General features: G+C 39.9%; 5 protein-coding genes across 23 annotated transcripts; 2 read left to right on the top strand and 3 right to left on the bottom strand.

The window, feature by feature from the left end:
- Positions 1 to 2903: 2903 nt before the first annotated feature.
- LOC104359535 (zona pellucida binding protein) lies at positions 2904 to 35313 on the bottom strand. The gene is given in 8 exon segments (XM_042797873.1): positions 2904 to 2995; positions 9252 to 9431; positions 11352 to 11492; positions 11495 to 11566; positions 13389 to 13534; positions 25299 to 25416; positions 34451 to 34656; positions 35303 to 35313. Coding segments are annotated over 8 exon segments (966 nt in total).
- Positions 35314 to 36781: 1468 nt separating this feature from the next.
- SPATA48 (spermatogenesis associated 48) lies at positions 36782 to 65262 on the top strand. The gene is given in 10 exon segments (XM_032999343.2): positions 36782 to 37295; positions 44081 to 44169; positions 45103 to 45175; positions 45827 to 45963; positions 46421 to 46488; positions 47574 to 47624; positions 48161 to 48232; positions 48234 to 48266; positions 61465 to 61572; positions 65139 to 65262. Coding segments are annotated over 10 exon segments (1269 nt in total).
- A 53940-nt stretch (positions 65263 to 119202) lies between these two features.
- IKZF1 (IKAROS family zinc finger 1) lies at positions 119203 to 188294 on the top strand. Of its 15 annotated transcripts, none has more exons than XM_042797969.1 (10): positions 119205 to 119297; positions 123839 to 123973; positions 132640 to 132693; positions 139948 to 140067; positions 167378 to 167437; positions 169546 to 169806; positions 175540 to 175707; positions 177693 to 177818; positions 182205 to 182339; positions 186579 to 188294. In XM_042797969.1, the coding sequence occupies exons 2-10, from the start codon at positions 123910 to 123912 to the stop codon at positions 187283 to 187285; spliced, it is 1695 nt and encodes a 564-aa protein (XP_042653903.1). In that variant the 5' UTR covers positions 119205 to 119297; positions 123839 to 123909; the 3' UTR covers positions 187286 to 188294. The 15 variants fall into 15 exon arrangements, with proteins under 15 accessions (XP_032855240.1, XP_042653903.1, XP_042653909.1 ...); XM_042797971.1 differs by lacking the exon at positions 119205 to 119297 and adding an exon at positions 119620 to 119636; XM_042797968.1 differs by lacking the exon at positions 119205 to 119297 and adding an exon at positions 119825 to 119978.
- An 18526-nt stretch (positions 188295 to 206820) lies between these two features.
- On the bottom strand, positions 206821 to 212175 carry FIGNL1 (fidgetin like 1). 3 transcript variants are annotated; one of them, XM_032999365.2, is made up of 2 exons: positions 212138 to 212175; positions 206821 to 209532 (listed from the first exon to the last, which is right to left on the bottom strand). In XM_032999365.2, the coding sequence occupies exon 2, from the start codon at positions 209522 to 209524 to the stop codon at positions 207455 to 207457; it is 2070 nt and encodes a 689-aa protein (XP_032855256.1). In that variant the 5' UTR covers positions 209525 to 209532; positions 212138 to 212175; the 3' UTR covers positions 206821 to 207454. The 3 variants fall into 3 exon arrangements, with proteins under 3 accessions (XP_032855256.1, XP_042654175.1, XP_032855257.1); XM_042798241.1 differs by having other exon boundaries at positions 212134 to 212165; XM_032999366.2 differs by lacking the exon at positions 212138 to 212175 and adding an exon at positions 211321 to 211758.
- A 1757-nt stretch (positions 212176 to 213932) lies between these two features.
- DDC (dopa decarboxylase) lies at positions 213933 to 275632 on the bottom strand. 3 transcript variants are annotated; one of them, XM_032999356.2, is made up of 15 exons: positions 275462 to 275632; positions 269350 to 269586; positions 261145 to 261258; positions 260355 to 260474; positions 255363 to 255497; positions 251818 to 251961; positions 243624 to 243690; positions 241435 to 241529; positions 239515 to 239582; positions 234773 to 234849; positions 231029 to 231048; positions 229551 to 229649; positions 222455 to 222556; positions 218019 to 218261; positions 213933 to 216965 (listed from the first exon to the last, which is right to left on the bottom strand). In XM_032999356.2, exons 2-14 carry the CDS (start codon positions 269548 to 269550, stop codon positions 218046 to 218048), a joined length of 1458 nt encoding a protein of 485 aa, XP_032855247.1. In that variant the 5' UTR covers positions 269551 to 269586; positions 275462 to 275632; the 3' UTR covers positions 213933 to 216965; positions 218019 to 218045. The 3 variants fall into 3 exon arrangements, with proteins under 3 accessions (XP_032855247.1, XP_032855245.1, XP_032855248.1); XM_032999354.2 differs by having other exon boundaries at positions 213933 to 218261; XM_032999357.2 differs by lacking the exon at positions 218019 to 218261 and having other exon boundaries at positions 275462 to 275631.
- Between the last annotated feature and the right edge of the window lie 12726 nt (positions 275633 to 288358).

Raw genomic sequence — 288358 nt, 5'->3', positions numbered from 1 at the left:
TGCTGAATATGTATAATATATCAATCATAAATGTTGAGTTTGCCACTTACATTCATCAGTAATCTTGTCAGTTCAATAGAACTCAAGAAGTTAGCCTGCTTCATGTTTATTTGGCAAAAAGGGAAAAATACCACATAAAACAGTAAGCATTCCAGTTCCAGAAGGATATAGAGCATCGCTGCAGATTTTGAACAAACTGCAGGACCATCTGCAAAAGTGGGAGTATGCTGAGTCTTTCTGTGTGCACAGATTTTGCCTCATGGCAAAGAGGTGAATTATGAAAAATGGTGAAAATAGGAATGCAAACACCAGTTCACATGCACTGTGGAAAAACAGCAAACACATAGCAGATGTAACATGAGAAAATGAAAGCAAGTTTAACGTAATTATTTGGGGAATAGATAAACAAGGAAAATATTTTGCCATGGTTTTAAATGCAAGGAAATTAAATTCTTCTGGCTCCAACCATACAAGAGAGTAAACCTAAAATATTTTAGCAGCAAGAGATGTATATTTGTCTATATACAGCAGGTTTACACTGACAAATGAGAATTCTTTTCTTGGTTAAGCCAGCATAAACCAAGAGTAATTTAGAAGCCCAGGTTAATGCTGTTAACTGAGATCAGGATTTCTTCCACAGATTGCACCTGTAATAATACATCTGTACTTGACTGCAATCAGTAATGAGAGAGAACATTCACACATACTCATGTAAAGTGCTTTTGTTCATAGTAGGCAGAATTAAAACCAAACTTTTATAACCACTTACTCTACTTTTTCCAGTAAGCCTTAAAGGGTTTGCAAACTTTGTGAATTAAAGTGAATTTCACCTATCAGGAGGACCAAAAAACATTGCTCCTAAACTTTGCTAAAATCCATAAATGTATGCATGGAGAAGAACGTCAATATTCTAGTGTTTTATTCTATTATTTTTTATTCTGATATTCTTCCTCAAAGTACGGATACAATTCTATAAATGCCTTTAATTGATGAAATGGTCTGCCAATCAGAGCTTTCCGTTTCTGATATGCAACAGAAAGGTAAATACAAAAAAATGTCAAAATGCTGCTTAATCTATATTGCTCTTGCCATAAAAAGCTGCCTTCACCTTAGAGGGCAATTCTCAAATTAATTTGCTATCCATACTGTAGGAATTTACATGTGCTGATATTACTTGGTATAGTGTTTTTTTAACAAAGTGTATTTTCACAAAGACAGTATTGCATATTACATTCTCTCTTTAGCCATTAATAATTCAAACTAATGCTAACTAATTTAGTGCTGTTGTGAGTTGGAAATTATGGAGATAACATATGGATGTGCAGTGCTTCAGCCTATTGTAATGACCCAGAGGTCTGTTCATTTCTAATTGCCACACAAAAATAAGGAATATGTAGCCTTTAGTCATTCCATGTATTACAGTTAAATAATTTAATTTCTTAACTGCTAAACATTTTTTAACATGCTCTTTCCCAGCCACGTATTTTCAAATAGTGTTTGATAAAAAGACCTATTTTATATATTCTGCTAGTTACACTGTTTATACTGGTATTTGAGAAAGAGTGTCACTCCATAGAATCCTGATAATGCTTGTTTTCCATTTTTTTCAAAGGCCTTAGTTGCATATGTTTTATATAAAAGTTACTTTAGTTCCTTCAAACCACAAAGGCAAATCATACAGTCTTACTAGTTACTTTCAGATGTATTGTTTTCATTTTGTGTCCTTCACATCAAAATATATTATATTTGAAGCTTTAGGCTCTGTCACGTAAATAGTATCTTAGTGGGATGGTTACAGTATAATATCTTAAGATGATATATCATATTGAAAAATTACTTCTTAGATATAGCACAGTATTTCTTTTTACTCCTTTTTTCAGAGTGCAGTTCCTGAAGACTTACATACTTAAACCTACGGTCCCTATTTGTGCTTGAAAAAACAAACACCTGCAAACCCCATTTTCCAGATACAACAAAGAACTTAAAATGCCTTCACATCTAGCTCATTTTTATACATGAACTAGGTAGGGAAAAGAACTAAGCGGAAAAGAATATAAACTCTGTAGTATTAATTTAAAACTATTCAATTTGCATGGGGTATGATCTGCAAATACAAAACAAATAGGATTTTAAACAGGATTCTGTTACTGAATACCAACTTAAATAAGGCTGTTAATGAATGACAATGACAAGGAATTAATTGAGCCAACCACTCAGTAACTCTCAACAGTCTTACAAAAGTAAAGAAGATGAGTGTCCTAAAACGTACCATGGTATTTTATATTACTGTTTATTTTCTTCAGGTAAGAGCAAAAGTGTTATGCTCAACATGGTATCTTTAAAGGTGGAACAGATGACTGACCCAAGTGGAATTTTACATTCTTTGAGAAGAAGTTACCAACCAGTCAGTAGTGATACTATAATTCATCTTAAAAGAAAGTTTTTAGGATGTTTTTGCATTTGAGGCTACATTGCAACATTCATGACCTTCAGCACTGGACATACACCATGAGCTGTTCACTGTAATTCTCTTAACTGAATGGACAGGTAGATGAAAACTACAGTATAGACTCCTCAACACAGATGGGTGTAAGAGGAGCTGAGGTCTATTAGGAAAGGATTAAGTATGCAAACTACCTCTACTTTTGTATTCTTGTGATTTAAACAGTTAGTTGTGTCTATTGGTATTAACCTATCAGATACTCTAAAGACCTTAAAAATTAAGTAGCCCTAAGTGGTATGACCTAAAGCATTTCACCAACATGCTGATAAATCATTATTTCTTAAAAACAAGTGTATTCTATTGACGTAACCAAAACAAACAACACATTTTAAAAACATTTATTCATATTACTACATTAAAATACATAAGAACTATTGCAAGAGTGCAAATCCCTCAGCTATTAGCATTTTGTAGCTCCATATACCAAACTGCTATTGCACCAAAGGGAGTGAATTCCATTACTAGGTTTATACGATCCTGGGCTGCATACAACTATGGACAAAAAGAACAAGTAAGAAATGTGGAATGTAAGTGATATTAATTTTTTAAAATTGCATTTTAGATGTTTAAAATGCATCTTTATCTATTTGAAAAAAAAGATCAGTTTTTTCCCACCATTCTGCTAGTTGATGGTGAAAAAATTTGATGTATTTTATACATCATCTTTTACACTATATTTTTCTCTTCATTACTTTTCACTTATGTCCATCAATTACATTTTAATAGGGCTTATGTCCAATAAAGTTTTAAATAAACTGCTATAGCTGCTTGTATAAGTAATACAAGACAAAGCTGAAATCTAAGCTCTGATAATTATTAAGAATTAATGCAAAACTGATACATCAAACCAGAATTCAGTGTATGATGCAGAACAAGTGTTCTGGATGAAACACTTTTCCTGTCGGATCATGTTACGCTATTTGATGAAGTCTGTACTGTCATCTGCAGAATGACTTCATCACAAAAGACTAAGCATTATGCTCTTGGCAGAAAAAAAGCAGAATTTGAGCTATTTGGTTATGCTATCCTGAATCGGACTTCAGTTTGGCAACGGAAGCCTTTCTTTAGGATAGATCTTTAATTAACATCATTAGCATTCGGTATGCAAGAGTAATTAAGACCTTTCCTTTTGCAGAGTCGGTGCCTACCTAGTTACTGGGGTTTGCCTACCTTAATAATGACTTCTTAGTCACTACTGCAGAAACCTTCAGCAGGATTTTCTATGTTTGGTTTTGTTTATCTTCATTTGTTCAGGATCTTCAACAAATCTTCATTTGGCTGGCAGGATTCACTTGATCCCTCATGGTTGTTACTACCTGGCCTAGCATTTTTTGCCACTGCTGTTGACCGAAGAGGGTTTTAGAGGTCTTACGAAATGTAGGAGGGAAGGAGTCCTCTGCAGATGATGTCAAACCCTTGCCTTTTTTATACATTAGTATAGGCAGACCAAGGTGGCTTTATGGGAAAGAAAAAGCTTTACAAAAACCTGTAACTAAAGGCATTTTCCAACCTTTCTGTCTGGAAAATCAATCATCTTATGTACCAGAGGAATAATTCTACTCTTTTTATTGAAATTATAGGCACGCTTCTAGTAAACCTTTCAGAATTTTTATCATATTTAATCAGAGCAAGGTAGATTTCTCTTACAATGGGATAAAATGTTTATTCCTCAGAAGCATCATCTGTTTGCTATGTAGCAGAAGGCATGAAAAAAAAGAATGTAATCAAAAGTAGGGACCTGTAGCTTATTTAGCCAGCTGACGGAAAGTTTCTTTAACTGGTAAAACTTAACTTGTTTCAATCTTTTCACTAATGAAAAACTCTTATTGCTTTACCTTCACTTTCAAAGTATAAACATCTTGGCAAAATGTTCTATCTTTACAGGGTATTTTATGTAGTTACCACTTCACACCTCGCATACTGAAATGCACACGACGATTAATTTGTTCTTGTATCCTGTAAGCTAACCAGTATTTTGCACTATCTTCTGATGTTTAGGGCTATTTCAATATTCTCTTGAATAATGTATTTCTATTTGAACTTTCAAGTTACTATGTGTCAGTAATATAAATAATCACCACACTGTGAGAAAGAACTGAAGAAAACCAAATTAGAACTGAACGTTCAGTCTCTAATCTACTAAAAATACCACAGAAATCAAGCTCTGCAGAATAGTAATAGAGGACAAAAAATTATTTCATAAAGCTAGTACAGGGTATAATATCAAATTGTCTCTCCAGAGAAGACCTGAGAAACATAGGACATTCTGTACTGTATTAATCTCACAGCTGCATCTGATGATTAAAAAAAAAAAAAAATCTAAAAAATCTTTTAAATATTATAAAGCAGAAAAATTATATTTAGAAATTTTGATGATGTGAAACTCAGTTGCCCATGTTAAGTAAAATTTAATGCTGGATCATATCTCATGTAGCTGTTACCAAAATATTTAATTAACTTATCCTGGAATAATGTGCTTTATTTAACATAAAACAGAGCTTTAAAAGCAGAAAAACATTCAAATTAAGATAAAATCATATGAGTAGATTTCTAGTATGTTTGTTCTCATCAATTCTGTTTATTCAAGACTGCTTTACAGAGGCAGAAGACAAATTGGAATTATTAATCAGCAGTAACTCCATGTCTTTAAGTCATTACCTCTCAGTAAAGGGTTCTGCCTAAGGCATATCTGGTACCTGAAGAACAAAATTTCGGTATGTTTTACCACCAGTGTTTTCTGCCAAGAAGTTTTCTCTAAAGATAGATACATCACACCGTAACTGATCAGGTTAACATGTTCAACTCACTAATTCAGAAGGAGATTTAGACCAGAGAATGGGAGTGGAAGGTGAGACAATAGCTCAATATTTAATACCATTTTAATATAAAAGCAGAGGGGGAAAAAACAAATGAGGATATACTATGATACAAAAGAACATGATACTGAAGCATGGGGAAGAAAATTAATGCATGTTGTAATACAGGAGATTTAGATTGGTAGATGATGCAGTAAGTGAAAGAGTTACGCTTAGTGCACAGATTGTGTAATGGCAGTGTGAAATAAATTATGCATTGTTCACAGAGCACTGCACAGCAGCATGGAGGAGCCAGAGCTACTAGAACACTACATGAATCTAGATATTCTAAATGTAATAGAAGAAACAGAACAGGTGTAACTGAACATGCAGCTATTTTGATGTATGAGAAGTAAAAATAGAGTGGGTTTGTTTATGAAACCTGCAGAGGATGTGCATAGGTGTTTTTATTTCTCCACATTCTTGGGCCTACTCCATAACTTCTTCCATTCTGCCATATCCTTGCCAAGACCCAGAGACTAGAAACAGTCACACTATTCAAAGTTTAACGTACTTAAATTAGAACATCTGAGTAACATCTGTTTCCATGTTCCAAAATAGAACTGGCCCATGAAAGGGTAACACAGATGATAATCTGAGGTTTGCAGTGTATCTGCGGCGATACTCAGTGACTAGTGCTAACCTATGATGGGTAAAAAAAGTATTATAATTTTTTCAGAAAAGGAAAAAATAATCCAAACCACAGAACAGCTGATCAGACTTCTATACTGTGTAGATTTCATGAATGAACTCTGAAACACATGCAGGTAAGAGGAAAGCAATACAATTTGATGTTGTCTTCCAATAAAGATAAACACATAATTAATTTGAAAGCACGTGATATGGCAACACATAGAAATGTAATAAACTACAGAAAGCTATGACTAGAATGAAATTTAAAAGTGAATATTGAATGATGCTTAAAAGGGAAATAAGAGTTGGAGAGAAATTGCGAAAGGGATTACTCGTGATCTTGCTCTTAGACAGTCTTTACTAAGTATTTCCACTAACAAGATTATCAGAAGTCCCAGTGAACTATGCTGACAACAAAACTGGGAGAAGCTGTGACTAAGGACAAGATTTAAATAGACAGGAAGAAATAAAAGAATGCAAAGGGCCTGTATATTTTTTTGATTAAAGAGGACTGTGAGTACAGTCAGTCACAGTGAAAAGGTGAAGCATGGTACTGTTGTATCATTTGAGAGGTTCTTAGGACCAGAAGAAAAGCACTAATGATGTAAAAGGCACTGGTAAGAGCTCATCTGAAATACCATGCTAGTTTAGTCTTGCTGTGCAAGAATATTAAACTCAAAATAGGGCACATGAGATACAGGTTTGCCAAATGCAAACTCTTACAAAAGCAGATAGATAGTACTTGACCTGTTCTGATTATAAAATAGGCGACAAAAAAAAAAAAATCTATTTAAGCTAAAGGGCATTGACCCCATCAGGGCATATGAGAATGAACTTTCCATGAATTAACCATAAAACAAGAGTAGCAAAAGAGTCCAAAGCTCCCAAATAATGCTAGAATGGACCCTGAAACTGTTTTAACTGGATTACAGGACCTGGTTCCTTCAGCTGCAGGGGAAACTTGGATAACCCAAGAAGTTGAACTCTGCTGTACTTCCTTGGAAAAGTGTTTATCAAAATGTTTCCACGAATAAGTGCTTGATTCAGAAGAATCTCCCCCACTAACAAAGATATTGGGAGAATATTTTATTTTCTACTAATTCTCCCATGCTGAGAACTACTGATGAAGTTTGAGGCATTGAAAACAAATGTAGGGAACTGATAGTGGAGAGTAATCAGGCTGAACAGAGGTCTATCAGACATGACCAAAAAGACTGAACTTGTGGTGGTTTAGGTCAATTAAGACAATATAACAAAAAGAAAATGGTCGGTCTTCTAAGATATACAAAAGCTATTTCAAAGATAAAGTTAACAGAATAATTTCCAGATTTACTGTGACAGAACAAGTAACAGATACAAACTACTTCAAGTGCAATTACATAAATATCTTAGAAAAATTTTTCCAGTGGTGAGGATGTGCAGTACTGAGTTATATTTCCTTGAGAGTCTATGTAGTCTTCTGAGGTTTTAAAGATTATGAGCATACATGTCAGGAATAACAGAAGCTTGTATCTTGTGCCTTGAGGTAGAACAATAAACAGAAGGACCCTTTCAGTTTTACTGCTTATGATATGGTGTTTTGGATTCTGGGAAAGGAAATCACTGACGCTGGGTTGATGCTGGTGTAGGGCTATGTAGTGATTCTGTCTAGTGCAGGAGGTAAAGGAGCATGGCAGCTAAGAAAATTATTAATTTTACTACTTACGTTAAGCAGCCACCAGAGCTAAGATGAAAGTTGTGTTTTGTAGAAAAAGGGAATACAGATTAGTTTAGGATGGAGTAAGACATTCTGGGGGAAAGCCCAAAACAAAACTGCAGTCTGTACAAAACAAATCATCCTAAAGAAGACACGTTCTTCTAAACTTGATTTTAATATACCTTTCCCTGAAATCACGTGCAACAATATTCTGTATTATAATAAATGTAATATATTTTATATGTATCCCTTCCAGATACTTGTCACTTTTTGCTGGAAGACATGAACCAAAAAGTTTAGATTCCTCCTGATGAAAACAACAAACTGGAAAAAACAATCACATATGGAAACATTCACATGTCCTGCAATTTTAGAGTTGTCTCTATTTTCTTCCATATTCTTATTTCTTTTCAAAATGTATTCTATTCTGTAAACTGTCATTCAATATGTAATCCAGTGTTTTCTTTCACCATTTCTAGGTCTCTAGGGAATCATCTGTCAGAAGCTTGACTACAGATTACTCTCTCTATGTCTTGTCTTCCATCGTTCCCTTGAGACTTCAGGCTCAATATTTGGGAATCATACGAATAACCTTTTCTTGGGTGAAATGCAATCTGGCAAAGCCACTCTTTAAAACACCAATTCACTCCTTAGCATTTAAGGAGGGTAATACACAACCATAGAATCACAGAATGGTTTGGGTTGGAAGGGACCTTAAAGATCATCCAGTGCCACCCCCCCTGCCCCGGGCAGGGCCCCCTTCCCCCAGCCCAGGGGGCTCCCAGCCCCGTCCAACCTGGCCTTGAGCCCTTCCAGGGAGGGGGCACCCACAGCTGCTCTGGGCACCCTGGGCCAGCGCCTCACCACCCTCACAGTAAATAATTTCTTCATTATATCTAATCTAAATCCACACTCTTTTAGTTTAAAACCATTATCCCTCATCCTATCACTATACTCCCCGCTAAAAAGTATCACTTGTTTTAATATGAGGACCAACAAAATAAAAATCATCAGAATATCACAGATATTTACAAATATAACTTTATTTTGTGAAGCTATACAGAGTGACTGTTTTAACTATTCTTACTTTACTCAGATCTCTAATGTAGCATTTAAATTTGGAATAAAAGCAGTCCATTATTATGCCCCCTTTTTTAAATTTAAGAACAAAAATAATTATCTTCTTTGTCTCACTTTGAAATAGCACTTGAAACATCCTTGTCTGCTTAAAGATTTCCTATTCCAATTCCAGAAAAACCCATTGCTCTCTAGAGGTCTGAACTTAATCTGCTTGATTTACATTTAAATCAGTCCATAGAAATTGTGGGTCTGATTTAAAATCTAAATCAACAGGGTCTTACAAAACTTCTAGCCAAGTACTGAACTGATCTAGTACTGGTTACCTCGATAGACTTGACAGGATCACAGCCCAAAAGAGTATGGCATAACAATTTTATAAAGTTGCTTCACTTTTATCTATTTAGGAAAGTACTGAGTTTAATCAAAGCAAAAAACATTGTAACAGTATTTAATACTTTGTACAATAAACGAATTTTTCACTTACCACAACACTCTGGACAGTCTGGATGTATTAGAGCATTCATTCCATACCCTAGATAGCAGCAATCAACCCATACCATTTACAGAGTCCCCTCAATGTAGTATATTTCAGGCAATGGTTTAGAACTTTTCCTGTTAACTTCCATTTGTTGATTAAAAAAAATATCTCTATAAGGTGTTTTTCCTAAATTGAAACAAATAATATTTTTTCAGATTCTTTGATGGAAAGAGGTCAGAATACAAGAGAAGACAAACGAATGGATGAGCTAGGATTAAGATTTGAAGGATGTACCACTAAATCTTTTGATTGTAGCTGAATGGAAACAGGAAGACAATCTGATATTCTTGGATATGTTGGTTTTAATTTAGATAAACCTTGATCAATTAATAGAATGTCTTTGCAAGTGTTCAGGATTATACAAATAGAACTTTAAAAGCAATGGCAATTCTGTCTACAGTAGACATCTGTAGCCTAACATCAGTAGACTTGCAGCTTTTCCATCTACATAGGTACTATTATTTAGGTCCACTTATATTTCAGACATACTTTCCATTTTTATTAGTTATTTCTGTCCAGTAAAATGAAAATACCAAAGAACTCCTGAAACGAAGTTAAATAGGGGGATTATTATTGTATCAATCAAATATAATCACAGGAGACTTAATTCCCTTACTCAAATATATTTGCACAAATACAATCCTAGATAGGAAAAACATTAATTTCAATCAGGCAGAACCAGCAGCACAGAATCACAGAAATGTAGGATACAAGGCAGCTCCATTCCATCTGATCTGCTCCATCTCTAGACAAATGCAAGCTTTATTTTTAAAAATCCCTTCTTTTCTCTGGAATTTTGGACCATTTTTTATGAAGTGTCTTCCACTGGAATATTAAATATTTTAAGTCATAGTAGTTAAAATTAAAAATATGACTCCTAACTGGCTAAAATATATCAAATATATAACAAAAAATAGACCCATTAAGAATCTGACAAAGTCTAACAGTAAAAATTGTCAATGCTTCATATCCAGACAGTGCTTCATTTGTATCAGGATTTAATTATATATAAAAAAAAGCTAAAAAGAAAAAAAAAAAAAAAAAACAAAAAACCAACTTTTAATAGGCTTGCAAAGTTCAGTATACACACAAATTGGCAAAAACAAATTTATTCATTCTGTCATAATTTGATCCTCTTTTCTGTTCAGAAAAGATGAACTTTGATCATGAGCTTTCCCCACAAATTTAGAGGTTTTTTCAGTGTACAGGATGGAAGCTGCTTAATGAGTACAATGTTATTTTAGACTCCCTCACCCCCCCACTGGAATCTCAAAGCATGAGTTGCATACCTGCAATTTCTTGTTATTTTTCCTGTACTTTCCTTATCCTTTTCCCTTTAAGAACCTCTGAAATTATATAAAATATGCACTTTTGAGTAGATCAACTGTGTTTTTGCTATTGGCATGAATATCACATGCAATGCTTTGTCATGGTTTGAGCCTACTCAGCAGCTAAATGCCACGTGGTCGCTCACCCACCCTCCCCCCACTTGGGAATGGGGAGGGAATCGGAGGGGCAAAGGGAGACTCGCGGGTTGAGATAAAAACAGTTTAATAACAGTAACCGAATAATACACTGACAGCAGTGCCAACAGGTAACATACCATACAGCTGCTCACCACCCACCGACCAACACCAGCCTGCTCCCAGCTGGCGATCCCCAACACAAAGGCCCCACAGCCACACTCCCAGAAGTGAGAGCCCATCCCGGCCCTCTCCTGCCTTTATATAGTGAGTGCAATGTCACATGACATGGAATATCGGCCAATCGGGGCCCAGCCCTCCAGCTGTGCTCCCCCCACCCCCGCACACAGGTGAGGGCACTGGGCCCTGGGGAGCCCCTGGGGTCTCAGGGTGCTGCAGCTCCTCCCGCTGCTGAACCAACAGGAACTCTATGCCAGCCCCAACCAGGACATGCTTTAAAGCATTTTCACAATCAAGAAACTTTATTATTAAATTCTTATAATATTTTCTGCATATAAGCAGTAAATACATTCCATTTACTATAAAAATTCTAACCATTCTTTACAAGCAGACAGATTTTTACCTGAAAATGTAAAAAAGATTTCATTCTGTGGACCTCCTCTCTACATTTTTACATGATGGCATTCTGACTTAATTAATATAACCTCACAAGAAAGTTCAGCAACAAGTTTGCTTAGTATCTGAAGCAATGCTTTCTCAAAGTGTTATGAGAACTGTTGCAGGGGGCTGCATGATATCGGGCTGTGAACTCACAGTAATTTTTATGATCAAATTAAGCTGCAGGAAAAAAAGTGCAAGATGATGAGGAACATATGTGAAGTAAAAAGAAGAAAATTAGTTTGTGTATTTGAAAATAAAATTGCCAATTTAAATCCTTAATTTATAACCAAAATATATTTTGCACCCCCACAGAATTTTTAGTGATAAAATGGTGTATGCAGGGCCAGCAAGAAAGACTTAGAGATTTTTATGACCCAAAATTCTTATTTATATACGCAGGTAAGCCTTACTTTTTATTACTGTATTTTTTCTTTTAATTTTTAAATCAACAAGAGATTACAGTAAAGGGATCAGGAATATGAATGCTAATGTTAAGCATACAAAATACCCTTTAGTATGTGGCACCCTATTTCACTGCACACATTATGGCCAGCTATAGTAGTATGTTATATATTTTTTAGTCAACTATCACAAAAGTATTTTAAAGGGCTTAAAAACTGAATCCTATTCCCCAGAGATCAATAGAAGATGAACTAATAACATGAACAGGAACTCCTTCTCTGTGAGCAGAAATAACTGCAAGAGCTTCCATATAGGTATGAAATTTACTTTTATGGATGGATCAACTATTTCACGTTTACTGTGAAGCTAAATGCACACCTGGGCATCCTTTACAAATAAGCCAATGTACCACAAAAAGCATGTTTCTACTTATTTCATGATAAGCACTCTACTTGCCCAAAGTTGAAGATCAGCAGAGCACAATAATAAACAGGAGTAAAAGAATGAAGAACAGGGATCATGTTGTGGGTATAATCACAGAAATGAGAAGGGGGCAGCGGGGAAGAAAGAACAAAGGAATAGGAACCAAACCAGCTGGAAGAAACAGGACATCCGGAATATGGTACCAAATTAAGATGGCTCATTAGATCCTCTATCTTGCTTTTGTCTCCACCATTTCCCTTGCTGCTTCACATTCCAGATTTTTTTGTGTATGTCTGAAACTTGAATTTTGTGTGCTAACATTCAGATTTGATCCTCACTGAAGGATGTGAGTCTGCATTGCTGAAAACTGTAACGTTTTCCATCGAGACTGTTTCAAATAAACTTTTTCCTTTCCAGTTATGTCAAGCAAGCTAGCTTCTAAAATCATGGTTATTCTGTATGAAGGCTACTGTTCCAAAGTGAAATTAATTTACATCAGAGGTTAATTTAAGTTATTGTGCTCTACCATGTTTCTAAATGAGCACTGGTACGCATTTTAAATTCAAGATCAAAGTTTCTGCTGAAGGGAACAGGAGCTATTGCCTACTTCTCCACAAGAACAAAATATCCTTTAAAGAAGAAAAGGAGTGCTAGTAATGAATAAATGATCTTTCACTTTACCAAAGACTTTTTACCTGCTGACAGAAGGAAAGGTAATCAGAACAGGAAAAAATAAGCTACAAATATTACATCATTAAATGATATGTACTTTAAAAACACAATCAGGTCATAATTAAGGCATTAACATGTGAAATAAATCCATATGGCTGTGCTGAAATTCATCTAATAAAAAATAACTCAGTTTAACATTATGCTATTTTCATGTTATTAAGGACTACTGCCTATTCAATTTGTTACATTTCATTATGTTTTATGTTTCTTTTTTAAAACGAATTGTATTCGTAAGTTTCTCAGTCAGCCATCGAACTTCATTTAAGGCTCTGTAAATGACATTAAATGAACTGCCTAATATCAAAACCAATTTCCCAGAGAAACGGAATGTCTTTATCACTGCAAATTAAATTCTAAATAAGCCTACTTATTTAAAAATAGCAACACATTTTGAAAATTTAAATTTTTTCAAGGCAACAACACACCTGGATTGATAACTTGCCACAAATAAGGTATTTTATTATGAGTTTTTTATCAAGTTGCATTTCTGTTAGCTTATAAACAATGGAACAAGTATAAATTCCACTCAAGTTGAAGTGTCTCAGTATTAAAGTTCCTGTTGGTTATATGTGCACACTGCTATTTTCTAGTAAACACAATGATGAAATAAATTTAGTTGTCACCATGAGAAAATGCAGAAAGTAAGGGTCCAAATGGTTATTTGCTGTTAAGATGTGCACAGAATAATAATATTATGGATTCAGCTTAAGGCACAAGACTCAGAAACTGAAGCTGATTGGGTGTCACTCAGTTCAGCCTTAAACAAATATGCGTTATTGCTGCTGTGTTTTTAAGTATTGGTTGACAAAGCAGTCCTAGAAACCTGTGCTTATTTGGTCTCAGGCATCTATTGTTCTCTCCAATAACAACCTCCAAGAGCAAAAAACTCCCAGAAAAAAAGGACACAGTGGACAAATAATCTCTTTTTATACCTTTATCTAGTCAAACTGACTACTAACCTTCCAGTCTTCAGGAACTGCCTCATGAATTAGCTGCTGGTGGTGTTTAACATTCAGTAAACTTCAGAGTAGGCAAGACAGGAAGTTCAAGTTAAGCAAGTACTGTATAATAGACCTTCCAAAGAATTATATGCACATACCAAATGAGAATCATATATGTTTGAGATTGTAAAATAACCCTTCTGCATGTAAAGATACACAATGTTACAGTAGCCAAAGTCTTAACTCCTTAGTTCAAAGCAGACAGGAAGTATGAGCCTCCTTCAAAGGACAAATCATGAGCGTGGCTCTTTAACTAGGTTTTTAAAGGGAAAGGAAAGAACTATTTAAGGTCAGATTTGAGGACTGCTAATGAGCTGCATGTGGGTTACAAGATGACAGTTGATGAGTCATTTCCTGACTTGAAAGTCCTCAGGCAGTAACAATATAGATACGGGTTTCACAAACAGTAGCATGCAACCCACCCTGCTGTCAAAGAAAACGTTGGGAACCACTAGATTAGAGACGATTAGAGTAGATTTCAAGGCAAAATACTCACTTTGATAAAGTATTTTGACAGTGGATTTTTGTTTCCATTTTCAGATGCCAAAAAAAAAACCCACATCTTTTTAACGTCCCAAATAATTTAGACCTTTTAGGTAGACAATGGAAACTTAAGACAATTAGTGTGGTGTGAAAGTACCATATTTTTAGACTGAAAAAAATCAGTGCTAAGGACATGAGATCTATACTACACACATTTTAGGGCTTTTACTTCAGACCAGTCCTAATCTGGTTTTAGAGATTGAGCATGCTATTTCTCAAAGCAAACTTTTCCCATTAACTTCATCCAAGATGAATCCAGCTTGTGCACTCAAAGACCAGACCATGATTTAAATAAAATGTGGCAAGTGGATACAATCAAACAATTCACGTCAAAGCCCCACTTCCATTCAAACTAAAATGTTTATGTAGATGCATGCTGTTCTTCTTGGTATGAGATTTTAAAAAAGAAACTGGGAAAAGATAGCCTGACTGAAATGCATCTTTTTACATATTTGGCAGGATGGTGTAGGACAACTTTGTTTCTCAATAAACCATTTAAGCTTTTAATTAGCTTAAGTTTGTCATATATACCACTGTGTTTAAAAAACAACATAAACAAACAAAAAACCAATTCAAGCACTAGTAAAAGAGTACTATCAAAAAGACTGAAAGTGCAAATTCTGTGACACGAATGGTTTGGGATTCTGTATCAGCCTAAATTCTCAGATTAATGGCACAATGTCTTTCATTTTTTGAATGATGAAGAGGTTTTTAATCTTATAAGGAACTACTCAGGATGCTAAATCTACAAACTAGGATGTGATTTGCTACTATATCCTGGAATAGCTATCGTATTCATATTGTCAGAAAAACAGCATAGATTTAAGAACTACAGTTCTGATCTTTGACATACACAACTGCCCTGCGTGGGCCATAAGCAACAACACCATCAGTTGACTGGATAGCTGGAGCATCTTTAAGATATATAACAGACACCTTTGAAATACTTATAAAATGCATTACTGAACTGCAAAGATGACCAGAAGTCTGAAAAAGACAAAGCTTGGAAATCCAGTGAAGAGATCTGGCACAAACATTTTTTGGAAGCACATGAGCAGAAATGGAAAAGTAAAGTGTTGTTCTGATGGATTGACTCACTGACTTTGTTCAAGGTAGGATAAAATTCTATAATAATAAGTGCTTCACATACCAGAAAAGAACAGATTTTTTACATAGCAACCATTAATTATATTAATGGTATGTCTGTGTGTAAAGAAGCTCCTTTTGGATCCTTTTGGGGTTTTTCTCCCCTAGTGTTATAAAATAAAACACACTTAAAATGCCTTGCTCTGTGGGATTATTTGGATATTGCCTCGGCGATACTTAAGGCCAGCTGGATGGCTTTCACCTCTGCAAATTGACTGGATTCACCCTCTTCTTCAACAGCTTCTGCGACCTGACATGTGGGGCTCCACACAGCAGCCTTCCACTTCCGATGTTTCCCTACAATGCGGCAGGACCCATGGGTAAATAAGACATATCGCTTCTCATTATCTGGTAGTTCATTATATGGTGGTGCCTCTTCAGCTCGGGTCACCTCTTCCTCTGGTGACATTCCAAAGTATTTGTTTTGTGGCCAATTTGTGATTACTTCTAGTATTCCTGGGTGGTTGGCGTTTCCTATTCGAGCCCGCTGTGTGATGAGCGCGACCCACTTACTCCACGTACCATCAGTTGCATGGTGTGTTGAGGGGACCCTCCCTTTGAACATCCAGCCCAGTACCGGCAGTCGGGGTGCCAAGAGGAGCTGTGCTTCTGTACCAATCACTTCTGAAGCAGCTCGGACCCCTTCATATGCTGCCAGTATCTCTTTTTCAGTTGGAGTATAACGGGCTTCAGATCCTCTATACCCTCGACTCCAGAATCCCAGGGGTCGATCCCAGGTCTCCCCTGGTGCCTTCTGCCAAAGACTCCAGGTAGGGCCATTCTCCCCGGCTGCAGTGTAGAGCACATTTCTAACATCATGTCCTGCCCGAACTGGCCCAAGGGCTACAGCATGAATGATTTCTTGTTTAATTTGTTCAAAAGCTTGCTTTTGCTCAGGGCCCCATAAAAAGTCATTTTTCTTCCAGGTCACTTGATAAAGAGGGCTGACGATCTGACTGTAATTTGGAATATGCATTCTCCAGAAGCCTATCACACCTAAGAAAGCTTGTACTTCCTTTCTGCTGGTTGGTGGAGACATAGCTGTTATTTTATTAATCACATCCATTGGAATTTGATGACATCCATCTTGCCATTTGATTCCTAAAAACTGAATCTCCTGTGCAGGGCCCTTGACTTTACCCCGTTTTATGGCGAAGCCAGCTCTCAAAAGAATTTTAACTATTTTTATTCCCTTCTCAAAAACTTCTTCTGCTGTATTCCCCCATATAATGATGTCATCAATGTATGGTAAGTGTTCTGGAGCTTCACCCTGTTCCAGTGCAGTGTGGATCAGTCTGTGGCAAATAGTGGGACTGTGTTTCCACCCCTGGGGCAGTCTGTTCCAGGTGTATTGGACACCCCTCCAGGTGAAAGCAAACTGTGGCCTGCACTCTGCTGCCAGAGGGGTGGAGGAAAAGGCATTGGTGATATCAATTGTGGCGTACCACTTGGCTGCCTTTGACTCCAATTCATGATGAAGCTGCAGCATGTCTGGCACAGCAGCACTTAGCGGTGGTGTGACTTCATTCAGGCCCTGACAGTCCACTGTCAGTCTCCACTCTCCATTAGACTTACAGACTGGCCATATGGGGCTGTTAAAGGGTGAGCGAGTCTTGCTGATCACCCCTTGGCTCTCAAGCTGACGAATTGGTGGATGGGAACTACTGAGTCTCTGTTGTTGTGATACTGCCGTCGGTGCACAGTCGTGGTAGCGATCGGCACCTGTTGCTCTTCAACCTTCAGCAGTCCCACAGCAGAAGGATCCTCTGAGAGCCCTGGCAGAGTGGACAGCTGTTTGATTTCTTCTGTCTCCAAGGCAGCTATACCGAAAGCCCACTGGTACCCTTTTGGGTCCTTAAAATACCCTCTCCGGAGATAATCTATTCCAATAATACAGGGAGCTTCCGGGCCAGTCACAAAAGGGTGCTTTTGCCACTCATTTCCAGTTAGGCTCACCTCAGCCTCCAACACAGTCAGCTGTTGAGACCCCCCTGTCACTCCTGAGATACAAATAGCCTCTGTTCCTTGGAAATTCGATGGCATCAGGGTGCACTGGGCACCAGTGTCCACCAGAGCCTTATACTCCTGGGGATCCGATGTGCCAGGCCATCGAATCCACACAGTCCAGTAAACACGATTGTCCCTCTCCTCCACCTGGCTGGAGGCAGGGCCTTCTAATGCTGCTCATAGTATCCATTGTCGATGAAGGGGTTAGTGTGGCCTGTGCGAATCTCGGTCTCATCCTGGCTACTCACTTCTTGTAAATACGACTCGGAAGTTCTCCTCATAGGATCAGAAGCAAAGTCAACTCTTCTACGTGGTTTGGATAACTGATCAGTGGAGACTGGCGCAGCACTTCTGGAAGAACCTTGATTTGTAGCCATTCTTCCTTCCAACTCTCGAACCCACTCTCTTAGAACGTAGGTGGGTTTCCCATCCCATTTCCTCATGTCTTCTCCATGGTCACGCAGGTAATACCAGAGGTTCCCCCATGGTGTATACCGTCTCGCTTGAGTAGGGAGCCGTTTGCTCCTGATAGCCGAGACCTTAGCCTGTGGAGGTGGAGAGTAGGACATGTCCTCTCTGAGTTGTCGGACTTCTTGTGACAGTTTCTTCACAGCTGCAACGATGGAAGAAGAGAGACTTTCTTCGTAGTGCTGGAGTCAGCGAGCCAAGTCATCCATAGTTGGTCCCTCTTCGTCTCTCCAGTCAAATACTGCTAGTGCATTCGAATGTGAAGATGGAGCACTCCGTATAAACTTCCGCCACATGGGCCGGCTGCATTGGACTTCATCTGGGTCTGTGGGTAGCCACGCATCGTCTGGATCATAATAAACCATCTCCCGCACAGCCAGTTCCCTCAGGTATTGGATACCTCTCTCCATGGCAGTCCACTTACTTGGATGACACGTAAGATCTTCCTTGAAGGGATATCTGTCCCTCACGCCTGACAGTAGTCGTCTCCAAAGGCTGAGCGTTTGTGTCTTTCTTCCAATAATCTTGTCAATGCCTGTGTCCCTGGACAGGGATCCCAGTTGCCTGGTTTCTCTACCTTCTAATTCCACACTGTTGGCCCCGCTATCCCAGCATCGGAGCAGCCAGGTAAGGAGGTGATCACCTGGATGGCGGCTGAAATCCTTTCGCATGTCTCGTAGTTCACTCAGGGATAGGGATCGGGTGATTACCACTGGCTCTGCCTCCTCCTCCTGTTCTTGTGACGGCCCTGGTTCACCATCATCTTTTACAATGCGAGGGAATTTTTTAGTGGATTTCTTCTTCAGTATGGGAGCAACTGACACCGTCATGGATTGATGCTCCAGTTCACCCGCAGTACTTATCGTAGGGGTCGGATTGGCTGCAGTGTCTGTCGCCTGAGTTGGAGTGGCTGCAGTGCCAGTTGTTTTGCTCTCAGATGCAGAGACGTCTTCCTTTTGAGGATGCTGCATAGTGACGAGCAGGGTTCGGTAGGCATGGGCCAGGCCCCAGCATGTTGCAATGATCTGCGTCTCTCTTGAGGTGTCAGGATGACAGCACACCTTTTCTAAATATTTTACTAATTTCCCAGGATCCTGCACTTGTTCAGGGGTGAAGTTCCAAAACATTGGAGGTCCCCACTGTCCTAGGTACTTGCCCATGCTACCCCACGCTCCCAGCCACTCATAGCTCTGCAACCCTGGGGTAGACCTCTGGGTGGTATTCAAAACAGTTGCTTAACCCAAAACAGAACCTGAACCACATTCAGGAACACTACAGCTTCCAGAAACAAGACAACAATGTTAATATGAGCATTCCATGGATATTCAGAGTTCTCAGCATTCTCAAGTATACTTGAAAGTAGCTTGGAGAAGGGGAAGATAGAAAAAGGTATCTCCCCTTTGGGTGGGCTCTCCGAGGAGAAAAGGTGGAGGGTGTAGTTACTAACCCATTCCAGTAGGTGCCCCCCAGTGTACGCAGACGATGACCACGCTGAGTACAAATGCCCCACTACTCCCAGGACTGACGATTTTATCATGCCATAGATTAGTGTTACATAATACAGCAAGGCAAAAATCTTAATCCAATTCCCACGGGTAATAAGCAGCAGCATGGGGACTACGTACGGTAAGTCATGTGATGTATAACACAAGTGCAGCACCAAAACCCACGATTTTAGGAGCCAAGCAAATGACATTAGAACAAGATGGGCAATCGTCATTATAATAAACTTGATAGCACACACAGATCAAATCTGTTATTATCTCAACCCTTTGTGCCCCACATTGGGTGCCAAAAAGGACTGTTGTGGCTTGAGCCTACTCAGCAGCTGAACGTCATGCAGTTGCTCACCCACCCACGGACCAACACCCGCCTGCTCCCAGCCAGCAATCCCAAACACAAAGGCCCCACAACCACACTCCCAGAAGTGAGAGCCCCTCCCGGCCCTCTCCTGCCTTTATATAGTGAGTGCAATGTCACATGACATGGACTATCGGCCAATCGGGGTGCAGCCCTCCAGCTGTGCTCCCCCCACCCCCGCACACAGGTGAGGGCACTGGGGCCTGGGGAGCCCCTGGGGTCTCAGGGGGCTGCAGCTCCTCCCGCTGCCAAACCAACAGGAACTCTATGCCAGCCCCAACCAGGACACCTTCCAATTCTTTCAGAGCAAAAAAATTAAGTTATTCCCCTTCCTTCCACCCCATCTCTTATCCAGACCAGTTTTACAGTAGACCAATTTCTGTATTTTAAAATTATATATTAAGAACAAAATTAAAGGACAGCAGAATTATGCCAGTCAGCTTTTCAGAAACAGGATTTTTCAGACATTTAGAAACAGCTATCAATCCAGAACTCAAATTCTAATCTTCAGATTAAACTACCGAGCATGTTCAAATATAAATATGAGATATCTAAAGATATCCAAATAAGTAAATTCAGTGAATAATTAGACACGTACAGAAACAAAAGCTAACACGTTATATAATAAACATGAGTTCACCTGAAAAGCTTCTTAGGAATTAAAGATACTCTCTTATGTAGTCTAGACAGGACTCTGACAGTCTCACAGGAAACACATAAATTATGGATCAGTTATAAGGATAGCATGAGTATACAGATATACCCGTCTACTAAAAGCAGCTTCGTATTTCTTCTGATTCTCTTTCCTTCCCTCTCCATAGAGTTGTTTGGTATACCAATAGTAGGCTTTAGAATATCTGGGGTTTAACTTGTAGTTGAGAGGTTGAGTGCAGGTATTTAATGTCAGTTGCTTTGTTTTACAAAACTATAGTGCGTACTTTTTTCAGTCCTATGAAAGGATAGTTACAATCTTCCAACACAAATATTTTTTCCATGCATATGTTAGGTGGCAGTGTGCATGAAAAGCAGTAACTTTCCTGTAAATTCAAATTCCAAGGTTCATTTTCAGCAAACTAGAACAGGCTTATTTCAATGTTTGCATTTGGAAATAAAGATTGAAATGCTCTTTTCTGTTCTATTTAGCTGTTCAGAACACTATCAAAAATGCTGTGTTATGCAGTAAAACTTTAAGATCCAGAACATAAGAAGCAATTATTTTGAAGTTTTTTTCCTCCACTTAAAAGTATATTTTGAAAACCTCTTATTCTCAACCAGCACAACAGCTGTTTAAAAACTTCAAAGTACAAATTCCAGATCTTAGTATAAAAGAGCCACTATGCTAAGTGAAGAAAAATTACTTGCTAATTTTGAAGTTGTAATGATTTTAAATTACATTTTGTGCAGTATTTAATTTTTCATTACTCTTTCAGCTGCACATAAGTGGACTGGAACTATCTGTGAACAAAGCTGCTTCTTCAAAAAACAACTGCTTTTAATGGCTACAGAAACAAGTGTTTACTGCTGTTTGTGAGCTTTTACTGTAGTCATGATGTTTGATGTGCATAGCTAGACAGACTTTTGGGGCACAAACCACCTTCTTAGGGTGTGTATCAAGGGCTGGTGTGTCTTCAAGAGAATATGGTTTTTCTATGACAGAGAGTACAATGGAAGATAGGCTCTTCTCCTACAGATGCTTAAATACTTACATTTATTTTGAAGCATTCCAAGAAGCAGTATTTTGTTAGTCTTTCCTAAAACTCAATTCACAATTCTTCATTTCCACTGAAAGGATTTTATTTCCTAGAACCACACTGAAAGAGTATAAAATAATGTATCAGGCAAGGTTCATGAATCCTAATTTCCCACTCTTACGGAGATTCGCTATGATAGATATTAGAGACTAACCAGTCAGGTAATTTTTACCATTTAGGATTATATACATTCTAAAAGGAGGCCAAGTGATCAATTTCTTTTACATAGCAAACATTTCATGAGATACAAACTTAAATAGCTTTCTGTCTGTTTATACTTTCTTTGAGTCAAAAAAAAAAAAAAAAAAAAAAAAAGTGAAAACAGCACTAGGAAACTAAGGAGTATCTTTGTGGTATTTACCCAAAATTGTGGTGGCTGAAGATGAAGTCCTCTCATTACCACTTTTTAAAAATAATTTTTCTAAAACCTCTCTCATCTCTATAAAAAGTTATGTCAGGAAGGCAAGTTTTCTTCTCTTACTGAAATGTTTTTTGCCTGACCACTGATGATTCTAATATACCTGAACTTGCCACAAAGCCAAGAACCCCTGCCACCATAGCATTTTTGATAGTGAACCAAGGTTGGCATAGCAACTTGGGATACTACTGAAGCAATCTGCCTGAAGAGATTTACACTTATCAACTGGAAGAAGTCTTGAGGTCTCCAACATTTTCTGTGGTACAATGTTGAAACTTCAGTTTGAGTAAACAGAAGCCAGAGGAGTCAAAGGAGCAGTTTTTGTTAATTGTGAACCACGAGGTTGTCTTCCATCTGATCAGATTAAGCTCAGTGCTTAAACACATGACAATATACCTGATACTGTGTCTGTCATGTATCACAGACTGGGCATCAAAATATCAAATATATCAAAATACAATGCAAGACACTCAGATAACCATATATATCCATCCCAAAGGAGACTAGCTGTTTCATGTAAAATGACCCAGCCCACATGCTTAAGTACAAACAAAACCACCTATACCGTTTTGAGGCAAATGCTAAAAATTCTGAGGGCAAAGTCTGTTATCAGATTCAGAGCAAAAACACAGGGTAGTGTTAGATATCATATAAATGTGAAATGCTCTACTATGAAGGTTGGCATATAGAGAATTAAGAATGAAGAATCACTATGGTGTAAAAGGTATTTCAGATTGTGCAACAGGAAAATATAAGATCAAGGATGGAGTTTTGATAGATACTAGTATAGCCTAAGAGGAAAGCCAATAGGAATTGGAAACATTACCATTGTAAAAAGATGAATGGCTCATAACCTACATCGTAAACTAAAATAAGAGATTAAACAATTTTATAAATCATCACAATGCTTACTGTTCTTCTTGAAAATGAAATTACACTAAAGGGTAAATGAGACATACATGAAAGGAAACAGAAAATATAACTCAAGTTCACTGCTCAGACTTGGAAAGATACTGGTGATGAGCCAGTCGTGATCTTTAAGCAATGTAAGAAAAATAACCTATGTACAAGTAGCACAACATACTCCGTGCAGAAACAATGATGTGGGGTTTTCATGCCATAACAGCAGATTAGGACAATTATTTCACTAGAGGCATATTTCTGAAAAAAAAAAGAATGTTTAAATTCTCCATGAGCAGAATAACCAGAAGTTGAAAATGGCAAAGGATGTGAAGAGCCAACAGAAATATACAATTGAGGAAGGGCAATAAAAATGTTGGCCCCAGGCTGAATGACCTAGTGACAAATGAGATGGAAAACACTGAGGTATGCAATGCCACCTTTGTTTCACTCATTCCTACTAAGGGCTGCTTTCCAGCCCTGCCCCAAGCTCTACTAGTGTTTAGAGGAGATGCTACAGGGAGAGAGAGGTGTGGTGTTAGACCCTTACTTAAGTGAGCTGGACATGTACAGGTTTACAGACCAGAATGAGATATATCTGAGGATGCTGAGTGAGCTAATTAATGACTGTTGTCTATTTTCATGGTAATGAGGTTCCCAATGACCAGTCCAAAAAAATACTTCCATCATAAAAGTAGGCAAGGAAGAAGACAAAACAGCTGGAAGTAATTTTCAAATGCCTGAATGACAAGACAGTGATTGAGAACAGGCAGCATTAATTTGCCATCGGCAAATCATGGCTGACCAGCCTTAGTGTCTTCTGGAACTAAATGACATCCTCTGAGGATGAAGGGAAAGCAACAGATGTCATATACACTGAAAGCCTTTAGAAAGGATTTCAATATAGTCCTTCATCACATCCTTATAGCCCAACTATGGACATACGGACTAGATGAGTGGATGAAAGGTGGATGAAAAACTGTCTGCATCATCATTTTGAAGATTGTTCTACCTAGCAGCCAGTTAGGAAAGGCTTTCCTCAGGACTGATAAAAGCATCAGAACTGCTTAACATCTTTACCAGTGACCTATACCACAGGCCTTCTTGTTCAGTATGCAAAAGACATCAAATTGGCAGGGGGGCTGATACGCTACAGGACATTGCTGCCATTAAGTGCGACCTTGAATGGCTAGAGAGACAGTCTGCCAGAAGCCTCATGAAGTTCAACAGTGCCAAATGCAAAGTCCTGCACCTGGGACAGAGTAAGAGCAACAATGTATGCTGCTGGGCACCAGATGACTTGGAAGCAACCCTGCAGAAAAAATCCCTGGGAGTCCTGGTGGACTTTCAACCGAATATAGGTCAGAAGCACACTTTTACAGCAGTGAAGTTTAACTGTATCCGGGGCTGCATTAGCAACAGTATACCCATCAGGTCAAATGAAGTGATTATTCTCGCCCTACTCGGCACTCATTTGGGCACTCTGGAACACTGTGCCCAGTTTTGACTCCCCGGTACAAGACACATACTAACAAACTGGAGCAAGTCAACAAGAAGGTTTCTGAGATGATTAGGGTGTTGGAGCATAGGGCAAAAGGCAAAGAAAGCTGGGATTTTTATGCTAGACAAGTCTAAGGAGGAAACTGCAGTCCTTCACTATCCAAGGCAAGATACAGGGAAGAATAACACATACTTTTTAAGAGGTGCACCACAAAGGACAAGCAACAATGATGACAAGCTGCAACAAGGGAAATTATGACTGAAAATAAGAAAACTGTAGGAATGGGTTGCACAGAAAAGATAGAAAATGTTCAAGGATAGAGATTCCCTAAACTCAGGTGGTCAAGGCCCTGAGCAACTTCGTATCTGAAAGTGGCCTGTCACTGAGCAGGCAGTTGGGCTAGATCACACTGCTCATCATCCTATTATCTCTTTGCAGACTGTTCTCAGCTGTCTCTCAGAGCTGCAAAGAATGTCATCCTCAGCCTGTGTTGCATCCAACATGCCCTGCGCCATCTAGCATTCTTTAGAGATGGCACCATTCTCTACAGAGACCTGCAGATGTGTTTCAGTTTGGTTGTCCCACCCCTTTCTTTCTGAACAGTTTAAGTTAATTTATATGATACACCTAGAAATACTCACAATGTGTCCTGTGTTACATCTCCATTTACATTCTCACCTTTAGAACTCTTCAAGCTTCTTTGAGGGGAGAAGGGGAGAGGGTTCAGAGCAACATGGAAGAAATTAATTTCTTATCTGAAGAAAGACCACCACGTGGCTCATTCCACTAGAATACTGGATCAATCAGTTCTAAGTTTCACAGATGATTTCTCAGACATAAAATATGTGGACTGTTCTGATTCAGATTGACATAAACTTAGAATACCATTGATAAATACTTGATGCTAACAGTGAGCTATATAAATTTCAAGACAGTGGTTCAACAATAATCTTGAATGGAGTTCTAGTTTGGGAGCTGATTCTGTTATCTATGCCATCAAAATTAAATACTAAATAGACAGCGGGTTTTTTTTCTCCAGAAAATAAAATTAAGATAATTCTTTCTAGTTCTAGACTTATCTGGTTGTGTAAACAAGAACCACAGCGCACTGTAGCATCCTCCTGAATGGATTATGTCACTTAGTAGGTTTTCACAAGCACAGGCTTCTGAAGTGTTCTGTCTCGGTGTCCAACACACACTTTGAGAGAATGAAGTTGCAGTATATTGGTCAAGGATACTCAAGACTTGAAAGCTTGCTGTTTCCATTCTATTACTAATTGCATTTTACCCGTGCACAATGTATTTGCTTAAAAAAGCTTTAGTGTTGTAGCTCACTAAATGGCAAGCTGTTTATTGTTTAATTTGGAGATAATGAGATAGGAAACAAACTAAAGTAAGGATTTACTTAGTCTTCTCCCACAGTAAAGCAGGCATGCATGTCTTGTACAGTATTTATAGCATACAGGTGCTTCTAGATTTTAAACTGTTTCTAAAAACTACAATTGGTGTAGTGATAATCACTTCCATAATACGCAGGATTTCAGTGTGTACAATTTGTTTTATTTTCCATCCCACTGACATTCTTTAAAGCATGTGTCCTCTTCAGAAGTACGGGATGCTAGATACTTATGTTCTAGCAAGGTTTAAACTTGAATATACCATGCTCTGTATCAGGCTACCCTAGTGCCACTGAAAAGCTACAACTAGTATAAAACATTACAGCTACTACAACATTTGTGATTTGGAGAATGTGACTAATAATTAAAAATTAATCAAGTAAGCCAATTACCACAACATTATCTTACCATTGACTATGTCAGATTCCTTGCAAGTGGAAAGTTTAAGTATTCATTGCAGGAAATGATTAATGCTGAGAAAAGGTTTTCACTTTTCCATTACGGCAACTGGCAGTAAAGCCACCAGTTTTCTCTCCTCTCCAAGTATGGTTGTTTGCTTTCATTAAAAAAATGAAAAGCAACTTCCATTCACATTACAGTATTAAGTTGTTTAAACAAAATAAAGATAGAACATTTAATACTTAAAAATAACTTCAGATTTTTTATAGTCTTAAGATCAGTAAGTATGTCCATCCCAGCTAATAATAATTTTTTTTCAGTAGCTTATACTGCAAAAAACAACAAAGCATTTATTTTCAAAAGTACAACAGTATATCATGGAAATAAATGTCATTTACAAGTGGTGTTTCAGTTTTTAACCCTGAAGCATGAAAATTAATATGAAATCCACATGTTATTGGCAATTGCCAATATGATTAGTCTTTTCTATTGCAGATCCTTAATACTTTTTATCAAAATTTACTAACCAACTGGCTTTGCTACTACTCTATTGGGGCAAAATTTTATACATTATATATCTCTCCAACTTCACATTTTGTTTTTTATTTCCTCAAGGTCTCTTTGTTTTATGGTATAGCAATATGGAAAAAAAATACATATCCATAATAAAAAGTAACAAAATTATGGTGTCATTATTATCATAACCTGCCAAGATGGTAAATTCTGTCCCATCACTGTAAATTTTCATGACAGTTTTGTAAGCATGTATCAGAGGATACAGAAGGGCATCTGATAGAAAATAATGGCTGAAAAAATATCTGCCAGGTATAACCTTATTCTTCTTGGTTTCAAAATAAAATCTTACTCTTTTAAAAAAAGTACTTTGCTATTTTTCTTATCTGTTCACATTCTCTCCATTATAAAAATATTTACCTTAAATGTTCATTTTTGGATCACTATCTATGTCAGGTATTTTAAAACTGCGGGATTTTAAAAGTGCAGGATTATATTTAACCAAATGTTGGTGAAAAAAAGCCAACCTCAAAATAGAGATGTTGCCCAGCATCTCAAAAGAACATTGGAGCCAAATCTAGTTTACTCACAATGGTCTGTCCCAGAGAAGATAGAAACATTCTTTATTAATACTAATTTGTTTATAAACAGAATTGTGATAAAACATTTTAATCTTGCCTTCTAACTTTCAGATTACCCTGTGCCATTCAAGCAGTAGCCATATTTACAGACATGAGTCAGAATCAGGAGGGAGGAAAAGTACACTAATAAGATGAACCCTTAGACCACTCAGAGTCATTATTTAACATTAAATAATATTATAAGATAAACTACTAGGAGAAACCTTTAAAAACAAATTATTTCCCAGAATTGCTTAATTTTTGGACAAAAATTGGTATGTCAAAGAATTTGTACCAAAAAATGTCACAAAATGTTGTCTTCTAGCTTTCCCCCAAACAACAGAAGCATCACTTCTAGATATGCTACTAATAAAGCTGTTACTGGAAAACACACATGGAGAAAACTATGGGGAAGAATACTACCAAAACCAAACCAGCAATGTGTATTTAGAGAAAAAGCAACATTAATAAATATATGGCAATGAGAACAGCCTGGTCTTTAATTTTCAGATTTTCCAATAATAGTTTTCTTCATTGAGAAAAGGAAATGTTAACATTATATTCTAGAGTTAGACTGATTTAGCTTAGGAATAAATTAATTCTTAACTCTTAATTTTTGTTGTAGAAAATTACATAATCTTCAAGCTTCAGGTTCTGTGTAAATAACAAGATGAAGTCGGAATACCTACAGTGGAAGAAAGCAATATTTCAGAGCAAGAGTCCTACAGCTAGGTAGAAGAATACACAGAACATTGCTATTGTTATAACAATTACAGAAAATAATTATCTCTGTTTCATAAAAATTATAAGTGAGAGTAAAAAAGATAACTATAAAAAAGAAATTCTGATGACAAAAATACATTCTGTGGGATGGCCTATTAAGTATACATAAGCCAGTACAGAATTGTAATTAATTAAACCACTTAAAACCATTTAAAATAATTCAACAAGGGATATGATAAAGAAGGGCCTTTTATTGGTAAAAACAATATTTTCACTAAAATTTTTTATTTAATGTTTAAAGAAAAATACCTGCAAATGAGACAGATCCCACTGTTTTTAAGCAATTGTATCTTTGCCCTGTACTACTTAAAAATCTCTTTGAGGGTTAAACTGTTAAAAGATAAAACAAATACATTAAAACAACTATTTAATTTATCTGAAAAATCAAGCAGTACACTTTAGGTTAAGCTACGTCCCTTATTAGACTTGTTCTTCAATGGATATTAAGTTAATATATGCATAATGTCTTATACAATGAATGACTGTCATTAGGGCAACAAAAACAATGTCAAAGGCCTAATACCAGAAAAAGCATCCTTATTCTAAACTGGACTTAAGTTTAGATTTAGTTTTAAATATATTCACATTTTACAAAAGAACTGTCACATTTTAAATTAAGTTTGTCCATAATGGGGAAAATGGGGATAGGCGCTGTCCAAAACGAGGGTAAAATTTAGCTGCCTCATTATGATACCCTCAGTCCAGATGTCAATGGGCATATTGACAAGTAATGTAGTAGTGAACTGGGGTTCTGTCATGATTGTGATTTTCTTAATTTCCCCGTGGAATGAAATACAAGGTATTTTATGGCTGTTTTAAATTACATTTCTTCTATTGTAAACAGAAATTAAAAACATGTTCATAAAGACTGCAAAGCTTTGCAAGACATACAAGGCTTCTGAAAGAAAACTGATGTATCTTTCAGGTGGGCATTCTAGTACAAGTCAGATCTCAGTTTCTTTTACAGAGTTTCCAGAGATACAGAACTGAAGCCAGCAGAAAGATAACAATGGCTATTAGACCCCTCAGCATTTTGTGTGCTTTGTCTCCACCTCCTGCTTGGAAAGAACTTGGGTTACTGGGAGTTAAGGTATGCTTGTGATTTCTAATATTTTGGGGAATCTGGGAAAGAAAGTAAATAAAAGAACAGAAAGTGTTGAATACAAAAGACAGCAGTAAAATACTGAACACACCATCAGTAGCAATCAATTTAGGGAGATGGGCTAAATAATTATGTGCCACCAGATCAGGGCATGTTGCTAATTTAGGTTAAATATTCAAAAACTAAAAGCAACAATAAATACTCTGGTAAACTGGTTATCAATTAAGGCATTTGTTTGGGTCAATGAGAGAGATGTGGTGGAGTCCCAGCTTTGTTTTGACTTATCTTGATTTAAGGAATAATGGGAAATCAATGGTTTACCCCACCTATTATACAAATGGTAATCATATTTCTCTACAGTGTTGTTATGAAAAAGGCAGATTCTCCAGCTATCAGGACAAGTAAATCAAGGTAAATTAAAAGAACTGCCTGTACTTATCATTTCAGAATGTAAGCAGAGTATGCCGTTGTAAATACTCAGAAAGTAAGAAGAAATAAAACCTTGCTTGAGAAAAATAAAATAAACCAAGAGAAGATAATCATACAAGTAGGCTCATGTATGATGGATTTCTGTGATAAAGAGTTTAATTTACTTCGCAGTATTTCTTCACTATGTACCTCTTCCATGACTTTGAGGAGCAAAATTTTTCAAATAACTTAATTTCCCCCAAAGATCTCCTAAAAGGATTGGAGGAGTTATATTGAAAAACAAAATGGATTAAAATTTTCTCACTGGAATATTTATGTTAAGTCTTTTAGAATTCTGCTGCATTGGCAGAAACAAAACTCATTTTTCACTAAAATTCAGCTCCCAAAATAACATGATCAGATTCTCCATTGACAAAAAAACAGCATATGCTTTGATTTTAATAAAAGCATACTGATTTATAGCAAATTATAAATCCTACCTGAAGAACAGCCTGTTTTAAAATTCCTTCTGCCACTATTATCTGTCCATATGGTCCATAAATATTTAATAAACTGTCAAGTTGATTTATGTATCATAATAGGAAAGGAAAAACATAATCCACCAAAAGCAAATAAATTAATGAGAGAAAATCTGAAAACAACTTATATACAAAGTATTTAAAGTTTATCAAAAGACAACTGAAGAACTGCATCTAGAAAAGTTAAACATTGCAAACTGACAAAGTATGAGCAGATATACATAACTTTATGGGACGTTTAGGCACTTTTATTTTACATTGATTAATAATATTTTTTTACAATAATAACTTAAGCCCGAAGATGGAGCTGTTGAACTGTTTATTTAAAAATAAATAGAAAAAGTGGAAGCAATATAATTACTGAAGGAAGATAATGTAAAACTTCTGGAATTGTTTTTTTGTATCTTCAATGACATTGCACGCTAAATTTTGAGAAAGTCAGTTTAAATGCTCTTTCATGTGTACACACATTTCACTTGCATAGCAGTCATTTCAGTCAGTAAATGTTCCTGTCTGCATAGGAATTCCACCTCTTATACACTCTTTCTCTCACTTTCTACACTGCCTTTTAAATTTTTTTCAAGTCTTTTATCAGGTTTCCTGCTTGAATTTCTTTGCCCCTTAACATCCTCCTAATCACCTGGAATTTAAATGGCATTTCCTGCAGCAGTCTTTAGTACAAACGATCTTCTCATTCTCACTCTCTATTTTAAAACTACATATGGTCAGGTTAAAAAGATGTTTTTCATAGGGGAAAAAAAAAAAAAAAAAAAAAAAAAACAGGAAAAAAAGAAAAAGAAAGTATCAAGAGATTATTAAGTCCCTCAGAAAGAGCAGCAAAAAACAATAAAGGACAAGGAAACTGCTTAAACTGCATTTAAATATATTACTTCATCCCTTCAACCTGAACCAGCACTTAACAAGCAGTGGGAAAACCTGTTTCACTCATTTCTGAGAAAAAATAAATAAGATTTCTGAATTAATGCCCCAAATTAAGCCTTTTAAGCAGCACAATGCACTAGAAATATACAGGGTCTGATTCCTCATTGTCTTGTACTTCTTCTTACAGGTATAATAGAAGGTGTGAGCAACAGTTCCTTTTGCAGAAGACCACAGATGAAGAAAAATAGTTTTACATCACTATCAGACACATAGAAATCTGGGATAATTCATCCCCAAGTCCAGAGTGAGTCAAAGATTCCAGCTGCCTGAAGAGCCATTCCCAAAGACTGCAATTCAAGGGTACACTTGCCATATAAAGTATTTATGTTCCTTGAGGATTCATCAGGTGACTTTAAAATCTGATGGAGTTAAATTCAAAAGCTTTACTAATTTATGCCACCAGAACAGGCCAAAGATACTGCAGTGAGTTAAATTTAAGTGTAAAATGCTAACACCCTGTTTGACGCATTTAAAATCTACTTGCCAGATGTATAAATTCTACCCAAACACAGAGAAATTGAGCTCATGTATTTCTAAGGGGTTTTGCCTATAAGGGGAAGAGTCTCCATTCAAGATCAAAAGTAGCAGGTGGATTGTACCTGCACAGACAAACAACCCCTCCTGCTCCTCCCTGGTTGGAGGGAGATACAACAGTGCCAGGTAAAGAGGGGTCCCTTCCAACTTCTTGCCCAAAGGAGGGATTGGGGCAAGTTAATACTGACCAAATGAGCATTCCTTCCTATGTCCACTGAGTGGAAAGGGAATGCCATTCACCCACTTAAAGTTTCATATCAAGTATATTCTACTGTTTCATAAAATATTTTATTCTTAATCTTTTAGCATTAAAATGAGCATTACCATTACAAAATTAATCATCTTCACGGTAATAAATCAGAAAATTAAATTTGGCCTGAAAATTACAGTGACAGGGAACAGTTTAAAATGAGCCTTAAATAATTAAACAACCAATTTGTTAATTAATAAACCACTGTATTACTAGAATATTCAATTGGCATAGTTTCAATTTATTTCTTTAGAAATGAAAATTCCATGAAGCGATCAGAAAAGATTTAAGTTATGGTAATTTCTAAAAGTTTTTTCAAAGTAATTATGTTTTGAGATAATTTTTGTAAAGAGATTTCTGTGCCAAAAGAGTATATAAATAGCAACGTTACTTAAGTTATTTTTGCTCAATCATGTTAATAGTCAAGTGTTTTTCTATATCCAAGCATTTTAATTACAGCTGGCATTTCTAAACTGCCTATTGATGGTAAGTGCTGTGCAGAAATATTACCATTTCTATTACTAGTCATATGCAAGTCATATGTCACTCAGTTAAGTTTAACCCTTTTGACAAAAAGCCTGAAAGATATGAACTATATTGTTTTTCAAGTAAGCCTTCCTACCTCCTTTCTGACAAGGACATTACTAACCCATCTTGTAAGTTAAAAAGGAGACCTTTTTGCCTTACCATATAGTTTAAAAAGCTAAAGTTAAAAACTGTTGTATCTTTTCAGTAAGATGGAAACTTCCTTCAGGTGGGTCAGAAAAGTCAAATATAATTAAGACGTCTTAAGAAACATGCTCCATATTGTCCTCAAAAGTTTAATTATTCACTTAAAGAAAAACACATAAGCCAAAACTGTTAGCATCAGTAAACAGACAACAAAATGAAGAATCCTTAAAAAGTTTCATATTCTTTGCATCAGTCTGAACTTAGACTATATTAATAACACCCCAGTGCAGTAAAATTGAAGTGTCTCTTTTGGAATTGACAGCATCTATTATGCTTACTAAAGCCAAAGACAGAAGAAATACTATGATGTTTCAGTGAATATATGCTGAAATGCTGCACATAGCTTTGCCTTTTGTTTTGTCAAAGTGGAAGAATTTTGAACGTCACTTCTGATCTTGCTTCTGGAAAAGACCTTGACTTTCTCAAGCAATTGGTGAAACTCAGTCATAACCAGATCATGGAATAAAAAGGTCCAGCACCTATGCACACCAGTGTACAAATTAATCTAATTTAATACTATCAGAAAGCCTAAGTGATTTACTACGTTCAAGTTTCAAAGCCCCACTAGGAAGCAAAGACAGTCATTTCAGCCATCTCCAGTCTTAAGAGTTGAGAGGCTGTACAGCTGAAATTCCCAGTCAGTGGCAGCTGCAATTATGCACACAGTGGATACAAGATCAGCACCAGTACAGCAGAAATGTGACGTCTTGGTATCCGACCACGTAACTATTTCTGTACCTCAGAACCTTCAACAAAGGGATGCAGCTCTTTCAGCCGAGTACCAACGTTACCAGCTACTCGCCCACGGTGTTACACCCCCTCAGGCATGCAGCTTCTTGGGTACTCATGAAGGAGAGACACCCCTCTGCCCAGCACTCACTGTTCATTGTTGAGGAAAAAAAGATAACTCAGAAAATCCTTTAGTTTTCCTGCATGCATCTCCAATAATCCTTTAGTTTTCCTGCATGCGTCTCCACCTCCAGAAGTTTAATCCCACTGGTGGACATGGTGGGTGCACGTGGGAAAAGCACTGGCAGGTGTAAAACAAAACACACAGGGAAAAGCTGGATGTTAAAAGGGCACAGCTCCCATCTTACTGAACAGCACGCCCCAGTCAGCAACACGCACTTAAAACTACCAGGCTTCAAAGAGCATCATGCATGTAGCGACACACGTACCTGCTTTTGTAGGACAGTGCAAGTAAACGTGTGAGGACAAGGACAAAGGCACATGCAGGGAGCGAACCCAGAAAACCCTGCAAAATTCACACTCGATGCTCCAGGCAGGGCAGGGCTGGGAGATGGTGAGGTTTCAGAGCTGCCACCACCGCCTTCCCCAAGCTGCCTGCCCAAGGGGAAGGAGAGCTGCGGGGAAGGGGCAGCCGGTGGCTCGACCCCGCCGACCCGCACCTGCCCGAGGCCGTGGGCATTGCAGCCTTGCACCCCAGAGGAGGAAGAGGAGGAAGAGGAGGAAGAAGAGGAGGCAGCAGCCGTTGCCCTCTCCTGACCGCGTGGCAGCCATTAGCCGCCTCCAACGGCCACAGGGCACGCTGAGGCAAGGCCCGCTGAGGGCGAGCCCCTGAGGCCGACGCTTCGCCTCTGGCCTTCTCTGCCGTGACCCGCCTGGGGAAGTCAGCGGCGGGACTTTCCCAGCCCTGGGTGGGGGGGGGAAGGCTTTCACATCCTCAAACCCCAGGTAAACATCTGCTGCTGCAGCAGCTCCATCCCGAATTGTCCCACCGCCGCCGGGTGATACACAATGAATCCCAATCCATTCGCGCACCAGCAGGCCCGCACCTGCGCGCCAGGGGCATCGCCTTTGGAGCAGCCGGGCCTGCGGTGGTGCAGGCTGCGCCTGCGGGTGGCTGAAGGTGCTTCATGCTCAGCGCTGCTGTTCCTGAAAAAAAAAAAAAGGAGGAAGGAAGTTTCTATTGCAAAGCCCAAGAACTGCTGATCTAGACACTGCCATGAGCATTTACAAGCAGTGCTGTTAAGTCTTTATTGCGCTGCTACAGAAAGGCAATTAAGAAAGTGTCTGGAATCCCAGGACGTTTGCATGTTACTGTGGCATAAGAGTATTTCATTTGCAGTAGGGTAGAGAAAGGGCTTTTTGAAAGAAGGGGAGCGGGGATGAGTTATCTGGAAGCAAATGAAGTCTGGCAGGAAGATTTCACTGCATTGGAAGATTTGGTATCTTGTTACAGTGCCAGAGAAGAAAAAATAGCTGTTTATATCAAAAAAAAAACCAAAAAGACTGTTCCACAGGAATCCTGAAACAAAGTAAAAGGCAGACATCTAGTATAGAGGAGTAGTTTAGATATATGACCAGAGCTCATCCATGTGCTTCTTTAAAACACGGGTCACTTCTGAAAATTGACAGAAGAAATAATTTAACCTTACTTGGCAAATTTACTTCCCAGGATAATCTGGATGGAATCCCTGTCAACAAAATCCAAGATAAAGCTTTAATTGCATTTCACTCTGCTAAATGAATTCAACAAAACATGAGCAATCCTTGTAATGTCTTCCATCCTATGCCTTACCTGGATCCCATGTCTTTGCATCTCCTGCCATCTCTTTCTAAAGCTTTCCAGGAGAAGGTAAGCAGAGGGGGAAAGGGTCAGTCTGCAACACTAGATGTTATTTTTAGTGTAAAACTGTTTATATTTAGTATGGAGGTTGCTGAGTGTCACTAAATATAGACACCAGTATGGAATTTTAAAGGCTTGTTACTGGTGGAAGTAAAACTTTTGAAGTATCTTTTCACTAACTTGAATGTATAAGCTTGATAGAAAGTGGACACAAGATGTGTCAGACAAAGAATTCTGTGTTTTCATAGTGTTGGCTTAGCCTTAGAATGCTGGTTCTGCAAATACAAAGTTCTTAGCTGTCACTTTTTACCTATTTTAGTTCTTGTGACTTTGGCTTAATAAAGAGGGAAGATTTAGTTAGTTAGTTAATTATCTATTTTTCTGCTTCATCAGCAAAATGCTCCAAGAAAACCCCAACATGATTCTGCATTATGGAACACATTAGGCCCATTTCTCATTTCAAGAACAAGTTAGGAATTCAGGGAAGATACATCTGTGTGAGACTAACATAAATGAAAGAATGATTGGATGCTGTGCCCTAATTTTTCCTGACAAAGCCACAAAATAAAAGCCCCCATAGTGTGAATTGAGCTGTCCAAATAAATGTAGTTTAATTTTTCCAAACTACCGGATCGTTGCAGAGGAAACTGAATTCATGCAGACAGGACCTCTGTAAATCAGACTGCTTTTGTTTAAATTGCTAAATGAATACCACTGAGTTTGGGATTAGGAAATGAGTGCTGCATATTCTGAGCTGAAACATTAATGGATTTGCCAGCCTGGTAGAAGAAATGGCAAAATTCTGGAGGTAATTCAGCTGCATGGAAAACTGATGTCAATGTGATTTACATATTCCAAGAAGTAATTATAAGTTTTCTGAATTTGCATTTATCTGTGGTTGTGTTTGATATATGTTGTTTGCATTAAATCTGTGTTTCAAATTAATTCATATTTGTGATCTAGATACCAACAGAATATCTTATTTTAAAACACTTAAATGAAAACACCATATAATTCTTAATAAGACTGAAAACTTTTCAATTTTGTCTCTACTAGATGAATAAATACTTTGTAGTGCCATTTCAAGTTACTATGTGTATCCCCCCTGAAGGGCTGGATTACTGTGTTACGCATGAACCACATTTCAGACCAGGAGACTTTTCATTGTGAGGTGGTTTCCATCATTACCACGCAACAAAAAACCTCATTCAATCGCTCTGTTCTTTTTGTACCATACTTGATAAATCTCTTTTCAGGAAAGAATTCACTACTTAAACCACAGCCTTGCTCTTCATGGTTTCTATGCACTGATCTTCTGGAGGATGACCTCTAGTTTTACTGTGGTTTGTTGGCTAGGACTTCGGAAACTTGGAGAAAAGGGAGCAAGTGGAGTCTTTTAAGTTTACTGCCACATAAGGATGACAGAAGAGAATGACTGTGGTTTCCCATGGAGCTGAAAAGCAGGCAAGTGCTTTTGAAATTTCTGCCTTGCCAGTTGAACCAGTTCACAAGATGGATCACCAACAGTATCAAAGTCTGTTAAAAAAGATGTGCATGCCTGTTGTGAGAGGTCCTGAGAACAGACATGTCTTTGCCAGCTTTGAAGAGAAAACCAGTAATTATTTCCTTAAATTAAATCCATTCACCTCTCCAGTAGGGCCAAATTACCCTTTATTCCCACACTGGGATGTTGTGCCTTTAGTAGATCCCTGCTCAGGTTTTGTGAGTCCAGGAGCAGATGCTGACCTGCAGCCCAATGTTGGAAGAACTATGGAATCCCCAGTAGACTACAGTGATGTGAAACCTCACCAGCAGGTCCATATCACAGGAAAGAGAGGCCAGCCTGCCCACAGGAGGCAGATGATCCTCCTGGAGAAAACCAACCAGGACACAAGGTGGAACTCTGGGGCTGTGTAAGCTGCTCCTGTCAGGACACAATTCAGAGGTAAAGCAAACTACTATTTTTATTCTTAATCACCAAAGAAATTGGTGATACTTAACAAATAAAATTAGTTTCAGAACTCTATCCCCCCCAAGATGAAAGAACAAGCTTATAAAATACATTTGCCTTGGATATTTGAACTGAATATAACAACTGCAGTAGAACATTTGTATGAGTCATTGTCCCTGCTCTAGCAAAGACATACCAGTCAGAAAATTCTAATGAGCCTTCTAATGAAAAAAAAAAAAATTCTTTGAAGGTAAATAATGTTTTTAAAAAATCTGTTTATATAAATTGTGAAGTTATATACAAAAGTTCTAATGAGAACTTCTTTTAATGTAAACCAAAATAAAAAATCACTCCAGAGTCAGGAAATCCCCTGGATATTTCTCTGTCTTTTAGTATTTCCAGACAAGCTGCAGTGCAGTGCATTTAAAGACCTATTGCAGTGTCTAGTTGATAGGAGAACAGCAGTTCTTTAAGACTACCATCACGTGTTGATCAAAGTATATATTACCGTCTTATTTTATATCAACCACATAAAGTTGGGTCTGATCATTTTGTATTGATTACAGCTTCAAAATGGAAATTCATTCTTTTTAACATGAAGCAAAATTGGGTTACTGGTTACTATTCAGAATTTTGTAATGAAAACTCTGGAAAGCAGAAATATCTGCCCAGGACTTCTAAAGGCAGATATATTTAGCAATAAGCAATATGGTTGAATTTTTATAAAGATTAAGCTAATTCCAACAATTTTCATAGATAAATCTTCATTACAGCTAGAACAAAATTTTATGGGTACTCAGGCAACATGCGTGTAGATGAAGGGAGGCATTTTTTAGAACATGGTAAAGAAATGTAAATAAACTCCTTGTTCCATTTTAATATACAGAGATCATATTCTCACTTCACAATTAGCTGTACTTTATCCATGTTACTGTCACCATAAAGTCTCTACATCCTATAATTTCAGGCAGTGTTTTTGGTTCCTTGTTTCTGGCTTTGAACTTTGCATTTTTAATCACTTTAAGCTTACTGCAGTCATATAACAACCCTAAAGAACCCAAGAAACCACAAGGGATAAAAAAATGGACTACATAATTTTCCTTTTTTTTTTTTCTGATAACATTTTTCATATAACTCTCACTCTTATTTCTCAGTTACTGTGTTCTGCATTTACATATGAAATTAGATCTCAGACATCAGTCAGAACTGATCAGCTTTTTTTTCTGAAAACCTCTGGAAAAGTGAAGGGGAAAGAGGATTTGAACATACAATTCTGACCATTAATTTTTCCAGTGCTGAGAAAAGCAGACAAAGGCAGAGATACAGATACTCTGGCAGATAGAGACACCTGAAATAAACACAAAATCTGAAACAATGTCATCAAGTCCAAAAAAGTGGTCTGAAATGGACAGTATCTCCAGAAAGCAGATAGAAACTGTCTTGGTGGCTTTTTGGTGCTTTTTCATTGGGTAAAGTTCACTATTAGAGTGAAATACTGACTCCACTGAATCTGTCAGAAAAAGTCAAGTTTAACTCAGGGACAAACCTTGGAACAGATATAGTCCAGCATGAATTTCTTAAGGAAGGCTGTGTAAATGTTCTTTCCAAACCTAGTCTTCATTCACAAGTTTTCCTGTGATACTGAGGTATTAACTACAAATGTGTAAATATAGATATCAAAAGTAGTTGAGTTTTAATCTACTATTTTTAATGAAACTGCATAAACAAATTCCAGATTTCAGCTATATGATTCAGAACCAACTGAATCATATACCAACTACCAACCCCCAGGCACATGATGTAATGAAAGTTGCTAAACTTTCTAGATATCAGTCCCAAGACATTCCACAGCTAAGTTCTAAGTTGTTTGGGGAAGTTGTGCTGAAAGAGATCAGTCAGACATTTTACAAGCAAATTCTACAGTCACTTTCTCCACTGTGTCAGGTATGAATGGGAAAGAAAAAAAAAAAAAAAAAAGGCAGAGACAGAAGCAGCCTTTGAGATGGATAAGCTGAGTTATATAAAACATCTGCAGTAGACAGGAGGTTCACTGTTGTAAGAAGATACAGTGCTGTGCCTTTGGCAGTCAACAGTATTATTTTGAACTTCCCCAGCAATCTTCTGCATCTACTGAGCAAAGCAAGTTTATTGAACTTCTGTGTTGAGAGGTTCTGTGACAGCAAAGGTGAGAAGCTGACGAAGAGGGTTGTTGTAAGACTGGAGAATCAGAGCCTGACAGAGAAGGGAGACAGCTGAAGAGCTATTCATCATGTATCCTTGCTTGATATAGGGAAGGTACTCAGTGCTAGCAGATGAGGTCTTTAGGAAGTTGATAGAGTCTATAGAGTTCCCTTCTCTCACTCACATGACAACAGAATTTTGTAAGCTTTTCTCTGTGGTCTCAAGTTTCTTTCAGTGTTTAGGAGGACCTCAGAATTTGACTGTGCAGGTATATTTGTACCTGGAAACCTGATGAAAAAGCCTTCATATCCAGCTTGTAATTATTACTGTATTTTGTGTGGCTTAACACAGAGATGAGCATGGGGATTGCAGAAGGAACAAGGGTATTTGATAAGTGTGATAAGGAGCAAAGATGACTTCTTGCCCCTACTAGAAGCTGACACATCTGTAGACACAGTTTACTTCAAAAACTGGGAAATGGGAAATACTATTGAGTTTACCTATAGACTTGATAGTAACCCTTTTCTATAAGAAATAAGCAGTTAACTCATGCTACTACTAGAGTGGCCATATTTGATTTTGTCCAAAAGTCCAAGTAGTCCAGTATTCCATCGAAGACTGTGGATAGTTAACAAAGAATGTCACCATACTTCCTCTGCATATTTTACTATCATGCAATGATTTGTTGACCAGGGTTTCATGACCAGGTGATGTTAATTTTGTAATTAGTAGTCATGGATTTGTAGATTTGCCTTCATGAATATATCCATTTGCTTTTTGAACCCATTACTTGACTTTCAACCCTCTATTTCCAGGTAACTTTTGAATATGTTAAGTAACAAAGTCCTAAACCCAAATGGGTTACCTCCAGGTCTCTCTACCAGTGATATCCATTCACCTGGAAAATTTATCATTTACCTGTTCCCTCCTTCTCTGACCTTCTAATCAATTATTTATCCATGTGAAGATATTATCTTTATTCCATTGTTACTTTCAGAGGCTCTGTTGAAGAATTTTATGCAGAACTTGTTAAAATAATTGTAGTTGCATTATACTAATTTCCCAATGGCCTTTGTATAGGAAGAGTTCTCTTCCTAGTGCTTCCCCTCCTGAAGCAAGAAGCATTTTCTCCAGAGTAATCATTACTCTGGAGAAGTAATTATCCAGGGGTAATCCAGGGTTAAGCAGCACATTGGGTATGAGACATATCAAGGTAGGATACCAGCCTCTCCTGCTGTTTGAATAATGATAGAAAATGACTGTAGGCAATGCTGGTGCAGTCCCAGTTTGTAACATAGGTACTTACTGAGATAAAACCTTTTACCTGCCTGCAGAAAGAGAAGAAAGGTTAGTCAGAGGAGACAATATGTAAAGCCAAGAGAAAAAAAAAAAAAAGTGTAACTTGAAAAACATCAAATTAACAATTCAAGGACACTCATAAATAACATGCATAGCTCATAGCTATTGTAGCATATACACAAAATCAACTAAGAATGAAAAATGGCCTACAGTAGGCTCAAGAATATCTGTGCTATTAAATAATTACCCATAACACAATGAATTGTGTAATAGCATGTTGCCTAATAAGCTAGCAGGTCATCTGGAAATAATGCATAAAAAGTCAGAATAATCTCTTGAGGGCTGAGTGCCATGGAATAAAACAACTGTGATTTCACTAAGGATTTGATTATTTATCTTCTCTACAAGTATTTCGCTGTGCATTTGTTTTTCACTTGCCCAAAAGCAGAGTGATGCTTTGTTTATTCAACAACCTTTTTCTTTCTCTATTACTTCTTTTGTCATGCATGACTTTCTAATATAAAATATTAAATAATTAATCAAATGCATGATTAAAACACGTAACTAAAATTATATTAGCTTCTAATATAAGCATTTATGCTTACTTATAATTAGTTTTCAGGGGATGATTTGTAGCCTTTTCTTTCAAAAGAGTAAAAGAGAGAGAAGTAATATTAATGGGTTATATTTATTTTCTATATATAAAGAGAAGTAGAATAAATAACCAAAGAACTAAGCAAAAGAATCTGGAAGAGTTACCTGTAAACTTTTGATTTGGCATTATTATCTCCTGCTGGGTCCACTGAAGTCAATATTCCTTCTGATTTTAACATATAAGAGGTCAAAAACAGTGCACAGTTTTTGAACGACAGTGAGGTGCAGTGAAGCTTGTGAGACTGCTGGTTTTGTGAAACCTCTCTGCATTTTTCTTTATGCGGTGACATAAGAATCTCACCTTTTCCTTGAAAAACAAAACAAAAAGGTGCTCTGGCTTTCATGGTTTCTGAGAAACAGCTTAGAAATACGAATGAGTACATCTTCAGTTTCTGACTCAGAATCCAAACCAGAAATTCCCTAAATTCATTATTTGTCACTGAATCCGGCTTTGTCAGATTAGGAGACTGGTTTAAATAATAAACTGAAACTGACAGTATCATTAAACTTGTCATTAGTTAAAACTGACAAAGCCAGGACACTGAGTTCCCAACTTGGACAAGAACAGATCATGGCATTTTCAATCCTGTAGATGGAGCAAATCAGTAGAGGCAATGAAACCTTCAGAAAGTTGACCCCAAAAAAAAAAAAAATGTTAGAAGATTGATCTTGCCAGCGGTAGGACAATAGTGTCTAGAAGGCAAGTTACGGTGTGTAGTGTAGGAGCAGAGGTCCCTAGAAATTCATATATACAACTATCAAAGCAAATGTAAAATGATATACATGTCCTCCTAAGGACATTGTAGCTGGCAGGAGTGTTTTACAAACACAACACAAGGAATAACAGTTGCAACCTGTAACTCTTTAATCAATGGACCAGAGGAAGACTATTTTTATGGAATTACTAAAACATGTGAATGGATATATTTGAGCCATCTACATTTTTATTGTAGAGGGCACTAGGACATGCATACCTATTAAGTAATTACAATATTTCAGACATAAAATTTAATGGAAACATTCCTGTGAGTACAAGTCGTGTATCTGCAGATAGTATTTAAAGTTTACACAAAGCTGCGGCAATGATGATGCAGCGACCATGTTTACTGCAAGCATGTTACCTGTCTAAGAGACACTTTCCAAAATAATTGTTTTAACTGGAGAGTGATTCCATTTGAAAACTCTTCACAGTGTGAAGATTCACAAATTCTGTCAAGATTTTCAAAAGCAGCAACTTAAAGTAATAACACACTGTGCAAAAAGCTCTTTTAAAAAACAGATCATATTATTTCAGTATCTGCATATAGCATCAGGATACTAAATTTGGGGTTTTTTACTGAAAGCTGTGATTGTCTTTTACACTTTGTCAGAGTGATTAGTTCTGCAAGAACTAATTTTGCATTTTGCACAGTGGTTTTCAGTTTCTAGTCTTCAAACTGTTTTCTCCAAAGTATACCTAAAATTTCTACAAATAACTAGGAAAAGTAACTCTATTATGAGTTAGCTTAAATTTGTTACATAAAGGTCTTTATATGCATTGGAGGTCTTTAGGGGTCTGGAAGTAAAAGGCAGATTGAAAACTACTTAAATAGTATATTCTTAATACTAAATAATGTTTTCCAGTGTTCATAGAGAGAATAGTGGGGGGGCTATATGGCTGCCTACCCCTTTTACTACAGTATAACAAAGTATATTTAGAAATACATCTTTCCCAAAGTCACCAAAAACATTATGCTAGTTAATGGCACAGCAGTTTGAATGATATTCTCGTACATATCCATTACCTTACTTACGGGATTATTTTGTGGGTTTTATCCTGATTCTCTAAAGAGACAGATTGTTTCCATTCGTCTTGTTTATTTATCTGTTGGTTCTCCTAATAACTTTTAAGCCCATTGGCCAATTTCTGCCAAATTTGATGGATATATAAACATCTCAAGGATAGTCTCATTCCTGAAAGATTTTTGAAGATTGAAGTCTGGGGAGAGGAAAGACATAAATGAGTGTTCCTCTCAAGGGAGCTGAAACTTGGGCATTATAACATCTTTCTATTTGGCAGCAGCTCACTTGGTTACCAACATGTGTGTACTAGCTCACCAGTCAGCACATATGTGACTCTACAGTAACTGCAGGATATAACCTCTTGGTGGGTAAGCATGATTTACAGGACCTGGTCAGAGAGAGCTCAAATTATTGGAATGTGAAGTTGGGAGAATGAGAGAGAAATATCTTTAAAATCAGCCACCTATTTCTTATGGAATAGATTATTTATTGCTTTCAGATTTGGCAAAAATTATGTAACTGTAGAAATGCAATATGTAGTTACTAGTTTGGGTTGCATTAGCAAGCTTTTATTATTCTATTTGATAATTTGGATACTTTCCTTTGTACAGTTAGTGCTGTATGTGACAAAATGTGAAGTAGGCCAAACCACACCAAGGTATGTTGTGATATTGTTTATCACTTACTTTCATCTTCCATGTAATTTAATGTATTTTTGTGGAAGTTTGTAATTCAGAGTGGTAACAGGTAGCTGAACACTGGTGCATCAATTTCAATGGGAAGCCATAAATTGTTTTCATCCAGTTTAAAACAATCAGGATTGCTACAAATTGATTAACACAATAGAAAGCTCTTTCTTTGAGGTTGGAGAACTGCAGTGAAAGTTGCTTCTGCTCTACCTGAGCAAAACCATATTTTGGCATTTTGTATGGGTCCTGATCCCAAGACAAGTGTCTGGTACTCTTCTTGTAATGACAGAAAACGTATTTAAATCATTTTGTTTCTAGTCTGCTTTCCATTCAGCATACTTTGGCAGTGATTACAGTAGTGTAGTGACTTTTTAATTTCTTTAATTATATTGAAATAAGTGCTGTATTTCTGGTAACTGTATGTTAGTATGACCAGATTTTAATGGTGTCTATTGCTTCAATAATTCTAATTTTTTGTACTGTTACTCTGATGAACACATTTAGACTGTAATGTGATACTGATATGTGTAACTGGAGATGGAGCTTGAGGAAAAATATCAGAATCTACAAAAGATACCAAACCTCATATGCAGTATGAATACTCATATATTTAGTACTTAGGTACTGCCTTATTTGGTGCAAGTCACCCAAATAAGTAAATTTAAAAAATCAATGATTCTGTAGCACAAGTCTAATTAAGTCTTTCCCATACAGAAAATGTGATGGTATCCTTCATCCTTCCACACTGATGGGACTATTCAAAGTCCTTAAAGTGTTGCACATACTTAAATAGTTCTTTAAGTTGGACACCTTTTGTAGCAGTGAGCATCATACAAATATGTCAGGCATATGTGAGGGACTGCAAAGTGTGTTTGCTTTGTCATATTATAAATAATATAACAAATGTAAAGCTACATTCCTGAGGAGTAGAGAGGCAAGGACATTCTATTATTTTTTAAACTTGCATTCACTATATTATGTTTTCTTTCCTAAGTAAAACTCTTGAAAAATAGATCCATTCTTGATCTCCAGTGCTGGCTGGTGAACTATGTGAAATTGCATGCTTCACATTCTGATGCAAAAGAAGATAGTAATTAGGAAAATTCAGATACATACACTTCACTCTTTAAACAAGCAATCATGGTATCATATATATCGATAGCATTGCTTTCTGCCAGGTAGTCTATTTCTCTTAGGAATCAAGTGATTCTTCTGCAAGGTGTATAGAAGAAAAAGCAAGGGATTATTTCTGCAAGTAAAATACTAAAAGTGAGACACTGTTTCTTTTAAAAATAGTTCTTGCTTGTGCTTTTCTTAATTTTTTCATCTTCTTTTTGCTACTATGCACCTTTAGGTAGCAGGACAGGCCAGACTACAAACAATTTTTCTATCACTCAGAACTCCTGTTTTTTTAACAGCATTTAGCATAGGACTCATCTCATGAACTTTAGCTATATGAAAGCTTGCATCCGGTCTGTGCCTTTCATCTCCACTTCCTCTATAGGCAGTGAAAAGAGTTTCCAAAAAGGCATTCTGTACATCTGTCTTCAATGCCTGTCACAGGCATGATATGACTGATGCGTAATCTCTATTTACGTCTTGTCTCACTTAACTGATTATTTGAATTTAGACAAAATAAATCCCATCATCACTGTAAGCTTATTGGAAGATAAGTTACCTCTTCCAATTAGTGACTGAGACAGTTTTAAAGAAGATAAGCCTGTGAAACTGTACCATAACTACTTGTTCTCCAACAATCAACATATAATTCCAGGCTTTTCATTTCCCTTTAAACTATACACCTTTGTTATTTACTACATCCTTCTTTGTCACGTAATTCTTTATTATCTATCTACTGATGTCATTCACTAATCATTATACAGGAACTTTTTTCTCTTCTTTTTTGTTGTCGATCCAGAGCTTATAAAGAAGTTCCTTGAGAAAATATGTTACCTTCCAAAATCCAGCCTCCAGAATCAACAGTGGAAGTGTTGGATGATCCTGCTTTCCAGTATTTCACAAAAAGGAGATACAATACTGAACCTGAAATAAGCCAAGTCAGTGAACAATTTCTTGCCAACTAGCTTTGTGTTTTGCTAATGAAATGTAGCTTAAAATTTGTGTAGGTCATACACATAAACCCACAGCAATGCTTTCAAATAAAAACAGTCCCAAGTGAACATGTAAGGTCATCAGCACACTCCAGTAATTGCCTCAAATTATTTCATAATTTTTCCCTCTCCCTCCCCTGTACATTGATAGAGGAAATATGCATGCACAGTACCAAAAGAGAGGATAAGGACACTGATGAAAAATTGGTTTATTGGAATGATATTGTACCATAACAAATCTCATGTTAAGTTAATACACTTGTGATTATTTACTGTAATAATTATTATTTTTACTAAACTAAAATTCAATCCTGCAGTTGGTTCTGACTGCCGTATGAAAATCTATTAAGCCGAAATAGTTAGGTAATGTTGCCTTACAAGAAGCATCTAATTATGGGATTAGGTTGTTGGAGGCTTCTGGGGCAGATTTCAAACAACATCTTTTACCTCTCTACAGAAATATGTTGATATGTAAATTTCATTTTTTTGTGAATATCAGGGTCATCTGAACACATCCTTTGTGACGTCTGCCTACAATTAATTATTTCAGAATACTAAATTCAGCAACATTCTATAACTAGAGAAGTTAAAATATTTAATCAATAACAATTTGAAAAGTGTACTCTAACATGCTTACCCTGTGAGAGAGTTAAATATAAAAAGCAGAAGAGATCTGTAAAGTGAATGATTGTCATGACTTCATATGTCTGATGTTTTAAGACATGACATGTATGAAAGCACCACAGTAATCATACACATGTCCAAACTTAAGATTTTATCTGCTCTCTGTAGAATCCAAAACAATCACTTGCGCATCAGTGTCTTTTCTTCACTCTGTATTTCATCTATTCTATCTCAGTGAAGCATTTTAGATAAGCCAAGTAAAGGGTGACATAAGGTTCAGAAGGGCTCAGATGAGAACTGAGTAGAAATGAGGAAGGAAAGGTTGGTCAAAACAAGATAGCAAAGCTAGAACTTGCCTCCTTTCCAGTCCATGATCCAGCAGGTTTTCTCAGGCAAACTCAATGGACAGGTGTGCTACTGGGCAGTCAGACACGCAGTGGGAGAGACAGGTACTTCTGCAGGATGGAGGGAGATGGAAAATGCTATCATGATGGTTTCTTGAATGTTGCTCTTTCAAAGGAATATAGATGTGGACAGTGAGAGCAGCTTGCAGGGACAGACCAAGAGAGAAATTGAGACATGTTACATTTTCCCATGTTCTCAAGAATTGAGTGAGAGAAATGTTACAAGAAGAGAAGTGATTAATTTTTAAAGAAAACTTGCTTATTCTATCCTAGGAAATTGACTGAAGTCCCAGTATCTGAGGATGAAGATTAAAAGACAGGATTCTGCCTGCTGAACTGGGTCATTTTTCATATATGCCAACCTAATCATCTACTACAGTCTTTCACCAAATTCAAATGAGCATTGCATCATTCCAAGAGCAAAACTTTGACTTGTCACCACCTCTCTTTTGGGACCTCATAAATATTCTATCAGAATATTCTGTGTGGTAAAAAAAAAAGGTGATTGATCTATTTTGTCTTTAACAGTGTATGCTGAAGCTCTCAAATCTGTCATATCCCTTTATATACATAAATACAGTGTCCCTGAGTTGTTTCTATTTTTGACATTTTTGATTAAGCCCAAGCAATCCATCTCTCATTTTATGAAATAAGAGTTGTAGATGGACTATATTATCTAATCTTAAGGTGTTTTCTGGTGCCAAGGGAGAGTGTGTGCTGAATATCCTCTGCTTGTGGGTGACTCCAGCCTTTTACCTGTAAACTAGAAATCAGGATCCATTATGTCCTATTTGGAAGAATATCCCAGTCTGGTCATGGGCATAGCCAAAAGGGCAAGAGATGACACATTTCTATTTTACTTCCATTCTTCCCAAGCCTCCTCTTTGCACATATGTGCTAGAGCTGTCATTTTTTATGTGCTGAAAGTTCAGTAGATGATTGTTTTCATCTTGGGACATGCCAAGCACACAGGGCAGTACATATCCATGTTTTTTCTCGTAGACCATTTTAATAAATAACTAGAATTTTGGAGCATGTGATATATGGTTCAGCTGCCTCCACCATCTGTCTTATGAATAATGTACATATCTTTGATTTCCTTTCTATACAAAAAGTGGCTGTGTTGCTGAAGTAAATTTTTAAGACGTTGACAATGCTAACATAGACTTAATCCTACTTAAACATGTAAACTTCAAAGCCTTGCTACACAAGCACTTCACAGTATGTTTCTCTTATTAGCATGATTTTGATACTGCCTCTTGAGTTCTTGTTACATGGGGAAAAAACAGTTAAAGATCTGGTCTTGGGCCAAAAGACTTTTAAAAAACTGGGAGGAACACTCCTTATTCTTTTTAATAACGAATGCGATATGTTAACACAATAAGCACAGTAGACCTTCAGATTCAAAGTTTCAATTAAATCCTTTTTAATAACTGAGTCAGTAGTAAATGGCCTACAGTGATAACTGCCTACAGTGGTCAGTGTAGGTCTGTATAAATCTAAGGGATCATTCAGCCTAGATACACAGAATTAGTCAAAGAAGCTGATTCAAAATTAGTAGAGATGTCTGCTGAAATGATGGTATAACAGATTTTATCCATCTACTTGTGTCATGGTAAGCTTAAATGCAACCTGTTTTGAGTAAGTATGAATTTGTCATAGGATATTAAGGCCTGATTCTTTATTGTGTCACACTGGTGTTACAGTTTCAGTGAAATTACACTTTTAACACCATGCATCACTCTTTTCAACCAGAAGTGTTGATTAGGGTTTTTTTCTGACCCTGACATTCATCTAATACAGAATGGTCATCAGGGACTGACAATAATTGACTGTCAGACCAAAAGCTACCCTTAGTGTGCCCATCCTGGGAAGTAAAAGCTGCCTGGGGTAACACCAGTACAATACACTGTCTTGGTATAACAAACTTTTCATGATTAGCAGGCTCTCACCTAGGCCAGGATTGAAATCAGAGTATACCCTCCCTCCTGCTGTTAACCTTGCTAGACTAATTGCACAACCAATTTTTAAGAACTCAGCAGGCACCTTTCCGTTTTTCTCAATTGAGAAAGGTTGCATGCAAAGCTAGTCTGAGCACATCTGCTAGATCATACCCTGAAACACCTGGCTTGTTACTCCTAATGATGCTGAGACTACCTGGCACAGGCATTCCTGTAAATTCTCAGCAGCAGAAAATAGATTTATGTTACATTTGAAGCTCAAGTGGGGAGGACACGGAAGAGAAAGTTTTGAATTTAACATGCATCAGGAATTTCTGCTGATGCCATTCTGAATAAAGTCCTTCCAAAGAAACTATGTTTATTTCCAAACTATGCCATACTTTCATACTTCAGACACTTCCTGTTCTTTAGTATTAATGAAAATGTCTGTTTGGTAGAAGTGCATGTGTCACTGTTTGATGCGTAGTATGAATTGAATATTGCCATGTTAAAAATGTGTGATTTTTAACTTTAGTCACTAGATGGCCTTTGAGTTTGCAAAAGCTCCCTCAATGCCATTAGGAACACCTTATTTTTAGCTAGATCACCAACTTTGAAATTCAAAGGTTTTCAGTTTAAGACTTTTCTAAAGTTGTCTTCAGTAGCTTGAGTTAATATTAAGCATTTATTCACAAACTTTTGAGAAAGTAAAAGGATAAAAGTAACAAATTAATGATAAGAACTAAAACTGCTAAAACAAAAGAGGATAGTGACTGCATACAACATAGTGCTGAACAGAGATTTCTGAGCCTGTAGGGATGTTAGCAGATCTATTAACCCTTAGTTCTGCCATGTCATACTGCTATTGCTGTAGAGTTTTAAAGAATAGAATCTGACATGTACACTGCGCTGCAAACAGGCTTCTTGTCTGGAACTATTTGCAACATATGGTATCATGGTGGATTTGTAAATTAGAGCAACAGATTCTGCATTACCTTCTCTGGTATTCTTCATTCTCCATGTCATTTTCCTATTTTTTAGTGAGTAAGGCTATGGATTTCATTGATTTCTGTCAACCAGGAGACCAAGATCTCTGAGACTTAAAAGACTCTGACATCACAAAGCAGTAAAAAGCTCAATTTCACCTGAAAAATTCCATTAATTTGTTCACATTAATTCTCTATGATTGTCAGACATCGATATTGCTATCTTGATGCAGAGAAAAGCAAAAGAAAGAAGAGATAAAAGTGATCCCTACATTTTTTTTTTTCACTTTGTGTGTTTGCTTGTAGTTCTGGAAAGATGTGTAAAGGTATTAAGGCTGCTAGACTCACACCAAAATCCTTGAGAAGTTAGATATATATGCTTGGGGTTTGAAAGCCTAAATATGCTTTGTAAGTCTGTAAAATATAAAAATCTCTTTGTAGATAGTCACTTTCACTCTTTCATGGACTAGCAGTTGCACTTCCTGCCTCTGGCACTTGGGCAACAGCATCAGTGCTCCGGCATTACTCCAGAGAGAGACAGTGTTCTTCCCCAGACCATGCAAGAAAGTGGTTGCCATTCAAATTATTAGCAAAGCTGAAACTAGCTAAGAGTCATCTGTCATGTAATTTTGCAGAGACAAACAGGAAGAGTGGTGAACCTGGCATGTTTTGTATGTTACCCATGTGCCCACCCTCTCTTCCTTTTGGCAGAACAGGAAACTCTTCTGTTTTTCTTCTTTTTTCTTAAGGAATTAGAAAAAAAGATAAAAGTAATGATTTATGTTGGAGCTGAGCATAAAGGCCCCTAGTATAAGATCAATTTTGCAAAAAGCTGCTGTGCATATACCCGGTATTCTAGATAATACTCTGAAGTTTTTACTGTGAAATTTCAAAGTTTTACAGATGGGAATCCAGATGCACTGTGATTAAGTGGTTTACCAAATCCCACTGGGAATCTGTAGCACAGGTAGGAATGAAACTCCATGTATCCTGAGCCTTGGCCTGTGCCTTTTTTATTACCAAATGATGAGTTATAAGCTATTGAAATGGTGCTTTGCTCAAAATTGGTCTTAAAAAATAATAATTAGCACAAGATGACAGCCATAGTTCTTTAAAAGTTAGGCTGAGACACAAGTGAAGACTTAGGGATTTAAGTAATTTTTTATCCGGTTTTTGTCTGCAGTTCAGACGTGGAATAGCTGTGGGAGCCTTCACCACACATAAAGAGCCATGTCATAAGTGTTGTGATTCATCTAGAAGTGCTAAATTTATAAACCTGAACTTACCAATCAAAACGGTGTTTGTGATCTGGTGGCAATCTAGGATAATCAGTGGACCTTTCCCTAAGGGAGCTGTGGAATTGCTTTTCTCAGGTCAGACTCTTAGTCTTCGTACTTGACCACAGATCCAGGATGGTAATTCAGTTCCTATCATTCTCTTCCAGGCTTTCATTCAAGCCTGTCTTGGGAGAAAGGGATAAATTTCATCATCTCTTGAGGTCTCTTCCAGCCCTGGCATGTAGTATCATTCTTAATATCCTTGGTTTGTGTATGCACTCACAGATTTGCTTTAGGATGAATTTGTTCCTCTCTTTCATCCTCAGTTATATTGCAATATATGCCTAAAAGTTTGAATCTTCTATAATTTCGTTGCAAGGGGCAACATAGAAATCTTTTTTAAAAAAGAGCCAGTCAAAAAGTTAGGAAGTTATTGTGAAAGAGCACTCTGAAAATCTCTTTCTAATGCAGTCTTCTTTCACCAGCAGATCTCCAAAAGTCTTTTATAAAACTTACGATCTTGATTCACAGCTCAGTGCTCCATCGAGTGGACTACATTGTTGGAACACAGGAGTTGTAGGCTCGAATCTCATCTTTTTATGCCACTAACTAGCAAGGTTCCAAACTGAATGCTGTGATGCTTTTTTGTATTTTCATTGTATGTTGCTTGTGTAATTTTTTTAGGTATACTGGACAATTGCCAGTGGCTCAAGTACCTTTTCTTGTATTTTTAAATGTATCAAATTTTTATGCGTATTTTCTTTTTCTTTTATTTTAAACTCTCTTCCTGTATTTGCTTTCTTTTCTTTCAAACCCATTAATTTTGAATTCCATTGGAATCAGGGACTTAAAGGTATCTGCTTAACAAGAATTACTGAACAGGGATAGAATTGAGTATCTGTTCGTGTATTTTGCAGAACTGAGACCTCTGTGATATGTTTTAGAAGACTTTGAACTCTGAATTTATTATGTCTGTTTCCCTTGGCTATTTTTTTGTTGTTTCTTACTGGTCTGATTATTAATTAATTGCTTGTGATATTTATTTATTTGTAGAAGATGAATACTGTATTTGGTTTTATATGTCACATAACTAACCATATACTAAGTAGGGAAGCAACTGAGAGCTAAAGAGTGTTTTGTGCAGCCAGCCAGGCTTTTAAAAATAGCTCAGCAACCACACATGAAAACCAGAATTCTGAAAGAGCTCATATTCTGGGTGCACGTTGATTGCTAAGCTCCTGTGAAAATCTGGCCACAAACACCACAGTGAAACTTTTAGGTGCTGAGCACCTTTAAAAATCTGATCCCCTGTGTTTAACTGCTGCTCCAATCCAAATGTGTATCAAAGAAGAGAAGGACGGTCCGTATTCTGAAGAAACACTGTATTTTCATGTCTCTTTGGCAAGTTACACAGGGAAATAAACTTTGCAGCACAGCTATAGTGACTTCTGGGAAGGTTCAGATTGCAAAATTCTCTGGGCTCTTTTGAGAGGTCCATGTTATTAATAAGTTAAAACAAGTAATGACCCAATTCATTCTTTCTTGTTATTAACAACTACTTCAAAAGAATCTCTTTTTTATTCAGAAGTGCATTTTCATAGGATCATAGACTCATAGGATGGTTTGAGCTGAAAAATACATTAAAGATCATCTCGTTCCAACCCCCCCTGTCATGGGCAGGGCCCCCTTCCCCCAGCCCAGGTTGCTCAAAGCCCCGTCCAAACTGGCCTTGAACCCTTCCAGGGAGGGGGCACCCACAGCTTCTCTGGGCAACTTGTGCCAGTGCCTCACCACCCTCACAGTAAATAATTTCTTCCTTACATTTAATCTAAGTCTACCCTCTTTCATTTTAAAACCATTACCCCTCATCCTATCACTACACTCCCTGACAAAGAGTCCCTCCCCAACTTTCCCGTATGCCCCCTTTAAGTACTGGAAGGCCACAATAAGGTGTCCCTGGAGCCTTCTCTTCTCCAGGCTAAACAATCCCAACTGTCTCATCCTGTCCTCATAAGGGAGGTGCTCCAGACCCCTGATCATTTCTGTGGCTCTCATCTGGACCCACTCAAGCAGTTCCATGTCCATCTTATATTGGGAGCCCCACAGCTAGACACAGCACTCCAGGTAGGGTTTTAATGAGAGCGGAGTAGAGGAGGAGAATCCCCTCTCTCGACCTGCTGGCCACACTTGTCTTGATGCAGACCAGGACTTTGGCTTTCTGGGCTGTGAGCATACACTGCTGGCTCATAGTTTTCCATCCACTAATACCCCAAGTCCTTCTCCATGGGGCTGCTCTCAACACCTTCATGGCCCAGCCTGTATTTGTGCTTGGGATTGCCCTGATCTATGTGCAGGACCTTGCACTTGGCCTTGTTCAACTTCATGAGTTTTGCAGGGGATCACCTCTCCAGCCTGTCCAGGTCCCTCTGGATGGCATCTCTTCCCTCCAGCGTGTCAACCTCACCACAGCTTGGTGTCACCAGCAAACTTGCTGAGGGTGCACCGAATCCCACTGTCCATGTTGCTAGCAAAGATGTTAAACAGTGCTGGTCCCAACACCAACCCCTGAGGAACGCCACTCATCGCTGCTGTCTACTTGGACATTGAGCTTTTGACCACAACTCTCTGAGTGTGACCATTGAGCCAACTCCTTTTTTCACTGAGTGGTCTACCCAACAAATCCATGTCTCTTCAATTTAGAGACAAAGATATCACACGGGACAGTGTCAAATGTTTGTACAAGTCCAGGTAGATGATGTCAGTTCCTCTTCCCTTATCCACCAATGCTGTAACCCTGTTGTAGAAGGCCATCAAATTTGTCAGGCACAGTTTGCCCTTAGTGAAGCCACGATGGCTGTCACCAATGACCTCCTTATTTTCTGGGTGCCTTAGCATGGTTTCTAGGAGGATCTGCTTCATGACCTTGCCAGGTGCAGAGGTGAGACTGACTGTCCTGTAGTTCCCCAGGTCTTATTTTTTTTTTTCCTTTTTAAAAATTAGGGTTATGTTCCCCCTTTTCCAGTCAGTGGGAACTTTACCAGACTGCCACAGCTTCTCAAATAGGATAGAGAGTGGCTTAGCCACTTCATCTGCCTGTTCCCTCAAGACCCACAGTTACATCTCCTCAGTTCCCACAGACTTGTGCACCATCTGGTTCCTTAAAGGGTCTCAAACCTGATCTTCTCCTACAGTGGGTGGTTCTTCATTCCCACAGTCCCTGCTTTCACCTTCTGCACCTTGGGTGGTGTGCCTGGAGCACTTTCCAGTGAAGACTGAGGCAAAAAAATCATTGAGTACCTCAGTCTTCTCCATATCCCAGGTAACTAGGTCTCCTGTTTCTTTCCAGAGAGGGCCCACATTTTCCCTAGTCTTCCTTTTATCATTGACATACATGTAGAAGCTTTTCTCGTTGCTCTTGATGTCCCTGGCCAGATTTAATTCTATCAGGGCTTTGGCTTTCCTAACCTGATCACTGGCTGCTTGGACAGTTTCTCTGTATTCCTCCCAGGTTATCTGTCCTTGTTTCCACCCCCTGTAGACTTCCTTTTTGTGTTTGAGCTTGTCCAGGAGCCTCCTGTTCATCCATGCAGGCCTCCTGGCATTCTTACCTGACCTCCTCTTTGTTGGGATGCATCGCTCCTGAGCTTGGAGAAGGGTGATCCTTGAATACTAACCAGCTTTCTTGGTCTCCTCTTCCCTCCAGGGCTGCTACTCTGCCAAGCAGATCACTGAAGAGGCCAAAGTCTTCCCACCTGAAGCCCAGGGTAGTGAGCTTGCTCTGGGCCCCACTCACTGCCCTAAGGATCTTGAACTCCACCATTTCATGGTCACTGCAGCCAAGGCTTCCCTTGAGCTTCACATTCCCCACCAGCCCCTAGCTGTTGGTGAGAACAAGATGTAGTATAGCATCTCTCCTTGTTGGCTACTCTGTCACTTGGAGAAGGAAGTTATCATCAGTGCATTTGAGGAACCTCATGGATTGTTTATACCCTGCTGTGTTGTCCCTCCAACAGATATCAGGGTGTCTGAAGTCGCCCATGAGGACCAGGGCTTGTGAACGTGTGACTGATGCTATCTGTCTATAGAGAGCCTCATCTGCTCAGTCTTCCTGATTGGGTGGCCTGTAGCAGACCTCCACTATAAGGTCACCTATCCCAGCCTTCCTTTCAGTCCTGACCCATAAGCTCTCAGTCAGCTCCTCATCCATCCCCAGCAGAGCTCCATGAACTTCATCTGGTTATTGACATAGAGGGCAACACCCCCCACCTCATCTCCTCTGCCTGTCTTTCCTGAAGAGCCTGTATCCTTCCATTCCAACACTCCAGTCATAGGAGCCATCCCACCACATCTCCGTGATGTCAGTAGGATCACAGCCCTGCAGGCATGTGCACATCTCTAGCTCCTCTTGTTTATTCCCTATGCTACTTTTGTTTGCATATAGGCATTTAAGTTGGGCCTCCAATGAAGCTGACTTACTGGCTGGAATTCCATTGTGCTGCTCTTCAGGTGTTCTCCTGCTGACCTGCGACCCCTTTCCAGGCTCTGGGCATCTATTGCTGCCACTGGCATCAAATTGGTAGCAGTGGTCTGGATTGAAGCTCCCCTACCCCGGCAACTTTAGTTTAAAGCCCTCTTCACCAGCTTGGCAAGCCCATGACAAAAGATGTTCTTCCTGTTCTCTGACAGATGGATCCCATCAACCCCCAGTAGGCCAGGTTTCCCAAAGCAAGTCCCATGGTCTAAGTAGCCGAACCCCTGGCTGCGGCACCAGTCCTGTATTTTGAACCTAATAATATTTAAAACCATAAAGAAACAGGATTTACTGCATCATCTGGATTCCCAACATAATAATCTGCTGTTATCTTAAACATCTTTATAAGTATGTAATTTTGTATAACTCTTTTCCACCCCTAGTCACCAGCTTTTTCCTTTGTTGACCTCTTCCCCAATCAGCTGCTGAAACAAGGTTATGCTCTGTGTGGCATTTTAGTTCTGCAGATGTTTTAAGGGTCAATGGAAAAAAAGCCTCCCACGCTGGTGATGGGGATTTCCTCTGTAGTATTCATGGGCAGGGCTCTGGTAAATGCTCAGTCTGACAGACACAAATAACTCTCCTCCTTGGCGTTGTTAGAATTCCCTTACACCCTCAGTGAGTTAGCAGTACTTAGTGCAGTAATAGTGTAACACATTTAGTGCATTCCAGTGTACACATCAGTAGTTCATATCAGTCAGGCATTATATCTGACGCATGATTTTTTCTTTTTTGTGTCTTTTGCATTATAGCACAGCAAGTTCCTGATCTTCACTGTGGTACTTATTGGAACCTACCTCTTGAAATTTGAGAAAAGCATTTAGGACAGAGATTATGTTTTCTTGTTCCACATTAAAAACCTCTGCCTCCATAATTAATCAAAAATCTGGCAGTCGTTAACATTTTAAAACTTGCTACTCATAATTCACCAGCTCTCATAACACTCAGTAGAGGGCAGTGCTTACACAATACATATGCATTCTAACAAAGTGTCATTTACTTAGCAGCACTTTTGAAGCATCAACTAATTCATTGCCATAACACTGGTAAAGTAGATTACAGTATTAGTCTTTGAAGGATGAGGACTGAGGAGGCTGAAGAGACTTGTCCAAGGCCACAGAAGTTGTCTGTGTCGGAGAGAGAACAGGATCTGACCAAAATCCATTTCTGAAAGCAGTTGATTGAAATGGAAACTTAAGACATACAGTTTCTAGGAAAACAAAGTCCTAAGTGTTTCAAGTCCTGCAGTTCTTGCCCAAAGCAATTCTCTGAAACTACCCTTTATTCTTGGTTTCTCAAGCACATTGGGCAAAATGCTACTATCACATCAGTATATCTGTAGTGACTTCAGACATATTTCTTCGGTGTAGTCAGCTTCCATCTGCCTGTGTGCATGCATCCTTTATCATTTCAAACTACCACAGAAACCTCACAGGCCACAATTAGCTGAGGACAGGACCCTCTGCAGACTTGCACCTTGCATAGTCATTTTCATGGGCTGCCTAAGACCTTTCCCATATGTATCTTTTTTTCAGAAACTGACAGCTTGTCTACCATATATGCCTTTTCAGTGATTTTCCAGTTTGAGTCATATGGGGGCTTGAGGGTACGGGATGCAGAAATATCCTACTTTGACATTTTTCAAATGATATTTTATTACTGGCTTGAAGTGTTTCCTTGTTTCTGATTAATATTACACTGTACTGAAAAGGGGGTTTGAAAAAGATGAAAGCAGAATAAACCTGTTTGAAACTGGAGAAACAAAATGTTCTAGTTCAATATGATTTAAAATATTTCTGAGGAATTGCCATTTTGATGGTTTTATCCTTTTTAGAAACCCCAAGTGCATTTGTAAATACCCATTCTCTATCCTGCTCTGATTGTTGAGGGAAAAGCGTATGAAATGCAACCCAGAATGCTCTGTTCAGTAATCGTGTCAGTCCCATTCTTGGTGCATTCAAGGTGCATGGAGCACCTTGTTTCGATTTCAGAGGTTCTCTCAGTATTTTCTTTCCCAACACAAAAGACTGTATACATTTTGTTTCCTGGCACAGGTTCACGTCTGAGGCATTTTTAACACAGGTTATTGTTCTTGGCAAATAGGATCATGGAGTAAAAGAAGCCACAAATATGTGACGTCAGAATTCCTGGAAGGGAATTTGAGATGGAAGACAGTTGTGAGTCTTATGTATTGTGAGTGAGACCTGAGAGGCCTACTTTATAACTGAAGTAACCAGAAGAGCTAGTTAATGATTTAATCTGGTGTTTTAGTTCTGAGATTTATACAACAATGTTTCTAAGAAAGAGTAAGATGTTAGGAACTCTTTGCTCATAAGTGCAAGGTAATAATATATCAGATTGTTTTAACTAGGCAGCATTTTTGCACAAAGAACTTGGATACCTCAGACTGAAGTGCTAGATTCGAGGTTTTCAAGAATTACAAATTATTTGGGGCAATCTCAATTTTGCTCCCATAAAAAAAACTGACATGAAATTTACATGGCAAACCTGGGCATCCAATGGCCTAGAGATGCCCTAAACCATTGCTTCCAGCTGCCGCTTCAGAATTGTATGGATCTCTTGAGGATCCTGTGCTACAGGGTTATCTCAGATACATTAAGGCATCTCAGATAGCTCTAAATGTCAGTATGGGTATTCAACTTAATTAAGTCCATGCTGTTTTTCCTGACATTACGAGGATATAAAAATCCTCAAAGACATCCTGAGATGGACATATGAAACAGTCACACCAAAGCAGAAACACTCAGAATCACTACATTCCACTTGAAAAATCTTAAATCTTGCACAGATTCAGCTGTCAACACTGTATGTTGCTTACTGTTGGGACTAAGAGCTGCTAGCATGATAACAAGGAAGTGCAGGAACAAGAAAGATGTCATGGTAACAGAAAGAAAGCTTGATGACGACAGCATAACCACAGAGGAGTTTTGTATGTTGCCCAGTGGTAGCCTGGCACTTAGTTGTTTTCTTTAGCAGCAGCAATCTGGTTTAGCAGCTCATCAGAGAAAACACAAGAGCTAGACAGCCTCATCCAAAAACAAAAAACCAAAGGGGTATTTTTTTAACCTCAGTTTCTTCTGCTTTATCACATACATAACCGCAGCACATTTTTGCATCTTCTTTGCAGGTTCCCAGGAGAGCAGCTACTTTACTGTAGTGTAAGCTTTCTTACTATCCTGGTACTTTTAGATTCTCTCTGCCCGTCTCTCTTCTCTTTCAGAGCTGCATCCTTCCCACATGTTATGAATATACCAATTTTTGTCAGTCCTTTCTAACAGACAGTCTAGAACAAGTCTTCATCTTAAGTCATCTCTCAGGCTTCATTTTTGGGTCACGTTTGGCCATTTATAATGCTTTTCTCTTCTAGCTTTGCTAGTTTTAAAGGTCAGAAGATTGTATCAATCAGATGCTTCACAGTGCATAATGTATTCTAATATCTCTACAGTTGTATAGTTATTATGTGAATTAACTCAATTTAGGCTTGTAAAAAGTTGCAAGTTAATATGGGGCTTCTTGTTGTGACCTCCTTCTCTTCTCTGTGATGCTTATACTATTTCAAGGAAGTCAATAGAATTTCTTTATTATATGTAAGAGGTATATTTTGGTATGTAGCACATCCCCAGGGTAATAAAACTCTGTTCACAGTCCGACGGATTCCTTCAAAGTGATATCACATTTTCAGGTTTGGATTAATGCATGTGCTTATACTTACACCCCAAATGTTCATTGTGTACTTTATTGGGATCTCTGCATATGCAGGTGAAATTTTCTACACAGTTACCTAATCTGCACATAACCTAACAATTGTCAACTTTGACATGAAAAAGCAAATTTGCCTGCAAGCCATTCTGGCCAATTCTGAAAATATGTTCAACTGCTGTACTAGATTTTCAGGCCCACTTGTTACCCCTGAATGGCTGCTGTCAAGACAGAGCAGATTTGTCACTTTCTCAGCCAACTACTTGGTGATTCCCTATAGGTAACAGTTTCTCAAGTGCTACAGAACTGCTGTACTGATTCTACAAAACTATCTTCTCTGGAGGGTCATGTACTGCAGCATGGCCAAGGGAGTATAGCAGTGTATGAATGTATGGGCTAGTGCAAGGTTACTCCAAAGACAAAGCACGAGGTGGACTTTCTGCTAAGTGTGGGTACAAAGACTACAACATATACCACCAGTGCTCCTGTGGCAAGTATAGTTCACCCACAGTCCTTTGTTATAACTGTGGTAGGGAGATACAGCATTTTGTCATTACCTTTGTTATTCTGACAAGGAGTTTCAGAACAAAGTTTCCTAGTACACAAGTCAAAGAATTTTTTGATAAACCACATCTCACACATATGTCCAGTTTTGCATCCTGTGCTGGATTTAGTTGCGGAGAAGTAGCTGAACAGCTGTACTGAAACTAATAGCTCTACGCAGCTTATAATGAAAGGAACCATTTCTTTTTACCCAGAGTACAGGGGAACGAAAGCATACCTCAGTGATTATTTTAAAGGAGGCACTGCTATAATTCATGTAGTCTGAAGACCCTCAGAGGACTAATAGAGGCAAGGTTTACAATCTCAAGTGTTTAGTTGTTTCAGTGGATGAAACAGCTTGTCATGAGCTCTTACCTCCATGTGTATGGGCAGTCTGGATATATGCATAATTCAGCAGTGTCCTATTTTGAGCTGTCAATGTACAACAGTACTGATGATACTCTGAGTAACTTTGTGCTGTAAAAAGGCTGTCATATTGAGGGTTTAGGTTGTCTTATTTTCAATCTCCATGGATTATATCTCTGAATTCATATTAGTACCACCTTCTCTTTTTTTGTTCCTTTAATTTTGTCTATCTTTGCTTTATCTTGCAGCAATTGCTATCAATTTTTTCTGTTGTGCTACCTCAGATAAGTAGAATTCTTTCCCCTCTCTCTTTAAAAAGTTTAATTTTGAATTTCATATTAAGACTTAGCATCAGAATTAACAAAAGGCTTTAGTTGTCCAAGATGTGGCACATACTGTTTCAGTCCACTGGTGTATTCAAGCTAGAATTTAAAGCTGATGTCTCTAAGCAGTGTTAATAATATTACATATACATGTAAATACATTCTTAATAAATCCTAGGGGGAAAATAGAGGAATTTAGAATCATTTGAGAAATCATTTTTGGTTTAGGCCATGAGAAATCACACCTGTTGGTTTAAAGTCTGCTACCTAAATTCTGTATTTGAAGACAGCACCTAAGTATGAGCTAAATCTTATCACATTGTTAAAGAATATTTCCTTGGGTTTTGTGCTCTATGCAAACCTTGTGACCCCATTTTCTCTTTAAGATTAAATGTTGCTTGTAATCCTGAATATCATACAGATACTCAACCTAAACAACTGGGGGAAAAAAAAGTTGAAGTCACTAAAGAATTCACTTTTGCCATGTCTAACCACAGATTCTGGGTCAGATCATCAACTAGATCATAATAAAGTTGTTTCACTGATCTGAAAGAAGCTATGCCAGTTCATACACTCTGAGGACTACTTATTATTTTATGAAGAGTTGTTAGCCCACCCATCTTTGATAAACATTAGCTATTTTAGAACGGATCTGTAAGTCATATTTCAAGCCTGTAGTCATTTAATTTATCCTTTCTCCAACCCTCATCCCCCTTTTAACTTTTTCCTATAGCACTCCAGATATCCCTGAATATACTGGCAAGGTTCATTGATCAGCAACTCACGCGGAAAATTCTAATCTTCCAACAACAACCCCATCAATAATTCCACGAATGCATGGGTAGTTATGAGGTATATTTCTCAGCTTGTTCAGAAAGATTACAGGGAAAATCCTAATTGCATTTATTTAGTTAAAGAACAATTAAATGTTAAGCATGACATTCCATTGGCTTAAAAAATACAGAACAGTTGGGGTTGGATCCCACCACATTACTGTTATTCTAACATGAAATCCTTTGAGGATTCAGAATTTTTCTGGAACATTGTAAGGTTATGTATTGGGAAGGTACTTTAACACTGAGGTAAATCATGATTTCTGAATGTGGCTTATTTCTACACTGGGAATTGTTTTCTTTAGCTATGGTTGCTAAGTCATGGTTTAAGTGACTTTTTTTCCTTTTACTGATTGATCCGTGTGTGTTTTGAAAGAGACCCTTAAATGTCAAAGTTAAAAATTCCCACAAGAAAACTGTGTAGTGGTGTGTTTCCAAATTGGTGTTGGCAGACTTATGAAATGGGTATTTGCTATACAAAAATAGTTGTTAAAAATGGGTGGGTTTACTTAGAAGGCAGTAGGAGGCAAAATCATGCCATGCCCCCACACTGATGCAGCCCAGGACCCTGTGGCCATGAAACCATCATAGCTCCACATCACTACTGTGGCTACCTCAGGAAATTAATTAGTAATCTTTATTCTCTCGCTCTTCCATACAAGGCTTGTTAAAACTATGGGCCAGTGTAAGTATTTAGGTGTCTAACTCTTGTTGGTTTCAAAAGAGCTGGACACTTCAGAACAGCTGAAAAACTTTTTTTCCTTTTGTTAGCACAAAGAGTTTCTGACACTGGCAAAGGACCAACCTAGTCTTTCTCCCAGTAGCTTCAGAATAGTTTAATAACTATTTATTTCCCCTCTCTCCTTTATGATTTTGTGCTTTGGATTCTGATTTCTTATTATCCATAATGATCTAGGACATGGTGATGCTATCCTAAGTCTCCATATTTTCCTGAGAACTTTATCTTCCATTAAACTGTTTAACTGGCCTTAGCATTCTGTTCACAACACATCATGATGCTTTTTCAGCACTGCCAGTGAAAAGTATCCAGAAAGGGCTTGAGAAGAGCTTTAGGGAGCTGCCTGGCTTTTAAAGGACTCACCTTGTCAAGTGTTTCATTGTTGTTCAAAATGCACTGACTTTCATTTCTGCTGCCCTCCATCCATTCACCTCTGCTCTTTTTCTCTTGTGGTTGTACTTAGAAAATAGGCAGTCACCTGTAGTCAGAGTTTGCTGTTGACAGGGAATGAAAAGATGCAAGAGTCCTGAGTATATGTTAATAAAGCTGAACTTAGAGCAGCCTGATGCAAGACTAACTTGCTTGTAAATGTCACAGACAAATAAAAAGGCAAATGCATCTTAGCAAAGATCATTGGCAGACTTCAGACACATACCAGATTTCAAGAGCAAAAAGAGAAGTGCCGCTGTGATCTAAGAAAGGAAAACACATTTGTTACTTCATTTTACTTTATACAGGTGTTACTGTGGGTGTAGTTCATAGTGGATGAATTTTCTTAGTTTTTAGTGGATAGCAAGAACAGGGTTCTCATTCTGTGCTAACGGATACTTTCCAGAAACAGGACAGAATCTCCTGACTTTTTTGAAGAAGAGTGTGTAGGAAAGACATAGCAAGCTTAGTCATACCCAGAGATTGTAGACCAGGTTTTACCACCCTTTTTCTGAGCTTAGTGGTACATTCCCCTGAGGGTAGTACCCCTGGTTACAAAATTGTAAGAGTCCCATTTTACTTTCTGGGGGCCTACTTGTGGAGTAAGGTAGGTGTTCACAAGCTTAAGATGGAGGATTGTAGCCCTCTGTGAAACTGCTATGTAAAACTACTAGGGATTCTGGTAATCTGCCCCCCAACATTAGTTATTGATGCCCATGAAAAAAAGATGCTGAGCATTTGATTCCTTCCCTTTGTAAAATAAATGATGAAAAGTCCTGTTGATTTCAGTGGTCACAGGTCAAGATAGACTGTAGTGGAGAGGTGAAGAGAATAGAGGTTATTCCTGGAATTTGGGGCCACCTCCACATGCTTTTCATGTAGAACGTGATCTCATTCTTAATGTTTTTAAAATGATGACTCCTTTTTTTTCTCTCTTCGATCATTCTCAAGCCATGACTGTAATAATTTCTCAGAAAGTAGCAAGTGATTGCATGTGGTGGATGTTTTTATAGCTGCTTTATTTGACATGCCTACAATATATGGTCAGTCTCCTGAAGACAATTATGGGTATCAGAGGGATTCTCTTGTCTACTGCTAACATGGTCTAATAAATGTTCCTGTCAAAAGTACCAGCAACATCAGATAGACCAGGCAGCATGCAACTACATCGCTGTATTTCTATTGCATGGAGCATCCATAGTATGTGGGGAAAAATCCTTTATACCTCCTTTAAGCATTCTGAACACAGCAGGATTGTAGAGGATATAGAACAGAAGAAATACAGTTTTTACATCTTCAAATATGAATAGTATTTTTATGTGTCAAGCTTTATTGGTGTATTTTTATTGTATTTTTATTTCCAGTCAATCCCAAGGTGAAGTCAGAAAATTAGGTTTCAAAGCCCTTTAGTGCAATTAGATTCTGGCAGCATTGTTTAGCTTTTGCATAGGAAGGAACATTTTATGTGTCGTTTTGTGTTTAAGTGAACTGTCCATTGCTACCCAGAAAACACAAATCCATTTGCACCACAGATTGTGAGGAAATTCATTGTCCTCACCATAGTTAATATAAGATAGTGCTAGATGTAGTTTGATTTTTGAGAGAAAGTTTGCACCCATTTAGCAGGCTGCTTTGGAGATTTCAAGAGAGATCTTCAGGTCAAAGTAAAATATTTTTTCTTTGGAGAGTGAGTGAACATAAGTCTGTGGTCAGTTCTGTGTCAGCCCTGCTTTTGATTAGGTGTTTTGCAGCAGAGGGACTACACTGACTTAGGTTGTAGGTATAAGATCATTTATAGTGCCTCTTCCTGTAAAGGATGAGAAGAGTACCAGAAGTCTAGCATAAATTGTTCCCTCCCAGACTGTCCCCAGCATATTTACTAGTGCCCATACCAGTATTCTGTACCACAAGGACTGGGCATCTAAAGAAGGCACACCAGGGTGCCAGCAAAGTGGTTTTTCTAGTCTTGAAAGCCAAACCTCCAGCATCACCTCCAGGCACCACAGGGCCTTATGTGCTTGAATGCATTCAACATGCCCATGGCAGTTCCCCACATACTGTGCAGGTCTTTTGTGAAGCAACTGTGTGTGCCTAATAAAAGCTGAAAAGATTCAAGAGACAGAACATACCTCTCTTACTGCTGCTGTAGGGTTCTGTCTTTCAGCATGTTACATATATCCAGAAAGGAAGATTTAAAATAAGATTTAAAATTCTTAGGAAGATGTGCCACCATTGTTCTTAAGGGGATGGATTCTAATATTGTGGAATATTGCAAATTGTTAATATTCTCTGAGGCCAATGGGCATAACTGTTTATGAAGAAAGCAGTAAGAGGGAAGAAAAGGGAATGTTTAGCAATATAAATTCACACGTTAAGAGTCTTTTTTTTTTCTCTGTGTGACTGCAGATACATAGCAAAACATGGAAGCTCATCTCAGTATAATCACCACAGACCTTTTTCTCAAGGGGTGACTCTAGTTAGTTCTCAAGATTCTTTCAACAAGACAGAACGAGAAACTATTACAGTTTAAAAAGTGTCAGTCCTTTTTACCTGCATAACTGAGAGCTTCAGTGTCTGACAGTAAGGAGGAAGGACATGTGTGAAGATGTGTGGATACTTTAAATACGGAACAAAAATAAAATAACATAGAAGTGGGTGTTTGTGGTAGTCCTTATTACATTATTCTCATATTTATGACTTACTAACATTGACAGTTAAAACCGTATTAAAAACAAGAGGAGTCATAAGTCAAAGACTTGAAACTTGTTCTCTGTATGGGATTGCCTTGTTAACTAAGGTTGAAAATTATGTTTTATCTGTTCCATCCATTGACATAAACATTTTGTATACGTATAGATACATACACATGTGGACACACATATGTATTAACTAAGAAATCATTACAGAGCAGCAACCCTTCTTACCAGCTGTCAAAAGTGTGCCTTGCAAAGATGGTTAAATGTCACAGAGTGAGATTTTAGCTTTGCCTGTACTGTCTCTATGTGTAGTAGTGAAAAAAACCGAGCCAGTTTATGTTCTCTGGTCTAGGGGCTAATTAAGATTGTGTGGCTTGCATCCATGCTTAATTTCTTTTATGCTTAAACTGAAAACAGTTGAATAGGGAAGATGGAGGGCCAGTACTTAAGCCTTTGTCTCAGCACTGTTTTATTTTCTGATGTTGGTGTAGACAACATGAGGAAGTTGCATCCCTGAGAAGGAAAAGACCAGATGTGAATTTAGTAGGTCTAGGAGTTCTACTGTGCTCCAGGGGCCAAAATAGTCCAAATAGTTTATTCTAATTTGGACAACCTGGCAGCTTGCTCATAAGTTTTTGTCCTGAGGTCTCTGGTATTATCTAAATTATCTGTATTTCTGCTCTGTTACCTCTCCTGCTTGCTTTTCTTCAGTACAGGCTTTCTACAGGCTTTTAGGGTACATATGTGTCATGGTTTAATCCCAGCTGGCAACTAAAGCCTCACACAGCTGCATGCTCACTCACCCCAGGTAGGATGGAGGAGGGAATCAGAAGGGTAAAAGTAAGAAACCTCATGGGTTGAGATAAAGACAGGTTCACAGGGAAAGCAGAAGCCGTGCACACCAGCAAAGCAAAACATGGGATTCATCCCCCACTCCCCATGGTCAGGCAGGGGCTCAGCCCTCCCCAGGACAGCCGGGCTCCATCCCGCGTAACGGTGACTGGGGAAGGGAAACGCCATCCCTCCGAACGTCCCCCCCTTCCTCCTCCTCCTTCCCCCAGCTGTAGGTGCTGAGCATGACGCCGTACGGTGTGGGACATCCCTGGGGTCAGGGGGGGTCAGCTGTCCCGGCTGTGTCCCCTCCCAACTCCTTGTGCCCCCCCAGCCCGCTCGCTGGGGGGGTGGGGTGAGGAGCAGAAAAGGCCTTGGCGCTGTGTGAGCGCTGCTCGGCAGCAACCAGAGCATCCCTTGCTGTGTTATCAACGCTGCTTCCAGCACAAATCCAGAACACAGCCCCACACTGGCCACTGTGAAGAAAATTAACTATACCCCAGCCAAAACCAGCACAATACGTGCATAATAAGTTGGTAAGATATAGCTTTCCCATAGTCACTTAATGACTTTTTGTGGAGGATTATAAAATACATCAATGGCAAAAGGCTTTTTCAAGAGCAGGCTGAAGACTCACTGGAAATACTGATAGGTAGGCAACATAAACCACAGAGCCAGAAGACAGCAAATCTGCAGAAAAAACTAACATCCCTTTATTAAGGGGTTAGATCCTCAGCAACAGTAATGGGAAATGAGCATCCAAATGCCTGACATTGCTGTGGAAATCTCAGTCATAGAGGCTATACAAGCCCCTAGCAAATGTGAGATGACAGCTAAGCAAGACAAGCACTGACACTAAGGTATACCATTTCTCCTAATGAGACCATAGCAGATTGTTTATCCTAAAGTGGGGCAGAAAGATTCCAGTTCTTGAAATGTCTGACCTAACACAGAAACTGTATCACTTCTAGATTTCTGTATTTCCATCATGCATAAATCACTGATGACAGATATTTTAAAAGAGATGCTCACATCACTTTCTCTGTATGCATTAAATTAGAACTTACATGCAAATGTGCAAAATTCAAGTATACGCACAGGTACAGGAAGGATGCAACCTGCCTTTGCCTTCTGTGCTTGTCCATTTTGAAGCTATTCATGTATATATTAGATGAAAACATAGTCTCTTTTGCAAATTTGGCTTTTATGTCCTATTGAATTATTATGTTCCATTCAAAAATATTTGCCAGTTTGTTACTGATTATAAAGGCTATGTTGTTATATACTTGAGAAGTATCCTAATTAAATCTTTCAGAGGCCCAACTCTGCAGTGCAGAGAGAGTGATCTTACTTTGGGTAAGAATGTAGGAACTGTCTTTGTGCAATGCAATGCAGCATTGCAGGCTATATCTTGAACAGAAACTTAAATTCCATTCAAACTAACAGATGAAAACTGATTACATTTTAAACCAGCAGTGGGCTGAGAACATTGATTGCAAAGACAGATGCCATCGCTTGAGTAAGTTCAGATTGGTTGCTTTATGTATAAAAACATTTTACACATGGCATAATTAAACCACAATAATCTAAGGAGATGGGAGCTATATTTAAAATGGGGCAGGCTCTCAGCTGAATAAGTCAGCATGGTTGTCTCTGACATTACAGATTGGTTAAGAGCCAGAATCTCTATATCTAGTGAGAGAAAGGTGTATGTTAGAAATCCTCTAGATAAATCAAAATTGTAAAAATAATGTAAGGATGATTTATACTTCTCCATACTGCTAGACCAATCTGAGGAAATTCTTTAAAAAATAAACAGTGGGGAGGAAAGGTATTTTTTGAAGTCAGTTTCTTTCTTGAAGTTAGTTGCTTTCAGTTTCTCTGAAAACTTGAACAAAGAGCAACAAGCTCTTGGGCTTAAAGAGCAAAGGGAAGGGAAATGCTTGTATTCAAACTATAAAGAAGTCCCTCGTTTCACTTAAACTAATTCAAACAACAAAAAGCATGTTTTCTAACTGTTTTTCCCATTAAGAAATTCTTGAAAACACTATATTTTGATCCTAAAATATTAAGATAGTATTCCTTGAAACCTCAAGGAGGGAAAATTTGCATACATTATAACAGAAGAACTTATGAAAGCAATAACTAAAAAATAGGTACGATGTGACACATTCAATATACAGCCTATTTTTATTTCTGCTGGCTGCAATGGCATTGCTTTTGGTAGTAGAGATAGAAAGAGATTCTTGCCATCATGTCAATCCTATAAATAACACCACTTGATTTAATCTGAACCCTTCTAGATTCGTGTGATTAATGTTATGGTGAACTAGTTATTGTTATTTTAAAATTTTCTGACTCTTCCATGCTATCCTAAAAAGAAATAACACCCACTCCCCAGAATATCATTTCACTTGATACTGTGGCACATGATGAAAAGTATATGAAAGAGAGTCGCTATTAAAGAATCTCGGTTTTGCCTCCAGTTGGAATCCAGTGAACAAATACTTTAGTTCATGGGACAACTTCTGCTTTCCATCTGTTAAATGCCTTGCTGAATCATAGATGTTGTTAATCTATACACAGTGTTCATAAAGCAGTCAAATTTCAAGTCACTAAAAATCATTTTTGGATCTGTTCTTTTGAGTTACAGCATCAACACCTAGATGAACAGGAACAGAGTTGGCTTCCGGTGTGTAGTAAAACCACTGAAAAACAATACTGCCGTGAGAGAAATGGTTTCCTGGGTAGAATTTAGTTGGCTTTCCTTCTACAGTCTTCTAAAGGCTTCAGAAAGTATAGTCTTCTAAAGCAGAGCATTTGCACCGCACAAAAAGGCACTACATTTGCATCTTGTTTCACAGAATTTCTTCATAACCAGCAGGCTTTGGAAGTTAAATGATTTGAAGTCATTTTGTGTAAAGTAGTTATTAGCATAGTGACTGTGCTTTTAATATGATCCCTTCAATGTACAGAGTAAATAAACATGTCTTAAACTATTCTATTTCCTTCTAAATAACTCTAAATAATATCTATATATTTTTGTATGCATGGCTACTAAACCCCTTGAAATACATTTTTGCATTATGTCAAATGGATTGATCATAAAGAAACATTTTGACATGGAAAAATAGGCCACAATAGAACAATTATCATAACTGTAGCTAAAGTTCATATATTTTTAGAGTAGGTTCTTATCCCTCTTGCTCCTTTCAGAAATACGCATTTTAAAAAATTGGTTTCCTTTGGTTTGTTTGTTATTTTATTCCTAATGCTTCTCATCTGCCATCTAGTAAAGGTCATAGAAATATTAATGTACTTCCAAAGCAAGAGATCCAAAAAGCTTTGCTTTCAACATAGCTTAGAGTATGGGGATGCAAATTGCAAAAAATCAGTGGCCTGTATCTTCTCACAGAATTATTTAGTAATGAATATACCAAGTGAAAGAGAAATGTCTGTTGGGTAAACAATACACATAAACAACTTCATGGTAAGAAAATAATGTGATATAAGAGGCTGGGGTAATCCTAGCCTGAAATCTTGAAAATAACTGGAAAAAATAAGGTACTTACAGAGGAGACAGAAACCAAAAGCATATAATAACTGGAAACTGTTTTGTTTCGCTGTAGATGGAAGAATTTTTTATTTAATAAAATACAATTAAAAATAGAAAAACATAATGACCATGTAGAGAACTGGTGTTGCATTCAGAAGTTAGTTGAGAGATAAAGTATGATTTACTTGGACAAATTTGGTAGAACAGAGAAGAAAACAAAGTTTAAGTGGAGTATTCCCCCCCAATGATGGCTAAAAGCTCCTTGTTTTGGGTTTCAACATTTCTCAGCCACTGCTGTCTTTCTGTCCCCCCAGAAATGTGGGACTTGAGAGGCTTGGCTGACACTTTAGAACGGGACTCCCTCTTCCCTAGTGTGCAAAATACAAAACAGCCCTGTGAAGTGTATATTGAGCCATCCCAGAGGCGATTGCTCCCAAAATACTGACCTATCTTGTACTGAGGCAGGACAGCTGCTTATCATTTCATCCATGGTCCACTTATACTTAAAAAATGTCATCACTGGTTTTCTGGTAAGAACATCCCTTTCCTTGCAAGTACTGTTGCATGGCATTTAATGATGGTAAGACTGTGCTTCACATCTTTGAAAAACATCAGGTCTGAGATCAGTCTGAGGAAACGTGTCTCAGTAAAGGCTGAGAAGGAAAATAACCACCGAAATCATCCCCTCATTTACTAAATTTTATTTTCATTGAGGGTTTCTCTGAGGAATAGGAACCAGGCTGTCCTAACACAGGCCTAAGTGTAGTTGCTTATGGGAACAATGATGTTGCTGCTGCTGTGTGTTCATTACTTAGTCCAGTAATGAGCATATGTAGTATGTTTATGACATATATATATACATATATATATATAGGCCCTAAAAGTCAAAAGCCTTTATGTACCCATGTTCTACTGACTGGTAGTTTTGTTTGCCTGCATGTACAACTTGGAAGCATCATTAACTCAGCAGCTGAGTAACATCAGAGCATCATCAGTGGTTATCCTTTTATCATGGCTTATACTGCAAGCCTCTGACAGAGTCCTATCTCTGCTGTCATTAAAAAGATAATAATCAAGTGTCACCTTTAGATAAAAGGCACTGTATGACTCCTTGTTGTCACTCTGCATGAAACAAATCTGTATGTGTAAATTATATATGCACTCATTAGTTTAGGATCTTGCCATGAATTTCTTTATAATTCTCACAACTGGAATAGAAAACAAAATTTCCAGGACTTCCTAATAAAGATTACTGTGGTTTAGCCCCAACCAGCAACTAAAGCCCCACACAGCTGCTTGCTCACTTTCCCCGGGTGGGATGGAGGAGAGAATCAGAAGGGTAAAAGTAAGAAACCTCATGGGTTGAGATAAAGACCGTTTCACAGGGAAAGCAGAAGCCGTGCACACCAGCAAAGCAAAACACGGGATTCATCCCCCACTCCCCATGGTCAGGCAGGGGCTCAGCCCTCCCCAGGACAGCCGGGCTCCATCCCGCGTAACGGTGACTGGGGAAGGGAAAAGCCATCCCTCCGAACGTCCCCCCCTTCCTCCTCCTCCTTCCCCCAGCTGTAGGTGCTGAGCATGACGCCGTACGGTGTGGGACATCCCTGGGGTCAGGGGGGGTCAGCTGTCCCGGCTGTGTCCCCTCCCAACTCCTTGTGCCCCCCCAGCCCGCTCGCTGGGGGGGTGGGGTGAGGAGCAGAAAAGGCCTCGGCGCTGTGTGAGCGCTGCTCGGCAGCAACCAGAGCATCCCTTGCTGTGTTATCAACGCTGCTTCCAGCACAAATCCAGAACACAGCCCCACACTGGCTACTGTGAAGAAAATTAACTCTACCCCAGCCAAAACCAGCACAAGATCTAAACCACACAAGTAACGGTATGAAGGAATTCAGTGGAACTATTCATAGGAATAAAATTACATTTGTGCAGCTTCTTTCATCTTTGATGTGGCCCTTTGATTCAAGAAATTGTCCCTATATAACAAAGTACTTACAGACAAAGCTGAGCACAAGCATATTACTGGCTTCCAATTTTAGAACAGCATACACCTTGCTGAATCCTGTGGTGTAAACCTCATTTATATCAATGACCACTAGACAACCTACAGGTCACTTGCTCAACACCACTTAAACTAGTTAACTGTTTCATTGCTTATAGGAAGTCTAACAATATGCAAATATTGCAGCTATTCCGTAAAGCAAGGATGTATCTATTAAATCCAGACATTTACTTCAACAAGAACAACCTTTGAGTATTCAATGAGTCCAATACTTTTAGTTAAAAAAAAAATAATTCTCAGACTTTCTCCTTAAAATCTGAACTAAGTTTCCTACAGGGCCTCTATGCTTTTTGAAGAAAGAATGTCCAATGTATTCTGCACAGGGTAAAAGTAAAACTCAGCTGATAAAATTACTTGTAGCTTTCTATCATGTTCTGTTCACCAGTGACTGCTAGTCAATTCAGGGTAAAATACCTACCCAAGATCAGAAAGAAGTCCAATTCAGTTAAGCAGGCACAGACCTGAGAGTTAGGGCTTTCCAATTTACCTACATCAGGCTCTCGGTTCTCTTATCTTCATCTCCTCCACACACACACTCTTTTAGTATAGGGATAAGAGCATCTTGCTCTGTAAAGAAGTAAGAAAATCAAGGAGGAAAAGGGATAGACAAAACCTAAGTGCTCTTACTGTTTCTCTGTACTGAAATTACAATGCGAGCTAATTTATTTTCCTGTAGACTCCACGTTGCTATATTTCTGTTTGTCTAATTCGAGCCCTAACCTGAAGAGCTGTTAGTGTGAAATCTCACAGAACTTCCTAGGCTCATTTCCATATTTTTTTTGCCGACAGCCTTGCATGGGACAATTAAATAATTTAGGTAAGCAGTCACCCCAATCAAAATATTTTCCAGTTAATTAGCAGATCAGATATCAGTGAAAAAAGCATATAATTGTATTAGCCACCATCAGTTTGACACAGTAAATATGCTAGTATGTACACATCTGAAATAATGACACAGTCAGCAGGCTGTAAATCAAAATAATTTACACTTAAAATAATTAGAGAATAAAGGGGAAATAACTGAAATGACTGAAGATTTCATAGAAGGCAGGCCACATCACAAATGTAAGTGATTAAAAAGAAAAGTCTTAATGACAGCCTTGATAAAGTTGCCTAAATGCAAGGTAACTTGAACTATTTAGCTTATCAGTAAACTGGATAAGCTCCAAGAAAAAAAAAAAGTAAAAAATGCAAAAGCCTCCACTGACTTTAGTGCTGTGTAAATGCAGCTTTCTAGTGGCTAAAGATTAGGTGTATGATGGGCAATATATTCCTAAAGCAGAAGCCAGGTGGGATTTAATTATTCAAATAAAAACCTGAGATTAATTCTCCTCCCCACAATATACATCAAGCTGCACAACTGCCAACACATCCTGAAGTTGACCCTTTGGCCTGAAAGTTTCCTAGACACTGGGGTTGTGTTCACACTGGTGAATTAAAACACATCAAGGGCCACTTGATGGCACTTGGTTCAAGCAACGGCCAATGACTTTACTGCTAACTTGATGAAACTCCAGAACAAGGACACAAGTAAGAAGAATTGGTAACTCCTGCCAATTTCTGAATTTATGTCTGAGATATTTTTGGGTAGCTGGAGAAGAATGTTGTTCAGAATGAACCAAAAATATGCTAGACGCCATGGTAAAAATCTAATGGTATAGCTGGCCCAGACGTACAGCCAGGAATAGTCCCCAGTGGTGTTTAATTTCCTCACATAGACACAGCTGCAGAAATTTGCTTCAGAGCTTGCACAGAATTACCTGACACAGTGCATACATAATGCATATGCAGTTCCAGAAACCAACAATATCTAAAGAAACAGTTTCCCCAAGCAGCTTGTCCTCTGGGAACTGGGATACGTCCTTGGGAAGAAGAGATACAGGTAATATTCACCACTGCAATGGGAATAAGATGGCCATAAGCTTCAGCAGAGAATCACAGATGCATAGAAAAATGTACTTTGGAGTGGAGCTCAGGAGATCATCTATACAAACCCCCTGTTCAAACTTAGGCCAACGGTGAAGGCAAAGCATGTTGCTCAGCGTCTTGCCCAGCTGGATTATGAAAAATGTCCAAGAATGGAGACTCCACAGCCTCTCTGGGCAACACATTCCAGTGCTTCCCAAGTCTCCCTGTGAGCACCTTCTCTTTGTTACGGTTTGTGATCATTGCTTCATGTCACTTGGCAATGCACCTCACAGAAACATCTAGCTCTGTCTCTGTAACCTTTCTTTGATTAGTTGAAGACTGCAGTGATACCCTCCCATTTGACTCCTTTTCTTCAGGATAAAGTAAACCAGTTCCCTAGCCCTTAGATGATGTGCTGAAGCCTCCCAACCATCTCTGTGGCCCTCCTCTGGCCACTCTCCGAGTTATCAGTAGTAACCTCCAGATATCTTATGGTTTATATAGCCTTGATGAATCCTTTAAGCCAGGAGACTACTGAATCTCCATACCACATAAAGATGTGGGAAAGAGGGAGGAAAGAAGGGAAAGTAGATTCCCCAGGTTGTTTTTGATTAGAAAGTCTCTTGTAGACTTGTTTTTGTTGTAAAGGGTATACTCCTCAGTAAACAATAGAGTTTTGTGCAGACACAGTAAATATGCTAGTATATGTGTGCATGTGTGTGTGTATACATATGTGTGTGTGTGTGTATATATATGTATGGATACATATGTGTGCATCTATTTCCCCACTGGCTGGGTTAAAGTGGCTACACACCAAGTGTTTCAGCCAGCTGCAGGTTTCCACCTGTGCCTGCAGTTCCTGCCTCTCCTTAGGCACTGTTTCCCACATTCCCTTTGTCTAAATTAGGGATGTGAGATGGGAATATCTCAGAATTTGACCCTGCACTACCTTTAAGGCACTTTTTCTGGTTTGGCTCTGAATGACTGTTCATTATAAGAGAATTTACTTACACATTCATTTTTGCACTGCCCTGGGAGCAATATGTTGCCTTGCAACCCTAAAGACCCCTCCTGAGAGGCAGTTCCGTAACATGGATGCTATTTTTCAGCCCAGGGCAGGGTATCAATTGACTTGCAACAACTAACCTGCTTCCACACACTGCTCACTGGCAGTGTGCTATGAATTTCCTTTATATCAGCTACTCCTCACTCTAATTTACCTTTCAAGTGGGCTAATGAAATGCAGTGCTACACTCCAGTCATATTAATAAAAAAACCCAAAAACCAACCAAACAAAAAAAAACAGCAACAAAAAAAACCCAAACCAAACCAAAAAAAAACACCATAAGAACCAAACAAACAAATAACAACAAAACAAAACAAAACAAACAAACAAACAAAAAAAAAAACAACCCACCACCCCAATTCTGGAGTACTGAATAGCAGAGAAAAATAATCTGATATGACAGAGACAGGCTCCCATCATATTTGTAAAACTTTCCCAGGAAGGAAATCCTGTCAACTTTCAAAAGTTCCTCATCTATCCAGACATTTCAGTTCAAGCTGTGTTTTTGTGTATAATAAATTGCTTCTAGTTGGCTGAAAATCATTTTTTAGCTCTTATCTCTGTGATCGGTTACCTCTGCTGTTCTTTAATGGCCTTCACCTCATTATGCAACTAGTCATTAAAAGCTTAGTATCCAGTACAATGGTAGCTTATGTAAAGTGATCTATGAGAGCTTTATATAGGCTTACCAGCCGCAGCCTTAATTTTACTCATTCGTCTTAATTTTTTGTAATCATTTTTTGTAAAAAGGGTATAATGTCAGGCATGCTTCCCTGCTACTGACAGATCCAATCTAGCAGATAATTACCATAAGGAAATTGATGCTTTAGTGTGCAGGGGAGAATTTAATTTACTCAGACATCCTACAGTACAATGCATTCCAAAAGATATGAGGATTTAAGTTTTTAAGAAATTAAATTTCACTATTTAACATGATTACTTATGTTGAACATCATTAACTAGCTTTTTTTTTAACTGTTTGATATAATTACAAGAACAGTTATTTGGTCTAAAATCCAAAGTCATCTTTAAATAAGGGTTAAGGATCCATGAAGCACAAAAAAGAAGGTTGCATTCTTTCTCTCCCCCTCTCCAACACCAGCCTTCCAGCAACAGCATTAAAAAATCTATAGAGATTAACTGAGCCAATGCATGAACTATAGAGCTTTTTCCAATGATGTTTTAATAGATCCTTTGTTCTCAGCCCATTCCACCTCAACTCCATCAGTCAGGAAAGCCATTTTAGTTCTATTCACAAATACAAATTGCTTATAATGTTTCAAAAATGATAGAACCACGAAGGAGTTGCTGAGATCCCAATTAAGCAAGGTGATTAACTTATGTTTAATTTCGGGTATTTGATTACTTCAAGAGAAATCCATGGGATTTAGAATTAGATTAATTTAATTAATCTCTATAATTTACTCTCCATGAGAAAGCATTCCTTCTAACCTACAGCATATATACCTTGCAAGCAGAATACACAGAGCACAACCAGGAAGGCCCATAAGGTTGGGTCTTTTGAAAAATAAAATATTTAAATCCTGAAAAGCCTTCCCATATGAAGTCCAGAAGCTTTGCTTTGGTCACTGAACTTCTTTATTAATTCCTTCAATCAGAGAAATTGAATTTTGTAAGCCTGCTCTCTTTTCTGCTTTGTTTGTTTCAAGTTCTGCTAAATATTTTAAGACAACTTTTCCTTCTTTCCATTTGTTAGGAGGTTGTACAGTCAGAGAACAAAAAATACAAAACTGTATAGAGTGTATGACAAGTATCTGCAAGTTGCAGGATCTATCAATAGAATTTGAATAGCATTTGCAGCTCCCTCATCCTTGTAACTGTTGCACAAACAGAGCTAATGCTGATTTAAAGTATTCTCTTAGGACACATTTTTCATTCTGGATTAAAGTGCCCTCTCCAAGAATAGGAAGCCCTTATCACTTGACGCTCCAGAAATTATGCTGGCCAGAACCTTCACTTGACACCCCATTAGAAGCATAGTCAGGACAGGGAGCTTTAGTCTGGAACGGGAGAAAGCCCATGGGCTCCTGACCACCCACAGTCTGACAAGCATTTCAAGATGGTATAGAGGACTTCTGATCAGACAGTGTTTTCTCTTATTCTTTATTATTTAAATAAAAGACATTAAAAGCAAAGAAAGAATTACTTCAGCAGGGATAGAATAAGGCCGACTGTTGATACCTCAGATAATCTACTTGACAATAGCGTCTCTTCTGTCTTTTCTTAGAACAGCTTTGTCAAAGGCGGACTTTTCGTATTTGCGGAAGAGAAGCTAGAAACTGTAAACAGGAGGAGAGAATTATGTGACTCAGTATTATTTCTAAAATAAAAGGTAAAACCATGCCATTTTTAGTTATAGCCATAGATACACGATGTCAAATGGAAAGAGCATAATGTCAGCAATGACATCAGCGCTCATTTTGAAGTAGTTGGTTTTTTGAAGAACTGCACTTATAAGAATGTCCCAAAATTCAGAAAAAGTCCAATCAATAACAGCAGAAGCACAGATGATATGATAATGTGCTCTTACACAATCTGAAGGGACTGCACGTCACTCGAGTCAACATCCCTCCCAGGTCACGGCTTACCTGGGAGGGACAGTTAACAGGGATGGAGGAGGTAAGAGGGAGCATCGGTGGCTATAGCAGACATTGCCTGATGTGGTGCTCCACTTGGGTTATTTCTCTTCCAAGTGAATATATCCACTTCCACCGGAAAATATTTTCTCCTCAGTTTTTAACCAGGATCATGCTCTGCTAGCAAAATGCTTTTACAGAATGTCTTAGGAAATTAAACAGAAAAACAATCATTTAAAAGGAGCTATTTCTGAAGCTTGCCAAAAGTCCACCAGCTTACATAAAGATCCCTTGCTCTGAGAAGAGATCCTGCCTGGTAGATACTTGCCTGAACACTGAGCTTTGCTCATCTGTGCTTCAGAAAGGGGGGCCTTGGCAGCTGAGACGAACAGTTGGAGGAGGTACATTTATCATCTGTGCAAACACACCAAGGCCTCTCTCCTACAGGTTTTTGCAGTCTTTAAGAAATCCCAGTCCTAAAACTCTCAAAATAAGTAGAGGACGGACAGTGAAATTCAATGGGCCCTCAAACAATATCCCTGATTGTACTTTCTGAATCATTTTTTACCTTAGAGAGCCTGGGCGGGAACTTGGCTAGTGCATGACATCCTAGCTGTGCCTTTGCCGGGCACTGCATCGCCTGCTCTCAAACATGTGATTCTCTATAGGCACTCTACAAACTTATATATACAGTATCTGTATGGAGCACAGTGTACACTTACACATATCTACACACATTTTTACTATATATATGTATAAACATATATAGAAAAGTGTATACTTTGTACACTATATATATTAAAAAGTATATAAAAACACACTTCACCTGTCTACTAAGGCATGCACAGATGCATGTTTCTGTGAAGTCCAACCCAGCAGCCTTTGAGCCTAGGAAATATTCTGCTCTTTTATAAGACTCTCTTTACAATGTTTTTTTTTTTTCATCTTACACCATCCCCAGAGCTGTGAAAAAGCAGTGAGATTTTAAAATACTGTTTGGGGGTTTTTGTGACACAGAATAGTGTGTTTTCCTTTCCCCTTATGCTCAGAAGACAGTTCTACCTCACATTTTCAACAAGTTGTAGCTTCACACAGAGACCAGGCATGGAAATTTTTAACCTGAAGGATGAAAGTTTGAGCAAGCAGTTTAGGTGGGTGACCGAGAAGAGTGGGTTAGAGTGGAAATTATTGCACAACATTAACAGAGGCACGTAGAGGGGTACTGCTCCTGTAATAGACGGGTTTATTAATAAGAATATGTACCAGGTTAAGCTGTACCCTTTCAGCATCTGACAAAACTCCTAACTTCTACTGAAAGATAATCAGAGACCATTTCTTAACCTGGTGGGAGCCCTTGTCTTATTTCTTACTTTTTTTTTTCTTTTTTGGCTAAAAGACTGTTTCACTGAGACAATCAAGTCTTGCCTCTCTGCTGGAAGTTTTTGGGCTCCTGGCATTCAGAAGACATCAGGATATCATTCATGGAACAATCCAACAAGGTAAAAACCCATGGTCCAGGATACTTTTTGGCTAGAGCTGCATGGGGCAGAGCCTGTCACTGCACACTGCGGGCAGCCAGGGCCACGGACAGAGGGAGCACTAGTTTAGGTGGAATATGTATTTGATAGGCAAACAGGGAGATTTGGAAACTATGAGAAAGAGTTGTCTCTTGCTCAGGGGAGAAAGGCAGCTTCTCATCTCGCTTCTTTAGAAGGAGATAGCAAATACGCTGGCTCTAGGATAAGCGCCCCCCCTCAGTGGAAATGGCAGGCCTCCCTCCTGCCTCTCTGCTGTGCCACAGCCCTACATCTCACCCTGCAGCGCCCTGGCTCCTGGAGGGGTGTTGGGACAAGCGCACAGCCATGACAGTGACATTTCACTGCCACCACCTCCAGGGCAGTACCACACCCAAGGCCCCGTGAAACCACCGGAGCTCTCCTGCTGTCCAGGGGCGGGGTGGCCATTCTGCAGCAGTTACAAATCCTGTGCAGACACTCACCCCTCAGGGGAGCCCCTACAAAATGAGGTCAGGGCCCTGAGAGCACTAATGGGTTTTAATGGCCCTCAGCAGCCTCATCTGGGGCCTTCACCCACTCCTATGCCCTCATAGCCGAGGGTGGGAGGCTTCCGTCCAGGCAGCACAGATCTTCAAGCTTTATATTGTTTTTTTAAAGTATGGGGCAGTGAAAAGGTTGCTTAAAAGTTAATATTAAGTTAGTCTTAAAAAATAAAAATTGCCCTATAACAGATTTTTCCTTAAGGCTTTCTCTGAGTTGAATTCATTTCAATTCTGGTTTTCTTGTCATTAAGTAAATGAGTTTGTGGCTTTTGATTTAATAATTATGTTTTATTATATCTGAGGCTGTCTAATAAAACAGAGGACGGGCTGTTTTTTTTTTTTTTAATTCAGCTGCGAACCCTGTGTTTTTCCTGGAGCTTTCCACAGCAGTCCTGCCAGGGAAGCACAGGGCAGTGCCATAATTTTCCAAAGAGGCAGCAGTTGCCAGCCTCCATTCTACAAATAATGATGTGTGTCCTTACCTTCATCATATTAGAGGCTTCTGTTAATTGCAATAAGGTTGCTTATGCTAGCAAATACGTACGTAAGCAGGCCTAGCAAATGGTTAGATAATACCCTTTTCTGATATTTTGACTTTGCTGGAGAGGAAGAGATGAGGGAGAGAAGTGGCCCCCGTAAAGCTGCAGGGTTGCCTGAGGGAAGGGATCTTTCCTAAGTGCTGGGGAAGCTCGAGGTTGGGACCCGTTGCTGCTTTCCTCGAGGTTGGGACCCGTTGCTGCTTTCCTCCGTGACATTATCAGCACAACCAGGCTGACAAGCCTTCCCGTGCCATGCAGTTGCTCCAGAAAAAAGCCCCAGAGTGGAAAATTCAGCTGTGCCCCACATTTCACATGGTCTTCACACTTAAATCGTAATTAGTTGTCTGCAAATTCCCTACTCAAGGAAGAAACAGTAAGGGAAGATCGAGGTTTGAGGAAGGACAGGAAATGAGCACACTGATGGTATGGGAAAGATTGCGACCAAAGCAGTGAACCTTGACAACTTTGAGAAGGAGGGAGATGTGGTTGGAAAATACAATGACTGGAGGAAGAAGTGGAGATGAGGATAAAATGGCTGGTAACAGCAGGGGAATGGTAAAAGGAAGGGGTGTAGAGGTGCACGTGAGTTAAAGGGTAGTGAACAAATGTCTATTTGTCAAAGAAGAGAAGCAAGGGTCTGGGTGTATAAACAGGTAGGAAGTGATAGGTGTATGTGGGTATTAGGTAAAAGTTCCTTTCTACTAAGGGCAAAGCCAAAATTCCCATGGCTTTGTAGATAGACAATCTTGGGTTTTCAGAAAAATTAAGAAAAGTTATGGAGAAATTTTGCCACTACTGAATTCATTGATAACCACTGAGTACAGAGTTAGGTAGATACTAACCACCTGAAAGTCCCACACACATTATCCAGAGACAACTCTACTGAAAAATTTAAGAGTCACTCCACTCCCACTCCTCAAACCAAAACAGAAAAATAACCCCAAACCCAATGTTACTAAGCTGTCTGACATGTCATGAAGACAGACACAGGAACTGGTCTAGGGGTTTGTTTTGTTTTCTACTTTGGACATTAGCCTCAAGAGGTGGAGGAAAAGAATATCACATATCTAGAAACTAAAACTAGAAGAGACTCTGCTTCTGTCCCAGTAGCCACCATACAGTTTGGTACGAACAACTATAGTAACTCGTATGCTTACTGTTCTGAATGCCTCCAGCTGATATGAGCAGTGGGTTATTTGATTACCACCTTGCTATTTTTAAGTATTCTTTTTCATTAATCAAAATAAAGGCTATTAGGGCCTGCATAGTCTTTTCTTCCAGGATGCACTGTAGTTAGGAGCTGAAAAAATAATTGTTCAGATTAACTGTATGACTAATACTTGGATGGAAGATAAACTTACACTGTTGTGGCCTAAAGACTTACCTCTTCTTGTTCCAAAACCCGACTTGAAAATTATGATAAAAAAGCCTTCTCAAGAGATATCTGTCTTTACTTAGCATTCTTATCTCCAGTTAGATATTCTCATTTATTTGTGTTAGAACTTGATTTAATTGCAATGTGGCCAACCAGCAGAAAGGCTGCTGCTGACTTCAGCGGGCTTCTAAGAGGCTCATTTGCTGGCAGGTAGATCAGATACTTGAACCATGTCTGCAGTGAAATCAGAGCCAAAGGTATAATATTATACTATGATACCAACTGATAAAGACGACTGCCTAGCTAGTTTCTCACTAAAATCACAGAATTCAGACAGTGAAATCCCTGGAGCAGTCAGTCTGTTCCAAGCTGTGCAAGTAAGTGCTGTGGCTTGATACTGAGTGGGTGAAAAAAGAATCAAACTAGTCGATTGGTAGCAAGGTGCTAGAGGATAGATAGATAAGTGCTTAGGATAGTTCTTCCATGGAAAACTCAGTTATTTTTAAAGCACATCAACCTTTGTAGCTAAATAAAGGAAAAGATAAAAATGTACTAACATTCTCCTTGCTTTTTATTTCTCCTACTACTTCCCTTTTATATGGGAATTCACTCACACTTACATTCACTTGCTTCCTCTTCTATAAGCAATTTGATATCCCAGTGATCTGTTCTTAGATGTCTTATTCTGAAAGAAATTTCCTGCAAGTGAAGAAATTAAAATGAATCGTTATAGTCTTCAGTTTGCAGGTACCTCAAAGCTCACAGAAGGGTTTCTTGTGTGAACTCAAGTCAATAGCTTAGAGCTTAATAAGAAAGGATCTAGTAAATGAATGTTTAATCATTTTATATTTAGTAGCCATTGAGATTTCTCCCCAGCTTGGAAACAGAGGCTCCAAGTTGGGAGACATCTTTTGACCTACAAGTATTTCCCTAGCCCATTGAAAATGGAACATGGGATTAAGACAGCTTTAGATACAAATTGACTTATGGTCTGATCAATTAGGGACTTTCACCAGAGAAGCAGGTTCAAGTATCACAGATTAAAAAACTTCAATGTTCTGAAAGAGTCCTGTAAGCATTTAGCTGCTAGTAAGGTTGCTCACCTTCTGCAGAGATGCTTGTCTTAGATTCCTAATTCACAACTAGGTAGCGTATTCCTGGGGCAGGGAGAGAGGTTTCTCCTTTTAGAAAAAATGCCTCATGCTCTCCTAGCTGGGGCTGTAGCTGCACTCCCCTCCTTGGCAGTTTTTGTGTGCTGTAGACAGCTGCTGATTCTTGTGGGGTCCCATGCTTGAGCACTTAACTTCCATGCACATATTGTGTAGGGATTTTGAGTGCCCAAGTCAGAGCAGTAAGATCTGCCAGATTGCAAGGTGAATGTGTCAGTGCCTCGGTTCTTCAAATCTAGCCATTTGTCTGTGTGTCCTAATTCTCCATCTAGAGATAGAAGTACTTTCTGGTATTGGGTATTTTTTTGAGCGATCCCGATTCCTTCTGGGGGGGCTTTTAAACAAAAAGTAGATTACAGATGTAGGATAGATGTCCCAGATAGTGACTCATTCCAGTTAGGTACACAATGAGGAGTAGCATGCAATTTTAAGTATCAGTCATCTGTATCTAGTAATGAATATCTCTAGTTTCAGGATGACTAACGTAAGAGCATCTGTGTTTCATTCTAGAGCAAAGAGAATCAAAGGAATATAAAGGAACAAGAAATATATATATATATTTATCGATAACTCATTTGTGTTTATTTGACTATGAAAAAATTACATATTTATGCAAAGGACAGACACCCAGGGCCATCCAGCTTCACATCTGACCTAAACTGTTAGGGCTCTCTGTGAAGCTGTTTTGATAAGTACCTTGCCTTCACATGGAATGCAGGAAGGGATCACATGGGATCAAGCTGGTTTGGATCCCTCCACACCACAGTGCCAAAGAAAGTCTGCAACTCAGCAGTTGCCTTCACGTTAGAGGACCCTAGGTTGGAGTAGAGCCAGTAAAGTAGCTCTGTTGTTCTGTCTGTCCAGCAAAAGAGGGGCCAGGGCCAGAGAAGTGCTGTATAAAGATTTCTTCCTACTAGCAGAATCAGTCAAGCCCAGAGCAAGCTGTATGGACTCTGTGCACTGCTCTTGGGACATGATGTATGTGATCACAGGTTTAGCTCTGCCTTGATTCCGTCAAGCTTGAGTACTCAATGCCATGGTAACCCAGTCAGCAAAACGTCAATTGTCGTAGGCTGTTCAGGTCAGCCTGGAATCCCGGGGGCAGCCAGGGCAAGCCTGCGCTGGAGTCTGTGCTATTGTTGCGGCACTGCTAGGCGGAAGCTCTCTTGGTTAGGTCAGTCCATGCTAGAGCGCTGTATCTCCATCTGAAAATGCAAACACACCCTGTGAGTTGTTAGAGGGGCTGACGAGCTCCCTCATGCCAGCAGGTCTGGCTTAATGTCAGTTGTTCCTCCCAGCCGTATTCTAGCATGATCCGATCAAAGGCCAGGGCCTGCACTACAAAATCTCAGGTGTGCTGGAAGCATATTGCTGTATCAGAATGAAGTGTACTCTTTATATTTTCTTTTATTATCTCGATTTCAGTGTTGAAAAAATCTAAAATGTTTGTTTTCTATCTGAGATTTTGCTTTTTTCTTTGTCATTGTGTTTGTTCTTGGCAAATCATAGGAATAGAAGCTCTTGACAATGAACTTGTCCTTCTTAGCTTTTAAGACCAAGTTTCTTCAAACTGCCTCTCTTTTTAAGATAAACTTGACATAAGTTCAGAGTTCATAGTGAAGTGTAATGTCTTCTCTCTGTATATATTGAGCAGGAGAGAATGAGGAAAAGCGTAGCTAAAAGGCTCACTGAGACTTTTAGCGGAACCCTATCTAAATTTTAATAGTAGAAATCTTTCAAAATCCTGCTACCTACTGGCATTCTCACTACTTCCTTCTTTCAAACAGCCTCATATATTTCTAGAAAAAATCTTTCCCAACACGTTTTTCACATATACTTCCTATTCCAAACTGAAAAGAATGCAGCACAGATTTCTTCTCAATAAGTGTGGGCACAGGCAACTTCCTTGGCCTTCATTTTCTGGGAAATCTCTGCCTTTGTTTAAAAGCACATATTCTCTGAGCAGGTAGTCATTTACATTTTTGGAGTGACATCTGTGCTTTGTCTCATAATTCCAGAAAGGGATGAGCTGCACTTAAATGTTTGTGTTAAACTTTCAAAACTTTAACATGTAAGAGTGTCAGGCTGTTCTGTCAGTGAAAATTTGAGATTTTTTCACTTACAGAAACTGAATAATCTGCATTTTATCTTAGGGATCTGTAATAAAGTTTTATGGGTTTTTTTTGTCATGTAGGTAAGTATTAATGATAGACAGAAGTAGAACCGAAGAAAGAAATAGATTCATATCTCAACACTCAGAGTACTTGATCTGAATCTAGCAGGTTCAAACCCTGTGGTCAAGCCTTTTTCCTTCATTAGACTTACATTTCATCCAGAGTTCCTTGGTGCTCTTTATTTATGATAGACAGATGATAAGACTTTCTGCCTCTGATACTGACTTACCTCTGCAAAGCAGCTGTTTAAAATAGTTACTCCTACAGCATGTGATTTGGGGGGGGGGAAACAACGAATGAATCTTATCAGCTGAGAGTTTGATTTCTTTTATTTAAAGCAGGCTTTTCTGTTGTTGAACCTACATAAATGCAGATATAAATTCAATTTCACAACACTTTAGACAACACATTCATTGGCTTTAATACATTGAAAAAATGTGATTTAATTGAAAGGGGTTTTACGTTTATGAAATTAAATAATGTTTCTCTCTTCTGTGTGTTTTAACATCCACCATTTGCAATACAGAGACAGTTTTTAATATAGTGATTTTCTTTTTGTTACCTCTCTCACTCAACAAAACTACTGTATATGAGAAGACTTACTGTAAAATAGAGGTTACTGAGCATCATCACATTCAAGAATTAGGCATGCCTACATAATTAATATCTTTTAGTGATCTGATGATCATTACTGTTGCAATGGGGGAAATTACTATATTCCTTACTCAAAACATTCCTACAAAGTCAAGCATGACTATCAACTATATTTATTCATGCAAAAGAAGCCTACAAAATGTAGATGTTCCCCTTACATCAGCTTATATCCTGTTGACAACTCAAATGACACTAGGCTTATTTATTAGTTTCTAGAGGTTTAACTGACAACTTTTGGTCTCATAAAATGTACTATAAATACTATCCGTAGCACAGCCTTGCTGCTCAGTTGTACACCAAGTGTTCAGATGCTTGTGAATGCTGTTTCCCAGTGGGAAATGTGGCATTTGGCAATCATTTATTCCAGTTTCCTTTGAGGATATGAAGGAAAGGTTTTACCAAAGTAATCCATGAGTAAATAACAAGCAACAAAATTACTAATACCAAAGCACTGGACTATGGAATGAATGCTAAAGTGGAAACTTCATTATACCTTAGAAGTAGATAGGGTGATTGCATACTTCTACCTCTATAGGGAAATACATGTTTGTTCTTTCCATACATGAGGTTGGTGGGAAAATTACATGGGACTGATTTCATGAGTTTGGAAATGAGCCCTGGTGTTGAAAATGACTCCACAGCCCCAACTCTGAACTCACTTGGCAGCGTGGATGTAGGAACCTCTTGCTCCCAGCGAAGTCAGTCCTGCCAGTGGTTTCAACACAAAGAAGGTTTGGCTCAGAAAGGACAAGTTGTGATATAATGAAGTCCCACCATGGGGTGAAAAAACCTGGATTTGTTTTCGTCTGGAACAGGACAGTTTGTAGAGAGAGATTAAAAAACAGCCTGTGCACTTATTCTTCTTGGTTCCTCTAGAGCTATGCTGCTCCTATCTTGTCCAGAAAAGCAAGGAAATTAAGGAAGACTGTAAAGTGCAACTTTAGCCAATCTAAGATTAACACATTTGATGAACTTGAATGCCACTTTTCCAGTACCTAAGTTTATGATGTTCCTCATGTGCAGAGAGTTTATAGTTGATCTTTTTTTCTTCTTGGCCTCCTTCTTAAGGACATGAGGGCTATGAGGCTGTACTCTTTCGCCCCCTTAGGCAATAGGCAAACTGGTTGGTGACTTTCATCTAAATTTGACATGATATAGGGATCACAAGTATATTAAGTTCCTACGAGCCTTTCTAGAGAATTCATGTCCGTATGGAGAAAAGAGCCTGAACTGAGAGAAAGCAGAGAGAAGTTGGCCCCTGCCTAGCCTAATAGTAGAGGGCAGGTGACCAGCCAGTGTGTCTGTATTGCTGGGCTGCAGACACGTGTGTCACCCAGAGGCAGCCACCGAGCACACCACCTCCCTCTTAGCTAAGTGTGCAAGGGACGTGGGAATAGAGCAGGGGGAGGAGATAGTGACAGAGAAGCACATGTGGAGGTTGGAGTGGCATATGAGGGGCTGGGATTTGTAGGAGTAAGGCGTGTGAAGAATGGGGTATTTCATTCCAGAGGAAACAATGCTTCATACACAAAGAAATCTTCTTTTTAATACATCTAAAATAAACATTCTTTTTCACAGTTTTTTTTTTTTTTTACATGACCTTTCCCTGCCCACACTCATTAACCAAGCCTGTGACAATGTGGAATTAGCAGTTTGGGTGGGCTGTAAATTTTCCTCAGGAAGATTTTAACCATCACTTCGAAAAATGAATTAAAACTCTCATGTGAAGATTCAGATGTAATGAACTGAAACGGTTAAATACTGATCTCAGACATGAGACCACAAAGCCATTTTTTTCAGCCTCAGAATAATAGTCTCCCTGCTGAAGCAAACAGTAAATGTGTTGCCCATGCAGATAAGAGAACCTTAGAGTACCTTTGAAACTGTGATTCAGCACACTGAAGTTACTACTGGTTTACAAGAAGGTGCTGACTCATTTACTAATTGCATGTCGATGGCAAAACAATCAAAAAGTGTCACTCTTTTTCTTCAGAAATTTTAGACATTACTGTCAGTAGTGATGATGAGCAAAGAAGGGCCAGAAATGGCTTTTGGGAAGGCAAATGATTCTGCGCTCTCCAAAGCTGACTGGCCCATGTTGAGAATTACAGACAACTTTCAGTATCAAATCTGATCACTGGTAACAAGAGAGGTGCTTGTTCTTCTCTGGTTCTAGATGCCTGATTTCTTGTAGTGTGGTGATGAGGACAGTCTTCATCTGAAGGGGATAGAGCAAACTTTGAAGTCATCCTGAGGAACCACTAGAGACAAAGAGAGAAGGCAGTCAGAGACAGGTTCAAAGTTATTCTTTCTGCTGTTTTATGCTTTCTAGGTCAAACTGATGGGTTAGATCAGTGTCCAGCTTTTACAGAGATCTGCTGAATTCAGTAAATATCTTTAACAATGTATTTTTTAAGGTTTTTTATGAGAGCCTAATACTTTTCCATCAAAAATAACATGAGAGCTGAGAGCTAATTTTGTTCAGATTTTCTAACAGTGGATGCACTAAAACTCAAGGAAATGCTAGGTAATCAATCATTAGTATCTGGACAGTCAGTCCCAACTGATGTAACATTCAGCATTGCACTGATTTTATCCAGGAGAAGTGATACTCCACTCTCAGCAAATGACCAACCATCCTGCAAAACTCCAGTTACTTCCACACATGCCCAAATAGACTTCAGCTTCACTAATGTGAGATGGCATATGGAAACATGGGCTTATGCTGTGTGAACACACAGTGTACTTGGGACTTTTGAGCTCAGTGTTCAAATTGGAAGACAGAGCTGTGGAGTCCTCCATCATCTGTGCCCTGCTTCCTGGTTTCACACCTCCTCACAGGTTAAATACCTGTTCAGTAATTCTGAAGCCCTCCTGCCACATTCTTGTCTTTTACTAGAGAATTTAGTAGAATAGATGCCAGAGCAGAACTGTAGAGATTCTGGCTACACATTTCTGAGTTTGGTAAGGCCACTTTCTCAAAACTGACACTGTGTCCATATGAGAAATCCAGTTCAGTTTGTGTACAAGGATGAGGCCCTAACTAACTTCAAAAATGCTTCAGAAAGAGATGAACTTGCTTTTATAGATAACACTTTTGGCTGAAATGCTTCAGGAATCTGAAAGCAGACACAGGTCAAACTAGTATTGATAGAACCTTCTCAAATCTCTCAAGATGGAAACGGTTGGTGAAACTGCCCCATGCTCCTTCTCCAAGAGTTAATGTTTACATCAAACTCACTTCTGTTTCTTGTAAATTAAACCAAGGCAGGGCAGGTATGGAAACCATGAGCAATGAACAATTTGCAGACATAGCTCTCATTCTTCCTCTAGACCAACACATGTGCCTCACACCCAGGGAAACTGTTTCCTCAGCAGACCTGGGCAGTGGATTCAAAGTGCTTGCTCTGCATCTCTCGGAGTACAGCCCAAACTTGCATTTGCTGTACTCTAGCTGAGCAATTTATTTAATATGTGTAAAATGATCCTACTACTGTCATTTGTTCTTTTGTATAGGACTTGCTGTACTAAAAGCCAGTGACCTAGAAGTAATGTAAATCCCACCATGGCTTGGCAGGAGTGAAGTGCTTAGCTGCTTAGAGGAATCTGAACTTTAGCAGTTGTATGGTGTGCCTGGAGATTAGGGATTTATTGGCCTGGAAGAAACAAAAGTACCTGTAGGGCTAGAGAGCTGTTGAGTGGAATGGATACCAGTAGCGCATACATGCTGGATTCATGTGTCCCAGTACCTCTTGTGAATCTAGCCCAAAGCTTTCCTACGTTGCCCTGTCAAAGTGCCTCAAGTCTAACCAATTAAGAGATGAGAAGCTAGGTCACTTTTTATGCTTTTTGCTTATGGTTCCCTGAAGGATTAATTAGTATGTAGCAATAATAGCTTCTTGGTCTATTTACAGTACTTTTCATCAGTAGAGCCCAACATTAGTTTTAGGGAAACTAAGGCAAAAAGCAGATATTTGCCCAAATTCACACATCTAGTGAGGTTTAACACTAAAGACAGCTCTGCTTTGTGTATTGACTTTATTTTCCATGTGCCCCCAAAGTCTTGACTTTGGAACTCAACACTTAAAATTCGCCTGTATTGCACATTCCTGAAGACTTATACTAGCTAAAAACTGAGAAATTCCACAAAATACTGCAGAAAAAAAAAGCTCCATTGAAATTGGAAGGAACTTGGAAAGCAAATTCATTGGAGCAGGATTTTAATCCTAAATAAAAAAATGCATACTTTCCCATGAGTATCTATATGATATATAATTGTAGTTGTATAATTGTATGGCATTACAGAACCACATGATACAGTATATAATCACCTAACCCACTATAGGAAATATATAAGAAGAGGACAGTGTCCACTGGAAGTATTTCACATTCAGGTGTTTGGTAATACAGACATAGTGGTGCACACACTCTCCTCTGCATTTGATTTTCATGAGATCTATTAAGATACAAGACAATGGGGAATCATAACCCTCCTCCATGCACTCTGGTGGGATACAGAAATATTAATCTAGTATTAAAACTGTAACATAGTAACAATTTTCTTTTGGGGGGGGGGGGGGGTAGGGGTGTAAGGTTGATTTGGAGTTGCATCAATGTCCTTTTTCCATAATTTATTTTGAGAAAATTTATTAAACGCTGATCTTCAAATCTGACCTGTAGATAATTCCTCAGGTGTATGGCTATAATGAAGATTATTGCATCATGCCCTTGGTCTTCTGTTCCTATGGCAAGTTTGCTTTTATTTTTTCTTTGCTCATCATGTATCATTTCAGTATTGTCTCTTTAAATATGTGAGTCTGTTGTGGTTCTTACAGTGTTTTTAATTCTGCTAGCTGCCAGGAACTGCTCTAAACAGCAGCTAAAGCCTGATTTTTTTTTGTCTGTGCCTTGAAAAGAGTTACAGCCGTGTGGCTTCTGCACATTGTTTTTATCATATAAAGACCTAAATGCACAGTGTATTTTCTCCTCTAGTGATCTGCTACCTGGCCTTTTCATTCTCTCTTCCTTTGAAAAGCTTGTGCCTCTGCTTCCTCCTGAAGATGCTTTCTCCCCATGTCCCTGGCACGTAGTTTCCCACTATGCCTTGTAGTAGTCAACCCTGTGCAGGAGGCAGGAAAGCTGCTGTAGGAACCAGAGAAGCTTCTGACAGCTTCCTGGCTGTGGAGCATCCCTGCGGAGAGGGGGATTCTCTGGGGAGAAACCACAAGCTCTTGTGGCTCCCTCTGTGCCACATAAGCAGTCCCAAAGGATGTAGCTGGATGGAGAATCCAGGTAAATTTTATCTTGTTGGAGAAATGTATGTCTGAAGAATAATGTGGTGGTGATTCAGAATGTACCTCACCCTACTGAACTGCTTTGGCTGATGCCTCACTGTTAAGTTTTGATTTCCCTACTGTTTCACATGGTCTCTTATGTGACACTTACACAAGCAAAAATGAGGTGTAGTTTGCAAAGAGTTTCCAGAGCAAGAGTAATGGGGGGGTTTGTTTCCTGGAGATTAATTTATAGTTGGTGTGACTCAGTCCTGATAAAATCAGTTTATAAGAGTGTAGCTGATCATGATTTCTGGGTTTTGTTGTTTGTTTTGTTTTTGTTTTTGTTTTTTTTTTTTAATATTTTATGGCCTGCATTTGTTCCTAAAGAAGCCAGAACATTATTGCAGTCAAGAGTTGAAGGGTTAGATTTTAAAGGATGAGTTTTCATAATCCATGTATTGCCTTGTCTTTGTCCCACGGATCACTGAGTTGCTACTGCCAACGTGCTTGTATACATACTCTATCTATGCTTCAGAGAAAGCCTGTGCTTTAAATGTCTCTGGTCTGCAGGCCACTGGGTAGGCTGTTGTCTTCTACCTCAAGAAAAAGAGTTTGAACTCAGACACAAGGATGTAGTCTCAAGCTATGTAGGACCAGTAGCTGGGTACCCTCAAAATCCAGGCTGGGGCTCCTTCTTTCTCAGTGTTGCCTCAATTAAGGTAGTATGTATGAAGTAGGGGGAATAAAGGCCCATGTGTAATGCTGAGAGCACTCTTACACCAGCAAGAGATTCAGTGAAGTTAGTGCAGAAGTCTGTTTGAAAGGGAACACTTTCAAGCTGAGAGAGCTGTCACTGCCAGATTTTGCTGGTATTGCTGCATTAGTTAAGGGTGAGAAACTAACCACAGCACTGCCACATATATATGCCAGGGTGCTGCAAACAACCACCGCAATCCTTTTTTCTGGCAATGTATGTGTTGTATGAGGAAGGTAGTTTAGGAGTGCTAGCAAAAGGGCTCTGTCAGCCCAGGGTGTTTCTACTGCGGCTAGAGGATTTACAAAATGATCAAAAGAATTTTGAAGAAAGTAGTTAAGAAAAAGAAAAAAATGTGGATTTCTGTTGCTAAAATAAAACATTTATGTGCAAAATGTCCATTTCTGGTGAATATTTGGAGCGTAGAGTAAGTGAGAGAGTATATCTGAAAAACACAACATATGAAAAACTCAAAATTTTGAAATCTGTTATTAAAAAGCTTTTGGTTTCTGGTGGGTTTTTTTGTTTGGTTGGTTTGGGGTTTTTTATTAGCTCCTTGAGAGAAAAACGGTTTTCCCAGTAAGGTCTGTAGTTGAGTGGTATTGTGAGAATTAGCATTAGTTATATGATACTCACAGTAAATGATGCTTAAGACATGCTCTAAAAAGCAACTTCAAATTTAGAGCAATACGTAGTTTTTGTTATAACAACCTTTTCCCTTTGGAGATAATAAAACATTGCATTCACAATTAACAGACCCTTCAGAGATGCATAATGGTTCAAGTTTAAGAGTTGCTCAGTAGAGGAGGATATACTCGGAAGGATTTACACTAAATCTGTTGTTTAGGAAGAGCAACTTTTTCTGAGGCAAGTCTGAATGTGCTCCCTACCTAGCAGAGTGCAATGCTCAGTGTTCTCTTCTCCCACCTGCTGCCCACCCAGATTATGTGAGAAATGTTTGAGCACCTTACTATATAGTCAAGACTTTATTCTCACCTACTGAGGTCAGTGGGAGGTGCTGAAACCAATATGTGGGAGGAAATGAGCTGTGTGGGAGTGAGCTGGGGCATCCTGAAGCTGGGAGGCACTGGGAAGAGATGGGTCAGCTTCAGCCGTCACATCCAGCAAACCTTTCAGTGGGAGTGCAAGGCAAAGAGGTGGTGAAAAAATAAGTGTCACTAATACTTGGGTGGAGGTGGAGTGGGATGTTTTCTTTAAATGAGAAGCTTGAGCTATATGAATGAAGCTGCAGAGGAAAGGTGGAACTGAAAGACATGGGTTAGAGGAAATTGTGAATATGCTTGCAGCTCCCCTTTGTGAGCTGGCACAGCGTGTGCTGGGACAATCTCCATATGGGTTGTGCAGGAATGACATAGAAAGAGTTATATATTCCAGTAACCATATGTGATAGGAAAGTTCCCATGGCTGAAAGCTTTGTCATGGCTGAGTTAATCTATCACTTGTAATAGGTGTTATTGTTAGAATCTATATAGTTGACCAGGCAATATTCCTCAGCTCTGAGAAATTTCCTCCCCTCAAGTTGAAATCTGGTAATAGAGAAAAACACACATTTCAAGTGAATGTTTTGTGGGGTTTTTTTAACAGTTTTTTTTTGGTTGGTTGTTGTTTTTTTTTTTTTTTTTAACAAAGTATTGTTTTTTAAAATTGAAAGTTTCTATCTGCACTAATGATCAACTCTTAATTGCACTGAGATCTCCTAGATTGAAGGGCTGAGTGCTTCACAAACAGGTACAAAGAAGGAGTCCCTGTTCTGTCAGCCTTGAAGGCTCACAAACAAATGGATCATCTACTTTGGGATGGAACAAGTGGTGTGTTAATATTTTTTTAGATAAGGAGTTTAAATTAAATATACATTAAGCAGTGAAATTGCAGGGGAAAGCTAACACCAAGCTTTGAATGGGGCCTGCAATTTATTCTCCCTGTAGATGATAAAATAAGTTTGATGGTTAACCATGACCACTGAACAAGGATTAAAGCAACTTTTACAGAACTTTGCATGTGCTTTTCAAAAATATTTTTTTTTTCTCAGGTAGATGAGATTTCTGCTGTGAAGAAGGAATGTGCATCATCTTAATTTTACAATGGTAAAATGCTTGTGGTCACAGAGGAGAAGCTAAGTGAGGAATTGGACACAGGTTTTCTTAGCTGAGAAACCTTTCTTTGCTGGTTTCTCTTAGAATTCAAGGAACATTTGTGAGTTTATATATGAACCAGGCTCCACTAGATTGGGTAGTATCCACTTCCAGCTTAAGGAATCGTAAGCAGCTTTAGGATGTCAAACAGGCAAAATTTACATATCATTCATATTTCAGAAGAATATATGTGACTAGTATATTCCTTGGGTGAATTTTTCTTTCAAACCCAATGAATGAAAAAAGAGTTGGTGTATTGGACAAAACACTACGTTTTGGAACTAGAAAAGAAAAAAGGAAAAGTATGGTGGAAATGAGGAACTATTTTATTAGACTGCAACTTTCATTCTTTATTTGGCATCTATTTCATTATCTCCTATTTCCTGATGATAGCGTAATGTCCTCTCTTTTCCTGTTACCCAAGCACTTTACAGAACATGTGTTGCACGCCTATTGGCAATCATGGACAATTTGACATTCTCAGCTTCTTTTTACATGACTTGACATCAGTTCTTTTTCAAAGTATTGTCCCCCAACCAGGGAAATACATCTCCCCTCTCCCATCACTGCATTACATGCTGAAGAATGCTAGATGTTGTCTGCAACAAATTTTAAGGATACAGATCCGCTTATGTGCACTTGGACTGAGCTACCGTCCTTGGCCATTACCCTTTTGGAAGTCAGGGAGTGCTCTTGATGGTCCTGGGAGCATGGGACAGCCTGTGCCTTTCCAAGCATTATGAGGAAGCGACCCTGTTCCAACCTCTTACCAGGGTGGGTTATAAACAACATACTTAGACAAGCTATAAGGTCTTCTGCAATTGCTGTAGGTGTCTCACAGTGTTTCGTGGGCAGTCTGAACAGGTTCTTTATGTGAGACCAAGAGTCATGTTCCCTAGCTCATGCTAGGCATATTTCCATATGTAAATATAAAGCCAAGCCAGTATCTGCTCTTAAACTTGCTGAGATGGGTTCCTCTTCACCCTGGAGACCCAATTACCTCCTGAGCATGGGGCCATATCTGCTGGGCAGCAGGCAGTTTCCCCTGTTCAGCAGACACAGATCCTGGAAATATCACCAGCTCTGAACTGCTCTGACTCACCTCTCTTACCTGGTGCTTCGTTGCACTGTCTATCCTGGGGCCTCAGAGGGAGACAGTGATACGTTATCGCAAGATAATACGACCACTTTCCTTTTCCACAACTATCTGCTTCTTCACTGGAAAAGCATGCCCTGCTCAGAGCATCTGTCATCACTGCTAGCTTGGCTTGACATGGCCTCACCCCTGCATCACAACATTCTTGTTTCAAATGTGTGGGTTGTAGCTGTGTGGATCTACACCACAGAGACTTCTTTACAAGACTTTCTCATAGGTAGTGACCCGACTGAATCATCACTTCTGAGGTCAAAGGCAGGACAACTGAAACTATTACCTGAATCTATCCCTTCCCTATCTTTTTTTCAGAGTGTCACCAAGCAGATGCTTAGTATCTCATCCTCCCATCTCAATTTGTCATCTTCTTTGACGTAACAGGGAAGATACAAGTATCTTATCATCAGTAACAATCAATGACTTATTTTCAATAATTGGTGGGTTTGGGTCAATGCAGGTCCATAGTCAACGTCAATATTTTCTGACTAATGAAAGTTTTCTGAGTTCAGTGACACATTTTCTTGTCAGATTTGACAGTTCATTCTCAAGGGACTCCAGTGCAGGACATGAAGTGGTTAGATTTCCTTTGTCACTTTCACTCCTGCCTTATGTCCAGGCATTTTTCTTTCCATTTTTCATTATTTGTTCCACAATGTATCTACGGGATTGAGACTGTCACACATGTATTCTTTGCTGCTATCCATTTGCCCTGCTACCAGGGCTTCTTTTCTTGTCTGGACTGAACTAGTAGCTATTAGGGTTTGTTTTGCAACTTCTTGATCAATAAAGGTGAGCTTCTGTAGAGTAAGTCTTATTTCTTGTATGACTCTTCATTTTAAGAGGAGTCTTTCTGGTGTCTCCAAAGATGCTGAGTGGGGATCTGTGTGAATGGTAGTGTCCTCAGGTACGTAACATAAGTACATAGCCCAATTTTTTTTAATTTGGTTTTCAGGTTAAAATAACAAACCCAAAATCCTGTATTTCTCAGCTGTCTAATTCTGTCAGTGGTCACTGTAGTGGTCAAACACATCTACCAGGATTATCTGCTTTTCTGGCACCAATCCTGGCAGTCTTCACTACAAAACTGCTATGGAGGTTATTTAACTAACTGCCGGTAGGCCCTGAGCTGCTGAAGACCACATTTCCTGTAAAAATGTTTTAAAGAATTAATATATGGCTATCAGATATTACTATGCAGAGCAAGAAGCTGATGTAGCCAGAGGAGCTGCAGTTTACACTTAGTTGGGTAAGTCTATACTTTTATTTTGTTTATGTAGATATTAATACATACCTTCTCACTTATGTTTCTTATTAAAGGAAGTGATTAGATGTGAGAAACACTTGTGTGGGAATGTGGAGAATGACTTACGATCTTGACTGTTATCCAAGCAGAATTCTAGGGAAAAAGATTGTTATATTCCATAGATGATATCATATTTCAGTATCACATTATGTATCAGTTAAACTAGCAGATCCCTCTTTAAAATGCCTTACATATGTATGCTTTTTTTTATTAAACACCATCTTGGATATAAAAGCTGTGAAGAAACAATTTTTCTGCCTTATGATTTTAGAGTTTGTAGGATTCCTCTCATAATCTTGCTGCACATGAAACCTGTAGTGTTTCAAGGCATGGGCCTTATGATGGAGATTAATGTCATGACAGTAAGGATGATAGAAATGGCCCTCTAAAGAGTACGTCCAGCCCTTGCAGCCTGGGTGGCTTTCACGTGTGAATCCTCCATTGGTTCCTAAAGCAGAAAGTAGGTGTGAGTTTGGGACAATCTAGTCTAAGAATAGAGGCTGAAGAACAAGAAATTCCTGTTCATCAGAGTTTTCTGTCTCATCTGGAACATCTAGTGCTTCAGAGGGGGGGAAATTTTATGGCAATAATGGGGTGGAGGAAGAGGGCTCTAACTGCCTATGCTTTTCCCCATAAAAGTACACCAGCCGAGTGCAATGATAGGAAAGCGGGAGCCCTAAATAAAAGAATCTCTCTTGTCCCTTTTGAGCTGTGTAAGCATGGACCTTTGGCTAAAGCATCTATTGTACTGAACAGTGAGCAGCTGCTGCTGATACGCAATTGAGAACTGAAGTCTATTTAGAGAAATAATTGCTTTAGTTTCCAAGATGCTCCTGGAAATAAGATCTAAATTTCTCATTATAGTCTTACCTGGCAAAATACAGTATGTTCTAAACAATAATTAAAAATTCTTAAGAAGGCAAGTTAGTCTTCCAGGTTTGTAATGGAGAAAAAAAGGTAGGAACAAACAATCCTCTTGTGAAGGGAAGAATACTAATTGTGTCCTGTTCTGACATAGGAGTGAGAGATGAAACACCTGCATTTGTCCTCTCCAGAGTAGTGCTTGGGACTGTATTTTTCAACTGGAGTATTTTTCCTTCAAAAGAAAAAAGAAAAAGCCAAAAACAAAGAGAAAGAATATGGATACATTTGTTTTTCTAACCCATCCCACAGGATATGATGTAGAGTGCTTTATTGTCTAAATGTATTCCAAATTAACTAGTGCATTTGAGTAATTATTTTTTAAGTTGTCCCTTCTTAAATTGATTTTAAGGGATAGTGCATTTAAAATGCAACCAAAATTATAAGTAACTTTTAAAAGTGTAGACAGCTAATATATTGCTTACATTTTGCTGTTAACTGCCTTTGTTCCTTTCTTATGCTGATCATCTTCATGATACTTTTTCAAAATGGCAGAACTGACAGTGCACACAGTGGAGGAACACAGGTAAAGCCCTAAATACACAAAAAAATGTTCATATAAATATAATCTTAAAGTCACTTCCTAAATACTATCTAATACTGGGAATCAGGACATTGGTTAAGAGGTTGCTAATTCTGAGAATTCATCTCCTGCATTTTATAGTTAAGAATTTCTTCCCTTTTTTTCGTACTTCACAACAAAGACTGTAACACTTGCAATCTCCCTTTTAAGTGTGGCAGCTGGACTAATAATCTTCTCTAAGGTGGGTCAGTTGAAAAACAAACTTTACTTAAATGGCACCCAAGTTCTGAACCAAACTTATATATGCTATCATTTGTGTATCAAATAAAAATAGATGGCTTAGTATGTTAGGGCTTCACCTCCTACCTTTTTGTTTTCTTCTTCTCTCCTGTTCCGACCAGCCCAGATAGGTAAGAACTGAGAACTGCAGGATTAAACCATCAGCAACAAAAGACTTGTTTCCAGAATTTTAATTTTGTTTGCACAGATGTTACTTTAAAAGTCTTTATTTTTAAATTAAAGTCCTACAGTAACTTCCTGACAATCCCATTTTACACTGAGTGTCCACCTGACTTTTTTCAGAATTATGGATCACTCACGGGTCTCATGGTTCTCAGCTGAAATGAATTCTCGTGAGTGATTTTTTAAAAACACTGGTTTTGCTAAGTGAGATAATAATTCTTCAGCCTTTATCTCTTAATCCACTGGCTGATGCCATGTGAAGATATGAATATCAAGGGAGAGCGCCAACTGAGCTTCTGCCTCACAAAGTGTGATCGTTCCCTTTGCTGCTTATCACACAGGAGTGACAAGAACCACTGTACCATCTTCCTCCATGCCTCCATGCAGTGAGCCCCCTCATGTGCTACCAGCTGAACTCTGGTGTTGGCAGGGCCCTTTGGGGGCTCCTCTACTATAAAGGCTAACTGTGGTAAAAGCATTAACATCTGCTGTCTGAATACAAACACTGCTCTGAGATTCCTTCAAGCGCAAGGGGACTAATCCTGCAACCTTGTTTCAAATGGACTACACCTTCTGAAGGCAAGAAAAATACAGATAATCTGCAAGTAGACTAGGTAAGGTAAATATGTGCCTTACTAGTGACACTGGAAAAATAGCCTCCCAGGTCTCCTTTGCCTGAAAGAGCTGAAAAGTAAAAAGTGTGCAGTTATGGGGCGGTTGTTCTGAACAGGGAAAATTGAAAGGAAACGGGGTCTTAAACTCGTGACAGGGAGGTAACCTACTGGCTCCCTGATCTCTGGTTAGGTTGAAAATGTTAGTTTACCTTTTCCAGGTGTTAAACCTGTTTTGTAATTTTTTATTACTTCCCCCCCAATTTTTCATCTCTCAGACTGTCGGAGCATATTGCAGGGGTGTCAGCAGGGATGGTGAGTTACATCAGCTAATGCTGAGAAGGGTGGGTGATCAGCATCTCAGATGTTCGGGCCCTTCTACCAAGACTTCAATGATTGGAGGCAGAGAGCAGGTGGAAACTGCTTTCACCACAACCTGACTCAGAGTGCTGACTATTTTCAGTGACGCTCATGTAAGGGGGCAGAAAGCTATAAATCCACCCCGTGCCTCACAAACCCAGTAACAAAATTGCATCAGTTTACCCGTGAGCTAAGGAAGACTCGAGAGCAGTCAATGTATAAGCAAGCTGATCTATAATTACCCGAAGAACTAGTTTGAGAGCATTATTACTGTTATAAAATGTAATAGCAGTATTACATAAGCACAGTAACAATAGTACATCTCTAAATGGTTGCAGACTGCCTCTTTTCACAGCTGTGCTAGAAAATTGATCACTGGATGGTCATGAAATGAATATTTTCCCTAATCAGAATGGAGAGCTTTATTACCCTTATAATTACTTGTTTAGCAGTCACTTATTAATTTTTTTTTTTAGTCCATGAGTAATAAAATGGGCCTGTTTATTAAATAACATTTTAATTAGGAATCATTTTTAACATGTGCCAAGCTCTTAATGTTTTCTCCTATGTAATTACTTAGATAAATGCTTGTATTTCTGATAACTCCATTGACACCATCAGCCAAACTAAACCTTCCCTGGTATATAGCTCATATAAAATAACAGGCTCCAGATGCCTTAACTTCCCTGCAAACAGCTAATTTTTAACATATTGCAATATAATATTGCTTATTTTACTAAACAGCTTTTACAGACTCCTGCTAGATACTGTGTATTTACAACTCATTGGAATTCAAATGTACTATTTTTCCTCAGCTAAATTTCTTATTGACTGCGCTGGAAAGCTTGCATTATTTTATGAAATTTCATATTTTCATTAAAACACACCTCAGAGGCAATGTTGACAAATTGTTTTGCAAATGTCTACATACTATTTGGCCATGCATAAAACTTGTTTAAACATTATGAATGTTGATATAATGAGTAAATATTTTAAGTGTTGATCTCAAAATGAAAGAGTCATAATCATTTTGATGAAATGAAAATGTCTTTCTTTTGTCCCTTTCACAAAAACTGAACTTCTTTTCATTTTTTGCTCCTATTTTTTTGAATGAGGATCAGCATCATCAGAGTGCTTGCTTGTTTACACATGAAATATTGGCACAGTTTTTTCTCTTGTCCTGAGACTGAAACTCTTGCTCAGGTCAAGAAAAGAGATGGCTGTCTTTCACTAACATGGAACATGAGTAGATCAAACACCCTGTTCTTGTTTGTACAAGTAAAGCCCTATTTGCCCAGGTAACACGCCTAATTTTGATGTAGGTATTAAGCTAATGAAATATGCATTCTGGTAGTAGCATGGGACCTACAGATTCCTTGCACAGTGACATCTGATTTTAGTAAGCCTTTGCTGTTTTATGCTTACCAACAATTTTGCTCTCTAAATCCATAGTTTCCACATGCTTATCTACTGTTTCCCTGGCTCTTCTGTGCAGGTGTGAGGCTAAAACTGGCCATCATAGATAGCAATACAAATTGTCTTAAGAGATGTAGTTTCAAACATGGGATTGTATTTTAGTCCTTTGTCATTTTTAGGAGTTTCAACCTTGTGTCCCAGAGCTCTATGGACTACTAGCCATTCAAAAGTCAATGCAATTTCACCAGGACAGTTTGCCCCTGTGAAGCATCCCTATATAAGGGATGCCATGTATTCCCTGCTTTTCCATTAAAACCTTTTCTATGGAATCATTCTAGTATATGCTAGTTACCATTTCTCAGTAAACAAAGGATGCATAAAACCTTGTTTATAACTTTAAACCTAGTTTTAAAGGAAGATTGAAGTGGGCTAAGGGTTCAAGCTGACTGTGAGAGGTGCATTCTGTTCTGAAATTAACATTTCCATTCACTCACTGGAACAAAGGAATTAAAAGAAGACATTTTCCTTTCCTCTGTAAAATTTCTACAGTGTTTTTGACCATATGACATTATCAGGCATGAGAACATAAATCTGTGAAAGACCTTATTACATTTTTTTCAACTATAGATTTTGGAGGGCTCTAAAGGGAGCAGTCTTAGCTCACCTGTATACCTCAAATTCTACACCTCAATCACTAAGAAAGAAAAAAAGAGTCCATGATCACTTCTTCAGGTATCAAAGAGACTTTGGAAAATGAAGTTTCCTAAAAATGTAAGAACCAGGTGAATTTTACTGAGGACTGGCCTGTAGACCCAACTGGTGGCTTGTCCGCACATCAGATAGATGAAGCAGTTTGAAAAAATTGACGGGTTTTCCTTGATTTTGTGCTGCAGATCCTTATTCCTGTGGCTTATTTCTTCTCTGTTTTTACTTGGGTTGGGTTCTAGCCAGTCTTGGGTGGTCAGTCTGACCATCCCATATGACCTTGCTCATGTTTTCTTTGCTTACAGTTGTATACTGTGCCTGATAGTAGAAGCTAGAAGGTAAAAGGATAAACCTTTGACTGGCATCACTTACAAGCAAAACCATGATTCTATTGATATTTCTGTGTAGTTTCTCCCAGTTTATCTCATGCTGGAGGGTGATGGAATTGAATGCATAGTTTTCATATGGTTAGAAATAGGATTTGAGATCCATATCTGGATCCTGGGCCTTCTTTGGCCTCATTGGAAATTCTCTCCAACACAAAGATGTTGCAGTGTTGAATTAAAATGACAATTCAAAAGTTCCCTAGGCTGCTGCCAGGTAGGGAAGATATTAATGTCTCTGTGTCATGCTGCCTAATTCCCAGGAGTAAGGAAAACACTAACATGTTCTGGTATCATCAGGACTCTTTGGAGGCTTTCTAAGTTGACTCAGAGGTTAATTAATCTTAGTGTTAGAGGAGAGCTGTAGTGTCACTTGAGTGCAAAAGCCACAGATGACTTGGACAGTGTTGTTAAACTTCTCAGAAAAGGATCCACCCAGGTCAGTGCACGAGGAGGGAAGCACCTCAGTTCTGCTCATGTTGACTAGCTTATGGTACTTCTCCTAATTAGCCACATATAAAACTCTAGCCTGTTGTCGTGGTTTGAGCTGGTCGGCAGCCAACCACCCTGCAGCTGTTCACCCACCCTCCCCCCACACCTGGGAATGGGGGAGGGAATTGGAGGGGTAAAGGGAGACTCGCAGGTTGAGATAGAAATGGTTTGATAATGTTAATAAAATGAAAGCAATGACAGTAATAGAAAATATAAACAGTCAATGCTCAATGCAACTGCTCACCACCTGCTGACCAATACCCAGCCTATTCCCAAAATACCAAGATCTCACAATCGCAATCCTAGAAGTGAGAGAGAGCCCCTTCCCAACCACTCCTCCTCTATATAGTGAGCATGACGTTCCATGATATGGAATATTTCATTCGCCAATTTGGGTCTGGTGCTCTGGCTGTGGTCCCTCTCTGCTTCTTGTGCACTTGTGAACAGGCAAGACATGGGGCACTGGAGAGGCCTTGAAATCTCAGCAGCAGCTGAAAACATCAGTGTGCTATCAGCATTCTTCTCATACCAAACCCAATGCTGAATCTAAAACACAGCACTATTCTTGTTACCAAAAAGGAACATTATTCCAGCCCAAATCAGGACACCAGCTAAGAAACACAAGCTGGTACTTGATAGTCACAGTCCTGAAATCTCCACTGATATTTTAGTTTTACCGTACAATGTCTTCTTTTTTCTGACAAAACACATCAGAAGTTCCTCTTCTCACCCTGCTTCCTGCTTTCCCCACGCAAATTTTTGTCTGGTATTCCTTGTTACAGCTATAGGAGAGCTGGGTTCAAGTTCCCCATCTGCCTGTAGGAAGAGGCCTGTATTTGCCGTAAGAGAACATTGCCAGTTGATTAAACTGCTGAGGCATTGACCATTCAGGGTAATGTTATCTCTGTCTTGCCTATTAAATCCTAACAGCTTTATACAAGTAGGGAAGAGGCTTGAAGCTAGGTCCTATAGCCAAGTGCTTTTTGTGACTCCACAGGAACACATGGGAGTTGCAGGGATTCAACAGGCAGAGTGCACAAGGAAATATGAGTTTGCTCAGGCAGAGGAGAGATGTCTGGATGCACAGTCTGTGTGCATGGTCTAACTGCTGGCTTGTGGGGTAAAAGCAGGGTGCTGGCTTCACTGGGGAAACACAAACTGAGGAGCTGCCAGATTGAGGTGGCAGATGAGTCTTGATTTGAGACTCTGCATCATTCTACAAAGATACCTAAGCATATAACAGCAACATAAATGTCATTTTAAGACCTTTTGTGCACCAACTTCCTTGACAGTTGGGATCTGAGGCTTGGACCCTGCCTGTATCTGAGATTCTTCTTCCTCTCTGAAAAAGCCTCCTGATGTGGAGATTGCCTTGTCATGACAACCTCAGCTTGACTGAGTGTTTGGAAATGTTCTTTAGACAAGATAAGTTTCTTTTTTACAAGAAAAAAAGAAAAAAAAAAAAAGAAGAAAAAAAATGAGGAACACTGGTGCACTTCGGATTAATAGAAGCTTTTATACTTAATCAGTTTTAAAGTCTAAGAGGCTGCTACCATGTCTAGCTGTTCTGGTTTCAAGGAGAGAGGCAAACAATGCTTGTCAAACTTGACTCTGAAAAGACACTAGCTTTTTCTGTGGTGGTACCTCTCAGTTTCCATTGCACTGGCTTGTCCTATTTTAAATTTGTAATGAAAGAAAAAATTCTAAAGCTGGTAATCATGCGCCTTCCTTGTATAAAAACACATCTTGTTTTTATCATCAGTAACCTGTACTACACAAGAGCTCTGACACACATTTCAGGATAGATTAGGAATTGCCTGCTGCATTTACATAACATTAAAATCACTGTCTAGATACACAAAATAAAATGAATACTTTCCTGATTCTCTAGTATGGGCTTGCATAAAAACGATTTTACCCTGCTTTCTTTTTTTTTTTTTTTTTTTTTTTTTTTTCATGAATGCAACAACCTCTCTCTTTATTTAGTGGGCTGGAAGAGAAGGATTTGATAGCTGAGTGAGAGGACACCTATGTAATTCATTTTTCTGGCAGACTTGGACAGTGTGCTTACCACATTAAAAAGAAAATGGGGGGAAAAAGTGTTGCAAAAAACCATATGGAGTGTGTGACAGCCTGGCCCTAACTGACTCCCCATCATTCCTTGCAGCTGCCGGAAGCCAACCGCTCATCTTTCCGAACCACAGGCTCATGTGGGTAATGATATGATTTCCTCTGTCTTGTGTGTGTGCTTCAAGAAAAGTAACCCCCCCAAAACTGTACACACCCAGTTAATCAAGATAGCACTGGCTTCTCTCATCCTACTGAAGTGATTCTTGCAATGCTGGGACAAGCAGCTGGAGGCTTCATCTTCTGTCCCAAGCAGAGTGTTCACCATCATTCAGGTTTTTCTTGATTGCTTTGGACTCTATCCTTCATCTCACTACTAAGTAGTACCCTCAACAATTGAAAATAAAAAGGGAAGTGGAGTTCATATAATCTGGTTTCAGACTAGTATAGAATCTTTAGTATTTCACTTTCTCGGGGAATTCACTCACCTTTTACAAGGAAAAAATACAAAATCAGGACTTTTTTGTTGCATTTATCATCACTGTTCTCTATTGAGGACCTTTAAAATGATGCCTATATGTCTATAAATGTTGGAAATAGCAGATGTTTTACCAAGAGAAGTAAGGCTTCACTAAAGTTGGAAATATCCATATACCAATTTCTTATGACTGGAAATACTATACAGTTTATTCTTCAAACAACCATCTTGTAGTCCACCTGAAGCCTTTCCCACTACATTATAACTATAATTTCAGTGCTTTAGTGACTATTAAAAATAGGCTGTTGGATTTAACTTTAAGAAACAGTAATTCGGGTTTCCCACAAGGCCATAGGTGAAAGCTTCAAAACAGCGAAGGAGAGGGTAGAATCAGGATGCATTCACAGTGAGGAGCAGCATGGAAGAGAACAAAGATTCCTGTTTGAAAAATAAATTGCTGGATGGTGGAGGTGAGTTTCAAAGGCCCACTGAATGTCAGGGCTTACATATTGATAGGCAGTGAGAGATTATAGGCCAGAAAGGACTCAAAAACCCTCCATATTTCTTCCTTTTTTAAGTGATAGAATTAATAGCAGATGAAGATACCTAGGAAAAGATTTAATTTGGTTAAAGGGTCAGGCAAGCATAATGATCTCTGTAGACATATTCTGAATTAACATGACTGCAGCTAGAAAATTTTTGTCACTATTAGAAGAAAGAATATGGTAGTAATCAAGATATAAGGGGATGAAAACTTGGAGTTAGCTGTTGTAACTGTTGGATGTATAGCTGAGATAATTTTTAGAAATGTTCTAAAATAGTTTTCAAGTATTGGCAATAGTCTGACTGTGAAAAACATGAGAGAGTTCTGAGTTGAGGATGAGGTTTTTGGGTGGCAGTCTGAGGAAAGAGACAGGATGCTGATTCGATGTAGTATGATTCAGAAGGAGGTCACAGTCAGAACTCAAGGGAGAGGAATGACACCTCTTTTGGCACTGTTGAACTCGGGCTTGGAGAAATATTCACCAAGACATGTTAGGGAAGGCTGAAATCTCAGTTTGTACAGAAACCAGACAGAGAAGTCTGGTTGATAATTCTGTGAATGATCAGTATGGAATTGTTAGCTGAAATTGTAATTGCAAAAGCACCTTGCATCTTCTTCTGGGGGAGGGGGTAGAGAAGAGGTCTAGGAAAGAGCCCAGAAGCCTCCCCAGAAAAAAATGGTTACAGAACAAGGGGGACTTCCAAAACGCATGTTGAATCTAGGAGGAGAACCAAAAATCAGCACTGGTTTTAAAGTCATCAAGAAAAATGAGATTATGTAAAAGGATGCAGACAGGACATGAAGGAAAAGAATAAGCAAGTTCCGGTTCTGAAAATTGGCTGGAAAGTGATCATTAGAGATTTTGACCAGAATAGCTGGAGGTGGTGGGGAGAATCTCACTGTATCCTTGCCCATACACATAACACTTCACAGGCATCTGGTTTCGGCCACTGTGTAAAACGGAATATTGGGTTAGATGGTCCTCTGGTCTGACCAAGTTCAGCTGTTCTTAATTTCAGTGGAGTAAAAGGTGCAGAAACTAGATTAGACACTCTAGGGTGGAAATGGAATACAGGAAATCTTATCGGTGCTTGCAGACAGTACACTCAAATGTGTTCAGATACGAAGGGGAACTGCAGGAGGTAACTGGACAGGCAAGGGAAGTCAAGGATGGGAGAGACTGCTGCAGAACTGGCATGGGAACAGGGGAGATGGATTACACAGAAGAGTAATGAAGGGAGTGAGAATGGGTGAGAGGTAGATTGAGAGATGATAGGATGGATGGGGTTACTGGGGAAACTGGAAGAATTAGGGGAAAATAATTGCAAAATTCCTATGCCTGTGAGAGTAGCAAATGAAAGTTGTAGGACGTGAAAGAGGCAAAGCGGTGCTATTGGGAATGTAGAGATGACACTGGGCCAATTTGTAATCATTACATGTTTGCAAATTGTGAACAGGAATAGCACAGTGAAATGCAGTTGAAGACACCTGTTAGTTTTCATCGTTTTGATTAATAATAATGAAATTATGCGTGCAATATAAGGAATGGTATGCACTTGCAACTTGCAGTGCTCTGGTGAAACAACCGTACGCAGAGGTGACCAGTTGCCGCAGTGGCCTCAGAATAGGTAAAGAAAGTGCGATTCCCTCGCCGCTTTCGCAGTCAGCCCGGGGGCTGCTGGATGGGCTCCTCTTCCTGAGCCCCCCCGCCCAGCAGCAGCGGGAGCAGCAGCCACCAGCTCTCCCCCCACCCAGCCTCCCCCTCCCACCCCCGTGGGAGGCTGGCCGCGTGGATTGCTTAGTCCTGCGCGGTCACACTCAGAGCTCCGAGATCCAGAGGATAAAAAGGATTGACGAGTGCAGGAAGGTGTGTGTTATATGTAGCAATTCCACTGGAAAAACGAGGGACTGTTTCCCCCAAAATGGCTTAAGTGATTTAGGAAGCCTGTGCCACCCTACCCTGGCCTTACTTTAGGTGGTCTGAAAATTACATCCTGGAAAAAAATGGCAACCTAATGTCAAACTAGTCTTAGCAACAGTACCTTAATTTGCCACGTAGCAGTCAATCAAAACTATGTAAAATCCATTAAGATCTCTAGTCACTTGGGGAGTAAGAATGTCAATGTAGTGGCATAAATGTATCAGATCAATTGAAAGGTGTTTTCACCTGGCAGTACTGGAGATTGAAAATCAAGGTTTCCCCTCAAAAGTGAAACTCAGCAGACAGCTTCTGACTTTGGTTATGTATTACTGCAGTACTAGAGAAGTGAGAACCCTAACTGTAGTTATTTAGAGAATAAAAGTAGTTTTTTATTACTTTACTTAGTTGTGTATTTATTCATAAGATATATTAAAAGGTGTGTTTGTTCATGAGTCTTTTTATTTCCCCTGCCTTAATGTAATCATCTTAAATTACTTTATTTTTTGTAAAGCGTTTCTGTTCTTTCTGTTCTTAAATTTCTGATGCTTCTTTCATTTCCAGATTCTCCACAGAAAAAAAAAAAAAAAGGAGCTGCCAGAATAACCAGAAAGGGAGTTTGTTAGTTTCTTTGGTTTTATTTATTTAAATTGTATTCTTAACTTTGTTTTCCTATGCATTTTTCTTTGAAATATTACAGTTTTCAGGCTGAGATCTACTAGGCCAAATTCCCACTTAGGATAGATCAGACTAGTACTTTTGCAGCCGAATAGTTTGCTTTACTGAAGTGTGGAAATTATTTCTGTGATGGAGTTTGGGAGTGGCAAGTTTGGGTTTTGTTTTGAGGTTTTTTTACTAATAATAACCTGTAGCAGCAACCACAAGAAAGTGGCAGGAAAAGCTTTTGTAGTAAAGAATTTCTGCATGTGTTTGGAATAAAGAAAAAAAAAGTGGAAATTTGCAGATTCTGAAAATGCTGAGAGTCTGAAATAGTGGTCAAACTCTCACCTCCTCTCATATTTCAAAGTCAGGCTATCAGTTGCAACTGAACAATAGTTTGGGTGAAGACCTTGTAGATATATCATCACAAAACTGGTCCCAGGATTCCCTGGATGTCTGTACATGTTGTATAAACATGCACACAAAGAAATACTCCAAGAAGTTAAAAATAACCAAAAATCAGAGAGATGTATGTGGAATATCAACTGCTTCAGCTTAGTTCAGCAAGGACCATTGTTCTCTGATTAGAAAACTGGGTCATATATGTAGATGTTTATTATATTAGCTCAGCACATATGAGTGATAGTATTTTCGGAACCTCATATGCAGCATTCTACATGTTCAGTCTGACAATTTTTTTAAAACCTTGAGCCCCACAAGTGTTGGAGGTAAGCAAGAAAAATGTTCTCATTTACCATATACCCACTTTTATCCAATTATGAGCCAAATTTTTCCTCTATGTAAGAATAAGTACTTATTGATTTAAGAAGAAACAGGCATATTGATCCAAAGGGAAAATACACTGTACATGTTGATCAATATTTACCTTGCAGGACAAAACACCCTGATATTCACTTCAAGGCATCAATATATACACATTACTGCATGTTTATGTCATTAAGTCAGGTAACTGGGCTAGATTTCCATCTAACAGTATAAACTCTCTTAATGATTATTTTTCTAGTCAAATATTAGACTCTAAAGGGAAGAAGGAGTTAGAGAACCAAAAAAAGAATAATTGTTCACGTCCCTTGAGATAAATAATACTTTTCATTAAACTCAGCTGATGCCTACCAAGAGCCGCTAGACTGATTATATAATATAAGCAGTGAGAAGTCCTCCAAATTCCTCCTAAAATCACTTACCCTGTACCAAGGTAAAATTGGAAATCTAAGCATACGTGTCTAAAGATATTTAGGTGCCTAGCTTGTAATTAGTTTGATGTCAATGAACTTGTACAAGAAGGAGTTGTTTCCTTTTAATTTCCAAAGACAGAGCATATCTGAGTTCCCAGAACACTTTTAAAAATTCTGCACAATCCAGGCACCACTGGCTCCTCTCTTTTAGCTTCACTGCAGGCCAGGGGTTTCTTCTTGCTGGAATTCATTGACATAGAGCTAATCATAAATTATACAAAGATAAACTAATTATAGCGTAATGGGGCAGTTACGGTACACATTTTTTTCTCTGACATTTCTTTTCTGTCCCATAATAGCTCTAACACTGGGTTAATCATTTTTATTTAAATGTTTTCTTTATGGCTAATTTCACCCTAATATCACCCATCTCCATCTTGAGTCTCCTGAGGCGCTCGCTATGAAGGACACACCCAGGGAAGGGGCAGGCATGGGACAAAGAGAAGCTGTGACAGCTACCCAGTTAATATGTATTCTTGACATGATCAACTCCATAATAACAATGTGCAATACATTTTGCTTCAGACCAGAATAAATAACATGGCCCTCCCTTCAAACCACTTTTATGGTCTCCTCCTCTAAAGAATACACCTGAAAGCTACGGATCCTTTCTGCATGACTTTGCCCAGTTGGGACCCTTCCTAAATCTGCCCATAGCTGAAATTCATGTTTAAATTCTCATCACCATGTGCCTTGGTCACCTTCCACCTTGTCTCTCACCCTGGTCAGAGACAAGCCTATCCTGTCCTGTCCTGGTCATTTCCATTCAGAATGCTGGAATTAGCACGTGGTTTGGGAGTTTGTATCTACTCCTGGTTCTTCATCCACTGTTTAATCTGAGATTAATTTACTGTACTTCTGCTGGGAAGCTCTTGTATCCCTGACTGCTCTCCCTAGCCTACTCATTTGCTTTTCAAATCAGCATTTTCTCTGATTATTTGTGGGGCTGAGAAGGATGTGTCTGTACATATCATCCTGCCTATTCCCTTTTCTCCCTTTAACCTGTTAGTAGCTGTTATCCCTACAAAATTTGATAACAACTACAATGATGTTGCACTTCCAGCCCCAGCCTATTGATTTTCCTGATAACACCTCACTGTTTCCTTGAGTTCCCTGAGCTGTGTGTAGCTGTAGGTTATCCATTGTCTGATTGTAGCTCATGAACTGTGTGCACATTGCCACACATGATGGAGTCCTAGGCCCTGAGTCGCATCTGCTTGTTTTCCGGTATTGCAAATAATAAAAATAATCTGAAGTACAGCTTTTTAGAAGCCTGGGTTGTAAAAAGCTGCTTGCCTGCCAAATGGGCATGCCTGCGCCCAGATGAACGGAAGAGACACGATGTTCCCTACCTATGCTGTGCATCCACTGGAGTAAGCAGCTCTACACTGGGAGTCAGATAGCCGTGATGGTATCTTCAAGCTAGCATCAATGTGTCTGTTTGTCCCTCCAGTTCATTGGGTTTACATGGTAAGGTTTTGGTAGCAGGGGAGCTGCAGGAATGCCTTCTGTGAGCTGCCCCATGTTGGACAAAGCCAGTTCCAACAAGCAATGAGGGACATGCCGCTGCCCAGAGCTGAGCCCATCAGCGATGTTGGTGACACCTCCATGATAACATATTTAAGAAAGGGTAGAAAATGCTGCACAGCAGCTGTAAGCAAATGTGCGAGAAACAGCTCTGCAGACACCAAAGCCAGTGAAGCAGGAGGGGGAGGAGGTGCTCCAGGTGCCGGAGCAGAGATGGAGGTTAACGGTGGAGCAGATCTCCACCTGCAGCCCGTGGAGGACCCCACGCCAGAGCAGGCGGATGTGCCTGAAGGAGGCTGCACCTCACGGAGGGCCCATGCTGGAGCAGGTTTCTGGTGGGAACTGCATTCCGTGGAGAGAAGCCCATGTAGGAGCAGGTTTTCTGGCAGGAACTGTGACCCCATGTGGGACCCAAACTGGAGCAGTCTGTTCCTGAAAGTTTGCAACCCACAGGACGGATCCATGCTGGAGTACTTCTCGAAGAACTGCAGCCTGTGGGAAGGACCCATGTTGGAGCAGTTTGTGAGAGACTGTATCCCACGGGAGGGATCCCTCACTGGAACAGGGGAACAGTGTGAGGAAGAAGGAGCAGCAGAGATGAAGTGTTATGAACTGACCACAACCCCCATCCTCCTGCACCGCTCAGGGGGGAGGAGGTAGAAGAGTCAAGAGTGAGGTTGAGCCTGGGAGAAAGGGGAGTGGAGGGAAGGTGTTTCTTTGAGTTTTTTTGTTTCTTTATTTTATTTTATTTTAATTTAATTTAATTTCTCACTATCTTATTCTGTTATTAATTGGCAATAAAGTAAATTCCTTTCCCTAAACTGAGTCTAATTTGCCCATCATGGTAGTTGGTAAGTGATCTCTTCATCCTTATGTCAACCCATGATCTTTTTCATCCTATTTCCTCCTCTTGACCTGCTGAGGAAGGAGACCAAGGGAGCAGCTTGGTGGGCACATGGGAGCCAGCCAAGGTTAATCCACCACAAGCTCACAGCTGGCTTGTCATCTGGCTAGCTCAAGGTGAAGGCAGAGAAGCTATGTCTGCCCTGTAGATATGCCCTTATGGTGGATTCCTTTATCACACTTCCTGAAGTTTTTAAAATTTTGATGGTGTCCTCTGAATACCATTGTGAACATTGCCATTTGCTCCAGAGAACCATGACTCACAGAGGTGGAATGGTTCACTCAAACCTGCACATCAAACACTGTCCAAGCCTCCTGCATGTAAACTATAGCACTAATCTCCAGAGCTTGCTGTATTGGTCTGTTTGTTATAGAAGAAAGCTCCCCCTAGGATTCCTTAACAGAAAGTCTTAACTGCTATTAAACAAAAAGGGTTTCCAACAAATGATAGAGATCACAACAGCACTCTGACCACAACGGCACTTTGACCACATACCTGTCATCATTAACTATAAACAAGATAATCCAGAGAGGGCATGTACACTCTCAGCTATATTGAAATACACTGGAATAGGAAGGTACAAATATAAGGAATATAGTTTACTTAAAATGGGTTTGTTACTCCAGACTCATGATATCTGGTACATGTGTGCAGCACATATCAGAAGTTATAATTCATCACTAAGTATATACAGGGATCTTAATGGACAGTCTTCTGAGCAAGGTGGGGACTGTAGAAGATGGCAGTCCTCATAGACACCAGTGTTGTTTTCTAGGGTCAAATGACTGTATAGTTTGTAAAGCTGAACAGAATTTTATTAATAGAAATGTTCAGTGCAAGCAAATTTCTCACAAAATGGATACTAGATTCACTAGAATGTGGATATTCTTGCTGCTTCCTGGCAGTTCAGAAACAACATTATATGACTCACATAATCAAATAAAACAATTGAATGTTTACTCTTTCTGAAAATCAAGCATAACATACTTCTGAATCATTCTAATCTGACTTTATTAGAGCTTTGTGATTTGAAAAAAATAGCCAACAGTCTTTAAGAGATGGATTTAAAAGAAAATAAAAAAGCAAATCTCTATGACGAATACATTGATTCATTAACACAACTCTCCATTCCTTTCTGCTTCTTAGTAGACAGTACTGAAATGACAGCAGACTTGATTCATTTCACCTTTGTCAGAAAATCAGACAGATATCTACTTTCAAGTTTATTAATCTATCCATATGAAATTTTAGGGAGTAATCATAAGAGTAGCTCAGAAAGAGGATGAACTATCCATCTGCCAGTAAACTATCATTCTGAATTTCTAATGTCTTCCTTATCTTTGGATTTGGCTCAATGGTCGCACTCCAAGAGTTGCCATCAATGGCTCGATGTCCAAGCAGACAGCAGCGATGAGTGGCGTTCCTCAGGGGTTGGTGTTGGGACCAGCACTGTTTAACATCTTTGCTGGTGATGTGGACAGTGGGATTCGGTGCACCCTCAGCAAGTTTGCTGGTGACACCAAGCTGTGGTGAGGTTGACACGCTGGAGGGAAGAGATGCCATCCAGAGGGACCTGGACAGGCTGGAGAGGTGATCCCCTGCAAAACTCATGAAGTTCAGCAAGGCCAAGTGCAAGGTCCTGCACATAGGTCAGGGCAATCCCAAGCACAGATACAGGCTGGGCCATGAAGGGGTTGAGAGCAGCCCCATGGAGAAGGACTTGGGGTATTAGTGGATGGAAAACTATGAGCCAGCAGTGTATGCTCACAGCCCAGAAAGCCAACTGTGTCCTGGGCTGCATCAAGACAAGTGTGGCCAGCAGGTCGAGAGAGGGGATTCTCCTTCTCTACTCTGTGTCCAGCTCTGGGCCCCCCAACATAAGACAGACATGGACCTGCTTGAGTGGATCCAGAGGAGGCCACATAAATGATCAGGGGTCTGGAGCACCTCCCTTATGAAGACAGGCTGAGAGAGTTGGGGTTGTTCAGCCTGGAGAAGAGAAGGCTCTGGAGAGACCTTATAGCAGCCTTCAAGTACTTAAAGGGGGCCTATAGGAAAGGTGGGGAGGGACTCTTTGTCAGGGAGTGTAGTGATAGGATGAAGGGTAATGGTTTCAAACTGAAAGAGTGTAGTTTTAAATTAGGTATAAGGAATTAATTTTTTACTGTGTGGGTGGTGAGATATTGGAAGAGGTTGCCAGAGAACTGTGGCTGCCCCCTCCCTGGAAGTGTTCAAGGCCAGGTAGGACAAGGATTTGAGCAACCTGGTCCAGTGGAAGGTGTCCCTACCCATGGCAGGGGGGATGGAACTAGATGATCTTTAAGGTCCCTTCCAACCCAAACCACTCTATGATTCTGTGGTCTTGTTAAATCAAGATTAGGCCAAACAAAAATGGACCTATATCTTTTTGCTATTTCCAGCTACCTTCTCAGGTAGGATTAATTTTTGCAGTAGTCTCTCAAGAGAAACATTTGTCAGCTCTTACACAGCTCTATTAGTAAATAAATGCCTGATTAACGATGTTGATCTTGAAATAGATCCAGTATCTGACTAGGCTCAGGAACAACTTAATCTGTTCTTGGGTAGATTAGGTCCGAACTACTGTGATCTTCACCCTGTAGACAGATAGCCATAGCACCTCTGTGATGTAATGTGTGGGAAAAAAAAAAAAAAAAAAGAATTCTCTGAACCTCAGATGCAATGGATAGCACAAAGGAAGTGTGATAATCCCTGTTAGTTCATCCCCTTTTGTATAGATAGAAAAGTTTTACTCATCTTTTTCAAAAGGAAAATGACTTGAGAAATTTTAACTGAAATACAGCTATAACTATACTTTATGAATTCATAAGTATGGACGGGATCAGTAACAGGAGAACTAACATGGTAGGACATTTCTCTCTTTAAATTTCTGTGTAGACTTAATGATCTCTGAAAAGCAGATGATTGCCTTTTTCTAATCACAGGCTCTTGAGATCACCTTGTCCAATCCCCTTGATCAAGCAGAGTCAGCCAGAGCAAGTTGCCCAGGACCACAACCAGCTGGCTTTTGAATATCTCTACAGACGGAGACTCCACAACCTCCCTGGTAAACCTGTTCCAGTGTTTGAACACCCTCACAGTAAAAAAAAAGTACTTTCTTGTGTTCAGGTGAAATTTCCTTTGCCCGTTGCCTTTTGTTCTGTCAGTGACCACCACTGAGGAGATCCTGGCTCCCTCTTCTTCATCCCCTTCTGTCAACTATTTAGACCCATCAATAAGATCCCCCTGAGCCTTCTCTTCTCCAGACTGAAGTGCCCCAGCCTTTCCTCACAGGAAAGATGCTCCAGTCTCTTCATTGTCTTTGCTGCCCTGCGCTGGACTCAGCATGTTTTCCCTCATGTCTGAACAAAGAGTTCTGGAAACTTTATGGATATGTATTAGTACAGAAATGATTGCAGTCCTGTTCTGAGGGATTTTAAGAGAAATACCAATTAATCTTAAATTTGTAACTCTGACTAAAGCATTTCCGTTCTCACTTTTAATGTTGAAAATATAGAGTAACTATTTGACTTCAGTAGCTGTCTCCAGATGTAACTGGGAGTTTAATTTTGTGTATATTCTGTGTAAAATTAGCTACAGAAAAGAAGCATAAACTAGACCTATCATTTAAAATAGCTGAAGAAGCAAAATTTTTTTCCACAGGTCGTAGGGGGTATTTCAGAACAGAGAGCAAGATTTTTGGTTTCAGTGACATAAGACTAAACCCTAAATGCCATGTTTTTATATGCAGAGTAATTGCCGGGCAGTCCTGAAACCAAGAAGTGTGGTTCCTGCAACTCTTTAGCTGTATCCTGGCTGAGACTGCCATTGCTGACAGTAGCACCTTAACCTTCTGTAGTCAGAACGTTCTTATTGTAGAAGGAAATTGTGTCCTTCCCTCCTCCCATGACACACAGGTATTACTGAATGTAACCAAGTCCCTGGCAGGACTGATTAGCCTGTAATCAAGAATGTCTCATTTTGTTAGATAGGCAATTCATATTGCCTGAGAAGACAGCAAGTTCCTTGGAACAGCTTGAGGTAAAGTGGCATCTATTAACTAGCACCTCTCTGCACTACTTAAACATCACTCGCAATAATTACAGTGTGTCTACCCTATGAAATGGAGTGGTGGTGTGGCTCGTTCTTATCTCCACTATACTTGTCCTGTAGGCAGACCCACTGGCCAGTTGTCTCACTGACTGGTTCTTCAGGTTACCAGAGCTATCTGAGCAAAGATGCCAGAGATCACCCAGCAAAACAAGGAGATAACAGGCTGGATGTGAGTGTGAGTTCCTGGGTTTGTCCTGGGTCTGTGTTTAGCTTTGGTCCAGATGTGACTGTGAGCAGCAAGTTTTAGGAGGGACATTTCTAACCAGTGATATCAATCAATGTGTGGGACCGATGACGTCTTTGGTATGCCCCTTCTCAAGTGTTTTGTGCATGTGTGCGTGCGTACACCCATAACCAGAGGGTTTAATTCTACTAAAATTGTAAATACATATAAACCTGAGATGCTTCTTGCTGAATAGCAAATGTCATTCAACTTCATGGTTCTACTTCAGTCAGTCAGTCACCAGTCATACAATATGTACCAGTCCGTGATGCCAAAAAATGTCTGCAGTCATAGTCAGCCTATTACCTTCCCTTACTGTAAAATATTATTCTACTTTTTTAAAAACAAACAAACAAACAAACAAACAAACAAACAAACCAAAACCAAAATCAAAACTAAACCCCCTCTCTTTGCATTTAGTATTCCTAAAATGGAAATCATTTAACAAAGCCACTGTGGACTGTTAATTTTTCTCTCTTTCCACCTACATACAGATTAAAATCTCATATATCTGATCAGCTGTCCTCCACATTTCCTTGCATTATTACAGCAATTATTTATCTTGTGTTTGTGGTATTGTCCATAAGGAACTAAGAGTTTCTCCAACCTCTAGATAAGAAGCTCCCAAAGAAAGAATTGAGAGGCTGAGGTATAGAAAACAACAAGGGGGGCTTTCTAATTGTATGCAGGTGACTCAAAAACAGTAGTACAGTAGAAATCAGTGGAAAATACACAGACTGGAGAAAGCAAGGGACTGGTAGCTGAGTTCAAGGAGGTGAGTCAGTGAGAAAAACTTATGTGGGAAAAAATGCTTAGTATGTAAATGAAAAATTAAAATGATGGGAGAAGTCAAGTGAAGGACAGTAGGAAGCTGATATAAGTTAGGACAAAGGTGGGTAATAAATACGTTGCAACAGTGTCTGAGGAGTCAGAACAGCAATGCAAAGAGGAAAATTACATTAACAGATTGATGGGAAAGAAAGAAGATTTTGGTGGTGACATTTTGTATTTATATATTAGTAGAATAGGTGGTATTCCATGTGATATATAAGGAGAGAAAACCATGAAACTTCAAGATGCTTTTGAGGTAAAAGCATCAGAGCATTGCTAAAAGGTGACAGAGGTCTTTTCTGAAGTTAAAAAATATGAGACTACAGTTTAATGGAGAAAAGGTTATAAACATAGGAAGATCTATTAAATGTTAGACATTATGTGGAATGGGAATAGCAATCTGTATTTCCTATGTTGGAAATAGCTGCCAATCAACTGTTTAGTGTGAGGTCTGCGATATTTCCTTAGGAACTTCTAGCACTGCAAAGTATGAAGAGCCATCTGAGAGCAAAATAGCACTGTGGGGGTTTCTTGGGGTGGGGGGATTAGGCACAATAAGGATCATGAAACAAAGCTGATCACTCAGAGTATGTTAGTAGAAATCGTGGTTTGGGGGGAAGATTTCTGGCTGTACAAAACAACATCCGTTACCCTTTTGTGCCTCTGAAAATTTACTACTCTTCAGGTGTTAAATCGTCACCATCCTCATCTTGATCAGACCTTCTGTCTTCCAGACTGAATGAGAAATACTCACCCAACAAGCTCACAATCCTGCAAGCAAACCCTCAGAATACTGTGCCCAGGCCACTCTCTGAAGAAACAGGACTACAACACAAATCTTGTGGTGGAAAGGACCCCAGGTGTTGTAGAGAATATGCATGCTCTGTGCTTAAAATGTTTTTGTTAATTCTCAATTTGCAAAACTTTTCTGTTGTATTTTTGTATTTAATTATCATCAACTGCCTGGTAGTGGACTGAGATATCATGAATGTGGCATGCTGCCCATTTTGAAGATTCTAGTTGGTAAGACTGCTGCAGGAGAGCAGTAAATACACGGCGCGAGAAACATTGTACTTCCTGCAATAACAATTACTATGTGTGTTTAACGAATCTGAAGGAAACCATTCACTGTGCAGCCTTGTTAGATGCTTCCCACAATAACCCTGATAGCAATGGAAAAGTTTCTTTAGTAGATTTAATCTGAGATAAGATTTAGCTGGTAACAAATTAGACAACTGTAAGGCCAATTGTTGGTCGGGTTTGGTTTTGTGTTTTTTTTTGTTTGTTTGTTTGTTTCGGTTTGGTTTTGTTTGTTTGTGGGGGGGGTTGTTTGTGGGGGTTTTTTTGTTTGCTTTTTTGGGGCGGGGGGGGGGGGGTTTGTTGCTATACATTGCTGTGCCTTATATCCTTTACAACCCACTTTGGCTCATCCAAAATTCCCAGTGATGTCAGTGGAAATAATGCAAGAAATGGATTGTAAAATCTGTCTCCTCAGGCAAGTGCCTCGGTGTATATCTGCAGCTATCCCTTAACAGATCTGCTCGAAGTATCTCTCGCCTTGGTAAGCATCACTGGGACAGTGGGGGTCTCTTCAGACTACCCACTGCTGCTACCCCAACAAGAAACTTGCTGCATGTGAGAGGAGGCTGCCAGCAGTGAGCTCAGTGCTGCCGTGACTATACCACTAGTAATTCTCAAGGATGTCAGCCATAAAAGGATCATCACAACATCTTCTAAGTCCTGAAATTGCCGCCAACAGCTCCCGGGAGTGACGGTCCTCAGCGGAACATTGGTCCTTTTGCCTCAAAGTGTACGGACGCACGTACCTGTGGCAAGCTGCTGTGTTCCCTTCAGTTAATGAGCTTCTGCTTTTTAGCAGGGTGGTCGGTGAAGCTCTCCCTGCCTGTATTTCCCAGTCTCACTGAGGCAGAGCTCTGGGATTTCCCGGAGAAAAGTGCTAACTGCTAAGGATATGGGGGCACCCATATCCTTGTGGATATTTTTTTTTTCTTTTCTTTCTTCCTTTTTAATGCTGGGGTGTGATTCTACAGATCAAATGCTCTTGTTTCCCTGTATGCAAACCTGCTGGAAGATGTTGGGGTATTCTTGTATAAATAAGAGGATAATTTGGCCCTGGGTTTCAATGCTGTCAGATCCATAAAGTCTGCTTTTAAGTTGTCGTAAAAGGAGGGTTCTGCATTTCTGTAAAGATGCTGTGAGAAAAATAAATAAATAAATAAATAAATTGAGAAGCACTGGGTATACCTGGTTCATCTCGAGAGTACTCAGGTATTATCCCAGCTTGTGAAGCATGCAGCAATCACGTCTGCACAGCTTCTCTGAGGGAAGGACTGCCCGAAATAAATCCCCAGGTACAGTTGCCATATCTGTTCTAAAGGAAGCCCAGTTTAGAATTGGAGACTTCACTTTGCTGTACAATATAAACTTTTAGTAAGTAATAGATGATTTCTGTTCCGAAGAGCTTGCATTACAAAGGCCCTGATCTTTCCAATGCTTACATGCTTGCTTAACTCTGCATCTCTGAATCGTCCCTTCTAAATCAATGAGATTACTCACGTGCATAAAGTTATGCCTGAGTTTTTTGTAATATGAGAGCACAAATGAAGATAGGATGTGAGAAAGGAAGTATTATTATCCTCATCTTGCAGATGAGGAACTGAGGCACAGCAGAAATGAGATCCTGGTCCTCCGCAGTAGTGCATAGGCGCTTAATTCTTAAGCATATGAGTAATTTCCGTCAGGTTCACCGTGCCCTCTGGACTGGAGCGTAAGGTCTGAATTTCAGTGACCGCCTCTGCCACCGATTTTAAGTAAGTTACCTAAATTCTGATCCTGCGGGGATAAATCCAAGCGCTGAAAAACCGTGGGACACTTTTTGCAGGGGATGGGAACGGCCCGGCTGAGGCAAGGGGGGGCGGGGGGGTGTGTGTGTGTGTGCCCTGGCCGCTCTAGCCCCAGCAGTGAGGCGTTACAGGTGGATGCCTGCATCTGCCAGCCCGGGACACCCAGCCGCGCCGGGCGAGCCTGAGCCCGAGCCCGAGCCCGAGCCCGAGCCCGAGCCCGAGCAGCGCCCGGCGGGGCGGCGCGGAGCCCGCCCGCCCCCGCGCCCTCAGCCCGCCGGGACGCCCGGCTCGGCCTCCCCTCTCCAGGTAAAACCCGCTCCGCGGGGCCGCTCACCCCCCCCCCCCCCCCGCGTCCTGCGGGGCGGGGGCAGCGGCGTGCGCGGGTGCGGAGCGGGCGGGGGCGGCGGGGGAGGGACCGGGCGCGGAGCCACCGCCCGCGGGGGCAGCGTCGGCACATGGAGCGGCGCCGCGTCGCGCCGCCACCACTGCCGCCCGCCCCGGCCCCGGCCCCGGCCCCGGCGTAGCAGGTACCGCGGGGCGGGGGGGTCCCGGGCGGGCCCCGGCCCCGGCGCCGGGGGTGAGGAGGGGCCGGCGCTGCCGGGGAGAAGTTGCCGGGAGCGCAAAGTGGGAGACCGCGGAGCCCAACAGGCAGGTCCTCCCACCCCACCCCACCCCATCCCATCCCATCCCATCCATTCTTCCCTTCCTCCCTGTCCCACCCGCTTGCTTGTTTTTTCCTTTTTTTTTTTTTTTTTTTTTTTTTTTTTTTAATTTTAAAACATCGCGCCGCAGTTCGGGTGTATTCCAGGCTTTTTGGAGCGCTCCTTTCAAATTTCAGCGATGACTAGCCCCAGGGAGCCGGCCGAGAAGGGGTGTTCACTGAGTCGTGCGAGGGGAGGGGGCGGTGGAAGCCGTACCCCCGCGCAGGAGCGGGCGCGCACCGGGCTGTTCTCGCCGCCCCGAGCCAGCGGCCGCGCTCCGGGTCGTGCCGAGCCCGAGGTCGGATTTGTTTGCGCCTGTAGTTTGCACAGGGGAGGCAGGTGTGGAGGTTGTAAAGGCCGTTAGGAACTTGTAAAATTAGCAGCCCCTGCGCGCTTGAGGGGAACGGCGTTAGAGAAGTTTGCTGACTCCGAATAGCGGTGCCACCAGAAGTTTTCCTCCTTGCGATACAGCCTGTCACAGCCGGAGGTTTTCTTTCACTCTGCTCTGCAAAGTTACCCTCTCTGTGAAGGGACGGTTTTGCTCTGTAGTCTTTACTAAAGAAGATGTGCGTAGTTAGAAACTGAGCGTGTGAAGAAACGACTTCCCACTGCCGCGGTCGATTCGAAGGGAGCTTTTAATTTTGTGCTTCAAGAAAGCTCATTACTCCTTGGATTACTTTTCTACCTTGGTCTAGAAGGTATGGTAATGCTGCCAGATGTTGTGCAAAGTATTCTGCTTTCAAAGTTGTTAAAAGTTAATAATACTGCGTCAGAAAAAAAAATGTAGTTTATGATTGCAAATTATCTCAAAAAAGTGATGTTTTGTGTAACGCAAAATTTTTAGTCCAGTATGGCCACTGGCTTAAACTATTTAAAATTTTGTAGAGGAATAGAATGTTGTTTAAAAATTTTCTTTTTTTCCTTTTTTTTTTTTTTTCTTGCACTGAATCTGCATGCACATACCAAGTGCAAGTGATGCTTTCAGAGGGCTTTGTGTGGATTCAGAAGTTAGAATGAGAGCTTCCTGACTGGGTATTTTTCTTTTCAATAGCTAGATCCTACTAGGGTTACATCCACATGCATTTACCGTCCATCCATCCAACAAACACCCAAATGAAATAAGCCAGGTATCGAATCCTGATGATATATTTCATGCATTCACCTTAACAACCCATTTGCTAGACTTTAATAGTCTGGTTTTAAAATTGGAAGCTGTAATGCATTGTAAGGGCCAAACCCTTTAAAAGACGCACCCTGTTAGCTTCAGTTGACTGCTCACATCAATTGTAACTCACACACATACTGGAGTACCATGTAGTATGACTCTCTATTAAACATAAATGATCATTGAAATGTAAAGGAAAAGCATATTCATATATTGCACTTATTTCTAAGTACTAAAATTCCTTCCAAATGCTTGGAAAGACTTTATCTGAATCAATTAAGCAGGGGCATGTTCTGAGGGGCTTGAGGCACTGCGCTCTCGCCTTGCTTATGAATGACATAGTTGAAAGTGTTCAGAGTCTTAGTGAAATAGAAAAATTAAAGGTGGGATGGCTTTCTTATATGGAAATGTAGTTGCTTCTGAATTTTCAGAACCAAATTTTTGCCCTAGAGTAACTTTGTTCATTCTTCTTTCTCTTCTCTAATAAGGGAAATTGCAAGTCAAAAAAAGTGAGAATGGATTTGTTTGTGTCACCATGAAAGCACCCAGTATTCCTCTTTGTGGGTTAATATCACAGCAGCATACAGCAATTCATACTATGTCCCTTTTCCAAAAGGTGTCATTGCTCACAGGCAGAAGCTTCTTTCTAATATTGACCCTCTGCTTTGACCTTAACTCAGAAATGTTCATTTTAAAACTGAAGAAAAAATACAGGATATACTGCATATGCTGCCATATGCCCCCACCCCCTCAAGGTACCTCAATCCTTAGCAAAGCTCTACCAAGTTTTAGTTTGATGTCTGTATGTCTTGTTCCTTTATCAGAGCCTTTGAAACTGCTACATGTGGAGATGAGAAACTAAGTGTAGACCAAGTACAAGACCAAGAACTCTTAAAATGATAGCTCTCCTTAGCAGAATTGCATGGGGGAAGTGTCCAAAATACTGCAGAGCTCTGCACTTTCCTTAGTTCATGTTTCTATTATCCCAGACTCGCTTCCAACCTTAAAGATTTTTCTCACGAATATTAATACTGGTGACTATCTGTGTGCTCTTTTTCTTGTCTTTTTTTTTTTTTGTTGTTGTTATTGTTTAATGAGTTAAGTAGCCTAAACTCAGAACTTGGTGTACTGCAAGTTTATAAAAATAAAAAAGAAATAGAAATTATAACCCTAATGGTAATGTAAATTAAGATTAAAAGCCAAGGAGAAGGCAGGTTTATCCACCAAGTGAGAAGACCGACCAGAAGTCAATGGGAAGTCCAACACTGGACATCCTTGGGAGCCAGGATTTCAAACCTAATGCACTGATACCTGCAAGAGTCCTCTACCTCCCGGGTCCAGCTTCCAGGGGAAGCAACAGGAACACAGAGGCAAAATGTGGAGTTGTATTGACTGTCCTAATTCAGTCAGAAAGGACAGGTGGACTGTGGTAATTAAAGAGGGGTCACTAATCTCTTTGGCCCAACATAATGATGGGAAGACAGGGCAGAGGACTCTTGTTTCTTTGCCCTTCGTGCTCCCAGTAACCGGAGCAGCTTAGATGCTGATCCTGTGTGCATCATTTACCCCAGCTGAGTACTTCTCAGGGGGGCTGCCCAACTCCAAGTAAGCAAAGTGAGTTGGTATATTTTCAGCAGGTCCCATAGTCAGGAGTTGCAGCAGGGAGACAAGCTTGTCATTCACCTCTGGCTTTCCGCCTCGGCTCCCGGCTGCCCCTGCTCACTGCGGGAATGGTCTGGTTCCGTGTATCCTCCTGTGAGCATGAATGACAACTTGGTTGTTTGTGTTACATGCAGCGTGCAATAAAAAATGCAATAGTCTCCATCTCGGTGTTACTGTAGCAGTTTTCCTCTCCCCTGTGGACCGCAATACCAAAAACCTGGTCTGCTTGCCACTTCTACTGCATAGCAATGCAGAAATGTAAGTGGAGAATCAATCCACAGAGTTTTACAACAACGCAAAACTTGATTCTCATCATTAAAATTGGATAACTCCAAAATGAAGCCAAAAACTTTTCCAGATATATTTTATTTGAGCTTAGGTACTTCTTGCACTAATGCCACAATCTTGCAGAAAACAAAGAAACGGGACCAGTCTGTATTTCAGCAACAGAAAACAGGGGCATAATGGATTGTATGCTGTTCTGGCAGATCATTTTTGGCAATGTTTTCATAAAAAGTCCAGAGGACATCTAAAGTCATGGATCACAGCCTAATTGTGTGGCTCTTTGTCAGGAAAAACTTCCACTGAAGACTTGTGGGATTTTTTTTTTTTTTTTCCTCATGTTTTATGTGCAAGAAGAGCTGGGTCCATAGTGAATTTTATTGTTTTTCAGTCAAGATCCACATATGTACTTGATTACATTTTGAACAGTCATTACTTTCTACTATTATTAAAAGTAATAGAATTAGACCAAAGAAAACATAGTAAAGTAGTAAAATACAGTGTGGCAATAATGGGATCTTTGGAAAACTTGTCATCCTTATGAGCGTAAGGCGGGATGCGCTGCTGGCACTGTAGCGGACTCCACCGGAATTCCCCCCTCAAGCGACAAACCCTACTTTTCTAGGAAGTATAAAATCACACAGAAAGAAAGGTTTGAGAATGATTTTTTTTTTTTTTTTTTTTTTTTTTCTACTCAGAATCCTTCCAAGAAAAAGAAAGAAAGGGGAGGGGAGGAGGCTGTGCTCCTGGACAAGCACCGTTGGGTTAAATGCAGTTGCTAGATACGATCAGAAGGATACTGGGAATACATTATATCAGTTGTGGAGTGGAAGGTAAGGGCTCTCATCAGTTTTTCTGGGACTATGTTTCTTTGGGAGGCATTTTTAAACACTTGCAACTCATTGCAGGAGTCAAAAGAGGAAAGACCTATTCCTCACTGTTAATTTTTTCTATAATCTGAAGATAATTTGTTTTCTTCCACTGGAGGGAAACAGCATTTAGAGACAAGTGTGAACTCCATCTGGGGCGAGATAAGCAGCCTCGGTCTTGTCAGCTTTATGGCAGCTTTTAAACAGGAGTCTGAATACCTTCCACTCACCCAAAGTAGCTGCCGGAGTTTTATCTCCCTAGTGGCTATCCAGCAAAAAGGACTGACTTCAGCTGGGAATCTCCCTGCTTCTGAGGTCAACTGTGGTTTATTGTCTTTATGTCTGTAATCTATATGTAAACATAACTACAACTCGGAGTCAACAAGAGTTTTGTTTGCTCCCTAAATTTAAACAGAATTATGTTAGCCCCAGAGGGTATGTTTATGATGCATCTTTATTAAAAGCCCAGCAGGTTCTGTCTCACCCTTTTCCTTTAAGACACACCTTCCTCCATGCTTTAAGTTGCTGAACAAGAAGAGATTTTTTTGTTGTTTTTTGGGTTTGGGTTTTTTTTTTTTTTTTTGCACTGAGCAGGTCACTACCAACACAGTGTGGTGACTGCAAAGGTAGGTCCTAGTCCTGAAAAGATAACATGCATGTTCTTGGCTTTGGTGGTACCATTGCAAATTCATGGCAACAGGACAGCGCAGTTTTGGGACCTGCGTGGCACGGTCGTGCTTCTTGTATAAATGCCTGAAAAGGCCATTCAGATTGCAGTTTTTGAGGAGCAGTCACACTGAAATTGTCACATTTTTTTAAGCAATGGGAACTGTCCGCTTCTTTAAGCTTATTTTGAAGTGTATTTCATGTGAAAGATTTACATTTCTTCTTCTGACCCCAGTTGTTCTAGCTTTCTCAGTAAAAGAGAAACTTGCTCTGTAAGATAGATCTGATTCCCCACTGCATTGCTTCATTTTTCCGCCTGTGTCAACTCACTGAGAACAGTGGAGCAATTGCAATATAAAGCTGGAATCGTCTGTAGTGGATTTGGTCCTAAATATCTGCAAAAGCAGAGTGAGTTAACTGAAACATGTAGTGTGGAGAAACTTGTTAATTCATTTCAATTATAGTAATTTTAAGAGTTATTTTTAGGGGGAAAAAAATCACACAGATCTCTAATATGTTTGTTCAGGCTGATAATGTCCTTTAATAATCCGTAACAGCTTGAACAGTTTGAAGGGAAATTAGGAAGCAATTCTGTGATCATGAAGCAGAGTTGTTGAAACCTCCTATAATTTGGACAGATCGATTACTGATATATTGTTGGGGATACTTGGCAATAATGTTTCTAGACATAAAGGGATCCTTTTATGTTTGCTCTATTGCATATTTAAATATGCTGTGCTAAGGACATCCTACTCTTTTTAAATCAAATATATATATATGGATACAAAAGTACAGTTTTGCATCTGCTGCTTGTCTTACTCTCTCTTGTGTTAGAGCCCTGGAAGAATATCCAAAAGCTCAATTTGGCCACTTGAGAATGTGCTATGTTCTTAGATTGAGTGCCTTAATTTACACACCTCACTTTCTTTTTAGTCAGTTTATTTACAAGATGGAAATGTGTTCATTTTCTTTGCCATGGTGAATTTATTCCACTTTTCTGCTTGATTTTTAGTGACTAAAGGTGACAGAGTTTAATGAGTTAATAAAATGCGGCCTTAATTAGGAAAATTACCTTCATATTCTTCTCATATTGTGGAGACAATTTATAATGACTCTGGTTGCGATTCAAAAACTTGAAGAAAGAACCTTTTTCACATTTGCAATGATATCAAGTCCAGTAATTTGCACACAAAGTCAATAAAAGAATGGATTTTTTTTCTATTACCACCTTTAACGGTTAATTGTTACATGAACATAGCTCAAAGACAGTAGAATGCTAAGAACAGTGCATGTGGAAAGCACGTATGTGCATACAAGATGCACTTTTTATCATTTGTCAGTGCTTTGAAGAATTCCCAAAGAACTGAGAATTATGTAGGATCTTTGAGACAACTTTTTTTACACCCTCACAATTGTTCACTAACATAGAAATTAATTTTACATGTGCCAGACATATAAATGTTTTGCATCTGCAGTGTTAGCAGAGTTCTTTTCTTAATCTTGTGTGTTGAATTACAGTGCTTCCTTCGTTTTGCAGACAGAAGCTCTCCATTGAAATTTGACTGTATGCTCATAATTGTATTGTCAATTCATGTAGTTAACCAGAATTTACACTAGGCAGGAATAGAGAAACGACTGAATAAACTAAACATCTCCCTAGACTTTGTAGAAAATGCTGAATATGGGAGTAGTGTAGAGGGAGAGAAATGGATCCACTTAGTTTTAACCTTTTTTATGTTTTAATGCAGTCCTTTAAAGACCTGGAGAGTTGTGGGGTTTTTTTAAACAGAAATGGAGAGACACTGAAATGTGACTCTTAGTTCTGAGTTTTCAGAAAGGACCACCCCTCATCTTTGTAGTTATTATTTACATTGAGCTGTGTGATGAGGTGGAAATTAAAAATAGAATTAAAATGGTTCTAAAGTAGAGTCATTCACAGAGATTGTTAAGTCTAGCATATTAAATTACAATAATAAAGCTAATTATCAGCTGCTTGCTGAGATATTGGACGCTTTTAATTAAAACTAGGATTCTAGCAATTTTCTTTAAGCATTTCCACTGGTTGTGCAATACGTACTACCTTTTACCCTTGTTTAACAGCCTTCCTGTTGTGTGTTCAGTCGTATGTGGCACATCCATATGTAAAGTTAAAAGTCTATTAAAAAAAAAAAAAAAGATTAGGTCTTTTGTTTAAAAGGAAACTAAATGCTACGTACTTTTAAAGGAGTGTCTGTCTTCATCTCCTCTCTTGGTTATTGGTTCAAACTCATTGACTTCAGTGGATGCAGGAGGCTTGGTTCTGCTAGGTTGAGACCCTCTGGTGAAATTAGAAGTGCAGCTGCATTATCATTCGGCAGGTAGATGCAACTCCCAACTTAAAACTAAAAAAAATTGATGACACATACATGATGATGCATATCACTCCTAACCTGTTGTTAATGTGCAAATTCTTCTGACAGGTATGTGAGGGGCTATAGGTGTTCAACTGCTCTGTGTTTTTTGGGCTGCAGCTGGTTTTGCTCTATTGATTTATGTATTAAACTCCTCTTTATGTATGTCGTGGGTGGTTGAATCTAGGACCCATTTTAGGAGCTTTGCTTCAATTTAGGTTGTGAAGTGGGTCGCGATTTTATGTTTGTGGTTGTTGGTTTGGACTTTTAGTTTGCTAAAGCTGCGTCCCGTGTGATACAGAGCCACTGAGACACGTCGAAGACTGCAGAGACGAGACGTGCTCGCCCAGGAGCCCTGCGTTAGGGCCAGCCGCTCCGGTGACCTGTGCGAGCGGTCCCTTTTCCTGCCGCAAGGCTGCTTGCACAAGCCAGCGGTTGTGAAATCCGCCCTTTCCCCGTGGTGGCTGTGGAAGCAAGTCTGGGGTTTGCCTCTTCGCTTGCTTGTTTTATCACAGTTAACCCAGACCTACTGTCGCTGAGGAACGTGTGTTCCCCTCTCTTTTTGTATTTGCAAAAGCACCTGCAGAACACCAGCTCCCTTGTAGGAGGTTTCTTCTCCCCTACTCCAGACTTCATGATCGCTCATATTTTCTGCTCTGAGGCTTCATGGAAAAGTGTATGTGCCCCCACAGGGTGCACTCAAGACAGAAGTGTTCCTTCAGGGACCTTTCTGTCTGCTCAGCAAGGCTCCATCTACAAATGGTCAGGAAACATGCAGCTGGACATGGCATAGATTTGTGGACTCCTTGCAGCACTAGAAGTAGAGCTGTGTGTGGATGGAAGGACAGCTCTGAGTTTAGGTGTGCTGGTGTAAGTTCAATGTCAAAATTTGTGATTTAATTTCCATACCATAAGTGAGGTCCCGTTGTGCTGAATGTGAAGCACGCGTTGTCCCAGAGAAGTCAGTACATACGTAGCTTGGGAAACACAAAAACAAAATAGCTAGTCTTTGGAATTGGGTTAAGTCATTCCATTGAATTATATCAATGGCCCAATCGTGCAATCTTTTTATATCCTAAGAGAGCAGGTTTTGTAGAAGGACTGACATGCTTACACATTTGTTCAAACTGATAAAACTGTATAAATGCTAAGTATTAATTTTCTTGACAAGGTTTACTTTTGAATTTGCATTGTAAAACAGGAGATGAAATAATAAACCAAGACTTGCAAATAATTAATTTGCTGTATTCTGGAAGATTAGAAAATCTTGACCTTGCAATGACTTCTTCCTATTCACACCCAGAATCCTAAAAGATCCCAGATCCACTTCTGGTTGTAATTGATACCAGGTATAAATGGAGCAGTTCCTCAGTGATTCACAGGACCTATTTTGATATATTCTTAAGACATAGCACAAGTCATATTGTAGAGAGAGTTTCAAGGAGGAAAATCAGTCACATAAATTTTCTTTGGGCTCAAGATGGTAAGATGGACAAATGCCAACTAATTTAAATCCAAAGTTCCTGTGTGAGTATGGTCAGTTAGGTGCTTCCTTATTCAAAACAAAATCAACATAGCCTTTCAGACTTTTTGTGTGTTTATTATTAATTAGCTTAAGATTGCCCCATTTGATTCTTTTTCCAAAGCATTGTGATAGCTTCATCGGTGAATCTAGTATTTGGAGTCTGAAGAGGAAAATGTACAGTTTTAGAGTTCTGTAGCTGAAAAGACTTGAAGAAATAGTTTTAGCTCTTTTGAAGGGAGCTCTGTAGCTCTTTCAATAAGGGACCAAACTTTTAAGCTATTTGGATTGCTAAAGAGAAGAAATATCTATTATCACGTAGGTGCTGATTCCCTTTTATACTAGCTATAAATGAGAGCTACACGTGTTTAGCATTTGAGAGCAAGATTGCTTCGGTCAGCTGCCCACCCAGCTTTTGATTTCTAAATTCAGGCTCCTCAATCAGCTGCTAACCTAAAGAGATGTGACTGCATTGAATACAGTGAAGTCATGCATACTTCTTATGCCAGTGATAAAGTTGATTCTGTAGGTAAAATTTACAATGAAAAATTGCAAAACAATTCTTTTTCTTGCCAAAGCAGACAGTTATTGAGGGTTTCATGTCAAACATTTTTAAAACAGTGTTCTTTTAAATAAATCTTTGTGAAGATCTATTAATTTACAGATTGATATCAAGTTGATAGTTTGGTGCAAATCCTTATATCCATACATAGGGCTCTCTTGCTTTCCAGGAAGTCAGACAGCATTTCTCTTGATTCTAGAGCAGAGGAGGAAGGGGAGGAAAAGCAGGGCATAGTTTCTTATTCATAGGTTTACCATACCAAAGGCAAAGAGGTAAATTCCGCTCTTAGCACTTAAAATTCAGCCCCAGACACATTGTGCCCAAGACCAGTGTGAAAAACCTTTAACAGTCACAGAGCCAAACCCAATGCAATGCTGTCACTGCAGAGTCGGTATGTGTGTGTATGTGTGTCCTGTCATGTAGTCTTTGCTGTTACAGAGCCTAAGCTGAAGTTAGCTGGGATTTCATTAGTATTTAATTGATACCACAGGATACTATAGTGTTTGAGTACAATCTTCCCCTGGGAGGGATTCAAAACACCCTGTAGGATTTTTTAAAGTTCTTTTTTTTTGCTTTTATCAATGTGCTTAGTGCTTGTGAGTCTTAATCTACATTTAGGAACCATGCTTAATTGTTCTAAGTAATCATTAGGGAAAAAAAAAAAATCTTTCCCTCATCACTTTTCCACAAGCTCTATTTTCTCTCCATGTTTTATCCCCAGGAAATGGATCAGCTTTGCCAAACATCCTAAAATTGCCTAATTCAAGGATAAACTCTGAAGTCATCAGTTTGAGAACTGAGGGCATCTGTTTCAGGGCAGGCAGTTATCCAACCTCACAGAAAGCAAGCCTAGGAGTATTTCACTAAAACAAACGGTACTCCAGTTTGCCTCCATTAAAAAAAAACAAAAACAAAAACAAAACAAAACAAACAAACAAAAAACAAACAAACAAACAAAAAAAACCAACCCAAAACCAAAACAATCTGTACTTTAGTTTACCTCTCCATTTAAGAATTGAGAAGTGTTTTCAAACTGAATATTGCCTGACGGCAGCAAGAGGCAGGAAGGAGTACAGCTGAGAAGTGTGCTGCTTAAGTTGCAGAAATGCTGAATGTAAGGCTTGTCATGCCAAAGGCAGGTAAATTCAGGACTACGAAAATAGAAGACGTTTTCTCCCTTGCCACCTCCTCCCCTTGTCGCTCCCAGCCCTGCTGAAGCTCTAGCAATAGGGAGAAGGCAGGTGCAGTCAGAATAAAGTGCCCTTCGTGAGTGTGGCTCCCTTCTGGTGGGTATTTTCTTGGGATGTTTTCTTTAGCTGGATGGGGTTCACTATACTCTGTGGAAAAATGTGTGGTAATCAACATTAATAGTAGCCAGGTGACCCTCCAAGGCACTAATAGATCCACGGGCACTTCTTTTTTTCTTTGTGTTCAGTCTGTTTGCAGGCGAAGTGAGGGACTATACCAAATACTTGTGCCATATCATCTGCCACAAATACACCACATTTCCAGTAACTGAGCAGGCTACCATTATAGGGTTTTCCCACCTGCAAGAGAAGCTGCATTTCCCACTGACCACTTCATTAAAAAGGGCCCTATTGAAAGCTCTTCAGTCCCATAGGAACTGATGCAAATTGTTGAGGGGTAGTTGGCTTTTCTCATTTTGCATGGCTGTAGTAATTTCTGAGAACTATATATAGACATTAAACAAATTGCTTGTCTGAAATTAAAGTTTCAGAGCAGAATAAAGCAAGAAAATAATCGGATATTAAGCAGTGCAATGGTACATGTGCAACGGGTAGAATGCTCTGCGAGAATACCAAAGTTTTTTTGCAAACTGCATAGACCAAAATCTGTTCCCCAACCTATCTGTCTGCAGTCATGCAGTCTACATGCTCTCTTTTTGCAAGCCTAGCATGGACCTGGTGAGGGAATCCAGCTTTTGCAAGGGAGGAGCATCAGTATATTGAATCTCAGATGTACTGATGACATTCAGAAACAAGTGAGGAGACCATAAAACTTATGAAATTAATAAATCTGACCACAGGTATTATGCTTTCCCACTGCAGCTTGTTGGGTAGCAGGTTGAAGATTTTTTGAGGAAAGAAATAAATAAATATGTGGAAGTTGGGCTAAAAAGGTTAGGATAAGGTTTGAACCTTTTCTGTAGGAACTCATGCCACATCCTCTGCTTCCAACTATCGAGAAAATGCATCTCACTTAATTCCAGGAAACAGGGTTGATGGGGCAGGTATCTTGGTTATAAGGAACAGCAAAGAGCTGGCTCCTTGGCTCGGTGGGACGTGAAGCCAGCCACGCCAGCTGAAGACGTGACCTAGCATACCACGTAGGCTTTGTGTCACCTCCCCACCCGAGGCTACCTCAGCTGCCCACGCCATATTTCCAGGTGGGGACCAGGTTGTGCTGAGACTACCTGTTCCAGCAGCACATCTATTATCCAAAGGGCCACCAGCTGTCCGCAGTCAGCGCTCGAGCCCTGGGACCTGCAGGGTCCTTCCGACGGAAAACCTGATTTTTGTTTCTACCCCACTAACCCTCCGCACACTTCTCCCTGGTGCTTGTGGTCACTGGTTGCCGGCTCCTCGGAAGATGGTGTGTTGCAAGCGGAGGGCAGGAGCTTCCCGGTACCGCTTGCCATGCCGTGGAGCCAGCCATCTGTCAGCAAAACAGGAAGGCACGGGTTCCCTTTCCCTCCTGGGCTTGTTTCGCTATTTTCGGGAGCTGTACTTCTCCCCCGCGCGGCACCAGGCCGGTGTGGCCTGAAGGAAGGGCTCCCGGGCGCGCGAGGGGCCAAAGCCTGAAGCTGCTGCTCTGCCCATCTGCCGCGGCTGGAGGTGTATTCATTATTAATGGAGGTAGTGGCGGTTGCTGCTCAGATATGCAGCCCTGCCTGGGTAAATGAGACATTCTTCAGCAAATTGCTTCGTTTTTTGATTGCTGATTGTACGCGTGTCACCAAGCTGACTCAAGGTTCATCGATGCATGCTCAGTAAATTAGAAAGAACATAACTATGGATCAACCAAGAGAATGAATTCTGTGCCTACAATGACCCAGGGCCATTTAATTTTCTGCTTAATTTTGTTGCAGTCAGTTTGCATTTTGGGTTATTATGCAGTAGGAAATTAACAATAAATAACAAATTTGGTCCTCCTGTGCTTGTAATGATATTTTTATAAATCTTTGTAATGCTGTTTTTAAAAGGATCAAGGTCTGTGCCAGTCTGATACTCCAGCAAGTATGCAGGGAGGAAATAAAGAGAAAAATACATTATTCTTCCCAGATAATCTTATAGTTAAATAGCAAAGGTTGGTGGTTTTTTTTTTTTTCCTTCCCCCTTCTTTCTCCTTCTGTGTGTGTGGGGAGGGTTTGTTTTGTTTGTTTGTTTGTTTGCTTTTTTCTTTTTTCTTTTTCTCTGTGTGTATGTGTGTGTTATTTTGCATTAACTTAAGCCTCTTCTTCTATTCTCAGATAACTTGAGGAAAATGGAAACAGATGAGGCTCAAGATATGTCCCAGGTTTCAGGTGAGGTCTTTAAAGAATACCTCTACAAAGAAAATCCTAAATTCCTGCTCATCTTTCTAGCAGAGTACCATGTTTTTCTTGTTCTCAATAAAATTGCTTTGGGTCTTTTTTAAAACCAGAGTGGGAATTGAGATATAATTAATGATATCAATTGATATCAAGCCCAACAGTGCATGGATTTTTTTAAAAGGAACTGGGTAAATAAAGAACTCAAGGGAATATAGAAGCATAGATGTAATTTTGCATTAAAACTGTGGTAGCGTATCCCTGAAGCATGGTCAGGTGCACATTTACACTCTTTCTTCTGGGAGCAAAATTCTGATTGTTACAAAATAAATATAGAAGTTCACCAGGTGGGAGGGGGCAAATACTAATTAAAAGCAACCAAACTATATTTACCACATAGGATTATTTGGCTTTTCCCAGAGCATTCAGTTGTACTTAGAAACATTTAAAAAAAGAAAGAAAAAAGGAAAGGAAAAAAAAAAAAAAGAAAAAAAAATAGATGTGAACCTTTATGATTGTATCTGATTTTGTCCAAGATTATAATCTTTTAAAAACTTTTAAACAGCACAGAAGTTAGGTTTCTGAAATTTGCCCTGTAGTGGCATGGATAGGATTTTGCAGTCTTACCCTGTATTGATATTCCTACGGGGGTGGGGGATAGGGTGTGTTATTCTAAACTTCCTTGAAAATTGGTCCCTCAAAAAAGTGGCTTAGCAAGATAATACGTGTTCATACCGTTGTGCCTCTGTCATTGAAAAAGGACAAGTTAGTCTCTTTCCTAGTTTCCCTAGTATACTGGCAGCTGCAACGGTTGCTGGCTTTCAGTTTTCACTTTTAGTGTTCATCCTGGAGCAGGGCAGCCCAGCCCCGCAGCAGGTGCCCAGGGAGGCAGCTCTGGGGCACTGCTGCCTCAGGACCCGGAGAGCAGCCACAGAACATTGTGAAGGTCTGGGTGCAGCGTGGGTGGCTAGGTCACTGGGTTTTCCTGAAATACACGAACACGATTTTATTTCTTTTTTTTTTTTTTTTTTTTTCTTTTTTTTTTCCCCCTCCTCCCTCTTATCTAAAAATGTTGAGTTTTCTCAAAAATTTAAACCCAGAACTTTTAGTGTCATCTGAAAATTGAAAATCAAAGACATTTTCTCTCTGACAGAACAACAATATAATAATCCTTCATGCCAACAGAAGATTACCAGTTATGTTTAGTATAGGAAAGTCATTCCTAGTCAGCCCTGCAGAGGCCTGTTGCACTCCTCTCCTCAAGTAACAATTTTTAAATTGTAACTGGTCGTACTTACACATCAGTGTTTTGTGGCATGCTGAAACAATTTGTAAATGAAATAAAACCTGTGCTATGCATGCCGTGCTTGGAGGCTGTGTGGCCCCAGCAGAAAGAGCAGTGGGGTTTTAATCCTTTACGCAGGCAAAGCACTGTGGTATCTGCTGGGAGCGGCGAGAGGCTCCGTGGCCCGAGCCCAGCTCCTCTGCCTGCTTGAGTGAGCTCCTGGGGCCAGGAGCGCTGGCCTCCTCTTCCTCTGCAGCACTGCAGGCTCCCCTGGACACCCACACCTAACCTTTGTGGTATTCTTTACAACAGTGTTAATTTGAGCTCCACACCTGCTACCTCTTACCAGAGCGTTGCTTTTTTTTTTTATTATTTTTTGCTTTTGACACAGAGGGGAGCAGTGTGGGAGATGCTGCCTTGAGTCAAGGAGCGGATGAGAAGGTCACATACTTAGACTTCCTTATGGTCTCCTCTCCCCTCGAGAGGGAAGATTTGCAAGAAGCTTTGCCATCCTAAATGTTTCTGTATATGTAAATATGTATATCTATGTATATCATTTGTAGCTCTCAAAGCTTTCCAGGATTTGCACCACTATAGTACTTTCCTGTGCCCTTTAGCTCTTCAGCAAATCATGCTGATGAGAATAGTATTCTTCTGTGATGAGAGAGGGTTCTCTTAAAATAAAAAGAAAAAAATCAGTGTGAAAGGAATTTTACCTCTGATAAGAGGTAGACTTACATAAACAGATTACACACACAAAAAAAAAATCTGCTTTAGACTCTTCCTGCTGTTCCTGTAGAGCATCTGGTACTTTCTGTGAGCAGAGGCTGTGAATTGTATTGGGTTGTTAGCTGGACTGGTGAACAACTGGCCAAAGAAAGAACTTTCTAATTAACTTTCATTTATGATCTGAGTTGTGTGTGAATTTAGCCTCCTGGAAATGGGATTTTGTCAGATTAGGTTCCACAGATATTGGCTCTTTGTAAGTTCTTGCTAGACCTCAAAAGTAGAGGATCTGAAGGTACAGGAATGTTACCTACTTCTTTGTCATAGGCTAGTGAACCCCAGAAAAGAGTTTTCCCCCTCTTCTCCTCCTTCTGGAGTTCTACATCCTTCTAGGATGTTTCTTTGCATGATGAGGGAGCTCTACTATATACTGGGAACCATTCAAACAATTGCACAGTTTCAGGAATGTGAGATTGTCTTGTCAGCTGAAAAACACTTTTATTTACTTCTCCTGCTCTGTGAGTAATGCTCGTCAGGTGGAGTTTACTCTCTGAGCCTATGGAACTAGGTGACTTGGTTCACTAGCACACTTGATTGTGTTTAAAAAAAAAATAAACTAAAAAATAAAATTAGTTTTATGGGGTTTCTTTGGGGTTTGGTGGGGGTTTTTTTGTTTGGTTTTTTTTTTTTTTTTTTTTAGCCCAGAAATGAAATAGGTCTATAAACAGGCTTCTGGGCTCCAAAGCAGTGTTTTGCAGCCATGTGCTTTATGCAGCTGTAGCTGACTCAGGTGTGGCAGGGGCAAGCCAGGCCAAGAGAGTATAAAACTAGCATGAGCGAGCCAAACCCTGCATGTCCACAGGCATTCCCTCTTCTGGGAATCCAGGTATGGCTGGCTCCTAGAGGAGCTGAAATACTGTATGACCAGAGCAGAGTTCACACTTTTTATTTTTCTCCTGAAAGTGGTATTTCATGAGGCAAGCAGTTGCAGTTCTGAAATGAGGAGAGAGCTGACATACATTTAACCAAATGGTATCCGGCACCCATACAAGAGACTCAGAAAACACAGATAATATCTCACTTAACAAGCAGTATTTTTCCTGCCTTTTTTTTCTTTCTTTCTTTTTTTTCTCAGTTCTAGGGCCTAACAGTTAAGGAAGGTGAAAAAAACAGTACAAATGTTTCCACATCTAACATAAAAAGATCCCCTAGCACCGACCAGGCTGTGCCACGCTCTGCAAAAGCAGGAAGAAGCATATTGCATTTGGTGTTCTTGCCAAGTCCTGGGAGAGTGGAAATGAGTGTATCCTGGGCTGGTATCTCCCACCTGAGATCCTGGCTCCTGTCCCAGAGTGGATCTCTTCTCATCACTGGAGGTTTAAGGTTCTACTAGTGAAAAGGAGATGTGAACTGGGTTCTGACTCTCATCCATAAAAATGTATATGTTGCTTTTCTTGCATAGCTTCTCCAGTGATTCTGTTGTTTCCATAGGAAACAACTCTCCAGTATTAAATACACCCAACATTACTATGGGAAAGGATAGAGAATGAGATTTCTGTAAGAAATCCTGCCCTAGCTTTCTTTTTAACAGTGGTAGCTCCAGCAACACCCTCCTGGCATGAACTGAATTGCTCTCAGAACTAAAAGGAGATGTTAAAGAAGCTTCAGACTTCAGACTTTGGTAGGAATAAAGGAAGCATAAAGCCTTACTGGGCTGGGCACTTTGTTCCCTTCTCTTTTCTCATGTCTTTAACTCTATTGCTAGGGCAAAGATAAGGAAACTCATGTAGAGAGAAGTTGAGGGTCTTACCAGGCACTGCTGATAGGTTAGGCACTTCTCTGACAACTTTCATATAGAAATGGCAGTGTTTGGAAATCTGAGACTATCTTTCAGAGCTTCGGGATGAACTGGGGGAATGTATGATACAGCCTGCTGTTGAAGTTACCTCCGTTTATGACTTAACAAAGGGCACTATAAATCAGTGGCAATACCAGAAAGAGAACTTCAACTCTACAGCTCCCTTGTCTTTTTCATCTGATATGTCAGGTGGCTCTTTATAAAAACTAAAAAAAAAAAAAAAAAAAAAAAAAAAAAATCCCCCCAAAAAAATCAAAAGGAAGACACACACACACACATACACCCCGCAAGATTAGATTGCATTGTTTATGCTTTGATTCTTATTTAATAATTTACCCCAGTACTTGCCAGTAGGTGCTGGGGTTTTTTTTAGCTCCATCTCTTAGACCAGTTATTGTTCCGGACATGCCTGCTAGAAATTAAATGGGAAACTCTTCACTTCTTTCCCCCATCCCCTTTCCTTTTCTAAATTCATTGGCAAAAGGATGTTAGTGAGATTGTGTATGTGTAAGATTACCATGCAGTAGTGAACTTATCATGGTGTAACAATTTTGATGTAGTTAAGATATGAAATACAAATACCATGCTCTAGAATCCAAAACATAGAGCTGAACAAATATAACTATTTTAAATCCACTATTTTTTACCCTGCCTTTTTGCATGCAGGGATTTCTTGATCATGTGTAACAGGAAGAAATGGAAATATAAGAAATGAGTCATTAAAGCCAAGTTTACTGAGTTTTCTTAACTGCAGTCTCCTGCAAAGAGGGAAGCATACTCCATCTCTGGCTTCTGCCCCACCAAGTCCAAGAGGCCAGTCTGATTCAGGCCACACAGGCAAACAGCTATTAATTTAACAAGTAGAAGTTTAGTATCTTTAGTGAACAAAACAGTTCACCACAAACTGTGAAAGTACTGATCTACTAACAGGTTTCTATTCCAAAAGAGTGCTTTGTCTTGCCTTCAAAGCATCCTACTTAGCCTGCTTGTTGTAGGATGCCTACACACTAAGAAAGTTTTGGTTTTGTTTGCTATCTGTTATCTCATAGGTCTGATATTTATGTTAGTTTGTAGCCCAAAAAGCCTTTGCGTTTTTAGGGTAAGTGTTCTTCTGAATCTAGACTCAGTCAAATCATCAACTTTCATTGTTGTAACTGGGAGCACAATTTGAATCTTTGAAGATGCAGGTGGCTTTTGGTTACTATTACTTTTTAACAAATTTCCTTAACCTACATGTAGTGTCAAGAGAGCTGATTCTGACCAGACTACCTCTTGCCCTCTGATTAAACTTCTGGCTTTTTGTTTTTATTTTGGGGGGGTGGGGAGGAAGTGTAGAAAAAGCTGAAATATTTCAGCTGTCTCTCCTCACCCATGCATCCTATCTGTAAGATATACCTCAGCTTGGCAGGATGGGACTTGCACTGGAAAGCCACTGGCAGTTCTTTAAGTTCCTTGCATCCCATAAAAATAGTGAAAAAAAAATACAGGAATAACTAAATAAGGAGCTAAACAGTGAATGGCAAAAACTGTTTCAATGAACTTCCTGCTTTTACTTTCCTCTGCTGTAAAATTCATAGTCCTTCTTTTCCACTTACACAATTCACCTTCATTCTTGCACTTGCATCCAGTGGGTATGATTTTGCCCATTTAGGAACACTGCAGAAGCTGGAGGTAGGGGTGACCTTATGAAATCATCTAGTCGTTCCCTCTGCCAGTGCAGGACTGCTCCTTCATTACTCTCAACTCCTCTGGCTGCAGTTTTACATGGTTCACCTGATGCCGCTCCCACCGCTCCTGCTTAGACATTTTTCCACAGTCTGATAGATGCATCATTAAGAAATGTGGTCACCCACTCATTTTGCTCATTTAAACCTAGATTTGTGCAAACAACCCAAACCAGCTAATTTGGAAGACGACCTAAACCTACCTGTCATTTCCCACCCCCCGTCACAATCAGTATAGATTGGAAAGCATGATGCTTTGTTCCATTCAGGAAGCTGGGAGGAAACTGTTTTCTTCTTTCAGGTCGAATTCATAGCTGTCATCACCAGACTGGTGTCACTTAAGTAAGCTATATTTGGTTTAATTTTTCCTTTTCCAAGAAGTGATTTCAGAATTAAGGAAAGTTTGTGTGTTAACGAGGGAATTCTCATTAGAAAAAAACCCACTAATTTGCTAGGCCTTTGTGCCATGAAATTATTGCCCTTACTGGTGTGCTGATTGACACAGGATGTCTAATAGATTGCATCAGTGTAAATTGTTAACATCTCCCTTTTGGAGACAAAGGTCTTATGTGAACATCACTGAGTTCAAATCCTGCTCTGGGCCTATTCCATTCTTTGCTATTAGTGCAAAGACCAGCTTTTTAGTAACAGTTGATGAAACTACTCACTTAGATAATTCTTTTGGTAGTTGTTCCAAGGCACGCTTTTGTTACAGATGTGTGAAGTCATTTTAAAAGAAGCTCTGCAAGACAGAGATAGTACTGTGGGCAGGGCATGTATGCTGTGACTGAGAGCTAAATCAAGAAACCTCACCGTTTCTGGAAGTGCAATACTTAGCAAGAGAGTTATTGTCCTTATTGTACTGCATTCAGCACTAAAACAGTTCAATAATACTTGTAACACATTAAAGCACTAGGCTGTTTTCTTCTGCAAAACCTTGTGTACACAAGATCCTGGGGTTTGTTTCCTCTTTACAAATAAGAGACTATAACACTCCTGAAGTCATGTTTTGACTGACCTCTGCTAATTGTACACATTTTAGGAAGTCCCTGGAGCTACCAGCACTTAATTATGTACGCAGAAGGACCAGCCAAAGCTTGATCTTTGGGTATTAGTGAAGCTTGCTGAAGACATAGTTGAATTTTTACTTGGAGATAAAATTTTATTTTTTTGGTAGTTCTGTTGGAGCCCCAGAATACTTGCGGGCTAGTCTTCACTATGTCATGGAAGCAAATCCGGATGTGCTTTCAAGGAGCATTTGTGGAAGAAAGAAGAGTTTTTACAGGAGATGACCATTTAATAACATTTGTAATCTGTTCGTCTATGTTGTCTAAACTGGATCTGCTGAGCATAGCAGCTGAAAAATATCCATGCATATTATAAATATCCAAAATGGTAAGACTGATAACTGTGTACCCAGACTTCAGCAAATTTGTGAGAGACATTGGCCATGCAACCTCTTCACAAATATAATTTCCCTGCATTCAAAAGAAGCTTTTTCTACAGGACAGCGGGTTTTGGTCTTAAGAATCTCATGCTTTTAGTAGTGTTTAGGTTTTTTGTTAAGTTTTATTTGGTTTGTGGTTCCTCTTACGGTAGTATTTGAAAATGAGGCTACTCTGATGACTAACTGATGCTACTTCCTTCGCTACTAGGAAAAGAAAGTCCTCCAATTAGTGATGTCCCAGATGATGCAGATGAACCTATGCCTGTACCAGAGGACCTTTCAACCAGTACTGGAGGCCAACAGAGCACTAAAAATGAGAGAATCTTGGGTAAGATGACTAGTCCACTCTGATAAGAAATATCAGTACATAATGTAATATGCCAATAAAGTTAAAGTACTCCTTATCAAGCTGGTATACAAGCAGGTCCTGTGCCCTTTTATCTTATTCAGCACAGGATTACTCAGGTGCTTAGTGTTTTTTGTGCAACCCTCTCTTTAGGAAAGGCATTTTGAAGGACAGCAAGCCTTTTCATCCACAGAGAAGTTATAAAGATCCTACTATTTATCTTAAAGCATGACTGATTGCATGAAACTCTCCCCAGGAAAGAATGTTTTAATTGTGCAAAGGAAATTGAATTAAATATGTGGTTCCGGGTCAAAATTATCTGAACTCGGATTTGATTAAAATTCTGTAAACTCTAAGGTATTTTTATTATTATTTTTATTATTAATTTGAATGCTATCTTGAATGTTATATGCTATTCAGATTTCTCCAGAAATGTCATACCAGAACATACACAGTAGTCATATCTTTCAGATTCCAACATCTGATCATAATTTACCCTTGATTTTTTTAACTGGGAGAACTTTAGAAAATACTTGAATTTTGTTCTTCTAGGTAGAAGTCCACAACTGATAATGTCTTTTGGATTAAAAGAAACTATTGTCCAGAGATGGTTTTGCAAAATGCTGATTCTTCTTAGAGATCACAGATTCCACACTAAGGACTAGCAATGCTGATGACTACTGCATGGACCAGCTCACATGTAGTCCACTAAAAAAGACTAGATGATATCACTTGAGCACAATGCTTGTTTACTAGTAGGAAAAAAAAAAAAAAAAAAAAAGCAGAAAAAAGCACAGTGACTCCTAGAATGCTATGCTCAATGCCCTATATGATAAATATATTTCAGGAGGGGAGTAACTATTAAAATATGTCTATTTGTTCACAAATAAAAGTATTGCTCATCATTTTTACATTCCCATCGTAAGAATGAGGGTCAGGATAGAAGACTCTTTACAGAAAGATTGCAAGTGCCTTTAAATGTTTATTGTTTAAGGAAGTTCAGTAAAGGACTGTAGGTGGAAAGGGAGGCACAGAAGGCAGAATATCCAAGTCAAGGTAATACAGCAGGATGGTGTCAATATTAGGAATAGACCCTGCTCCCAAACTCCACCACTAGCTAGAAGAGAATGCAGCATCTTATGCATCTTCACTTTATTTACCACTTGATCCCCTCTTACCAAAAATGTGAGCATAAAGTTCAGCTCAGAAATGCATAGTGGCATACCTTATAAACAAATTCATTTTTAAAAATTCTTTTTAATAATCTGATCATTTACCTAGTTAGTTTTTTCTATGCCCAAAGCTCTTTGGACAAAATCTTGCATTTATTGCTTGTGTATCAACTCAGTAAAATGACTTAAGTCTCTTTTCTCCCACAGTAACTAAACCCTACAAAATATTTAAGCCTTGATTTAAAAATAATATTTTTTAAAAAAATCCCTTGCTCAAACCCAAACAAACAAACAGGATTTCTGATTACATTGAATTTACCTCACCTCGCAAATATCATACAGGGCCAGCAAAATAAAATTTGTTTGCTGATGATGTAATGATTTTCCCAACAGTTCAATTACATATCAATATAAACACATATTAGAAGTTACTGTAGTAAAAGAAGGAGAAAATGTTATCTTTGGTGTCCTAAGTATGATAAGTTCCATCTGTTATTCTCATTAGTTTTACTCAGTGCACTCAGTAATAAATTAGATTTTCCACATCCTGACTTCAGCAATTTTTCTCAGCCACTTTCTCTACCCATAGCTCTTTGGTTTTGAAGGGTCACATCTTGTAGTGAGACATTTACCAGAGTCAACAGAAACAAAGGCAATTCACAGTACTCTGTTTTATAGATGATCTTAACTATAAGTATCAACTCCAGTGCTTGCAATGTTTGTCTTTTCTGTGAAGCTGCATACACTTTTACCTCTTCCTCTGCTCCTTTTTCTAGCCCTAAACTAACTTTTTGAAAACAGTGTACTGAAAAAATCAATGCTCCCTATTTTAAAAAAAATCGCCTGAACACACGCCACAAATATATCAGGAACTGTAGGGTTGCTATTCACATTCTGGATCATCATCAAAAGAAAATCTGTTAGGGATAAATCGATGCTTTAGGAGCAGTGTTTGGCCTACAAGGTCCCACACATGTATTAGGGATGAAGGGGACTGTCTTTCCATGTAGGCAATGGCATGTCAGTGTAGACAGGCTTGGTGTTCAATGCAACACTATAATCTCTAAGTCCTAAGATCTGTTTCTCACCTCTATTTATCACCAAACTTAGGTAGAAAAGGATGATCTAAAAAAGTAGTTTGAAGAACAGTAGATAGGCAGGAGAGTATTGTAAAGAACCACCGATATTATATATATCTCATAGCTGGGAGATAGACTGTGGCCTGTGATAACTGACAGGCAACACACATGAGCAAATATGACTGGGCAACAACTTTTCTCTGTATGACTTTCCTAATGTCCCATCTGCTTCCTTAGTCAAAAGGGAATCCCCTATGCACTTTGCTGTATTTCAACATGTGATTTACAGTGCATTCCACTCAATCTGTAATGCCCTGAGAGATCAGCTGTCCATATGGCATGCACTGAGGAAGGGTAATTTGAGTCAGACGTTATGGAGGAGGGCTGCTGGGCCCTGGAGGACTTTTTTGTACATGTAGTGTTATAGAGGTAACAACAGAAATTGCAGGTTTTTTAATTGAAAAGAGTAAGTATTTACATCATCTCACTAAAATTAGGTGAGAAATCTGTTGTGAATTTTAATCAGACCGTGAGATAGAAATGTTCAAATGACTGTTTGCTTACTCAGATTTGGAGTAACCCTTGATGAAACCTTTAAGCCTGCAGTCAAAAGTTTAATTACCTTTTTCATCAATTTAGCATTTTAAAAGTCAAAGATTAGGGGAAATTAGCTATTTTTAGAAAAGAAAGATAGGCTCTAGTTCCTCCGCATGTTTTCAAAAATCTCCTTTCTTGCTTCTTCCAACCCTAGGCTGAGACTTGAATGTGAATTTGGTGTATAGACCTGATAGAGAGAACCATTTGAAACAGCTCTCCTGCCCAGAGAATGAAGGTGTTGTAGACTTCAGAAGTTAAAGTACTCAATTCACTTGCCAGATTTTATTGGGTGCCTTCAGATTTTGAATGTCTCACTTAAAGCTACTAGAGAGGGTGCAGATTTCATAAGGGAGATGTCCAGAGGTTCATGAAATGCATACTTTGACTTGTGTCCCAACAGAGGCACCCAAGACATGGGTTGCTTCTGACCAATGCAAAACTAAGTGGGTGTGAAAAGGTCATTTCTGGAAGTGAAGTCACCAACAATAATAACCCCCAAGCAGCACAACAAAGGAGGAACATATTAAAAGGCATGTTCCAGCCACTGCTATGTCTCTTAATTTCCTTGATGAGCTTGCTATGTTTTTAATGTTGTAACTCCCAGAATGCCACTATGTGTTGAGCAGCTTCCTCCTGCAAATTTCACTGCTGCTGCTCTGTCCCCCAGACCTTCTTCCTACATTGTCCTCTTCTCTGCCTCATATTTAATTCTCAGGCTGATCTGGAACCTGTAACTTTTTTATTATTTTATTTTTTTACTCTGCTCAGCCACCTGTACTACGTTTAGTTTTTCTAGAAAACAAACTCCACTTTCTCAGTCAAGCAAAGAGCTAGATTTTCACAGCTCTTTAAGGCATTAGAGACTCTGTTTTACCACCTCTCCTAAATACCCTTTTGAAATTTTGATCTAAGGTATTTAGAAGCACACATCCCACCAAAATTCCATTCCATTAAGAATTAGTGTTTTGCAGCCTACTTTGGATGGGCAGCCCTATTTCCCATGCTAACCTACAACATAGGAGCTGATATGAAATATCTTCTGCTGATTCTTACTGTCTCATTTCAAGCTTCAGGTTAAATGTTGCATGTACCTTTTGTGGATAGTCAGTGCTGAGCATCCTGTACGTGGTAGATGGTTGCAGTTTAGGGATCTTTCTGCTCTGGAACTGCATTCTAATTCAAGCTATGTGTGGGAAGCTAATGACTCAGTGAGCTCTAGATTAGACCCTACTTCATGCAGAAAGAGCCATTTGCTGCAGTGGTAGCATTTGCCTAGAAAGGCAAGTGGTACCTTCCTTTATCCATAACTGACCATACTGTAGCTGGCCATCCATGGGTAAAAGTCAAAAAGCCATCTCACAGTGTTACTGGCCTCAGAAAGAGGCTGTGGGCTCACCATTTCTGCACAGGCAGCTGTCTGGTGCTGAAGATGACCATTTAGACTTTCAACACAGAAACCAAGGGTTTCTCACTGAAAAAAGTACTCACCACTGTAGTCACAGGCTACAGTCTGGACCTGGAATATATAATGCGTAGAGGTATTCTTCATTCTGAGAGGAAGAGTTGGCAGGAACTAATCCCACAAAATTTGTTTGAAACTGCTGGACAACTGACAGAAGATACCCAAAGCAACAAATCAAGGTGATCCTAGATATCAATAGAAGGCAGATGAGATCTATATGAAGTTAGAAACTCTCTATTTGTTTAAAATGAAGGATACTAGAATGGGAAGAGACGTTAAAAGGAAAGAGCTTTTTGACATTTTTCTCCTTCAGTGGGAAATGTCAAGTGACTGATGTTACCTCCCGCCCACAACCCAGTTACAGGAGCAGAAGCCTGTGTAGCTGCAGAGCCTCAGTGCCTGGCATCACTGGGAACGTGGCAGGGCCTTCGCATCCTGGGGTCCCCCCTCCCAGCCACGGGCATTCAGAGGTGGTAACCTGCATGAGTAGCTGGTTACTGGTGCAGGCAAGTGTCCTCACTCTGAGCTGCTTCAGTGCTTTATTTCCTTAAAAGGAGCTCAGCCATTTGAGAGCATGGACACGAGCATTGCAGAGGGGCCACCAGGCCAACCACAACAGCTTGCCATTACATAAATCTGCTGCAACTCACACATAGCTGGGTGGAGGCAGAGTAAAAGTGTAGAAAGGCTGCAGACAGAGGGGAGAAGGGAGAAAAGCCAAAAGGGGAAGTGCCCCACCCCAGCTTGCAAAATCGGTCCTGCTGCTTGAGGCAGGTCCAGCTCTCTGCTGCCCTGGTACTTCTGTAGCGCAGGGAAAGGAAAAAGACTGGCAGAGCTAAACATCTTTGTACGCTCCTCCTGTGGGAGCTCAGTGGCGATGAAGGCAGTGTACTGTGCATGAGTAATAAAAAGCACGTGTGGCATGTGTCTGTGTGGACACGTAATCATTCAGAGAGCTAAAGTAACCTGGAGGGCTGTGTAATGTGTTTTACTCTCTCAAATTTCAGATGGACATCTCTGCTGCTCAAAGGTATGAAAGCGTGTAGGAGTTGATAAGCCTTTGTAAATAATTGCTGATAAACTCTGTCTCACCTGATGTAGCCCTACTGGCTCTGAGAGCAGAGAGAAAATTTGTTTCAAGATGGTTTGGGGTGCTTTAAGAACTGTCTCTAGCTCTCCACAATGAAACAGGGCTTGAAAGGCCAACTGAGGAGGCTACTGAAGGAATTGAAAAACTTGTAACTAAAGTATTTTAGGAACTTTTAAAAATAGGGAAGTTAGGAATCTCCCCTCTTGTTTGGTCTGAAGCCCCTATTTCTAGCCCCAAAGTATCAGTCCCCAGTATGGACTGGTATTGCATGCTTGGAGACCCTGCCAGTATGACTTACCTGTTTTTAAGGGGAACACAGGAGATATTTTTGTCAGGACTATTTTCATTTTGTATGGAAAACTCTTCTGGGAATAATTTGTATAGTGGAGAATGGGGGGTGTGGTTTACTGTGAGAAGGCATGTTACAAATGTAATGAATGCCTTTATATATGCTCTATGGGATATATGGTATATACCAGCCTTCAAATGTATGGTTTGCGTGTGCATAGTGTGAAACAGTGTGCTAGAGTGAGGTGCAGAAGACTCAGGTATATAGATAGGGCTGTTGGGAAGCCGAGTAATTAGCCACACTGCCAGAGACAACCTCTGCTCAATGTAATCCCTTAGGACTTAGTAGAATGTGCACAAATTTTCACAAGGCCAGTGGAAAACAGCCCTCTTACCGAAGGCAAATTCCTTTATCAAATTTAAAAATGTTTGCTGCGAGTAGTGGAGGGTGAACGTTTTCAAAACCAACTTGCAAGTGGTTTCTCGAAGGGAGGGTGAGCCAGGAGCCAGTCTGGAAAGGAGAGCCGCTGCAGCCCCAGCAGAGCCTGTGCAGTATTCGTGCAGTTAATGCAGCCCATGCAAAGCCAGGGCAGAGCCACTGTGTAAGCAGACACATAAAAATTTGTCCTCTGACGCAGAGGGAGCATGTGATAAAATCAAATCCTTGAGAACAAAATTGATCCTAAAAGAGAGTTGTATTTTTCCAGTGATTTCTATTTAGTTTTGGGAGGACTTTTTTCACTCCTCGCCTGTGTGGTAGAAATACGGTTTCTGTTGCCACTGTGTGGCAACATGATGTTGCAGTGGGTGCTGAAGCTCTCAGGTTTTTTTCCTTATTTTTCCAGACCTGCAGAGCTTGTGGAGATGTGGCCAATTTAATGCGTGCCTGCTGGGTACTGCTATGTTTTCAGAAGGAAACATCAGTGCAAAAGCCAGGGAAAGCCTGGGAGCTGTGCAAGTTTTGTTTCTTCAGCGTTGAGAAAGCGGCAAGCATTGTTTGAACTGGGGAGATGCAGTGTGTTTAGCTGTGTGGCTTTTAGGTACGGATACTGAACCTGCTGATCTAATCAGCAGTTAGAGGAAGTTGTCTTTATCTGAGCAGAAGAGATGTGCCTCAGAGATAAGCCTCATTCTAGCTCGGGAGTTAAAATTATCTAGCAGGATCTCAGCCGTGGCTGCAGCACAACACAGAAATACAGGGCTCCAGCTGGAAGGGGGCCATATTTTAAGCTGGGGTGGACCTCTGACTGCAGCTTGCTAAACCTCAGGTTATTTTAAGGGAATGACTCTGCATCAAAAGATTGGATGGACCTCCAACACCAGCCATCTCTGTGTTCTGTATTACTTCTTGCTTGCTCTTTGTTGCTTTTTCCCTTGAGCAAGTTCTTGTTCAACTCAAGTGCTCTTCAGGAGTGCACCCTGAGTGAAAAGCTTAACTGCTGGACTGAGGTGCAGTATAGGGACCACCTGCCTCTACAGAGGCGCCGTTTTGGAACAAGCTGATGTTTTGATTTTGTTCAGCCTCTCCTCACATTTCTGTAATTTCAGCTCCTGCTGTGGTGCCTCCCTGGGAGGAGACAGTTTCTGGCTGCAGAGGGCCTGCCATGATGCTCTCTCTCCCCTCAGGTGTGAGCTCCTCAGGCTCTGTCTCGCAGCAAAATGCGCAAATACAGCATCGCTGTGGCTGCATCCCCGCATTAGAGATTTGCAGGGAAGGATTTACAGCGTGGCTGTGCCACCACAGGTTGCCTCAGTGTAGAACAAACCCTTTATGGTAAAGAGTGGAGGATGGAGGGAGTTTCTGTTTGGAGCTGTAGTCCTAAAGCCAGGAGCAAACACCACTCATGGCAGCAGGCCAGAGATTTGTCTCAGAACCTTTCTCATTGAGCTCACTGTGAGTTTTCTTGAAGCCTCAGAAGATGGTCTCTGTGGAAAGCTTTGCCCCAGGTGTCCCTGGCAGAAGCTTTTCCCCGGGTAGGTAGGTATGCCATAGCAACCCATGCGGGCTCACCCTCAGCATGTCATTTATGGTGAAGAAGCGTGACCACAACAAGCTGTTAACTTGTGAAGGTGGATTGGCCAGCGCCCCAGGATTTTGGCCTCTAGGGACAGCTTGTTGGAAACTCTCCTGCCTCTTGTAGCTGCTTCCCCAAACGGGTGAGCCAGCAGAGCAGCAGCCCAAAAGCAGGTTAGACCTGCAGCCTGCCATGTGAGACACTTTCTGCTGCTCCCTCCCTCCGCCATAAGTGAATTCTGTGTTGTAAAGGTGCACATGCAGGGAATGTAATTCCTAGTAAAGTAACCCATTTGGTCTGTGCTTCTCTTTCTTTGGTTTTCATACATCTTTAAATTAGGAATAGTGCCTAGTTCTTGTGTCCACTGAGGTTTCCCAGAAGCATTTAGGGGTCTAAATTGGAGGAATAAGAGATCCCAAGAAGGTATCTAATCTATCATTCCACCATCAGCCATAGTCAAACCACAGACACCAAATGGGTTTTTTGCAAGTGAGTAACTCCTACTCCTTTGATATAAATAAGATTTCAACACTAACAGGCCAAAATCCATACCTCAAAATGGGATTAAGAGCCCCATTGAAGGTTTGCAGAGAATTAGTAAATGCAGAGCAAACACAGAATTACTCTCAATTTCCAACCAAAACGGGACTGATCCAAAAAGAAAAATTAAGGTCCATGTTTTGCTCTTTGGTTTTCACCTTCCATTTCCCCCATTTCTCATCCCCCAAAGGTGGTCCAAAATTATCTCATTTGAGAACTATAGTAAATGTAGCAAAAGTGGAGAAATGTGACAGAATTAACTTCCACTCTTCCAAGCCACATATCAGAGTTTAAAGAGAAAAAAGAGAAAAAAAAAAAAAAGAGAAGAGACTGAAGAGTAAGGAGAACTTTAATGTAAGCCAGTTTTTTTTTACCCTGGAAATGTTTCTTCTGAGGAAGTGGCTCTTAACCAGAGTTTTCAGTAACTTCTAGATTATTTTATGGAACAACGTAAGAACTTGCCTGCTCTGTGACCCCTCCTTAAAAAATAAATAAATAAATAAATAAAATTGAGAGCTTTAAAATGAATTGCTAATTCCTTCATACAACAGAGAGTATCGGCACATGATTTTGCCCTCCTTTCTGATTAAGTAATGTAACAGAAATGTTTAATGCAATGGAAAGGTGGGTTTTAACTAAAGTTGGCGACACTCTCAGTTTGTGTTGCAATTAATAGAAGAGGAAATATTAATTCTCCGTATTTCATCATTTAAAAGCATCCTGTATTTGTAAGAAGCTGTGATCAGCCAACATCCCCGGTATGGATTAGAACTTCCCAAATCTTTGATAGTTTTTGTATTTTGCTGTTTGTCTAAGCTAAGAGCTTTGCGTTCTGATTCTTAATGATGGCATAGGGTTTTTTTGGAGGGAGATTATTCCATTCTTATTTACAGTACTGTGCACCTCAGCATTATATAGACTGAGTTTATATTATATGAGCCTGTTTTTTCCTGCTGTGAATACATGTTGCAATGCTCGGAAGTGGTGGCAGTGGTTGGTGTTGAAGCAGGATGGTTTCATTAGCACAGAAATGGCGACTGTCAGCTAGGGAACACTGATGTTTCTGCACTCCTCACACTGCATCTGGGTTTCAGAGATATCTTTCTGGATCTTTCCATATGAGAATTTATTTTCAGGGTAGAGCAACACATGCACATATAGAATTCACTGTGAAAACTTTATTTGCCTTATTGTGGGGTGGACTGAGATGACTGCTCAGTTTTTGTGCCCAGTTTTTCAAAAGGAAAGGAGCACCTATGTGGCCGAGGGAAGTGTTGAATTGTCTGTGATCCATCCCTACCTGACCCCCAGCTGGCTATAGTCACAGTTCAGGCACTGAATGTCTCTGTCTCTCCTAAGCAGAGCACCCCCCTGATCTCCCCAGGCTGAAGCCGTGAGTGAAGAGGTGATAACATCCCTTCCGCACTGACATGGCGCAGGTTTCCTTTCTGAGTCAGGGTTTGTCCTTTTTTTCTCTCAGAATCCAAATCATTTTGTAACTGGCACCTCCCTTTGCTGGTTGTTGGAGGGGAGGTGGGGAAGCGCTGATGGCCAGCATGGTCACTGGGACTTTGTCTGCTGCAGGTGTGGACCTACAGCAATTTATCTAGAAGTCAAATGGGAACTAGGCTTTTCTAGGGAGGGGTTCAGCTTCCTGCCCATTTGTCCACATAATGGCAAGTAGAAATAAAAATGAGAAATTATAATTGTGCTAGCAAAAGACTTCAGTGGCTTTGAAGCCCAACACATGTAAAAGATGAGGAAGGAATAATGGTAATGAGGCATTCACTCTGGTGTAGTAACACATTTGCTTAATCTTACCACCACATTGCTAGTAGATCCTAGAAAAATTGGTATCCTATCATGGGCTTATTGTGGTGTTAAGTGGAATTTATTTTCTCCTTGCAAAACAGATTAGAGAAGTCTGATATTGTTTATTCTGTAATTGCCCATTAATGAGTCTGTATATTAGCTATACAGTGTAACCATTGCTAATAATCTCTTTCCTGTGTGCCATGAAAGAGACTGATTTATACAGTGTACAATTTAGCCCCTGGTGTTAAGGAGACAATGCAAAAATATTTTCAATTTCTAAAACTTTTTGGGATTTATTTCTTCTTGTTAATAGTTTGAAATGGCAATGTATTTTCCAGCCAACAGGAGCCATTTATTCCATGTCCTCTCTTTTACATGTGTAAATGCATATGCATACACACATACACATATAAAGATATGTCTATCAGCACACATAAAATTATATACCTGCAAAATTAAATTCCTGTGTGTGTATGTCTATGTATAAAACTAAAAAATAGCACACGTGTGCAAAAGAGCATTTAGCTTGAAAGCTGAGCTATTCATATTTTTTGAAAGGGAAAGAAAAGACTTATCAGACATATACTCTGCAAAATAAACACATGTTGTAAAATATTCTTTTTTTCAAACCTAAAAGAGGAAAAGGTTAGTTCCTGCCAATTTGTCTGTATCCCTATGAGAAACCTAAGTGTAAATTCCATTTGGGAAGTGGGCAGCAGCTGAGGAAGACCCAATGGTACCAGTTGTGGCTTTTGCAGTCTGTGCAGAGCTGCCGGGGCGAGGGGGCTGTGAAGGCAGATGGGGTCATGGCACGAGAAGGACCACCAAGGAGTTCATGAAGATCGGGGGAGCTGGGGAGAGGAGAGGGAGACATGCACACCCTCTCAATCCTTCCCGCTGGTGTTCCTCGCCTGAGGCGATGCCCTGGAGAGGCTCGGCTGCCTGCCGCAGCTGGCTCAGCAGTGAAGGGGTACGTGGGCTCTCAGGATCCTCCCCCGCAGTTCCTAAATGCTGCTGCTTCCCGCATTTGGGTGTTTTACTCTCTTAATTGCTTACAGTGTTATTCAGGTAAGGTCTGTAATGGAGAGTGAGGGCTACACTGATGAAATGGGTTTTCCGGAAGATTATTTTAGAGTTCCATACCAATTTAGGATTGCACAGTGAAACTTTGGGGGATGTCTAGTCCTCACAGCAGATGGATAGATGGCTGATATATTGAAATAGTCTAATGGAAAATGCAGATATAGTATCATGTATCTCTCATTTGAGATACAGCTTTCCACTAAAAGCTGATGCATGTCTAACTTGATAACTTTCTTAGAGATGTTTCAGTAGCTAACTGAGCTAACAAATACAAGAACATGATTAGAAGAACCACTGTAACAGATGTAGTGATGGATCCTTCTGCTCTCCCATCCCGGAAAGCAACACTGACATTCAGGGAACCTCCTTTTGCACATCTTGGGGAGCTACAGGCAAGTGCAAAATACAACCCCTCACAAAGGCCAGGCCAGTTGAGCAAAATGCAGTCCCTGGCTTTCCTGTGTGAGGACTGGTGTTTGCTGTGCAATGGTGGTTTTTTTCACCCCTCTTTTTTTTTACCTTCAGCGAAACAGAGCATAAATAGTTATATTAGTTGCATACTTCCTGAGAACACAGCGATCCACACATTCTGGGCTGCGGGTTGTGTTTTTCATGTTCAGGCATAGGATGGGAGTTCATCAGATAGCAATGGGGAGCTCTAGCAAATAGCATGTTTGCATCAGCAGAAACAAATTTCATAAGACTTGCTGGGAAGGTTTGCCGCAGCATGCCACAGTCCTGCACTACTAACAGCTGCTACACGTTCATTCGATAAAATAGATGAGAACAGAAAATGAAACTTTTAACGTTCTCTTCTATGAACACTTGAGAAGCGTGTTACCCCAAAGGCATAAGCCTGTGGCTCGCATCAGCTTCGCTGGGACTCCATGGTGCTTTTGAGGTGAAGCAATTTGAATCTGTGGATGAGCCATGCTTCATTTGTCCTGGTGGCAAGGAGAGCTCTCAGCACTGGTCTAATGCAAGTGTTGGTCCTGATGTCTAACCGTTTCCAAGAGTACAAAGGCCTCCAAGTAGGATACTGGGATTGCTGGGATTTGAGTGCCTTACATGCTCAGAAATACTCAACCAGCACGATTTGTCTTTTTGTGTTGCACAAGGCAGAAGCAACTTTCCTTGAGGTGTTCTCCTCCAAATAAACAAAGCATCATTCATCAGTCCCATATTTTTGTCTCTGGTTGCTGACCAGTTTACTAGGCAAAGGTTAATTTTTGAAAGACCAAGTCTGCACACTTGCTGCAGCCTCTGAGATCTTGCCTGGACATGACCTGGTTCAGCTTGTATAACCCAATAGCCCAAACTGTATTTCCGGATGTATGTGTTCCTGGCTGGTGGAGTTTGCAGGATTTAATTTCCTTTCTTGACCTCACACTATACTCCACAGTGCAGCATGGCCACGGCATGGGTATCAAACTTTACCTTAGCTAGTAAGAAATAGCAACTTCTGTAGTGCTGCTTTGCATTTTAACAGAGAAGAGTTTTCACAATTTTCATTTGCCTTACTCTTAGTCCAGCCACAGTGTCTGGGTGTTAGTATTCAATTTAGGTGCATTGTGAATCCTGGTTTGAGTAGTACTGATGCACTCCCTCTGGCTTGGTAGCAGCAAGGAGTAGCAGCTTGGCACTTCATAGGAAAGACTAGGATTTCCTCGTGTAATAGCACGTTAGGACACACATTTGGGTGTTTCTACACTTAGAATCCTTCATGTTTGGTAAAAATGCAGCGCAATGTCTGATCCTTTACAATATTTGGAAAGCACTTTAAACAAACTGGGCAGATGCTTTAGAAAGCAACAAAGGGATTCCTCCAAGTAAAAGGCAGCGTCTGTGACATGCGACTAGGAGCAGAGAGGAAGTTTGACAGAAACTTTGCCTGCTAGACACTTTCAGATATTCCATAAATGCTGAGGGCAGGAAATGCCAACGCTGATAGTCTGAACAGATCATCAAACCTTATGGGAGGCCAAATTTTGATCACTCTATGAACGCCTGGCACCAGCTTTCACAGCACAGATCTTGTTCTTACTGCATATAATTGCATGTCCTCTGTCCATATTAGTTCTTATTGTTTATATAAGACTGGGAAGGGGATCGAATTAAGCTTTGGGTGTTTCTGCTGCCATTTCTCTCCCAACAGTTTTGTTGGTTTTATCTATGACTTTGTATTGCGGCACAGTGTTCCTGGAAAAGAAACAGAGCTCTGTTGCTCTAGACAATGCACAAACACCAACAGCATGCCCCAAAAAGCTTACAATCTGACTGAGGCTGTATGGACATGATTCATTAATTAAGCCTTGCAAGTCCTAGCTGAGGTACATGTGAGGTAGGGAACAATGAGATGTAGTAAATTGTGCTGTGGAATCTAAGCCATAAATAGTATTCTGGAGACCAGAAAGCAAATTCTGTTTTCTAATAGTTGCAGCAAAATAGTCTTGTGTGTTCTTCCAGGGTACCATGGGATTGGTTTGGTTCAAAGTGCTCACCTTTGTTTTAAACGATATGTCTCTCTAGCTTGAAAAGTGAGATTGAAAAATATAGGACAGGTAAACATAAATAAATGAAGGATTTGGTGATGGTACATGAGGGAATAAAATAAATATTGGCAGCAAATTATGAGATCATTTTGGGAATCAGGAAATAATTTCATGACTTCTAATTAGTCTAGATCTTAGTACAGAGGAGCAATTCACTGTATTGTTTGGAGTTTTGGAAAAAGGGGAGGGCCAATTTCCAGCTCCATGCCTGATTTGTAGAGGCAGGAGTCCTGGGTCGTGCCAGTGCAACGAGTGGAATTACAGCCTGGTGCCAGCATGACAGAGTGGGGAGTGAGGCTGGTCCTGGGAGGGTGGGCAGCTGAGACTAAAGTTGAGGTATAAGCCCAAATTTCAGGAGGTCAAATCCATACTCTCATCCAGGCTTTTCTTTTTGCTCAGATGTTTCTGAAGATCTTTTGCATTACCAAAAAAAAAAAAAAAAAAAAAAAAAATAGCAATTTGGTTTTGGAGTGAGATTTCACACCTCATAACTGAACATGTATGAGAAGCGCTACAAAGCTGAACTGGAGATGACAGAGTTTTCAGTATTTAGTCATTTCCTACAAAAAAGGTACAGGCTGAGCCCCTCTCTTGTTTCCTTTCTCAGACCACTGATAACTTCTGCCATGCTGGCTGCAGTGTGGCAGGAAATTAAAACTGATTTGGATATTTTAAACAGTTTATGCTTTTTTTTTCATGAGGTAGTTGCCTTTGGGATTTTTACATTTCTCTCTTGGAACAGAGTGGTAGCATGGGAAAAGTCCGGCTGAGGAAAAATATCAGTCCTTTCCTGCTTCTGCATCATTAGTAGGAGGAAGAAAAATCCTACTTTTTGAGCTTGAGCAATCCCAGATAAGGGAGAGCCAGCTGAAGGCTCCAAGCACTTGATATCCAGTATTTTATGGGTGTAACCAAGGTTAATTAGGCTAGACAGTAATTCTACCTTTGTATAATTCTGTAGGATGCATTACAGATTATGGGTGGCATTTTCACAAATACACAAGTGATGCAGCCTCTCAAACTACAACTGCTGTCTGCCCCATGGTCCCTAGTCACCTTCTGAGAGACACATGCCAGGAGGGTGACCATGGCCAGATTTCAGCCTCCTGTGTTAGGACACTTGAGAGGCATGTACGCAGATGTAGGAATCACTCTGGACAGCAACATAGCTTTTGAGTTTCCTCATTAAAGGAAAAAAAAAAAAAGTCTTATCCCCATTAAAAAAGAATTGAAAAATGTGCAGATAGGGAAGTAAGGGCACATGATGGATTAAGTGTCTTTCCCATGGCCACACAGGAAGTCTGTGGCTGAGCTAGGAATTAAACCTATATTTTCTCACTCTGCATGCAGTGCCCTGTCCTTCTTTGAGGCCATAAAATTAGCTTGTTATTGAATCCTCTGTAGGCTGAAGCAGAAGGCTGCTGTTTGTGAGGAAGAGAATTATTAGAAGATAAGTACTACTTATAATTGGTGAGAAACTGAGAATAGTTCTGAATCAAGTATTGGCCTTTTCTATTGCTATTTAATGTTCTCTTTTTACCAAGTTTACATCAGCATAAAAATCCCCTTGTGGTGTTGCTCCTTAACCAAGCAAACTACTCATGCTGTTCCTTATGGCTAGGATTGCAGTAGAGGCCAATGCTTAGCTGTTGCCTGGTGTCTTGGTTTAACAGTAAGTAACATTATGACCGGCTTGACAGGAAAATGATCATATTTCTGCCTCTTTTTCTTGACAATTCTCATCCAAAATCAAATAGAAAAATTCTGTCCATTTGCTGTGGAGAACATCCATAGCTAAGTTCTCTTTTACAATACTCATTTGACTTGGCATAGCATTGTTTCTTGAACAGCTGCATGACTGGTTTTTGTCTTTGGAAATGCTGAGCTAAATCAAGAGAGGCTCCACTGAAGTTAAAACCAGACCAGAACCAGTAAAGCCAGAAGAAGGCAGGTCATGCCCCTCAAACAGAACATATTACACGAGCCCTTCTCTGCAATAGGTAGGACATGACAAGCTAGGCAAAACCTTCACAATGGTCATAGTCCCTCTCACATACATGTACATGAGTATTACATAGCTTGGTCACTCTGCCATCTCTAGAAAAATAAACTATGCTGTTGTGAACGAGAGGTGCTTAATCTGTAGGGAAGTGGAAGAGCAGTCAGAGTTGCAGGATGGGACATGCAGCTCAGGTCTGCAGCATCTGTAATGTCTAAGGGAGCGTTGCTGTTTGCAAGAGGAAACCGCTAACTCCTTTCTATGCAGGTAAAGTCATCTCTAGTCTGCCCCACATGTTCCAGAATACATTAACTTTAGCTGAAGAACTAAACACTGATCGAGTGGCCCAGAAGATATTTCCTAATTCACAGATAAATGGTAGGAAAATAGCTGAGCCTGTTGATATTCTCTGTGCAGGAGTGTTTCAAAGAAAGTGAAGCCTCACTAATACCCATTTCTTATCACCTCCTGACAGCCTCCTTTGTGGGGGAATAGCCACAAATGGTTTTGAACAAGCTCTTCCAACGGGGTAGCTTTCATGCAGTGATGAACAAATAATTATACCACAGTACACCTTTGTGTAAGACTCCTGTCTTCATTTACATGTGGGATTTCACCACTGTCTTCCTGAGAAACTACAAATTTCAGTTAGCCACCGGATAAGATAAAGACTGGAGCTTGACTCAAAAGGGATGCATAACTATTAGTGTTGTGATACTTATAGGGGGTCATTTCTCAAGTTTTTACTTTCTACTCAGCCCTTTATCAGACAAATTCTTGCTGAACAGTCCCTGAGAAATGGGAGAGTGTAAAAAAACTGGGTCCTGCTCTGTTTTTAAAGAGGTTAATGTTCTGCCTTGTATCTCTTTTGCCTGCAAACAGAGAAGAGAAAAATCTTCATGTGAATTTCAAACGCTCTCTGCTCCAGCCAAGTTTCGTTCTGAACGAGCAGGACAGAATGGTACATGATCTCAGTGGAAGGACTTCCTAAGCTGTCTGCTCCATCCGCTGGGCTGGGCAGGATTGCCCAGTTAGGCAATCCCTACTCTGCTTTAGCCAATTTCCTTCTGTACTCTTCCATCACTCTGTCCTCTGTGGGTGCCTTCAGCAAATAAGCCCATTGCCTAATCAAGCCTTCTCACCCTGAAGCTAGGCATTTTGAGGGCTTTTCTTCAAGTTTGAATTCCCTCCTTTCTTTCTGAGAGCAATTTGAGGAGTCCCACCTCTTGGCTGAGATGAAGATAAGGGGGTGGGAGGGGGTGGTTGGATCAAGTTTGGTGAAGTCCAGACACAGACAGAGCAGCACAGTTTGGTAGCTGTCTTAAAGTAAGTGGGAGGGGAATACAGGTCAAGTGGGCAAAAGTTGGAGAGGAATAGTAATCTAGAAGATTGCTGCAGAAGCAGAAAGGCTAAGCCTATATATTTTGTTTGTTTGTTTTAATTTTTTTTTCTGCTAAGCCACCAAGTATAATTCCTGGTCTGTGCTTCCCTTTCTGTCACTTCTCCATAATTCTTAGCATTTCAGTTGGGCTGCTGTCTCTCGGCTGCTTCCTCTTTTCCTGCTTTCCTATATTTCATTATTTGCCCTTCTTCCTCTTCAAGTGCTTTTACAACAGAGTGAGGAGGATGTGGAAACCCAGTTACAATATGACACACAAACTGCAGTGTCACAACTGCAGCTCTTTGGTTTCACCTCCAGGAGCGCGCAGAAGCAGGTCAGGGTGGAGAGGCAGGAGTGGGAGACTGAGGGAAAGAAGGGAGACATTTATAAATAAGGAAGAGAAATGACAGAAAGTCACAAGGTTTCCATCTTGGGAGCTTGGGATAATGGCTTTCCACCTAGTTTAAAATAATCCCAAACTGAATCATCACTGTGTCCTTGAATGCAAAGGAGCAGTGGCAGTCTGTGCCAGTTTAAGGGTCTCCCACAGTACTGGTGCCACAGGGAAGATAAAGCCCTGACGTGTTTCTGAACTTGCCTGCAGAGACATTAAAGCTGAGCAGACCTCTAGGCCTGTGTTATGCACAGCTCATAGCATTGCCCTTTAAACAACGAAAAGAGAAAAAAACAAGAAAACCTCAAAGGAAAAAATATTCTTAGTGCCAATGTCTGTGTGTGAAGTAAACCTTTGGAAGATGCCATGGATGAAAATGAGGAGGTGCTGTAGCCTTCTTGAGGTATCAGGCAGCTGGGAAACGCTCCCACATACTTTGCTCCACCTACTTCCCAGGGCACCTATTAATTACAGGTCCTCTCCTCTCCAGCCTTTCAACTCTGTTGATTTAAATTTACATCATAGCAACTGGTGTAGGACTTGCTCCAAACTTCTAGGCCATGACAGATGCTAAGGAGATAAACAGCTGTGGGTTGGGAGGAAATGGGTAATATGTCCAGACTGCTCTGTGTGTTTGTGGAAGGAGTTAGAGGAACAGTAGATAGAGGTTTCCTGTTAAGCCGGACAAGGGGGAAGCTGCGATGTTTCTCAGCTATGGCTGCGATCGGACTTAGGTTCAACAGCATTCTCAGTGTGGGTTTGCTGTTTCTCTACCCGCCATGTGAGGCTTAAGTTGTTTTAAGAAATCTGAATACCACTAAAAGTCAAGGAGACTTAAACTCCCAGATAATTTAGATACTTCAGAACTGCCCTCCACTGCCACACAGTTGCTTGCAGTGTCTGGGGTGCTGCAGTGGAACAAGGGTTTTATAGTCTCCCTGTGCTGCAGATTGGGAAGCAGTGCCTCAACTGGCTCTGAGCTTTGAAATCAGTATATGATGTCCTTTTTGTTAACTGCTTCTCCACTCATCAACTCACAGGTTATGGCAAACAGAGTTTGTGAGGAGCTAACAAATGCCTGCCTGCACATGCATGCTAAACAGGGGGTGGCCCTGATTTTTAGAGGTGACTGGATAACCAGGATTCAGATATAGAGCTTGAGACAGTAGTCTGCTTTCTAGTGATCACTGTTTTCCAGGCTGATCTGTTTTCTGATAATCTAGTTTAATTAGTGTCTGAAGTTGCAGAGCACCAAAACATTAGTTGCTTTTGTGAAAATCTTGTGTTGATGGACAAATGTTGAAATAATTGGTAGGCATATTGAAATGAGTGGAAGAGTTTGGAGAAATTCAAGTGCTGTTTGAATGCTTGTTAAACCATGTTAGATGATTCTGTTCTATACCTCAGCCAGAAATCAAGGCCCTGATGGAGGAATTTCTGCAGTCTATGTAGGTTTCTCCTGTTCGTAGTAGTCAGTTTTGGGCTACTTATGACAGTTCAGTCTAGAGTGGTGTTATAGGAGACCATTTAATTCAACAACTATTATTTTGAAAACCTTTTCCGTTGAAGCTCTGCCAGCATCGTGTTGGCTTGGATGTTTTCTTGATCTATCCATGTTAAGAAAACGGTTGCATTTTGATGTAAGATAATGATACTCAGCATGGTGATTGTGATTGTTTGAAGATTGTGATCTTGACTGCATTTCTAGTGGGTTTCAAATGTCGGATTACTTGCTCAAGAGAGCAGTAAAATAATTTTAAAACACCCTTTTACATTCACCAGCCTTAAACATTGCTGAAGATCTCTTAAGAGTTTGAGGAAGCTGTGCCTGAGTGCCTGAATGAGGCCATATTGGCCTTTCTCCTCTGGAGGCATGATGATACCTGCACCAGAAAGCCAACTTAACCTCAGCCTGGAGTTCCCTTCTGTGGCACGGTTCTTTTCTGATTTTGGAGACACCCTTCAGGAGAGGAATAGCGACTCCTAAATTCAGTAGTTTCGAATCACAGCTGAGGTGTTCTTGCAGAGCAGAGCTAGAAAGTTCAGTTAGGATGCTGTTCCTGACGTAGTATCTTTAACATGTAGAAAATTTGTTAGCCTGAGCTTCTGACATATTTTTCCCCACATCTTTCTGAGAAACTGGGATTTTTTTAATAATCTCTCATTTTTGAGTCAGCTATTGCAGAAAGCTAGTGAAATCTAGGTTTTTCTCTTAGCATTGTGTTCAGAGACCCAAGGAAACAGTACACAGCTTTGCAATTTTTGGATGCCTCACAGAGGGGGTGTCCAATGCCAGGGATGGCTTCTCATAGCACTAATATAGGTAAGGTTGGATTCTGTTCAGGGAGAGGAAGGAGGGCTTGTTTTTCCTGAGGTAAAAGCAAGGAAACAGCACACAAGAAAAATGGCCATTTTTTTAAAAAATGTGGACTGAACTGAGTTTGTAGACTTGCAGAATGATCCAGATCTCTGAGTGTTTGAGAGTCTCCCACCATCATTTGAGTTTTCTTGCCATTTCAGCACAGAGGACTGATTTCCTGAGGGGGACTCCAGGCCTCTGTAGCAAAGCACTGGCTGCAATACATCATGGGAAATAATTAATTTTGTCCTGGTGTTTTTCTCCTCAAGAGCTAGCTGGTATGTCTACAGCCAGAGAATTTCTTTAGGATTTGTGTACAACAATTTATGCCTTTCCCCAGAAGATGTAGATTAGGATTTCCTTTCACTGGACTGTTGAGCACACTGTAATCAGGTAAACAACAGTCTACATTGCAAAACCTTCTGGCGATATTTCTACAACCCAAAAAGAAAAAACTTCAATAACCTCAGATGGATACTTCTAGAAAAATAACCGAGCACTCAGGATTAACAGATCTAAAGCAGGGTACCCGGGAATTACCTTCTTTGCACAGTCCCAAAAGAGATCGTCTACTTCATCACTCATAAAGTGATGACTACATTTGATCTGCTTTAGTCTAAAATAAACTTTCAGTATCTGGGTTTTTTTTTTCCCCTGTCTGGTGAGGGGGACACAGAGGACTCTGCTCTGCAATTTTTTTTCTGAGTAGGCAAGATAATAAAATTGTCATAAAATATTCCCTCTCAAGTGCTGAAATGGCTAGGTTCCTCTCCATTTCATCCTCTGACCTCTTCTCGAAAGAGGAGACTGATAGTGCACAGCCTTGGCACAGCACCCATGAGCACCTCCCCAAACCTAAACACAGCTGCTTGGTCTAATTTTAGATCTACTGACCCTTTGACAGCTGGGGAACTATGGACACTTGCGTGAAATAGTGCTCAAGACATCATCGTGGTAGCTAAACAGTCCCTGGTAGAAGTCCCCACATCCATCTCGCTGACAGTGGAGGCACAGCCTGTTCACATGGGTGAACTTGTGAGGGCCTGATCCTGAGCCAGGGTAGCTCTGTGCCACTCCAGGGCCAAAATTAAAGATGTGTAAGCAGCTCACTGAGCCGGAGCATGAAAAGGGGAAGGTTTGCAAGAGCTAACTTTGCATTCAGGGCAAGGCAAATTTAGGTGCTCTGTAGCAATATACAAAACAGTTCATCGCTCTGCCTGTCCCTGTGCCCCTCCAGGCACCAGGCTGGCTGTTCAGCAAGCCTAGGAGCTGGGTCCTACACTTCCTACTGCAGACCCGTCATTTTTCCCAAGCAGTAGCTTTCTTCTGCAGGGTAACGACTGCTGTCTTCAGCTGGTACAGGTCTGACCAAAACCTTTTGTATGTGTTCAGATTTCACCAATTTTCTCTTGGTCAGGCAGGCTTAAAATTCCCCCTCTAACTACAGTTCACACCAATTGTATGTAACCGATCACCTTATGTGTGTAGCTGTGCTTTGCTCGTATTTCTGCATTTGTTAAGCCCTTTGCTTTGGCTAGGGATCCCCACAGTAACCCTTAGATTTACAGCAGGGTAAGGACAACTCCCAGCCATGACAGCATGGCTTCATGCAAGAACCTGCCTGTCCCTCCCATCTGTGAGGAGCTTCTTTAGTTTCCCTGTTAAATCTTGACATAGCGGCTCCTCTTCTCCAAAACACTAATCTTTGCGGGTGCACACTCTTTTCGTGTTCTCCCAGGCTGCCATGTGTGACTGCCATTTTGTTGCATTAGTTGAAGACAGATTAACACCCATGAATTTCACCAATGCATGCTTCGTGGAAGGATTACAGAAGCCTTGGAAATGTTACCTTATCGCATGTCTGAGGCTCTGCTTCTCTTGGGTAACTGTTGCTGTGTGGGGAAGAGCATAAGCCACAACGTTTGTGCCTATAGCATTTCTGGAGAACAGAGCTCCGCAGGTGCCAGACTCGGCACATAAGCTTGTGTATCCACACAGATATACCTGTGTGAGTCAGGAGTGTTTTCATATATGCTAGTGTTTTTACCCCCACTGTTGTGTATTGTTACTTGAGACTACTTTGCTTTTTAAAATTTTCTTGCTAAATGCTCTTTTGCTACTTCCTTATCCTTTAATGCCCACATTAAAAAAATCTGCTGGAAGCAGAAGAGACAAAGACATTGAGGATGAGAAGCTCTCTTCTTGACATCATTTATCAGCAAACCTTTCCCTTCAGTTTGAAAATCTTCCCAGCTTACTTCTCAAAACAGAAAAGTGTCAATAAAGTCTGTTACCGGCAAGCCTGCAGTGGTTCCCTCAGCTTCTCCACCACACAGCCAGTAAAAGACACAGAGCACTTCGTGTAGAGGAAGCAGGGGTTACACATTCATGTGGAACTTGAGAGATAGGTTTATCATGGCTTTTCTTGATAGTGCTCTTTCTCTCACCTTTAAAACTTAGTTTTACTGGTACTTCAGGTGATGAGCATCAAGCAGCCAGGTATTTAACAGTCCCTTGAAAAAGCAACTTGAATCCAGCACAAAATGTACGAGCGAGTAGCACAACAAAGACAGTAAATACGAACTAGATCAGCCCCTTGGCTTGGTTACAGATTGTTTCCTGCTGTAACGTGAATTCAGAAAGATATATAAAAAGCACCTAGCCTCAAGTGTGTGAGTAGGTTTCGAGGGCATTACTTGAATCTGTCTTTAACCTGTCCATCTTTACTGGTGCATTAGAGGATTCTCATAGGTAACTAACGGGAAGTTAGTGGGAGCCCGCGCCAAGGACCAAAAGCCACTTTTTGTACCTAGAGAGGGCATGGTTGGTTGTTTTGTCCACTTTGCATCCCCTACGGCTTGGTCTCATCGCAGCCCGCGGGAAACCGCGCTGATGTGTTTCGCAGTGCAGTGAGCACAGCTCCCCGCTCCTCGCCGCCGAAGGCGAGCCGAGCACGCCGGCGGGCACCGGCGCCGGCGCCGGCACTGTCACGGCGGGCACCTCCCCGCAGGCAGCCACGGGCGCCCAGCCGTGGGAGGAAATGGTGGCTGCCAGCCGTGACATGGGTGGAGCACCTCGCGCCGGTTGTCCCGTGGGAGATAGCTTATCTGGGGATGCCTGTGTTTCTGGAATAATACACATTTGATTGAAAGCCAAAATTAGAGTAGGGAAGAAATTGGCTGCCAAGGGCTGATTGGCACGTGGAGTCAAAGGAGGGGCAGCATGGACCCCTCGGGGAGGATCTCCTTATCCCTCAGCACCAGTCTGCTCTACCTGCAGGTGTGCCCCAGCAGTTCGTACTGCTGCTCCTCTTGCTGTTATTTTCGTTTCACTTTAAAAAGCCAGCTGAGAGCCTCTCATTAGGAAGCCTTCATTTTTATCTACCGCCCCCTCTTCGCCATGTTGCAGCCCGTGTTAAAGACTTCGGCTCTCTTGAGAAAAATGATAAGGTCGCTGGGCTGCCCCACAGGCCTCGGATGCTCGCCTCCCGCTGTGAGAGGGGTCTCCCTCCTGTGACACAGTGACTGCTGGCTCCTGTTTTAACAGAAGCCCTACGTAACAGCTTGTGCAACGTGGGCTGCATACAGCCCCTTTTATTTGTTGAGGTGTTTCCTCTTGTCCATAGCAATTAAGTTGCACTGTAGGCTCTAACTTCTTAGCCAATTCTGAACTGCCTCTAACTTTCAGCATTTTACACATGCAGACACCACAAATACTTGATTAACTGGGCAATGTGCTATATGGAGAAAGAAGAGGGCAAAACAGTAATTTTTAAGAGCACTTGGATGCCTCTGCTTTTTATATAGCTAAATAACTAGTTAGTTTGAATCAGTCCCACCTATGTTGTGGTGTCTTCCGAATTTTAATGATGAAGTGCTGAGGGCATTGCAGAACTAATTATGGTTGCTCTACTCAGACCTTTTGTTGGCCTTTTTTGCAACTACATGATTCTTCATGTCGCTTCAGAAGCTCATAAGGGAAAGATACTCTTAATGGAAACATAATTTAAGTTAAAGAATTGGTCTTTGTTGTTGTCAAGTCTAGCCACTGACTACTGACTCCTTCTGTGGACAAACTTGTGTGCCTTACATATGTGAGAATGGCATCCTCCACCTGCAGTGCTTTTATGTGGTAAGAACAGAGCAGATGCCACAGTAAATGACCATGATGTAAAAAGAAAAAGGTTTAGATTTCAGGTCATAGCCAAGTGGTAGAATTTGGTACACTGTAACAAAACAGAATAGCTGTTATGTCTTATATCAGAAATAACAGGTGGAATTGCTAGCAGTATTCTGTTTTCTGGTTTTTGCACTTTTGTAAGCAGGAATAGGTCCTGGCTGCTTTTGTTGACACGTGTTGGCACGCTGAGGTGGTTTATTTTGGCCTAATAGGCTTTTTTTTCATCTTATTCTGCCTTTTTAGCAACATTTTCTATAATTTCTTAGAAAGGATGGTGTTAAAAGTTTTATACTCCTCACCATAACCGTGCTAATCCGCTGTTCAAATCATCCAGGTATTATTGCAGCTTCATCTGTCTGCTGCTTGAATAGTTATGATGCCTTCATGAACAAATATTGTTGCATTTTACCATTTAAACACCAACTAACATCAACAGAATACTTCTGACTTGGAATAACAAATGAGCCATTCAAACAAAAAATTACATGCACCCAAATTATTTGAAGCAACTTGACGAGAGGGCTTTTCTTCACTGTTGGCTACAAAGTGCAAGCAAGATATTGCATGGACCAAAAATCAGATTATCGTGGTTATTTACAAAGGCTAAAGGATAACTTCTTAAAGGCAGGTATATGCCACAAGACACAGTTAAGTACCTAGTGGGATAAGAGCTCTAAAGATGCTCAAATCCCATTAAAAAACAAAGGGAGCTAGAGAACTCTATTTTTAAAATGCTCCAGAAGCTTCAGTGTGATTTATCTTTCTCTGTTATTTTTTAAATTCCTTTGATAGCCAGGACTTACTCTTTCTTCTTCTTTGAAATTCCCAGCAGAGAAGAATATGACTTGGGAGGTGAATTCCCCCTTCCAAAGGGGGTTTTGGCCCAGGTACTTAAACCTGCACTGGTGCCAAAGTCTCACAAAACCTAAAGGATTTTACATCTGTGAGGGAGTCCCATAGCTATAAGAGAAGGTAACTTGCCCATGCATTGAAAAGAAATTACTAGTTCTTCACATGCCTTTTTTGACAACTGCCTATTTCTCTGTCCTTTAAAAGCCATCCTCCACATCCTCTTTCCCAGGAGTTCCATTTGGTTTCTCATTTCTTCCCACTACCAACTCTTTTGCTCATTGCAGAATGCCTCCCTTCCCTCTCCACATTGCTCAACTCTTTCGAGGGAAGTGTGACTGTCACCTCGTCCTCCATCCTGCCTTCCTGACTGTCCCAGCCCAAGTCCCACAGTGAGCCAGCTACACTGCTCTTCAGTGATAAATCATATCATCACCCCTTTCCCCTTTGACATGTCAATTCTTTTTTTTTTTTTTTTTTCAAAGACTTGCATAAACCACCTTTAACCATAGAATACATAACAGTCTTTGTAACATAAATTTCACATGCTCTTCAGAAAATCCCAGTCAACATCAGAGACCACAGGACACCCACCCAGTGCCCTGCTTTTGGTTAACTTTTCCACACTCTGGGTAGGTAAAAAGGGACCAGGGGAGAGCTGTCAGTTCAGTGACACTGGTGCACTCCACACTCCTTGCACACACACAAAAAAAAATGGTTTGGATTAAATTCCCCTGAATTGCAATAATGTGTACAAAGACAGTAAAATACAGAGCCTCTTAAGGTCATCTCCAACCAAACTGAAGTAAATTAATTAATGAGTAGTATCTTAATGGTGTTAGAAGAGCCAATGAGAAATTACTCCCATGAATTATTGTAAAGCTAATTAATGTCTGCATGTATGTGTACATAGACATGGATGTGCACATAAATTATTTCTACAAAGACTGCATTGTAACTGTTAGAGAAACCTGTACAAATGCTGAGTACGTTCTTGATCATTGCATCTGAAAAGTCTTATTCCCAGGTTTTTGTCACATTATCAGTGCTCCTAGACTGTACCCCACTGTATCAAGGGAGGGACAGGAACCTGTCTCACAAAGGAAATAGAAAACACTGTTGATTTTTATTTTCAGTCTGTCTCTAGAAAAAGAATTGTATAGCCTGCCTTCCCATTTCTCATTCAGATTTAATAAAAATCCTTAGTATTTCTACCGGAGGTATTTCTCCTGTTGTGTCTCCTACATCAGTGGGGCTTTTTTCACTAGATTTCCTTTGGAAAACAGGTTTGCAAAAATTGCTTCGCTTGAATAGTAAGAGATTTTGTTTGTTCGTTAGACCTATAAAATCTCTGTCAGGACCCAGGGCGTGGTGGGTGGCCTCACCATCCATCATCTCTCACTGGCAAAGCGAGCTCCGCGCTTGAACCGAGCTCCTGCCGTGAGCTGGGCTGCAGAATGGGCACGCTTGTGAGGGCACCCCGAATGTTCGGCCTCGTCTGCGAGGGGACATGCACTGAGCAGCACTGCTCGGCAGCCCAGGGCCTTAGCTGTGGAGAGCTTTAAGTGAAGACTGACTGGATCAATATCCCTATCATTGCTTATGTCAAGTAGTGAACTCCATCATTACTTGTGTCAGCGTGCCCCATGGCATGTTAATTTGCCCGTGGCTGTTCATAATATGCAGGGTATAGTGTGTTTGTGCAGCTACTTTTGGGTAGACACATTGTGAGGACAAGCCTTAGAAATATAAACAAAAATTATGTCAATACAGACAGTTACATATATATATATTTATATGTTTATATATATATATATGAATTTTTTTATATATATATATATATATATAAAATTGAACTCCCTCTTCTTCCATTGCATAAGACCAGCAGGTGTGAGAAGAAAACAATGCAATTTCACTTTTTATAGCTGCAGTGATTAGAAACAAGGACATATAAAGAAGAGATCTCCAGTGCACAAAGAGGGCACATTGACAAAACACAAATCCTGAGAGGAAGCGTGCACTGTAGGGGCCTGCGGTTTCTCTGGGGGTGGGAGAAGGCTCTGAGGTGCTCTGTTCCCATTGACCCTTTCCAGACACTTTAGCAGAAGTTCCTCTTGACTTCAGCAGGAGTTAATGCGAGAGCAAGGGGAATACCCAAGAGAGGTTATGCATTTAGAAAACATGATTAAACTTGTTGGACGCTTTGGAAGAAAAGGGCATTTTTACAAATGGGAATTGTTGTGGGCACATCAGGATTCCCCTGCCAACTAACTGTCCTGCTGCTGTTCATGCTTCATCCTAAATTGCTTGTGTTGCTTCTGTGATGATAGTTCTGTCTTTCTCCTAGGTATTTCTCCTATAGCAATAATGCCATCTTATTTTACATTTACTGATAGCAGTTCCACAAACCAGCATCCTGTTTGCCTTCTTTATTGCAGCTGCATACGGTGCAGAAGGCTTTAGGGACTTTCATGCAATAATTCCCAAATCTTTTTCCCGTAAGTATACTGCAAACTCAGCTCACTACAGAGTATTTCCATCTAGTTCCTACTTTTATGATTTTTGATTGTCTCATTGCACTTCTGAGTAATGTACATTTGTCTGCATATGCTACCAATTGTCTTAAGGAGTCTGATCTTTTTGCTTCATTCACATGTATTTTGTTTTAACTTAACATAAAGCCTACTTCAAAAGCCACCTTCTCCAAATCCCTAGCAGGCAAGGAGCCTGTAATTGTTATGTGTAATTATATTTACATTCAAATTATTATTCTTATAATTAAGAGAAAAAAAATGGTTTATAAATTATGGAAAATCTGTCATATGCTCAAGCCAAATAATCCTATTGCTTCCAATTGCCCTGGTGAAAACAGCAGTAGGGATTGTAGTCCACTAAATTTGCAGAAAAGTGTAGATCACTTCTGTTTAGCCAGTCATACCATCTTTGTAAATCACTGTTTGGTCATTGATTATGGGTTTTTTTTTCCATATCTCTGAATTATTCCTCCTTTTAGGGCATACATTTTAAAGAAAATACCACTGTTTATGCTTTACACTCATTCTGTCTTGCATATGATTTCTGTTAAAAACGCAATATGTTAAAAAATCATTAAAATGACTAGATTGGTAGACTTTATAAAAGGTGTCCAGTCAAAAAGTGTTCTGAAATGTGGGCACCTTTACACTCAGCATGTTTCCCAGTAGGATTTTGAGTCAGATACTCTTGTCAGTCACATCCACACAATCCTTCTGGGACACCTGGGTGTTTGCAGGGTGGAGCAGAGAAGAATTTGTCAAATCATTAATTTTCAAAGGAATGTCAAGGTCTTTCATCTCTTAAGATAATTATTGCACATAGCTTAATTATGTCATTGCTGCACCACCGCATCTGAATAAGGCTACCATGAAACTACTGTTCCCCAAAAGGAAAAGACCTGGTCTTTATTGGGTGAAACAGACCCCTCGTACTCAGCTAGCCACTAAAGTGAGTGCTCTCTTTTTTGGGGTGGGGTGAAGGAAGAGGTTTTTCACTGAAAGGAAAGTAAGATTTGGGGCAATAAAATGGTCTTTTTTACCCTAATGAAGAACTATTTTTTCACCAAAATCGTCAGATTAGAAAAGAGGGAAATAACTGAAAAGGTGATTTATTCTAAATAAAACATCATACAGTCCTGTAGAGAGACGAGGAATGAATACTGTTGTAACTGATCTGAATCTTGGCCCTTTCCCATAATGTTTATATTTCCTGTGTTCGTATCAGATCAAATTTACCAACCTATGTGTTATCACATGTTATGAGGCTGTGCCAAATTTACACCTCGGTTCTTCCTCTAGCTGCAAGCAATTGTCACCTATGGGATTATAACACAGAGGACTTATCCAATAAAGTCAAAACAGTTCTCCCACCCACCCTTGTTGATTTGACTGTTTTTTAATAGCAGCTCAGGGCTGTAGAGATCCTCTCCTCTTAGTGATCCTGCTGTCCTAAAAACACAATTATCACTCCTATAATTTCCTATAATGCTAGTTCTTGCTCTTAAATTTTTCTTTCTGTCCTTCCCTACCCTGGTTTCTTTATCAGTGCTTGTACTTTTTACTTTCCCATTGTGCTTGCTTACCCCATAGAAATGCAAACCAAATATCTGAATTCAGTACAACCCTTAGGATCTTCCTGACAAGTGGAGAATGTTGCATTTTCAGTTCATTTTCATCCATTGTATTTGACGAGTGAGTTAGTTACTTTCACAATTGTTTTGGACAAATCCTTGTGGATTCTTTTTAAGTTTCATTCCAATTAGCCTGAATTGTCAAAATGAATGTTACAAATGCAAAAATCTCAAAGTGACATAGGAACAGACTTGTAATGTTGTTTGGGTTCTCATCTCCCTAGATGCCTTGTATTTGTCTTACTGATATTCACTGTTCATTGCTCTATGTGTTACAAACTCATCACATTGCCCATAGAAATGTAGTCGTGTTTGTAGCTTTTGTTATTTAGGTATGTCGTACATGCTGTCTAGAAGTTATCTCCTTTGATGTGATTGTTTCTTTGCCACCATATTTATTCTGTAACAAAACTGAGTGGCATCCTGTATTGTTTTTTTCAGCCGGTAATATTAAAATAGAGACTCAGAGTGATGAAGAGAATGGGCGTGCCTGTGAAATGAATGGGGAAGAATGTGCGGAGGATTTACGAATGCTTGATACCTCGGGAGAGAAAATGAATGGCTCACACAATGGCCCAGGCAGCAAGGCTATGTCAGGAGTTGGAGGCATTCGACTTCCTAACGGAAAGCTAAAATGTGATATCTGTGGGATAATTTGCATCGGTCCCAATGTGCTCATGGTTCACAAACGAAGCCACACTGGTAAGGCCTGCCGTAGTTTTTCCTTTAGTTTACAAGAATTGGCCACATATTAGGAACTAAGACTTCTTTTCTGTATCTTGCACATGTTCCCTCTTGTAAGATAAGTTCCCTCTTGTAGCATCAGTGGGCATTTGGAACTTGGTTATTTTGTTAATGCCTTTTCGGACAGCACAAGAATTGAGATTTCTTCGTGATAGAAGTCCACCTATTGGGCTGGAAATTGTGCAGTTTGTTTGGTTTGAAACTACATGAAAAATTCAAATTAAAAAAAAAAAAAAAAAAGTAAAGAAGTGTTGTTTAATTTCTAAGAAATTTCTAAGAATTGCTGATGAAAAACCCATTTGTGGCTAACTCTGAAACTGACCTGGTTCTAATGTTTCCAACAATGCAACAAAGATCATTATAGGTCACTATTATGAAAGTGATTGGGAAAATAAATGTTAAGGGAACTGTTCCAGCAGTCTTAGTAAAAAAGGGGTTAATTTTATGTCAAATGTTTCATGAAGTAAAAACAAGTATTCTCACTGGTCAAATGTGGACTAAAGGGTTTCCACTGGGACACTAAAAGAGACTTGTAAAGATGTTGTGCTCCGTAGGGATGGCTTTTCATTATACAGTGCTGTGAAACTTTTTGCCTCAATTTTCTAATTCTAAATAGTCTCAGAGTGCAAAAAATGAAGAGACTGAAACAAATGAAGAAGTAAAGACCAGGGTGAGTCTCATCTTACCTGATATAAACTGCCTAAAAATTAGACTTCTGATCTAAACTCTAAGGTCATCTGTACTCAAAGGATAAGAACTGAACTGTACTGTTGTGCTACACAAGTTACTCTGAAGTAAAGTATTTGGCATTTTTGCATGAATATTCAAATGAGGGAATTTTAAAATATTTTAAGGTAAGAATGGCCTGTCCAATGGTTCGATTCCACTTAAATAGTTCTGCTGGTGAACACGTAGGTACTTTCTTCCTCCGCTTCCCCCCAATCATGCTTAAATGATTTCCCCAGAATTATTAAGAAGTGAGATTAGGAGAGTCTTTTCAGAGTTTAATGGAGAGGATCCATGAAAAGGCCCTGAGTGTTTGTCCATCCCTCCCAGTGCTAATGTCTGTCATTGTAATGGTGGCTGTTCGAGCTCTGGAAGGGTGCGATCTGTTAGTATAACATGGGTTAGCCACATTCCGAAGCAATGCTGGTGATAATTAGCAATGCTGTTACATTGCCTACTTCAAAATATTCTTCAATTCAATAGGATAAATCCTGCTGTCAGGGAAAAGCACATGATTATCTTTATTGGAAAAACCATAACTAGTTCTCAGAAGAGAGGCTGCAGCCTCCTTCCTATATATAACAAAGTGTTTGTTAGTTGATTATTTCTTTGGGTTTTTTTTTCTAATTGAATGTTAATGTGATCCTTTAAAAGTTGATAAAATGTATGTGGAAAATGACTTGGACATGAGGCCTTTTAAACAGGCCCATGGGCTTGAAGAGGATACTGTAGTAGTTGAAATAAAACGTTCCAACTTAAAATGCATTTAGATGTAGAAGTCTGGCTTGTTTTAGGAGGCTGCCGTTCTATTAGAAGTACGCTGTGACTGCTTCGGAGGAGCTGTTTCGGGTCCCTGAGGCAGCGTTTTCACCGGGGCTAAGTGGCCTGTGTGGGGACGTACCTGATTTTAGGGAGGTGGCAGGCAGAGCTGCCTTTATTTCCGTGCACTGGTTGGTACCCAGCGGCCGAGTCCCCGAGGGTGAGCTGGGCCACCCATTCCCTGTGGCAGCGTCCCCGGGGGACGCCCCGCCGGTTTCCCTGGCCCAGGTCTCCAGCTGCCCAAAATCCCGCCTGGCAGAGGGGCTCATGGGGTGCCACCACGAGGGCAGTCATGCCGACCCCTCTCCGCCCTACGCAGAGCGCGCCCCTTGCCAACAGGACCCTGCTTTTAATCAGGGAATGCAGTTAAAACCTACAGTGGAAGCACCCCCCCACAATCAGCACTTTGCTCAGCAGGACCCCCTTCTTTTACACTTAATAATAAAACTAAAGGGTGTGAAGTTGTGCCCCTGCGTCCTTCCATGGAAAGCGAGCCTTTGCTTTCCTTCCTGCCTCACCTTTAGCTCCTCTCCTGAGCAGCCTCTTCGGTCGAGCTCAGGTGGTTTTTCCTGGGCTGGCAAGGGAATGGAGGCTCAGAGCTGGTAGTTTAAATTAAAGGGACGTCATGGGGAAACAGTGGTGACTGCTTTTCCTTTCAGCTGCGCTATGAAAATTAAAGTAGAAATGGGATATACTATTACAGACATTTAACTGACTACGCTGAAGCCCATTTCAATACATACCCAGTGAAGGAATAAGCCTCACAAATGAATTACTTTGCTGCTAATTCATGTAAAACCTGCATATGCAGTGAGGTTTCCTTAAATAAATATTTGATAAGTGAACAAAACTCTAGCACACTAAAGTGCCAAAATAAAATGACTGCCTGACCTGATAAAAGCCATAATTACTTTTAATGAATACACCTGCCAAGTGCAGATATGCAGAGCAGCACCTGGTATTTCTGCCCCCTCCTGTCTGCAAGCAGCTGTACAGCACTGACTGCTTCCTACCGCCTCACCTGTTGCTCCCATTTGCGGAGCAAATCTTGCTCACAGATGCCCAACTCTCCTCACTCTCCTTCCTCAGTATAGCCTCAGGGCTTTCAGTATATTGATTTTCTCCATCTTGCCACTGTCTTGCTTGTTGTTTAGGAAAAGTGAGATCTAGAAATGAGAGAGAAACCCCTCCTCCTGCTCCCTGGTGCTGAGACCTCATGATATAGATTCAGGGTTCACTTGCTCAGTGTGCATATATGTGTGTGCTTGTATATATGTGCATATACATGTCTGTGTGCATAGGTATATATATTCCCCCCCTTATATGTACATTTCTTTAACTTGAGTCACCAGTTAGTTCACTTATGTCTTGTTAGTGGGGTCTGGATGTCTCAAATTTATTTAGAAAACTAATGCCCATTGAAGAACAACAATTGAAAAAAAAAAAAAAAAAAAAAAAGAGCTATGGAGCTATGCACATATCTGAGTATTAGCTGATTTTGTCATTATATTGTTAAAGAAATAAGAAAGATTTCAATTAGGATGATAAATATTTTTCACAGAATAAGTAGTCCAGGGCCCATGCTCCCACTAAGGCTTGCAATTCACTGCAGTGGTGGTTGATTCAGTTCAAGGTCCCATTGCAGCTTTTGCTCCTGGGCCTATAGCTGTCCACAGCTACACAACATGCAGTGAAATCCGCCCAGGATAGACATGTGCTGTTCAGAACTGGCAGGAAAATAACACACAAATCTGACTGTTTAAACAAAAGTTGCATTATGTATTTTTACTTTCCCTCCTGTCCCTTTCCCATTTTTGGGGGATAGCACCACACTGAGCAACCTTCCATCAGCGACCGCCTCCATCCTAGCAGAGCTGGGAGCTTTGCTGGGGTCACAAGGCAGGCATTCCCCACCCTGGTAGTTGCAGCATGGATGACCAAGGGCCGGCCAAGCTACGTGTAGTTTCAGGGTCTTTCAGTGGTCATGTTTCCCTTGTACAGCAGGTTCCCTTAAATTTGATACCACTGTAAGCTTTGTAGAAATATTTGGTATGCAGCAGTCTCATCTGAAGTGCTCCATCCATCTGTCTTCTCCATCCAGTGCGAGATTTCACCCTGTAATTGTGAGAGCTGTAGGCTGGAGAGACATTTCATTCTTACTTTGCATTACATTTCATTCCTGGAGTACTTTTACAATCCCTGTTTTCTCCTCTTAGCTTCTCTGAGTAAAAATAACGGAAATTACGGCTAAAAAAGCTGTTTAGTAAGAATTAACCATTTCTTCCGAATTTGGGTCCCCCACGACAGACTGACTTCTTCATTCCTGTTTCAGTCCATTTCTGAAAAATACCTTCCACGCTGAGTAACTGCCCCAAAGATTAAGGGTAAAGCAGACAGACTCCTACCCATTTTCTTTTTCCCCTAGCAACTACAGTGCGTGGCTTATGAAGTACATTGCAAAATCCTGTAAGGCTGATGCTGGCAGTTTTGTGGGCCACCCCAGTTGAACCAGCTACAGATATAGTTTAGATGAATACACCTACTTGATGAACAAAGAAAGTGAGCTCATTTGCCTTGACAGGGACTATGCTGTCCTGCTTGAGGCTGTTTGACCGATGAAAATATCTTGCCATAAAGTAGATTCATGTTACTGTTTACTGAATGCTAAAGCTGCCAGCCCTGATGATTGAGTTTGCAGATTTTTGGGTTGGGACTGTGCTGCTGTCTAATTGATTTTCAGCTGTTCTACTACATTACCCAAAAGTCAAAAATTATAATGCTGCACATATATGCACACGTATGGACATACAAGTTGGTCTTAGTTGTGCAAAATAATACATGATGGTTAAGTGAGAAAAAGAAATAAATTGTTTAACTTGTATTTATATTTTTTGTATTTTAACTTCGGCACTAAAATTTCAAATTCAGTATTATTGTTAGATTAAGAAAATCAAAACTAAGAACAGGACATCTCTGGACTGTTTCTAATATTGTCAATGCACTATCATTACTGTAGCAGATTATGCCTAAGAGAAACAGAATTCAGCAAATGAGTTTCAAAGGCTGGTTTGACTTAGTTGAGGGCTATGGAGAAACAGGCATGCAGGAGCGGTTGCCGCTGATGGAGTCCTCTCATGTATGAATTTTCCTTTACTCCTATCTGGTACAACTGGAAACATATTTTATTTCCCACTGAGTTAAGAAAAGGCCTCATCTAACTGAAATTTTTAAAAGCTAGGCAAATAAATGAGCATATTGGTTTTTAACAGCCCTAAAAAGCAAACAACAGCCATATTAAATTTTGCCAAGGCTAGTTGATTTGCTTCCTTGCTAACAGTTTTGACAAATCAAGGTTGTGTCTCTTCAAGTTTTTCCTTGTGTCTGCCCAAAGTGTAGACCAGCAGAGCCCATTTGTGCAGCTCCTCTGTTCATACCTTACCCAGAGAAGGGCTGGGACTTTGGCATGGAAGTACAGGGCTTCCTTTGCACTGTCTTAACTTATGTGATTTTACTCTCTCTCTTTCTCTCTCTTTCTCTGTCTCTTTCCTGATTTGGCTGCTTAGGGACAGACAGGTAATGGAGAAGAAATTGAAAGGGAAAATACAGGGAAAATGTAAATGAAAAGAAGTTATTATAACTGTTATAATGAAGTGCCTTTCATTTAAATATAAGAATGTAACGCTGAAATGAACTTGTGATCCTGAAATGCATTTTTAATGAGTTTCCTTTTTATTTTGCTGCTTCAGTGGCATATTTTAAAGACCCTTTGAAAAAAGCCACATTAAAAACCCCACCAAATGCCACAACATGCAAAATTGGATATTGGTTTATTCCAAAACTGCTGATCAGGAAGAGTGGCTCTTCAACACAAAATGTTGCAGTCACTTTATTTAAATGAGTTTGAATTTGCATTGTGATGTGCCATTCTGATTTAGAAAAAAAAAATTAGATTTTCAGATCAAATTGACCCAGCCAGTGAAGCATTAAGAAACTGGCAGGTTTAGTCTGAAAGCCTCATGTTATATCAAACCTGCAGCCGGTGGAAGTCACAGAGCAGCAGTGAGAAAACAACTTTCTCACTGAAATCTTCCTCTTGTTACCACGTAAGATTTTTTGTTCTCACATATTTTCTCCTTCTCCCCGTAGGAGAACGCCCTTTCCAGTGCAATCAGTGTGGAGCCTCCTTTACACAGAAGGGCAACCTTCTGCGCCACATAAAGTTGCACTCGGGTGAAAAGCCCTTCAAGTGCCACCTGTGTAACTACGCCTGCCGCCGCAGGGATGCCCTCACGGGACACCTGAGGACGCACTCAGGTAAGTGGAAGTGCGGGAGTGTCCAGGGACGCTCGTCACTGCACCTGTCGAGGGGACGGGGGCACTCGTGGCCACCAAGCCTGAGAGGTCCCACCCTCGGGAGGCGAGTAGCCCCGTCTTGGGGTTAACCAAGCTGTGAGCTGGCCACCATGTCTTAGCAGCAAAGGAATGACTAAACACATCTCACGCTCGCGATCCTTCACCAAAAGAACTGGGTTTTTTCCCATACTTCTTGTCTGATTAAAAGTTTCTCTAGTAGGGTTTCATCTTACGAGCCTCATGTGAGTAATCCATTTCATAGAACTACGAGCATGAATTAAAGCTGATGAGTATTTTAGAGTTTGGTGGCATTTATCCACATACGGAGACAATATAAGGCCTAAACAGTAGGTTTTAAGTCACAAAGTCTCAAAAACCTCCGTTCTTATAGTCATTCTCGACCTAAGGAGTGAATACCACCTACAGCATTTAGCAGCAGTTTTTTGTTGCACCTTGTTATTACAAGCACTTTGAAAGGATGGTGAGGAGGGAGAGGGTGGGAGAGAGAAAGATAATAATCTTCCAAAAAACAGGACTCTGCTAGAGTTCTTCAGTTTTTTGTCTCAACAGTAATATGGAGAGCTGAACAAATATTTTTGAAGAGCTGCACTTTCCCATTACCACAAACCTCTCATTGTTTGACAGAAGCCATAGTAACATAGTTTCTGTGAAGCAAAACCAATTTAGCACCTTTAAACTGCCTTTAAAAGCAGAGTGTTGTCTCATCTAGTTTCCCAAGCTAAACTGGAAATGTAAATTGTTATTTGGATAGGAGACCTCCAAATCACATTGCTGGAAATTACACTGGTAACATTACTTGCAAAAGGTGGCTCTGAGACCAAGTTCTGGGTAGCAGAGGGGAGGTCTCAAAGTGACATTTTTGCGCTGCACAAAACTAAGGAAATTCTTCTCCAGCACACTCATTAAATAGTAAGATCCCTATTGTCTGTCCCAGATGTCCAACATAATCTCCACTTCTGTTCGGTCCTGGCCTGATTCAGGAAAGCACATCTTTAAAATACTACTTTGCCTCCCTCTCCCTTGCTGTTGCTGATTTTTGTGGCTGCACAGTTTTGAACATAATTTTGCATATATACATGAAATTACACCTAGGCACTTTTGGCAAACTCTGAGGACTCGATAGCTAAAGGGACAATGCATAAACTATAGATTGCGGTTTGTTCCTGCAAGTGACAAATTGACATCAACACATTATAAAACAAGTTGGATGTCTGAGTCTGATTTTTACCTGAGAATTTGTAAATAAAATTCAAAAGTTAAGCTATGTAACCATCTAAAATTGTGAAATCACCTATAAGGTGACAGTCTTAGCATGCTAAGACAGAAAATTCAGGTCCAGAAGTCTATGACACCATATTGTTACTGTGAAATTCCTGGAGCTACCTACATCTGGATTGGTGTATTACAGAAAAAAAAAAAAAAAACGTTGTCATGCCATATCTCTTGAATTTCCAGAAGTAGAAAACATGTGAAATCTAACGTTATCCTAGAAGGGTTGAGCTGGTTCTGGTTACATCAGAACCAACATCCATCCGTGGGCAGGTGTCTGTACCTACAATACCAGTTCCCCCACTGGCAGTCTCTGTGGGAGTTAGGCACTAAAGCAACTATGCTCAGACCTTTGAAGGTGTCTCAGTTTCTAACTTGTGTAAATGCCGGTTTTGAAGATTTAATGTCACATTCCTTATCTGATATGAGTCATCTGAAATCAGTTTGCAGCACCCACAGAATTGGCCTGTTGATGTAAAGATATACAACTAGTTTTCCATTAGATTTTTATTTTTTTTTAATTCACAAAATCTTTCTTCAGTTCACCACAGCATGGGTTTACTTTTGGGGTGGGCTTTTTTCCTGCTGTTCTTACCACTATTAATATGCTGTTGAATGCCTCATCTGAATCTCTCAATTAATCGTGTTTTCTCCAGTTGGCAAACCCCATAAGTGTGGCTACTGCGGTCGCAGCTATAAGCAGCGCAGCTCTTTGGAAGAACATAAAGAACGCTGTCATAACTACCTGCAAACCATGAATATCTCCAGCAGCCTTTATTCAGGTAACAAATGTGTCCATTTGGGGATTACCACTGTCCTGTCATGTATGCAGAAAAAGGAGTGCAAAGGAACAGTAGTACCATTTTGTGGCATCTTTTGCACTGGGGAGGCACACACACAACCCATATGTATGATATCGCATCTGGATTTAGTCTATATTTGATAAGTATTTGGCTGTTGTCTCCTTTTATTTAGCTCAAACAAAAAGCCAGAGTGAAACTCAGGCATGTAATAAAATACTTGCAAGACCCGGAAGATGTCAGCTCACCATCTCAAGACAGTATGACTGCACCATCTCACCACTTTTCCCTTTTGCTTGGAATCCAATATTGTAGTACTCTTGTGGATGTATTCTTAATAAAGACTTTATATCGGTGTTCTGAGTAGGGCTGCAGAATCTTCTGCATTGCACATCTCCTTCCTTCCCAGGCACAGCTTAAGGGGCTTACTCGACCACTGGGACCAACTCGTCTAACAGGGATGAGCCATCTGTCTTTCATCTCACTCTTCCAAGCAAGAGGATGTGAAGCCAGAGGCATTTAATTTAACCAGTTTGACTGAGACAGTCCAGAAAGGCTAATAATTTGTTGACAGCCTTCTTCCCAACCTCCCCTTTAAGAGAAAACTGGGGCGAGGTGGTGAGCTGTTGTGCTTCTCTGAGAGACTGGTCTTATGATAAAGGTAAAGTACATTTCTTAGAGAATATAAAAACTAAAACTGTGCCCAGAAATAGAGCAAGCACGTATTGGGGTTTGGATCTTTTTTTAGCAAAGATCCCAAAGATCTATATGGGATTGATCACTGTAAATAAACATACAAAATCCCCTTGCACGTACAGATTTAGACAGAGAATGTAAGATCCAGCTTCTATGATGGAGTTTAAGCCCATCCAGTAAGTTACATTTCTTACATACCTTTTTGATCCTGTCAGTATATGTTATTTGGTTTGTCAAATGACAAAAACGGAAGGTTGTCTCTGACCTATTTGCAATGATGCTTCATTTAATATTTTATATCTGGACAGAACCTGAATATGTTTTTACATGCTATCAAATAATGTAAAGTATATGCACATAATGATAGCAGTGAATACAGCTGAGATGCTTCTGGCAGACAGCATGTTAGAGCAACGCCCCTTCTAATTTTATTGAGAGGCTGGAGAATAAATAAATAGAAAAGCTCAGTGTAATATACAGTAGGCAGCAATACTTATTCCTCAAAGAGGTGATAGGATTTAGAAGTAAATACTGTCTTGGGATTTGAATTTTCAGTGTCTGGCACATGGATTTGAATGCCTGCATGCAGAACGTGAAAAGCTGTGTGAATGAGTAGCTGAACTACTACTAAAGTCTTAGTAATCAAAAATATCCAGATGAAACTGGAGTCAGGAATCATAAACTTTAGTAAGAAATAATACATGTTTATAGCAAGTCATGACAGAAGAGTTTACGCTAGCTGAGGACTGACTACCTAATATCCGAGTGGGGTGGAAACTTGGGAAATTCATGAATGCTTTGGAAGAATTACTTGCATACACTGAAAATATCATATAAATGCATATTTGATATAATAGGAGTGCTTTTACAAATTACAGAAAAAAAATATTAGAGATTAACATTGGGGTTTAGACCTTATATCCAGCCAAAGACTTCACTCTTAAAAAATTTAGTACTCAGTTAATAAATGAATTCTTTATGTTTCTAAAAAATGAAACTTTCCTGCGTTTTTTCTAGTATTTTGCATTCTAATCTATTCTACTTCACTGCAAACATAACATTTTGCAATGTTTACGTTATTTCCCTTACAAAGTCAAAGATGAAAATGTGCAATGAAACAGTTGAGAATGAGTGAGTGTCCTGGGATTTTTAGTGCATTCTACACTCTACCTAGAAAAGCAAGTAGCTATACTACCACTGCTCTTATAATATTTCAGGGTGCAATATGGAGCTATTAGAGACATAATTCAGGCCCCCTTTTTTTTTAAATCCAGACTCAAAACAGTTGGTACTTCTGATTTGACATTTTGCTACAACAGGATTGCTTTTTACAGCATTTTTAAAATACTTTGTGCAGTATACATAGAAAAAACGTCAGTTGAAAGGACCTAAATTGGCAGAAGCTTTCCATCAGCTTGTAAATTTAACAAATATAATCAAGAAAGTATTTAAATAAGGGAGAGATCCAGCAAAGAGGATTAAGGCGGGGAAAAAGAGATTGTATTTGTATTTTAACTTTTGTTTGCTTTCTTTAAGAGAAGTAGGTTCAGCATGAAATTAGGAACCTGCTGAACTTAATGGCAAAATTCTTATTTTAGAAGATGAGAATCTCACTGTCCATGTGAAGTTCTCTTAGAGGTATTATCTGGAGTTTTGCATTTGAATTGGGTGGAAGTGTGCTGAAGTCTTATTAGGCCTTTATAAAATAACAGAAGAAATAGTTTATGAAGATTAAAAAGGGTCAATTACAATTCTTCAGTCACTTGTGGATTTTCATTTGGAAAGATAAAATATTTTTTTTTTCCATTTCACAGACACCAAATTACATAAAAATAGTTATCAAGTTGGTAGCAAATTTCAGGGGGTTTCAGTTGCAAAGGCTGAAAAATAGTACCTAATTCAGTTTGGCCTTTGTTTTTTTAATAGCATTTTTGAAAGCTTGAAAGTTGAGTACGTAACTTACACTCTCTTGAACTGATTAGAAGTGGAATGTCATTATATCCTAAACAGATATTTCTTGGTCATTTCAACTTTTAACTGAAAATTGAAACTTTTGTTTTCTTGTTGAACGGGCTGCTTTAGAACATTCTCTCTAAATCTCTTCCTGAAGTGGTAGTGGCACAAGGTGCTGGCCTGTGCTTGTTCAGTGATGACTAGGTACTATCAATACCTTTTACTTTTCTGCACCTTCGTGACTAAATTCTGCTCATATCTTGCATTGGTCACAATCTTTAGCATCTTATGGGGCTGGGGCATAAACCCATGAGACTCCATGTCACTGTCACTGCAGTATGTGCAGCTGCAGCAGGGACTCAAGAACCAGTTGTATACCCTCCAGTTTGGTTTTGCAGTGTTGTTGTCTAGGACACTTCACCTGCTCCTTCCAGTTATCCACCAGACCCTGATTTTGCAACTTTCAGGAACAATGAAACTTTCACAATCATCCTTTGATGGCAGTGGTATGTTGCCAGAATGACATTGCATAGGAACAGCGTGCTCTCAACTATTGAGAAACATCCAGGTACCAGAGTAATGGATTCTGTGAACCAGTAAATCCAGTGATAAAACAAATTCGCAGCAAGCGCAGAGTGCAAAATGTAGCAGGGTGGTGCAGGTGCACCTAACTGAAATAGCTTGCAGAATCAAAGTCTAAAAATCATCTTTTGCTTCACGCTTTAATAGCAACTCACAAATTCAGGAAAAATATCCATATCCTAGTAGCAGGTGAAAGTAAAATTAATCCCTTTCCTGTCTCAGAACCCCCCTTGACAGAATAATAATTAACAAAAAATAAAATAAATAATAAAAACCAGTTGTGCTGTAATCTCACTGCCTATAACCTTTCCTTTAGATGTTGGAAATCAGAAACACTTTTCCATATATTTTTCACAGTCATTGTTTATACTGCATTTTCATACATCCCTTCTGTTTCTGCAAGAAAATACTGAGATAAAATGTAGTGAAATAGTCTCCCTTTCCTAGAGCCTCACAGCTAAGTTCCTTTCTAATTCTACAGTGTCTCAGCAGCAGCAGGAGGTTGGGAAACATGTTTGAGTAGTGGAAATCAGTGCTCCACTATAGGTGTGACTTTAGCAACTTAATTTGTCATTTGAAGTCTAAAATTGCATCAAGGAAGCACAAAAATATTTACTAGGGAAAAAAAGGGGGTGGAGAGAAAGGTTGGTGTAGCTTGCAAATACATCTTCCACTGCTGGAGTTGAGAAGTTTGTCCATTTTTCCTGCTAAAAAGCAACGATCATACAGTGGTTCCACTGGGAGGGGTGCAGAGGGATGGTGGGGGGTGACAGCGGGAGGGTGAAAAGGTGAACTGCTTCGTGTGCCGTATAATGTTAGGACCTCATTTACGGATGTAAATGCAGAGTGGCTGTAGAACAGGGGTTGTGTGATTACATTACATACAGGCAGACGCCTTGCGGTTGCAACCTCATTTTTGTATCCTCAACAAGAGAAACATGAGCATGTACATAGATTAATCAGCGTGAGGGACTTCGTTACCAAGAGTCAGAATCATCCTGTGCCTGCAGTGGTACGCTCCTCCTTCCAGCTGGTTGGGAGCTAAAAGACATTAGTGGAGAAACAATAACCTGAAGACAATAGTTCCATTAAAATGGAACAAGCGTGCCTAACCCTTCTGATGTCATTTGATTTCAGTCATAAAAGAGGAAACTAACCAGAGTGAAATGGCTGAAGACCTGTGCAAGATAGGGTCAGAAAGATCCCTCGTGCTGGATAGACTAGCAAGTAACGTCGCCAAACGTAAGAGCTCTATGCCTCAGAAATTTGTTGGTAAGAGTTAAACGTTTGCTGTCTCCTAAAAAATTAAACAAAACAAAACCCAAAAAACACCTCACGAGATTTTTACTTTTGTTTTATGATTTTACTTGTTTTACTAAATTAGCAATATCTATAGAAGCAGATACAGCGATGTGTTGGGGTTAAAAAAAGCAACCAAATTTCTCCAGCATACATTTTTGCATGTTTAATTTCCCACATCTGGAGATTGATTGTAAGTCTCTTTCCTGTCTTTTTCTAATGCTTATAAACCAGATCATTACAAGATCTGCACAGGCTCTTGAAGTTGCCTTAAGAACCTGAAGATAGGAATAGAAGTTTCCTATTGGGAAAGCATTTGACCACACTTCCAGGGTTACTGTATTAACTTCTTGGATGACATCCAGATCTGGGCATATTGGTGTTTGTGAAAGCATTTATGAATTGTTGAGCATAGGCTGGGTAATATTCTTGAGCCCCTCATAAAGTCCATATGCTTTTACAGACCAAAATGATCATGGAAATAAATAAACCCGAGCCAGAGAATAATACATAAAGGAAAAGGTCTTTGAGTACTTTTTATAAACAATGCAAAAACTTCATGCCCGTTTTCACCTAGTAGTTTTTGTCTTAATAATGAAAAAACGGAGGCTACACCTATATTGTTCTGTTTGGTAAGCCTGTGTTGAGTAGTGGTTACATGAGTTTTGTAATAGTGAGACCCACAATACTTTGTCAGCTATGTATAGTTAGTCTTAAGTGAATAAAAACATTGGGGGTCAGAAGACAGCATATACTCCTATCTAGTTAGATTACTTTATAATTTGCTGCACATTCGTTTATAATATTATTCTATAGGAGACAACTGGAGAAAACTGAAGTCTTTGAAACAAAACACACATTAAGAAGGTCTTCAGTCAAAAGTCAAGGCAAAGAAAAGATCAGTTTATGGGATAGAAATTCCAAATATTTGTTCTTGAATGAGGCCATAAGGGTGAAAGGAAAATTAGTATTTCTGAGGCAAGGAAAGGGGAATCTCAACTATGTCGGGAGGTGCAACAAAAGGTTTGAAATGAAAGTCCAAGACAGTTTTCGAGTCCAAATGCAACAATTCCAGGAGGTAGTCAAGAATAAGAAATGTTTATGCTTACAAAAGGACAAAAGTTGTAGTAGAGGTAGTTACCAAAATTACATCGACTATGTGGGGCAAACCTAATTCATTTACACACTCTAGTAACTGATTGCATTAGGCAAAATACTAATTCTGTGAAAGCTCCAGGAAGACCAGAAGTGTTAAAATTTAAAAGGTACTAGTAAGTATCCTATATGCAATGTATCCGTGGGTGTGGACTAGCTTTTTCGTTCTCCTTTTCTCTCTTCACCCTGAGAAACGGTAAAGACAGCCAGTTTAACTACGAGTTTTAGGAGGGCAGAGTTTCCTGTCAGTTAGTTATTCAGGGTGCGGTGAAAGAAGACAACCTACTGACAGCAGATATTTATGGAAATTTGCTAACCTTCAAAAGGATGAACTTTTCTGACAAGAATATGCCCCCAAATCCTTTCCTTTCCAATCCTCACCTGCTGTTTCGTGTAATAGGTACATTCCTGATTAACGCAAGGTTGGGCTGGCTGGTCAGGAGAGCTTTTAGGTAATAAAACATGTTTATTGCTCCTGTAGATTACCATGTCATCCCAATCCCCATGCTGAATTCCAGGGAGAAGGAGCAAATGACATGCTTCACATAAGGCAAAGACTGCTGCTTCACTCTTTTTTCTCAAGGCTAAATTCATTACCTTTCAAAAGTGAGATGTTCACCAAATTAAGCCAGATATTTGTAAAATTCTGTCTGTATTCCAAACTGGAATAGCTCCCAGACCTGAAAGCAGAATGGGGCCATCCAAACTAGAGAGTGAAAACTGCAGGTGCCGTTGACATGTTTAAACAATAGGCAGCAAAGAAAAGAGAAAGGGTTTAAAAAAAGAAAAAAAAAAAAGAAAAAAGTGCCCACATGCACTGAGTGCATTTTTACTATTAGGTACCTGCTGCAGAACCTTGAGCAGTGCAAAGCTTGAAGTGCATCAAACCATTAGGAGTTTAATTTACTTATGCTCTAATAACCACAGAAATGAGCTATTATTTTTAATGAGTGCAAGTATTACCTGCATTGCCCAGATACAGAAATGATACCTGCCTACGTCAAGTTTGTGTCTGTTTCAGACACTCTGCTTGGAAACAAATTTTTCATATGACCACTTGATCATCTCATACCAACTACCAACCAGTTATGCTACATAAAGCAAATGCTACCCAAGAAACAGCTATTAAAATCATGCCTTCTGGGTGCCCAAAATTTTGTGTGTAATGAAGACCAGTCCCACTTCTCAGTGGTATACAGTACCCATGGAATATAAACAATTTTGACCTCATTTTTTTCCTCCTTGAGTCAAGGGAATACATTCATATTAGGAGAGTTTTCCTATATTGAATTCAAGAGTCTTTCACAACGCCGATTTTGAATCTTAAGCCTTCAAACTCTGCCTGAAAACTACAGCATTAAGAAAGGGTAAACCTGGAAGAAAAGGGAATGCACCCAGTTAGAGGGGTGCCTGAATTGGCAGAATAATAGGGAAAGGAAACAAGAGGCAATAGAAACTTGTGCAGCACAGCTAGAAGGTGTCTGTACCCTACATCCCTTGTAGGAACTTAGGCAATGCTCAGAGTGTTTCTTTCTCTGCTTGCAGAGCATGGACAAGCTAGTATGCAACCATATACTGCAGGAAACATAGACAGCAGGACTTTCTCACACCTTAGCCCCGGCATTGCAATAGCGTCGTGCTAGAAGTTTTCTGGGCTCTTCACTGACTTTGAATAGTCAATTTGGGTAGAAGCTGGGTGGGAAATTGCTGATAAATTAATTTGCAGATCTTCTGGTAAAATTTCCATGCTCTTATTAGCATTTTTTTTTAGACAAATTAGGACTTTCCAAGGCCTACCAGCAAATGTCATGTTGATTAGGAAATGGTAACAGCACCTCACAGAGATGTTTGTGGCTTTCAATGAATTTCACGAGATCTGCAGACCTAGAAAATCCATCTGGACTGTAAACCATGTGTTATTTATAGTCCCTAGGAACCTGTGGGAATTTTTTACCCCTTTGCATTTACACAGATTTATTAGGGGACTGATAATAATGTTGATGGTTTACACTGTTTGAGAAGACTGCTCAGGTTCATAAAATCAGCATCTGTGCATTTAAATAGTTTCTCCCACTCCTAACTTTTACTTTCTGTGTTTTGCTTAGTCCTATCTGTCCAGGAATTTTGAGAAATTGTAGTGAAACTCAGCATTCAATACTAAGCTATCCAGCTAGAGATACATGAGTGCAGTCTGATTTTTAAAAAATTAAAGAGTCCCCCCCCTTACTTTTGGCATCCCAAATCAGAGTCAAAGTTACAAGTAGCAAGTAATCTTGCTCTTTTTACCTCATAGGAAAAATATATTCCAACTACAAATGCACTTAAATTTTTTCCATGTTTCTTGGCTGCTCCTGCAGATGATAACTTTTTGACACAAAATTTCTAGGAACATGAGTAGCTTCCAGTAATGGGTCTAATATTGCTTTTTCAAAAATAAGGGGGGAGGCGACAATAGGAAAAGGTAATTTTTTGTTAATTTTTCTCCAAAATGACATATGACCACATTGCTGATGTGGTTTATTTGTAAGAAACTGAAGGTCTAAAACTAAAAAATACAATTTCCAGTCTAAAATTGTAATATTTTAGGGAAAAATGCTCATAATGTGCTTCATGCTCTGAAGCATGAAGGCCAGGCTCACCGTAACTGTGCTGGTACACTGTCGTCACTAACCACAGAGGCGTGCCTCAGCTCACTGTAGGAGGCAGCTGAGGGAATCCAGTTAGAAAGGAGAAAGAGAGGATGAAGCACTCGATCTGTAGCTCCCATGAAACTCCATATAATTATTTCCAGAATCTGTTTTCATCCATTTGCTTTTCCAAAGACCTCAAATTATTTCGCAGGTTAAAAAAAAAAAAAAAAAAAACAAACAAAAAACACATCAACCAAACATTTCTCTGACCAGCTATATTAGAGAGCTATCAGTACCTCAGGTGAATTTCAGAGGTGGATTTGCTTAGCTCTTTTTTTTCCATGTTGCTGTTTTATGAATCCATGATGTTCGGTTCCTTAGCTGTGCAGAAATCAACCCTCTAACTCCTGACTGTTTTTCACTGCAGGTGAGAAATGTCTGCCCGATCTCCCGTACGATGCCACCACCAACTATGAGAAGGAGAATGAGATAATGCAGACGCACGTTATCGACCAGGCCATTAACAACGCCATCAGTTACCTGGGGGCAGAGTCCTTGCGTCCCCTTGTCCAGACACCACCAGGTGGTTCTGAGGTGGTGCCCGTTATCAGCCCCATGTACCAGCTCCACAAACCTCTCGGGGACAATCAGGCTCGCTCCAACCACACAGCTCAGGACAGCGCGGTGGAAAACTTGTTGCTGCTTTCCAAAGCCAAATCTGTCTCCTCTGAACGAGATGCCTCTCCCAGCAACAGCTGCCAAGACTCAACAGATACAGAGAGCAATAACGAGGAACGCAGTGGTTTAATTTACCTGACAAACCACATAGGTCCCCATGCAAGAAATGGCATCTCTATAAAAGAAGAAAACAGGCAATATGATGTCTTGAGGGCAGGTACTGACAATTCCCAGGATGCTTTCAAAGTGATCAGCAGCAATGGGGAGCAAGTGAAAGTTTACAAGTGCGAACACTGTCGAGTCCTTTTCTTGGATCACGTGATGTACACGATCCATATGGGCTGCCACGGGTTCCGCGATCCTTTTGAATGCAACATGTGTGGCTACCATAGCCAGGACAGGTACGAATTCTCTTCCCACATAACTCGAGGGGAGCACCGTTTCCAGATGAGTTAAAACTCCTCCGGCACAGATCCGGCCTCAACAGCTGCGCCACTGGAGCTGCACGAGCCACGACAGCCACAAAGCACAAGTCAGCTGGACAGTAAAAGTACCAAGAAAATCAAAGGTTCAGCTATCTTCTCCCACAAGAAAAGATATTTCCTTTTGGTAGCATGCATTGCAACTCAGTTTTCTAAAATGAGTACTAAAGTTTTTACTGAAAATATTTGATCACCAAAAACCTTTAGTAACGTAAGTAGGAGCTTTTGTAGTCACATAGCTGAAAGCCCTTCCCTTGACTGATGCTTCTTGCAAACCTCCCTTGCCAAAACTGTTAGCCATGCGCAGGATGCACCATGCAGACGAGGACGCACCAGGCAGGAGTGGCCAAGCTTTCTCTCTTAACACCCTGAGCGTAGGGCTCTTACACCAGATGTAAGTTTTTTGACTTCCTGGTATTGTGTGACTCCTTTGGGAAGATTAAACTTGACTAAAGATGGAGGGGCCCCTCTCAGATGACTTCACAGACAGCTAGGGTTGGACGGGACCCCCCAGCCAGAGGGTTCTGAGTTGCTTCGGTGGTAAAAAGTAGAACGTTTCTTCCTGCAAGGGTGCTGCTGGTGTTGACATCATGTCATGCCTTGTTTGTGTCACTAGGCAGGTGAGCAGGTATGTAAAAGATAGAAGAAACACCCTTGTAATATACTCTGTGAAGTATGAATTGCATTTAATGTATAGAAGAAGGGTATTGTTGGCTCTTTGAATAAATGTTTTCTCTCCCTATCCAATAAAACCCCACTTTTCTTTAAGCAACCCTTCCTCTCTCTGCATAAACTAGCTACAGTGTATTTAATTTTTCTTCCTTCCCCTTTTAGTTATTTAGAAAAGTACGATGTACAGTTGAGAAGCACTAGCTTTTATGTGTAGGCAAAGTCTCCTTATGCGCACTTCTCATCTTTTTAAACAGCCTGGAAACTATCCAAATGTCCCTCTCTTACATTAAAAAAAAAAAAAAAAAAAAAAATCCCATTTTGCTTGCACAGAAGATGTCCTCTTGTAGATTTTGTGGCTCTACTCGTAACTGTTGCACTTAAATATTTTTGCTGAACTAAACCAGCCAGTTGAAATCTGTAGCCTTCTTTTTCCCTGGCACTTTCTGCTTAACAAGGGACCAAGCCCCACTAAGGTTCTGAGAACCGTGGCTTCCTATTCAACAAATCATTTCACCATGTGCTTTAAGTTACTTTTACTTCAGTGGAACTAATCTTAAGTTTAAAAAAAATGGCATTTTGCTGGATGGAAACTGGAGACTGCAGCACTTTCCAGAGCGCAGTGGAGTCCACCAAGAGCTTTCTCCATGGCAGGTTCTGCTGCAGATACTGTAACTTCAGTTAGAATAAAAACTTGTATGACAAATAGATTTTAACACCAAACACAGCTGACACAAAAAAAAAAAAAAAAAAAAACAAAAAAACCAACCTTTTTTTAAAGCTTCTATTTAACTTCCTCTTCCAAATAGTTGATTCCTCTCCCTGAACACCCTTGTACTTTAAGATTGGGCAAAAAAGAAATTTTTGCAGCTGCATAAAAATCTGTCATCAGTGCTGCAATACTTCCTGGGCAGCATTTGTGAAAATAACCCATCTTATTAACTTAGTGTATAAATAATTCCACTCTGCATAATAAATGGATATTCTGCAGTAAACACACTCATATAACCAACAAGACTAGCAGTCTTGTCATACAGTTACACATTCTCCATTCACAAGTGCTTGCAAGCACATATATTTATTATAAACGAGATTTGATGGACCCATGAACGCTTGTACTTAGGCCAGTTTGGCCTGCTATGTGTAGCTATATTTGGTACACATTTCCTATATATATGTACTATTATAGGCACGCAGAGTTCCTTCTTCTGCTTTCACTTTTGCAGGTGTAAGTCAGGAGCAACAACACCGAAGTTAAAGATCCTGATGGAATAATGAATTACAAGTATATGCTTTTACAATCTCATGTCTTAGCTTTTCATGCTGACTGTAAGACACTTCCTTCATCTGACACGTGGGCACGGAGGTGAAGGTGCGTGCGTGCATGGCGATCCAGTAGCTTTGTCACCAGATGGGAGTGCTGCGTATGAACATCTACAGAGTGGTACATATACCCACGACAGTGAAAACAAATCACTAGTACGTGATAGGTAGGCTAGTACACACAGGGTGGCAAGTGACCCCCCCAAAAAATGAGGAGTGTAAACTACAGGCCCAAAGGTGATCCCCTCCGCCCCCACATTATAACTCAGTTACCTCAAGAGACATTATTGCTTGTTACGTTCCAGCACGAGACACAGTGCAGGGGGTGGGCACGAGGAATTCTCAGCCACTTTCACGTCCCAACTAGTTTTGTCATCAACGCCTGCTATGCATTCGGCTTCAAGACAGACTGTGCCTGGCAACGAGGTATTACCGAATATTTCATACAGGAATAACCTGAAGAGGACCTTCAAGGAGTGGGCTTACAGTGATGAGCTTCCTTTATTTTTTATTTTTTTTTAATAAAGTTTAAATGGGTTGATTTTTTCACAGCTGGTAGGGATACATTCAGCCGTTCTTACTCCTCTCCACTCATGATTGATACCAACCAAGAAGGGACAAAGGAATTTCCCAGCTCTGCTGCAATGTCCTGTGTGAAGTCAGACGCTGGCTGTACAGAAACATTCTGCTTTTATTGCCCTTACACCTCTTTCCTACTTCTCTTAGGTTTAGGCCACTATATACCCCATGCCATAATTTTTTTTAACCCTGCATTTTAAGACACCCCAAACTGCAAAGGGGAGGGGTACAGAAACTTACTCAGGTGGTTTTGTTTCTTTGGTTTTAACAAAATCCAACACAATTAAAGCCACGTTCATTAACTGTATAAACAAGCATAGCTCCAGTGGAGTTTAAGACTGCCTTGAACTTAGCTTTTAAATGTGGTTTCCCATTACTGGGTAGGTTCACTGGCTTTGCAGCATCTCCGTGCACACGTGCACGTGTATGAGTTTCTGTGTTGCTTTTCTTGCCAACATGCACATGCCCTAGCTGTAGTTTTGTGTATCATTAATATTTTATATACATATCTATGTGTTTATATTTCTAAAATGGTTCACATGACATGATGATGCCCTGTCAATCACAGTGGGTTTGTTTCCTGGGTCTGGAGTTTTCTTATTTATACTATAACAGAGTATGTTGATGTTGTATATTAAACAGTACAGTAGTATAAGTAAGTATATTAAGACACAGTGTATCAGAGGACATAGTCTAAAGGCAGGAGCAAACAGCATTCTCTGTTCACGAAGGGGTTTTTTTAGGTTTGCTTTTTTCAGTGTTTTTTTCTTTTTTGCACAAAATCATCTTCAATTTGTTTAGAAATAAGTGTTCCAGTAATTTTATTTATGAACATATGCAGGGATGGCATGAAAATAAGATGTTGTGTGCGTGTACATTGAAACAAACTGTGCCCTCAGAAAAATAGTTTAGTGTAATCTCCCTTTTTCTCTTTTTTTTTTTTTTTTTTTGCTATGGTGCAATACCCTGACATGGTTTAGCTGAACCCTAAATTGAGTAAATATGGTGAATGGCTTTAAGTTTGTATCTGTTTTAAAAAAGTAAAAAAACCCTCTGCTTCCCAGCACTTCCCCAGACACTGCCTTTTCTAATAGAAAAGTTGTATTTAGACACTTTTTTTTTTTTTTTTTTGGCTGTGATTTTATATTGTAACTTCATTTTTGTTTGCAAGCATTGTATTTAAAAAAAAAAAAAAAAAAAACAAAACAAAAAAACAAGCAAATTTCATAAAAATTGGAAGTGTTATTAAATTGTGTCTGCCAAGCGCGATGTATCTTTTAAGACACGAGGACCCGGTAAAACACCGAAGCCCAAGCCCCGGCGCGTTTCTGTTGCTCTCCTGGTGGGTGAAGGACTCGCCAGGCACAGCGGGAGGCCCTGGAGGGGACGTGGGGGGGGGCTGTGGGGTGCGTGGGGCGGGCGTGGGGCGGCGCAGGCAGCTCGGCGGGCGGGGGGGGGGGGGGAGCGCCCGGCACCCCGCACGGCCAGAGCCGGGGGGCGGCCAGGGCCGGGGGGGAGGAGGTTGCTCCCTTCCCAGCCCCCCCCCCCCCCCGCTTGCCCTCCCCGCCCACCAGCCCGGCGAAGTCATTACAGAACGCAATTACTTCTGCATCTAGAGTCACGGTAATTCAAAGTAAAACACCGAGACATTATTTCTGCCATTCGCCGTAACAAAGGTGATTTCTCGGCAGGTGTCCCCCTTCCCTTCAGATTCCAGCACAGTAAATTTCACATCACATATTTAATGCAAACAAGAATCACTGTTTTGCCTTGAAAAAAGCACCATTTATGAATTTTTAGAAATATTTCCATTTGTGAAACTATTATTATGAACAATATGAGATTAAAAAAAAAAAAAACAAAGCAAACAAACTCTAATGGTATTGCAATAAACTCTTTTACAGGTTCCCAAAATCTAAATTTTCCTTACATTACTGTGATACAGTTTCATCATAAACTACGACTACTTTTCTGTAAGAAGGAACTTTTTAACATCCTAATCCTTTTGCTCACCATCATAGCTAGTTCTTATTAAATGAAATGAGCTACAAATTTCTGTTTTATCAGGTGACTCTTCTGCAAAGTAAATATGGTCTGTTAAATTATAATAATAATCACAAAAAAATGCCAAATGTAATACTCTTAATCAAAGTTATTAAATCCTTGAACTAAAGTAGAGATATCCACAGATTTAAAGGCAAGTTTTTGTACCTAAAAGTCTATTCTCGGTATCTATCTATTAGATTTCAAAGATTTTCTTAAAATCATCATATTTCTATTTTTTCCTACTCCAACAGATTGACTAAATTACATCAGAAACTGTTGTAGGTGCCAAGATATGATTTGTTGCACAGACACAAACATGCAACTACCAGGGGCAAGTATTTTCAGCCTCAAGTCCCCAGACAGGCTTCACAGTCCATATATAAGAATCTAACCACCAAAACATTATTAAGATGCGCTCAGCAACCAACATTTTCTAGTCAGTCTTTGAAATCAAGAAATACACTGAAACACACAAGATTCTCTTAGTAGATACCAAAATGAGAACTTGGAATCAGACCTGGAGCTCGCAGATCTGATAATTTAACAATTTCCTTTTTTTTTTTTTTTTTTTTTTTTTTTGGGGAGGGGGTGGGGAGCGCAAGGGACAGGGAACTCAACAACTTTTTTGGGGAAAGGGGGTTAGAAATGCTCCTGAGTTTGCAAATACACTGTGGATATTGCACTGGTTTTGACAGCTTGTGAGATGGTAAAAAACAAAGGAAAAGCTTTCACTGAAAACTTCAAGTTTCACCAGCAATAGTGACAATTTGAAAGCTCAAAATCTTGCAACTGGAAAACCAAAGTGTTTGATTTCTGAAAAAACTGTTCCTGCCTGTCTTGTCATGCAAAGCTCCAGGGCATTGTTCCCTGCTATGGGCCAGCCAGGTTCTGTCCACTATCATGAAACACTGTCAACTTCTTGTCTGGAAGGAAAATGGTGCATGAGAACAAATTCTGGTCCGAATGCATCATGAAACACAAAAACCACTCAGACCTGGTCTGTGGGAGGCAACAGAAGCCTTCATCTTATCAGGAGGTCCATTATCCCCATTTCTCAATTTTAAATTTTTGATGCATCTTTTTTTTTTGGCTACACAGACTTTGAATTTTCAGGGCTACTGGACATGCAATTCTCATTAAAGTCACTGGCAGCTGCAGGCATGCAGCATTTCTGAAATTCTGCCATAATTGCCAGAAGATGGGTATTCAGAAAACTGGAGGGCCAACAATTTGCAGAGTTTCCGTGAAAATGGGCTAGACAGGAGTGAGAAATCCAAAGCCAGGCTTCAGACAGCAGGAGTTCATCACATTTAAACAGAAAAAAGGATGCAGTGAGCATGGCTGAAACCCACCTCTTGCTAACTGAAGAGATATCTGTTAACTGCAGTGAGACTTTTGCTGCATTTAGCATTACAACATTTTATTTATATATTTCTTTTTTCATATAAGGTAAGGTCTCACTGCTTTAAAGCCCGTCCCAGGACACAGAACAATTCCCGGTTTTATCTGTCCCGACCACACATATGAAACCTGTGAGTGACAGAGGGCAGCTGCTGCTGTTGCTGCCGCTGGTGGTGGCTGCAAATCACACAAACCAACACCTTCCTGTCCCTTGGGAGAGAAGTGAAGGTTCTGGTTTATAAGCAGTTAGAGAAGAAAAAAAAAAAAAGAAGAAAAAAAAAAAAAAAATCTACACCTTGCAGCAGACAGTGAGCCTGGGGCTGGCAGGGTGAGGAAGTTAATCAGCACTGAGCAGGCTGTTCGGGATGAGGCCAAACAGATGGCTCGTCTCTGAAACGGCAAAACGGGAAGCAGATGTGGCCACCGCTTCACCCCATGCATAACTGGGAACCAGCCGGTTGGTGAGGAAATTTGCATAACAAGGATAATTTGGTATCAAAACTGTCCCTAGAAGTGATCTGAATGGATCTGGGCACAGTTGACAGTTTTCACTTCTTGTTTCCCACTCAATGTTCAACCAGATTAAATTTTAATTTTGAACCTACTGTTTGCCTGAGGTTGCTCTCCGATATCTCCTAGGGAAACCTATGGTGCGGGCAGGGAGGACTTGGCGGGTCTCTGCTGAAGCTTTTGGGGCCAAACCCCTGATCTCGGTTCAGTCAGGTGAAATTTCAGTGACTAATTTCGACGGGCCTTGGTTTCCCATTTAAAGCCCATAAGCTTCACCTCATCCTACGAACAACCAGCGAAACCGAGCCTGAGCTAGCATCCTCTGCTTGCACGCACCGAAATCCGTGGCGCCTGGGCGCGGGTACACCAGGAGCCGGGGCCAGCGCCCTTTGCAAGCTCCTTCCTGCCGCCAGCAGAGCCAGGAGCCCCAGATGAGCCCCCCACCCCACCCCACCCCACCCCACCTCTCCCCATGGGGCGCAGGGGTGCGCGGCCTCCGGCGGCAAGGCCTCACCAGCCGGGCGGAGCCTTTGCACCTGCCTGCGCTGCACAAAAAAAAAACCAAAACATTACCAAAAAACCTGGGGAAATAATATGAATGTTGAGGGAGCAGTTTGACACACAGATACGATGTACGACAAGTAAAGGAGGGGTTGCTTTTTTCCTATTCCTCCCTATTCTGTTTTGAAGGATGTAGTAATGTCTAGTTGATTACAGCTTTTACTTTATAGTGTTCCTGTTGCATTGACAAGGACTAAATATACGGCCGCTTTAATACATCATATAAATTAAAACAGAGATCCAAAGAGCTCTTAACATTAAGGAAGATTCAAATCTATATTCAAACACTCCAGTTTTGTGTCAGTGATAGTTGTAGTGGACAAAAAAAGTACCTTTATCACCTTACAGAGTTTCCTGAGTGTAGCCATGGGAGAGAATATAGGCTCATTCTCCACTGAGCTGGAGAAAAAGAAGAGTGAGTAAATACTCCTGAAAACATACATTTGCATGCACTAACAGAAGCACTGTTATATTAATTTTACTTTTTTTTTTTTTAGCTTAGCACTTACACAATCTAACTCCCCACCTCAGAAGTCCTACTCTGAAACATTCACAAACTATTTTTGCATTGCATCCAGTCACTTAGTTCTAGACTAATAATATATATAGCATTTTATTTGCATAGTCTAGCAAATGCACATGGGAAATGCACTTAACACACTTACACATGTATGTAGGGGGTTTTTTGGACTCATTAAATATCGGTACAAATTAGAATGATTACTTCTGCTTTGGAAACATCTGCCTTGCTATCCCTTTGTAAATGTAAGCTGGCTAAGACACAAACCAGTTTTATAAGGTATTATGATAGTACCTGACAGGAAAATTTCTACTGCAGTAACCAGAGTAAACCCAAATAAGTGCAAATAATCAAGGTGCTGAAGAACACACAGCACAAGCAGGCCGGGCAGTCCATGCACGTACAGCATGCTGCTTCTCCCCAAGTCACAACTACATTGCATTTAACTGACCTTTAAACAAAGATTGGATCCTGATCCACAGAAATAGTAGAAATATACAAGAAGAAAAGCTAGCATTGTTTTAGGAAGACAATGAAATGCATGTATTAATAGACTAAGAAGTCTGATTTAAGCATTTCCAACAAAATTCCAGAGCCCAAACTAGGAGAACAAGACTACAGGCATCTGTCTGAGTTTCGTTAGCTAGTTCTTGGTAGCTGAATCATAATTTGGTCATTGAAGGTAGGGGCAAATGTACCAGAAGTGATAGCAAGACCAGAAAGGAAATGAAGGGTGGTAGAAGATTGGGTGGAAAAATTAACAAATCAAGCTCAGCAGTGGAGAAATTACTCTCTACTATCAGGGTTATTACCACAGAATTAAGAAAAGCAAAAACCAGTGCATTTCAGGGAAAAAAAAAATTCTACCATTCTTAATAGTTGCATGCTTTTTATACAATGGAAGAGTTGGCCTCTTCTCTTGATTATCTTTAAGTCTGAAATCAATTTGTGAACTAAAACTATTTTTTGTTAGGATTTTAGCTACTTTCCCCCCCCTCCCCCCTCCAAATCCAGACAGCCAGTGCAGGTGTTCTCACTATGCAGTCACACTTCCCTTTTTCTTCAGTACCTAACAAAGCAGAGAATCACATAGTGTAAATCCTTTTTAACAATTCCTTTCATGTTGTCATTAATGTTAAAAAAAATATTATTTTATTAATATCCCAGTCTCCATAGACACACAGTTTTGGAGAATATCCATTTTTGTTTCAAACACAGGAGGTGTCTGTCTAGCTGTGTACCTGGGGTGGGGAAGAAGGGGGGGATACAGGGATAAGATTACAATAAGTGGAAATGACTCTGAACCAAAAAGGAATATAATTTCACTTTATTATCTTTAAATTTATTCTATAGTTTCGAAAATCCAGGATACAATTTCTGAAAAGCTGTTAAACAGCAACAGTACTGTGAAACTATTACATCCCCCTTCCCTGAAAGGGAAACTGTAGCACAAAAAAAGCCTAAATTCCTTACGCAAGATCATGCAATGAGTTTTTGACAAATTCAGGACTGGTAGCCAGGTCTTCTAACACTTGCTTATTCTCTAGCCACGGACTAGGCTTCCCCTTCAGTGGGTAGTAAACTCAGGAATCCATATTTGCAGACTCTTGCACTACTATGAGCTGTAAGAAGGCCACAGATCCAAGAATCCAGGCTTTAGATTACATCAAAGGGAGTGTGTGTGTGTACTTGTGTACAACATGGTGCATACAGTATATGTGTGTCAAATTCAAAATATTCAATAATTTATATATTTGTAACCAACTGTTGCCAGTTTTCCTTCCACATCTTTGTTACTAAAAACATCTTATGTTACCTACGTTTACAGAATATTTTGACCAGACATACAAAGATACATAATCTTTTCCATGATCAGTTGTTGAAGACAGACAGGTTTTGCCACACAAAATTTCTTTAAATGATGCACAGATAAAAACAATACTGGGAGAGGGGCCCTCTGTCTGTTTTCCTATGGACACATAAAGAGCTGCTCAAATAACAGTTTCGTGGTAACCAACCGATTTAAGAAATCAGGATGCTTTTCTAAGCCTTAAAAACACAATGCAAAAACACTCTATTTACCCTCCCAACCATCTCAGGAAAAATAAATTAAAAAACCAAACAAACAACACAAGGCAATAACCATGTGAAAATATAATGCTCCAAAGAAAAAGAAACCTATGATAGCTTTAGTTAGCAGGCTAATTTACAACAGAAAAGAGAAGGTTCACTGGAAACTTTGCACAAATACCAACGTGCAAAATAGAAACTTCAGATAAGCTGTGGAAAGAGGGTGGGATTTCCAGAAAATAGGGAAGGACTTGTTACACCCTCCTTGTCAAATTTTGCAGGATCACCACAGCTTCTCTGGAGAAACAGTAAGTGCAGAGGGGGAAAGCTAAGAGCTTTCCTTTTGGTTCTGCTTCTCCTATATAAACTGCTTGCCTAATTTCCTTTGCAATTAGAGAAATATTCGACTCAAAAGCCCATCCTTTCCACATCTCACTGTGCTATGGACTTTTGCGACTAAGCCTATGGCCACTTCCATAATTTTATATTATGAATATTATATCAATACCTTAGTTTTTATCAATCCGTAGGTTGTGCTAATACTAGGCATGGTAAATCCGCCGGGGCAGTGAGAAGCGGGAGGACGGTGCCGCTCAGCAGCTCTCAGCAGAGCCCCTCCAAAAGGCACGCAGGGATGGATGGCCAAGTCCCTTTGCTGTTCCAGGCCATGCCAACGCGGGAGGTTACACGGCCCGTCTTTCTCAGTGTTTTCTGAGGTCACCCTTGGAGCTTTTTCTCCAGAAAGCAGAATAAATGCTTTGTCATCGGCAGGCTAGCAGGGTCTTGCTTTCGACGCTCTCCCACCGCCAGCAGGTCAGCCAGAGCCCTTCCCCGGCACCTCCAGACCCACGGAAGCCCGTCCAGCTCCTCGAGTGTCCGAGGTGCAGCAAGGGCATGGGACTGGGTGGGAGCAGCGCCCCAGCCCCGGCCCTCAGCTGCCAGACAGCCCCCGCAGGGGCACTCACCTGCTGCACCTCGAGACACCCCCGTTCCTCGTGAGGGGTGCTTCCAGCCCCGCAGCGTGCCTTGGCGAGCCCACCAGTGTGTCGCTAGAAAGGAGATACCTGGGAGAAACAAACACACAGAGGTCTGGTGGCAGTGGAGAGGGGAAAGTAAATTTGCACAAGGTAAAAAAAAAAAAATATTTGGGGGGCAGTAAAACACAAAAAATAATTTCTTCAGGAAAACTGCACTTTGCTTATTCTTAGCTTCTTTAGACTAAGCCTGTCTCTGCATCAGGAAACACTGGGAGCAATGAAGGTAGATGTAAAAAACACTGGCTTTTGCAGTTAGCTTTCTAAAAAGTTTTTTCATTGATAAAAAAAAAAAAAAAATGGAGTATATGCAATTGGCATACAAAAAGTGGGCCTGAAAATAGCTCCAGCAAAGATGCATATTCCAGAGAAGTGATCTTTTTTTTTTTTCTTTTTTTTAAGGTAGACACATACTAGTTTCAATTTTAACTCTGTATCAGAAAAAAATAAAATAGGGATTTTGGGTTGACTTATGGAAGTCTCAAAAAAACTACATAACAAATTCCTGGACCCCACAGAGTACCTTAGCCTGCTTTAGACACGAAATTTAAGCACAGGATCCAAGAGTGCACCAGTCTCCTTTGAGTAGGCAGAACAGCTATGTTACATGGCATCCTCCCAGACACCAGGAGACTCCTCCAGTGGTCAGCCCTAGCAAGATTTCAGTAGCGGCATGTTCAGACCCATAGGACAGAACACGAGAGAGATGTTATCACCACTTCCTCTCTCTTCCCTTGGACGATTGGCCTTTAAAGCCAACGCTGCCTGGGAAAAAGGGAATTGCAGCAGCACACGGCCTCGCCCCGACCACCCGTGCCGCCGCCCCGTGCCGTTGCCTTCCCAGGGGTTTGCCGAGCGGCGCTACCGTGTTGAAGACCGAATCTGTAGCTGTTGGTTCAACAAAAGGCATGGCTGAAACAAACTGCCTGACTCAAAGAGCGTATGCTTCCTGTTGTTGGCAGAAAGTGAGACTCTGCGCTGTTACCCCTTGCTTCCTTTAAAAACAATGCCAGGAATTGATGTAAATTAGCTGCAAAGCATCTGACCCACAAAGCAGGGAAGTGAGAAAATGTAGGACTCGGGAGAGAGTGCAATATTAGCCACCTATTTCTAAATATACATGTTTTTTTTTTTTTAATATACTTTATCGGTGATCATGGACAGCATCAGCGATTTTCACTTGAAATGTGCGCAAGGGGCTGAAGTTTTCAGCAGTTCCGGAGAATTCTTTCTCCGGAGAAATCAGCCGAGTGGTTTCTTCAGTGACAAAAACTATCTACAATAGTGACCACAGTCGGGCACGCCTTACGCTGCCCAGGCAACTCAATTGAACATTAGCAGGGGGATCACCCAGAAAGTTAAGTAATTACCCAGCACGTAGGAGTTCTGTCTTCTGGGACTTGTGTCAGGTGGGCCAGGAGAAGGCCCCTGCTCTGCTGGGGTAAGAGCGGTGCCAGGTGTTCGACCCTGTTACGATAGCACTAATGATTCCTACTTGCCAGGCAACACCGAGAGGGCAACAAATGCCACTCGCTATCAACCAAAACCCAAATGAATTGAGACTGTTGAATTAATTGCACTCAACTCCTGTTACCTATCTGTTATGTCTCTACATTTCAATGCGTTTTCAGAATCTTCAGCCTGAGAAACTGCTCATATCTGCTCATTTACTCTGCTATTAAAATGCCTGAGACTAAGGATCAGTTTCAACACAAATGCACTGTATTGGTATTTTTCATCTCTTTTCTCACCCCCAGTGTAATATTACAGCCTGAGACACGAGATAAAACTAATCTTTAAAAATCCCATCTTTGCTAAAGAGGGGGTTCAGGCTGGTTTTCAGAGCTCACTCCAAACAAATCTTCTTATAAATCGAAATCCACCCAACGAATCAACAATGATCCTCGATAGAATGCCAGTAACAAGTCATTGATACTGGATGATTTTAAGTGACAAAACAAGGAAACATAACTTTCACTACCTCCGGGCTTTCCTTAAGAAACTGGGTGGACTTCTTTGGGAAAAGATCTCCATCTGGTGGCAGCCTGTAAAAAAGATCGTCAGCAATACAGAGGTGTTACTTTCCCTTGAAAAGACTGCTGTGAGTGGAAATTAAGTGGATCTGTTGAGGATATTTTTTTCTCCGTAAATTTCTAAACCTTGTATAGGACAGACTGAGCAAGGCATCTTTTAGCCTTGCTAAGTCTGCCCTAAATGCATGTCTAGCAAAAGCATTCGAGCTCATCTGGCTCATGTATCCAATCTCAGAATTTTCCCGGCTGACAGCACTGTGGGAAAGCCGCCCCCAGCCCGTGTGTGATGAGAAGCAGCAGTAGCATCACCACCTGCATCTGCAGGCAGGTGTCTCCAGGATATTAGGACTCACCAACAGACAATGGCTATCTCTCTCTACAGCGATATAAATAAGGCACTACTCCTTTTTATTGCCCTTACAGCAGTGAAGACTCATAAAAGAGATATATATATATTTTTAATGGGTATTTGTGTTATAAAAGGTGACCTTCCCCACTGTAAATTACCCCTATACTGGGGTCACTAGAGGAGGGGGTTGTACTATCGTAACTATTTGGGGAGTTGTACTACCATAACTATTTTTAAAAGCACAAAACAAATAGTTTACATGAATGAAACTACAATGGAGCAGGCTTCAGCATGCTCGAGTTTGTCCTTTCTGAGACATTTACAGACAGAGCGTTAGTATCTATTTTTACCAGATGAGAGCAAATGTTTCTGAAAATTTGATTGTGAGTTCTCTTGCATTCCTTTCATGCAAAACATCTGGTTTTGGAACGACTTCTAGTATCGCAATGTTTTAATTATCACATTTATTTTTTTTCAGTCAACTATGAGACTCACTGTCATATGACAGTAAGGCACCACATTAAGCAGGGTGGAGCCTTTTAAATTTATCATTAAAATAATTTTTAAAAAAATCACAAGGTGTATTCACAAAATAACAGACTAATCACGGAACCTGGGAAAAAATTATTTATTACCTCCTCACCTGTCACTACAAGCATATTTTCTACATCTTCCTTCTCTCCAGTTGCAGCTATAAGAGCCCAGAGGTTCTGTGACCTTCTTGAAGATGGAGTTTTTCTTTTTTTCTAATTTTATGCCACCACTGCCAACTGTATGCTTCTATATAGCATTAAGCCATCAACAGATATTGAAACAATTATCATAATTTCCTGAATACTTTCAAGGCATACATGTTTATTTACATCTTTACATGTAATTACTTTCCCCACAACACTTTTCAATTTTCTCTGTTGATTGTCCCTTTTTTCTAGGGGAAACTGGCACCAGAATAGCTTGCAGAAAACAGCTTCCAGAGTTCACGCCTTCTCTGGAAAAAAATTCTTCATAACTTAAGAAAAATCAAGAGTGTCTAGAATTCTACTTACATGGCTATATTTTTCTCTATAACAGATCCATAACCATTCTGTAGCGCAAATAACTGGTATGCAAGAAATACGATATATCAAGAGCATTCAAGCCTCTACGTCAATATCTTACACCTCTTCTTATTTCTTTTCTTTTCATATTTGGAAAAAAAAATCCACAGGTGAAATAATAATGAAGACCAAAGTTCTTCTTCAGAATATTGAATTAAGTATATGAGCACAAGCTATTTCATGACAACTCTTGTAAGAAATTTGATTGGTTACATCAGATCTGCAGTGACAAGCAGTCACTAGTTGTAACTGTCACAAAATAAAATTATTTATTTGGAAAAGGAAAAAACAGGCTTGTAGGTCTTAACCACCACTGAGTAATTTTTCTAGCTGGTGACTCCTATTAATCAAAACAATTCTGTGTAAGAGGTTTCGGTGGAAGGATCATCCCAACTGACAGAGACATCCTTTCTTCTCGCTATAGGTAAAAAGTTATCAAAGGACAGTTTAACTAGTATCAGTAAATAGAGTAAAAATATCATAGAAACTACTCTAAATTTAAAAGCAAAAGCCTAGGCAATTTCATCTCTCTTTACACTTTAACCCACAGTACAGAACTCAAAACCTGTATGAATTGGGTAGGAAGTTTCACAAGCCACTGGCTGGAATCTTGTGATCTACTTCTTAAAAAAAAAAAAAAAAGAGGAGAGTATTAATGTATTTTTTTTCCTGACTGTAAATACACAATCATTCTAGATGCTCTTTCAAAGCAATGCATTAGCAGACCCATCATTTAGTTTCACATGCCCAGGACTTTCCACTTTACAAAGCCCAGTGAGAATTTCAGATTGCAGTATTCCAGTTCCAAAAGCAGCCAAACTAATCTGAAACTGGAATTCTCTATCGGCATAATTTAAGGAAAGCCTCAGCTCCTGGGAGCTTTTCTCACATGGCTTTGTTGAAAAGACTCAGAGGAGCCCAGCTGTATTTCTAGCGTGGATGTTTGATTATGCCACATACACCGGTAGCCAAAGGAAAACGTGGTATGTTCAGAAGTACGACAGAACGTAAGATGCCACCGTACCCATGAAGTCCACAAGCTAACTCAACTCACATAGAGGGGCACTCTCAGGCTTAGGGTGTTGTTAGGGGATCTGAGGCACCACCTAAGCCGCACACATCCAGGTCAGGATGAACTACCTGGTTGTGACGCTACAACCAACTCCGCAGCAGCAGCAGCAGCAACCTTGCCCCTGCCTGAACTTGCACAGCCGAAGGTTCCCCTTTTCTGGTCCCCTCCTCCCCATCCAGCTAACGACTCCAGTCATGCCTGAGTGGGGAAATGGCAGTTGTCTCCCTTCTCCCCAGTAGCCTGAGAAAGCACTGTATCATCTCTGCCAGCCAAAAAGCAGATTCAGTATCTTTTCAGCACCCCTGCCTGCAGCTGCCATTCACTTTCCTCGACCCTCAGATTCTGGAAGAGAACAATATTGCCTTTTGCTTGCTGCTGCATCTTCCTCCGCCACAAGAAAACAACCTAGTATTCCTCTGGAACAGGTAACGTGCCATGGCAATATGGGAATATGAATAAAGGACGTATCTTACCTTCTGTGAGTCTTTTACAATTCTCGCATGATATTTTCTGAAGATAGAAATTATGAAAGTATTGTAACACAAGTGCACAGTTAATTTTAAGACCATATTCAAAGTGCAGTTATAGGCAAATGACAAGGCCATATCAAAGAAGATTTCACATGGGTCTTTCCTGCAGCAGCGTCGATGTTTTTATTAGTGACTTAAGCGATGGAAGAGGGAAGCTCCACTACGTAACTTTGCTCTTGAAACCAAGCTGGGAAAGATGGGAAAACACAGCAACTTCGGAACAACTTTGCTGAAGATAACCTACAAACTGAAAAGAAAAAACAAGCATCATGCCTCAGTGAAAATCTCCCCTATCTTCCACCCTGCCACAGGTGGGGGGTGCAGGGGTGACCCCGTGGGAAGGGGCCAGGGGCTGCCCCACGCCAGACACAGCTGTTTCCAACGGACCCACAGCGGAGCAGATATCCACGATGCAGCCCATGAGACAGCCCATGGGTACTCCCGAAAGAACTGTGGTCCATGGAGTGCCTGCACCGGAGCAGAGGGAAAAACACGAGGGGGAAGAAGCTGCAGCGAGAAACTTCTATGTACTGACTGCAGCCTCCCCCCCTCTGAGCCTGGCGGCAGCAGGGGAGGAGAGCTGGGAGCGGAGTCGGGTCTGGGACAGCAGGGAGGAAAGGTGCTGTTTCAGTGTTCGTCACCTTTGTTGTTTCTCACTACCCAAATCTGCTTTAATTGGCAGTAAATTAATTTTCCCCAAGCCGAGTCAGTTTTGCCCACAATCATAACCACTGAGTGACCTCCCTGCCTTTATCTCGTCCCACAAGCTCTCATCCCAGTCTCTCCCTCTGTCCCAGGAAGGAGGGGGAGCGAGCGCGGGGCTGGGTGAGCGCCAGGCGGTTAGCCGAGGTCAACCTGCCCCATGGGCCGCCCTCCCAAACTCTCAACACCAACCTTTCCTTTACATTTGAAAGAATGTGCACTCATGAGCCTGAAGACAAGTGGAAGAGCTGTTTGTGTGTCTACAGTTCAAAGCATCTTCTAAGACTTAGTAAATGCAAGTGCTCACTACGACCAATCCCGCACTGCCACCGAAACTATTTTAATAGGAAAAGTGGTTTTTTGGTTGGTTGGGTTTTCCTGTTTGGTGGGTTTTTTCCCAATGACACGTTGGCTTGGGAGTAGTTCCCTAATTTCTATGATAAAAACAAAAATTGCCTTATTCCAATAGGACAATGATAACGGTGCTTTCAGAGGCCGGTCTGGTTTTCATCCACTTGCCAGCCGCAGATGATGATCATTGCTGCTTCATCAGCTTTCTACCTACTTGTGTCGGCACCATTTTGTATAAATGAAAATCCATCTGGGGATTTCATACTGCTCTGAGACAATTTAGCTAACTCAAACACAAGATGCACTGAGAAAATAAAGATTCCAAATAGCCTTGATTATTAATAAGACCTCACTTTTCCAGGACTGCAATTATTTACCTTCATTCAAGAGAAACTAAGATTGTGCACCAAATGTTACTGAACCACAAAACCAGGACAGTCCGGCGTTTCTTCTTCCAAAGTTCAGCCAGCCAAAAAGAATAAATAATGAAGTACAGGGGTTTCTGCATACACCAAACAGATCCATTAAAGTAGATTTATCTGCACCATTTCCCTTAAATTACAATCATGCCCTACTTCTGGGCAATTTTCTGTATTTTGTGAAATTATGTTACCGGCGGTCTAATCTCTTGTTTGGTGGCACTGTTATAGCGGGTTGTGAGACGCAGATTGGGCTAACATAGGAAGTCTGCTGACTCGCGAGTCCTGCAGCAGAGCCTGAATATTGCTGGATGGCTGAAGAGGTAGTCGTATTACCTGCATCATTACTGAAAAAGACAAAGAATAAACTTTGCTTGATGTTCCCTTTCACTATTTCTGTGTGCTTTTTAAAACAAAAGCATGTTGATGTGAGTCAAGAGAGTGCTAAGTAAGGAATAAGGTAAGAAGCAGGAGGAAGAACGCTCCTGTCTGCCGCTGTGGTGGTACCTTTTATCTCTCTCACAAGTTCCACGTTGCAGAAGAGAGCAGCACAGCATTTCTCTCCCAGTCCTTCTCGTCTTAGGAGGCGTTTTACTCTCTACCACCACGTGCCTTCTCACTGGTCCTTTCAGCAGAGCCACTTCCATTAAAATGTGAATATTCAGATACACAGACAAACACAGAATGCTCACATAGCATACCAGAATAATTCCCGGCATAAATAAGGCAATTATTTAATCATATGTAAGGGTTTTATTACCCTTGAGCAGCCCTTAGGTTTTACTAAACAATTAACATTCCTCTGGGGTTTTCATTCACTTGCCTGAGAAAAGATTGTAAAGAGCATGTTTTCATTAGGGTTGGAGAGAGCAAAAAATCTCACCTAGTACATGTTTATAGGGGTCCAATAATTAAATCTGCTCTTTACAAGTTTATCTCATAATCTTTACCCAAGTGGCACAAACGTCAATCAGTTTGGACCACATCACACATTTATTCTTACAAAATAGTCTCATTATTCTACTTTCACTATTTCAAAAATTAAGATAAATTTGCATACCTCAATTTTTACATCTCTGCATAGCAATTTCTAATACATACCAAATTTTACTAAAAGCATAAGCTAACCAACGTTTTTATGTTTAAATCAGAATGAGCTCTAAGAAATGCCAAGTCTTCCAAGTAATTCTGAATTCATGGTTCACTAGGCTCACAGCCCCTGTAGTTCCCAAATGGCTTTAGAAAATGCTAAACAGCTTTTATCCATCTTTACAAAATTCTAAGTATAACTAGTTGTAAACTCTGCATTTTCTCCAGTAGGAGAAAAAGTACTTTAAAGAAACTGAAAATAAAGCATGGACACCACAGCAGCCGGCTCGGCCACACTGACAAAAGAATCCAAAGGCAATCTTTTAAATTACTTTCCATTCATACAGCTCTGTCCAGCCAGTGGGCAAGGACAGGTGATGTGAACAAACGGCAGTGCATTTCATTTAGACCAAATGGTAAGAGCACCAAACACCAACTAGCTCGGAATTCTACCATTGTTGCATGAAGATTTTTTTTAAGGAGCAGTGGAACCCAGCTGGCGCTGGGACACGGGATTTCTCCTTCCTGGCCCCTGGAGCCCGATCAGGAGCACTCTCAGCCTAAGGCTTCTCCCATCTGGGTTTGATGATTACAGCTGCCGCTGGTTTTGCTTGAGGGTCCAGCCAGGAGTGAGGCTGAGCCCCTAATCCACAGCAGCAGATACACACACACACAAGGACACAAAGCAAGCAGCACCTTTACCAGCACGCACACACACGGCAATTGCGTTCCCATGAACCCAGCCACACAGCCCCCCCTTGTCCTTGTCCCTCCCCTCCAGCCCAACAGGGCTGAAGCTCACCGGCTAGGCGCGCAGGCGCCCGCTCTCCCCAGGACACCACGCTCACGCAGCCTTCAGACACTGCCACGGGATTCAAGCTCAGCTAATACCCACGCCCAGGCCCTGAGCCCCCTTACCCTGCCACTGGCTTATACCTGGGCTCTTCCCAGATACCGGCTTCCACCTACGTGCCAGCCAGCCCAGCCTGAAGCTTGCTAGCGAGGTTTGCACACACCCGCAAACGCGCTGGCTCACCCACGGCTGGCCCCTGCGAGCCATGGCCCCTCCTGCTGCTGCTGCAGGTGCACAGACCTCCCGGTAACGCACATCCACGCGCACAGATGCGGCACAGAAAGCAAGGTCAAGCAGAAAATCATCAGAAAAAGTATTTAATGAGAAGATGGGGCAGACTGCAGTGATGTAGCACAGACAAGAGCACTGCTTCCATGAGACCATCCCCTATCAGCACCCTTTGATCTTCCCACATCCGCCCTGACCCTTTCCTTCCTCCATTCTTGCCTCCTCCCAAACAATGTGCCCCAAACTACTTTTCCCCATCAGTCCTAGTTTTGCTACATCCCCACCCCAAACTGGTATTTCTGACAACATTAGCCAGGTCCCCTCAGCCTTGCAGGGTATTACTGATACTGCACAGTGGGCTTTGCAAGATTCCCCAGAGTAGTCCCTTTGATTGTATGGGAGGTTTGACCACCTTCCCCTTAAACATCTGTGAAATTCGTCCATCCTTCACAGCAGCTATCTGTGATTTCTGTCAGCTTCTCACTCTGTTACTTGTGTTCAGCAATTTCTCACATTGTGACTGACCAGCAGTTTCTCATGGTCTTTTCAGCTGGCAAAACCTCAGGCCAGGGCCCAAACGTCTGCCTGCATAACATTAAGAAGACTTTTTTCGAAGACAGAAACATAAAGAAGTGCAGACACTCCGAATTATCATGGGTTTAATACGTGACAGCACTAAAGAAATGTTTCTGCAAAACAGGATGCAATTATCTGCCACAGCCAAATGTCTGGTTCCAGGTTTCATACAGCTCTCGGTCCTTTGAGGAGACGCTGGGCCGCACGGTTCTGAGGGCACTCTCGAAGTCCAGAAAAGCGATAGGCCGCACTTGGTCTGGCATGATGGTTGCAATGTCCATGGACTGAAGACTGCGGATAGGGCCCAGAGAAGCTTCTCTACAGAGCTGGGTCATGTCTGCCCCAGAAAATCCATTCGATTTCTCAACTATGAGTTCGATTTCCTCTTCATTTAGAGAGCAGTGCTCCTTTGACATTAGACGGGTAACAATCTGCTTCCTAGCCGAGGCTTCCGGGAGAGGAATGTAGAGTCTCTTCACTAGTCTCCTTCGCGCAGCTTCATCGATTTCTTGGGGCCGATTTGTTGCTCCAACCACGAGAATACGATCTTCAGAGGAGGTTGTTGCCCCATCTAACTGGACCAGAAATTCAGTTTTTATTCTTCTCGATGACTCGTGCTCCCCATCTCCACGCTGAGACAACAGAGAATCGATTTCATCAATGAAAATCACTGCTGGCTGTTGACATCGTGCCACAGCAAACAGCGCACGGACCATCTTTTCCCCCTCACCTACCCATTTGGAAGTCAGAGAAGAGGCACTGATGCTAAAAAAAGTGGCTCCAGACTGGCACGCGATGCACTTGCCTATAAGAGTCTTGCCGGTCCCAGGGGGGCCAAAGAGAAGAATTCCTTTAGGAGGACCACGTAACCCAGTGAAGATGTCTGGCCTCAGCATAGGCCAGACTACTATTTCTTTTATAGTAGCTTTAGCAAATTCAACTCCGGCAATGTCATCCCAGTTGACAGGAGGCCCGTGGTCCATGATCTCGTGCATAATGAGTTCAACCATTTTTGGTTCTATGTTTTTCAGTCGTTCATCTACAGGCAGCGATGGATCTGCTGGTCCTCTTGCACCAGGTTTACGCTGTGCTCCTCCGTTTTCATTTCCGTCTTGTTTTGGAACCGGAGGAACAAACTTGCCAAATGGACCCCGAGACCTGCCTGCACCCAGCGATTTTTTTACACCGCCATATGAAGAGACTGGTGTGCGCTGGGGTAGGTTTTGAGGTTTCTTTTGCTGATCCACCCACAGCTGTTCCTTTGCAGTTCTAAAACCGGGAACACTGCTCTCTTCATTTCTGTTTCTATACCTTGATAAACTACTGGTTTCTGTACTAACGGAAGCCTGGCAGGGAGCAAGGCTAGGAGTCACCGTGCTGCCTTCATCAGCCAGACCGTAAAACGCTTTTCTTTTTCCAGAACTTGTGGACCATGCAGGTACAACTGACTGATTGGAAACAGACAAATTTTGTCCGTCTTGACAGTTATCTGGCATTTTCAGAGAACTACTACTTGTCACTTCTTTACTTCCAAATAGCGGAGTTGCCTGGGAACCTGTATGAACCTGTTCATTTAAGGAGGCCGAAGAAGCAAGAAGCGTATCCAGAGTTTTGGTAACAGGAGACATGCTGCTTTGAAGAGACTTTGAAGATGAGGGATGCTCAAGGAGATCTGGTCCCCGACTTGCACTTTTTGCTGAGGCAGCACAGAGCTCAGTCTCTCCGGCACTGCTGAAGGTACCGAGTTTAGGAAGAGCAGCAGAGGCACTGACCTCTTTATCAGCTAGTACACAGGCAGCTGTTGGTGCCATCTGAGAGCTCTGGAAATTTCCGCCAGCCTGCATCCTCTCTTGCACACACTTTAATTCCAGTACATTATCTGTTGTCAAGGCAGATTGCCACTTGTCACTGCCATTTTGCTGACACTTTGCCAAAGTCAAAATGTTTTCCGCGTAGTTATTCAAGCCAGTCTCTATGTTGTCAGAGTCAATAATTGCAGAGTATTTCTCTGCATACTTTTTAAACAGGTTGGCAGCACAGACCTGAGAGATCTCGGAGTTTGCCCATGCATACTGAATATGCAGGATTTTGGCACGGTATTCATCTGCCTTCTGTCCGGGTGTGCAGGTGCCAGAAGTAATAGCAAAGTAACTTTTCTGCCAGTCGCTCAGGTGCACGGTGCTATGGGTGGGGGTTTCCATCACTGACACTGAAACATACATAAAATACCTGCTGTTATAAAATGCATTTCACAGCTATTTGCTTTGGCTGCTTTCCCCCTTTCCTAAATACATACATTCTTTTAATTGAGAGGAACAGTACAGTAGATGTTGTCAGCTACTTAGCCAGCTGGACACTTTACCATTTTCAAAAAGCAACCAGATTTGTGGTGTAAAGTCATTTAGACAGAGGTTCTCTTTTCTTCCTTGTTCAAAGAAAAGAAGAGAAAAAAAAAAAAAAAAAAAGTTTGCTTCTAACCAGTGGTCTCCTGGGGAGGTAAGTAGACTGCAAAGAATAGTAACGGATGGCCAAACAGAAATTGGCCTTGTTAAATCACCAATGCCTTCACTCTATTTGACAGAATGCAGGAGGGCAGATCATACATCACTGTCAGAATGATGACATTTGTTACAGTGATAGTAATAAAAATTAAATAATGAAGCTAATAAATAAAACTATTTGCAAAGTCTCTGAGGGAAGGTGAAGTGGAACGAGTAAGCCTGATAGTGGTAACTGTTCCATTTGGAACAATCTAAAATGTCCCCATTTTACATTTTCGAGAAACAAGCTCTTGTGTGTTTAAAGCAATGCTTGTTTCTCAGTTTTAGAAAGTAGATTTTAAATTCCTTCAGTGATTTTTCCTTAAAGAAATAGGAAGGATCACATTAGGCTAGGAAGGAGCATTTTGCTAGGCTTGAAAAGATATGCTCATGTTTAAGATGTTCAGGCAAGTCTTTCTCTGCAACATATCACATGCAGAGATATTTCTGGTAATTTCAAGGATTCGTGATTTCAGAAGACACAAGCAAAATGAAGAGAAACCTAGCACTGCCTCAACAGGGTGTGCAGAAAGCTCTTAACAGAGTAATTCCGATCTTCTCATGTGTCTGTAAGGGACATACATCTAATATATATGATATGACCGAAATACATCAAATTATAATTTCTCATTTTTTTTTAACTTCAGGATGTACCAGGATGTTCCAGCCAGAAAATACTTAAAACAAAATCTGTTAAAGTGGAGGTCCATATATTCTGCACCCCTTCCAAGAGAATACAAGTCAACTTGCAATCTCCTTCCGAATCAGCCACAGACTGTGCACGAGTGCAGATCAAGGTACAGGTGTAATGTGCATACAAGACTGGGGAGGCAGAACTGAAGGAATCTGGGGTGTGTGGGAGGTCCCCTCTATTTACTTTAAAAAAGTCTTGCATCAGTATTAGACAACAGAGACCACAGTATGATTATGGCTGGAGCAGTTGTACACATAATAAACAATAAGGAGATAAATTATTTTGGTCTGGACTTTAGCCCAACTTTCCAGAGCTGTTTAGAAAAGTCAAAAATATATTTCACCTGCAAATTCAGTGCCTTTACATGGGAAGCCATTTAAAAAAATAAAACCACAAAATTAAGCTTCCTCTGAAAAAATATTGTGAACTTTTGCACTGTGAGAAGTCTAACTTGCACCTACCAAATGAGGTGCAAATTCCCATCAGAATCCATCTGCAACTGAGTGACAGGCTAACAGGGGATGGAAGGCCACAGCCTTTTATTTCTTTTCTCTAAACAACATACTAAATAACTGTTACTGTGCACACATCTTTTTTTTTTTTTGCAACTGTTGAATCAAAACAACCTTATGAAACATAAAAGCTAAGTTCAGAAAAAGTTTAGTAACTGCCACTTGCTGGCATGAAATATTTCCATAGATTTACATCATTCAGAATATAAAATCTCAAGTTCACCACCACTTTCCAAAGATTGAGTAATCACCTTAACAGCACCGAGGGATGGGCGTAAGTGAGCAGGGGTAGGTGATTTAAAATTTCAGTTTCATTTTTCTTCTTAAGTATCTTCTAATATCTCCCTATTCTAACTCCTATTAGTTGTCCTCATAGTCTGCTTTTCCCCAAGAGACGGGCAAACGCATACAACATTCTTCAACAGCCAAAACTGCCCCCAGATGTCGCGGACACCGTACTTGCAAATAAAGTGTCTGAAGCTGGGGGTTTGCCACAGGACTGGCAGCAATGAATTTCTGGCGCGCAGGCTTCAGCCCCAGCGAACAGAGGAGCAAGCGACTGTCCGACAAGCCACGTGCTGGATGCCGCTGCGTTCATCCGCGAACACACGTCCCCGTGCAACACCCGGGGGGGGCAGCCCCGCCTGCCCGCCGGCACGAAAAGCCAAGGCAGGAGGGCAGCACGGCAGCGGCCCCGCCGAGGCCCAGCCCCACCCCGCACCCCGCAGCCGCCTCCAGCGGCTCAACGCCCCTCACCACGCCGGGAGCGGCGAAGCACAACGCCCCCCCCCCCCCCCCCACACACACACACACCCCCCCACACCCGCATCCCCCCGAAACCGGCCGGGCCCGCCGCGCGGGCGCAGCCGCGGGAGCGCAGCGAGGGTCCTCGCGCCTGAGGGGGAGGGGGCGCAACGGCCACCAACCGCCCCCAACGGCCGGGCCGCGGCACGCCGGCGGCGGAGGCGGGGGGCACGGGGGCAGAAGGGGTCCCTCGGCCCCCGCGCTTCTCCCGCCCGCCCCCCCCCGCGCACACAGACAGACGGACAGACGGACAGACACACCCACCCGCCACAACCGCCGCCGCCGCCGCAGATCCCGCTCCCGCTCTGCCCCAGGCCTCGCCTCGCTGCCGCCCACCAATCGGGCAGCAGGGCTCCGGGAGGTGCAGCCAATCGCTGGGAGGGTAGGAGGATCGCTGCGCTGACGTCACGCCGGCGGGCTCACCGGGCCTCTCGCCGGCAGGGGGTGGAGCGCGGGAGGGCCAGGGCTCCCCATTGGCCGCGCCTCAGCAGCGCCCTCCAATAGGCACGGGATCCGTGCCCTGGGAGGTGGGCCGGCCCCGCCCCCGGCGGCGCGCGCTGGCCGGTGGGTGGGCGTTGCTCGCAGCCGGCCCGCGCGGCGGCAGGACGGCAGCGGTAGAGGTGGGGGCTCTTCAGGTGGAGGTCGGAGCCGGGCAGAAGGGAGAGGCCGGAGAATTTAAAAGGCTTTATGGCAGTTCCCGCCTGCCCAGAGCAGCGCCTGGGGCAGCGGGAGTCGCAGAGGCGGGAGGGAGGCGTTCCCGTGGGCCGGGAGGGGGCGGGGAAGGGCGCCCGCAGGCGCGCTGGGCGGCTGCAGCAGCCGGAGCGTCCGCGGGGCTCGGCGGGTGTCCGCAACGGCCGGGCGGGCACCTCTCGGCGACAGGCCCCGGCTGCCCGCTGGTAAGGCCGCCTGGGTGCCCGCCCTCCCATTTGGAGGAGGCCGGGCCGGCGGAGGGCCGGGCGCTCGGCTCGTTCACTGCCCGCTATGCGGAGCAGGCGGGGGGACGGGGGGGACGCGCCCCAGCGCCGGGCAGCGGCACCTCCTGCACACGCGGGGCCTGGACCCCGCGGCCGCCTCCTTCACCGCCCCCGCCGTGGCGCGCGCTGCGAGCCTACCACAGCCACCGTGGCCGTGTCAGGAGCTGGCGCTGCCCGGCACCCTCCTAAGCGAGAGCTGATGCGGAGGCCTGCGTGGGAGAAGAGCTGTGCCGAAGGTCTCCGCAGCAGTAGCTGCGCGCTGGCTGGCGGAGGGATGGGATGGATCCCACGATGCCTTACAGGGTGCGTGGGGCACGGGCACCCAGGCGCGTGTGTCCCAGGAACTGGACACGGAGTCCCTACCCGGATCATGCCAACCCACCTTCAAATTGGCGCGCACCAACATCAGCATACTGTGCTGCAGTTCCACACCTCTGGTATTAACACCGTCACTTCTGTGTGGGTGAACATTTAATTTTCCACGAGAAACATTTCTTGCTGTCAGGTCTTTGTTATACATCAAGCTTGTGCAGACAGCCTATTAAACTGTCTGTGCTACTATGCAAGCTATCATCTAAGACCAAATTGGGCTAACATTTATAGTTTGCAATGTTGCTGCCGTCAAATTTGTGCCAGGGCGCGCTTGCCTGATTCCCCTCGCACAGCGGGGCTGGGAGCGCGGGAGCCTAGAGCTGCGAGCTCCCCTGGGGAAGGGGGGCTGCAGCCAGGCAGGGCTAACGGAAGGGGCTGCTGCCTCGTCCTGCCTGACCATGCCTCAGCTGCAAACCAAAACTGAAGCTGGGCAGCTGGCTCCAGTGGCAGATCCAGCTGCAGGACCGTGCAGAAGGGTTGGCATCGACCCTAGCTGTGGCCAAGATTTTTCAGATTTGCGTTGCCGGGGAGGAAACTTCCCGTGGGAACTCTCATTTGCAGAGCAGTTTGTTCAAAGGACGCATTGAGAAAAATGTGATGGTGAAAATCAGGGCACTGACGTGACCTGAGTGGGCAAGGTGGACTCCTTACAGCACATCTGGCGTGAATAAAGTGGGAAAAGCTTCGTTAAGAGCAAAGACAGACAATAGTCATAGTTTTGTTTCCATTTATTAATGCTGCCAATTAAAACCCACACGTCTGTTTAGTAGGCTATGGATACAGATTTTGAAAAAACTTGGCAGCTCACAAATGGTAATAAAAAAGCACTAAACATCTGATTACTTTTCCGTTTAGGTCACACAGACTCTGTGTATGTGATGTAGGTATTATCCATTGATGGTTATTTAATCTGCCCCCACCACCCTGGTCTTCAGAGTTCTCGGTTTTATTTCTCATTTGCTCCTGGCTTTGAGCAATTCAGGTTTACACATCTCAACATTTAGACTGCTGTTTTAAGGCAACTGCAATGTGAGGGCTACTCATCAAATATGGCATCCTTACAGGAGACAACAACAGCAACAACAACAACAAAACAATCACTGTGAGCAGAATATGATATGCAAATGCAAGAGAAAGTTATAAATTTAATAATTATAATTCAGTTCAGAGTATCATATATTAGCAATACTTTCATAAATACGTATCTTTTCAGTATTTCACCATCAGTAATAAAATATATTTATAATCTGTCATCATTATTAGGAATGTAAGTATTGTACTAGCGCTCCACTAGTTTAAAAAAAAAGCACATACGGTTACTGAAAAAGTTACTTTTTTTCCCTCCTCTAGTAGCCGCACTGTCTCCCTTGAGATGTGGATATTCTACTAAAGTACAGTTCTGAGATGTTGTAAGTATTTTTAACATCAAACAGCATTAATTGGCACAGACTGTATTAGCTTTTGCACACAAGGCAAAACAAATTCAGGTTCACATATTAACTATTCATAAATACAGTATTTCTCACTTACAGATATGGTGCAAAGCTACAGAACAGAAACAGCAGTTACATTCTTCTTTCAAAATGTTCTTTTCAACACTTTAGTTCTTGATTACATAGCCCAGACTTCATTTTCAGATAACCTAACATTAATAGTCAATCAAGGACTTACCATATGGGGAAAAGAGGGTATGTGAGACTGAATAAATACTAAGACGGCCTTCACCAAGTACATATTCAGATCATCCCAGAATTTCAGAAGAACTAGAACTGTGAACTTCAGATTTCTGTATTTGGCTAGCCATGGGCAAATATAATTCCATAGGTATTGTCACTGCTGTTTATTACAAGATTTACTTACATCACTTCTTTAAAAACAAAAATAAATTAACTTCTACTACATTTATAATATTTTAAATTAACCCTTATCTAAGTTCTTTGCCAAAAGGAGTTTTGGTATTGACAACAGCCTCTTCTAAAACTGATACCCATATGCTGAAGAATGTTTAACAATGTCAGCTTCAGCAACATTTTCCCACAAATGTCTAGAGGGACCTACGTCTAATTCTGGGCTGCTGGGAACATTTCACCTCTCCTGGGTTTGGATATGCATCCTGGCCATGCCCCTGTTCTACAGCAGTTTGAGGCTCACACAGGTGTGCATCATCCACCTCTGCTCTGGTTTCCATGGAGAGGATTTCCACCAAAATCCTCTTCTGTTCAGTCTAGTGTTGCCTTACCTTATGCATTTCTTTTCCAGTACTTATTAGTTAGATTCTAATTTCAATTATAGCCACATAAGCCCAAAGCAGCTCCACTTCATTTCAGTGGAATTATCCTAGATTTACTCCATGATAGCTTTGATCAGAATCTGATCTCGTTTTTTCTTTTTTTTTTTTCTCCTGGGCAGACCTGGTTATATATTCACATGCAAAATACTGGTCTGTCTCATAGAGAAGGTGTAATTCTTCTCTGGCTCCTAGATTCTAGTGTTTTCATAATGCAAAATCTGTAAAATTGTATCAGTGTGGACCACGTCCCCTCCCTGGAAGTGTCCAAGGCCAGGCTGGACGGGGCTTTGAGCAACCTGGTCCAGTGGAAGGTGTCCCTGCCCATGGCAGGGGGGGTGGAACTGGATGATCTTTAAGGTCCCTTCCAACACAAACCATTCTGTGATTCTATGATATATGTGCTATGGGTGAACTTTGTCTCCCAAGTCATGAGAAATGAATGTTTTCAAAAAACTAGTAACAGAGAAAGGAAACAACTGCCAGCATTTTCCAATCTCTTCAGTCTACCAATCTATTACATTGTTCTACTATAGAAAAGCTTAATTTCATATTGGTTCTGCTAAAGAGAATGATGCTATCGAAATTCCTGATACTGGAGCTTAGAGTATTGTCTTGTGGAAAGGCTCAGTCACCTGCTCGAGTACTACTTGTTTTTGCCAGATTAATTTGTCATCCTTTGCTTCATCTGTTACCTGTGAAATCAATTCCTTAAATAGTAATTAGCTTTTCTGTCTGGGTGGGTAACACAGCCTCTGGCTAGCCTTACAGAAGGGTGGTATGCCAGCGCCTCCCCTAGTTGCACAGCTTGACCTGCTGAAAATGCAGAGCTTGGTCAGTTTTTCCTCAGTGTCAGGATTCATGCACATCTCTGATGTACCACTTGTGCACACAATAATACTAATCCTTCCCCAGTTTGCACCACAGCAGTGAGGTGATTAGGAATCACCAGAATAATCCACCTGGTCCATAGTCAGTTTATTTAATCCCTTCTGGAAAGACAGTGGGTAGGAGCAGACTGTGTGCCAAAGTAATTGTCCTGGTGCATGTTTCATGGCCTACTTGCCAATTCCCAAATGTAGGAAGTATACTTGCAAGGGATGAAGGGAGAAAGCTGAGTAATTGTGCGAGTTATTCAAGATGCTTTAGAAGTTAATATGAGCAGTAAAAGGAAAAAGATGAAAACAAATGCAAATGTAGAAATTAATCCTACAGGTTATTTTTCTTGGAGTAGCTATTTATTTTGTTCTTATTTACACAGAAGTAACTGTCTGGAATTTGTGTTTTCAAAACAGCAGAAGTACTTATTAAAGTCAGATGGTGTTTCTGACTTCCATTTCACCTCTTGACTGTACCTGCCTTTGGCAGGACAACATATCAATCGTTTGTGCCATGTACATATTATTTGACTTTCTCTGAAGGTTAATTGTTTTCCAGTATTTTCATATTCCATGCGTCACTGTTAATGGAAGAAAAACACTGATGAGGGCACCACAGCTTATTTTGGGGGTTAGTTCTCTTAATTTATATTGTAATTTGTTATCTCTTTTGTTAGCTAATTTGAGAAACAAAGAGTAACATTTTTGCCATCTCATTTCTTAGCATATTTTGTCAAAGATTTATTACACAATGAAGTAAGCAGAATGATAGCCATTAAAAGAAATCACAATTCTGTTTCACAGAACATAGTTTACAGATTATTTTCAAGTAATCACTGCTTATAGTAACTTGGTTAAAAATATAGAATACCAGGTAGCACATGGCTTTTGCCAAAACTCTTAAGAAGGAGCTTTTAAGAAGCCTCATTATGAATGATCAAAGTGAAAGCCAATAGCCAGCATAACCTATTTGTTGAGATTGGACGAAATGGCTGTTTTAAAAGCAAAGCCTTTAGGAGAAAGTGGAGAACCTGCCACAATGATGGTTAGTGTTCATTTAGTGCTCACTCCTCCCTGACCTGGATATGTAAGTCCTGAAGTTCTAACTTCATTTACAAAATGACTGCAGCAAGCATGTCATGACATGATAGTGCCCCACATCATGACAACAACATTTGTGTGCGCCTGTTTAGATAGGACATGTACAGTGTTAGAACCAGTTTACTAAACTTCTCCCGACTTGGACTCTTTCTGAAGTCACAGCAATGTTAATTGGTTATAACACCTCACCGTTTCATCTGTGAGAAGAGGGGTGGGTGTGCTAGAGGTTAAGGGGGACAACAGAGAAAGCACTAACCCTTCCATTGCCTGGTTCATAAAAGCTCTGGATTACAAACTGGTAAGAAAGGCTTGACAGCTCGAGCCCCCATGGCTATGTGCATCCTGGAAACAGGCAAGATGAAACTACAGTACAGAGAAGGAATGAATAAGGTTACAACACAGCTTGCTGGCAAGGATTTTGCTATTGCAGCTGGGCTATATAACAAGAGGTTTTATATTTTTTTCCTTCATAATTTGACTTTCCCACCTGCCCCTAAAATAAAACTTGGCAACACAGAAGGCCAGCTAATTACCTCCTCCCCACTGCTACTTCACTGCTGTTACTGCTGGTGGTGGTTTTGCTCCCATGTTTTCAGCAGATCAGTTGCCAGCTGTGAGATGTGCTGCCAGGCAAACGTGATGTGGGTGGATTCCACTGTGCGGGAACAAATAGCAAAACGTAGCACAAACGTCTCTCGCAGGTGGCACGGGACGAGATGGATCTTCTTGGCCTCATTTATGCTTTTAAGAAGCGCCTTATTTAGTTCATTTGAGCCCTGGAATCGTTGCAATTCAAGAGATATGGCGATGAATTTCAGAAGCAAGTTTGGAATATGTAAATCCCACCAAGCGGCCAAGCCCAAGTACCCCCAGTAACACGCAGCCACTTTCTCATCTCTCAGTGCTTTGCCATCAAAGGATTACAAAAAGATGACAGCACGAGAGATAACTTTTCAGCCACAAAGAGATTTATGGATTAACTGGGGTTTAGAAGCAGTGTTCACACTGGGGCATTTGTGATAGCTGACTGCTTTTTGTGGCCTAAGGTCATGAGCTATTCATTATTGCATCCATTTCATTATACTTTTCTTAGATCTAATCAAACGTGGGAGGAAGTTTTGCAATGAACGATACCAACATTTGAAAAACAAACCTTCCAGTCTTCACTTAAGCATGGCTGCCATGAGAGAGTCTTTTGAATATGAAGATGGAAATCTTACCCTTAATTAAGAAATAGCTAATGTAATGTATCCCTGGCATAAGTAAGTTTCATACTATCAGTAGAAACCCTAAAAAAGTATTTGCCTCAAGTTCTATAGGAAGTGTCCACCACAGAATCCTACCCAGTGGGACTTTAGAGAGGGATTTTAGAAATGTGGTAAACTGACCCACTGCAAGTGAACAGTCTTCTGTATTCCAGGAAACCAAGATATAAATGTTAAATATCTTGTAGAAGGTCAGAGGGACTCTACATGCATGCAGTATTGAATTTTACCTCCTCCTAGTATATTCCATTTTCCTTGTGCACAAATAGCGAATGTAAGGATTTCCCTTAGAACAGCTATACCCTCTTAATATCAAATCTCAAAAGAAATAGGACTGCACGGGGAAGCATTGATTCATTTGCAGGTTCAGTTAAAGTTGAATCAATGGTTTTCCTAGTTCATGTCCATCAGCATTTGAGAATAAAACAAAAGATGTAATCACATTTTCAAAACAGTAGTAAATCGCTTTAAATAAAAACAATTTAAGAAAGGATCCCCAAAATCTTGGGATTTTTGTCTGATTTAGCAACACAGGATGAAGTGCTGGCTGAATATCTTTGACAGTCTTTGTTACACAAATTAAAGGAACCCATCTGTCTTAACTTTTATATCAGCAGACCAAGAAATGGCTTCAGCTTTGCTGGGCAGTTGACCGTAATAGCTTAGGATATACCATGTTGATCTTGAGGGCTATAATTTATTCTTTGGCGAAGTATCTTAGCTATTGTACAGCCCTTACTCTTTCTATTACACTGCTGGTAACACAAAATTTGAAGAGATGCTAGGAGCATCTGTGCTTTTACTGCAGTGCTCCCTTCCAGAACACTGTGGTAAAAGAGTCAAACATGGACAAATCAGTCTGTTCAGCAGCAGTTTTGTATCTGTGGCAGCACAGGTCTTCTTGAAAACATCCGTATCAGAAAACACGTTCTCTCAAATCCGTGCAGTTGTGACTTGCCTGTTTAGCCTTTTCCATATAAAACAAAACATAAGGGAGACACAGCTTCCCACTGGTGCTGAGGATAAATGTATTATTCTCATGGGTTTGGATCATATTAGAGTTAGAGCTGAACCCAAGTCAAAGCCTTGTTCTGACTTAGCACAAGTTGCTAGGGAATTTGGATGAGAGCCCGAAATTCATGGCTTAGCCTTAGTCTTCTAGGAGATACTTATGCTACTCAAATGCTGCTAAGAACAGGACCAACTTTGGTGTCTTGCAAGACCCCACCCATTATGGGTCAGGCACTGGTGACCATGATATACTGCTTTCTTATTAAAAGTAATCCATCATTAAAATTATGACCCTTGCCTTTAATATGAAACGCACAGCACTAACTTTTAGGCAATACAAGTGGTTATATGATGTTAAGTTAATGACCTTGGCAGGGGTGAGGGGAGGAAGGAGAAATATTTATAATATCTTTCTGTTCTACTCTCACAGCTGCACCTAGGGGATACTGTAACACCCGGGTGTCACATCAAATTGAAGTTAGTAGTGACTAATCCTCTCCCAGAGCTTCAAGAAGCCAGCTCTGATTGAGTCTGTCAGCTTCAATAGGGCAGTATTCTCACCGCCTCGGAGGAATTACTAGCTTGACTTGTATTCATTCATCTGCAGACATGACAAGGAGGCCAAAAATTAACCCTTTGGCATGATACATTTGATGAAATAGTTATAATATGAAAGTCACAGATTATTAGTCCATCTGCTCAAGTGTGAAAAGCAAAAAACTAAAAGTTACAGCTAAGCAACAAAATAAAAAAGGATTTCTCAAGAAGAAAGGAAGGAAAAATATTTCATACTTTCACACTGTGTAGCATTACAGTTCAAGTCCCCTGTCCCATCGTCCCACTGTAACTATGTAAAAGTTACAAATATCCTAAGATGGATTTTGATATGAGTTACAGAAGTCACGGGAAGATTTTTGAAAGAGTGATTTTAAAAGCAAATAAAGCTGCAAAAATAACTATAAAACACTCTTCATTTAGAATAGTATTCATTTGTTAGTTTTGGTTTCATTTTTTTGGACTGGGGAGGCAAGCGATGAAGACACTGCTGTTTGAACGTTGGTTTTCAGCAGAATCACACCTTTATTTCACAACTTGTTCAGAATTTTCTTAGCCATGTGTCCAATATTTACCTCCTCTTGTAAACTTGTCTTTTCCTGTAGACCTAATTTTTTCCTCTGGATCATCAGGGACAGGAGAACAGATGTACATGAACTACTGGTCTCATCAAAAGTGACAATTCCTGTGTTGCTATGCCCTATTTCATCAGGACTGTTCCTTTAAAGTAAATGTAGAGCACTGACTAACAGCTGTCTCTGGATCTGCAAAACTAGTGGTTGCTTGTTCCATGTGAGAGAGCAGACTACAACCAACATCTTGTTACTGAGCAATAAAAGCCACAGAATGTATTCCTGAAAATCTTATAAAAGTTCTTGTTAGGAAATAAATTGTATTCATGTTTCCACTTAATGGGAAGACCTCCACGTTCTGTAATCTATCTGATCCCATAGCAACAGATAATTTATTTCTTTTGTTTTAAACAATATAAATTCAAACAAAGCCATTTTCCTATTCCAGATGAATTCACCATTACCTCATTATTAAAGATTCGTTAGCTCCCTCAGCCAATTGTATCAAACTCAGGTAGCTGGGGCAACTGAATGACTGAGAAAAGAATTTGTGAAAAGTAGTAATACCACACTACCCAAGTACCCAGAAGGAGCCAGGATGTGCTTGTGAGCCTTCGGAAAAGCTAAAAGCTCATTTAGGTATCATGTGAACTAGAAAACACCAGTGCTGTTGTTATTATTGCTTGGTGTTCAGATTCAGTGTCACAATCCAGCCCTTTTCAGAAGTTTTAGTAGCAAGCTCCTCTATTAAATGAGTTCTTTGCCTAAAAGGAGACACTGATCCCCTTTTAATGTCTGATTACATTTAGTGCGCCCTCCCAACTACTGCAGCTCGTATCCTCTGAGAGCAGAGTGAGTTTTCTAGTTCCTGTTGGGCAAGGGCTCTACGTCAGTGAACTTGGCACTTACAGAGATTTTTGGGGAAGCAAAGGCCAAAGGGGCAAAGGATCATGTTCAGCAAAAAAAAAAAAAAAGCAGACCAGCACTAAGGGTTGTTGGGAAGCTGGCCTCCCATGCAATCTGTTCTTACTCATATCTTGGTCCTATTTGCCCACTCTGACTGTAGGATTTTATAAGTGAAAATGTATTCTTTAAAGAAAACAATAAAAAAGTGTTTACTACGCTAATCTTCATCCATGATAGTCATAGTGTATACATATAAAATTGGATATTAAGTATGCACACATAGGAAATTAACTTGACAAGAAACACATAATACATACGCTCACACATCTTATACAAATGTCTGGGGAAATATATTAAAACAATCATCTTCATCAAAGCCCATCAAGTGTAGAATGTAATGATCATTTTGTATGACTGGGTAGACCATTTGCCTTGACTGTATATTTCCATACCTTAATATGCTTGAATTTCTCTTAAGCATTTGATTAATTTTTAACAAAATTGTCTTCAGCTCTTTTCTTTAATCTGCTTTGTTCTACATGAACTCCTCTTTTCTTTAAAAATAAATAAGTATATTAACTACAAAGACTATATTAAATTTCAGGTTATTATATTGCTCTAAAACATGACAGAAGAAGTAAGAGGTTTTAGCTGCCTTACCTTCAGCCGAAAACAGACTAATCCCAAAACAACCTTAGCACAGATCTCAAATCTTTCATCCTGAAGGACTAAATGTTCAAATTGATGCGACAGCCTGATGTGCTGAGAAGAGAAAGATAGTATCTACATTGTATAAATTTGATTCATCAAGAGAAAAGATGTGCTATACTTCTTCCATCCCTAATCTCTTCTCCCTGTTCCCTCTTCTGATATGTGATAATATTCACATATTGCCATCTGTTTATGTTAACTTACATCCCGTTTATGACTTCCAGAGACCATATTGAGCCATTACTATATTAGTAGCTCAGTCTATCTTAGGCAGTACCAGTCTATTTTTTAATGAAACATTTCGTCACAGTTGTATATGATACCATGTTAATAGTAAATAATTGTAATAATTCTTCTTTAGGTTTTCTACCACTGTCAGTTTTGGCTGGGAATGGCTAAAGAGTCCAAAAGTTATTATAGGGAAAGGGGGAGAGGCACAGATATATATAGAGAAAATGATCACAATTCCAGAGTAAAATAAGCTGGAAAGATACACTTTTTAGAACAGTTCACTTAACATGAGAGTAACTGTGAAGAAGGGGAGAACTCGCTTACTCTTCTGACCTGGGTGCTCAGTTTCAGTTGAAAAGAAAGGTGATGGCAGTATAATCAAGAAATTGTATAGCAAATCAAGGCCAACCTGTTCAGAAGTTACTGGGGGAAAAAGAGTGATATCGAAGACCAAGCCAAAGCAATTATTTTGAAGCATAGGAAACCAGTGCTCTTCCCAAATCAAACAAATAGGAAAAATACCAACAGGCATACTAACAACCAGCTGGGAAGTCTTAACATCAGTCAGTGATGCTAGCATACTCATACCACGTTTCACTTTATTTCAAACTGAAAATTAATTCAAACACGCTTGAAAAAAAAGAACCCATATCCTCATCAGGTACCTGCAGTACCTTACCCAGTCGCCCTCTCACTGGCTATCATCAGTTTAGTGCTCACTACCCTAAAAAACAAAAAAAAAAAAACAACCAACCAACCAACCAAACAAACAAAAAAACAAAAACAAAAAACACAACAAAAACCATCAACCAGCTATTATAATTACAGTTTGTCTTCATGCAGTAACCATTCTACACCAAAAATTATCAGCAACATCTACAATGATGTTCAAAGGTTCCTTAGCTTTTATATATTTATGTCTGCAAATAATTTTCCAAAAATAAACAACTAAGCACATGTCTTTTCCTGCTTTTGCCCTTTGCCTTTTTGTAAGTTCAAGGACAGATATCAAATGACACCGAAACATTTCACTTTGGGCCAGGGTTTGATGTGGAATATTTCATCTCCCAGCAGCTTCTTCCAAAAGGGCAAGAACAAGGCAAAACAGAAATTACAGAAAAGAAAAAACAAAACAAAACAAAAACCCAACACATTTAGCAATCTTAATCATAGCTTTCTGATGCTTGTTTATTCCTTAAAATAGAAAAACATTGTTTATATTGAATCAAAACATTGCTTCAAAACCTTCACATTGGGCATACTGGTACCCTATGCAACAAGCCAATCTTCCTGTTGTTACCACTTCCTCCCTGCTCTTTGCTACATCCATTTATCATCTCCCTCTAAAATTAGACTGAAAGCTCTTTGAGACAGGAATGAGACCAATAAAATGCCCAATCCTTTCCAAGGCATTTGACTGTTCTGCAAATGTAAACAGAATGAGTTTACAGCTATGAAAATTGAGCAGAAGTCTATATATACATACAGATACTTGTATGCATAAGTGCATGGAAAACATGTGAAATATGCATACATGTTGTAATGTTCTTTTACTATCTCCTCCTATCCTTATTTTCTATAGCCTTAACCAAACTGATGTCTTTTACACAGGTCTGCAAAATTTCACACTGCATATACTACATCTTGGAAATCAAAGCCATAAAAAAAAAAAAAATCATGTTCAATGAGATAACAATTTCACAACTGTTCAGCTGAATGTAATCACAAACTGGATTTATTCAAAATTTACCTGGGTAAGAACTGAATAAAACAAAAAATTAAGATTTGGCTTGCTGCAAGGACTTTGTACAAGAAAACTCCAGACCCATGATGTACATTTTATAGCAGGTATTTATGTCCACTTTTTGCACTAAAGGATTTTTTTTTTTTTGAATTTGAAATAAATAAAAGCAAGGAAAAATAGTGAATATTCAGTAAAACACAAATCAACATTCTGGAAGTATTTTGTATTCATCTAGATGCAAGTACTTTCATCCATAGCGAGTCCTAACAAGTAGCAATAATTTGTAAAGCCACTGGGGGGCACCAAGTGTTTTAGAGTATGCAGAACTGGAAAGGGGAGAAAACCGAGATTTAACTGACGTTTCACCTTGTAATAGCTTTGCTTAACACATTTACCCAAGGCCCTGCACCTTTAAACCATAAGCTGTTATCCCGAATTGCTTTTACAAAGACTGTTACAATCAAACATAATTAAACCCAATAAAGTTAAACATTATTAAGCCTGGAAGTTCAAACTGTGTAAAACTGCAGGGCTTTCAGCTATCCCACCTGCCTCTGCGAGTCCAAAAGCCGTACCCACACTCTGCGTGTGAGCAGGGCAGAAACTCACAGGAGGGCCCGTGTGGCTTTAGTGCTTCAAATTCTCAAGACAGGAAGGGAAACGGAAAATAAAGTCCTGTTTGGAGAACTGTGACCACTGAAACTAAGGATGGGAAAGGAGAGGTAAAAACTAACAGGCTGTTCTCAGTTTTCTGCTGAATGTGTACATACCAAGCCTGATCTAAGGATATTTTAACCCTCCAAGTGTTTTTGATTTTGACATTTTTGTCATGCTGAGTCCCTAGCACCATTAACTGAAAGCTGACATTCAAATATTATTTAACCTTTAAAAATTAATGGTGTCGTATAATTTAACAAAAAAGTGGACATACATAAACCAACCCACATACTGCTTCTAGCAATATCATTTGGACAATTCCTTTATCATGTGGGTCCCCAAAGTGGAATCACATGGACTGTATTAGTGGCCTGAAAAGTCTTGGCATATGGGAGCAGAATACCAGCCCTTTTCTTCACCATGAAATTTAGCAGATTGAAAAAAAAAGAAGCTTGTGAAGAATTTTTGCATATCACTGTCTATCTCAGGTAAATAACCATTGCTCTCTTGCAACAAAAAGGGAAACAAGAAAGGGTTCAATTAATTATTCAGGATTAAGGGAAATGTCTTACATAATCACTAAGGGGAGTAGTTAACCTGTGAGGCATTAAGACATGGTCCCTATTTTAAAAACTCTGTGTATGTATATGTATAAATACAAATGCTTCTGCATTGAGGTGTTTAAACTGAATTTTGATTTTTGGGCAAAGCCTTCAAGAACTAAAATAGTTTTTGATTGAAGGGAGCTTCTCTGAAGCATCGGAGTACATTAACATGTATATGTAAACAAGCATACCTGCCTAGCCTTGATCACCTCATACTTTTCCTCCTATAGATTTCACTTCTCTGCCTGCCTTAGCTCACATCCCACTACACTCCGGAGGAAAATGCTGTCAAAAGAGTCTTCTCAAGAGCCACTTGGACTGTGCCACTCCCCAGTTGAAATGCTATCTCTGACACTGCTGTTCTGTACAGTTCCAGTTTCTTAGTCGCTGCTGTTGATTTATAATGGAACTCATTATCCTTGGTGAAGAAAGAAGGATGTGGTACACTGATCTCTTCTGGTCCCATGGAAGATTCATCTGAGTCAGAATGTTCACGGGGATCACACACAAAAACATTAACTGCTAAATTTCTCAAATGACTTCTGAGCTCTTTGAATGGATTTAAATCAACAAAGGAGTAATAGATGGTCAAGCAGTTTGCAAATGGTCATTTACAAACGGGCCATTTGGGTTTCACTTTTATACTGAGTCTGAGTGTTCAGAATCAGTCTGGAAGAGTGTTATTGTTGTTGGGTTTGCCTTCTTTGTATATCTCCTATGCAGCTTTGGGTCTTAACTCCAAAATTTGTATGTTTCTTTCCCCACATCCTTCAGAGATGACTGTCCTCCCCTTTATCACTGCTTTAAAACCTATACTTTGCAATAGGCTCATATTACATGTTGTGTATATGTACATATCTGGTGTACATAGCTGGAAGGTTTGGAAAACAATACAAAGTTACTGTGTCTAAATCCAAATCAGACATTCTCATTTCCCAGGAATATTTTAGTTCCTAAATGTTTTTCTCAGTACAAACAAATGCCAGGATGCAGTGGTTATCTAGTCATTTTGATGCAGAATTTAAGGCTACAAACATAACTAACATCTTTTTCTTAAATCAAACTAATAAAAGAAAGAAAAAAAAAAAAAAAGAGACAAATTGTTTTTTTTCTGTGGCAGTTTACATCCAGGAAAAAAAAAAAGTTTGTGAAGACATAGTTGCAGATATCTTTGGTCTTCCATATAGAAGCTTGCTAATCACACAGCAAATAGTGTGGCTTCTTAAGGTTATACAGTGTTCTTTCCCTCTGTATCATGTCTGAAGCACATCATTATTGAAAATCACTTTGTAAGTAACACCTGGCTGCGCAAAAGAAGCCTAACTAGGAGTCTATAAACATTGGATAAATCTTCCTACAGTTTTCTGTGACTCAGGGAGCTGAATTATCTTTTTCTTTCCCTAGGTGATTGCAGCATCTATATTAGGATTTTTATAAACTCAGAAAGGAATTGAAACCCTAGCTCCCAAATCTCTCAGTAAGGCCCAGCCCTGCACCTGAGCAGGCATGCCTTAGCTGCTCTTGTATAGTGTGAACAGAAATGACATGCCCTACACACAGATCTGCTGAGGTGTGCAGTGTACAACTGCATGCTACATCCCAAACGTAGCCATCCCCTTCCACAGGTTCCAGCCCACGGAGACCTCTGCTTTCAAACCCCTGCTCTTCTGCCTGGCTCTGTGGCCCTTTCCCTGGGGCAACTCCTTAGTATCACAACAGAGAGAGAGGGAGAGAGCACTTCTTCCCGCTTCCCCAGCTCCAGCCACTCTGCTCTCCACTGGAAGGTTTCAATACCTGCTTTTGCCCCTGTTCCTAGGTCTCTTCTCATTCTACCTATGTCTACTGTATCACCCACTATAATAAACGCAGCTTCAGAAATAATTCTGGCAACTACAGAGGTTCCCTTAAAACCCAGCTAAAAGTCCCAAGCACACAAGATATGGTACCAGCTATTCTTTTCAAGGACTGCCTTTGCCAGCAATGGGAATATGAAAGCTGTTATTGGCAAGATGCTACACGCTTAAAAGAAAGCAACTTTTCAAGGCCAAACACTGGGATAAGCAATATTAAAGTGAAGTTAACTAGTGAAGTTAAATTCCAGATGACTTTTCATTTTGAAACTTGTCTATAGGTTTGAAAATATAAACCAGTGTCAGGGGAAACTAACTTAATGGTTCCAGTTTGACAGATGTATATACTATGAGCCAAATTCTGCACTTCATTATCCCACTTGCCCTTTCAAAGTTGCAAACGTAAGGTCATAACTTATTTTTCTCTGTATACTGGGGAACAATTTAGTCAATGAAATACTAAACATACACACTTAATTCAAGAAGCCCTTGGGAATCTAGCTGTCTGAATTACCTTTACAAATAAGGGAACATACTAGAGTTTTACTTTGCAGTCGGTACCATTGAGAAAAGATTGATTTGCTTTCCTGGAAAATATAAAACCCTAGTCTTCAGCTACGATTATAGGAAGACAAGCACTCTTTGGCTGGACAGTCAGGGAAATGCCTGGGAGACAGGGAAAGAGGGAATTTGTTGACTGTAAATACTGACCTATGGAAGCCAGTCTGATAAAAGGCTGTGTAATTGATATGAGGCTTCCAACCCTCTACTTTCCCAGTGAGAGATTTAGCCCTACTTACAAACTTGGCATCATACTGAAATAATTGCAGTCTCCAGAAATCTAACCTAAGAGAGAATCCCACCAGAAACTGTAATGGTAGCTTAGTGAAGCGGTAACAAATCTTGTGTCAAATTTTCAACCTAAGGATATGTATCAGATTGCTACAAGGATGACAGAACGTCAGGATTGTCACTGTTGCCAAAATTTATTTCTGAAAGCCTCACATTGAGGATAAAAATCTGATTTTGATGTTTGTAAAAACATTTGAAAATTATAGTTTGATAAAAATGGGAAGCAAGGGGTACCCTCCATCCCAGAACCTTTCCAAATTGAAAGAGACTTCCTCATGCAGTGATTTTACAACAATGGAAAAAGCCTTTCTTAGGAATTAATCTGTTTAGTACCACAATAGAAAGGAATTTGTGTCTGCATGGAGTTTGGAATACTAGACTAGACCTTTAGCTAATGGATATTTTTGTAAATGTTTAGAGATAAGTCATGGATCTCCCCTCACTAGAAGTTTCCCTAAACTTCATAAAGCTGAAAGGTATGCTTGAATTTGACTTTACTGCTACAGAGAAAGTATATATATAATTTAGACTGCTGCTAGATGTGGTTTTTAGTGATAAAGAAACCCCTTCTTTTTGCATCAAGAATAAACTCAGTACTTATTTATAACATTGTTAACAAACTGTAAATTGTACACATTTTTTTTTCTTTAAAAAGTATTTTAAACAGGAAACAAAGAAGCAGTAGAGGCAGATGTGACTAATACGTTACTGTATCCCTTAATCATAATCCTAACATGCTATCAATCTATGCACATTAATAAAATAAAGGATTAATGAATAAACATGTTTTTCTGCAGTAAAACCATGGATGTGGTCTGGCTTAATTTGAAAGGGAGCTATGGCCCCACATTGTAGAAATTCCAAATTCTTAGACTTCTCTCCCCTAAAGATTAACACAAAATGGATGACAGTTTTGATCCTGCTGTGATGTGAAATTGTGACAGAACACAGGGCAAACGAGCAGCACCCCTATTGAACCGAGCTGTATGAAAGCTGTTGCCTGTGCTTTCTGATGTGCACAGAAGTCAGGGCAAGAAGATAGGCAGCCAGCTCATTTTCCCTTGCCATCCCATCATAGGTTACCCAAGAAAGGAAATTCCAGTCACCTTGCGGATGTGCTCCTGCAGTCCCGTGACTCCATACATCCTCAGCACGAACCAGAGCTTCAGGGAGCGGAACCTCCTGCCCAGGGGGATTTGCCAGTGCTGCAAGCCAGGGAGAGGGAGGGCACCCACGTTAGAAGTCACCGTTGCAGTGATACTGCAGAAACTGTACATTCTGCAATGATTTTGAAGTGTACTACATTGCCACATCCTACAGGCAGTTGCTAGAGGCGGGTCAAGTAATAGTAGAAATGTCTATTCCTGGCTAATGCCCTGGTGTGACTGTTTAACACTCAAATTTTTCAAATTAAAATTCAAAAAGGAGGTTGGTGTCAGAATGGAAGGGTCACCAGGCAAATCAAATTTTCTTTGTGCATCCTGAATGCTCTGCAAACACTTTAGAAAAATAAGAATCTTAGAAACTGTCCTAGTTTTGGCTGGGACACAGTTAATTTTCTTCCCAGTAGCTGGTACGGTGCTGTATTTGGATTTAGTATGAGAATAATGCTGATAACACACTGATGGTTTAGTTGTTGCTAAGTAGCACTTATCCTAAGTTAAGGATTTTTCAGTTTCCCATGCTCTGCCAGTGAGCAGATGAACAAGAAGCTGGGAGGGAGCGTGGCCAGGACAGCTGACCCCAACTAGCCAGAGGGATGTCCCATACCATAGGACATCACGATCAGTATATAAACTGGGGGGAGTTGCCCAGGGGCATGGATTGCTGCTCAGGGACCGGCTGGGCATCGGTCACCGGGTGGTGAGCAATTGCATTGTGCAGCACTTGTCTTTTCTTGGGTTTTATTCGTGTTGTTTTGCTACCTTCCTTTTAATTACTACTATTATTGTTGTTGTTGCCATCATTATTATTATATTTCAATTATTAAACTGTTCTTACCTCAACCCATGAGTTTTGCTTCTATTTTTTTTGATTCTCCTCCCCATCCCATCAGGGTGGGGAAGAAGTGAGCAAGCGGCTATGTGGTGCTTAGTTGCCTGTTGGGGTTAAACTACAATTGAAGCTCATGTACCTGTTTACAAGCTTGTTTACAGTTGTGGGGCTAGCATCTACAATGACAGGCCCATTTTCCATTTCAAAATAACAGCATTTCTATTAGTTAAAGATTAAAACACATATGTGTTTTGTTGTTTTGTTTTGTTTTGTTTTTTTTTTTTTTTTTTTTTAAATGGTATTATTTTCTATGTTAAAGAAAAAAAAAAAGATCTTTAGGACATTTCTTTCTACTGCCTAAACCTTGAGATATTGTTCATGCAAAACAACTTCTGCCTTCAAACAATTTTTTTCAGAAAATAGAGTTTAAAGTTTCAGCTTGAGGAATGTTAAAAAATTAGCAAGCTGAATCCTTCCTGAAAAGGAACATAAGGTTTTGAGGTTTATGACAGTAATGGAAAATAAAAGTCCTGAAAATACCAGTATATACCAGCAATAGTATTAATTATTACACTGATGCTGTACTTACCCGATAATCTGTTACAAGGCCTGAAAGTTAAAGAAAAAATGTTCACATTTCTTCATCACAACAGCCAAGTTTTTCAATCATTCTAATGCTATTGAAAAACCTGTATCTTATCTTATCATGTTCTCTATGAACTGCAGCATCACCAGTGTCAACAGGACCACTAAATATCTAGTAAGATACCTGGCAGCATGCTAAATGAAGGTGCCTGTAATAGGCTTCATTCCTTAGCTAGTCAGAATATACCACTAACAAACTAAACAGATTACAGCCCAAGAAACACAATTTTCCTTTCTGTTATACTGCAGATACTGTGGAAGTGATAGACTAAATACTATGTTTATTTTCTTCTTTTAAGTGAAATAAGTAGTAGATAAAATGGCTATTACTAATTTTATTTTAAACAGTTTGAAGAATACCCAAGCTCATGTCATCACTCATTCTCTGCTGTGAAATGTCACCACCTTTACCCTAGTGAACTGGTAACACTTTTTAAAATAATCCAGTTCTAGCTACCTTTTACACGTATTCATATATCTGTTGCTACTTCTTCAGCATGTCTAATAAAGTGATTAGAAAATCTGACTCAGAATTGACCTCTTCCTGCTTGGAGAATAGCATTCTGCATTTTTTTATGGCTTTTCATTTGATGTAGTGAAAGCCACTTACAAACACTTATTGACCAAGCCACAAAGCAGTACAGGGAGGCAAGTAGAGGGCATTATTAGTTATCTTTTATATAAGCACTCGGAGCACAACGTCAAGATACATCCACCTTTGAATCAGTCAATTAAACTGTTTTCACAGTAAAGGAAACTGTAACATAAAACTGGATTACTTGCAGTAAACCAGTGACAGAAATTAAACTGACGTAAAATTTAAAGCACTTCTTTAGGAAAATATGGAACCATCTGCTTAGCTTTCTTATTCTGCTTTATTACTCTGAAGTATAAGCTTCATAGGAACGTATGTACTTAAATTCCATGGGAAAGTGCTCCTGTAATTGTGAACCGCAAGGTACTATATAGAACTGTAGCTTCTGAATTTGACCAGTCTATGTCATTTACATAATTCTCAGCCTTTATATTTTCTAGGAGTTAAAAAGACTGTATTTCTTGTCTTACAAGCGCTCTTGCCAATGTTCTCTCATCCCTGCAGCCAAAACATAGGAAAAAGCATGGTCCTTCCTCCCTGCAACATAAAGCTATTCGGTTCTTTAATCTGTTACTAGGCTATTTTCCAGATGAAAAAAACCCACACAACAACCAGCAATCATTAACCTGTTCCTGGACTTCAGGAAATTAACCTAGTTGTGTCAGCTTGGTAATGAGGTAATTCGATAACGTTCATATTCTTCTGTGTCGTAGCAGCCATTTTTGTTTGATAGCTGCAAGACTGGTAGCAAAGAGTGAAGCAACTGGTGATAGATAAATAATCCTACGCTCCTGTAAGGGGCTATGTCTAATGATCCACAACACCGCCTTTCACAAGCTGTGAAGCAGAATGCAATCAATGATTCGTCCTTGATTACAAGCCTTAGTCTTACATCTGTATTTAACCAAGGGGAATTGCATTGTGGGAGCATATGTGGCGTTCACAATAGAGTATAAAGCTGCATTCTTCTAACACTGCCATTAGGATTTGACCTATATCCTGGGTTGCCAGGCAAGCAAGTATAATCTTCCTGGTGTCATGATGCAAATCACATAAAATTATAATTAATGACAAAATAAAGACTTTCCCCTTGGGGGCACACATAATTGCCATGTGGTTATTAAGAGTAATTGCTCACAGATAGAGATATTTTTCCGCTCATTTAAGTTCTTGAGTGAGAGATGAGCAAATTCAAAAATGCTACTTCATTTGCCTTGTAAACCATGACGAGAAATCTCAGACCTGAGACGTAGTCAGAAAATAAGACCCTCCATTAGACAAGCCATATTTCCAGGAGCGCTGACATCTCATAAATACAGGGACTGTAACGAATTTGCACCTTTGCAAATTTGGCTATGTTTATTGAAGGCATAAGTGTGGATCGGATTTAACAGTTTAACTAGAAGCATTTGCATTTGAAAAGTGTTGTCCAGCTCTTTGGAAAATTGATATCAAATGGGAATAGAATATAGATAAATTTAGCATCACTAGACTCTAGTAATCAGCTGATCTCTTTGAAATCATCATGTCCAGAATGCACAACAAGCTATCACAGCTGACAAAGGCTGAAAAACTTATTATCCAGCTGGGGAGATAGAAGTTTTCAGATCAATTTGGTGGTCTCACCGAAAGCACCTAGTTGTTTAAACTTGGGAGGATGTAAGGTTCTTGTATCAGTACCATCAGTTGTCACAAGAACATATCTTCACTTTAGTTAAAGTTGTTTTTTTTCTCCTATAGTGAAATATTTTTCATGTAAGCAAAGTAAAAACTAGTGACTTAAGTGTATTTACTATAACTGGTATTTTTAATTTAAGAAGGAAAAAACCAGCATATATATTTTCTTCATAACAATTTTAGCCTTTGGAGGGTGAACCTCCAGCTCCAGAGTTACTGCATTTTCCTGATTATATCACAGTTCTATATTTGCATTGCTTGGAAATGTAGAAAAGGAATAAAATGCAAAATTTCTGCCAGTTCATGAATAAGGCACAGGAGTCAATTCTTCATAGGGCTTTTTAGTGAATGGTGGCATTCTGGATGATACTAGTTTATCTGTCAATGAGTTCATAGCCATAACAGAGAGAAGATAAAAGTACTCAGGATACGCTTCTGCACACAGATCAGCGCCAGCAATTTCAGGAAAAATATGAGATACAGTAAATGGTAAGAACATCCACATGTGATTCACCCTCTTGAGAGAGTTATGAGGGAACTTGTACCACATGTTGACACTGCACTGCTGTGACCCTCTTCACAATTAATCAGTTAATAACCGCATGTGTAAAAACAGGTTTCAGGATGGCAAATGCCACTCTGCAGTTGCTAGGTATGTGCAAGAAGCAGCACTAATCCAATGAGCAACTTTGTGCAGGGCCTAAGATTTGTAAGTTCTTTGTGAGCATTTTGTGAAGAACTTTCATGAGCATTTTGTACAGGACTGATAGCCTGCACTTACTGCCTTCTCTACAATCAATGTAACAACATAAGAGCAACGGGGTAATGGCCCAGATAGCTATCACTCAAAATGGAGCATAGATATCAAACACAGCTCACCCCCAGTTTGCAGTTTCAGGGAGTGTTTGCTCCTGACATGGGGTTTTGGAAATGTTAAATCAGAGTTTCCATGAATAGCTAAGAGAAAAGGTCACAGACTTTCGAAACTCTAAAAACAAATCAGATCATGAAACCATTCTGAAAAAAGATAAGTTGGGGAAAGCAGGTAAAGGGACTCAATACACAGCACCCAAAAATATGTTTATCTGACTGCTAAAAGATCATTAAGAATTTTCTCAACACTCCTACAGAGTCAGTGGTAAGTCTGAAGCCGGGGAAATCCCAATACAAAAGTATTAATATAATGCTGTATAAAATGGCTTTCCCTCCATTGATTTTTATACTAACTAAAATCTCACTAGACATGTGTTTTCACTTTAATAAGCTTAACTCCCCAGGGCACTCTGAAAATGGAAACAGGATCCTAAACAACTTAGATAGTTTTAAGAATTTCAGTTTTCATCTTAAGTCCTTTTTTCCCATTAAATATCAGTGTGCAAACAAAATAATAATAATCTCATTTAATTATAAAATTACCAGACTCCTGATGGTGATGCTGCAGGTAAAGAGGTTCTAATTTAAAGGCACCTGTTAAATCTGATCTTTTTTTCACCCTGTATAAAAAAGAAAGAATTAAATTTAACGGATTAAATTTCCATAAGAAGTGAAGGCAAATTGAATGTGTTTAAACTGGCGTATTTCCTGAGCACAGCCTGTGCCATTTTCAGTGCTTTTTCACAGCCATATCAGTACTGTACTTACAAGTAGTTAAGTGTAAGGCTCAGCAGGAACGGGCAGCATGACTGCACGACTGCATATTTAAAAACAGACAAGAAACAGACACAGAGGATCTTTTTATGGTGATAGACACTCACACCAGAATGTGAGACTAGCTGAAGCAATGTTAATGTTTGCAGTCAACAGAAGTTGCCTTGAAATTCCTGCAGTACAAAGCTGTGTGGGAAGAGCTGTGGCTTCCTAGACACCATGCACAGCCGTGGTGAGGCTCTGCGGATGCCATGGCCCCTCCATGCTGTGGTGGTCGGGGCAGCACCCGCTGGTAGGGACAAGCCCCTGGTCCAGACTCAGCCTTCCCTCTTGTACCACCCTGCCCTCTAGCTGGATCCAAAATACACCTACGGACAGACATAATACAGCACAGTGCCAGACTGAGAAGCATACCTTACTTTTGCCTGCTAGTGGCTGGTGTGACTGGACTGAGGTTCAAAAGTCAGCATGTGCCTTTTGGAGAGAATAAGCTATGTTTTGCCAGTGGGTAATAACAAGATTTTCCTGGTTTATGCTTCACTCTGTGTACGACTGACTCACCTCCACAAGTGTTGGGGTTTATAGAGTCAGAAGAAGAAGAAATCAAAAAGACAAAGACTGCTACATCATTATCTTAGGTCTATAAATATATTACAGGGTAAGCAATGATTATGTCACCATGGGGACACTCTAAATGTCAGAACTCCAAACCTTTTATAATTTTCTGTGCATCTGTTTGTTTTTTTTTTTCTGGGTTTTAATGTTTTAATATAAAATTATACATTTCTAAGTAAAAATCTAATTTCCGATTTTTTAGTGTGTATGTAAATGCACAGGCCAGTACGTACTCCCACTCTCATCCACATCTAGACTGCTTATAAAACACCTTAGTCAAACAAACAAAAAGCTTTCTTCTCACTGATGGTCAGGAAAATACCAAGGTTAACAGTTATGTACTTGCCTTCAGGTATTGAAAGTACAAAGCTGAAGATAAGTAAGCTTATGCATGTGAAAAATTGTAAAAGATATTCAGAGTGCTCTCAGTAAAAACAATCAATAATCCATTTGTGTGCTGGAAATGTCCTATGGACAGAAGGAAGAAACTATTACCTGAAAGCAAGTTTAATTAGGGTAATTACTTCTAACAAACCCTAAGTTGTTCTACTGTAGTTTATCTGATATGTTTGATCGCTTTGATATATTCATGTTTCAGTAGCTCATTCTGTACGTAACTAACCCAAGTTACAAGCAGTATCATTAGTTGTTTTGTGAGCGCTTCATTTCTTCTCCTGTAATATCTAGCTTAGAAGATACAAAAATGCTGTCATATTGTACTTCCTTGGTGATGTTACTGCCTTTTTAAAAGATGGTGTTCCATCTGGGGACTTCACAGGTCTTAATCTGGCAACCATGAAAAACTATCTAAAAGGATTACTAAAATAAATCCAAAGCCTGGGCATCAATGCATACGAACCTGTTGAGCTGCACATCTCTACACCATGTCTAGATTTCACCCTATGTATTTTAACTTCTTCGCAGTAAGTGCTTGTGTGGCCTGGTAATGGACAGAAGAGGTGTTCTTAACTTTCTTTGCAAATACCCCTGGTTGACTGAAGGATGGTGAATATATATTTCAAAAATGTCATTGATAAACTAGATTTTTTTTAAGACTTGATGTTATGCTAATAGTCCCACTACGATCTAGCTTGAGTGGCACAGATTCACATATTAAGTACTCATAATACAAAATGCACAAGAAAATTCCTGGTGAATAAAGTCATGCAAATCTGAAAAGTGACTTACTTGGATTGCACGTCTGCAGCTTTTAACACCCTCACTCTATTCTGTCCATTTTAAATGATAGATACAACAATCAAAAAGGTGATTTGATATTATAAACCAACAGGACAATTTCACTTCCATCAACAGATAAGCATTTCCTGTAAGCACCTGCCTTCGAAATCCTAAAACAACATTCCCAACCAAAAGTTAACACTTAAACTCTGAAAAGAGTAATAGAAAAGCAAAAATACCAAGACTTTGTAAGATTATTATTTTCAGTCTCTCTGAAAGAAGACACTTCTTATTTTGTAATATTCCGGAATACTAATTCAGGCAAAACTAACTGGTAGTTTCAAGGAAAAGTCTCTAAAGGACCCTAACACTTGAAAATGGAAAATGTACCCCTCTTGGAGTGGCTGTATTAAATTCCTTTCTGTAGGAAATTCACTGCTCTTTTCTGTACATCGAGAAGTCTGAGAACATTTTACTAAAGCTTTATAATAAATTGCCTCCAAATCCCAAATTACATCACTGCTACATATTGCACTGAGTAGTTAAATAATTACATTATAGATCTAATGGCTAGATTATCTTAATCAACTTGCAAGGAAAAGAAATGGGAGTGTTTACTAGGGAAAGTGCTGAGAAGCCGGGGTGATTTAGAAGCCTTTCTGTCAATGGAACTCAGCTTACTTTGATTCTGAAATGGTGTTCACTGTTTATCGAACTCTTTCTGTATTATTACAATATCATGATTAATACTTCCCATGGATCCTAAGAGGACTATGTATCCTTCACCATTACTTTTTCTCACCAGGTTCCTTCATCCTTTATTACATTTCACCTTTTCAGGCAGTGTTACAGTTGATAAGAGAGGTGAATTTTGGACATGGGCCGTAGAAGTAGTTGGATGATGGATTTGGCTTTAAGTCAAAGCGTTTAACTTTAAATGTATACTTCATTTGTTATTAAGTGAATAATACCTATACGTAAATGCTTTGCTGAAATGAAGCCTAAATGAAGCTGAAATGAAGCCTTAGTTGTAAAGCTTTCACTTTGAGTAAGGAGACATGTTGCAAGGTCTCCTGAGATTCCTTGCAATGGAATCTTCCTACCTATGAAAACAAGCATTTTATACAATCTAAAAAAAAAAAAAAAACCCAAACAAAAAAACAAACAAGAAACAAAATGGAGACAAATACTTTCCTAAGTCTGAAGTCTAAGCTTTGCTAGGAAGAAGCTAAAATTGCCCGAGATGGCAACATTGACAGACAGTGTGATTGCATATACCTCGTTTTCCTGGAAAGCCAAGTAAAATACCTTTAACATAGTTCCACAGGGTTTTCGGGGAGAGCAGAATTAATGAGAAATTAAACTGGTAGGGACTAGACTCTGACCCCTAATTGTCCTACAAACATTAAAGAGAATGATGGTGTATTGTCTCATTTTCGAGTGGCTACTTTGTTAACATCTCTGAGTGACGAGAAAAAGATGGGAGAAACTAGCAAAGGAGTTTCATCATCTTCCTATTTCCATATACAGAAAGAGACAGCTAGTCAGGTGGTACTTATAAACTGGAGTTTTGGGTTAATCACTGACTGACACTACTAATGAATCAGGATCAGAATGTAAGCCATTTACTCTAAAGAAAGGAAAAAAACAACAGATAATGGCTTGGAATATTTGAAGTGCCTACATCAGGAAAATGTAAATTAAATGTAAATTAAAGTAAAAAATGTAATGTATTATCTGAATAATCTACACATTTGTGGCAAAGCCAGCTTTGCTGAGAATAGTAAAAGAGCCAAAGATTAACCAAAGGCAACTGTCACTGTCTCACATTTATTCTTCTTTTAAATAAGGTGACCTTTTTCTGGATGATGTTTTAGAGTCTTCTCTTTAACATTCAGTTTTTCCTTCTGTTTTTAGTTTTTGCAAATTTTATTGTTCTATTATAACCAAAGTTAATGTTTTTGTTTATTTTGGTAAATAGTCTGCATTTACTGAATAGCTGTTTTGCTAATAAGTATCATTAACTGTGATGCTGGTAGACACTAAGTTCTGGAGATTTCAGTTTGGGACACAATAGGGTCCTCTATTATGGGATGTTTTTATTATTGCTATTATTACTTCTATGATACTTCTCTTTGTTTCAAAGTATGTTTACAGGTTTCTACTTTGGCACCTTTTTATATCAAAATGTTGCCTTTGCTGTCATCTAGGAAAAAGGGAAATCAAGAAATAAAAATCAGAAATTAAAATTTCATAAATAGTCTTTTTGAAATCAGCTGCTTGTCATCACCCAAATCTCAAGCATTTTTAGAAAGGCTTTTGAAAGAATCAAGGCTCAAGCAAAAAGTATTTTTATGGAAAAGAAGAAAAAGCTCTGTTTAGCATGCTGTTCATTGCATTAACATCCTCATATTTTTTTTCATTTAAGTTTTAAACAATCCCCAAAAGAAGCAAATACGAATCTGCAGACTTTTCAGGATTTCTCTCTCTCTCTCTGGAACATAATGCAGAGCTCGGGCCTACTTCTAAACTTTACTTTTTTGAAACTTGGACCAAATGAAGGACTGAAATTTGTAAATAATTTACAAGAGTTAAAGCTATCCAGAACTCCTAATTTCAATACAGAAATGCAAATAAATGTCTACTGCTAGAAAGGTAGACTAATTTAACAAGTAATTTTTTTCTCTTGTAATGTTTCCTTTCACTTTAATACTTACCACATAGCAGAGCAATCAAAATTCACTAGCAGCCATTTGTGAGGATTAAAGTTAAATGAATCTGCAAACTGAGAATGGATAAATAAAAAAAAAGAATTATGAAAGAGAAATGGATCCATGTGCTAATGATACAACTTTGTCAAATTGTCTGAGTACATCTTAACTACAAATGAATTCTTGAATTGCGTCTTTGTAGATAATGTTCATGCTGATGTCACTTTACTGCATAAGTACTGTAGTTAAATTTTCATTTATTTGGGGGTTGGAATTCAGGTTAGGTGTGCAGCTAGGCTATTGGTATTATCAACAATTTGAGCATGTACTAACGATTATACCTTTTAGATACATATGTTATGGAAAAGTATATATCTCGGTGTAAACTAAAAAAAAAATCTCCATACCCAGGAACATCCACTGAGGTCCACATCCCAATTTCCAATCACAATTCACAAACCTTTCTATTTCCAAGAATATTAATCATATACACACAGAATTCTTATATAGAGATGAATGATTTATTTAGTTCAGAATCTGCATACCCCATTCATTCAAAAAATTACAACTGACTAGGCAATGACTTTTTTTTTACTGCCAGTGTATTTTCTTTTAGCAGAAGTAATTTTTTCATCAAAGTCAAAAGAAAAACCAACACAGAATAAGTATTCACAATACATGCTTATATAAATCATGTAACAGGCCTGTTTTACTTGACATATGTTTAGGTGTGGCATCAGAGAAAGCCCAGGTAGTTAAGACCGACATCGTGTGCGAAAGGCTTCGTCCGTGGTTTGTGTTTTAACAAAGGCAGAAGCCATCAGCCTTAAAAAAAAAGAGATGGGGGCCTGGTAGCACCAGGGTCTGACTACTCCATATAGCACTTTCCTGTTCTCATTTGCTTCTCATAACCTTCCCTGTCAGTTGTAAACAATTAATGATGGCTCTCATAATATTCTCTGTCTGTCTCTGTATCTATACATCTCTCTAGCTATCTCCCTGCACTATGTAAGGTAGGAAACCTATTCATGGTTGTTAAATATTTACTCTTATGACAAATGCTGGCCCAGACAAGATATGCTGTTTCATTTCCTTCAGGAACCAATAACAATAATTTTAAAAATATTCCCCTACAGGAAATTACAACAAGCTTCATTTGCTGATAAAAAAAGACAGAAAGAAATGCTTTATTTGTGAGGGGGTTTTCCCTCCTCTTCTTCATTAGTCACTACCTATCAGTGCTGTGTTTAAACTTCTGGCTTTACCAAACAGCAGTATTTTCTCCACTGACGTGGAAGACAAGGGCTTATCAGACTGTCTGAGGGGAGCAGCAGGAAATTGAAGTATTCTTATCTTAGCAACTGAATGCCAAGTAGCTCAGTGAGGGGGGGAGGGAAGGAACAAGAGTGCTGTTGGAGGAATATTTCATTTAGCTCTCTCAGTTATTAAACCCTGTATGTTTGAGATACAGCTACTGGCTGTATTCTGTATGACTTTTAGGATGTAAGTAAAAAAAAAAAAAAAAAACATAACGAGTTCATTAATTTGTTGAACTTCTTTTCTTTTCTTTTGTTTTCTTTTTTGTGTAATGTAGAATTATGGTGTTATAAAAGTGCCTTTTTGGATACTTGGGAAAAAGTTCCTCTTTTCTGTTTTGTAAGACACTTTGTTGATTCACTACTACTTGCTATCTGTATGACAAACTTTAAGATACTGTGGTAACTTGCATACTCCCAGAATAAAACAGTAAAACCTATATACACATAAGTAACGTAATAGCATATACAGGGATTTGTAGTGTAAACTGAAGTGCAGCATACTCAGAGATTCTAGAAGAGCCATTAATGTTGGGTGCATAAGACAGACAAAAATTCTATGGAAGAGCAAGGTTTTAACAGGCTGCTAGAGAAGAAACACTTCAGTCACCTCTACTCCATTTAGAAGATGCCTGAATTCAGGGCAGATGAATGCACTCCCAGCATAGGCTGCATCAATATGCATCCAGATATTTTCCTTATTACCTAAAAAAAAAAAAAAAAAAAAAAAAAAGTAATTGAAGAGGAAATAAATTAAACAGCAGACTAAAAAGCCCTATTAATTTGCATGAAACCAAGTGCCTGAGAGATTTTTCTTTGATGTTGTTATTTTCCCAATTTAAAATTAAGAGATTAAATGTTTCTACCATCTGGATTTCCATTAACACATAAAGATGTATCCACAACATATTCTTCCTCCCCACTTATACTAGAACAGAGTTCTTACATATCTAGGTTTATCTTATTAATATTAAGCAACATAAAATAGTAAATTAAGAACCATTAGAAATTACAGCTTAAAAAGATGCATCTAGAGATGTACTTACCTTTTCTACAGTAATAAAACTATCTACTTTAGCAAGAGGAGCTAGAGTTCTAGCTGTGCTCCTCACTTCTAACTCATGAATCACAAACACACATATCTAAACAGTATTTTTTACATGTCGATACATGTACATGCGCATGCTTTTGAACTATGTGCAGCAAACTACTTCAAGGACTGAGACTTGCGCTAATGCATTAGTGCACTTGCACTCTGAAAGGTTAAGAAAGTGCTAGCTTTGATTAGTCACTGAACGGTTTCTGCAGAAGTATTTTAGCACACGAGCCTCTCATGTATTCTCTGTAAATTGGCATTCACACTCTACTATAGGTCACCTGCATTAATGCACATGGTAACAATTCTATGAGTAACAGGTCTATGAGTTGATGACTGAAGCCCACATAACATCTTTACACTGGTCACCAAATAATTCTGATGGGTATTTCCACATACAGAGGAATATCCATTCACATCTGCAACTGGGCACCAAGTCCATGCTGGAATTTGCATTCTTGTGAACTACATTTTCTTTTTGCATAAATGTCTGGAAAAAAGCTAATAAAATATTATTCGTAACATCCACGACATGTTTATTTGAAAACATGTTCAAAGTTCAACTGATTATTTATTTTTAAATATACTTAGTTTGAGATACTGCCTTTATTTCATAGGACTACTGCTCATGTATATTAAGAAGAAAATTCACCTGCACACAGAAAACCTAGCATGAGACTTGTGATCTGAGTAGTGTGCACCCTTTCTGGTCTCTGCTGCACAAGCAGGAAATCATTGAGAGCAACTGGTGAAACACACATGATTAGTTGCTATACCTAGAAGTACTGGTGTCGCTGTTTTATAAGGTCAGGTCTACAGGAGTAACCTGAACAGCAAAATAATCTCTAGCTGCTAAACAGACTACAAGAAACCTTTTTAGAAAGGAGGACTGGGAGCTCAGGGGCTTGTGCTGAAGGGCAGGAAACCTCACGGAGCAAGTCACTACCACACAGACCCCAAATGTTTTAGGTCCAACCTGAATAAATTAACAGAACATCAAATCTAGCTGTGTTTCTATGAGGCTGCTTCTAACTGCTTATAGCTATAAATTTCCTGTTCTAAACGTACACTTGAATGGATACGGTTCACTTCTGTTGCAGTTTTGTCCTCCACCAAGTGTGTTCTTTTGACCAAACCTTGCTGCAGATCAAAGCTTGACACAACAGACCATAACACAGAAATACTTACGGTGAGTGCCTGACTCAGTCACTGTATTAAACACCCTGGCACTTGTCCTGTGTTTTTGCAAAAGGGAGGAAATCAGGGAAGGGAGAGGAAGGATTAAGGAGAATACACGTGGATTTTTGGTGCATATTTCCCTGCTTTTTATAGTTGTTAGAACCAGACAGAAAGAAAACACTTTATGCAGAGAAGAATTAGAGTTCAGCTTTTCCCTAATCTTCACCATTACTCTAGATGCACTTGCAGGAAGAAGGGCTTGAAGAAAAATGGTACAAACAGAAGCATTTACAGTAATTTTTAACAGGAAGTGTTCCAAAATATGCTTCCCCCCCCAAAAAAAAACCCTTGAGGCAATGTCCTCTGTACTCTTTAACAGTTTGAGAAAGAAAACTGTAACTGAAGGTCTCATCTATAAGTAGCCTTATTGAATTTGGACACTGACACTGCACAATACCCTGGAAATGACTCAGTGTGGTTTAAACTGGTATCTGTAATTTTAGAAAGCAGCAGCAAAGACTTACAAATAGGACCCAGTTCTAACAGTTTGTCAAAGGAGCAGCAAGGTGTGGTTCCAAGCGTTGCACAGAACTGCAGAGCCAGAAAAAACAAAGGCAAAACAATTGTTACAGCAAAGAAAACTATCAAATTAAAAAACCTGTCTGCAGTCAACAGTAAACAGAGAAAACAGATGACATAGGGCAAAATAAATTTATTTTAGCCAATACATATCCTTCAGTAAAACTTCCGAGAATCTTTTTTTTTTCCTAAACTCCCACAAGCATCCATTGAGACAGATCCATAAAATCAAATGTTAATATAAAATTGACTAAGTAATGTAATACAGTCACAGTATTATAGTAATGCTATATTTTATATATTTTCTATGTGTCCCACATGCTTATCATGTGGCCTAATATTAACCTCACAATTACCATCAAAATGATTTGCAGTTTATGGCATAGAAGCAAGCTCTGAACCTGAGCAACTTAAAGGTGCTGGAATTCCTGTTGACAGAACGGATCATAAAATATTACTGCCTAAATTCAAGAGCCACAGCTCTGTAACAGAGACTTGTAACTGATTTGTGCTCATTGGATCTGCAGCCTGGGACCTCTTCACTAGTTGCATATTTGCACTATTAGGTTTTCAAGATTTGTTCCCTGAGAAAATTTTTCTCCCAAATTCATTCTAAAATACTGGAACCATTCTTCCTTCATTCTGTTAATGTCTCATTTAATGTATCCTGCTACCTGACCAGTGGGCCAAAAGCAGAGGCAACATAAATGCTGAAGTTTCATAGTAGAAAGATAATATAACCATGTGAAAATGAGCTATGGTAATTTACTGGGAAAATGCAGGTAGAATTATAGCCCCAAAAAAACAACTACCAAGTGCATAGGCTGTCATTGCTTTATTTTTCATTGCTATATTTATGTTTTTTAACACCCTGTCTCGCTTTTGTAAGCACTAATAAAGGCTGGGTCTGGTTTTTGCCTTGTGCTGGATTTTTATATAATAAAAGACACTTTATAGTTTAAATAGGCAAATAAAGTATCCTGGATTTTGTACAAAGGAATTAGATCATTTATCCAAGGTCATACACAAACTATAGTACAGTCAGGAGATAATTATAAATGTAAAATCCAGAATTTTGGATTTCTATTTTTGTACTTATGGTTACTTTTTCTGCCAAATACACTGCCAGTGCACTATCTTTTGAGTTCTCTGTTCTTCCCTATATATCTGCAACTAGCCACATTTTTATGAGGGGGTTTGTGTGCACGTCCCTCGGTGTATTCATGATAAGACCTATAAGAAGGCAAAGGAACACCTCGATAATACTTGTCCATCCACTAGACCTTTTAAGAAGAAGCAAACAGACTGCCATAGCAAAACACAGATATGCTTCTACATTAAAACTCCATGCAGTGCATTTTTGTCTCAGAGCTCCATAACGAGTAGGTGGGCAGGGCCTTCGGGTTCACCGCTCTCCCTTGCAGCAGGAGTGATACCATCAGGAAATGTTTTCAGTGGTTCCTTCTCTGCGCTGGACTTCCCTGGCTCATCCACCATGCCAAGTAACATCTTTTATTCCTTAAGCGCCTGCTTAATCCATCCGGTACAGTAGGTTTTCCTGCTATAGTAGAGAGTGTGCTCGCCGACGAGCAGCATGCGAGGCTGTCCCTGCTGCCTCAGTTGTGGAGGTGCTGCAGGAGGGCCCACGCCGCCGCTGCGCAGCTGAGGGGTGCAGCTGCAGGATTCAGCCTGCGGGACGGGCTGGCCGCGTGGCCGGCGCTGGTACAGTCATGGGGTGAGTGACCACTTCTGCAGCAAAGGATTTTGCTCGCATTTACATCACCTGATGTGGCCTCACCTGCCTTTAGCTTTTAGTGTCTCTCTAGCGTAACAAACGTTTTACTTGTGAGAAAAATAATTTCATGTTATTATGCCAGCAGCGAATTGTTTTCCAAAATCTTATAACCTGTTTTAGCCTAAGATCATGTTTCACTTGCCAAGTGTATGCTCTTTTCTGTTCTTCTAGGTCAGATATTCACATGCTGTCTCTGCATTTCATTGATATCTCGTTAATTCTAGGAGTTCCCAATACTCAAAAGTTAAACAGTGCCAGGTTTTTCAGGAGGGTCTTTTTCCCTTCCGTTTTAACAGGTTATACACATTTGCACTAAGTATTTATGCTCTAATTAAGCAGACTGGTTGATAGCTACTAACATTTTACCCTTTTATTTGTTCCTTTGAACACTCATGCTTATTCATAAATTGTCACCCACTCTCAGGCTAGAGATTTTATTGACTTTTTCACTTCTGCCAGCTGTTGGAGATTGGAGACCGCTACAAATCATCTACAGTCACATCTTGAAGCAGGTCCTGTACTAAGTACTAAGTCAGGACTATGATTTGGCTTTCCCTCTGGGGGTTCCTTAACTAGTCCTCCCAATAACTTCTCATAAATTTTTAACATGTTTATTTATTTTTGCTTTTCACATTTCCCATCAAGCTTTTTTTTTTTTGTCTTTCCATTCTGTGAAATAAGTGGCAACAGCACACTAGAAAGGCCTAGCATCTTGGAAAAAAAATATCTGATTGTAAGACAAAGAATTGGATAAATGTGATGGTATTTTCATTTGCAAGTTCCAGGTTTTTAGAGAATTCATGCAAAGTGAGAGATAGTTGTTTTATTACCTATTAAACTAGATTTTTCAAAATTTCTAAAAAACCCCACACTAACATAAATAGCCAATAAAAAGGGTAGGTGGATATGTATTAAAAAAACAGGAACCACTTTTAAGTACACTGTTGAACATTTCTGCATCTATATTATACCATATACCTCAGAGATATTTTAAATTGTTGTATGGAGCTGAATTTTTCTGTTTAATGGAAAGTACTTAGGTAGTACTCAATTGATATAAATTTATATACACTCTAAGAGGAAGTCATATCCTGACTTCGTATAGGGCAGATCTGATTAAATGTAGTCATATAAAACCCTGAAAACCTTTTATCTCTGACAGCGCACATGTTCACCCAACTTCACAATTACAGAGTATTAATAATTATAGTCATGCTTCATTATACCAATAAATGTATTAGCTATGAGAAAAGTTATTATTGAAATAAGAAAAGGACAATTCAGTGTTATTTCTGTATCAAGCTACTAAGAACCTGAGTTTGAAACCAATACAGTTCTGAAAATGAGAAGCACATTGAATATGTAGTTAAATACAATTTTGCTACTAACACATTTTTCCCTCAAAATAATCTAATCTTTATCTATACTGGGCCTTCCCATATTCCCGAGACACATGAGAACAGAATAATTACAGTGCCTTGAGGTATGTTTGTGATTTCTCTGGAAGTTCAATCATCCTTTGAGGCAGGTTGGTTTAAAAAGATTGCAGGATATTTTTTTAAAAAGGAGTAAGTTTGCTCCTTTTTTTTACTGAGAGGACATGCATGTATGGAGTGAAAATATATTTATTGCATTGTTGTCTACCTAAGATGTTCCCACAATCAGAAGAAACCTGCTTTTCACCTTTGGCTGAACTACAGATCTACAAATTGAATCACAAGAAATGGAGGATACCATGATGAAAATTCTAATTTTTCTATAATCATAAGGAATGGGAGTTAACCCATTGGATTGGGAAATAACCAAATAAAGAGTGGAGTACAGACTTCAGTCTGTTTTTATACATATATTTTTTTATAATATGGCGTGGACTTTCTGACATGATTAGAGTGAAATTATCTTGGCTAGTCCAGCAATTAAAATAACAATGGAGATTTCACAATTAAAAGTTACACATTATTGTTTTTAGTGTTGTACTGCAGTTAAAGTATTCTCCTAGTAAGGATAAGGAATATGTTGCTTCAATGAGAGATTATACGAGTTCAAACATAGTTTAAATAATGGTTTATTCTCTAAAGTATATCTCAGTTTCTAAAATAATTTTGTCCTCTCTTCAGGTGCCTAAGCCTCAAAGCTACATGTTTCAATTCTCAGAAACCACTTAAAGTGACAGCATCTGCTCTTGTCAGGACGCTCATTACCCCGCCTCAGTACTACACAATGAATCTAACTCAATTTGTAACCTGTATTACACCAGCAAAATCACATTTGTGCAAAGGGTGGAGGATGGGCTGCATCACAGAAGTAGGACTGATGGCTCAGTATAGCCTGCAGGCCTCATCCTTTTCAGGTTGTGCACTTCAAATTTGACTCAGCCCGGGCTGTGAATACAAAGCAGCTAAAATGCTTGCATCAGTCAGCTCATGTATTACTTTCCAGAAATCAAGAGATATGTCAGGAAACATGCATGAATCTTTATGATGCCTGAGAGCAATGACTATCAATCTTTTCAACTGGAAGACCTCGTACAGGTTTTGAAAAAGATGTGGACACATTTTGCACAGTTTCACCACAAAGCTTTTTGTTTGCAATTAACTAAAATGAGGCAGAACTTTCAGTGTTTTCTTATTGTTCTTATTTTCTCCTACTCAGTTTTTTGCCAGCTTGCACTCATGATAAGGTCTGTGGCTTGAAGAAAACTATAACAGTTTACCAAACCACCACCGAGTATTTTACAAAATCATTCACAAACTGCAGGTTAAGAAACATCGCCCTAGACATCTGTACGTGTCTCAAGAATGCTTCTTCCAAGTGGAAATCTGTGGTGAGGATTTAAGTGTTAACTTTTACTGAAAGGACGGCTCCTCTGTCAGTCTAATTCTGATTTATTGTTTCATGAGTGAGTCCAGATACAAACAGCCTGCTTCTTAATATCCTGCAGATCATAAGTCAGAAGAGTAATTTCAGCTAGCATTAGAGAGATTTCACGCTGGGCCTTTGTTCAGCAGCAAGGCTGCTTATATTATAGCAGCTTTATACTGGATGAGGCTGTCGAGGTATATTGTACTATATATATGCCAGCTGCAATAGATCAGTGTTGATTTATGAAAGACAGCATAAAGCTCACAGGCCACTTAAACAGATTCAAGTGAACTAGGCTTGAATGCAGTTGACTCTGGTCAACATTCATCCAACGTAGAGGCCTGTGTCAAGCTGGGAGCATAGGGCCGAACTGAGAAAGGCATTTATGCATGTGCTTAACCACTGGTTAGTGTTTATAATTAATGAAATGGAAATTACTTCAGCACATGCTTTAAAGCTCCCCCTTAACCAGTGGCCAGATGAAGGGCTGCATACTAGCTGCACTTGGAAATTACTCCTTCGTAAATTGTGGCAACTTTAGTGCCTCAACATCTGACACGTTTAAGTGTTTTGTTTGCACAGTCTGCTTGCTTTACTGTATGAAAATATCTCTGTTTCAATTTCTGCAAAAGTATTTTGGAAGAGACAAATTAACACAATTCTGAAATGAGAAATAAAAAAAGGAAACAAAACTAGAGGTCTGGGTACACTAACTGATGATAGCCTTCACTGAACAAAATGATATACACATTACTAGTGCTAATAATCAAGATATTGATGGTAGATAGGAATTCAAAGACTCATTTTAAAGACAATGCCTCTCCCAAAAAAGAGTCTGACTGCCAGATCCTATGTATGAGAAAGGCAAACCTGTAATTACCAGATTGCTGTAACGAGATAACTTGTTTCACAGCAAATAAATGCGCCCCTGATTCTCCACTCACCTCTACAAGCAAAGCACTTCTATCAAGTTCAGTATATCATCTATTCATTAAATATAAGAGGAAAATCACGCCTATAAAGCATTTTAATTTGCATGTATTTTCTTTTTAATCGCCTACAAAACACTATTTTTTTGGTGATAAGGGAGACTGCATCAGCTCGGATGCATCCAAGATGTCTTCATTAGGAATAATGTCTCTGCTGTCAAAAGTCTCTTCAGGCAGAATTTCTTCCTTTAAACTTTTTTCCTTTGATGTTGAATCACTCCCCTTAGTGAAGGATCAGTGAATACAGAGAGACAAGGAATAAAGTGGCATAAGGTGTTTCCTTGGCAATATGCATATCTTTGTCACCAGAACAAAATAAAATAGCACCAAATTACTCAAGAACAAAAGAAATGGAAAGGCTTTTGAAATCTGCAAGCCAGCAAAGGGAGCACTAATACAGTGCATGGACTGCTGCTCAGCATGACAGAGAATTAACACACCTTTTGAGTTAAGATGCCAACCATAAGGATAATGAGATCTAGTTTAATATAAGCTGACATGTTTTATGTATACAAATAAATGGAAGACCTGGTACAGACCATATTAACTCAGAGCAAGCCTCTGTTGCCTTTGAAAGCCTGTTTTGCACAGCTAAGCAAACAGAGGAAGAAAAACAACAGTTAAATCACCCTTTGTAAAGGTGTCACTGAATACATAAAACAGAATTTTTTATTTCCTCGTAGAAAAATTAATAAGGAATGAAAAAGTATGGGGGTAACTTGCATTTTTTTTTGTTAGTGGACAAAAGATGATAGAAAAACGCATTAACTTTGTAGTTAGTGCATGGAGTTGTGATATAGTGCTGTACTTGTAGTTGTTTAACAGTGAGATAAACAAATAGGATCCTATATAAGATGTTATGAGATGATAGTGTATAATAGAAAAATAAAACATGCTTTATGGCACATCTCCACTTCAATAGGTGCAGCCCACAGAAGAAAGTTCATTTTGGGAGACCTTGAGATGCTTTGTTTCTCAGTCATAGTCTTCTTATATTGGAAAGTAATTGATGGGATCTGCTTGGTCTCACTAGTTCCAAGCAGGCTAGAAATTAGCAGCATTCTGCACATATGAAAACCACTTTTCACCCTAGTAATCCTCATACTACATAAAAACAGACACTAAAGGTTAATAACAAGAAGAGTAAAAAGATTACGTTTTCAAAAGAGCTTGGTGAAATTTACATTTTTTTGTCCCATTTGGCACTTAACCATAACTATAAACAAGCTTAATCTACTAATTCTTCTGAAAACAGTTCACAGAAATTGAAGTCACATTAGCCTTTTTCAAAGTGTTACCACGTGAAAGAAAAGAAATAACCATCAAGCCAGACATGACTTCTGAAAAAATCATGACATATTTCTGACTCTCTTAAAACTTCCCATTTCTAAAGTTCTCAATTTCTAAAATAGTTTTTTTTTTTTTTCCTCCTATTTTTTTTCAGAAGAGGCCAGTAAAAACATATTCTTGGTACTATATTATACCCCTTAATAGATCTATACAGCCCATGGTCTGTATCAAGTGTTGTAGAAGCCTAATGCTTGGAAATGAGCAAAACATTTTGTTAATGATACACAAAAACACAACAGAGTAACACAACAGGTTACTTACTCCATGGAAAAAATAAATGGTAAAATCTTGTTTTAACTTGAAATAATAAGATGGTGTTCTGAATTGACAGGAGGAGTAGATTTGATGAATAAGTAAATGTTCTTTTCAATCAGGTATTTATCACAGTAGAACAAAACTTAAGAATTTTATCCATTCTAACACTGTTATGTGTCAAGAATTGGGTCATTATGAGCTTTAGTTACTGAGATATAAATGCATTTGCTCTTGCTAGACTGCTGTGGAAGCAGGAATCTCTGGAAAAGAATATGGACAGATAACAAGAAATGATGAAACCTAAAGCTTCCACAGCTGGATTCCCTATAGCTCACCTGTTAGAGATAAGTCACATACTCACAAATACCTCTCTGACAATCTCTGATCTTGATGAGATTTGGAATATATTATGGAGGTTTATTTATTTGCTAAAGAAATAAGAAGGGGAAACTATTGTTTCTTGGAAATACTTGTTTGACATACCGTCATTTAATTTATTGCTTTGAAACTTGTTTTATGTGTAAGTAAATAAATCAATTAAAAATAAAGGTATACCTTTGTAAAAGAGGCAGTCCAGAATTCAGTTAGGAGATTATAACACTGCAGGATTACATGCAACTACAAAATTCTCCTCCATTTATTCATCAGGCTAATATAACTTGAAGTCCTTTTAAAACATCATTTTTTTGCTGAGAAGTGCAACCAGCTGCTCAAATTAGTTGCTCCTCCTGCACAGAGAGGTGTGTGAAGAACTCTCATGGAACCTGTCCTAGTATTCTAGCTAGGCTGCCTATCGGTCCCTCTGTTAGTGTTGAGATCATCTACTCATGTCAAAAACAGCTTATCAGAAGCAATAAATACACTGATTAGTTAAAATCCAGTACTCACAAAGAAGGGAATAAGACCAGAAGCTTTGTCTTCATCCACAACTTTCTTTAGGGCTGAACCACAAACACTAAACGTATCATCTGAAGAAACATTTTTAATCTTCACACCACCAATTAATGCAGCCCTTTCCACTGATGAATGAGCCTGCAAGGAAATTGGCAAGTTTTAAGACAGATGCCTTTATATTGGAACGTAAGAAGTTAATTTGAATTTAAAAAGAAAAAAAAAAATTATTTCAAGTAAAGCAATACTTGAGATCCTGGGATTGTTGCTGGTATGTAACAGATATGTACACCTCCCTCTTTCATATAGACAGACATACAGATATAGACACATAAATATATATACATGCATAGACACACACACACAATACACTAATAGAAACCCTGAAGTATTCTTGAGACCATTGCCATGGCGTCATTCAGACAAGAGTTCAATTAACCTTAGTGAGAGCTTTAATTAACATGTTCACAGTTAGGTAGGGTTGATTAAGAGCTTCAGGATTTGGCTCTAAATCAACCAAAAGACATGCAGATAATCAGCTTGCCTGATAATGATTCAGTTGCTCACTAGCATATTTTTATGGCGTACAGCTTTGCTGAGCTCTAAAAAAATATATGTCATGGTATGGCATAGACTGAGTTATTTTCTTACATAACCATTCTTTTTTAGATTACCTACTGACTAAATTGTGGTTCATTCATTCATTTTATTAGGCAATTAAGGATCATTCTCAATTCGTTGTTTTATTTATAACCCACTATATTTGATTTCCCCTTAAATAGTATTTTTTAGAACATAAAGCACATCTCGGTAAATAAAAACAAAGATATCACTAAGAAATTCTTATAAATTTGTGAAGTACAATATAATAACTCTGTTAACAGTAAAAGGTGTTTAGCCACAAAATGCTCTCCGTTGAGCATGACTAAAAAGCTTTTTTACCTTCCACCTTCTAAAATTTCATTAATTGTCATTAATTTGAAAGAGAAAAATTCCTCAGCTTTTCATAACTTGAATATTCTCATTCATAATCTCCATTCCGCCCTTGTTGGTTCTTCCTAGTGCCTACAAGAGCACTTACTAATTCTATTCTAACTTAGCATATAATCATGGAAAAGATTAAGCCAAAACATAGATTGAACAAGACCAGATGAAGATAAAGTTTTTGCCTTTCAACTTCACGTAGCCCTGGAATGACATTTTTTAAAGGCAGCTTTGTTATTAACTTTTATCTCATTACTTATTAAAGTATTTTGGTAGACTAATTAAGCACCAACTTGAGAAAATTTGGAAGTCTAGACTTGAAATACAACTTTTGGAGTGGTAAACAATGTGTGTATCACAGCAATACCATACCTCATTCAAATGTACAATGGAAAGAGGTATTTTATAACTGGTTTATACAAGAATTGCAAATAAGCAAACTTTAATAATACACTGAGGTTGTTAACCAGTAAGAACCTCTGAATTGCTTCCTCAAGTCTCCAGAATTGTAGTAAGGCTCTCTGACAACTACAGTCACTCACAATCTTAAGGTTAAAACTGTCAAGATGCTTTTGCATTATAACAAATCTTTAGTAATGTGCTGCTCCATGGAATTCCTAGTCCTTAGCAAAGTACTCGGGAATCTTCCACCACCCTTGAGGAGAGCAAGGAACCAAACAGAAATCAGTGAAATGAGTGGGCAGCTGCTTAAGGTACCCAAACAAACATGGCAAAAAAAGGCTGATGAAAGAAATGGCCTGAGAATGTCAGAGAACTACCCTGACTTCTGTCCTGGTCCCAGGCAGTCAGGTGTCTACTGTCAGGGGTACCTAGATGTTCCCCTCAGCTCCGAGGTCTCACATTCAGTGTCCCCTGAAAGAGGAGCCTCAGCCAGGATAGCTCAGGCACTAAAGCAGACAGGAATCATCTTCTGTTGTCTCCAACCCCCCACCTAGTTATTGGGGGAAGATTTGTTGCCAGTCCTCCTTTGTACTCATTAACACAAAGCAAAATTATTTCAATGGGATAAAGATTTTCCCCAAATGCCTAGAAGCTAAAATGATCTCCCAACATATATGAAATCTGAGTTCAGCTTTGTGCTCTGGGTCTCCTTACTGGTAAAATTTTTACCTCTTTCCTAATGTATTCTTGGAGTGTTGTGCTCTGTCAGTGCATGGTTTTCTCTCCCACAGAATGGCTTAGGTTTACTTTCTTTTGTGGATTACTGCCTATGAGTCACACAGGTCTGTTCTTAATGCAAAAGGACCAGTGAGCTCTGCAACAATCTGCTTTGAAAGGTCAGCAATATCTTAAGGCAAATCCTTCTGTAAACATAAGACCCTCTGACCTTCAGTAAGCAGGAAGGCCTGTCAGTCCTCATTTCAGGTCAGCCACTTACTTTGGACAAAAAATGAAAACAAGTAAAAGGCTTTGTGCATCACTGGGTCAGAGTTTGAGCTCTGGGACTGGTGGTCTATGCAATACAGACCTTAGGCTCCCAGACAAAAAAAGGACAAATATCCTTCATGTCTTTTGAAAACAGATATATTTCCTCATATTTTCTTTTCCCGACTCTTCTCACCCTACAAATGTAGTCCCTCTTCCCACCAGCAAAGAGCAAGTGTACTTTTAACTTGTTCTCCAGCACTTTTTAACATACACTTAATAGCAAATCAAGGTAATCCTGAGATCTGTCAATTTTTTTCTGCATAATCAGGTATTACTTTAAACTAAACATCAAGTACCAAGGAAATTTCTTCTATCTCATTGACAGTTAGATATGAAAATGTCACGGCTATCAAGAGAAACAACATTGCTTGGCTCTTCAGTAGGTTTAGTGTGTCTGAAAGGTAGGAGCAGCAGAACACAGAAGACTAAAATTTGCTTTCATTAACACTAAAAGCCTCTCATGGTCCTGGCCTGCTGAGAATTTAGTCTTACGCAGTCTGTTAAATACCACTCACAGTCAGAAATCAAGGATTATATTTTCTGTTTTCTTATGAGATTTCTTAGCTGGATTGATACATGGAGATCTTAGGAGTTTATTTCTTTAAAAAAAAATACAATGTTTTGGTCTTCTTCAAGTACTATGACCAATTTGCTTTATTTTCACGCACTAGGTTGGTCTGTGTGCATGCACCTGCACCCATGTGTGCATACAGGAAGAAGATGCATGTGTGTTTGTTTGCACATGTATATGTAGGAGGAAAATATTGTGCGCTCCCATGGATACACAAGCCTAGAAGTAACAAAAGATAACTGAATACAACTCGATACAACTGAAATTAACACCTTACTCCAGTATTTTTATTTACTTCAAATGAGCTCTTTTTGTAAAGAAGCAAAACTTACCTAACACTGGCCTCTGGATATTTATTCTTTGTATTAAGGTAGAATACATGAAATTCCAGCCCATTTATGATTTACCATAAGATTTAAACAAGCAAAACCAAATAGTCACCAATCCAAAGAGTGTATACTTAGCTCACCTGACTATTGAGATGGCTAAAATTGTTCAGTATAGACCCCATGTTTCCACATTTTTGAGAGGTACTCACCTGATCAGAAGCATAGGCCACCAGCCTGCCCATGATGTCTGCTTCTGTTAGCTCAGGCTTTTCTGACTGCACTCGTCTGATAGTTTTTGTTCTTGCAGCAAGCAGTGAAATCAGTGTGGCCTCACTTGCACTTCCCTATGGGATAAATTGAAGGAAGGTTCAAAAGGAAGACATTACAGAAGAAGAAAAGGAACATTTTCTTCTGTATGAATCTGCGAGTTGTTAACAGAAACCGCATACGAGAAACTGTGCAATCTCACGCTTTTTAAGAATATGTGTGACAGCAAGGGAGGAATCTCTATTTGATCTTGGTTTCCTCCTTCCTGGTGTCTCTGCTCTCTTAAATCTCCATGCTTCTTCAGTTTAGGCACCAGCCTTGCAATCAGTGCTAATAAGCTGGACTCACAGTCTTAAACACACGTGAAAAGGCTCTTGAACGAGGCACCAATCATTTGTTAACCAGTAACATAGCAGAGGAACTGTTGATGTCTGTTACTCCCGATTTCAACACATTTAACTTCCATCAGAAATTGACTATCAGCTCTCATTTCTATCAAGCAACATGCATAATTATAACACTTATTTAATATTTAGAGTTACCCTGGGCAAGTCAATTATTGTGGCAAAAAGAGATAAAACACTGAAGAAGAAAAAAAGCTATGATTCAATATAGGTAACTACATTTCAGAGTATTAGTTATGTGTGTTTTCTTCATCAAAAACACACAGATGAAAAAAACAGTCATACATTATTTCTAAATTGCACTTTGACTCACAAAACATGAGTTCAAATTGTGTCTTAGACATTCTGTGACAACAAAGAGGGGAATTTTTTGTATCAATCTATAAATTTCACAAAAGAATACAAGTTCCCACAAATTCTTTTTATGATTTTCCTCTAGAACAGGCAGATGAAACATGCTCTAAACTGTTCTTTTAAACTGTAAGTAACAGTTTCTAAACACGTGTTCATAAATGTCAATGGTTTTGGGTATCCATACGCAAGATCAAGTTTTTAGGTACTTTCAAAGTTTAACAATTGTCATGTGAATCTTCCTCTGTCAAGCACATATCAGTGCAATTAATACAGTTGCTTCTATTATTAAGTATGTCTCAGGTATCCCCAGTGTCTACAAGCTAATTTTGGAGTGATGTTTCTTACCCTGTACCAAAATTCTGTTCTCCCTCTGTTGAAGACCTGTCTATACTTATTAATTACAACAAATGTTTAAAGTCTTTCTTCCCTGGAAGTGTGCCTGATCCTACAGAATCCATACATGAGAATGATTACAGTGAACTCAGACTTTCTCCTGATACTGAAGTTAGCTGAGCTATTTATATGAGACAAAGCTTCCTTCTACACATGTCAACATCACAAAAGTGAGTGGACTCAACCCAGCTGAAATTCAACAGCCACACGAATGGGGTAAGCAGGAAAAAGAATAGTCCCTAAACATTTATTAAATGTATAGCCATGATGAATATATTTTATCTGCCTTTCTGGTGGTGTTGAATTTGAGGAATGTAGACCCCTGTCATCATTCTCCATTAGCAAAACTATTTCTGTCATGCTCAGTACAATATTATCTAAGTAACAATGAAAAAAAACGCCTGCACTTCCTGACAGTCCTGTGAGCTAGAATACAATGACTTGGGTCCTGGGTGTCCAGCAGATGTGAGGAATGTTTTACAGTCAAAAACATCACCTATTTTATGAAGTGGTGGGTTTTTTCCTATTTTTTTTTTAGAAGCAGTATATAATCTTCTGAAGAACCATGCATAATCAGAAGACCTGCATAATGGGCATATATTATCAGACAATGTTGCCTGGAATACCCTTTCCAGCAGTTCAGCAGATGAGAATACTTTTCATTTGTGCAAACCACTGCAACTTATTGTGATGTTCATACAGTTTTTCAGGTAAGTTGTATGTCCTCATAATGAAGTTGGGCAACATAAAGCCTGTGTGCAAGATCTAATTCCATTCCTCATCAGGCAAGTCATTGAAAATAACCTTTCTAAAACTGGGTTCTTCACAGCAAAGTTAGCTCCAGCACCCTTGCATTTAATATACGGGAAATAATACTAATTATTATTTTTATTAAAATATATATTTAAGGGAATACAATAAAATCTTTCAAATATGTGTGGAGAAAATGGCTTTTTTTCCCTTCCATTTTTTTTTTTTTTTTTTTTTTTTTTTTTTTTAATGATAAGGCCCTGTAAAACTGTGAGTGTCTTTCTAGGACATGTAAGGAATATGCACAGTGCAGAAATGCACAGAAATATACAGAAGAGAAAAGGCTGCAGGAAATTCCAAAGGTTAAGGCATTAATTTGAGATCTGGAAATTTAAGCCCCCACTATTCTGGAGATTGCCTGGCTGGGTGGGCAAATGACTTAGGCTCAAGAATAGATTCAGCCTTCTGAGGGGTGCCACAAGATGTCCTGGCATCCTGGCTGTCCATCCAGGCTGGCGCATAGTCGGTGTATACAACAGTTCTTGTATGAATTTCCTTACACAGAAACAAGGATGAAAAGGAAAGGGCCTGTAGCCTTCTGATATACATCTGGGACATAGCCTAAAGTTACCTGAATCCAGCAACTGGGAAATGCTTTTGGATGTCTCATGATAGATGTAGGCTTTTTTACCTTGCCTCAGCTTCCACAAGTCACCTTTTCTATTCTGAAGCTTACGGTGCTTGCAGAACCTGGTTTGTAAGGCTCTTCTATTCACTTGTCACTGAAGTCTTGTGCTAAATATTTTTGTGGAAAAACCCCCTTGGTTCTTGAAGTACTTGTCTAACCGGTAAGAAACATAAATCATCAGTGTTCCTTGCCAGGCTGAAGATAGGATGAGTTTCATTTTGTTTCACCATTAAAATACTTCTTTGCAGAGCAAGAAAACTCTTTAAAATTCAAAGTAGGTACAGTTTTCAGCAGTTTATCTAGAATGAACAGCAGGATACAAGCTTCAGGAAGAAAGTTGCTTTCTCACTTATTTTTAAAAGCTGTTTTTTTTTTCTCATCTTGAATGCTGTATTCTGCATTAAGTGAAGGATGATGATACCTTTCCTTTTACTGCAAGCAAACAAAGGTTGCCATGGCAAGCAGGCTCAATAGGCGGAAGAAATATCAGCAAGAGCTGATGTTCATGTCCACCAGAGCTCTGAACTGAAATTTTCTTTCATCTTTTGCCATTTTCAAGTGTCATCCTGCACACAACAACAAAGTGCTTCATATTGACATAGACTTTCAAATGTAATTAAGAGTCAGTTTTCACAGGCTCAGTTTTACCCAATACCACAATAATTACTTGGTATTTACCAAGAAAATGACTGGCACTTTCACACGCTCGTGTTGTCTTTCCCTCACGCTCTCTTATTTGTATCATTATTGTTTCAAGAGCAAGACAAGAAGATCTGCAGCACAAATGACTTCATCGTAAGCAGGAACACAGAGCCCACTTTTGATTCTTGAAACTGACTGGTTTCTGATGAAAATTATGGGCAAACCAGAATTGTCAGCCTGGAAAGGCAATATTTCCTGCTGATAACTATCAGGCATAATTGCTTGCTTTCACTGGTACAAAATAAATACTCTGAGATGCATGATGAAAGCTTGATTTCTTGAATATAACCCCCTCCCCAGTAATCATAATGATAGAGATCCTAACAGAGCAAACAGATGAGTAAAGAGTTGTACTGGAAATACACTGGTGTAGGTGCAGCTCTGCCTAGGAGAATCATAGCAGTTGGTTTAAATTCATACTTGCCTGGGACGATGTTAGGAAGAATTCATTGGAATATGTTGTAGGCATTGGCAGCTGAGATGAAAGAAAGAAGCTCCCAATTCTAGCATGTAATTCATATGTATTTTAGAAGTGTATCTTAGGATAAAATGGATTGTGCCCTGGCCTCCAATGACCAGACTGTGGAGATTATCAAAGGAAGATAAAACAATTATTTAGAATTGGGTCTTTTTCACAGTAGAGAACTATTTTAGTTAGATTAATAGCTGTGACCAGAGTCTGCATTTTCAAAAAGACCATGAGTTAGTGGAGCCATGGCTGACAAACAATACATCTTTATTATGCATGCAAGTTTGCTGATTGATGATATATTCATTATCATACAGATACTCTGTTCAGACATTGTAGTCTTTCATTAAGCCAACATCAAAGTCTGGGGGTTTTGTTCTATTTTGGATACTGCAGTGTAGTCTGAAAATTATATTATCTGTTTAGGTTCAAATTTTAAGAAGCTCTTCATTTTATTATAATATTCAAATATTTCATTTTGTTATATAAGTAAAACTTCTTCAAATAATTTCAACTTTTTTGACAAAGATTGATAGATTTTCTACTACATTCTGTTATTTGTACTTATAGAAGATTCTCTCCAATGTTCTTATCCATTGCTTGAGCTCTGATACTGTTTTTTTTTTTCTGAAAAAAAGGAAGGCTCTTTTGGAAACTGACTGAAGTGAACAATTGCACATGTATAAAGTAGACCTGAGGAAGCCTTTGTAACCACTTTTCATGATGCTCTACTCAAAATCCTCAGATATATTTCTATTTGAGAAGGGTTTTTTTTTCTATTTTCAGCCATGAAACATTGTTGCACATTGTTGGTAAGTATGAGCTCACTTCACTTGATCAACAAATTAAAGTTTCTATCCTACATGATTTTTCAACATTATTATTTAAATTTTAAGCCCAAATTGTGCTGTTAAATTGAACTACTAGCAATTCTTCAGCAAAGAGTGTTTCAGAATTCAGCTGTTCTGAAAACAAGCCCATTACTTTCATGAATGATCCTATCCACCTCTGGACAGTCTCACAGAGAAAGTATCGGTCTTTCTGAAAATCTGAAAGTAATCCATGTGGCAGAAAAAAATATATCTTTCCTTTATTAGTGTTTCGGTATGAAGATTTTACAAAATAATAAGGTTCACAAACTCATTCCCTATTCTTTTTTCATGTCCCCTCTTACCTGAATGACTCCTCCACCTTGGCCATCCTTCCCAGCTAAAAACTCTCCAGGCAAATTAATCATCTTCCCCAGCCAATCCAGCATGACAGTCTCCAGCTCTGTGCAGGCTGGACTTGCGGCCTGTGTTGAAAAATAGAACAGAGCGAATAACCTCACTAGACCATGAAGAGAAATAGGATCTACAAGAGCAAGAATAACTCTTTCTGTCTCTGTCTTTTGACAACAGAGGAAGAGACTACCTGACTAACTTCATCAGCTAAATTAGGGAACTGAAGACCATTTTGTGCATGTTGTTTCTAATACTCACTAAAAAAATTACAAACTAGGCTTCACATGGAACCATGACTGTCAAACATCAAAGCTAGGATGTGCATGTTGTGTATTTTTTTTTTTGACATTAAATACCAACCTCTTTTGATAAGAGCCCATCTCATATGAATGTGGACTTTTTTAACACAGATGATAAGAGAAGTAACAACACTGGGTGATAGGCAACAGTCATACTACTTAATGAATTACCAGTAAGTTTGCACTTCTACCACTAATTCTAAATACTGGCAATTTTTCAAGGGGAAAACTTCTAAGAGGAAATAGCCTTTTATTCCTGGAGATATTTAGAGTGTCTATGTGAAAACTCTTAATTAGTCAAGGAAATTTACCTATAAAGATAGTCCTGGGACTTCACTGCTATTAATCAATAATTTTATTGAAGAATGTTACTGAAATGCTTAAAATCTTGGCAAGGTGAAGCACCATTACCACATAGCAGTGCATACCCCAGTAAACTTACCCAAGAGAAGCCCACACATCCTATTCCACCACATAACATATCCGCAAGAAGCGCTGGGAAGGAAGAGGCTGCAGGGAAGTAGGCAAAAAAGTACGGACTGTGCCAGTGAGTCACCTGTATTAAGGGCAAAATAGTAATTTTTAACTAATTCAGGAAGCAGAAACAAATTGTCACAAAATCAGAAAACATTAGAGGCTGGGACCAGTCAACAGCTCTTGACTAACTGGCTGTAACATAGGATCTCATTTTTAATAAAATTTTACCTCGTTTTTTCTCATTTTTTATCTTTTATTCAAATTAGAAAATAATTAGTCTTGCGCACCTCCCAACAATTTAAAAATCACAGTTCTCCCTTTGCCTACCCAGAAGAAAAGAACGGCATGGACAGTGGCAGGGCACTGTTCTTGCCACTGTTTTCGGGGACTCTCTGGTATTTTGTTCTTTCATCTCTGACATATGACTGACTTAACAAGAGTGTTTTCAGTGCAGCGGGGGACCACAGAACTCTCTTGCCCACACTCTGGAGTTACTTGCTAAAATTCAGACACTGAATCTGGCCAAACCGCTCCTCACCACAAAAAATAATCCATTCCATAATCCAGTACCTTCTGTAGAAAATTAAACTATCATCTCCCTATAACAAGTTGTGATTTATGTACAATTCCACTTCATATGTACTAATACGAAACCAATACAATAACTGCACAAATTATAGTCAATTGTCTTACAGCAGCGATATTTAGAATTATCTTATGCAACATCTAAGCAATTTTAAGGATCTGTTATATACGTGATAGTGCTCCACAACTCCAATCTAATAAAATTTGAAAACAGGAAATGTAGTGCCACACTGCAATGTTCAGTGGAAATAATGTGATATGATACATTTGGCAAAAACAGCTTTCACATTGAAGATAAAAGGCAAATTTTAGAAAAAAAAAAATGCTTCTAGAGGATTAGATGGACCACAAGCAGAATTTGTATAAGATCTTTCCTTGACTGGAAATTCAGAGACTGCTGAGTTATTGAAGCCTAGACTTTTCTTATGCCATTTTGGTTTTGTTTTGTTTTGTTTTTTTTATTACTGGAGTTCTTCTGTTACAACCAGAGGAACCAAACACTGTCTGTTGCCTGCCCTCAGTGTTGCCTTACTTTTTTTGTTCTACATGCCAACTTCTGAGGAATTTTACCTTTCACACTCCCCTTTCTCCCAGTCTGTGATAAGGTTTCTGGTTCTGTAGCCAACTTAGGGATCACAGTACTGCTCTGTTCTTCATGCTGCAAATACCTCTTCACTTCCTTTTCTAACCTTCTTCATTACAACCAGCTCTTCTTTAAGGGTCATGCTCCGTGTGGTGGGGAAACTGTCTTAACTCGTGTATACACCATGAATCAGATATCACTTTCTCTGCTGTAGCATACCATATATAATATTTTGAATACCCCTATCTCTTTCATATGAAACCAGCTCCTATCCACTACAACTTTCCACTGTCTAAACTAGCCCTGTACCTGGTATGTTCAAGATTTCACTTTTACTGGTCTCTAGGTCCAAACCTGCTCAAATCAGGTATCTAAAGACAAGCCACTGTGAACATTTTTAGCTGTATCTCTTACATCTGTTCAGGATCTCTTTCTTTGCTGTAGCAAAGTTTTAGAGCACTTGTGGGAAACACCTTCCTTCACAAATCAGAAAAAAATGGGATGGGACTTGTTTTTTCACACAAAAACAATGAACGGATAAAAAAATAGCTATTAAACAGCAGTCCCTGATAGGACCCACAGGCACAGACTTCCACTGACATCCATAACGAGCCAGGCCTGCCACTGTTCATCTCACAAGCTCTAATCCTCTGTGATCTGTAAGACTTGTGACATTCATCTTGGGTAAATCAAGTTAAACTGCCTACTTGCTTCGAGCCATTTGTTTGATGAGACACAGCAGATTCCAGTTGCACCACTCACACAAAGTGAAAAAGCCAAAAGCCCTAGGGCAAGTGCAGCTGATATTCTTCCTCCTGCCTCCCCTTCCCCCTTCTCTTGAAGCATCTGTAAAATTAATTTATTTCACTATGTAGGAACAGACACAGTCAAATATTGCAAAGTGTGTGACATAACTGATGCTTGTTTTTTCAGGCCTCTGCTGATAAACAGTGATACACAAGTGTCTTGGGTTCAGTAATTACCACTGTAATGTTTCTCAGAGATATTTTATTTTCCAGATTTTTTCTAAGGATGTCTTTCTTTCTGTGGCTTGCTTAGTCTAAGCAAGAGTCTTCCTTTACCACACACTAAGGATAGGTACTTCAGCTGAAAGTTCATAGATTAATGGATCCAGTGTGAGGAGAATTAGTGTCTTCAGTACTGTTATTTGCAGTTACAATTAAATTTGATCATTTTTGGCTCTAAAAAAAGGAGAAGATATATTTCATGAGAACAAAGTAGGTCTGAGAGAGAATGGTGACTCCCACTGATATTTTTATATGCGGATCCTTTCCACCTTGGCTTTCTGCTGTGAAGATCGGAGTTCAGCAGTTGTTCCCTCAGTCTCTGTGTTAATACTGAGAACTTAGCACCATTATGGTCATTATCATTTAGCAGACTGCCCTTTGAAGGTCTACACCCAATTCACAGGAAGTCTCCATAAAGAAGTTTCACCACTCATGAGTTCTTGTTCTCCTCTAGGGTAAAGACAGCAATAGATACTGTGTTATTGCTGTACACAATTGTTTCTTGCTCCTCTGTAAGAACAGCATTTTCACATTTTCAATCCTCCAATAAGTAGCAAATATCTGAACACAACTAACAGAGTAAAGATGTCAACATGAAGGAAACCATCACTTGTGTGCCGCTAATATCTTACAGGCAAAACAAGGGTTTATGACCTCTGTCATGTTACTTATTCTCTCTGAAGAAGCCCAGTTCATCATTTATAAGATGGAGATAAGACATTCCCTGGTGAAACACTGGAAAAGCACTATAGCTGAAAAACACTAGATGTACTTATAAATGTTAGTCTTGTCAGGGAAAAGATGGGAAGATTAAGGGAAAATATATTGGAGTTAGACTGTCCTCATAGCCAATTTCAAAAGTCCTTAAAAACAATTACAAATAATTTTAAAGGTCTCTAAACCAAATGTGAGCAAGTCTTCCTATGTTAAATTCTTCCTATACTCCCTGCCTCCTTGTGTTTGTAGAGCAGCATCATTTTCACACTTCAGTTTCTATGAGCACAGCTAACAGAGGCAGCCAACAGATGCAGCAGTTTGTGCAGCACCATGCACAGAAGAGGTCCAGAAACCCTTGCTAACGTTAGTGAACATGGTGTCTGCAGTGGTGGTGACGCTCCACAGGGCGCAGTCCCTAGCAGCAACTGGAACAACAACCCTGGCACATCACTGGTCTTAACCCAGACTAAGCTCCCAAGGGAGTATGCAGCTTTGTAGACCTGGGATTGCAGGGATGATGGGGCCTCTTGCCTGGGCTGGGGCCGTGGGAGATGGCCTTTTAGCCTGCAGGAGGTGTGCACTGGTAGAGGGTCTGTGTTTTACACAGCATGAGGAGGTCTGCAGATTGTGTAGTATCAGAGATGACCAAAAGAATATTGAGTGGATCTTCCCTAAGACATAACATAAGGTATCTCAGATACAAAAGCCTGAACCCCAAAATGTACCAAAGCAGTGGCAGTCAGAGTCTCTGCTTATTGGGTTGGGAAAGCAAGTGCCACGATGGTGAAGGCTAGAAGCTTGCAACTACTCACATTCAGAGGAGGAAGGCTTCTGCTCCACCTGCAGATCTGCAGCTACAGTGCCCTAGTTGCAGATGGGCTGGGAGCCCTGCTATGTCTAGTGAAGCACTCAAGCAACCTGAGTGTAGACCCTGGTGTTGACAACAGGGATTTGGGTTTTAAGACCAGTGGGACTCTCTTTGAGGATCAACTCCTAGGACGGATCCACTTGAACAATTGGGGCAAAAACATCTTTTCAGATAGGCTGGCTAACCTGGTCAGGAGACCTTTAAACTAGGAATGATGGGGGGAAGGAGATGAAAATCCACAGTCAAGGGAGGAAGGTGGACTGAGTTAGCAAGCAACAGTAGACAAGAGAGATCTTGAAAAGAAGATGGGGCTACAGCAGATCCACTCCAAGTGGATATACATGAATAAGGAAGTGCCGAAAGGGCAGCATTATGGGGAGAAGCTCTCATATCTCTTCTAGGAAATCAGCATGAGTGGGTGCCTCTCTGAGGCACCTGTATGCTATGGCATGATGCATGGAGAACAAACAGGAGGAATTAGAAGGCTGTGTGCAGTTACAGGACTGTGATCTCATTGGGATCACAGAGGTGTGGTGGGGGAGCTCACATGATTGAAGTGCTGAGGTAGATGAGGACAGGCTCTTTAGGAAGGACAGACCAGGAAGGTGAGGCAGGGCAGTGGTCCTTTACGCAAGAGAACAGCAGGACTGCATGGGGGTCTGCCTAGGGATGGACAATGAGCCAGTCAAGATCTGGTGGAGATTTCAAGATGGGCAACATTTGGGTGGGTGTCTGCTACAGACCACTTGATCAGGAAGAATTACATGAGTACAGCAGTCAGACAGATGGAAGAAACCTCCTGTTCACAGGTCATAGTCCTCACAGGAGACTCCAACCAAGCTGATATCTGCTGGACAGACAACACAGCAGGACACAATCAGTCCAAGAGATTTCTGGAGTGCATTGATGATAATTTCCCAACATGAGAAACTGTGGAGGAACCGATGAGGAGAGACATGCTGTGGGACCGCATACATACAAACAAGAAAAAACTGGTTGGGGATGTGAAACTCAGGGTCAGCCTTGACTGCAGTGACCATGAGATGGTGTAGTACAGGATCACGACAGCAGGAAGAAAGGTACAAAGCAGATCATAACCCTGAGCTTCAGGAGAGCAGGCTTTGGCCTGATAGGGGGCCTGCCTGGAAGAACCCCATGGGAGACAGACATGGAGAGAACAGTGGTCCAGGAGAGCTGATTGGTTTTCAAGGATCACTTCAAGTTCAAAAATGATCCATGTCACATGCAGGAAGTCAACCAAGAATGGCAGGAGGCCTTCACAAATGAACAATTAGCTCCTGACAATGCTCAAATGTAAAAAGGAAGCATATAAGAAAAGCAAGGAAGATCAGGTGACCCAGGAGAGGAAGGCTATAAAGACACTGAGTATGTAGGGACAGAGTTAGGAAAGCCAAAACCATCTAGAGTTGAATCTGGTGAGGGATGTGAAGAGCAACAAGAAAGGCTTCTGCAGGTTCATCATTAAAAGGAAAATATGGAGCATGTAGGTCTGCTGCTGAATGGGGTTGGGAACTTGGTGACAAAGGACAGGGAAAAGGCTGAGGTGCTCAATGTAGTTTTCACCTCAGTCTTTACTGGTAAATTTGCTTTCAGGAATCCCAGGCTCCTGAGACACACGGGAAAAGCCTTGAGCAAGGAAGACCTCACCTGGAAGAGAACCAGGTTAGGAAACATTTAAATAAACTAGACATACCTGAGTCCATGGAGCCTAATGAGTTGCACTCACAAGTGCTGCAGGAGCTAGATGATGTCATTGAGACCACCCAATAACTTTGAAAGGTTATGGCAACTGGGCAATATTCCTGAGGACTGGAGAAAAGCAAATGTCACTCCTATATTCAAGAAGGGTTAGAAGGACAACCTGGGAAACTACAGGCCTCACCTCAATTGCAGGGAAGATGGCAGAACCTTGAAGCTATTTCCAAACATATTAAGGACAAGAAGGGTGATTTGGGCTAGGCAACAAAGATTTATGAAGGGGAAATCATGTCTAAGCAACCTGACAGCCTGCTACAAGATGACTGGCTTGGTGGGCAAGGGGAGAGCACAGGATATTGTTAAGTCTTTCAGTGCTGTGTCCCATAACATCTTTACCAACACACTGATGACATATGGATTAGGTAAATGGAATAACCCCCTGCACCAGTACAGGCCAGAGACTGACTGGCTGGAAAGCAGCTCTGCAGAGATGGACGTGGGGGTCCTGGTGGACAAGCTGAACATAAGCCAGCAATATGCCCTTGCAGCAAACAAGGCCAACAACACCCTGGGCCATATTAGGAAAACTTGCCAGCAGGTCAAAAGAGGTGATCCTTCCAGCACTGGTGAAGCCACACCTGGAATGCTGTGTCCAGTTCTGGGTTCTTCAGTACAGGAAACACATGGACATACTTCAGTGATTTCAGTGAAGGGTCATAAAGATGGTTAATTGGAGCATCTGTCACATGAGAAGAGGCTGACAGAACTGAGATTGTTCAGCCTGCAGAGAGCTCAGCAGGTATCTTGTTAATGTGTATAAACCCCTCATGGGAGGGTGCAAAGAAGATGAAGCCAGATTCTTCTCAGTGGTACCCAGTGACAAGACAAGAAGAAATGTGAACAAATTGAAATACAGAAAAATCCACTTAAACATAAGAAAAAAGTTTTTTTTACAGTGAGGGTGGTTGGACTTTCGAGCAGGACAACAGAGAGATGGTGAACACTTCATCCTTGGAGATATTCAGCACCCAATTGGACATGGTTCTGAGCAACCTGCTCTAACTGACTCTGCTTCGAGCAGTAGGGTGGACTAAATGATCTCTAGAGGTGCCAACCAATCCCTACTATACTATGACTTTGTGATTATGTGCTCACGTGAGCCTTCAATATTTAGTATAAACAACACAGGCAGAATCAGAATTACTATAAGAACTGGGATTTATGTACTTGTGTTCTTTGTGTCACAAACACTAACATTTCACACCAGAGGAAAGTTTTGGATAGCACATTTCTTCTTCAGAATGTATCACTTTGTAAAAGTAAATTTATTTGCAGGGCACGTCAAGAGAAAATCAATTCATTTAAGAGGGAACATGACACATTGATGACATAATTGGAATTCAATGTCTCACCTTCTATTCTCAAATGATTCATCTCTTATTTTTTAATTTAATATTATTTTATTGAATGTTTTCAAGTGTTCAAAGCAAAGTGTTTTCTGTTCTACTTCAGAGACAAAAAATATTGGTTAGTATTTTCCTCCAATGAAAAAAAAAAGGCAATCGTATCTATTAGCAGCAGTGAAAGTATTTGCATGTGTTGGACATAATTCTCTTATCTAATCTGCACTGATTTAATTCTGTTGGATTTAAGACTTCATCCACAAATCTTTGAGAAGAGTGGAGAGATTTCCATTGAGTTCAGTGGAGCTTTTGCCTGTGAAAGGACAGCAGGGTTGGCTCCAAGGGAAACAAGATAAAGTCATACTGAATATCAAATATTTACATTGGTCAATAAAAAGGAATTGGTATTATAGTACACTGACTAAACACATTTGCAGAGCAGTGGGTCCATGTCCAGTCACATAGCAATCATATCACCTAGCTACATCCAGAAAAGCAACCCAAAGCAGTTATTGCAGAGATCCAAAGGAGAGATTCCTCATTAACATATACTAATAATCCAGTCTTATTCAAGCTATGTAGATGCCTTAGGATACAAGCATATATTTAAAATAAAAAAGGTACGCCATGAGTGGAAAAACAAGAAAGATTCAGAACTGGACAAATGCAAGATGCTTTGATCTGCATTGTCTGTCCAACGCTGATCTATCCAAGGACTAGTATTTAGGTCACCACCGTCTGCCTTAAAATGTATCAGAAGTTGACATTTAGGAGAGTAAGTCAACAGAACAAGCATTGAGGAGAATCCTTTCTAGTCAACTCTGTAATAAAAAAAAATCTCCTAAGAGAATTTTAACATTTAAAGATGATCTTGAAGGAACGCTTTAGGCACAGCAAACTAATAAAAATCCCATTTTATAAAATATTTACTGTGCTTTGCAAGTAGAAGAAATATCACATGAAATTGAAAGTTATGAAGCTTTGCCTTAACCAACTCGAGGGAGGAAAGGGGATTATTTCCAAAAGCAAGCCTTGCAGGAAGCAAAAGAATGATTTGATTATTTCTAGCAAGAACAGAAAACATTAGTTGTGTAAACTGTTAGATCATATTTAACTGTGAATATAAAGCAGACTCCTGCCTTCTAAAAGCTAATCAGTGTGGGTACTTACATTCATAAGGTCTAGCTGCACACCCTTCAACCCACACTTTCCTTAAAGTCTTTGAAAATGCAGTATTGACATTACACTACAGATCCATTTTTCTTACCCCTGGCATAATGATCTTCTCAATGTCTTTAAAGACATCCTCAAAGCTCTCAGGATCCTGGGGTGCACAGTCTGGGATGAGGGGCCTTAGATATCCTGGTTCCACATCTGGGAAGACTTGTCTTTTATCTATCTTCTCCAGGTAATCTGCAATATAGTCCACCATCTCCTTCCCTCTCTTGCGGAACTCTGCAGCATCCATGGGTATCAGAGTTTAGGACTGATTATCAGAAAAACCCTGAAAAAAAAAAAAAAAAAAAAAGAAAAGTAACTTTTGAAAGAAAATTTTACTAGTTTTAAACCTGTTATTCACATGACTTATAGGATGACTCATGTGGCCATTTTGAAAAAAACGTATGCTCTTTTATTTCTGCATATTAGGATTCGGCCAATGCCCATACAGTATTGCATTCTGCTCTACTCCAGTATTAGCGGGACATTGTACAGAAGTAAATCATACTGTTAAATCTTTGATGCCTAGGTCATGATGTAGGTTAATAGAGATAGGCTGTACAGAAGAGCAGTAGAGGCACATTGAAGAAGATTCAGAATTTACAGATTTAATCTCTACTGCTGCTGGTTGACACAAGAATGTGTCACTGTTACGTGGCACATAGTCATCTCCCTCCTGCCTTATAAAGAAGAGGTCTAAGAAAATAGCAAGCTGTGTGTTTCTGTTATAATCTATAATAACAAGCTATAATAATCACAGTTACCAAATTGATCCACTGTGCTGCCCTGTCATTTTAGCTACTTATTGTCTCCTGTGCTCAAGATTTAGCTTCCTTCCTCTTTTGTTGTAAATGCACATGCAGCGCCATTTAAAAAAATTTTCTTACCAAAGTTTCAATTTTAATTCACGTAGTGTTGATCTATACTGTATTTTGCAGGAGGGTGTGAGGAAGGTCTGTCAGGGACTGTCCCTATTTCCAAGATGTTGGGCTACAGCTCCAGTCGTGCTCTGAGCTAGGCAGAGGCTGTGTGGGTAGAGACCCAAGGTGATATAGGGCTCAGCTGAGGTGAGCTGGAGTTTGCCTGCGAAGTGCTGTGCAAACATAAATTTGTATTGCTAGGCTGCCTGCTCCTGCCATTCTGGCCTGCCCAACTTTTTTACTGTATTCACTGTGCATTTTGAATGCTCAGTGAATACAAGGTTGCGACCACAGCGCCTGAACAGTGTCCCTGAGTCTTTATACACTCAGATTGAGTGATACTGTTCCTTGGGATCTAGCAATAAAGTTGGCAAGTGAAACAAGGGTACTCGCTGCTGGTGTAAAGAATTACTATGCTTAGTTCACATACCTTCAGGTCTTCGCTTTGTAAGGAAATAATTATATTAAGAACAATGTGAATATTATGTAATTAGGAGACAATTTCTTAGATATCAGCTATGTGTGCTAAGGATTTATATCTTGGGACATAATTTTGAGAAAAAAGAGACCTTTCTGGGCTTTATTATATTTGAATCAGTACTGTCACATTACAAAAGAAAGACATCATTGATAAACACCATCCTAGAGACATCTTTGCTGCTACAAATAAAGGATCTGGGATTTGTATGGAGCAGCTGCTGCTGCTATTTAGGAAGGCAGGGTGCTGCTATAGGTCGTGAACCACTTGGGAAAGCAAGGATCTGCACAGTAGGAGCTTCTAACCCCCCCCCCCCCCTCCCCCCCCCCCCCCCCCCCCCCCCGATGATAGCTGTTCTTGTTGCTATTTTGTTAGAGTTATATTATTCTCTTTAACTATCACATAAGTGTTTCTTTGGCTCTCTCTATGCCTTTCAGACAGGGGAATTAAGACCTTTCTCAGATCTCGCTACTAAGTTGCCGGAAACACATTACCAGTAGTCATTATGGTCCCCAGAGGATGCTGGTGGGCAGCTTTGTATGTCATCTCCCCTTGGAAAGACTGTGTTTAAGCAAGCAGTTTTGTTTCTACTCCTTCAGAGGCAGGATGATTCCATTTCTTCAATAACCCCCAAATCTTATGTGCGTTTTCATTTAACACATCTTTGATTGCAGTTCAGAATTGTAATAAACTCTCTCAATGTCAGCATGAACTGCATCAGTTAATATGCATCTCTGTGGCAGCAATCTAATTACACCCCAAGGCCCCGTTCTTTGGTTTATATATTTTTGCTGGAAGAAATCTAAATATCGTACTGTTTCACTTATTTTTCAAAGTATCTCTAAATTAACCTTTAACTTATGCTATCATTATTTCTTTTATGCTACTTCATCAGCTCATTGCTATAGCATGCTCTAAAGAACTTGCATGTGGTAATCTGTTATTTTTTTTCTTTGTTTTCAGAGATGAAAGCTGTGAAAATAAGAATTTAACCCATGACTTCCAAATTAGTGGGAGTTGCCTGAGAATGTACTGACTCAGAACTTGAGGATTTGGTGTTTCTAGCACCACTGTTGCTCACCACCATTCCTATGGACTTTTACACATGGAACAATTCAGTATCTGAGTTCAATGAACTGTCAGTACAATGTCAGAACAGGTAAGAATATGACTATACTACTCTATAGCTTTATTTTGTATCAATCAAATATAGGGCATCATTTAACATAGAAGCTTCTGTGGATCTTTTTGTCTTTCCCCAAAACATAAATCAAATGGCATAAATTAAATAGCATCATGTGTAAGCTCAGAACAGCTCACAAACACACAGACAAAAATAAATGTACTTTATCACATTACCACAATATAGATACTATGATATATAGCTTGTGACCATTTTTCTACCACTTAGATTTTTCTGGATCTGAAATTTCTTTCTATTCCAAGTAATATTCGCATCATCTTGTTCCTATATAATATGCTGATATAATTTATTGACATTTTTATCATTAGCAGTTTGGACAAAGTTCTTTTTGGATATCAGGATATGCAAATAAAATTTGAATTTAAACATCAGATACATATTCTGTGGTTTCAGCCTATGACCATGGAACTGAAATTTTTCAACCCAGTTTGGCAAAATACACATTTTAGATAATCACTGAGATCTCATTTGTTATTTGCTAAAATAGTTCTTCCCAAGAACTGGAGGTCTATTGTCTTATCTTAACATTCTTTTGACTGCACTACTTCTGTCATAAATTACTGCTGCAACAGCGTTCTCAAAATTCAGGATAAAGAATTAAATTACAGGGGAAACCCACTGTTTTGCATGGGTGAAGTAATTTAACCAGGAAGCTTAAGCATAAAGAATGGGAGGATGAACCACCCATCCCAAATCTGCCGTAGTTGCTGCAGTGTTATAAATTGATATAAACTAGTATCTAGTTAACCTCTAATGAACTTTCAATTCAGTTTTATACAGTAAAATACATCAATCTGCTTCAATCTGAAGCAAAGTATTTAATTCTTCTTTCCCCCAAAGACAATATTGAGAAAGTGAAATCTATCTTAACATCTATCTATTTTTATGTATCCATGCATCTTCTTCCCTAAAAGTTCTTGCCTGAAAATTTCTCACTAATGTAATACACTTATCTCACCAGGAACTGTGAAGGCATACTCCTTGCAGGAACACAGTGGTCATGTAAAGTTTCCTTTTCACCTCCTATTTTATATCTATTCCTCTGTGAGTGACAAGGCTCCCATCCCTATTTCTATTCTCTTCCTCAACTGTTCGTTATAGGTCTCACTTCATCTGCTTGAAAGTACTACTTGCTATGGAAGCCAGATCCAGTAGTCTAGAATATCTGACAATTGTAATGCTTACCAGTTAGCACTATAAAAATGCAAATTACTTCACCTCTCTACCAGTACAGAATATCTTATCTCTTTTACCTTTCACGTGCATATACAACACATGTACAATGCAACAACACAATGCACAGAGGAACCTTCCCTCTACACCAGTATATTTTAAAAAAGTAGAATGTGATTTTCTAAGAAGCAAAACACCTTAGACAACTCAGCCCTTAGGGTCTAAAATGAAAACACTTTTTGAGAGCACCCATATTTTCTGAAGGGCTAAGTGTTACAATCTGTGTGTACTCAAAATATCCACTTAAGCCGAAGGGATTTAAACTGCAAAACAATGCAGGCTGAGTTTCCAAAACTAAATGGAAGTTTCAGAGAAACTGAAACACTCTCTACAGTATTTAATAGTGGTCTGTTTTCTTGAAGGCCCACAAAGAATGATTAAGGCTCCATGCTCTCAGGGATCCCACACCTCCCAGGATAAATTTCAGCATATTCAACATCTGCCAGCTGAACACCAAGAGAGGAAAGCACAGCTTCTCAGGAGGAACTCAACCACTTTGTAAGCACAGTGTGTATTCAAATTCATGGATAGCCTCACTCTGATTGATAAAATACAATTTTACCAAACATGTATTATGTCTTAGTACTTCTGTTCCCAGCAAGCATCACTGGATATTGTCACCACTGAGTACTTCTTCAGATCAAGTGAGATTTTACTGGAGAAGACTGAGTTTTGCTCTTAACTTCAGGTAAAAACAAGAACAATCATGTTAAATCTTAAATTATATCAATGTATCTTCTTTTTTTTAATTATTATTATTACTATTCATATATAAACTCTTTGCTCTTTAATTTTGTGGGAATTTGCCAGAGGACAAGTACACTACACAATCTAAAGTTGACATATCCTTTGCTGCTTTGTTTAAACTACTCCTTCTACGTCAGTACACTTAAACTAGAACACATCAACAGTTTATTTTGGTGAAGTTACTGAAAACTGTTGTTAGTCTTTAGATTGCATATTTGGTATAATGTTAATGTGAAAACTGTTTTCTACTTTATTTGAAACTGAACCATACAAATGAGCAGTTACAAACAATTAAGTATTAAATTACTTTAGAGGTATAACATTATGTAGATAACATTCAGCTTATTTCTGTTAAAAAGTACTGTCTAGAAGTTAAGAAGTACTGTTTAGAATCTGTTTTTTTGTATTAACTAATTATAAATGTAAGAGATAACTAAATACTAACAGGAAATATGTTATGAGGAAGAAAAAGAGAAAAAAAGAGGAAAAAGAAACCAAATGAGGAGATGGGTATAGTCAACATATTATAATTTTATAAGTGACTGTTCTCCAGTTCATCAAAGTAAAATAAAAAACAGCTAACATAAAATATTCTAGCAGCTCCTATTATTAGATACAGAACAGAAGAACACATAGATGCATTAATAACACCTTAAACTGATAGCTGCATTGGCTCAAAAAATGTAACAACTGTGTATCTTTCCAATAAATGAGACAAGTGCACTTTTTATTCTTCCGATTGTTCCAGAATATAATGCAATATAAAGGCTTGTGGTGCTACAGTGACACCACTGAAGCCATGAGGACTTTCTGCTATTGAACCCAACTGAAGGTTTTTGCAGCTGTTGATACTGTTAAGCTAAACTTCTACTGTTGGCAACAGGAGTATTGCCTGAATAAGGACTGTAGGATTAATTTTATTTCAGCATGAGTAAAAAGGAACTGGATCTACTCTGTACTTCTACCTTTGCACAAGCCAAGACATTTGTACAAGCGAAGAACTAGGTATATATGTTACAGGCCCTACATTTCATTTTAAAATTTCATTTTCCAGTTAGAAGTTGCTTGTTTTATTCATTGCTGTCACTGACACAGAGTCTGCAATTTAGTAATTTTCCCTTCTGGGGTCTTACTATAGTGATGGGAAAGGGTTACTTCTGAGAAAAACCTCACCCTAGAAAGTCATGCATTGCATTTATCTTGAAAATTTTATTATTCAGAATATTTGGCAGAGAATTTCTCAGGGTCTGCTTGGATGTTCAGAGCTGTTGCACTTGGAAAGATAAGATAGAAACTTTTGGATACATGGGATTCTGCATAAATGTACATAAACAGTTATAGCTGACGTACATCATATGTAAAAACAAGCAAACGCAAAATGAGAGGTGCACACTACATTGTACAAACTTAGGTTAAAAAGAAATGCTCTTTGAGTATCCCAGATTATCCTTAAAATAACACAGGCTAGCTGTTTACTAGCTGAGCTCCCACTCTTAGCTAACCAATTGTTGCATTAATCCAAATGCACATACTTGATTTCAATAACCACAAAGCTTAAAGGACAAAGACTGTTACTTACAGTGAGTTGGTAAGGTTCCTCCTGCTCCTCTGTCCTTCTCACTGTTTTTGCTCCTCTGTGACAGCTATAAAGCACAGAGGATGCAGTCGCCAGCATATATAGGCAGAGTATCCACGTCCTCTCAGCCTATCACAGCCAAGCGCTTTGCACTGCACATGCAGCAGCAGCATCTCTCCCTCCTCCCACAACTCCTCCAAAATATACTTAGCAAAATAAGCTGCCCAAAAGGTAGAGGAATCTGACTGAGAAGCAGCCGTTGCCTCCGTTAACTGCGAAGTGGTGTGTGTTTCCTTGCCTGAACTCCACTGACAAGTGTGACAGTGAGCGCCTGGTCACACACTCCCGGCCCCTGTTACACACCCGGGGACGTTTCTGCTGTGGCTGTAGCTGTAAAAGCAAGTGCTTTGAGCCGCTCCTGCGAGACATAATTTTCAGGAAAGAGAGAGAGATGAGGTTGAAATACCACTCAAGTGACTACAAGCAACAGTAAATGTTCAAGATTTGTTTCCCTATCCTAAAAGAAAAGTTTTATGGGGAGTTGTCTTTCCTAGATGAACCCAGTTAACCACCTGTCATTTTTATTTAGTTCAAGATGGTTTTAAAAAGCACTAACAGCCTTTGGTAGTCCTGAACAGCTTATAGCCAGGCAGTGTGACAGGAGATCTGGGACAGCCACTGCTCCCAGACAGGTCTCTGCTGCACTGTAGTATTACAGCCAACCTTTTTGTGAAGGAGGAAAAAGTTCTGGCTGTCATGCATTTTAGAACTGTCATGGCTGTGTTTGCTCTTATAATGGTATTAGGCCAATTATAACTCTGTTACAACTCTGAAAGAGCCTATTAAAAATAAAAACAGGACATAAACCCCACAAATTGGCTTGAGGGCTTCATTGTGCTTGTTGTGTGAGATCTGCGATCTGACTTGCATTTTCCATTCTTGGGTTGTGTCTGCTGTAATGATCAGTCTATAATCTTGAAAGCATCACGAAATCCCAGGGTCAGCTGCAGCTGGCTCTCAGTTGTTTTTCACCGCAAATCAACTGCTGAGTATGCAGGGTTACAGCCTGGACAGATTGGGACCCCACAAGAAAAAAATTGTTTTAGAGATGTTTCCTACTTTTTCTTTCTCCCTGAATTCAACTGAAAAGGCTGAAAATTCAAAATATGTTGTAAGGGTATAAGAGATGCAGAAACTGAAAATGTCTCTAGTAAATATGAAGATTTCTCAAATCTAACTTCAATGTTTCATCTAAATGGCTTGTAAATGGTAAATAACCTTCAAAGGAAATTAAAAATGGAAACTACAATTAAGATTGGAGTAGTAAAATGATGGTTTAATCAATCAGAGTGTTGAAATACCACCTCAAAGTCATCTGATGTGTTTTTATTTCTCTGCTGTACTTGTAGGTTACCTTAAAAGTTCCTGCGACAAGGCAATAATTGCATTTTCTATTAAAATCATATTATTTTTATCTCTCAGGAAGAAAAATGAAATAAAGTGTGAGAAGTAGAATAGGCAAGGTAGAAAAAGGGAATTAAATGCCCTTCTAAAAAGCATACCCCGTGTCTCTCTATAATTCTAATAATTCTTCTGGCTTGTACTACTTTCCGCAATTCTCCTCATCAACTATTGTCAATACACAAATCTTTGTTTAACAGAATCCTTCTGTGTTGGATAAAAGCAAGATCATTATGTTTTCCATAACAGGTGCTGGCTAAGACAGACCTGTTATGGTCCTGCAGGTTTGTTCCAGACCCTTCAGTGTGCTGGCTCTTTCACAGAGAAGAACTTCTTTTACTGCAGAAACACACCGAATAGAGATCTCCCCTTTACTGCCAAACTGCTTCAAAATTCAAGATACCAGTGTGTGAGAAATAACAAGTGATCCTAAAAGGTTTAAAGGCCAGGGCTTGTTGGTAAGCAACCAACAGATCAGATTGTTCACAGCTAACATGAGACAGGCTCCAACGTGTTTTTGCACATGGAGGTATGTCACCCTGCCGATGATATATAATGATGCTGTGCCCATGCAGTAATGGTACCCATTTATTACCATTGCTGAACTCTGGTTTGCAAACAAGGTGGGAGAGATAATGTGTTTGAACAGGAGGCTCCAGGGCAGCACCTGGAGAGTGATGCAGACAATGTGTTATCTGTCACTCTGCAGCCCCATTGTCAGTCCATGTGCACAGACATGGATCAAAGCAGAGGGAGTTAAACAGTTTGTACCCACTTCCCAATAGTTTTCACCTCTTCCATCATTATACAATGCAGATTAGAAACTAAAAGTCAGCTTTCCCAGGCCTTCAGTCCAGCTATAATTAGATGGCTTTACTCCCAACTTTATTTTTCCCTCACCTGAATAGCATGACACTCATCCCATGCTAGCCTCCCTGTGTGGCTCTAGTTACTAAATTTGGTCAAGATGTATTTGTGATGTAGATCACTAAGCCTATCATTATTTGAACAAATCTGTTCTGAGCTAGAACGTGAAGGGCTTTAAACTGACTCAGATATCATAAATATCTTAGATATTGAGAAAATAACTTGAAACAATTAATTAGAAATCATACTAGCACAATGTTTGTGTCTGTTTTCAACATTTGGTGTCAAAGGAACAGTCACTGTTGCCCAAGCATAATAAAAAACACTGGTTTGTTGCTTAGTATTTGGCTTACTCCTTCACCGTAGTTTGAGGATGCTATTTGGAGGATGCAATCTTTTCTTCCTGCTTCCCTTGGTGTTGCTCCTTATGAAAAAAAAAAAAAACAAAACCAAAACCAAACAAACAACACAGTAGTAGAACCCTGCCTTTTCTTTTTTTTTCCCAATATATTCTTCCAAGGATGTAATAATACATGCAGAATAATAACGGAAAACAAATTTATCTATAAAAAGGAAAAGGAAAGTAAAAACCTCTAAGAATCATTCAGCTATACTGGAATGAAAAGTATTTACGTGTTCCATAAACAAGGTCCAAATCTGCATGAGCCATACAGATGAGACAATACAGAAAGTAATATTTTAGCAGAAATGTGCAACTAACAATTATCTGGATAAAACAGAGGGTACATTTCCTTTGGAAGAGAGTAAGAATTAAATAAAGCCTTCAGACACAAATAGATGGATTACTTGCATGTTACGAGGATAAACACTAAGTCTCCTGCAGAACATAAGTAGACTTCACAACAGATTAGCTAGGAGATGAATCTCAGACAGAGCTGACAAACTGGGAAAGTATCTATCTTATCTCTCATGAATATTTTATGTGTGACTTGTTTTCTCTGTTCAGTTCCGTATTGCTGTCTGTGTGAACATGTGAAGGTAAACCAAAGCAGGATTAAAAGGAACTGTTAACGAAGTGAACATGGACACAGACTCAAACACACAGCTTCGGAGGAGTTAATGTACCACTTGCTGGTTCGAGGCAGCCTAAGCACTTCACTCTTATGGAAGCAAGCCTACAGAAAAGAGAGGGGTTGTGATGAACTGAAGAAGTGTCAATAGAAAAACTGACAGGCTGTGAAGAGTCACAGAGACAGTGAGAGCAGGCTGCAATCACAGTAGGCAGGCTCTTCCAATACAGAGATAGGAATACCTTCTGCTGTGAGCTGAGAAGATGTGTTTACTTAGGCATGTAGGCACTTCTGGGGCACTCATCCAGCCATATATTGCTCACAGGAAGAATTTTCTCAAGCATTGACCACAGCGAGTCTCACAGAAGCTGTGGCTGATAGATGAGCTGCTATTAGGGCTTAAATGTGCTATTAAGACCTCATGTCAGAAAAGCAAATTATAGCAGTTAGTTTATGACTAGAATAGTCCACTCTGTGAGTGAAATGACACCCAGATGAAGCTTGAGGAACAAGATGGCCTGAGATGCAGAGGGAACATAATGCGGTGCTTGTTCTTACGTAAGCGATTCATTTTGGTCACTGCTTACAAAGGTATCAAAGATCACAGAACACTTGGTCCAGAAGACATTTTATCACTGACCGTGATCAATGCATTATCATGAGGACCATACACTGCTTCCAATAAGCTTGGAAGAGCATTTTCCACCAATATAAGCCTTGAGTCATTCTTTATGGGATGAGAACAACATTGGAGTGTCCTCATAAAGAGCATGTTGGTGCTCAATTGTCTGAGATTACAGCAAATACTATGGCAAGGGATCATGCTGGTGGCTCTCGCCCTTCCTCCCTGACAGCTTTGTTGCAAAGGTGTCTTTTGGTTCCCTTTCAGTCCTGCGCTAACATGAGCACCTTTCTAGAGGAGACCAATGGCAATTTTCTGGAGAATTCATGCTTAAGATAACATAAAACTTACCGAGTACATGGACTTTCTCCAAGAAAGAGAAATTACTTTATGCATGTCACAGACCTAGGGCTCTGAAGAACTGAGTGGGAACTGAATCTTCCACGTCCACAGGTCTCCTGGGTCACAGACACACATTTGCAGCTGAAACTGTAAGTAAGATAATGCCTACTACCTTCAGCTGTGGATCACTGTCTCCATCTCAGAGGTGGCAATGAATATGTACATGCCCCAAGGGTCTGAGCACAGTGTGTGATTTTTGCTCAGGAAGATGCATTTACACTAAGATGAGGCTTGCCACTGAAGCCAGGTGACCTGTATGCCCTATTCCTGACTCCTGGCAATATGGTTAGCATAACCAACGCCACTTCCTAAGACATAAAATGTATGCGTGCTGATGATGTATCATCTCCTTTTCTCTTCCCCTTTTTAACACTGTGGTTGTCACCAAGATGTGGTGATCCCTTTTACAGAACAGCCATATCCCCTGTCAGAATTGTGACAAGACCATTTGTCCACCAAGCACTGCTGCCAGGATGTGGTGACACCCGCTAGGGAACAGGGAAGTGTAACAGCAGATGAGATATTGCCTATAAAATCAAGCAGCTGCAGTCCTGCTGCTGGACAGCAAACCCCATGGTCCCCCAGTGGCGTGGGATGCGTCCACCATTGTCTTCTTCCTCCGAAGACTGAGTTACTCATGTTCTTTTGGGTAAAGTCTGAGTCCAGATTATGATTACTGTATCATGCACTGATTATTAAGAATTTGACCAAATCTGCAGAGGGTCCAGGTGACTAAAAGTCTAGGTAACTAAAGACTCTAGATAGTGAGAAAGCTACACTGATTACTAGAAATTCTGATTAACTGGAAGTATGATAATTGATAAAAACTTTGTGTAACGGTAAGCTACACTAAATGCTAGAAATTGTAGATAACAAGCTATGCTGATAATTAAATATTTTATGTAATAATAAAGCTCCACTTGCAACTACAACCCTGTGGCCAATCCTCATTCTACCACAGATCCCTAAAAGAGCCTGTCTGTCCCTGTAGCATTGGGTGACAGAGCCACCAAGTGTTCGCACGCTCCATCCTGCCAACTCCATAAGAAGGGCAATCATCTCCAGCTAGGAGGCAAAACAGCCAGCCAGGAAAGATAACAGCTTAAGCTGCTTCAGGTAGCTTCACCACAGCGCAGCCAGCCTTATCCCCACTCAAAACTGCCTGCCATCTGTTCTCGTTATGATACTGTTCACTTCCACACCTCAGATAATCACAGCTTTCACATTATCATTAGGAGAGACAGGCTCTCATTTAGACAGGATTTACATGTGGCTGGAGGAGACAGGCAGTTAAATAAGAAGGATAGTCTGATGCATTCATTACCTTTGTGCTCAGAGACCTTAGTTCAAGTTCTTGTTTTCAAGTACAGATGCAAGTCTTTGCCATATGCTGTGCAATTCTGGGTAAGTCCTCAGGGGCAGCTTCCGTCAAATATTTTGCTAGGAAGGCTTGTTCTCTTCCAGCTTATTTCTCTCTGTTACCACATTTGGCTCCAACTCCATTTGGAACCCAAATGGCCTAAATCTAGGCCGGGTTTAAAGTGGCAGCACCTCCCCACCTGCACTCTGGCAGAGTTTGTCTCTGGTCAGAGGCACAGATTTTGACCCTCTGTGTGCTGAGGTCAGATGCTGCCAGTCTAGAAGCAGCCTGCCTTTACAGCAGTCTGAAATTCTGCATAGTTCTCTAAAAGACAGTCTAGGAAACTTTGGGGAGTTTGGAGATTTCTGTTTCTCCTTCCTGCTAACTCTTTAAAAAACTATTTATGAGAGATTTTGATTTGCATAGTCTGAAGAGATATCTCTTCCACCTCTACCACCAGGCTAACTTTTGCCAGCAGGAAGTGGTTAAGAAATGCCATTTTTCACTCTTCCTCAGTGCTCACTGAATACAGAATGAAGTGAAAGTATGCTGAGGGAAGAATGACTACCATAATTTGTTACATACATTGCAACATAAAATGGAGCCAAACAGCTTACCTGCCAGTAGCTTCTGCTGAATTCTATGGGGTAATATTTTCAGTTTCTCTCTTTCAACAAGAACCCAGTCTAAACCTATTCCTATTGTCCACTGAATCGAAAATTAAGAAAACTGCTCTGCATCTACATTCTCTGACTTGTGAATGATTTACATGCAGTTAATATTTTACATTGGTTGATAATTTTGTTTCTTAATATGTGTGTTCAGCATGCAAAATCACACTAACATGTCAACAAAATTATGATTTATTTACTGCAATCTTATGCAATAATAAAGTCATACAACCCAGGTCAGTAGTATACGTATTATGTAACTGCAGTCTTCAAGAAAAATAATTGGAGTAATTACCCTACTATATAAAAAAATAAAGCTTAACTCAAGATTCTTCAACTGCAAGTACAATCCATGTCAAGCATATTCCAAGCCTGCAGCATTGCTAAGATAAAGGAAATAACTTAATGCGATATTAAACAAGGGATGAATTACATGACATCCTTACAAAGGAAGACACTTCCTATTCAGTGAAAAAACATGAGAAATAGTGTTATATATTCAACAGATACTTACAAAAAACAGTTGGTTTCTACCAATCCTAGGATAGCAAGCTGTCACGAAAAGCCCGACAGTATTTCTGGATCCTCAAGACAATACACTTCTCTGCAGCTCTGCAGCTTACAGCTCTGCTGGCTGCTACTGCTGCTACCCAGGAAGACAAGCTGTAAAACTGTGATGGCAAGGTGACCAGAAGCATCCTCAACTAGCATGTGGAAGAAGACTGGGGAATAAGGGATCCAAAACATGTGTTAAGACTCAAAACATTCGCTATGGCTCTGCCTGATGAATTTGGAATAGAGATAGGTGGAGCTGTGGGTTTTCCGACAACGAAGCTGTATTCACATCCTCATCTGGCATCTAATTTTTTTTTTTTTTTTTTCCCCCAGGAAAAATGGGCTGAATATAGGGATTGGGATTGAACTGGGAGCGTAGAGGCACTGTGCAATGAAGCAGAGAATAATGTACAAATTACAGCAGAGAACACAACTACCTGTACTCACAGCTCAGCTACACTCCATCATCTAGCACTACCCATTTCATATTTCTCTCTTTGTTTGTCCTCTTAAATACTTACTGACTAAGCCATTTATATTCATACCATTTCCTATTTGATTGAAAAGATAACCTCCATGCTGATTTTCAAATAAATAAATGGTGCTTCTAGGTCTACATTTGTTCTGTTTTCCTTCCAGTTTCCTTTAAGAGCTACTTTTCTCGAGCAAAAGGATAATTCTATGCTTTGGATACAACAAATTTTGATGCATCATCTTAGTAATTTCAAAGCATCTTCAATACTTATCAGAGGCTTCTGTTGTTAAAAGTAGCTACCAGTAGTCTGTAGGAACTGTATTCTTTTTTTCAAAAGACCAATCCTCTTCTGAAAACGAGTACTGGATTCACTTCTAACACAGAGTAGTGCTGAGAAGTAGAAACTGCAAAAAGATGACAAATCAATACCTGGTGACAAGGTCAACTATATTAGATGTGATACTCTTTGTAATGTAATAATGTTGCAATAACACGATGTAATAATGTTCAAATCTTGGGCACACCAATCACCCTTCTTCATACAAATTTTTGCATTTTATGTACCAAACGTAAGTACACTAAAAGTAAATACTTAAAAGTAATGTGCAGCAAATAGACTTCATCACAAGTTCTTTTTAAGAATGAGGCTGTGGAGACTACACTTTATGCTAGGAATAAGCAAGAAAAATCAAAAATGTGTGAATATGCCTTCCCTAGTAAAACAGCACAAACAAGCCAATAGGTCCACCACACAACCTGCAGAACATCGAGAACATTTTAAGTTTCAAAACCAAAGACACATCAGAGTTAGGGATGATTTTCTAAATAAAAAAAGTAACTAAACCATGTTTTTTAACAGCCATTTTCAACAGCAGGATAAATAAGAACAGGTGAGAAAGAAGGTGCTAACAGACAGTACTTACTGATCTATAATAAAGTTTTTTATTTTGTAAGATGAGTAACACTGTCTTCCCTATATGACCTTTAATACCTAACTCCTGCTGCTGGCTATGAAATTTAGCCCAAATTTATATGCCCTTAAAATCACTACTCATAAAGAGGTATTATGTGAAAAAACGTTGCTCTAAAAGAGCGCAATATATTTTTAAGAAATATATCTTAAAAAGGGTAAGAAATCTGCTCTTGAAAAATTAGAAAAATGTTGCCCAAGGGAACCTCCAAAATAAAGAAAAAGATGTAGCAGCAAAGGCTGAGATTTTTTTTCTTTTTTTCTTTTTTAAAACCTTGGAAGGAAACTTGTGAGGAAGCCACAGTAGTAGCAAATAGTTCACCACTCAATCTTAAAGTCATTCAAGGACTAGTATGCAGTTAAGTGATTACTAGGCTGAACAGAACAACATTTAACATGGTAACAAATTAATGTAATGGTAAAAAAGGTTTTTTTTAAAAAGGAAGATTAAATGGGCAAAAAATATGTTTGTATCTCAGATCCTTGGATAGTGCTGGAAAGGAAATCACCCAAAGGCAGGAGCATACTTATTAGGATGTACAGTAGAAATGTGCACCAATAACCTTGGAAGGGACGAGGCAGAGGTAGGTGTAAGAACAACCCAGGGCATGGATTCACATAAAAGTTGTGTGGGGTGAGCAGATATTCTTGAGATCAGCCTTATAACTAGCTAAGCTGCTGATGCAGCTACAGAGAATCCTTACACTTGCATATAATCATAATGTATTCTATTTCTGTGTCTTATCTTTCATGAGCACAAAATACATTTGTAAGAATCTAGATTTTATCTTTTGAATTTAAACCCTGCATCATAATAAATCTTATTTTCAGTAGCGCAGCACAATAAGGCACCTGTCCCAGCAGGTGTGGCAGGCTTCAGAACTGTGGTCCTGCAATGCTTACTCAGGAATCAACACCCATATACCTGGTCTCCAGGTATCTAAAGATTATGGCACAATACGGGCCCATTTAAAAGCTGGCAAGGCAAGCACATGAGAGGACGAGTTGTTGTCCCAGACAGCAGTGCCAAGAAAAAAATTCTGGCATGTTCAAAGCAACAGAAAACAGGAGAGAGAGCGTGAGGCATCTGTCATGTTAGCAACCAGCAAATAAGGGACTTCTGAGAGCCTGGAAAGATCTTGTAACAGGAGCTTAACATATATAAGCTTGTGTTTACATACTCACCTGAGTAAAGGCTGTACTATAGTATGTCATTATCCTCAACAAACATGGCAATGAAGGTATTACTAAATAATTAAATGAATTCTAGGACATGATAAAAAGCTGGATTCTAGGGACAGATGTCAACATTAAATATAAATTTCCTTGGAGGAAAAAGAATACTGAAGAAACAGAAGATTATGCCAGAAGAAAAATGATCAAAATGCTCAAAAACAGAAAGAAAGGGAAAACATGGGAGTATGTGTAACGTCTGCATCCAGCTAGAGCTGGCTGGTTTTTCTGCTGGCTCAGGCCACACGGCCAGTGGTGAAACCACTCAGGACTGCGGCAGGGCCCTGCTGCTGGCCGGTGACTGCCTAGGGATGCCTGTACTTGCACTCTAATTGGGGTGTAAAATGTTTTCTGTTTGAGTATGCACATTCCTTAAAGCTATGCTTATGCTGTTATTGCTTACAAAGCGTTCCAAATGTTTTCTATTACTTAATTGCTTAGTTTGAATTAATCCGTTGAATTGGTTAATGACTGACTGACTGACTGACTGACTGCATACTAAAAAAAAAATATTTGATCTCAGGACTTATATTTTTGGGCAATAATAATGCTGTATCTACATTTGTTATGAAGTTTGACTATATATCCCAGTTTATCATTGTTCCTTAATGCTAAATAGCATTAACTATAGTCATACGGAGGTTTCCAAGCTATTTCTCTACAATCAAGCCTTTCCTCTGCATAAACATTGTAACATTAGATTTTATTTACACATTATTTTGGTAATTTACTGATACAAGTTTTTATTCTGCACAGATTTAGGTCATCAATAGGGTGCTTTTCGTTATTAACCTTTTAATATTTAATATAAAGGCATTGTTAACACCTTCCTAGTTTCTACCTTTCATGACAGATGTTTCAAAAAGATATTCTCTAGCCATCATTTCTTTCTTTACAAAGATCCGTTCTTTTGTTCCCTGGGTGTTTCCACTTCTTATGCAAATTCTGTAAAATCCGCTGGTCCTTTATGTTTGGGCAGAAACTATTACCATTTTATGAAACATCTTGAGTAAGTGTCAATAGCCACGGACAAAAGATACACACAATATTCCTCTTTCTCTCCCACAAGTTCTCTTAGATGTTAGTTTATCTTTTATTACAGTACAGGGTTACTCATCATCTCCTGCCCCAGACCTGTCACTAACCATCACTACAGTGAGTATTCCTCCTTCAGATCTGTCACTAGCTATCACTACAGTGAGTATTCCTCCTGCTCCATTCTATGTCCCATCACAATCACAGCTCCTGTCGAGGAGGTCTGGTACACTCCTCTGCCTCAGCTGCCTGAAATACATGAAAGCTGTGTTACCTGGGGGTTTTTTGCATTTGTTAGTAAGCATATGAAAGCTTGCAGTGAAAGGACATCATTCCACCACCCCATCCCCTCCCCACACGTTTCTTTTCCTTTTTTGTATTAAATATGCAGCCACAGGAACTGAGGAGAAAAGTCAGGAATGACGCACGTTGAATAGTGAGTACAGAGTCTCAAGAAGCTCGGTAACGTTAATTCTGAAGTGACATAGCATACAGGGGGAGGGTGGAACTAAACATCCAAAAATCTTAAGGGCCAAACTAATGGACTTTGTCTAAGCAACCTTGGCGACAGAGTTGAATGAAAACCTGTTTAATAAGTAGCATGGTCCAGAACAGCAAGAAGTTTGGATACACTAAGAGCAAGTTGGTGAATTATATGAAAATTATTCTAGTGACTTTCAATCAATTGTTGGAACACTTCTGGAATATTCAATATTCTCTCAGATTTTCACTTTCAAAAAGGCTTCACTGCCCTCCTGGAGTTTAAGAGAACATTTTTCTTCAAAGGCACTTACCCTCTCCTCTAGGGAAGATTCAAATGAGTGGGCCTGGTTAGCTTTGAACACGAGAGAAGCCAAGGAAAGGATAAGAGAAAGAAAGAGTAAAGGGAGAAGATAAAGAACTTCTGTTTTTCAAATTTCAAAAGCCCAAGAGGGACTACTCAGAGAAATTAAAAGATAGCAGATTAAAAACAGACAGGAGGAAGCACTTTTTCACATGATGTGTGGTTAAAACTGCAGAAAATAGAGTTACCACAGGAAGCACTGCAGTCAAGAACTCAGCAAGATTCTGATGGGTTTGCAGATGTATAAGGATATCAAACATATCAAGAGCAATTTAAAACTGCTGGAAGGCACATGTATTTCTTCAGGGAAAACTGTCCAAGCATTTTAAAACTGCACAAAGAAATGTGCTAATCAGAGTGAGATACAAAGAAAAAGATCTCTGCAAGATAATGCACCCACAGGATGCCATTAAAGAAATGTCACCTCCTCCTAAATCCTTTCATTCATTCTCTCTCCCTCCCTTTAAAGGAACAGCACAGAAAGGGACAATACGAGCCGTACTGAAAGGCCAGTTTCTTTATGGTACTGCCTGAGATGAAAAGGCATCTGCCAGCCACCTCTCCAGTACGCTGGCATTTCAGCAGCCTTCAGCCTGCCCAGTGTATCTGGAAACGTATATTCGCCCTGAAAGTCATATACCTGGTTCTACAAGTAGCTGGACTGTTTCTAATTTTCTGAGCTCACATTGTTTTTAAAAGCAGAAAGCACCACTTGCAGTATGTATCCCTGTCATTCCCCATCTCGATTTTGTACACAACTAAGTAGTCATAGCAATGATGCTTGCTTCCTGTTATTTCACCTTATCTGTACCTGCCCTGTTAAGTGTCAGAGAAAAGAACACCTAAAAACTGTGAGTTTTTTCATTTAAATGAAAGTTTGTCAATAGCACAATTGAGAGCAAATGAGGGCAAAACACAGGGAGGTGTTACAAGCAACTTAACAGTAGTGTTACTCTGACACTGAATCTGTAGCCTTCCTAAACAATACACTGCAGTGCAATTTTTTCCTACGATCCCTTTTCCATCAATTTTAGCCTGTTTCTTTACATCATGTCCACCAAGCAGGAAGAGAATATTCCCTTCCTTTTTGTAGCATCTTTCTATGCATTTTAAGACGTTACTGTATCCCTTGAACTCCAAATTACATGACAGTATTGCTAACACCAGCGCTTGACGTTACCTTAGCAATCAGACAGAAAATGGTACTTGGTATATAAAAAAAAGGATTTTGTGAAGCATAAGGAATGTCACAAACCCAAGTTTGGCAAGACTGGTTTGAAACTCTGAAATGCTAATAATAACCCTCACTTACAGTTACACGTATCTCAGCTTCTACTGGAATGCAGAGTTACTGCTACTGTGGCTTCAATTATT

The sequence above is a fragment of the Tyto alba genome, unplaced genomic scaffold (assembly GCF_018691265.1).
Source record: "Tyto alba isolate M040663 unplaced genomic scaffold, T.alba_DEE_v4.0 Super-Scaffold_27, whole genome shotgun sequence".
In the NCBI taxonomy this organism is placed as follows: Eukaryota; Metazoa; Chordata; class Aves; order Strigiformes; family Tytonidae; genus Tyto; species Tyto alba.
This window is presented reverse-complemented; position numbering and strand designations above follow the sequence as displayed.

Excerpts from the sequence above, each read along its gene's own strand:
- FIGNL1 (XM_032999365.2), bottom strand. The coding sequence starts at position 209,524 with ATGGAAACCCCCACCCATAGCACCGTGCACCTGAGCGACTGGCAGAAA.
- IKZF1 (XM_042797969.1), top strand. The coding sequence starts at position 123,910 with ATGCAGTTGCTAGATACGATCAGAAGGATACTGGGAATACATTATATC. Across the intron at positions 167,438-169,545 it reads AATTCCCAAATCTTTTTCCC|CCGGTAATATTAAAATAGAG; the intron begins GTAAGTATACTG and ends TGTTTTTTTCAG. Across the intron at positions 177,819-182,204 it reads CTCCAGCAGCCTTTATTCAG|TCATAAAAGAGGAAACTAAC; the intron begins GTAACAAATGTG and ends ATTTGATTTCAG.
- DDC (XM_032999354.2), bottom strand. The coding sequence starts at position 269,550 with ATGGATGCTGCAGAGTTCCGCAAGAGAGGGAAGGAGATGGTGGACTAT. Across the intron at positions 255,498-260,354 it reads AAGGTGGAGGAGTCATTCAG|GGAAGTGCAAGTGAGGCCAC; the intron begins GTAAGAGGGGAC and ends TTTATCCCATAG. Across the intron at positions 229,650-231,028 it reads GCCTTGTAACAGATTATCGG|CACTGGCAAATCCCCCTGGG; the intron begins GTAAGTACAGCA and ends CCTGGCTTGCAG.